Genomic DNA, 288,358 nt, shown 5'->3' with positions numbered 1-288,358 from the left:
CCCCATATCCATGGGATCAGTACCCACAGTTTACCCACATCTGAAAAAAATTGTTCTCTCTAGGTATTTTCTAGATCTTCCAGCATGATTCTATGGGATGCTTCTGGCAGAAGTTGACTACAGAGTTGCACTGGAGAACCTAGAAATGCCTAGAGAGGTGTTATTTCTAGGAACCTCTAGATCCTCCAGCACAGTTTCCACCAGAAGTCATTCATTTCAAGAGGGGTTTACTATTATCCGTGGTTTCTCATTTCCACGTAATCCTCTGCAGATATGTATCCCCTGCAGATACTGGGGGCAAATGTCGGCCCTCCATTTTTGCGGGGCATCCATTCCGGATTCCACCATGAAAATGGAGACTTGCTTATATTCAAGCCCCATAGGCTTGAATCGGGTGCATGCTTGCAAGTGTGTACCCCATTAAAAATAATGGAGCCCCCCCCCCCCCCCCCCCGGTCAATATTCAAGACTGCGGACCTCAAGTCTGCAAGAAACGAAGGGCAACTGTTTATATGGGTAGCTTTATACTTCTGGACCCTACCTGTGCACTTGGAGCTGCCTGTACGTACAATCCAATCCTTGCCTTTATGTAGTTACATAGTGTAGTCAAATGCAGTGATGATATATATAACATAAACTTCTTTTTTCCCCTTCTTTTCTGTTTACAAGTAAGTTCATGACTCATGTGGTCTCCCAGTTTGCATCCAGCTACGTTTTCTATTGGAAAGATTACTTTAAGGACCAGCCTCTTTTGTATCCACCAGGATTTGATGGACGTGTTGTTCTGTATCCCAGTGACCAGAATCTGAAGGACTATCTCAGCTGGCGGCAAGCTGATTGTAAGCAGTTATTTTACATAAGACCTGTACAATTTGATTTTTTTTTCTATATGAAAAATGTCAAATGTTGTCAGCATACATTTTATTATCATTATTATTATTATTATTATTATTATTATTTGTATCCCGCCTCTCCCATAAGAACAATAAAAATAAAACACAACAAACCACAAGTAAAAACATAGCAAAACATATAAAATCCAATTCCCTATCTCCCTCCCACCTTAAAATACCATTAAAAATGACAATTTCCAATTGGAGAGTGAACATTCCGAGGAGGTCAATTTGGGAATGCCTGCCGGAAGAATCCATTTTTATTGCCTTCTTAAAGGCCTCCAAAGATGTTATAAGGCGGATCTCCTCCGGCAAATCATTCAAGATTTTTGGAGCGGCAACAGAAAACATCCTCTGGGAAGTTGTTACCAGTCTGGTTTTCTTAGACTGCAAGAGATTCTTCCCAGAGGACCTGAGAGTGCGGGAAGGATTGTATGGGAGGATTTAGCTATGGTTAGGTAGGACTGACTCGCTTGTCACCAAAGATTCCTTTCCCAAGTCTTTAGCCCTTACACTTATAGAGAGGGCTACAGACTTGGGAAAGAACTTGGGACGTTCTGTGTTGGGAAAAGATTCCCTTTTCTTCCCTATTATATAGTGCAGAAAATAAGTTGTGAACATGCTACTGTCTTTCAGAGTATGGACCATAATTACACGTAACAGTATTCTCATTTGGCCATAGAAACCCATAGTATGATCTTCAGCTGGTCATATATTCTCAGCCCCAGAGGAAGGCAGTGGCAAACCCACTCTCAACAAATCTTGACAAGAAAAACCCATGATAGGGTCTTAGGGTCACTATAAGTTGGAAACAACTTGAAGGCAACAACAACCACAACAGTGGTCTTGGATGTCTCCTTATCCCTTCTCATTATCTGCTTGCTGATCATGGCAGTGTTCTCTTGAAGTGAATAGTATAGTAAGCCTGTTGTATCTGCGGATCACCCCTCCCTCCATATTAGCCAGTGGTGGCATGTGCACGTCTCTGCCCATTGATGGGCTTGAATTCCCATGGATGGGAAGGGCCCACTGTAGTAGTTTCTCATTAGCTGTGCAGTCTGTGGATGTCCCACTGTGATCTCCGAAGGAAAAAGAAATTGTGTAATCAAAACGTTCATCTGCTTTAAAAATGTGTTGTAGGAATGCATGATAGGTTAATGATAGGTATAATGCACTTCAATAAAATACTCCTACTATTTGTAAGCACATCCTAGCGTTTATGACAATAACTGCTGTTGTGGAGATGTGCTGGTTTGATGTATTTCCCAGTGTGTCTAACTGACGTTATTTCATTTGGCAGGCCATATAAATAATCTGTACAATACAGTATTTTGGAGTCTTGTCCAGAGAAGTGGCTTGACACCTGTACAAGCACAAAAGAGACTACAGGTAGGATACTCCTGAATGTCCCATCCCAGGTATATTGTGTTATAAATTATGTGTCATGACAACAGATTGGGCCATCCTATGGGATATTTCTGTTACATATACTGTTGTTAGAACATAGAGAGAAACAATCCCCCCCGCCGCCTAAAATCATGAGTATAGTGAACCAGGCAGAACATGCAGCCCTTCCCACTCTGAACCAGGCCTAGGAAGGTGAAGTGTATATTTGTATAGCCGTATCTCCTTATCATAGTTTGAGGTTTGCAGATTCTGGATTGATCTGACTGACAGCCTTGTTGCTGGTCTACAAAAAAACTTACTTAAAAAGAGTAAAATGCAGGTCAGTAAATAGTTTAGCAGCAGCTAATTTAGCAGGAAGATAGAAAGGAACGGCTTACTCACTGTTTCATTTGTCAGTTCACATGACCTTTGTGTTGGCCATGGAAGATATAAAGCCCTTGTTTTTGCAGTCAGCACAGAAGCCACGTGAGTGAGCAAGGACACTCTGTTTTCTTTGCTAGTGGACTGTGCTTCTGCATTGGTTGTAAAAGAATGGGCTTCATTTTCATCCTGGTCAGCATAGAAGCCAAGGTTAGCAGAGCGGGGAGGCCATAAACTTGGTCCTCTTGCCAGCTGATTACATTTCTGTGCTGAATCTGCTAGAAGATGTACATCCAGCATAGAAACAGGATGGAAGTGCAAATGTGGAGGAGGCAGTATTGATCTTGCCATGTCTTCTCTCACAGAATCTATCTCCTACAGATCCAGCATAGAAACTGATTTGGCAACACCAGCCTAATCACTGTCTGTATATGCACATGGGAAGTGATGTCACGTTCCCTGCATCAAACAAGGAAACTGACAGGACTGGCAAAGCTGCTCATTCAGCTTCCATAGCAGGTGCAGAAGAAGGAATTCATGTCCTCTGCATCTAGCATGGAATCTGAGCAACCTAGAGTAGGAACACCCTAACCATCCCTCATTGTCGTTCTCACTACGTGTCTGGAAGGAGTTCCATGCATTCACTTCTGGGGGGTTCCTGGTTCCAGTTATGATGAAGTGAGTAGTTAGAGACAAGAGTGAACTTAGATTGATTAGCAGTAAGATGTGTGTATGTTACTGATCATGACTAAAATGGAGCCCTGGTGGTGCAGTGGTTAAATGCCTGTACTGCAGCCATTCACTCGAAACCAGAAGGTTGCGAGTTCAAGACCAGCAAAAGGGCCCAAGCTCGACTCAGGCTTGCATCCTTCCGAGGTCGCTAAAATGAGTACCCACACTGTTGGGGGCAAATTAGCTTACTTGCTAATTAGCTTACTTGCTGTTCACCGCTATGATCTTTGGAATAGCGGTATATAAATAAAACATATTATTATTATTATTTAAATTGGAAAAAGAAATGGAGGGTGTGTGTATGTGCATATTGCAAGAAGGGATAAGTGAAAAAGTAATCCATGAATCCATGGAGGGAGGGCGATAATAGTTTTCTAGACCATGGCATGCTTACAGTTTTTTAAAAACTATGCTTGGATATCCTTACACACAGTACCAACAACATTTGCCCAGTGTAGCATACATGCTGGAGAGGTTTGTAGTTGCATGTAGTACATAAAGCTTCAAGATGATGTAAGCTAATGAGCAATTTTGGAAGGGGAAAACTGTCTTTGGTAGCCCATTCTTAAAACATGTCTCCCCAAAGTAAGCCCCATTGATCTCACTGTTGTTTACATCAATATAAGCATTAATATGTTCATTTTAATATTATTTATAACCTGATTTTCTTTTATATATAAAGGTGCTAAGGCTATTATTTTAAAAAATCATAAATTGTTTAAAAATATAATGAGAACAAGACAGGAATAGCATCATCAAAATACATCAACTTTTAATCATCAAAGCTACACTTAATTGTGTGTCTAAATCTAAATGCAAGCAAAGAGGGGTAGTAGTGAATCTGCTTTGGCACAGCATATGTTTAAGAATGTAGTGGATTGCTTTATGTTTACAAATATGGGGCTCATAGTCTGTATGGAAATTAAAGTACACACATTGCGTGTGAAATTATTGAGATTTCAAATGTCCTCATGTAACTGGGTTTGGGGAATGTTGTATTTCAATGAATAAAATGACCACCTCTTTTTTATTACTCCTAGGGAACTCTTGCAGGAGATAAGAATGAGATATTATTTTCAGAATTCAACATTAACTACAACAATGAACCCTTGATGTATAGGAAAGGAACTGTTCTAGTATGGCAGAAGGTAAAATTGTTTTGGCACATACCTGTTTGTATAAACAGTTAGTGTGACAATTACAAGCTGTTAAAATCTCCTGTGAGAATTAAGTGATTTTTTTACATTCCATGTGTGTTGAGTTTAAGCGGTGAAGCTATCACAGGAATAACTCCTTCTTAATGAAAGTCTGGATTTGTTTAGTAATGATTCTTTCCAAATCAGGAACACAGAGTACCAACTGTTCCCTTTACAGCTTAAGAAAGAGAAGAGATATGCAGAGTTTTCTGTCTCAAGACAGACTTCCTGAAGATCTCTCATGAGTGTTTAGCTGTGGTTTGCACCATTAATTTGAATCTGTTCTTGTCAGTAATATTGCTCATATTTTAATGTAGGTATTGGTTATTGTGGACCAATTGCTTTTTTGACCTTAAGGAAGAAAAAAGTGCCAGGATGTCTCAACTTGTTTACTGCCTTCTAAGTTCATACTTTCTTTGCTAATTTGGAAAGCAATCTCTATTGAAGTCTGGTACTATACATGTTTTATGTAATCATTCAGTTTATGATTAGTTTATGAATCTTATTATTTATGGTAGGTGATTTTATTATGGTTAGTATGGCTGTAGAAAACTCAGATCTAAAGCTTGATTTATACATTTACTAATTGTCCTTGGCTAATTAAGTAGATCTGAAAATGTCTGTAAATAAAAACAAAATAAATATGATGTTTGTAGCATAGCCTACTTGATGGACCTTCATGGGCCATGCATAGGATACAGATTTAATGACAGCAAGCCCATTGTTGCCCATTGGGGGATGGTTTATTAGTGCAGAGTTTAATCGATTTTAATACATATGTAATGTCTCCTCAGAAGTACTCCAGTGCACAAAGTACATTGAATGCAATGGCACTTAGTCCCTGGTACATGAATATAAATTATGGATTTAGAATTATAGAATTGGAAGGGGCTGGAAAAGCCATTTAGTTCAACCTTTTCCAATGCAGGGATAAAGCACTATTAGGCACTACTGCCACTCATTAGATTGCCACTAAAAACATCTGCAGAAAGAGCTCGCCCTCCTCCAAAGGCAGCCTATTGCACTTTGAATGGTTCTTCCAAATCTTCCAAACATTCTTCCAAGTGTTTAAATGGAATCCCTTTTTTTCTTTTTTAAAAATATAATCTTTATTCAAAAAGTTTCCGACAAAACATTTATACAAATATCATCCATACCTAACAACCAACCATCATCTAAAATATGTCATTGAACATTACCATAATAACACATAGAGCTATAACAAAATATCTCCTGGATATTTAATATCAATTAACATTAAGAATTCTTCCTGAGTTCTTTTAGACCTCCTTCCTCGATTCCCTCCACTACCCCTTCTTCACCTTTCTTTCCAAATCGTCTCTTTTCCTCTTCTTCATCTCCACCCTTCCTATATTTCTATATTCTCACTTCCCATTCTTCTCTTTTCTTTTCTTCCTCCCTTGATAGTCTTCCTCACCTCCTCCATCCAAACTTCCAAAAACCTTTTGTTGTAATTGGAATCCATTGGTTTGAGTCTCCGGAGTGACAAGAAACAAGCTTGCTGTATCTGCAACATGACATCCTTTCAAATATTTAAAGGCTCCATAAGTCATTCTTCATAGGACTTTGTTTCCAGACCTTTGACCATCTTGGTCACGCTTTTCAAGATTTAGTTGAAAAAAATCGTATATTAATGGATTTTGCAGAAAATTGTATACCTTTTGTGTGGGCATTATCTAAAAACTTTTTGCATGACAGGCACCATATTTGCAGAGGTATTCTCTTCTGTTTGAAGAACAACAGGGAAATAATTTCTTGCTAACATTTTCTGGATTACACTATTGATTTAATACTTCCACTTTAATTCAGAGGTGGATAGATTATGGGCTACAGGCTGCCCCCAGGTTTGTTTTTGTAGCTCCCAAGACCTGCAGATAATCAATTGTAAATGCTTTGAGAGGACATAGGAGACACTTCTGATTTGTTTCTGTTCCCTCCCAGTGATTTAAGGCCCGGGAGAGGCCATTTATTTAAAAGAAAGTGAACAGGAGTGCACCTCTTCATTCTTTTTTCTTTTTAAAAGGTCTGTACTGAGCCTAAAACAGTTTTGCAGGCTGAGTGCTTATTTGGTTTTATATTCTGCAAAATTTAATCCTCTGAAACCTGAATAGCTTGTTTTTAATATATAAAGCAGGAATGCTTGTGTGCTAGATAGCATTACAGTATATTATGAGCATAGACACATACTTGTTCCAGGCCTGAAGCCAACCTAACTGTAAAATCGAAATAAGACTGAAAGGAGCTGTTAACAAAGGATTGACTTAGGGTTACTAGTATCAGATGGCTGATACAGTCAGATGGAAGGCAGTCAAGAACCACTGGTGTTCAAGTATTACGTCACAGAAAAAAGATCTGTAAGAACTCTGACCAATCGGAAGAGGAAAACATCCAAACAGATACAGATTAGCTGATAGCAAAGAACTTTCAGTCTAAAGAGAGAGAGAGAGAGCCCAGTGAGCCCCAAAAGTGGTACAAATGCCCCAACACCTCCTAAAAGGTGTTTGGAGCATTGGGGGGCAAAAATGATTTCTTTATTTTTATTTGCAGGTGGGGGAGTGGTGTGGTAGTGGGATACAGCCCTCCAGGGGGCTCCTGACCTCTGACAGCTGCCCACCCTGCTTTAATTCATTAAATGTTTCAAACATAAGGCTAAATCCAGTGTTATTCACAACTACAATGGACATTTACAAAAATCAGCAGCAGGCAACTTCCAGGGATCTAGTACATCCCTGCCCTCAGACTTTGGAGACATAAAACTGGTCAGGAGGGACTTGACAAGCCATGGTATCTTTTAAAGTCGAATTATTTGGAGAATCAGGGGAACCCCTCCAGTGGGGTGGGGACACGGGAGAACAATGGCCTACAAACCACACTTTATCCACTGCTGACATAAGTGGTGACTAACAAGCCCCACTCATTTTGGTGATTCGGACTAGCATTGGATTTAGTTTATTTAAAATGAATCCTTAATTCCCTTAGAATCAAAAAGTACTGCAATTCTGGAATTCTATATTAATTTGCTTCTCATGTTTTTAGGAAAACCATGTCATTAGGAAAACAATCAAAATTCCAGAGGAGTCAGAAGAGAAGGAAATTGAAGTGACTCGAACAAGGACTACAGCAATTCCTTTGCACTGCGACATCATTGGGGAACAGTTTTGGGACCAGTATCCTGAAATCCTATCTGATGATAGTTGACCTCCTCCATGGATTCTAGTGGGAAAGACTGTGCAGTTTATATTGCAAGGACACCATGGGAAAAGGGAAAATGATTGGCCTTGTATGGATGTGTTTAAACACTTGCAGTTGGATACAGGGAAAATAATGCAAGCCATCTTGTGTCTACAAATATTAACAGAATATAATAGATTTATGGATTTTACCATCACAGTTATGAGGTGCCTTGTAATAATATCATTAACAAATATTATGGTAGGAAAGGAATGCCTTTAATTGAGGTCTTGGTCCTCAAAGGCACTCTAGTGGTGCAAGTCCCATGAGATGTTAAGCTACCCATTTAAAACTCTGAAAACATTTAAGCTCCTGCTTCAAATTAAGTTCAGTCATCAGGGAGCCGAGTTACAAATTATCCTAGTTGCTAATGTCTCTGGATTATATGAGTGATAAACAAAATACCCTGGCAAGTAGCTGAAACTAATTAGGAAGTTTTCTCTCCAGTGTAAATTTGTTCTGGCCCTTTTGAAAGTTATGGAAACATAATTTCCCTCTGTAATCGTACATTTATTGTTTGGACTCTCTCCTTGCTGTTTTACTGATTATTAGAGAAGGTCTCAGGTGGCCAGACTGGAATAATAAAGTTATTGTATAAGGAAGATATCACAGCAGGGTATGTTTGTAGGTCATGGTCTCATTTTACTGCTGCCTGGGAAACTATCCAAATCCTGCTGTTGTGAGGACTGTAGCAACCATCTTACAGAAAGTTTTTTCCCCTGTGGTGTGGAGTTCAGCAAGAGTTTGTGTTGCTCTTCAGCTTTTCCTTTAGTCAAAGCTGCAAAGTAGCAGGTGCTTGTCCAAAAGAAGAAAAAAATGAAGCAACTTGGAGCAATTGTGAGATTTTACAGGAGTATTTTATCATGCAAAAAGTGGACTGAGAGCAATTTTTGGAAGATAATGATAAGAGGAAGTTTTTATATGGACTAATGGTTTTCTTCCAGCTCCTCCTCCCTATCCTGTCATTCCCCTTTGTCTTTCTCTTTAAATGAGACAAGATTTGGAGCAAAAGGCATTATAGTGTCAATTATTGCAGCCTGTTTGAAAAAGATAACTAATAAAGCCATTTATCTTACATGGTTATCTATAATGTAGAAGCTATATTTAAAATGACTTCTATAAAATACAGTTAAATATGCTGTTATCTTCAGGCAAAGATGGTAAAAACAAGTTGCGGAAGGAAAGTGACAGACCTAATTTTCAAGAATGGTGCTTTGTATTTTCAGATGGAGAAGCAAGCTTTAGTCCTTTTCTTACCCCACCACTTTTGTTCCCAGAATTGCAGCAGTTGTGGGTTCCTCCTTATTTTGTAGTCATTATACACAGATTCGTCCTATAGATTACCTCAGAGCAACATACAGCTTCTTGTGACTTGTTAGTATTGTCAGTTTCTTTCCCCTACATGCTTTTTGCCATTTTTGCGTGATGAAGACTTAATTGCCTGTGAGCTTGGAAACCTACAACAGTTAAAATAGAAATGAAAATAGATTCAGGCCTCTGTTTAATTTTTTAAAAAATTAAAGACTAGTCCTATTTGCACTAGAGATTTATTTAAGTATCAGCTTACCATGTAGCAATCAATTTAGTGGGTCTACTCTACTTGGGGCTAGACACTGGATTTTGGTTAGTGTTAATACTGGAGCTCACTTACACTTAAATATTAGCATAATTTTTGTTTCAGTTGCGAAATTGTATTCCTTTCTACCAAATGGTGGTCGTGTTTGTTAATAGTATAGTGGGCCCTTGATATCCATGCAGGATCTGTTCCGGATCCCTCCGCTGATACCCAAATTCACAGATGCTCATATTTTTCCTGATGGCAGAATTGGGAATAATGGGACCAAACTCCCACCTGCTTCCCTCTTCCTTCCATCCATCCCTCTTTACTTTTCCTCCTCCTTCCCTCTCTCCTTACCCTTCCTTCCTTCCTTGCTTGCTTCCTTCCTTCCCTCTGGGGGCAGAGGCTGGAATCCCCATCAGCTGGAGGAGGTGGAGCCAGAGCTTGAGTCTCGGAGGCCTCAGGCGCTGGCTCCCTCTGGCCAACTGACAGGCCTCAGCCCTCAAAGCCAAGCTGGAGCCCAATCGGTCAGTTGGGGGGAGCCAGTGCCAAGCCTGTGGCATGCGTCATGGAGCCTGAAGACTCTGTCCCAGGTGCTGGACCTGGGGTCAGGTGGGCTCCAAGACTCAAGCCCCAGCTCCAGCTGCCTCCAGTTGATGGAAGGAAGGAAGAGGCAGTGTGGCTGCAAGCACACCGCCACTGGGAAAAATGTGGGCTTGCCATCTGTGGATGCTCAAATCCATGGATGGTAAGTCCACAGATAAGGAGGACCCACTGTAATAAAAGTAAAATGCATTATAACATTAAGGGTGGGCAGGTAAACACATCAGTAAAAACTAGTAGCTGTAATTGAATCACCTTATCACATTAAAGCCTGCTTATATACAGCCCTTTGGATCCATGTGGGTTCAGTTCTGAGACTTCCCACAGATGTGAAAAAATGTGGTTCTCACCCCATATTATTAAATGGTGACATCAGGAACAGGCATGCTTCAGCATGTCCACATTCACATCACTGATATGTAATAATATGTGATATGATGATCTGTAAATGGTCAAATTCACAATTTGAAGCCTGCAGATCTGAAGAGCCAACTATATATTATTTTTATTTGTTTAATTTATATTCTGCCTTTCAGCAGAGATTTAAAGGTAGAGATTTCATAAATCTTTGTCTACTAGTCACAGAGGAAATGTGAAAGGCTTTTCTTGGTAAAAGAACCAAATAAGAGCCCAAGATTTCTGGTAGTTGTGCTTCAGATGTTTTCTAGAACAGAAAAGAAGGGCCTTGTGGAGATCTAAAAATCCAGACAGTCTTATATGGGAGAATGGTTTTACAGGTAGTCCTTTCAAGTTGTTTAGGGCTTGGAATTGTGCCTAGAAATGGACTAGTAGCCAGCTATGGTCTTGTAACCTGTTCCATCTAACCAGTTGTGCTCACTAATCTACTTCCAGCTATTGTGACCTTTGTAGTAAGATCTGATTTTTTCCACAATGGGAGCATTAGCCTTAAGCTTTCTAAAAACATTCTCAGCTTTTGCTGAAACCTGGACTTCCAGGTGTTGGGCTGAGTTGAGGAGCACACCCAACCTGAAAATACAGGTCTTCAATGAAAGAACAGCCCCATCTAAAATAGGATTATTTCCCCCACCCAATTTCTAGCAGTGTGAAAAGCGATGCCCTCTAAATGATGTTAAACTGCAAGTCCCAGGCACCCTACCAACAATGATGAGGAATGCTGGGAGTTGCATTTTGATGACATCTCAAGAGCTGCACTTGGATCACTCTTGCTCTATTTCCTAATCTGATGTTTTACTAAGGTATGACAGTCTTGTCTGGATTATGACTTGAGCATGGTTTTACTGTTAAATGAGGGGGCTAGTAAGGAGGCATTGCAACAGCGCTCTGAAAACCACACCTGCCTTTATAGTCTTACTGAGCCAGTGTCCTGGTAACTTTAATGCTTGTTTGTTGCCTGGCCTAATTATATCCCAGCAAATCACAGGGGCCTTGAATGAACATAGAAATGCACCCCACTGAGGCTGTGCTCTCCAGCTAGAAAGTTGCTCTATGGTGTTTTGTAGCATTTGTTTGAAATAACAGCAGACAGACATGAGGTGGATCAGCAACTAAGGGACAACAGGCTGTTGAGAAACAGGTATGCCTACCACACAGCCTTCTTTATGCCCTCCCCACCACTCATAGATAGCCTGCTGTCATTGTGCGGTAGACTGCCAATGCAGGAATAAGATTTAATGGCTAGTTTGGCTTCTATGCTTGGGATGGAGATAGGGAACTATCTTGACCTTCAAATGGAAAAAAATGTCTTGAGCTGGCACTGATTAAACTTTGCCTTCTGCATTTTTGATGCCAAGCATTGAATCAGAGATTGGAACAGTTTCTCTTGAGTTTAAGAAGAAAGAAGAGACTAGAGTGCTTTCTCCATACTCATAACACTGAATCCACCCATGGCCTTGTTGAAATTCACTGACATAACCTCACCCATTGGATCCACATAGATCAGCCTCTCTTATGTTTAGTATTTCATCAGCCCCAATTAGCATGGTCAGTGGTCAAGAATTAAGGGAGATGTCCAAAATCTCTGGGTGACATAATATAAATCTCCAGGACCAGATGAACTACATCCAAGGGTATTAAAAGAACTGGCAAATGTAATATCGGAGCCATTGGCAATAATCTTTGAAAACTCCTGGAGGAGAGGTCGCAGCAGACTGGAGGAGGGCAAACGTTCCCATCTTCAAAAAGGGCAAAAAAGAGGATCCAAACAATTATCTTCCAGTTGGTCTGACATCAATACCAGGAAAGATTCTTGAGCAGATAATTAAACAGAGTGTGAATATCTAGAATGCAATTCCATAATCACAAAAAGTCAACATGGGTTTCAGAGAAACAAGTCATGCCAGACAAATCTAATCTCTTTCTTTGATAAAAAATACCAGCTTGTTAGATGAAGGGAATGCTGTGGATATAATATATCTTGATTTCAGTAAGGCTTTTGACAGGGTCCCCCATGACATTCTTGCAAACAAGCTTGTAAAATGTGGGCTAGACAACATAACTGTTACATGGATTTGTAATTGGTTGACTGGCTGAACCCAAAGGGTGCTCAACAATGGCTCCTTTTCATCCTGGAGAGAAGTGACCACTGGGGTCCCACAGGGCTCTGTCCTGGGGCCAGTACTGTTCAACATCTTTATCAATGATCTGGATGACAGAACTGGGAGCATACAGTGGACCCTTGTTATACGCTGGTGTTTGGTTCCAAGATCCCCCGTGTATAACAAAATCCGTGTATGCTCAAGTCCCATTAAATATAATGGCAGAACAAAATGGTGTCCCTTATAAAAAAATGGAAAATCAAGGTTTGATAATAGAAATTTATACTTTTTTGGAACATTTTCAAACCACGTATGCTTGAATCCGTGTATAACAAATCGGTGTATAAGAAGGGCTGACTGTACTTATCAAATTTGCAGATGACACCAAATTAGGAGGAATAGCTAATACTCCAGAGGACAGGATCAAAATTCAAAATGACCTGAATAGACTAGAAAGCTGGTCCAAAGCTAACAAAATGAAATTCAACATGGAGAAATGTAAGGTACTGCACTTAGGGCAGAAAAATGAAATGCACAGATACAGGATGGGGGGCACCTGGCTGAACGAGACAACATGTGAAAGGGATCTAGGAGTCCAAGTAGACCACAAGTTGAACATGAGTCAACAGTGCAACGTGGCAGCTAACAAGGCCGATGCGATTTTAGGCTGCATCAATAGAAGTATAGTGTCTAGATCAAGGGAAGTAATAGTGCCACTATATTCTGCTTTGGTCAGGCCCCACCTGGAATACTGTGTCCAGTTCTGAGCACCACAATTCAAAAAGGACATTGAGAAACTGGAGCAAGACCAAAGGAGGGTGACAAAAATGGTGAAGGGTCTGGAAACCATGCCCTATGAGGAAAGACTCAGGGAGCTGGGGATGTTTAGCCTGGAAAAGAGAAGGTTAAGAGGTGATATGATAGCCCTGTTTAAATACTTGAAGGGATGTCATATTGAGGAGGGAGCAAGCTTGTTTTCTGCTGCTCAGAGAACAGGACCCGGAGCAATGGATGCAAGCTACAGGAGATTCTACTTCATTAGGAGGAACTTTCTGACAGTAAGGGCTGTTTGACAGTGGAACACACTCCCTCGGAGTTCAGTGGCGTCTCCTTCCGTCAGGGATGCTTTCACTGAGAGTTCCTGCATGGCAGGGGATTAGACTGGATGGCCCTTGCGATCTCTTCCAACTCTATGATTCTATGTTAGAGGAGACTGGGGAATGATGTTAAACAGCATAGGGGACAGAATGAAACCTTACACTACACCGCAGACCAGGCACTCTAGGAACATTCCTCTAGGAAGAATAAAAGACACTGTAAGATACAGTGCCCTGTCCCTGCCATTCTACTGCATCAGAAGCAGAACTGATATAAATCTCAATTCTGCTTCTGATGCAGTGGAAGGACAGTGTATACTTGGGTATACTTCAGGGCTCAGAAGACCACTTTTGGCTCTCCTGAAAGCCCAGAAAGCTGTACTGAGATACAACCACAGCTCCTATTTGGACAACCCAAAGTTATTTTGTCACTCCTAATCATTAGGGGAGATTTGGGGCCTGCGAGACCCCCGACACTGCATTTAAAAGCTCAGTTTGGCCCCAGGATGTGTTTCAGGGTCTGGGTGGGCAAGTGGGATCACACTTGCTCCTTCTTGGCTGCATATGGCCCCGAGGCTACACAGTTCCAAGTGATTGCCCTTATCTGTGATTATCACACACTAAAAATTGAAATACTGGAAACTGACTAGAAACTAATGCAGTAAGTTCAAGGATATTTTTACCTCATCATTGCCTCTTAGGCATGTGATTTCTCCCTCTACTAAGGAGGATGCGTCATGAAAATCAAGCCTGTGACATTTATGTATTCTATTCAGTACAGAATTTCTGGCTTGCAAGCAGGTAAACATGACATCCTCCAAAATCAGTCAAGAGAACTGTCTCCCTAATTGGGTCTTCATCATCTGCTGCGTGTACAGTAACATGAGCTGTGGGTTATATAAATTGCTCCTTCCTTACTTAAAAAACAAAAAACAGCCGCAAAATTTGTGAATTCTAATTTGTATATGAACTCTTCTGAGTGTACACTTGTCCCTCCATATTCGCTAGGGTTAGGGGCACAAGACTCCCATGAATATGGAAAAATCGCAAGTAACAAAAACAGCATGTTTTTACTTGAGAGGACACCTCTCTAGGAATCTCTAGGTCCTCCAGGGCAACTCTGTGGTCAACGTCCGACAGACACTGACCATAGAACTGCACTGGAGGAGTTACAAAGGCCTAGTAGAGCATTCTCTCTAGGAATCTCTGGGTCTTTCAGTGCTACTTTTAGTTAAATTTGACCATAGAGTTGCACTGGAGGACCTAGATATTCCTAGAGAGAATATAGTAATCAAGTCTGTGAATAATCAAATCCACAAATATCAAAGTTGCAAATAAGGAGGGATGAGTGTATTTAGTGGCTTTATACTGTTGCATTTTAATTGTTGGTTTATGTGTTTTTTGTTTCGTATTTTAACATGCTGTACCCCGCTTCGAGCCTCAAGGAGAAGCATGACATAAAATTTATTATTATTATTATTATTAGACCCATAGTTAGAAATAAGTAGAGGCAGTGTGGTGTAGAGGTTTGAGCACTGGCCTGCGACTATGGTGGCCAAAGTTTGACTCCCCGTTTGGCCTTGGAAACCCACAGGATGACCTTGAGCAAGCCACACTTTCTCAGCCTCAGGGGAAGGGCAATGGCAAGCCTCCTCTGAACAAACCTTGCCAAGAAAACCCCATCATAAACTTGCCATAAGTTGAAAACAACTTGAAGGCACACAACTAATTGCATGTCCAGAGGACGGTGATCAAATGGTCTAGAAAACATACCTTATGAGGAGAGAATTAGAGAGCTGGGAATGTTTAGCTTGGAGAAAAGACAATTAAGAGGTGATATGATAGCCCTGTTAAGTATTTGAAAGGTTGTCTCACTGAGGATAGAATCATAGAGTTGGAAGAGACCACAAGGGCCATCTAGTCCAACCCCATTCTGCCATGCAGGAACTCTCCATCAAAGCATCCCCAACAGATGGCCATCCAGCCTCTGTTTAAAGACCTCCAAGGAAGGAGACTCCACCACTCTCAGAGGAAGGAGTGTGTTCCACTGTCAAACAGCTCTTGCTGTAAGGCAGTTTCCCCCAATGTTTAGGTAGAATCTCTTTCCCTGTGGCTTGTGTCCATTGTTCCATGCTCTAGTCCCTGCAGCAGCAGCAGAAAACAAGCTTGCTCTATCCTCAGTATGACACCTCCTTCAAATACTTAAACAGGGCTACCATCATGTTTAAGAGCCAGAGCTAGGATGGAGCAAGCTTGTTTTCTGCTGCTCCAGAGAATAGGACACAGAACAATGAATTCAAAGCAGAGGAAAAGGGATTCCAGCTCAGCTGTTCCGATAGTGGACCGCAGTCCCTCGCAGAGTGGCGGGGTCTCCATCTTTGGAGGTCTTTAAAGAGAGGCTGGACGGCCATCTGTCCCAGGGGGTGCTTTGACTGAGAGTTCCTGCATGGCAGAATGGGGCTGGGCTGGAGCCCCCCCCCCCCCAGATCTCTTCCAACTCTGTGATAATAACAACAACATTTACAAATAACTGGGCAGCAGATCCATGATCGTTGACATAGACTTATTCTAGTCCTGGGCGTGGGAGAGCCAAGAAACTCAGCCGATGACGATTCCTTCAGCTGAGGAGGCTATATATAAACCCCACTTCGCGTGGGACGAGACAGGCGTCTCTCTGGGAGGCAGCTTGACAAGTGCGTGGGGCTGCGTGGCTTCCAAAGCCCTTTTCCTCAGCCCACGGAGCCCTCATAAAAAGGCGCCATCTTCTCTCTCCCCTCACTCGCGTTCATCATCCTAGATCCCTGTCGAGGAAAGGATCGGCGCCGCAGAGCCGCCTTTTATGCGGGAGAAGGGCCGTTTTACTTGAGGGCTTTCTGGCTTGCAGCACAGGGGAGGGTCGGGAAGTAAACCTGGTCCATCATATTTCGCTTATATTGGGGGGCTAATAGCAAGGGCTGAGGGACGCTTCTCCTCGGAGGACGACGCCGCTGAGGCGAAAAAGGCGGGAAGGCGCCGCTGAGGCGAAAAGGCGGCCCTTAACTGGGCGCCTCCTCCTCCTCCTCCTCCTCCTCCGGCTCCTGTGCTTCTGCGGGAGACATGGAGGAGGCCGAGGAGGAGGAGGGGTCCAGGCCCAGGCCTCCCAGCCGCCGCCGCCCCGCCGGCCGCTCTCCCAGCCCGGGCCTCCTGGACGCCACCTCCCCTCGCTTCGACCCTCTGCTGGCGCTCTACTCGGAGCGGACTCCGCTGCCCTTCCCGGCCGCGCCGTGCTTCAACAACCTCGCCGAGTACGAGAGCTTCCAGCGCGGCAGGAGGAGGGCCAGCAGGGCGCAGCCAGGCCCAGGCCCCGCCGCCGCCGCCGCCGCCGGGCGCCGGAGTGGCAGCGGAGGCCGAGCGCGGAGCAGGGCCACGGCCGACCCCGAGCGGATCGAGCGCCTCCGGAGCCTGATGGTGGTGGCGCCGAGGAAGGAGCAGCAGCAGGAGGAGGAGGGGGCCGGCAGGGTCCGGGCTCGGGGCAGGAGGGAGCCCCGGAACGTCCTCACCAGGATGCCCCGTAAGCACCCCAGGCCCAGTCAGATGCCCTGCCTCGGGACGGAAAGGGTCTGGGGAAATGGCTCCTGACTGGAGAGAGTCTGGCCCAGTCAAAGGGAAGGACTGCTTGGACAGTTTGGGGATAGTGAAAGGAAACATGAAGAGAATCCATGGATGGATGGATGGATGGATGGATGGATGGATGGGTGCCCACAGGGACAGAGACATATGCTGGGATATAGAGGGGTGGCAAGGTTTAATCCAGTGTAACCAATGAAAATGTGGTTTGTAGTTTCCTTTGTTCCAAATGCTATAAAACCTTGCTTGGTTTTAGAATATAGTGCCACTGATTTGCAAGAGTTTCCTTCTGGGAACCGCAGCTGCAGCTGAAAACAAACAGGTTTCCTTCCCAATCCTCTCCCTGCTCTCCCTGATGATTTCTGGTTGAAGCTCTGCCTTTAAGATAATCAATAATCGATAACATTTTCTCGTGGGGTCTGCGTTCAAGTCCTTTCAAACTTATGGTGACCATGCCACAGGGTTTTCTTTATAAAGATGATGATAAAGTTTCTGTTTGTATTCTGCCTCTCTATCAAAGACAACCGAGGTGTGATTACATATAAAACTCCATAAAACCCCCAGTATCCCCTTTCCCTCCCTCCCTCCTCCCCAGAAACAGAATCAAACGACAAAATGTTAAAATAATCTACAACCAAATAATCTGATTAAAATAAACAGGGTGGGATTAGGCACAGGGCAGTCGATGGGGGTAAACATATTAGGTGTGTGGCCAGGATTGTTATTCAGGGAAGACCTTGGCAAGTTTCTTCAGAGTGTTAGGATGGCCAGATGCCCTCCTTTTCCAGGACATGTCCTCCATTTCAACCTTCTGTTGTTGTTAACTGTGACTTGATCCCAAATCATGGCAACCCTATGGATGACACATCTCCAAGACCCTCTGTTCTCCACTGCTCTGCTTAATTCCTGCAACCCCATAAAACCCATAGTGACCGCCTTAATAGAGAGATAGAGTCCATCCATCTGACATGTGGCCTTCCTCTCTTTCTGCTTCCCTCCACCTTTCCCAACATTATTGTCTTTTCCAATGAGTCCTTCTTTCGCATGATGTGCCCAAAGTATGATAGCCTCAGTTCAGGGACGTAGCCAGGATTTCAGGAAGGAGGGGGGGTCCAGACTAAGTGCCACCATTATAATGGGGCTTGGGTGCAGCAGCACAGCAGCACACACCATTCATTTTTCTAATGGAAGGGGGGGTCCAGAACCCCCCCCCCCTTGGCTAGGTCCCTGCTCAGTTTGGTCATCTTGGCTTCCAGGGAGGTTTTCATTTTGATCTGCTCTTGGACCCATTTGTTTGTCCTTTTGGCTGTCCATGGGATCCTCGGCACTCTTCTCTAACACCACATCTGAAATGAATGGATTTTCTTCCTGTCTTCTTTCTTAACTGTCCAGCTCTCACATCCATACATGGTAACAGGGAATACAAGTGGCTTGAATGATTCTAACCTTTGTGCTCAGTTGTATATCTGCCCAGTGCATTGTATAGAGCTGCAAGCGAGAAGAGGGTCCATTATTTTGAGGCAAGAGATGAAAGGGAAGAGACAACTAGCTAAAGAGGAATGGCATTTTTGTGGCATTGTGGAGCAGCTAAGAAGTGTAAAGGAAAGGAAGTAGGTGCTGTGATTAAGGCTTTATATCAAAAAGAATTAGGGCCTATTGAGGATATGAAAATGAATCCATCCTTCCCCAACCAGTTGCCCATCAGATATGTTGTTCTCCAGCTTCCATCAGTTACAAGCCAGCTTGACCAGTGATGAAGGAAATTATGGACCACGATATCTTAAGTACGCAATTCGTGGCAGTTTTCTTAACTATCTTTCATTCAACCTCTTCTGCAAAAAATTTAGGATTTATTTATTCATGAAAACATTTATATCCCATTCTGTAACTGAAAAGTTCTCACTCAGAAAGCTTCTCTCTGTGTGTATTTGTGTGTGTGTGTGAGTGTATTAAAAAGGCAGCTCTGTCAAAACAATAAAATAAAATACTGGACCATGGAGGCAGATCAGTAGTTAAACCAAGGGGGCAAAATTATTTCACATGCAAGAAGAATCTGCTGGAATAGAATGGGTTTCTCATGCAGCTTGCCATGTATTCATATAGAACAACTTTAGAAAGGATACAGTCCTCCCTCTGAATTTGCAAGGGATCCATTCTGGACCCACCTCCACCCCCCCCATGAATTTGGAAACTTGCATATATTCAACTCCCATAGCTTTGAATGGCCACATGCTCCTGCATGCGGCCATGTGCACGTGTCATGGGCGTGCACACCATTAGCTTTAATGGAGGTTGTCCCTCTGTGAATAATCAAAACCGCAGCTGAAAATGGTGAAAATGGAGGGGTGGCTGTATTTGTAAATTCTGTACAATTTGCTGTGTAGGTGTTTGTGTGCTTCCTGGCAAAAGGGCACAAACACTACCTAGGGAGTAATAGGTGAGGATCTCCTGCAGCTTTTACTGCCTTTGGTTACTTTTTCTTCCAGTATTGATTTAAGGGGTTTGTCTTAGTGTTTCTGAAAAATAGCACTTTTAGACCACGAATTTGATGTTGTCCTCTGCAGCTGCTAGTTATACCCACAGTATGTCCTTTACACTGTTATAATATTGCTTCTTAAACACACATCCCAGTGTTGTAAATACAGTGCAATGATTTTTGATAAGATTATAATAGACAAGTATATCAAAGCTGGGCTATACTGATGCTTGTTCTGAAACTCTCCCCAAAATTCTGCATTTATTCTGGTGAGATAATGATTTTCAGTTATCATAATTGTATGCGCTCTTCAGTTTGGATACCTGTACCGGGAGCCAGGAGATTATTAGAAGTGGAATGAATATAACGTTAAAATACTGGTCTAAGTCAGAAATGGGAAATTGTGTGTCCCTCCAGATGTTGCTAAACTGCAACTCCCAGCATCTGTAACCTGCCTAGCTGGGAATTGTAACCCAACAACATTTGGGAGGTCACACAACTACCATGCCTCACCTAAATTCAACACTGAGCTAGGGGACATCAGCTAGTACAACTCCTAAATGTTGCAACTTTTTTGGGCTGCTCAAAAACTTGCTCCAAAGGATTTCAGAGTAGATTTTGAGAGTCTCTTGGAGAGAGAGGGACAGCTGTGGGGACAGAAGGAATCTCTCCCCTCATAATTCTGCTGATAGAAGCAGTTGGATTCTGTTCATTAAGATTTAACTGTTAAACAAGAGAGAATGAACAATGGGGTGGAACAGATGGGCAAAATAAAATGGTTTCCAGGTGCTTTGAAGACGGGGCGTTTAATCATAGTGTGCCTCGAAAGTGGCTGGAAACCAGACCAAAGCTGTGCTACAGGGCAAAATGAAGCTGGGATAGTCTGACTCAAGGCAGAAAATGCACATCTTTGCGCCTGCATATAAACACTCTTGACACGAGTGCAGGGCTCCAGCAAAGCAAAGAAAAAAAGTGCGCCAACTCCAATTGATGTAATATACATTAACCAGATAGTTGGGGCTAAGGGGGCATGTCAGGGGGGGTTTCCATGATTGTGCTTTGCCAATGTATCACTCACTCACCGATGCCCTGAACTGGCGGAGTATTGCATGTGCGACTGTGTGGCCAATCAAAGGAGTGGCCATGCAATGGGATGGCATCTGGGCAGACGTGGGAGGTACTTGGATGTCACAGGTGGTGTGTTTGTGTGACAGCGCACATGTATGGTTGGGAGGCAACAAAAAAATTACCCAGCAGCATGGCTTGATGTCGCACTGTGTGGTTGGGCTATCCATATTCAGCCTGCCTTGGAAGCAGACTGTGCGGGCAGTGGGGTTTCAATTCATTTTTGGAAAAAGCAGGATTGAGCCACATTTTCCAGCCCTAAGATTAGTACTTCTTTGGTAAAACATGGATACTATCTGGATAAAACTTTGTATCAGCACTGAAAACGTTTTATTTAAAAGGCTGAAGAGATGGGGTGAGTGGGTCAACGGTGTGTGTGTGTGTGTGTGTGTGTGTGTGTGTGTGTGTTTTAAAATTTTAAAATATTTTTATTATTTTTAATTTTTTCTCAAAAAGCATAAAATCTTACCAAATTTTCATTTTAGCCTCATGAAACTATGTAAGTACTAATACATTTAGACAGCATATGATATTGTAATTTCTAGTTTCAAGGTATAATTTTAACTTTGCTACCGTAGTTGTTTTACTTCACAGCTATTGCCATTACATTCAGTGATATATGGGAATTATGATTTATGATTAAGATTGGTACCAAAAACATTACTAAGGATTCTGCATTGTGTGGTAGGGAAGGAAGTCAATGAGGGTGTGACACTATGAGATTCCGCACCAGGGGATGCCAACCCTAGTTATACCACTGCTTTTAAAGTATCATTTTCTATCTTATGTGGCATTCTATTCTACTCTGAAGGAGCCCTGGTGGCACAGTGGGTAAATGCCTGTATTGCAGCTACTCATTCACAAACCATAAGGTTACGAGTTCATTGCCAGCAAAAGGGCTCAAGCTTGACTCAGGCTTGCATCCTTCTGAGGTGGCTAAAATGAGTACCCAGCTTTTTGGGGGCAATTAGCTTACCCTTTGTAAACCTCCTTAGGGAGTGATTAAGTACACTGATAAGCAGTATAGAAATGTACTATTTATTTATTTATTTATTTGAGTACTTATGCCCCGCCCTTCAGCCCTAAGGGCTATCAGAGTGGCTTACATCTATTATTTTTAATTAGATGGTTCCCTGCCCTCAAGCTTACAATCTAAAAAGACACGACAAAAAAGGAGAAGGGAATGGTGGTGGGGAAAGGGATCAAGTCCAGTGGTTCTTCTGTCCCTCTGAGGCCTGGACCAAGGCAGATGGACTGGAGGCTCATCTTCTTAGTTCAAGCCAGGCCTGAAGGAGCTGGTAGGCCTCACTCTCCCTCTGATGATGTAGATGGCAAAGGGAGGGCTCATCCGCTTACCTGCTATTGCTCTGTCTTCATTTTTTAATTCATTGTGTCGTACTATGCAGTTTATTTTTAGTGGCCTGTTTCCAAAATGAGAAAAATCAGTCAGTATTTTATTTTATTTTTTATTCATAAAATTTAAAAAGATATACAAACATCTGAAAAACAAAATGACAAAAATAACATACAAACTCTCGATTTATAACAAATATAGTTACAGAAACGAGGAGATTCTTCTAATATACATATTATCGTTTTCTATCAATGTACTTCCTACCTTTGTTACATTTCTTTATCAAAGAAATTTTTCCTGTATCCCAGATTCATATTTTACAAATAATAATCAAGTCTATATATAATAGTATATAATATATAATAGTATATAATAGTATCAGTTTTACGGTGATAATAACAAGTATAGATTTATATATCCTTAAATAAACTATAAATAAACTATTACCAAAAAAACCCCATGAAGAGCCCTATCATCATTTCTGTGAGTTACTTGTATTACTCTATGATATAAGATTTCCATTGTTCTACTAGTTAATTAAATGTTACTAATTATGTTACATTAAAGATCCATCCTTGTTTTTTACACGCAGTTCCAATCCTTTATAGTATCTTTCGAGGATTCATTTTTCATTAATGTTGTGAGTATGTCCATGTCCATATCAGTCAGTATTTTAATAGAATTATTTTGAATCTATTTGAATGTCATGTAATGTGATATTTAAACCACATTAAGTGTACTTTGTTTTTTCTGAATCAAATATTTCAGTAAAACTATTAAAGTCCTGATTTGTTTAATAAATATAAGTCAAATAAGAAAAAAAATGCTAAGTCAGATCATACTCTGCTTAGGGCATTAGAAAATCCTCCAGAATATTTTCCAGTATTGAATGTTTCAGAAAGCCCATACTTTTACACCTTCTGTTTGTAGTTATTTCAGTGCAAGTTTATGTATCTGTTTATTGATGAGGTTTTTAATGCTGCCTCAGCAATAAAAGAATTCTAAGAAGGGAACCCCCCCCCCAAACACTCAGCTGTGCCTCAATTAATAAAATAGATGTGTTCTTTAAAAAAGGAAATACCATAGAAATAAGAATACCTTTCTGCACCACAAAAAAGGACCAGTTCAGTATGTTTCAGCAAACTTTTTCTTCAAAATTAAAATTATTCATGCGTAAATGAAACAGAAAGGTCAAGTAAGTGTTGCATAAGTTCATGAAAACATTTTGAATGTTCTAGAGACGACTTGAAAGTTGCATCCAAAATGCATCCTGGGATGAATTTTCTTTCTCTTTTTTCAGATTCCGCTTTTCTTATGACTTCCATTTTGGCAGCCAAACCTATAGATCTGTGCATGTTCAGCATGCCCTTTTCTCTCTGTTCTGCTGGTCATGCGTGCTCAGTAAGAGGTTCTGGAGACAGCTTTGTTTTCTTTGCCTGTTGTAAGCTGGCTCATACTCTTGCGGTAGGATTGGCTGAAGTAGAATCACATTCTTTTCCAGCTTAAGCTTTTTATCAGCTTGTTTACTGCAGATATGTTGTTTCAACACAGCACTGAAAAGTCTGCTTCTCCAGCCTTTCTTCATCATCCTCTCACTGGTGGGTAGGTTTGTGTGCAAGAATGTGATCATTACATACTCAGTCCATTTAGGGCTTTAAAAGATTAAAATCCTATACTTTGAATTGAGCCCAGGGCCCAGAAATAAGTTAGTGCAGCTCTTTAAACAGTGGCAAGAAACTGGTATAAATTTTATTCTTTCTATAAAACCAGTCCTTCAGTTAAATGCAGGAAAGTAATTGCTATTTTTATTTATGGTCAATAGTTATAAATTATAGAAATAGAGGACTGTTCGGTACGGGATAGATTAAATCCGAGAATTCATGCTGACAATTGGCATTCTGTTACTGAGGTAACATCTGTCTACCAGAAACATTAGGCGTTGTGTAATGACAACCCCTGAGGTAGTAGTCTCTTAATCTTTTAAAATTGAGATATTAAGAATGGGAAAATCCAACTATGGAATATCTAATTATATCCTCATAGGCTATGCAGATGATTGATGGTGAATGTGTGGTGTGTCTAAAGCCACAGAGAAATAAGTAAACCTGCAGAGCGAGGTATAATAGTTTCACACAGGTTTTCATCTTTGGGGGGGAAAGAGCTAATCCACTTTATTCGTTTGTGAATTGCACAAGATATGATCAATAAAAGGGTGGGTAGAACATTTAGTGTTATTTGGTGTGCTCTTAGTGAAAGAATCACTGAAAGGCCATGTAGTTCACACACAAAATTAGGAAATTTAACATGTGAAAAGTGTTGAGAGAGGCTTTTTATAATTTGTGTAAACTGTTTTCTGAAGTCCATGAAATTTAAAGTTTAGAATAAGAAAATAACCTTTCAGACACAGGTTCAGATTTAGATAAATTTGAATTACACTGTTATTTTCAGTTTTATATTATTTATTGAGATGGAGCAGTATAAGAATTAATAACTAGGTATGGATGGTTAATGTGGCCTGTGCAGTTACTATTGTACTTGTTTTGTACGTGGGATGGCACTGACCATTTATAGTACAGTCATCCCTCCATATTTGCGGCTTTGATATTTACGGATTTGATTATTCACGGATTTCATTAATATGTTCTCTCTAGGACTGTCTAGGTCCTCCAGTGCAACTCTGTGGTCACCTTTAACTAAAAGTTGCACTGAAAGACCATTTGTAGCTACTCCAGTGCCATTCTATGGTCAGTGTATGTTGGACATTGACCACAGAGTTGCACTGGAGGACCTAGGGATTCCTAGAAAGGTGTCCTCTCAGGTAAAAACAATGTTTTTGCTATTTGCGGTTTTCCCATATTCACGGGGTCTTGTTCCCTAACCCTAGCGAATATGGAGGGACAACTGTAGTACTATAAAATGTTTCAGACATCCAAATGTATTGCTATTTATTAATAATATTATAGAGATTTATTCGTTTGGTAAGCATGTCCTCTAAAAATATGAGCACTTTTTGAATTTGCATAATACTGTTCTGTTGAGCTCTTGAAATCTTAAAGAATGAAATCTCTGTAGGTTTCTGCGTAGGCTTGTTTGCTACCGTGTTGATAGTTTTTATTTTGAATGTTTTGCTTCCCCAGCCCCTGTTTTCCTAGCTGGTAAAAATCTGATTACGTTAGGACTCAGTTTTACCAATAACAATTCTGTGTTTGTGTTTGATTATTATATTAAGAAGACGTTCAGAAATACCTGCATATTCACACTTTTAATTTTTAAAAACATAACATTCTGCCATTTTATTCAAAATGATATGCAATATATATTATTATCTTAATGTAGTAAAGGAAGTTTAGGAGTATAGGAAAATACTCCACTTAAATTTACCCCATAATGTCTTCTTTTTTTGGAAGTATTCCCTTGTGTTTTATGCCTTCAGCAAGTCCAGAAACATTAACATTAACATCTCTCCCTCTTTGCAAAACTCTTTGCAACTAAATAAATAAATGACAGGATGTAGGTTCCTTGCCTTCATAATTCCTGTGCTACGTTTCTTTAAGTGTATTGACAGAACATGATTAACACTGTTTTTTTTTTTTTTTTTTAATGTTTTGGGTTTCTTTGCCTGGCAATTGTTCTCTACAAAAGCAGTCTATACAGAAGTACAATTGTTTCATTGAAATACATTGGGGCTGTGTGATTTTTAGCAACAAAATAATTGATTACTATTTTCAATTAGATTTCTCTGTAATATCCTCTGAGTTAAAGCCAACATTGTGGTAGTGGACTTGTGACATTGTGGATTTGTGTTCAACAAAACAGAAGTTTCCTTCTTTTTCTTCTCCCCTAGAACAGATTTTAAGGGCACAGTACAGCAATTCCATTAGCAGAATTACATCATTACACTCTTCATGTTTTGCTTTTTGCTCCATTGCATGTGTTTGAATGACAAGTAATTTGTCTGTATTCCAGTTCATGAAGGCAGTCCACTTGGGGAACTCCACCGCTGTGTCCGTGATGGTGTAAAAGTCAACGTCCACATTCGAACTTTCAAAGGGCTCCGTGGAGTCTGCACTGGCTTCTTGGTTGCGTTTGACAAGTTTTGGAACATGGTAATGATTATCCCACCCTTTCTGTGGTTTTACAACCAGATATTTGAAAGCCTCACACCATTCAGACATTCTATGTGTAGATGCCACAATGTGCAAGGCTTTTGATTAGGGATTTATGTGTACTTCATATCTTTTCATTGTAATCAGTCTATTTCAATTGGATTACACTCATTTCTTTCTTGTGGGATAGATCACTTTATTTAAGGTGACATTTTCAGATATCTCTGTGTTTGGGATTTACCTTTTCTTGAGTTAATCTTCATGGTATAATCTAAACTAGCCTTTTCCACACAGACTTCCATGTGCCTGTGTAAGAGATACGTGATACCTGTCAAAGCGAAATAATATACTTTACAGGTTATGCTTAGTTTTGATATAGTTTTTTTATTTAAAAAAATCATTGTAGTCTTCTTATAGTGACAAAAGCTTCCATTTGATTTGTGAAGTCGAAGGCTTTCATGGCCATGTTCTAGAAGAGTTTTTCCTGACAAAATGTCAGGAAGAAACTCTTCTAGAACATGGCCACGTAGCCCAAAAAACCCACAAAAAACTATGCCATTTGATTCTTTTTAAATTTGAGTGTAGGCTTTCACATTTATTTAATTATTTTGGTTAAATCTTGATTGAATTTTACGGAGTTTTGATTTGGATTTCAAGGGATCAAAATGTGCTTGGGAATTGTAACATTCCATTGTTACCAAGACCTTGAGTCTTTAAAACCATGCAGTGAGAATTTTCTGATATCCAGGACTCAAAAAGCAGGTACTGTATAATTTCAAAGGGACACTGAAAACAGAGGTGTGTTTGGGCAGTAAGAATTGGACTACTTTTTCTGCATGGCTCTAGGTTCTGGTGTCATACAAATAGTGGTATTCTCCTTAACACATGCATTTTGTACTCAGTATATCTATACCTGAGATGAAATTCTTTTAAAGTTTCTTTAAAGTTTCTGTTATACCTTACCACCTAATGGGAGTGATAATCCTTTATAGCTTGGTGATTATTCTCACCCTGCCAGGATATAATCATGAAAAGATGGGCATTGGAGTTGCAGTATTTTGCAGCTGGTGTTCAGGACCTTCCAGGGTACAGTACCCTCTAGCTAACAGACATAACTGAGAGCCAAGAGCAAGGTATCAAAATTCAGATTGGAGCTACTATAAAGCAGTGTGGGCAACTATGGTGGGCCAGGGAACCAATTTTCTTCTAGGACTCACTTCTGTCTGCACAGATTACCAAAAATTCAAATAAGGGAAAGGAAGGGAAATGGAACAGACCAGGCCATAATACCAATGCGCAGAAACTTCTGATTTTGAGAAATTTGTATTTTTTATGTTAAATAGCATGGGAGGGGGAACGTGCAACCAATTTAAAGGGTGAATTGCCACTCTCAGAATTATGGGACAGAATTTTTTCTGATGTTATATTTTTCCACAGCCTGCCCACATGTTTTATCCATAGTTATGTGGACTGTTAGATGTAATCAGTCATGTTAGATGGGCTAAATAGTTCTAGTTGGTCTAAGGTGACAAGTGCTGACAAACGCAAGTGCTCAGATTAGGCCAAAAAAATCAATGCACTGCTAAGCTTGTTTCTGTTTCACAAAATGTTTTGCTTTTTAATGTGAGAAGTACAAGTAGTCAAGACAAAATGTAGTAAGTTGTTTGTGTCCACAGACTCACATCCATCCTTTGGCAGAACAGAATGTTCAGTTAATTGTACTGAATCAGATTTTTCTCAGCTTGAAATTGAACTGATAAAGTAGTGCAAAGAGTGAGATAATGGAGTTGAAGGTGCTACAGTTATACCTCAGCAAAAGAAAGTTAAACTTTTGATATAAGTTATATCGGATACATCTATATTTAGGTATGTGTCCTTTAAAAAATACAGTCAGACCTTCGTATCCATGGAGGATCCATTCCAGACCCCCCTCGCCCCGGATACAAAAAAAAACATGAGACCTCAAGTCCTATTGTAACTAATGGAGGCGTGCCATGTGTGCGTCCACTAGTGTGGCTGCATGCACATGTTGTCATTTGGGACAATGGGCTTTACTGTCCGCAGATACTGAACTCATTGGATGGCAAGCCTGTGGATGACAAGGTCCCACTGTAATTTTCTTTTAGGTGTAGTATTTTTTTTTTGTCAAATATAAGGGAAATATGCACTACTCTCTTTATGTTATTACAAATATCCTAATAAAGTAATTTCCATATAAAGCTTTGAATGCTTTTGAATATAACATTTAACAAGGTGCTAAAAAAGCCTTGGAGGATTGCAGGACACTTTGCTCATCCCTGCTATAAAGTATAATACTAGTTGCCCAGACCTACTTAGAGATTTAAATTTTCTGGAGATTTTGATGCTTTGTGAGGGGGGGGGGGGGTACCTTGGTATTTTTTTTTTCTGGGGAAAGAGAAAATGTTGGGGAGATTTTTTTAAATTATGTTGATTAACTTTGAGTTGGAACAGATTGGCAAGAAGGGCCAGCTTGAAAATGCCCCTTCCGAAGATGGATTGGGGCTGCGGCAACCACATGGTGCAGCCCCAATCTGCCTTGAAACCAGACCAAAAGGAGCGGTAAAGATCAGTTCCTTTTTGGGCTGGAAAAGACTGCTTTTTGCAGCTCTGCCAAAGCCAGCTTCAGGATGCTCCAGCGTCAATGGCCAATTCCTATCTTTCCAGCATTTGGTCTCAAATGTCGTGTTACAAAAATACTATACTACAGTATCTCTTGTTCTGTCTTCTTCTTTGTCCCTTAGGCACTTACAGATGTAGATGAGACATATCGAAAACCTGTATTGGGTAAAGCTTTCTATGTTGAGCCACAGTTAACCCTCACCAGAGTAAGTAATCATTCTTCTGTTTGTTCATTGACTGACTTATGCTAAACGCTTTAATGTTTAAAAGCACAATATCACACATAAGTCACAAAGAGCTATTGGGGGGGGGGGAATCATGACTGGCTTCTGTAGAAGTAAATGTGATTCAGAAACATTTTTCATTTTGAACCATTACAAGCTGTATGGCTAGCTTGCTTTTTACAATTTCAAGCTGTAAGGCTAGCTTGCTTTTTGAAATGTTGGATAGATGAATAGTGCAGGAGAAAAAGGCATCCTATTTCCTGTTTCAGTCCTTACTTATGCAAATCTGATATAAGTCCTTGACTGAATATGTGGAGAAAGCTAAGTTGCTGGTTTAGCCTCACACATGGATCTCCCAACAGACCTAACAGTGTCACATACCTTTGTGCATAGAACATGAAGGTCTAACGAGGGCTTTGTAACTGTATTTGCCTGAATTACAGTGCTTCTGTGATCAGGAACTTTGATAAAGGCATGTTTTTCCATCAGTGAGGCATAGTTACAAATTCCTCTTCAGGCCCACCAGCTGAATGCATGAAGGTCTAACTTCTGGGTTTTGGGGGACATATAATGGCTGGGTTTAGATGCACAGTCATGTCCACATCTCCCGTTTTAGCCTTTCACGTATTCACATAAGTGCCTGAACAGGGCTCTTGTTGCTGGAAAATGAGAGGCAATGATGGAAAACGTATTTCCAGATTCTTTATCATTTGGTGCAGGTGGCAATATTACTACATGTTGTGATCCTGTTGGGGTTTAACCCTAACTTCTCTGAAGATTTCTCCCTTCTAGTAATTTAATCCAGAGGTTCCCAATTTTCCTTGTTAGCCTCCCCTTCTGAGATTTGGTCCATAGTGTAAAAATCAGCATTCTTTCTGCCTAGTCAGCCCAAATCTTTAACATGTCCTTTGATACCAGTGAACACAAATGGGAGGGTGATGTTGTACTTCTGCCATGCTGGTGAGCTTCATTTGGGCAGCTGTTTGGCCATTGTGTGATTGAAATATAGGGCTAGATAGTGTTTTTATCTGATCTACTAAGGCTGTTCTTAAGTTCTTGTGCACTTGAGTTCTCTTCCTTTCTCCTTCATACTCCGTCATTTGCCTACTGTCCACCATATTGCCCTGAACACATCTCATCTTGTTTGATTTTGGAAGCTGAGCAGGCCTGGTTAGTGCATTTATGGGGGGCAACCATGTAACACTAGTTTTCCAGTTAAGGTTTTCCAGCTAGAAAAGAATTCTGCCTGAAAACCTGGAGAGAGCCATCTTGCCCAGACTTGACAAGATGGACTAATGACTTGACTTTCTACTAATTCTATTATTTAGCCTTTTTTAGTACCAGCAGTATGACTGCTAAATAAAATACCAAAATTTTGCAGTTGAGCGATGGCAATGACACTTGTCACAAAGGCAAACCTACTGTGTGCATAATATGCCAAAAGTGCAGAAATTGGAAGAGCGCATCAATGGCAAAAGAGGTCATGTCCTTTGCAGCAGACTATATTGCACACCATACTAGACCTTTACAGACTACTTTAGTCCACCAACAGCAAATACATGTAAACCACTTATTTTTTTGAGAAAAACTGTTCTGCAGCTTGGCTTCCTGTGCTGGACCATAGCTTCATTGTTTCAGTTTAGACCTGAGAAGTGAGGAATCTGTGGCTCTCCAAATGTTGATGAACCACGAACAACTCTCATTGTTCCTCTCTCTTGGCCAGGCTGATGAGAATTGGAGGCAAACAACACCTGGAGGTTGGGGCCACAGGTTCAGTAGCCGTAGTTTAAGAGTGCATAGTGAAAAGCTACCTTTCATGGCATATATGTTTTCTCCATTGTTTCCTTACAGCTGTTTGATAGACTCAAGCTGCAAGAGTCTTTGTTTAAAAAAGGAACTGATTCAAAGATGACTACAGACCTACCAACCCTGCCATACAATCCTAGGACACTTGGGCGGAAATCTGAGTCAAATCGGGGAAGGTCAGAAGAACATAGAGCAAAAAGGCACACCAGCAAAGAGAGGACACGAAGCTCTAGTTTGCCCCGAGCCTCTGGGAAGGAGGCTGACTGGCCTGGCAGAGTCTCCCAAACAGAAGGGAAGAGCGCAGGTGGCCCTAGGGGTCGATCACGGAAAAAACAGAGGCCCAAGGTGGATTATCAGCAAGTGTTCACACGGCACATCAACCAGATTTTTATTCGAGGGGAGAATGTCTTGCTTGTTCATCTAGCACATTGATCTTATGCAGTAACATGGACAGTGATGACAGCTGAGTGCTACCTTGTGAATTTATGTAGCACTGTAATACTTTTTCCCTTGTTTTGACCAGAAGGGAGAAGTGGTGATAGGATTTCAGAGGCCAAGAGAATATTGAACCAGCTGATAACTTTGTGTGGACCAGAAATTGGCTAAGAACATTGTTGCCTTTAAAGCAGCTGTCCTAAGTCTTGAAGAATTCCATGATATCTGTAACTTTCAACATGAATATGAGACAAGGTATTTCTAGACCACGCAATCTGAAGTTTGTGACAGATACTAAGTGTCTACAAAAGCAGAATTTGCCAGTGACTTAGGTGCTTCAATCTTGAATGCTAGTCATTTAAAGTAATGGGACAGCATGTTTTTTTTAAAAAAAAGACATGGTAGGGGAATGAGGAGCTTGTGAAATAAAGAATGGCTTTAGATATTAACTTGCTTGGGTCCTTATCCCTCCCAGTAGCATGCGTGGCTGGACAGAAAATAGCACTCCAGAATTGAGCTGAGCTGCTATGTGTTTTTGTGTCCAAAGTGATCACTTGAATAAAAAGTGAATAGAAATAGAAAGAGGTGTTCTGTTCAGTAGCAGGGGTTAGAAGCCTTTGCTCTCCAGTTCATCTTTATTCGTTACCATAGGCAGTCTTTGGCCTCCCCGCTCCCTGCCTCAGTAGTTATAAGTCTTAACCCATTTCCTCCAGTTTAACCCCCCCCCCCCGCCACCAGCTAACATTGAATGTAGCTAAAACTAGCTCTTCTACCCGAAACATGTTTCAGTGTTTGTTGAAACAATCCAGAAATTGCAGTCCATTCTCTCATTGTCCCAACCCATGTGTGTATCATATCAGTTAAGAGTAAGATGGTGTACATACATTACTTTAACAAAGAACAGACAGTGCCGTTGCTGGGCATAGCTATAATATTGCATAAGTAACTTTGAGATGGTGATTTCCTAGTGTTTGATGGCAACTGTAGATAACTCATTTGTAATCCCTACGTGGATTTTTAGGTCATGAATGACACGTCTCTAATTCTACCTGGATTGTTTCTAAGAAGCATGTTTAAGACTATTGAAAAGCATGCACAGTAATTATTTTAAAAATCATTGTTATCCCCCACTTAATCATCACAACTTTGCAGGATGTTCCAGTAATACACATGTATAAACTATCTACCAAAAGAAGTGTAATGGTGCTGTCTGATAGTGCATTCTGTTTACATGGAGTGTGTGTACCACTCCATTACCTGGACTTTGTCCCCATAGTATGTCTTGGAATGCACTGAATGTTCACTTACCCTGTGTTGTACTGAGAGGCATTTTTAGTCTCTGTAGAATGATAAAACCTCTACAAAAAATGAACTATATGTTCATTTCGTACATAATTCTGTCTTCTAGAATAATCTCACAATCTTCTAATAATTAAAGTTGCATTGCATGTAATTCAGCTACTCTTTTTAAAAAATGGGGAAAAAATGGGTTAAGTGCAATCTTTCTCCTTCCCTGCCATTTCTCTATCCCATTCATTGGTGACAAAATGGAGAGTGGCTTCACTGGAGGTAAAATATCTCTTAACTCCTATATCCATCTAGAGTCAACTAGTGTGGGCCCATTGGGAACTTGGTATGTCAACATTTAACGTAAGTGCCATTGGTTTATTGTGTTTTAACTGTAGTTCGATCTTGTGGTTGGATCTGGGCCCATCACTTTGCCCTGTATGTGTCATACTGCCATTTTCTTCCATTTGTTATCTTATAATTACAATCCGCCCTTCCCTTATGTGTGGGATACGTTCTGGACCCTTCCCCCCCCCGATAAGGGGAATTCTGTGTATGCTCGAGCCCCATTTAAATTAATGGGGCTCGTGCATGCAGTGGCACGCACACAACGCGAGCATGCGCGCCATTACCCTTATGGGCCGTGTTGCCCCTTTTCCCAGCACGGCTTTCAGCGTATGACGCGAGCACCCTGTACACACATTTAAGGTATGGCGGGGGGGACAAAGAGGAGCTTGCTTACCATTGATACTTCTGACGGCAGTTAGAGAAAAATATAAGACAAACTTCAGCTGGCTCTTCACACTCATAGAAACAACTGAAAGATTTCACCTCAGACAGATAATGATTTGGTGAAATGATTCCATTTTTGAGCCTCCCCACTCCCCCCCCCAAAAAAAAAAGTCATAGCTTTAAAAAAAACCAGTTAATAAACCATGTAGGTGCTGTGGGTAAAGTTTGAAATGAAAGGGTACTTTTTACCCTCCTCCCAACCTGGAGAAAAAAAAAGCATGGGAAAGCAGTTTTCAGTGGGAAAATGGCACAAGAGGGGAAAGGTTTAAACAGCCACCACTTCAGCCTTTTACTTCAAATTGTAAATGGAAAAAGCAGAAGCACGGAACTATATGCAATGTGTAGTTGTGCCATAAATGTTGGGCAATTTAGGAAATAAGTCATTGTGTTCTTAACTTAATCCAGTTCAAGATGGTAGAGACAGAAAGTAAGAGAAAAGAGTTATTGTATGTGGATAAGTAGAACCAAACATGAGAGGGAGCTAATCCTTGTATAATTTCTCAATTTTAGCATAGCCTCCCATTGAATGGGGAAATCATATGGAAAATATCTGTCTTTTAGATTGTAGCTTCTTTTGTTTTTAACAGATTGGGAAAACAAGTTTTGGGGGAAGGGGAATCCTTCTTTCACTCTGTTTTTAATATAAACAGATGTAAACTAACTGCTAGTTTCTAATTCCTATCATAGCCTATGCTTGCTTTTTTTGTGATGAGCTTTCCTTGATTCCTTTGCTGGAAAGATCATCACAAGAATGATTCCATGAGATGTTCCTGACGGGATCTAATTCATGTATGTTCTTGACCTCTCCTATCACTGTTTTCTTCTCTTCTCAAATTACAGATGTTTGAAACTGTGTTGCAGAGGTTTTACTCTTGTTTTATAATCTGCACTAGATATCTGTTCTTAAAGAATTTTCCCCCTTCATTTGCACTGTAGTTCGCAGGTTTTTCTTCTGGAACTTCTCACTCTGTTAAATTTTGGTCTAAAGAAGAAAGGTAGTGCTGGACCATCCAGTTCTGTTCTTCCTGTCCATGTGACTATCCTTCAGTGGACCGCTTTCCAAATGCTTCAGACCAAATATTGCAGAAAAATGCATTCATCTTTATTACCTTCCTTCTTTTCGCATCCTAAAGCAGGTTTAATTTCCTTTATTGCTTTGCTTCAGTTATAACCAGAATGCAGATTTTTGTGAGTTCAACATCTTACCGTTCTGTTTTTTTTAAAATTTTATGTTCAGTAAAAGCCTGGCTGCCTAGGTTTACTACCTCATGCTTCAGTATCTACATTGCTGCTTCTTTTGTCTTCCAGAATCTTATTCCACATTCCCTGTCTGGCATGGGATGAACTTCGCTGCAGTCATTAAATTCCCCTGTTGGTAGGAGCTTCCCGTTAATTTCAGGAGAACCATTAAGACAAAGAAATGTATGTGTGTGGATGGAGAAATATCTGTGCATCTTCAGTCTGCACAGATATCTGCAATAGTCTATGCTTTTGCTTAAGAACCAAAAAATGCCTTAAGCCTGCTCCCTTTCATTTGGCCCTTTTATCTCTGACTGGCTCCAGGTTTTGGTTTCATTTCTTGGTGGCCTCTTTTTTTGACAAATGATTTATTCGATCTCGCCTTCCCTTGATCCCTCTTTCACTGCATAATTCTTGAGTTTTCTGGAATATCCTGGCCACCTGTACTAGTATCATTAATCTTATCCTATGTCTCTAACCTTTGTTTCTGTCTGCTGCTGATACTGAAGAGACTTTCCTATCCTCAAATATGTGAATATTTTTGACATGTGTGCAGTATTGTTACTTGAAAACTCTAGATTGAAGGTGCTAGCTCATTGTTCAAGGTGTTCTTTTTGCAAATTAAATACAGATTGCATAAGAAGCATTTGGAAATAGATTTGTCTTCCTGCTGCTCACTCATCCCTTACCACTATTTCAATTTCTGCAATTTATTTATATGTAAATAAACACAAGATTAAAATATAAATTAAAAGCAGCATTAAAAGACTTTTAAACCATATTCAAATGCCAACACTATGCCACCCCACTGCATCTCCCACTTTTCAGCTTCATTAGATGACTCCCACTATATAAAGGTATCTAACAACACAGCCATATACATATACATTGTTGTTGTTGTTGTTGTTGTTGTTGTTGTTAATCTTTTGTAAGAATGTTTTTCCAGAGATTTGAACACTGGTCTGGCGGTTTTGGCTGACAGGAGCGATTGGTAATGTACTCTAGAAATAAATGGCATTTCTTGTCAAAAGGGGATCAGCGGAGGTTGTTTATCCTTTTTGACAATTCCTGCAATTTAACTCAGGAAACTTTGACACAAAATCTAGTTACTTGTGTAATCTTCCCCCTTGTTTGGTTGCTTGTTTCCAGAGTTCAAAATGCATTATCAAAATTTAGTGACCCCCCAATCCACAAGCTTAGTAATGTCAGATAATAGCAAATATATAAACCCCTATAGAAAGAGAATTGAGCCAGGAGATGCTGCAGTCATGTAACTGGCTAGGAAGAGAGAAACACTTTTATTTTTTATTAAGCTTTATTCTTCAAGTGTTATCTTTCAGTTAACCTTCATCCATCTTGATAAGTATGGATACCTTTCCAACAATGGATAGTGAAAGAAGTTAGAAGAAATTAAAAGAAGAATCAAGGTGTGGAGGATTAAAAATGAAAAGCCCCTCCTTTCCAGTATGGAATACTATGCAAAATGGTTTTTCCTTGTTACTGTATCATCCACTTTGCTCTTTGTGAAGAAGTATATCCAGCGGAAACCTCAGGAGTCAAGTCTCTCAGTGAAAGTCAGGGCTGAGTTTATACATTCTTCCAGCTTCCATTTGGGGCCCACCGGAAGGTGCTTCTGTGTTTCAGTGTATCATGTGTGCCATACAGTACAGAAATGTGGCTGCCTGTAGAGCACCACCACAAAGATGTGTTTTTAAGGCATCTAAGTAAAAGGTATAGTACTTCAATCCCAACCCCCATAGTTTAAACAGAGAATTCTGCTTCAGTTACTGCTTAGTAGGTGGCATTCTACTCAAAGAAACTTTATTTACAGAACTCCCTCCTCCTGCTATTTGTGAAACCAAGTATGTTCCATTTTGGGAAGAGTTTATAACACTGGTCCCATTCACACTGCAGAATTATAGCACTGTTATTCCACTTTAACTGCCATGGTTTCATCCTGTGGAATACTAGGCTATGTAGATTGGTGAGGTACCAGAGGAGCTCTCTGGATGAGAATTCAAAAGGCTTCCCCTTGACTGCCATGGCAGTTAAAGTGGAATAACAATGTTATAGTTCTGTAGTGTGGATGGGCCCATTGTAAATACAGTTGTTTGTGACTCTAGAAAAGTTGCAGTTTACAGAGATCAAGGGCAACAGAAAATGGTTTCACTAGCAGCCTGTACAGAAGTCTTAAAATGCAAAGCACCCCCCACTCCTTTCCAGAAGCTGCTTGTCAGTTCAAGATATTGTTTAGTGTTCTGATTCCCTTTTCTTGTATGCTATACTATAGTTATATGAATATTTGATAGCATACTTCTTGTTTTGAATGGCCAACATCTTTTTCACACTTCTGTAGCAAAAATTTACTGTTTGCCATCAGTTCATTGCCCATTCCACACCGTTGACTAAGGCTGCGTGGGCACTACAGAAATAAAGCAGTTTGACACTGCTTTAACTGCCATGGCTCCATACAATGGAGTTTTGGGATTTGTAGTTTTGTGAGTTATTTTGCCATCTCAGAGAGCTCTGGAGCCACAATAAACTACAAATCCCAGGATTCCATAGCATGGAGCCATGGCAGTTAAAGCAGTGTCAAATTGCTTTATTTCTGCAGTGAGGATGCAACCCTGAGTTTGCAACTGAAGTTTTTACTACCAATGAAGATGGAGGGAATGATATTTCTGTCCAGCATTAGTGATGCCTTGGTGAAGCTCTTCCTCAAACTAGATGGCAGAGACGACTTAAGGTGAACAACTAGTAAGTCTGTGACAGTTGCATTTGTTTACAATGAAAAATAGTTTGGTCAGATTGTGTAAAAATCTTGTATGTTCCTTCCCCTTTCTTAAAAGATTGCCGTTCTCCCTCAGGAAAAATATATACATTGGAAGTTGTGCCAAGCTCCTTTTGAAATTGCATTTTATTTTCACTACTTCATAGCAAAGTGCAGTTATATCTTTGTGTCTTCTCCTTGTTAGATCATTTTTAATTTGACAGACACAAGAATACTTGTCCAACATCTCTAGTAGCATCCTGAAACATTTATTTATTTGACTTTTTTTTACCAAGGGTATATGCATGTTCAATATAATAGGCTGGTCCTCAATGCCCAGAGGTAGCTAGTGTGCACCATCAACACTACAGATTTTAAACTGTCTTTCCCCTTTTAATCCAGTGAAGTGTAGTTCTGGGACATTGTACTACAGTTCGCAGGTCCTCCCCCCCCCCTCCAGAAGTATGACAGTCTCAAAACGGGTTTACATTTGTGGCATAACTGGTTTTGAACAGTCTTCCCTTGCTTACAGTGTCCATTTTTCTCTTGTGCATGCATTCTTATTTTTTAAAAATATAAAGTTTGCAGATTTTGGAGGATCAGTGGAAAATATAGTGTCAATCAGGGGTAAAAATTATGCCCCTTCCTCAATGCTGTTGAACTACAGCACTCAAAGTTCTTGGGAGATGCAGTTCAACAGCATCTGGAAGGCTGCACAATTTTTATCTCAGTGTAGACCATAGCTATAAAGACAAACAAAACCCCCACTGGTTACTATGTACCAAGTGCTAGCTCTTTAACCTTCCATTTTAAGAGGTCAGAGAGGATACTGGTGCCACATACGTAATGTTGCGTGCAAGGCAAAGTCCTAAGTTTGCTGCAAGTGCATGCTTTACTTACTGGAGTATTTGCAAATAGAAAGAATGTACAAGCGGCTTTAAAATCTGTTTTGTCTTCCTGAATATTTTATTTCCAATAAGGAATTGCTGCTATAAGCCTAACGATGAATGTAAACTTCTTTTTTTTTTGCTTGATGAATGTAAATATCTGTATATAAAAAAGTTTAACCAGTAAGGCAATAAATTTGTTGATGTAACAAAAAATGTTTTAGACTTCTTTCTTACAAACCTGTCTAGTTTCATTTATGAAAATGCTTCTTTTAAGCCCACCTTTTGGTCATGGTGGTATAAATGGCTATTGCAGCATCAGTGTACAGATGGACATTACAACCATCAGAAACCAAGCAGACAAAAACAGCAATTGTAAACCAGCAGGAGAATGTAAACAACTTGAGAGACCTCCAAGTCTTAGCAGAACAGGTTTTTCTATAAAGATAAGGCTTGCTGCATAACTACTTTCTTTTGAGTGCTTTGGCTATCAGCAGAACAGCTCTTGCTTTTGTACTCCATAGGGATAAAGAAAGAACACTGTGTAAAGGGGTGTTAAAAGATCTCAACAGTCAGAAAAGTGACACCAGATCTGGTATGGGCGGTCATCCTACCCCAACAGATTGGGACGTTCCACTACTCAGACCAAGGACTAGCAATGAAAGCCACTTGCATGCCAAGATTGCAGAAGTTTAGTGATCTTGGGCTGTGTTGTCTCTTTAGAAGTTTTTGCCTGTAAAATGGCTTGACACGGAACACAATGGGCCTTTGGTGTCTGCTGGGGTTTGGCTCCAGCATAGGAAAACAAAATACCACTCTTTTTGGATGGAAAGGCATCTTTGCTTTTCCATCAAAAACTAAAATGAAAAGCATCCCCCCCCCCCCCCGTTCCTTAAGGCCCCTCCTCTTAGGTGTTTATCCCAAGAAGTTGGGTGAGCACTTTAATTGAAATACACACAGAATAGCATGCGAACGTGTGTTGCCACTATGTACTGTCTCTGCACAATGTACATTGCAGTTGCAGAATGGATCAGTCACGTGCATAGACCATTAATTGGGATATGTTGTGATACATCAGTATTTGTTATAAAGGTTAAATAACTACACTGGCAATATTTACACCACGGTGAAGCAGTGGGGGATCTTGGCCACTGGGTCTCCCTCAGTTAAAACGTTATATGTGCACCAAATTGTGCGGAGGAAGTTTATTATAACACTTCATCCATGTGGAATCCAAGGCAATGTACAGATAATGTAACGTATCTGTAATGTAATGTACAGTGCAATGTACAGGTAACATTAAAATAAGATCATAAAAATTAAAAATATTAAAAAGACACACACCCAAATGAAAACAGTAGAACAAAACGGTAACCTGAAAAAGCTTTGGTAATCAAAAAGAGTCGGCATGGGGTAGTTAGACCAAGATTCTGGAGATCAGGGTTTGATTCCCAGCTCAGCCATGAAACCCACTGGTGGCCTTGGGCAAGTCACATGCTCTCAGCCTTAAGGGCAGGCAATGGCAAACTTCCTCTGTAAAAATTTGCCAAGAAAACCCCATGATAGGTTTGCCTTAGGGTTGCCATAAGTTGGAAATAACTTGAAGGCACACAAGAACAACAACAAATCATAAAGGCTCTGACATTTTTAGAATCTATAAACTGCTTCATCCACAAATGATTCCAGGGCTTTCACAGAATCAGTGCTGGAAGAGACCACAAATGACATATAATCCATCCCCCTGCCATATAGGAATACCTAATCAAAGCACCCCTGACAGATGGCCTTACGGCCTCTGTTTAAAGACCTCCAAAGAAGATTCCGCCACTCTCTGAGGGAGTGTGTTCCACTGTTGAACAGTTCTCACCATCAAGAGGTTCCTCCTAGTGTTGAGATGGAACTTTTTTCCTGTCATTTGAATCCAATGCTCTGTGTCCTAGTCTTTGGAGTAGCAGAAAACAAACTTGCTCCATCCTCAATATGACATCAATTCAAATACATCATCTTAGAGAAATAACAACCGCAATACAAAATCAGATGTGGCCAAAACCAACTAGTAAAAAAGTAGTGAACAAACTAGTCTGAAACATATTTTTATTCCACATTGGGGGGGGGGGGGGGGAGAAAGAAAGAAAAAGGAAGGAAAGAAAGAAAAGGAAAAAAAAAGAAAAGAAAAGAAAGAGTGGTGCTAAATGCCTTACCTGTGGGATGGCATCCCAACATTAAGACATCACTACAGAGAAGACCTTGTCTTTTCTAAGCCTCAAATGTTTCTGTCCCACTCGTACTATTGAGAGAAGGGATACCTCATAATGCCTTCATATATGGGCAGAAATATAGGAGAGGAGGTACCTTTTTTAGGTATTTGGACCTGAAGCAATTTAGGACCTTAGAGGCAACTACCAGCATCCTGAATTGAACTCAGTAGTGAAACAGGGACTTGCATAATTTCTTGACAAATGGTTTGGCATGGCATCGTCTGGGTTAGCTGATCCGAAGTGTAGCTCCCATATCCTAAATATGTTGAAGTTTCTGGGCTGTTTTCAAGGGCAGCCACATTGGCTTCTCACCAAAAGGACTGCACTGCTTCAGATGGCACGTGGGTACTCATGTGGTAGTGGTGGTGATGCTATTTCTGCACATGGAAAACTAACATCAGAGTGAAGAGCTCTGCCCTTGATGTGTATTAATTTATTTCATTTTATTTTTATTATTTTGCATCAACAAGCCTTGAACTCTCAAGTGCCACAACCCAGAAATCACCAAGTATTTTATACCTCAACAGATGGAGTTGTGCCTTACTGCTTTTTCCAAGCATGAACAGTTGTTCTGCCCATTGCTCAAGGCATCTGTTCTTGAGAATGCCAAACAGAAGAACTGTGCCGTGCATCCAAGCAGGCTTATAACATTGGATTTAATGTGTTCCAATTTGGGACCAAAGCCCTTGACATAAGGCATTTGACAGTTGTTTGTTCTCAGCTGTTCTTAGATAGATACTTTTGCTTTTTGAGAAAAGGTATCAAACTGTCAAATGCTGATAACCTTATTCCTGAGGAGGGCAATCATTTTAGTGGTGTGGGGCATTGCCATGGAAGTAATCTGTTGAGATTTTCATGCCAGGGCTAGAGCCAGTGATGGATGGATCCAGTAACCAGTCCTTTCTCCCTGAACTGTGAAGAAATGGGCTCCAGTTGGAGAGGGCTTCGGAAATTAGGCCAAAGGACCATGAAATCAGACCAAAGGTTGTGTGTGGTCTTGAGATCACAAGTTGTCCATCCTTACTGTAAAACTTTGCTGGATTATGGCTTCACAAATCCGCCAGCCAGACTGGGAAATTCTGAGAGTTGTAGCCAACAAATAAATTACTTCTCCAAGCTCTAAATGTAGAAACAATGTCCCGCATCTTACTGCAAACTTTTTCAAAGAGAAGGCCCGAGGTCATATATGAGTGTTACTGTAGTCTTTGATTCTGCCCACTAGATGGCAATAGTTTAAAGAGAATTTATGTGCAGCCCAGCCAGCAATAATGATAGGCTCTTTCACTGCACCCTGTACAAGAGGTGGGAGGCAGGCTGTTGGATTAACAGTTATGTTTGCTTCAACCCAGAGCCCGATTAAAGTGGAAAGAGCAAACCTTGGGGGAGTATTTGGATGAAAGGGCTGCTTTTTCTACTTCATTTGATGCAGGTGATTTTGAGAGACAGAAAGGAAAGAGGGAAAGGAGGGAGGGAGAGAGAGAGTTTAATTAGCTTCAGGCACATTGCAATGACAACCTTCAGTTTTATATCCTAAAAAGGTGAATGCATCTTCAGAGACTCTTTGAACAGGGCCTAAAAGGAGGCATATTGGTTCCAAGTTATTAGGGATTTTGGCTAATTAGAACTAGCCTTTTGCAAACATTTCAGCTAAAATCTCAGATTTCTCAATGCAGCACTTTGAATATCTTTTGTACCTCCTTGCTTCATAGTTCCACACTGCTCCCATTTGGCTCCATCAGGCTTTTCCTGCTCTGTTGCCTGCTGTCTCAAATGGGACTTTGGGGAAGGAGAACAGGTGAAGGTACTCCCGCAGCATAGGAGCATGAAAAGTTCCAGTTTGTCAATATAGGTCCATCACTTATTATCTGTTGAAGCAAGTTAGTAGCTGGTTTCACGTGCATCTTGTGAAACATTTTAAGCAACTCCCCAGCAACTCTGTAATAGGTTCCAAGCCCTTGATGGCACATCAAATATAATGGTTTAAAACATGCCCAACTTTTGAGAAATTAGAATTATAGAGTTGGAAGAGACCACAAGGGCCATCTCGTCCAACCCCTTCCATGCAGAAGACCCAGTCAAATGGTCTACCAGCATCTGTTTAAAAAACTCCAAAGAAGGAGACCCCACCACCCTCCAAGGCAAGATATTCCTCTGTTGAACAGCTCTTACATTCAGGAAGTTTCTCCTAATGTTTTGGTGGAATTTCTTTTCCTGTAGCTTGCATCCATTGCTCCATGTCCTAGTCTCGGGAGCAGCAGAAAACAAGCTTGCTGCATCTTCAATATAACACCCCTTCAGGTATTTAAACATGGTTATCATGCCACCTCTTAACCTGCTTTTCTCCAGGATAAATATACCCAGCTCCCTAAGCTGCTGTTTGTTCAACATGGTTTTCAGACCTTTTACCATTTTGGATACTCCCCTCTGGACATGCTCCAGTTCATCAATATTCCTCTTGAATTATAGTACCCAGAACTGGACACAGTGTTCCAAGTGACATCCGACCAAAGAAGAATAAAGTGTCACTATTATTTCCCTTGATTTAGATCCTACACTCCCATTGGAGCATCCTAGGATCATGCTGTGTGCTACAACACACTACTGACTCATCAAGGCTTAAATATGAGATAATGCCTGAAGCAGAACTACATGTTGGTCCCATCGCATCACACACAGGACTTGCTGTTTTGGTGTATTAGCCCTCCATGGGCATTTAGTGGCTGGTGGAGAGCAGAGGAAGGGATTGGAGAACAATGACATCATCCAGGGACGTAGCCAAGGGGGGGGATCTTGGGGTCCGGACCCCCCCCCTTCCATTAGAAAAATGAATGGTGTGTGCTGCTGCGCCGCTGCACCCAAGCCCCATTATAATGGTGGCACTTAGTCTGGACCCCCCCCCCCCCTTCCTAAAATCCTGGCTACGTCTCTGCATCATCTGCCAAGGTCCTCTGGAAGTCTTGACAGATGATGTACCCATTCTGTGTCTGGCTGTAGGGAGATAACCAGACACTTGTTTGATCTTGCTCCCAACCTACCTCAGCCACTGAATGGTTATGGTGGTGGGTCAAATGTGAAATAGACTTGGGTGCTTTGGTCATTGTGCAGGGAGGGAGAGAAAACTAACTTCTGCAACAACCAAAATGAGATATACACAAGTGAACATTTGCTTAGTTTTACAAAACTGAGGCTTATATTTTGGAGGTATCATGCGATGACTTGTTGGGAAAACATAATAATGCTTGCTAAAATGAAAGGCAATAGGAGAACACAGAGCTAACACCACAGGTGGATCAATTCAATCAAGGAAGCCACAGGCCTGTGTTTAAAAGATCTGAGCAGAGTGGTTAATAGTGGAGCTTCTTGGAGGTCTCTCCTTCATAGGGTTGCCTTAAGTTGAAGTTGACACAATGGCAAATAGCAACAATAATATTTGTCTTACACTTGTGTATGTCACTAACATGATTCCAGCTCCTGTGTGGCACATCACACAGGCTCTCTGTGCCCTGGAGTGGATTTGACCTAAGGGCCAAATTAAATGTGATTGTGGTTGATCTATGTGATGAAATATCCCAGTGCATTTTTCTTTAATAAAAAGTGACAGAACAGGAAGAGGAAGGAAGGATTTGAACTGGGTCCACGGCACTGACAGAAAAGAAGAGCGGTTAACACCTTCCTTTCACAAACAGGTAGACATATAACTTTCAGGAGCTGTTGTGTAACTGGGTAGAACTTGAGGGCCGGACTGGTATGTGGTCATCACTGATTCTCCTGGGCTGTGCTATGCACATGCACACGTGCACACACACACACACAGACACTGAGTGCAAACAAGATAGAGTATGACACAAAGAATTCATAATTAGGTCTGCCTAAATCTTGTTCTTCAAAGCACCTAACTTTAAATAGATGCCCTATTGCCCAGATCCAGCCACCCCTTCTGCTAACAGTTGATTCTGGTGATAGGTTCTCCTATATCATATACCACAAATTTGGCCACTTCTGCATCACCAAGAAACTGGTAGAGGGGAATGCCAATTTGCATAACATTTGCACATGATATGTGGAGTTGAAGGCTTTCATGGCTGGCATCCATAGTTTTTGTGTGGGTTTTGGGTTATGTGGCCATGTTCTAGAAGAGTTCCTGACGTTTCACCAGCATCTGTGGCTGGCATCTTCAAAAAGAGGAAACCCTTAAAGTAAACAAGGTTTGGCTACCAGTCCTGAAAAATATCAAGATGAAGACTCAACAAATGCAAATGAGAAATCTCCCAAAGTCAGGGGTTTCCCAGCAGACGATGACACGAATCAAGCAGACACTAATCCTCTTTTGCATATCCCCCCACCCTGAGGCCTGGCCTTTAGAAACATAACAATCTACATGCAAATCACTCCTGCCTTTCCAGGTCACACAATATATATACCCAACTCCTTTACAGGCAAGCATTCTCTGAAGATGCCAGCCACAGATGCTGGTGAAACGTCAGGAAGAAACTCTTCTAGAACATGGCCACATAGCCCAAAAACCCTACAAAATACTCACCATAATGGGGAAAACTGTGAGGTAGCCTGTGTGACTGCTTATAGATACTAACTGCTGATGGGCAACTTCAAAGCTCTTTCTGCTCTCCCTTGTTATAATCTTTGTCCTTCAATGAGGCTTGGGCTGTGTCTGCACTGCAGAAATAATGCAGTTTGATACCACTTTGCCATGGCTTAATGCCATGAAATCCTAGGATTTGTAGTTTGTTGTGGCACCATAGCTTTCGGACAGAAGGCTAAATATCTCATAAAACTACAATTCCATAGCATTGAGCCATGGCAGTTAAAGCGCTCTCAAACTTCATTAATTCTGCAAATGCAAATGCAGCCTGGGACTTGATGTCCTTCAGATAGACGACACACTCAAATAGAAGACTGTCCTTTGAGTGTCGTCTAAAGAAAGCTGGATGTGGATACAAATATGGGCCTGAATTAATGCTGCAGGCTAGCTTCAGTTCTTGTCTAGCTGTTGCTTAAATTCTTGCTAGCTATAGCTGGTAGTGGACAGTGTTATTATTTAGCATTTAACTTTGCAAGGACAGTGGTACTCAGACTTTTTGCTCTTGGGACCCTCTTTTCCATCTACATGTGGATGTTATGGGTAGTATATAAATAAAAATATTTTTTTTATTTAGTGTTTGTCTTTTCATTTGTGCATTCATGTATATTCATATTTTAACATTTTATAAGGAAATGACATCATTCAAATTAGAAGTTTTATTTAAATAAATTCAATATTCAACTCAAAGTATGTGTAATTGTACACATTAAAAAGTTTGGGGAGATGAGGAGGAGGAGGGATCAGAGCCTCTAAGACTCATGCCGCCCCCCCTTGGGGGGTCCTCCCCCCCCCCTTTGAGAACCATTGGGCTAGGAACAATTCCTCCTCTTTTACTGGTTGGAGTTATGAATAGATCCCTACCCCTGGAAGTTACAATCAGTCTGTTGTCTACAAAAGAAGAGGAAAACCATAATCTGATACTCTACCAGTTTTCTTTATTGAAGCTCCACCCTGCAAGCCAGTATGTTTACAGAGACAATGCTTTATACACTTAGCCAGAGTTTTGGATTTCAAACTCTTTGCTCAGTCTCTCAAATTTTGTACCATCTAGCCTGAAGAAATGCGCTAGGGTTCTTGCAGTGGGTGAAGGTTCTGCAGAGGAAAAGTAAAGTGTAAATTTACAGCGCTATATAAATAAAGGATGATAATAATAATAATAATAATAATAATAATAATAATAATAATAATAATAATAATGGAAAACAGAGCCTTCTGGGACTTTCATGTTGTAATATACTATATATACCATTTATAAATCTAGAAATTTTAGTCAAAAAACTGACCCAAAACACCTGAGTCAACTTATCCATAGGTCAGTATAAGTACTGTACTTTAACTCTTATAAAAATTGAACCATGCCCTGGTGAGAGGCAAGAGCATAATCTGTCCTAGAAGCACCGACCCTCCTCTATACTCTCATCCATCCATCTTTTAGTGTGTGCACAAACAGTTATGCCTACTGGAATTTTGCAAGTTCTTTGGCATTGTCTTCCATTGCTTCATCCTTTAGATTCTTTATTACATGCCCCTAGGTTTAACCTTGACTTATCCACGGGTCATATCAAAATCCATAATTTTGGCCCCCAAACCTACTCTTGACTTACACATGAGATCAACATACAGTCGAGTATATACGTTGGCTCAGAATTTTTAAAAGCCCACCCTCTGAGTGCAGATCAGAGTTGCAGGTGATGCTAGAAATTGTCACCAAATAATTTGGGACAACAGAAATACCACCACCACCACCATTATCATAAAAAAAATGAGAACTGCAACTATAAATACTGAAATCTTCAACATCATTTGCACTGTCTGGAAGATGTCTTTGTTATTTTTATTGTCTCATTGTGTAGTGATAATACTACTTAGGACTTTACCGCACAAGAAAAGGAAGGTGAAATGGATTGGAAGAGTAATGGTCTCAAAGCTGGAATATTGTGTCCAGTCCTGGTCACCACAATTCAAAGCAGGAGGCTTTCTTGGTTCTGCTTCTTGGCTCTGGATCTTCCTTCCTAAAGAGATTAGAATGGCACTCTCCTTGCTGTCATGCCATAGGATGATCCCAAAGCAATTCAAGATGTAATTATACCTATGAGGGTAGTGGGACAGAGAGAAGGGCCTCCTTAGAAGATCTCAAAGCACAGGCAAGGGCAGACTTTTGGTTACTTCCAGCCTTTGGCCAATTTCTTTTCTTTTCTATTCTTTTTCCCACTTTCTTTGCGGTAAAATCCTTAAATGTAACACCACAATACTTTGAAATACTTAGGACGAAAAAAATGAAATGCATAGACCATAAGTTGAACATGAGTCAACAGTGTGATGCAGCAGCTAAAAAGGCCAATTACATTCTAGGCTGCATCAACAGAAGTATAGCATCTAGATCAAGGAACATAATAGCGCCACTCTATTCTGCTTTGGTCAGGCCTCCCTGAAATACTGTGTCCAGGTCTTGGCACCACAGTTCAAAAAGGATATTGACAAACTGAAGCATGTCCGGAAGAGGGTGGCCAACATGGTGAAGGGTCTGGAAACCATGCCTTATGAGGAAAGACTTAGGGAGCTGGGTATGTTTAGCTGGAAAAGAAATGGTTAAGAGATATGATAGTCCTGTTTAAGTATTTGAAGAGGTGTTATACTGAAGATGGAGCATGCTTGTTTTCTGCTGCTCCAGAGAACAGGACCTGGAACAATGGATGGAAACTGCAGGAAAACAAATTCCACCTCAACATTAGGAGGAACCTCCCGACAGTAAGAGCTGTTTGACAGTGGAACACACTCTCAGTCTCCTTCTTTGGAGGTCTTTAAACAAAGAAATCTCTTTCCTTGGAGGTCTTTAAACAAAGGCTGGATGGCCATCTGTCAGTGATGCTTTGAATGTGAGTTCTTGCATGGCTGGGGGTTGGACTGGATGGACCTTGTGGTCTCTTCCAACTCTATGATTCTATGAAATAAATAATACAAGTACAGGCAATCCTGTATTTGTCTGTATGCTGTTTAGAGTCCCTTAGGGAACAAAGGAATGGCTACCCCATTGGCAAATGGCTGTTAGGACACCAGGGCTTCTCCAGTCACAGGTAGAAAGTTCTGCCATTGTGGTCATAGTTTCACTGGTACTGCAGAGGAAAACTAGGCATGTTGTGTTAGGGTTGTTTGAGGATCTACACATTAATTCCCCCAGTTCGAGATCTCCTGATGAACTAACAGAATCAGTGCCACCCTACCCCACCCCACTGCTGTCAATGGAAGAGTAGAAGAAGAGGCAACATGACAGCCACCTTAAAATATCTGAAGGGATGTCATGTACAAGAGGGAGTGAGCTTGTTTTCTGCTGCTCTAGAGACTAGATATGAATGCATGGATTCAAGTTAAAAAACAAGAAATGTCACCTACACATCAGAAAGAACTTTTGATTGTAAGATCTCTTTAACAATGGAATATAGAATGGCGACTCTCCTTTTTTTGGAAGTCTTTAAACAAAGGTTGGATACCCACTTCTCAAGAATGCTTTAGCTGTGGATTCCTGCATGAGAAGGCATTGGATTCAATGGCCAGTTGGTCCCTTTCAGTTATGATTCTATCACACACATACAAACACAAAATTTTTGCTCCAGCTGCAATTAAGTGGCAGGCCACTGAAAATCCTTCCACTCTGGTGCTTCCACTATAACCTGGTTTAGTGGAGCCATGATTCACAGAATCAAAGTTCCAGGGCTTTTTTATTAGCAGGGACATGAAATCACCCCCCCCCCCAAAAAAAAAACCTTGGTATTTGCTGAGGTTTTATTCCACCCCACCCCCCATGGCTACCAAAATCTGTGGATTCTCAAGTCCCATTAAGTGCAACGGCATAGTACAATGGTGTCCCTTATATAAAATGACAAAATCAAGGTTTGCTTTTGGGAATTTATATATTTTTTTAAATATTTCCAAGCCATGGATTCTTGAAGAGTGGAAATGGAGGGCTGACTGAATTCTGTCCCCTCTGAGTTTAGTTACAATCTTTACAGTGACTGGAAGGAAAATGGATTTTGTGTTTGCCAGCAACAATACTGATGGAGCTGTCCTAATTCAAAGTATTTGAATTTACAAAAGAGTGCTAGAAATGGAGAAGGAAGCTGTTAACGACTGTGTTATATCAACACAATCACTTTCATTTTGGAGACTGTGGGTTTGTTGTGGAGAGATTGTCCTGGTGAATGTCCACACTTCCCAAAATTAACCACTACACCACTACTGCCCCAAGTGGAAATGAACTTGGGATTTCTTGGTAAATTAAAAAATGAAAACATTAGCAGAAGGCTAACCTATTTTCCTGTGAGACATATTTCATTAGCCTTGGGTGTGTGTGTGGAGGGGGGGGCGGGGGGGGGGAGAGGAAGGCTGTGCGTGCAGATTGATGTAAGAAGAACTTGACAGTTTCTTGCGTACTAAAACCCTGGTTGCGATTATGAGCTCTTAACCAATTCATGTGTGCGCACATTTTTGTCCGGACAGCTTGTCCAGTGGCTTCCTTATGCTATAAGGCAGTGAGAATTAATTGATTTCAGTAGAGGCATTGAGCTTGTCATTCTTAGTTGGGGTAGAGATGATCAGAGTTTTGCCTCTTCCATTAGACTGCTATTTAATTAAAATTTTAACCTCAAAATGGGATTTCAAGTGCCTCATTGCATTTGAATGCAGGTGAGCAGCAGAGTGTGAACCCTTCTCTAGGAATGTACTTGGCAGTCGTCTCTGCCTTCATCACCTATCATCAGCTAATGAAGAAACCTTTGTCATAATATAGCCTGTGTCTGGCTTTTCAAGAAATGTTTCAGTGACATGGAGAGAATGCAACAGGTTTCAGCTTTTATCCTCAACCAGCACTTCAAGAGGAAATACCTCTCTGGTGGATGGATGGAAGGAGCCACCCTCTAGTAGGCTACTAACACGGCATGCAAAGATTGTACAGACTATCCGCATAGCCAAGAGAAAAGTAGGTTAACTAGCTTCTGATTACAGAACTCCTTCTCCAATGAGATCAGATTGCCCAGAATTTGGAAACTACAGCTCCCAGAATCCCCAAGCTAATATGGCTATTGCCTGGGGAATTATTAACTGAAATCCAAAACAAAACTTTCTGAGTTCTGAGACAGGACTATCTTCACATAGCATAAGCCAGGTTGTACAGCCTTGTTCCATTGAGGTTGGGCCTTTTTTTGGTGCATTTCTCCAAGCATGTTAAAACTGGTTCGTGCTGTTTTTCATTTGATTGTTCTAGGAAGTTGCTTCTAAGGTTTTGTACTCCCAGGGATGTATGAGGGAAAGGGCAATTCATAGGTGTGTTAATTAATACATCAATACAAATATTAATACAAATGTTAAGGGGTCTTGCTCTTGAGCTATTCATAATAGTATTGTTGTTTTGTATAGAAATGCTGCTCTGGGTAATGGCTAGACCTGTACATCAGCACAAGTCTATTTCTTAGATCAGCATCTTATCAACTAATCAGAGCAGTCTCACAGCTTTTTAAGGGCATTGTGATAAAGAAGGACAAGGACAAGGAGATGAGAGTGACCATCCAACTGTCTGTATAGGGAAAGGATGAGTAACTGAAGCTTGTACCAGGCCCAATTTTGCCCCAAAAGACCACCCGTAAAAATGTGGAAAACTGGCCAAAAACTGGAACTGACCCATGATAGGCTCACCTTAGAGTTGCCATGTTGGAAACAACTTGAGGGCACACAGCAGCAGCATGTTTTGAGATCTTTTATGGAGGCCCTTCTCTCTGACCCACCATCCTCATATAATTATGGGAGAAGGCTTTCTTGGTGACTGCTCCCAGACTCTGAAACTCCATTTTTAAAGAAGTTAGAATGATATCCTTCTTGCTATCATCCCATAGGGAGCCAAAGACTTTTTTTTTTTTTTTTTTTGGTTTGCTTCAGCAGGCCTTTGAGGACCTGGAGAAAAGGGACTTTAATAATGTGCTGAATTGTCTGCATTGCTTGGTAGGGTCCCCCCCCCCCTTTCCTTTTTTATGGTTGTGTCTTTAACTGGTTTTAATTCTATTTATAGTTCAATCCTATTTTTTAAAAGAACTTTTAACTATATCTATTTTAATTTTGGTAAATTGCCTTGTGTGCTGGATTGGGAAAAGGGCAGGATACAAGAGTAACAGCAACATTGACCATCCACCTTAATTCATAGGTCAGACTCTCTCTCTCTCTCTGGCTTTGCTTCACGAACGAAGATTCAGGAAGGACTCATCCCGCGCTTTGTACAAGCGCGTTGGTGACTAAAAAGGCCAATTCAGGATAAACAGGTCCGGTTGCAGAAAGCACAACAGAAAGTCTGCTTGGGTGATGTTTCCAGGTTGCGGTTCTTTCTGCGTTGTCGTTTCTCTTCGAGGCTTGTTCGGCGTGAGCTTTCGAAGAAGGCTGCAGCATCATGGATAGTGCGTCTCCATGCCTCTTGATGCGAGGCCAGGGAGGACCATTGTTGGTGAACTATCTGGCCAAGCCTGAGATGTTGTTTCAGGGAGTCCTTGTATCTCTTCTTTGGGGTGCCCCTCTTACACTGACCCGTGGCGAGTTCGCCATAGAATACTATTTTGGGGAGGCGATGGTCCTTCATCCTAGAAACGTGTCCTGCCCAATAGCATGGCCACAATGCTGGTGATCCCTGCTTGCTCGAGGACAGCAACATTCGTCACATAGTCCAGTGTATATTTAAAATTGTGTGTAAACAGCGCTGATGAAAGCGTTCAAGGAGTCGTAGGTGTTGGCGATAGGTGACCCATAGAGGAGAATAGACAGTACAATGGCTCTATACACACTGATTTTTGTGCTTCGCCTCAAGTGTTTGTTACTCCAGACTCTTTTGTGAAGCCTTCTGAATGCGCTATATGCCTTTGCCAGTCTGTGATCGATCTCTTTATCAATCTTGGCGTCTGAGGAGATGATGCTTCCCAAGTAGGTGAACTGCTGGACAGACTTACGCACAGATGTGCCTACGGTGATGTGGGGATGGTAGTGTTCTTCCTGTGGTGCAGGCTGGTAGAGAACAGTCTTTTCTTCAGACTGACTTCCAGTCCAAAGAGTTCTGCAGTTGTAGCAAAACAAGATGTTAGGCGTTGCAGAGCTGCTTCCATATGGGCAATGAGGGCAGCATCATCAGCAAAAAGCAGCTCACGGACTAGATAGTTTAGAGTCTTAGTGCGGGCCCTCAGGCGGCTTAAGTTAAATTGGCTACCATCAGTACGGTAGCGTATGTAAATGCCATCTTCTTCTTTGAGATCTGCTGTAGCCCTTTGGAGCATCATGCTGAAGAAGATTGTAAATAAAGTTGGAGCAAGAACACAACCTTGTTTCACACCGTTTGTTATTAGAAAGGGCTCCGAGAGAGCATCGCCATATCTGACTTGACCTTGCTGGCCTTCATGTAGCAGGATGATCATTTGGAGGAATTTGGGGGGGCATCCTAGTCGTTCCAGGATCTGCCACAGACCTTTTCTACTCACAGTGTTGAAGGCTTTGGTGAGGTCAACAAATGTTACATAGAGTCTTTTGTCAGACTGTAGTGAAATTAGAAATAGTTGTCTCCCTTTTCAGACCCAGCCTAGCCTGGACAGATTCTGCTGTGTATATTTCAGGACATTCATATATAATATTAAGATGCACAATGTTATTGACAGTACATTCAAACAGTTCCAGAGTATGCACAGCCTTAGCAACAGAGGTCCTTTGGATGGGTTGTTTGGAGGAATCTTAGGGACAGGTGTGTCTATGTTGTTTTAATTAATTGTATGATCTGCCCTTTAGTTTGGAGAATCAAGTTGGAAGGGGCCCTACGGGCCATCAGGCTGTGTTTCAGTTTTTTACATCCTGTAATCCAGAGAGTTTATACTCATGTCCTAATGATCACTAGAGAGTTAGGCCCATCTTATTTTTCATAACATCACAACACCTGTTGATGAAAAAATGCATTTCATCCTAGCATTTCTGAGGAAACATTTCCAACACCTATCCCCTGCCAGTGCATGGCACTAAAATGCCCTATATGGCAGGGACATACACTGACATCCTGTTAGTGATTTAGGCACATTTATGTCCCTTTGTGGATGGTGTGCAGAGGGCTTTTCTCTTCTCCCTGTGCTCTAGCTAAACACCTCCCATACCCAGCAGTTGTCAAATCCTGGGAAAGGTTGCTGCTGTTCCTCTTTCATAGAAGGAAGGGGAGGGAGTGAAGAGGAAATTCAGACCATGAAGGTCCAACTAATTCTGAGATCTTGGAAGAAAGAAAAAGCAGGTGCACTCCATTTGAGAGTGCAGCCTCATTTCTCTCCATCAGACCAAGTTCAGGTCAGTTTCCTCTCTATGGTGTGAATCACATTTTCCCCTACTTCCCTTACCCACGAGTAAGTGATAGTGGCAGGATTCCCTCCAAGGGTTTGACAGCTGCTGGGCAGTGAGAGGACATTGAACTGCATGTGTGGAGCTATGCACATGTGTTGGATCTTGACCACTGGATAATACAGGAACCACTTCTTTAATGCTTCATAGCATATGTATTTGGTTTGTCAATGCACACTGTGTCTGATGGAGCAATGAATAACACCCTTCAGATCAATTATGGACTTGGTCAACTTATAGGTAAATCCCATTTACATAATAGGTCTCTCTAATTAAAACTAACAATAGGTTTGGGGCTAAAGAAAGCACCTTGGTGGGCTTCTCTGAAGTGAGGGAAATATAGTATTTTCTCTTAAGCTGTGCATCTCCATACAGTAAGGGAGCTCTGCTTGCAGAAACAACTTTTTTCCTAAAGAGCCATATCTCCAAACACTCCTATGCCATGGTGTGTAGGGATGCATCTTTTATTGGTGATGTGCATGCCCATTGGGGGAACCATAATATATGACTAATGTTGCATGGAGGGTCCTACTGTTCAAGACTGTGGGACTTCAGCCACTTACAGCAACTCTACATTTTACTGTGTTGCAATACAGTCCCAACCATTTGCCTGGATGAAGATAGCTTGGGCTTAACACCGCCTATACACCCACTCCTAGCCTGAAAGACTACCTCCCAATATGGTAGGCAACAATTGAGGAGGCTTCTTTCACATTAGGGTTTTGTACGCTGTAATTCCATTAAGGACAAAGGATTTCCTGCTGGATAATATGGCATGAAAAATAGTTTTTAGCACCTTGCATGCTACATCATTTGTAAGTTTTTGGATGCCAACTTGAGAATCTATCCTCACTCCCTGAGCTCACAGAAGGCACAGTAGATTTGACTTCAACTGTTCTAAGTTACCCGATTCCCATTTTTCCTTTATTCACAGCTACAGTGGTGAATGCATTACTGACAAGGGGGCTTCAAGAAGAACATCCATTCTGGGAAATATGTTGTTCGATGTAATAAGGGAATCTCAAGTGCATTTTGGTCTTTGTGGGTCCAAACCCATGAGGATTTCTGCCCATGCTCCCCCTTCCAACTCAGAATGTGTTGAAAGTAGTACACACAAAAAACAGTGGGGGGGAGATTTTGGTAACCCACCCTGGGTTTCACCAGCATTTTGTAAAAAAGACTAATTGCCAAGTACCATATGCACATGGGACCATTAGTAATTCCATAGCTATGCAAATTAAAACAGTGATGTATGATTTATAGCTTTAATAATGTTCTGAAGGCTCTTAAATTTTAATCACTTGCAACATCCTTTTTAATATTCAATTACTTTATTAACTAATTAGGTCACTTGCTGAAAAAGCATATAAGGTTGGTGCTATTTTAATATCAGCTGAGCCTCACAAAATACCTTTGAAATAGTGTGAATGGTTTATTTATTTTAAACAGATCATTAAGATGCTATCATTAATAAACCAATTATAGAGGGGAAAGGAAGAAACTGAATTATGACTGCTGCGGCCACAGACTTAGCCACTTGATCGACAAAGTCATTCAGGTGCAGGACACAAAGGTCTCTAAGAAAAAAGCAGAAGAGGAGCTCAAGTCATCATATTAATGAAGGTGTAACTCTGGTAAGTGAAATCTTAAAGCTCCTGATCAGTCTGCAAGTGGTCTCAGAAAATGAAACAAATGGCTGGGTCCAGAAGTGTTTTCTGTCTTTCATATATCATGTGCTAGGGTGTATCTTCCTCCTAAAGAACAAGAACTTAGGCATCTTCATTCCACCCTCAAGGGTCGGTTGCTACAATGTGCTGTATATGAGGCTGATGTGGACAATGTTTCAGGAATGAAAAATAGTGTCTGAACACACACCATTATGGACCTGTTATAAGACAAGTCCCCTTGGATCAGCTCAAGGGACCTATTTTTAGGTTGTGAGACTGCATTTTACCAAATCAGGCTGACTTTGCTTACCAAACAACCATTTCACATTTCTTTCAAATAATCTCCACCCCAACCCAAAATTCTCAGTCTATGGCTTTTTTGGATGTGCAAGAAGCTGAAGATAAGGCTCATTCTGTCTAGATCATATTTTATTGTAACCATGTGCTTCTAGTGCAGCATCCACACTGCAGAAATAATCTGTTTGATCCCACGTTAACTGCCATGGCTCCATACTATGGAATTCTGGGCACTGGTGCCACAACAAAACTATAATGTCCAGAATTCCATAGCATGGAGCCATGGCAGTTAACGTGGGATCAAACCAGATTATTTCTTCAGTGTGGATGCACCACACAACAGTGATTCCCAGGTTGTCTCAAATGGGGGACAAGCAATTCCGTTTCCCACCCCCCAGTGCAAATATTTTTTGTGTGTCCATTGGGTAGAATTATTTCTTTGTTTTATAGAAACCTGCCAGGGCCCAGAAGTCAATGGCTCAAGGATGGGCCCCAATCCAGAGATTATCATTTTGAGTGGGTTTGCTCTGGAAATCCTACAAAATGGCATAAACGTAGGAACTTTTCCTTGGGAAAGAGCTACTGATTTCCTGTATTAAAGGGCTTGGGCTTTCTCTGTCAGAATTTCCTTCATCTGTTAAGGTTCGTGGGAGTTGCCTTCCCTGGGGTTCTGTCTGTTTCTGAAGAAATAAAATCTGCTAGGGCACAGCATGAACCGAAAGAAAACGTGTTGTCGTCAATACAAAATACATCATAAAGCTGTTGTGAGGCATTAATGCTATTGTGAGGTTTGAAAGATGCTCATTCACTTGCGGGGAAAACCTGAGGAAAAGCTTTGAAAGTGAGAAGCAACCCACTATTTGCAGGATAAAGCTTTTCATATTTCAAGAATACATTGCCAAAAGCACAGCTATTCAGTGATTAAACATATTTATTTATGTATGATAATAGCTTTGTGACATGAGGTGGATTTCAACAAAAATCAGTGGCAGCAGAAACATGCACTGCCTTAGGGCTCATACAAGTATTTATACTGTATGACACAATACCTAAAGTTTTGAATCCAGGGCACATTATACACATACCCACACAGGCATAAACACACTGTGAGCATTAGGCTGACAACAAACTGTCCATATTCTTAAAATAAATCAGTAGTACATAATTGAAATTCCATTCTTCACCTGAGGTTTGGGGCAGATTAAAATGTCAAAATGGATTTGTGTTATTATTAAAAAGACATCTAACTCATCTTTCTGTGCATAGCTTTCCCGAGGCAGTTCAGAAGATTTTTTTTAAAAATGAAATCACATTTTAAAAATTACATCATTTTCTCTTAACCAATGAAAAACAACTCATAATTAATGAGCAGCAACTGTTCAGAAAATAGCCCATCAAACAAATGCGAGTGAAATAAAGTTTTCAAACCTGTCTTAAAAGTGAGTATCCAAGGGTCATGCATGTCTCTGAGGGCATTGTATCTGAGTCTGAACTTCAAACAGACAAACAAAATCATATCAATAAAGCATCTGCTAATTTAAGCCTGGGGAACTTGTGCCTTTAATTTGTTTTTGGACTCCAATTCTCATCAGCCTAGTCAGGGATGGAGGATGATGGAAGAAGTAGTTCATCAACAGCTGGTGCACCACCATAAATCTTTCAAGCCCTATATTCACTTACTGTATCTGGGAGTATGTTCTGCTGAACTCACTGGTACTTATTTTTGAATAGTTACAGGATCATAATCATAGAGTTGGAAGGGATCACAAAAATCATCTGGTTTATCTGCCTTCTGTGCAGGAATACAGAACTAAAGCTCTCTCAAAAGATGGTCATCCCATTTCTGTTTACAGACCTCCAAAGAAAGAGAGTCCAACCACTTTCCAATGTAGTCTATTCCACTATTGAGCAGCTCTTACTGTCAGGAAGTTCTTCCTAATGTTTAGGTGGAATCTCTTTTCTTTGTTATTTGAATCCATTGGTTCATGTCCTTGTCTCTGGAGCAGCGGAAACAGAACATCCACAGAATTAGTTAATATTAATCCTTGGGACGAGTATATTAGCAGAGAAAGTTGCAGAACATATTTTCAGTATTTTCTCCTCCTGTTGTTCAACTGTAAATCACTGCCTCTAGTATTATCATTTGTAGTTTGGACCAAGTGATCCAAGTCAGAAATGTTAAGTTTAAAATTGGTAATGAAGCCAAAGGCTAGGATCACTTGGTCCAAACTACAAATGACAATACTAGAGGCAGTGATTTACAGTAGAACAAGTGGAGGAGAAAATACTGAAAATATGTTCTGCAACTTGCTCTGCTCTTAGCCACAATTCCAGATCTGTGTTTGTAGGGGAAGAGAAATGCTCAAGCTCTGGAAGGAAAGCGATTTTCCATTTAACATTACGGTACTCTGAATACAGGTATGTAAGAATAATGTAGATTACAAAATAGGATAATTAAGTCTATACTTCCAAAGTGCAGGTATAAAGTGGGGAGAAGATGCAATATTTGACACCATGGAATTAAGTACAGTTTATACCTCCCTGTTCCCAGCTCTTTTCACATTATTGGGTTCTATGCCTGTTCTAAAGAAATTGTAATCTGCTTTTCAGTCAACACCTTGGACCCAAATTTCAGTCAGTTTTGGTTCCTGGTCCTGTGGCAAAAATGCAAGGGTTGGCTCTATAGCTCTAATAATAATCTGGCCTGCTGTTGGTTTTGTGAGCCAATGTGGCACAGTGATTTGAGCGCTGGACTAAGACTCTGGAGATCAGGATTTGAATCCCCACTTGGCCATGAAACCCACTGGGAGGGCTTGGACAAGTCACATGCGCTCAGCCTCAGAGGAAAGCAATGGCAGACCTCCTCTTGCCAAGAAAACCCCACGATAGGGATAGAAATAGAAACAGAGATTAATGGCACCAACAATTGAAGGCTCAAAACAACAGCAACAACAAACTATTAGATTTGAGGCAAGCAGTATTCTTTTATACAGTGGTGCCACCCAGTGAAGCAGAGGTGTGCATACACCCATCCTGTTCCTCCCATCCCTAAGCTTTCTCCTATGGGAGAAAAGCTGTGGACAGAACAGCCAGGAAGGGCACATACTCTCCCCTCCTGCTCTGAAAGGGGAGAAGGGCCCAACCAGGTCCAGGTGTCACCCAATGTGGTCCGCACCCTCCCAGTGATGCCACCACATATACAGTATATATGTGTGTGTGGTATATAGAAAGAGAGAGAGAGTATTTTTCAACATCCTTGTAACAAAATATTTATCCCTTTATCAACATAACTTACATACTTTACATATTGAACAAACAAAACATGTCTTAAGATTACCTGACATACCATAACCTTTCCAACAATGCATTCAAGCCAAACAACAACACTCACATATCATAAATGTAACATATACAGTCATCCCTCCTTATTTGTGGCTTTGATATTTGCAGCTTTGATTATTCACGGATTTCCTTAATATGTTCTCTCTAGGACTGTCTAGGTCATCTAGTGCAACTCTGTGGTCAACTTTAGCTAAAACTTGCACTCAAAGACCATTTGTATCTCCTCCAGTGCCATTCTATGATCAGTGTATGTTGGACATTGACCACAGAGTTGCACTGGAGGACCTAGAGATTCCTAGAGAGGTGTCCTCTCAGGTAAAAACAGTGTTTTTGTTATTTGCGGTTTTTCCATATTCACAGGGGTCTTGTTCCCCTAACCCTAGCAAATATAGAGGGACAAGTGTATAACCAACATTTAACATTTACTTCCTTCCTTTCCTATAGTTCTTGGTTAGAACAGTCTATTAGTATGTCTGTCTTTCTGGTGCACTTTCTAATATCACTCTTCACTTTCCAACTAGTTATTTTTGTTTTGTTTTTTCATTGTTTGTAGCATTAAACTCTGTTTCTATTCCTTGAATCCCTTAGTAGCCATTTCCCTCTGTTTCAGACCCAACTATAATATCACACATTCCCAGTCCTTCTTAAATTTCTTCAGTCTTGTCAATTTGTCCATCTCTGCCATATTGTAAATCTTCAGTAATCAATCTTCCATTGTGAGTGTTTCCTCTTCTTTCCACAACTGAGCATATAACATTCTTGCCAGTGTACTCATATAAGACACTACCCTACCACATTTTCCTATGTTTTCATCTATCATATTCAACAGAAATGTCTCAATATTATTTTGAACAACCTCACCACATGTAAAAGTTACGTCTCTCTTCTAAACACTTCTAACATCTATTAGGGGTCAGGTACCAACTATGCAACGTTTTACAATAGTTCTTCTTAATATCCTAGGTTTTCATATATATTTTAATCTCTTACACCATGTCTTTTCCCAATGGGCTAACTCAAATCTTATTTCCTGATACCCTGTTTGTAAAATCCAGTTGATTAAGATTGGTTAGTGTTACTTAATATTTCAAATTTCCTTAGGCAGATTCACTTTCTCCTAATTTCTAATGTCTTCTTTAATTGTTTTTGCCCCACTGTACACCATTTATTTTTATAGTTCAATTTTGCATTCCTTTATGTTTTAACAAACAATTTACAGAGCTTGTTTAACTTTTTACTATGAATTTGTAATTTTTCTATAACATTCCTTGCAATTCCTAAACTACTTATCCCTTATTGTTGTTGCTGTTGCATGCCTTTAAGTTATTTCTGACTTATGGAACCTTATCATAGTGTTTTCTTGGCAAGTTTCTTTGAGGTGGGGTGGAGGTTTGCCATGCCCATCCTCTGAGGCTGAGAGAGTGTGACTTGCCCAGGGTCACCCAGTGGGTTTAATGGCTGAACTGGGAATCAAACCCTGGTCTCCAGAGTGGTAGTCCAACACTCAAACCACACATTTACACTGGCTCAATTTGTCTGTTACAGCACAAATCAAATCATTAGTCTCTTAATTCAATTACGTATGGAATGTTAAAAAGGATCTTGTTGAAAATTAAATTATATATAGCAGATAAACAGTTTAGATATTGAATTTTTTTCCTGTTGAAAATCAATTTATATGTAGTTCATTCCATTATAAATAGATGATTTGTTGACATACAATTAATTTAATTCACTGAAAAACTTTCTTATCATACAGCAGCTGATTTAACAGTAATCTTTTCCTTGATGTAAGTCTTCTGAGTAGCTTTCACTGGGCTATTTCCTTCCATTCACTTTTATTTTCGTTGCCCCAACAATGAAGACTGGCAGGTTTTCTCTGTGTATAGTCGTTTACTTCCAGTTCGTCTCATTCCAATTTTGATACAGCCTGATTGTAGATAGTTCTGTTGTCCCTGAGAACTATAGGAATGCTTGATGTAGTCAGTTGGAAAATTTCTTCTCTGTTTTAAAAAATTGTGGTGGCACTTGTGCCCATCAAAGGCTGCACCCACATAGCAGAAGCTGAGGCAAGCAGTATTCTGATCTTATCAACATTCTGATGTTACCAGGTTATGCCAGTGTAGGGGTATGATGAGATTTATTTCTGGTGCCAGTACACAGGTACATCTCAGATTTTGAAGTAAATCTAGCCATATTTTAAATGGAAAACATGATACCCGAAGAAAAAATAACATGAGAATGGTTCCTTTCCTAGGGAAATGTTCCTACACCACGGGGGGGGGGGGGGGGGAGCAGTTCAACATGTTCCAGCAAACTTAATTTTCAAAACCAACAATATGCACATGTGAAATGAAACAACCAGGTCAGCTAAGTCTGGCATGAGTAAACAAAAACATTGTGAACCTTCTAGAGACCAAGGAGATTTTCACATGGGCACAAGTGATGGGAGCATAGCGTTTATTTGTCTTTTTAGTGGCCCATGGAAGTCCTCTCCTCAAGCATCACATTTAAAATGAGTTGATTCTCTATCTATCAGCTTTTTTTTTCACAATCATACACAGAAATATGATGGCATACATTGTTCTTTGATATTTAATGCTATATTTTTACATCTGAGGATTTTATCTAGTTCCTTCATAGCTATCTTTACAAGTCTTAGCTTCCTACTGATTTCTTGGTAAGACTTTCCATTTTGATTAATGATTGCACCTGTGTGGTGTAGTGGTTTGAGCACTGGATTACAACTCTGGAGACCAGGGTCTGAATCCCCACTCAACCATGGAAACCCACTGGTGACCCTGGGCAAGTCATAATCTCTCAGCCTCAGAGATGGCCAAGGCAAACCCCTTCCAAACAAGTCTTTGCCAAGAAAATGCTATGCTATGTTCACCTTAGGATCACTGTAAGTTGGAAACTCCTGTAAGGGATACAACAAGTAATAGGAAATCTTTAACTATTTCAATTTTGGAGTTATATAAATCATCTGTGGTCATCATTATTTTATTTAATATTCAACTGTGACCCTGGTTTTGCAGTTTCTTCCTTAACTCATCAGTAGTTATCTGATGTCTTTGCTATTATCTGTTAGTAGTATGATGTCATGTGCATGTCTTAAAACTGTTGATGTTCCTTCCCTCAACTTATTCCAGGATGAACAAACATCCTCCTTTCCCAAGACATGTCCTACATTTCAGCCTTCTGTCCAGGAAGAATTTTAAAACGTCCTCCATTTTTAGCAAGACTAAAAAGCATGAATTTACATTTATATTAGTGTTTTTATTTTTTTATTTTGTAATCTCCTGAATTATTCTTGAATGTCCAACATTTTGCAGTGCTTGTCCTCCTTTGTGGTTAAAACATCTGGCACTTCATTTCAGCATAGTAATTTGGAGCAGTAGAGAGGAGGAGGCAGAAGAAGAAGAAATCCCTGCTCTACAATGAGAAAGGGAACATAATACGCAACCATTATGAATTTTTTAAAAAAGTTATGGAAGCAATATATTGAAGAACTATATAAAAAAGAAGAAGCAATGAATCACAAATCAGAAAAAGAAAATTAAGAAGATGAAAAACAAAGTGATAGAAGCACTCAGAGCAATTGGGAAGAATAAGTCACCAATAACAGATGACATACCAAGAGAACTGCTACAATCCAGTGACAGAAGCAAATTCAGTTTTAACTAAAATATACCAGCAAGTATGGAAAACAAAACAGTGCCCCACAGATTGGAAGTAATCAATATACATTCCTATGGACAAAAACGGGGAGAAACAAAAGATGACAGTAATTACGGGACCATTGCACTAATTTCTCACACAAGCAAAATAATGCTCAAAATTCTGCAGCATAGAGTTCTATCATATATGGAGAGAGAGAGTAGGTTTCAGGAAAGAAAGAGGCACTAGGGATCACACTGCAAACATATGATGGATAATGGAGTGCACAAGGAAATTCCAGAAAAAAAATCAGTATGTGTAGTTTTATCAACTACAGCAAAAAAGATAGAAAGGGCAATGATGTAAAGTGGAAGGCAGCAGAAAGAGAGGAAGACCACAAGCCAGATGGCTAGACTGAATCAGCATAGAGGATGGGGGGTCTTGGAAATGTTTCATCCACAGGATTGCCATGGGTCGAGGTTGACTCAAGAGCAGCTAACAGCAAAACAACAAGAGAGCCTGGGAACAGAGTCATTTTGTCATTGCTATCGTGAAACAGCAGAAAACAGTAATAGTTAAATAGTAGAAAAGCCTTTCCAGTCTACTGCTAGTCAGTCATAGGTGCTAATATGTTCCAATGGACTCTTCCCATTTGTGGTATTTTTTCTGAAATACATGGAGAATACTCTCATGCTATTAGTAATGTATGATATTGGCACCTGAGACCAGGTGCACTGCTGAGCTATTCTTTAACATATATTGTGGTGGGGAATAAGTAATGAAAATGCATTTGTTTGCCGCTTCAAACATATCTTCGCCTGTTGAGGCTCTAAAGCTGAGCCCTGAAGTTCTATTTCACACCAGCATGTTTCATTGCAACCCTAACAACTATTTTTCCAGTTTTTTTCATGGAAGGATGCTAAGCTTTGTTTAACTGACATCTTTAATTTTATTTTACTATTTTCTTTAGCTAATTTGCATCTGATTATATGACCAGAGTCCAAGAAAGTTCATGGCAAATCTTGTTAGTCCTGAAGGAGCTAAAAAAGTACCATGTTATTCTCTTGCAAAAGCCTAACATTTACATTTTTTTAACTAACTTGTACCATAAAAATAAATGGCAGTTTCTTGAATATAGCATCATGTTTTAGGTTGCAACCTAATTTCCACTTACCTGGAAGCAAGCCCCACTGATTTGAATGTTTGCATCTGAGCAGACACATTATGAGATTGTTGGTTTTGCAAAGGACAGGAGAAATCACAACTTAAAAGGCGACTCTTTGGCAGATAAGCAGCAGGAAAGGAAAAGGGAACAAAGCATAGCAAATATAGTACCCTAACATCCCAAATTCACTAAACAGTGACACCTTCATTGGCCAACCAAAATACATATTTTGGGCATTTTTGTTGACCAATAAAGGTTTCACTGTTTTGTGGCTTTTGGATGTCATGCTTTGCTGTATGGTCAACACTGATAGTCCTGGATATGTTTTCTGGATGACAAATATATGGTTTCATCACTACCCATGTCTCACAACAGAGGGGACATGGAGCTCTGTTTACAGTCACAAAGGCATGGCTACCAAAGTTGATTGTTAACCTCGCCAGTCCAATTCAATGTGACAGTGACACTTCACAGCACATTGCATCCAATCTCATTTGAAGCTGACGAAGATTGTTTCTGCTTTATATCTATTGGTTTATTAATGGACTACAGCCTCTTAAGCAGATGCATATTCATTAGGTAGCCAGCTGTTTGGAGGTTCCCAGATGTCGAATGTAGCTTTGTCTTCGAATGTGTGTGTGTGTGTGCATGTGTGTTTTCTTCCTTTTAAAGCCCCTTATCATAAAACAAAGCAATTGAGGACCTATTAAAAGATTCTGTTAATTACTAAACTGGTACCTTATGGCACCCAATCTTTTTTGCCCCCTGCCTGTTTATGACAGGAGTCATAAAACTCTGGAAACTTCCTTTAAAAAAGTTATACAGCATGCTGAGATGAAAACTGAGATCTTGCACCAGGAGACATATCATAATGTTCTGCACAGGCAGAATTATGACACATCATCCCCTCACCCACCCAAATCCACCTTTAAAGCTTCTGCAGCCCCTCTAGAAGTGCATCTACTGGCCAGTGGAGAAGGGATGGGAGGTGCAGTGGGTCAGCATCTGGTTAGGTTCTTATTGCTGAATGTACGACAGACTCTGGGACCTACCAGGAGATCCTCCAGAGGTCCAGGAGGACAATGTCATTCCTGTGCATCCAGCTATAGGAACACTGGCGGGTGCTGCCCTGCCAAATCCCACATCTCACCCTCTTTCAACCACAGTGAATGCCTGTGTGTGTGTACTTGGGGCTGCTGCAGCTTAGGTGGTTTTGGGAGAGGGAATTTGGTCATTGTCTGGTTGGTGGAGATGTAGGTTGAACTTTAGTCATCGCAATCCACTAGCAGGATGTCACCCATAGCCTTACAGAACTTGAGATTTTTTGTGTGTAACAGTATGTATAAGTAGAACTCATTAAGATGGAGGGTCGATATAACCATAATGGGGCAGCCAAGGCCAGAGATTGTGGAAGACGTACTGATAATTACCTGGGTAACTATGAGCAGGCCAACTGCCTTCCTTCCTCGCTCACTGTTGCTGTAAAGAGTGCTGTAGTTGTTTTAGCAGAAATAAATCTTTGTCGAACTTTTAACCTCTAATGGGAATTAGCACTACATTCAGGAGAAGAAGATGGAACATATCTGCCTCTTAAGGAGGAGAGAGATTCACATCCCACTTTGGAAATATTTTTATTGTTCATTTTTTATAGGTTGGTTCTTGGAATATATTTCCCTGACCTTCAAGCAGAGCTGGGCCCCTTCTTAGCTCGGCATCAGACATACCTTATGCTCAATGGGAAAGGAGGTATTTGGGAGAAGCTGTACTGATACTGCTGTCTCATCAGAACAGTTGCTTCCTATAGCCCAATGATGCCCAAATGCTGGTCCATGAGGTTTTGGACTTCAGCTCCCAGAAGCCTCAGACATCTTGGCCAATGGTTGGGATTCTGTGAGCCAAAGTCCAAAAGACCTGGAAGGCCAGTGTTTGGGAATCACTGCTCCCACTTCCCTTTCTCCACATGAGCTTATCAAACACCATTTGTCTGGGAACTGGGAACCATTCCGATGGAGAGGGATGTAAGGGTACACAGAAGAGCCTGGGGACTGAAAACCATGGGAATATCATGGCACTACAATGTAGGAAGATTTATGTACATTTCTGTAAAGCTTTATCAGATGGAAGTGGAACCAAGAAAATGAACTTGCCTTGCATAAAAAAGAGTTCTTTCTTTTTAATTAAGGAAAACATTCCTTTATATTAATCATTTCCCCCTGATGTGGTTGCCTTTTGCCTTGCTCCAGCTTAACACTGTTCTTCGTTAAGGGCAGTTTTAATTAGAATTTTTATTTTCTGAAGCTGTTATACTCTGATGGTGTTCAAAGACATAACATTCTATTTTGTGCATTCAAACTGAATTCTGACATAGTTTTGTGACCTCTTTACAGTGACTATATTTGTTAATTATCTCCATATCAGCTACAGCTTTATTTCAGAGGCTTGGGCATACGAATCTGTTTTGCATGGGTTCAAGGCATTGCTGTCTGTCAACTGCAGCTGGGTATATGTTTCAAAAGAAAGTTACAGGAAACATCCAGTGGGAAGTAATGAAATAACACCATTGGAACATAGAATTGCAGGGTTGGAAGGTGCTCCAATGGTAATCCTGTCCAACCTCCTAACGCTATAAGAGTCCACAACTAAAGCATCCCTGATGGCCATCCAACCTGTTTACAAACTTCCAGTGAAGGAGATTAAACCACTACTCTATTGTCAAACAGCTTTTACATCAGTACACCTGCTAATATATTAAATTAATTTACAGTTGTGATTAAGGCCTATATTCTGATGTAGCTCTATAGCAGCATCTAGAATGTCTGGGACATAGGACTCCCAAACAGATCAATACCCTTGGCTTTCAATCTGGTTTCCTATACCAGTTTAATCCTGTGTCCCATAACTTGGCTTCATTTATTTGAAAAGGGTACTGCCGCTGAATTTCTTACACAAATCATTCCCATGTGCAAAATGCATAGCTGTTTAAGCTACCTCTGCAAAAGATGTTAAATTCTGTATCCCCTGGGCCTTGGGAATCTCTCTCTCTCTCTCTATATATATATATATAGGGTTAACTCAAGAATCTGCTTCCCATAGACTGAAGAGCTACTTCCATCTCCAGGAAGCTCCTGATCCAGCAGAAAAATCCCACTAACAATCTTTGTTATTTCCCCTCTATTTTGCAGTCCCCTAATACAGCCCCAAATCTATTTCAAACAGCCAGAGGACTTTCCAGGACAGTATAGGAGCCAGTGTGGCTTAGTGGCTTGTGTTGGACTATGATTCTGGAGGCCAGGGTTCAATTCCCTGCTCAGCCATGAAACTCCCTGGGTGACTCTGGACAAGTCACACTCTCTCAACCTCAGGGGAAGGCAATGGCCAACCTCCTCTGAACAAATCTGGCCAAGAAAATCCCATGATAGCTTTGCCTTAGGGTCGCCATAAATTGGAAATAACCTGAAGGCACACACACACACAAAAACAACAACAGGAGGTGGAAAGTCTGGAAAGATCAATTCATCCTTTCCACTTATGAGAGTACTTCAAGCAGAACATGGCTGGTGCAGCTGGTGGAAGAGAAACTGGCTCTAACTAGAGATGTAGAAAAGATGGGTTATTTTTTAAAAATGGAAACTTTGGTCTGGCATCAAATTTTAATATTTGGAATATTCAAAGTATAGCTTGTTCAGACAGTAATTACAAATGGAATTTGCTTTTTAGATATATATTTTTAAATTGGCTACAAATGGAGCAACTGAACTGAAAGGCACACCCAAACTCTATCATTTTGACAATTTGTGTGTGTGTGTGTGGGGGGGGGGCAATTCTAAAAAAAACAAGGGAGGGAACCCCATCAACATTAGCAAAACAAAGAAAACTATTTCTCTCTTCTAGTCCTCTATATTACCAAACTGACCTAAAACACTTATTCACGTTAAAAGAACTGAGAAAAGGAAACTAAGACTGGGAACTGCAATCATTTGATCCCGTACATAGTCTTACATAGAAATCTCCATTAGGAATGTTTAAGAGTGAATATGAACATCTTGTATTTCTTTTTATAATTCTAAAGAAAATATTCCAGAAAAAATTCTTAATTTTTTTTTAACAACAAAGGGCTTCAGAAAAAAAGTAGGAAAACTTTTTCAATCAATATTTTTCCTCCCCCTCCCCCCCGGCCTGGTTTTCACATCCGTGCTATCAATTCACTGTTTCTACACCCAGAATAGAGCATAGACCTATATAAATTAGACTCTGATATTTCTTTTCCTATCATCTAACCAGAGAGCCTAGTTATTTATTTCACACTTTCTGGAGAAACCTTGCAAAAAAGGGGAACCTGCCAGTAAGGAAATACTTTCTCCCATATTTGGACTCACATAATCTGCTTATATCAGAATATTGTTAACTCAATTGTGTGTGTGTGTTTTTTTAATGATTTCTGACAAGTTTGGAAGAGGGTTAGTGTGCCACAAAAATTAACCACTTACTGGAGGCTGCTCTATCGAGTACTTTTCTTACAAAGCAAACATGCAGTGGCACCGGTGGCTTCCAATTTGCATGTGTGTGATACTTTCTAAGGTACTGAACCCTACTGCTAAAATACATAAAGCATTTTGGATAGCTCCTGTACAGATCACTCTCCAGCCTGGTTGAGATTCATGACCCCAATAACATGGAAGCCATCGGTCATTGCTGGAAACATTGGCCCTTGACGTACTGTTTAAGAGAACTAACAGGAATGTCCGTTAATTCAGTATTAGTGTTTTATTTATTGTATTTTGTATTATTGTATCATTTTTATTAATGTAATCCCGCCTCAATCCTTGGGAGAGGCGGGAAATATAAATAAAATTTATCATCATCATCATCATCATCATCATCATCATCATCGTCAGTTCTACCAAGACTACACTGACTGAATCAATCAGATTTACAGTGGGCCCTCCACATTTGCTGGAGTTAGGGATTCAGGAACCCCATGAGATTGGAAAAACTGCAAATAAACACATATATTTTAACCAGAGAGAACACCTCTCTATGAATCTCTAAATCCTTCAGCACAAGTTTATGGTCAACATCCACTGGAATTTAACCACAGAATCATGTTGAAGGACCTACAAATGCCTGGAAAGTGTTTGTTCTAGGAATTGCTAAGTTCTCTAGTGCAACATCTGGCAAAAGTTGGCCACAGAGTCACACTGGAAGACCTAGAAATTCCTTGAGAGAACATATTAATCAAATGCGCAAATAATCAAATCTGCAAAAGTCAAAGCCACAAATATGGAGGGCCAACTGTATTTATGTGTTGACTCACCATTCAATAACTGATTCTGTGGGTCTACTCCAGTTGAGACTAACCCAACAAGATTCTAGCCTTTTCATTTCAATTAACTTGAAGCAGAACACACAGTATATTAAAATTATAACTGAGACATGGTTTGGTGGTTTCCAAAATAATTAACAAACTTAGTATTAGGTTCACAAAGGTTGCTGGGATCAAGCATAATTGATTTTTTTTAAATGTCACATTTGTTTTGTTGATTAACATAACATAATGTTATGTTAATTAACATAATATTAACATAATAATCAGAATCAACCAAGAGACCAAATGCTGTAGTGTGGAGTGTTTCTTTTCATGTTATAGCTAGTCAACCCTGCCCTTTCTCAAGATACTCCATTTCCCCTATCCATGTTCATTCCTCCCCAAGCATACTTTGGCCTGTGAGTATGCACAGTCCATGCTGAGCTGGGTTTGGTCATTCTCCTTATGTCTTTCCTCCCACATTTATGAAATTCCTGTGGCTCTCCCTCTTGTGGTGGTTTTGCTTGCACAAGGATCTACACTCACAGGTTCACTCTTAGTATACAGGATCGTTGTTGCACTCATGGCTCAGTGTAAATGGCAACAGAAACAGCAAGTGTCTTTGAGAATCTAAGATCTCGGAGAATATAAATAGCCTTTAAGCGTTTGCTACTGTTATTGTTGGTATCACCTTGAGTGCAGGATGCCTCTTTGCATTATGCAAACCCTTCATTGATGAGCTCTCCTGCTGCCCTTCTCTTCACAAGATGTGTCAGGCTTTTCTTTGCTGATGGATCGAGATGAAACAGATGCCGCCATAAATACTCTTGTTCATTGGTTTCAGATGCAGTTTCTGTTTTGTCAAACACACTTGGGTTATCAGCAAGCCTGCACCTGTGCCATTTATTCCTTTGCTAAGCTCCTGGTGTTACTGCAGTGGACTGTATTTGTAGAAAACTGCCAAGGAGTTCAGTAATTGGGCTTCTCATCTGTCCATACTTTAAAAAAAATATAATAACACACACATATATTAGCTTCTCTAGATTAGCCTTAAAAGGTCCACATTTAACTGTTTCAGTTTCATTGCATCCTGCATGAGTTTTGCATATTCTGTCAAGAGGCCTTAAGTATAACATTAAATAGAAATGCAGCTGGTATGACACTCTGCTGGCCTCATTAAGATGTTAAGAACAGGAATCATCTTCTTTTAAATTTTTGGGCGGGGGAACTAAAACCTCTCCCAAACCTGTAAGCTAGTTTCCAGAAAATCAAGATATTTTAGGATATATAACGCACACATCTGCGAGTTTTTCATTGTTCCACTCTCAGAAAAACTCTGGTGCCTTGTCAGAGAACTTGAAAGGAGCATTTAGGGCTAAGAAAGCAACATCTGGGCAGTGCAGGTCTGGGGATTTACATTTGAGGCTATGTCAGATTCTAGCTGAAGAGCTGAGAGAACAATTTATTTATATTTTCTCTGACTGCATTCTTTCCGCATGTAAATGTGGCATCAATCAATTTATAATTTGTATTTTCAGAGTCCTGGGTTTTCCTTTAGGTCACTGTGGGTTGTGCACCTTCAAGTCTTTTCTGACTTATTGCAGCCCTAGGTCAAAGCTATTGTGAGGTGTCCTCTGCAAGGTTTGTTCGGGGGGGGGGGGGGGTTGCCATTGCCTTCCCTCTGAAGAAGAGAGAGTGTGACTTGTCCAAAGTCACCAAACTGGGTTCCAGGGCTGAACAGGGATTTGAACCCTGGTTTCCCAGAGTTCTGGCTCAACATTCAAACCAGAAAACCACACTGGTTCTAAGATCACTTTTATGTAATCTCAAAGAAATGTATTATAAGAAGCAGCCTTCAAAGGAAAGCCAAGCATGCTGCTCATGTCATGAACAACTAAATAATATAAATTTTTGGTAGACATTTTAAATCTGAAACATAACCAAGTTTCTTACTAAAATCTGTGTCACTGCCTTTTTGGTAAGGTTTTTCTTCTTGATGAATAGCATTAGAAAGTAAGGAGGAGACAGCACCGGGACAGGACATTTTAACTAGATTCTTAGTGCGCCTAGCCAGATATCTTAATAAGATGTTCCACGGCATGGCCCTCTGAGCTTATGAAGGCTGCCATCTTTCTTTTCTAAGCACTGGCTGGGTGCTGCATCATTTCTGCCTTTTTTTTCATGCTGGGATAGGCACCACCATGATCTATACAATTAAATGTCTGATTGACACATTAGACAAGGGGTCGGCAACCTCCGGCCCGCGGGCTGGATCCGGCCCGCGGGCGCCTTTCCGCCGGCCCCGGCCCTCCTGCCGCCGAAATCGCCGCCGATTTCAGCAGCTTCGGCCGCCATTTTGAAGGGCAAAATGGCGGTGCCCATTAAGAGGCCCGCTGTGGCCTCCGGAGCCCTGAAACGGGGCTCCAGGAGCCGTACCGGAGCTCTGGGAGGCCCGTTGCCATCGCTGGGGCCCTCTAGGAGGGCTCCGGCGGCGGCAGCGGGCCCCTGGCGTCAGGAGCCAGCAAAGATGGGGAGGCCTCCAGCGCTGGTGGTCCCTGCCGGCTCTTTCCCAGCCTCTGACAGGGCCTGGGGCCCCATCAGGGGCCGGCAAAGAGGAGGTGGCCTGGTCCCTGGGGGTGGAAGCTCCGCCCCTGGGGGGTGGAAGCTCCGCCCCTGGGGGGTGGAAGCTCCGCCCCCAGAGGGTGGAGGCTCCACCCCCGGCACGCGGCCCCGCCCCCGCCCCCGGGGGGTGGGAGCTCCACCCCCCGGTTTCAGCCCCCCAGTTGTCTGAGGTACAGCAACCCGGACCCCAGCTCAAAAAGGTTGCCTACCCCTGCATTAGACAGTATATTCAGGATGGTCTGATGTAAAATATAGGGTACATGGCATACATTTTGGGTTAGCCTTAAAGAGGCATCCCAATTATTTTTGGGGGTCCCTGGAGAGCACTCTGATTATTTCTTCATCCATACTAAACGGAACATTATTTAAAAGATTTTGACAAGTTCAGAAAAAAATATTTTTTGAAAATTTCACTGTAATTACAACAAATTTTCTGTCTGTTAATGTGCCATGTTGAAACAGCCAGATGAATTTTCAACCAATTTGGATGGAAAGCTTTGAATGGTCTGACTTAACATATAAGCTATGTGGCATATATGACATTTACTTTGGAAGACTCTGTGGGCATCCCATTATTTTTTCATTCATACCTTATTTGGCAGCCCCTCAGGACAGGCATGTTCTCTCAAAGGGCAACTGAGACCAAGGTTCAATGGGAGGGATGTCTGAGCAAGCAAAGAGTAGGTACTCATCCCTGAGAGCAGTTGAAACTAAATGACCATCAACAATAGTTAATTATTCGAATCATAGAGTTGGAAGAGACTACAATGGCCATCCAGTCTAAACCCCCTGCCATGCAGGAAATCTCAATCAAAGCATACTCGACAGATGGCCATCCAGCCTCTGCTTAAAGACCTCCAAGGAAGGAGACTCCACTACGCTCTGACGGAGTGTGTTCCACTGTCAAACAGCCCTTACTATGTTGAGGTGGAATCTCTTTTCCTGGAGTTTGCATCCACTGCTCCGGGTCCTAGTATCCGGAGCAGCAGAAAACAAACTTGCTCCCTCCTCAATATGACATCCCTCCAAATATTTAAACAGTGCTATCATATCACCTCTTAACCTTCTCTTCTCCAGACTAAGCATCCCCAGCTCCCTGAGTCGTTCCTCATAGGGCATGGTTTCCAGACCCTTCACCATTTTAGTCACCCTCCTTTGGACATGCTCCAGTTTCTCAATGTCCTTTTTGAATTGTGGTGCCCAGAACTGGATACAATATTCCAGGTGGGGCCTGACCAGACCAAAATAGAGTGACACTATTACTTCCCTTGTTCTAGACACTAAACTTTTATTGATGCAGCCTAAAATCACATTGACCTTGTTAGCCGCCACATGACAGTGTTGACTAATGTTCAATTTGTAGTCTACTTGGACTCCTAGATCCCTTTCACATGTAGTCTCATTCAGCCAGGTGTCTCCCATCCTATATCTGTGCATTTCATTTTTCCGCCCTAAGTGCAGTACCTTACATTTCTCCCTGTTGAAGTTCATTTTGTTAGCTTTGGCCCAGATTTCCAGTCTATTCAGGTCATTTTAAATTTTAATCCTATCCTTTAGTGTGTTAGCTACTCCACCTAATTTGGTGTCATCTGCAAATTTGATAAGTATGCTCCCAATTCTGTCATCCAAGTAATTGATAAAGATGTTGAATAGCACTGGTCCCAGGACGGACCCCTGTGGGACCCCACTGGTCACTTCTCTCCAGGATGAAAAAGAGCCATTGTTGAGCACCCTTTGGGTTCAGCCAGTTAACCAATTACAAATCCATGTAACAGTTGCCTTGACTAGCCCACATTTTACAAGCTTGTTTGCAAGACTGTCATGGGGAACTTTGTCAAAGGCCTTACTGAAATCAAGATATACTATATCCACCACATTCCTTTCATCTACCAAGCTGGTAATTTTATCAAAGAAAGAGAAAAGATTTGCTTGGCATGACTTCTTTCTCTGAAACCCATGGTGACTTTTAGTGATTATGGCATTGCCTTCTAGATGTTCACAGACTCTCTGTTTAATGATCTGCTCAAAAATCTTTCCTGGTATTGATGTCAGACTAACTGGACGATAATTGTTGGGATCCTCTTTTTTCCCTTTTTGAAGATGGGAACAACATTTGCCCTCCTCCAGTCTGCTGGGACTTCTCCTGTTCTCCAGGAGTTCTCAAAGATTATACTTTCAAGCAAACTTAGCAACTGTAAGTAGTCCATGAAAGAAAATGAAATATCCAGAGTTTTGGTGCTGTCTTATTTTATGACTATCTTCCCATCTTGGAAATTCACCAAACCATCTTCCACAAGCAAATACAGTGGTCCTTCCACATTCACTGGAGTTAGGGATGAAGGACCCCCGTGAATGTGGAAAAAACACAATTTTTAAAAAAAATCACTGTTCTTTTTATCTAAGAACACCTCTCTAGGTCATCCAGTGCAACTCTGTGGTCAACATATGCTAGAAGTTGATCATAGAATCATGCTGGAGAACATGCTTTCTCTAGGAACTTCTAGGTTCTCCAGCACAACTTTATGGTCAACTTCTGGCAGAGTTGGGCTGGAGGACCTAGAGATTCCTAAAGAGAACATATTAATCAAAAACGCAAATAATCAAATTCGCAAAAGTCAAATCTGCAAATACAGAGGGCCAACTGTAAACCAAATACCTGGTGGTCAGGTTTCATGGGGCACAGGCTTTTAGAGTTGCCAAAGTATTTTCACATTCATATTTGCTGTCTGTCTTGATGGTATTGTTATCTGTATCAGCCTCCTTTGGACACCAGAATACAATTAAACTGTGTAGTGACTACCCAGGTATTTGACAAATTTGCCCAACATTTTCCAAAACTTTAGTCAATACTACTTGATTCTGAATTGCAAGATGCACCTTGACTTTTATTGACTATATTCTTGGACTTCCGGTCATTGGTACCATAGAAATAAAGTGACATTTAAAAACCCAGTTTTGACTTCTCCTTTCCCCCATGAAAACCAGTTTGTTCCTGCCTTTTGAGATACTATATAGTTGGGTTTTTTCTTCTTCGTTTTTTTCCTTTCTGAACATCTGTCACAAGTCAGACTTATGAGGACAATTCCCACAAATAGTTCAAGGGTTTCAAAATTGGAGATGAAGAGAAGGTGATCCATCCCGCTCAGCCAGTAAAGCTTGTCTTGATTACTTTGATGTAACAACACTTGAAAGCTCCTATTCTTTGAAACTAATTTAAACACATTGAATTGTTGAAAGATTAAAAACCGCAGTCAGCTAATTACACTCACTCTCATCTCTTATTCAGCAAATGAATCACTTTTCATTACCACTTAGCTGAAGTACATGAATTTCTGCCTAATTAGAAATGTTGTAGATGGAGCATTAGCAAGGCTGGAGTGGGTCAAGATATCTTGGCTGCTTTATTTTTAATTCCTAACAGTAGAGTCAGATAGGAAAGGCAGGAGATAAAAAGTCATTAAACAATTTTAAATTATTTATAAAAATTACTTTGCCCAAATTATAATTATTCCCCCCAACCGCTTTCACAAACGTCAAATGGAATGAAAAGAGAGGCAGCCCCAACATTGTTTTTAATGAACAGTTTAATGTTATGTATAACAGAACATTATGAATACAATGGAAATAAAGTTTTATCAATTTAATAATAATAATAATAAATATCCAACATAAGAAAAGGGAAGGCAATAAAGTTTCATACCTAGAATATAGTACTTATTCTCAATAGCAGCCCCGGCTTTGTGAATATAAACTGAACCTCTGCATTCCATAAACTGAACCTCCACGTTCCAGACTAAAAATCATGATGCATGTGTGAATCTAAAGGCTGACTTATATCAGAAGGGAGGGAAAGCCTTTAATTCATTCATTTGTTTCTTTTATTTTCATTAATTCATAAAATCTGACTGCTACAGGTTTCCTTTAATAATATATATTTATATTTATATTTATTTAACTCCTTTCTATTGAATTCCGCAATTGCTAAGGCCATATTTACATAAGAGAAGTGAAGTCACCAGATGAATAAAATCTAGAATCCAGTACTGTTGGATTAACAAAAGAAATCAATGGTGATTACTGGTAACTTAAAAGATATGGGTCTTCTTTCTTTTCTTTTGTAAAGTTGCAAGAAAACTATAATAAATATTTTTGCCTTTTGACTGTCTGCAGGTATGTAAATGGGCTAGGGTATGCCAATTACAACTGAAGCAGGACTGAAGAAAAGCCACCCCAAATCAAATCCAAACCATATATATATTTTCTAGAGTTCTCTGAAAGGAAACCACACAGCAGCTCCAGATGACATTACTACCACTTCTGCATAGGCTCTTATAGCACAAAGAGGCAGGAAGTCCCCCACAAACCTATTCATCGGCAAATTGCTTGAAGAAATCTACAATAAAAATCTGGATAAGTATAGGTGTGTTGCTGGAAGAGTAGCAAAAGTATATATACATTCGAGGTCCCTCTGAATTAGCCATAATCACATATGTAAGCCATTTTTGGACAAAAATATATATATATTCTTATAAAAAATTGATCAGCATACTTTGACTTCAAATTTGACTCACTGGTAGGAAAAGGAATGGATCTAATTATGATAAACAGATTCCAGGAGAGGGGAAAAAGAGACAGAAATCAAGTATAAAATTAGATTCACACAGATTATTCCAGCCCACAAAATTTTGGGCATTCCAGAAGTTTCAAAGTTAAAACTGGTTCTGCCATCCAGAAAGGCTTTTGTCTTGTTCCAAAACAAGGCCTTGTCATTGCAATGTCAAACATCTGACTCACTGGAAGAACCTTTATTCATCAAACCTTCAACAAAAGCAGTTTCAGCGTGTATAAAACGACCTTTGGGGTTTTTTTTAAAATGTGGATTCTTTAAAAGTAAGCAATAAAAGAAAAGAAAAAGCATTTGATCAGCATTTCCCACCCTTATCCCAGCTTTATTTGTGCAGCTAAAATCCTTCATTGAATCTGATTAGTTTACAATCTTTATTTGCTAAAATTGGCAAAATTTGCAAAGGCATCTTGCTTCGGTTGCACAGTCCCAGGAGTCATGGAGGCTGCCACAGCTATATTAGGAACACTCATGCCCATCGTACCTGACAAACCCATTCCAGAAGCTGGCACTGCCATGTTCACATTCATTCCCATCATGCCCTGATTCATCATAGGTGTGCTTCCCATGGAAGCCATGCCCATTGTGCCAGTCATCACCGTAGGCATTCCCATCCCTACAGAAATGGGTCCTCCCATCAGTGGATTTGCCGGAGGTCGAACAGGCATCATGCTGGGTGGTGAGTTGAGGCTCATGGTTGCAAAATTCTGAGACATCACATTCATAGGTTGTTGCATATCTACAGGGGGAAAAATGTTAAGTTTTCTTTCCTTTTCCCTTATTTAATGGCTTGGAGATGTGATAAAACACATTTGGACTGATGCCCAATCCTTAACACATCTATACGCCTGCCTGTTATGGTTCACACAATTTTTAATTCCCACAGTCCCCTTTCCTTCAACTCCCTGCCACTCTCTCCCACACCTTTCCTCTAGAATTTGGCCCTCCAGATGTTCTGGTCTACTTGAAGTAAGGTGTTACCTGTATGCTGATGATACTCTACCTGTATGCTCTATCATTCCTTTCCACCTAATTCCAAGGAAGCTGTTTCTGTCCTAAAGTGGTGTCTGGCTGCTGTAATGGACTGGGTGAAGGAAAGCTTAATCCAGACAAGACAGAGGTGGTCCTGGTTAGTCGAAACACAGATCCGGGAATAGGGATTCAGCCTGTGTTAGATGGGGATACACTCCCCCTGAAAACTCAGGTTTGTAGTTTGGTGGTACTTCTGGATTCAGCGCTGAGCCTGGTAGCCCGCGTATTGGTAGTGACCAGGAGTGCTTTTGCACAGGTAAAACATGCGTGCACCTGTTCCTGGAGAAGTCAGATCTGGTCACAATAGTACATGCCCTGGTTACGTCCTGTTTGGATTACTGTAATGGTCTTTACGTGGGGCTGCCTTTGAAAAGTGCTTAGAAACTTCAGCTGGTTCAAAGAGCTGCAGCCAGGCTGTTAACTGGAACTGGCTACAGAGAGCATACAACTTCCTTATTGCAACAGCTCCATTGGCAGCCAGTTCATTTCCGGGCACAATTCAAAGTGCTGGTTTTGACCTATAAAGCCCTATAAAGTTTGGGGTCCAGGCTACTTGAAGGACCATATCTCCCTGTACAAGCCCCCCAGAGTATTGAGATCATCATGAGAGGCCCTTCTCTCTGTCTTACCACTCTCTAAGGCACATTTGGTGGGAACAAGAGACAGGGCCTTTTAAGTGGGTGCTCCCAAGCTTTGGAACTCCCTCCCTAGAGAGGCTGGGATGGCTCCATCCCTGCTATCCTTCCGATGCCAGGTAAAGACATTTTTGTGCAGTCAGGCCTTTTCAGCTGATAAGGACTGGGTTTTTAATGTTGTGCTATATAAATTTTAATGGTTTGTATTTTTAACATGTTATATTTCAACTTATAAATGTTAAAATTGTTATTTTGTATTTATATATTTTAATGTTATATTATTTTTAAATTGTATTGTTTTATACTTCTTGTTTGCTGCCTTGTGTCCCTATACTGGGAGAAAGGTGGGGTATGGACAGGTTGCTCACCTGTAACAGTATTTCTTCGAGCGGTCATCTGCAAATTCACACAAATGGGTTTTTACTGTGCCTGCGCAGTTATCTCGGAAACTTCTAGAATCTCTAGGCAAAACTTAGTTTGCAACTACAGTCCAAAACATCTGGAGGGCCAAATGTCATCCATACTTGCTCTAGATAATACAATTCAGGTTCTACAATTAGATGGCTATGTCATATTTCTAGATTTGTGTAAACTGAAACTCAAAATCAAATGCTTTCACAATTTCATATGAAACAGAAACACAATGAATTTTGCCATAGGTCCATCTTGTCCACCACTGCTCACTTTGACTGGTAGCAGCTATTCATGGTCTTAGACATATGAATCTTTCTCATCACTATTTGCTCATTTCACTAGAAAATGGATCAGATAATTTAAGATGGAAAAATCACAAACTAATGCTGAGTTCTGGCACCTCCCAACAGTTTCTTTCTCTGCATAATACACTTTGGTTATAGAAAAGAGAAAATCTATGGAAGCTGAAGTTATCTATGGGTGGTGATATTTTTTTAGAACACAGCTTGATCATGAATACTTTAAGAAACACATAACCACATACCCCATCCCCCTTTACAAATCCTGCAGAGAAAGAATGATAGCATAGGTGGTTACTTACTCTGTTGTTGAATCATTGTGTTCAGTGATGGTTGCTGTGGCTTAGAAGGTTGCATACCAGGAACTAAATTGTCCAAACTGATATTAACACTGGGATCTGACCAAGTGGATGGCAGGGTTTTGCCTATATTTTTGGGGACAATCTCTGCACCCAGGTTATAAAGTTGATTGGGTTTCTGCATCATTGGGTTGGCATTTTGCAAAGGCTAGAAGTGTCAATGAGACAGACAGAAAGAGATCTTGACAGTTATGCTATTCACTGCTGACTGTATTTTACAGTCAATTTATACAGTCACCACGAAGAGAAACAGATGGGATATTCGTGCTTATTTAAGAGAAACAAAAAAGTCAGAGTTGAAGTTCATGCAAATAAAGGGTTCAAGATCATCTCTTTAGTATTTTACCTGTCAACTGGTAGCTTGCTAGCACTGTGTCAAGACTAGTTAACTCAAAAGTGTTCCATTCCTTCCTTCCACCCACAAATATTATCTTCCCCTGACTCCCCGACTCAGAATCTATTTTGGTTTTAGAGTTTGAAAAATTAGTAGTGGACTTTAGCAAATCAAAAAAACCTGGCTTTCGATAGTAAATTATTCCACAACTGGAAGAAATCCTTTGTAAAATGGTCTGTCAGAAACAAGTCACCATTTACCCCTGTGCTGCCAATCAAATTTGAGACCTACAATATGTTAAAGAGCTCTTGAATTACCTAAGGCATTCTCTTTCTTAATTTAGTTAAATCTTGAAGAGTGACCATTGAAGCAAAAGAGACAAGAAAGCATCTGAGATCTACAGAAAAGATGCTTTAAGGAAGGAGTCTGTCAAACCTATTTGGCACAACCTTCTGCATGGAGAGAATGGTCATTAAGATACGACAGAACAGCATCATACCTGGGATCTTGACATAGGTAGATTAATGCTGACAGTGTTAGAACCCATCATGGAAAAATTCATGCTTTGGGAAGAGGTCATGGTGGCTTGGGAGGCACCCATCAAATCAAAGAGGTCAGCAGCATTTGAAGCAGCTGGAGGCTGGCCAAGGCTCTGCTGAGCAGATCCACTAAAGAGCTCAACAGCTGGCTGAGCAGGCCCACCAAAGAGCTCTCCAGACGCAGCAGCAGGGCTTGGAGAGGCTTGGTTGAAGGCACTCCAGTCACCAAACTCTCCATTCCCACTTGTAGCTGTGCCTGGGGAGGAAAAAGAAAGATAAGGGACTTTGTGAAAGGCACACAACAAATGCCCCAGTCCATGAACTGAAACAAATGAGAGACGATGTGTGTCCATCCAGATTAACGTCGGCAGGTATAATCTCCATCTGGACATTACTCTTCCTCATGAATATTCCAACAATTTTAGCAGGATAGCAAAGAAAATGAGAAACACCCTTACCAGCACTAGACGGTAGAGTAATATTTCACTTGAGGACTTGTTATGACTGGAACACAAGATATCCTAACAACCAAACCTACAGGTCCAAATAAACTTCCAGTAAAAAAGAATGTGGAGGGCACAAGGCAGATGAGAAGTTCAGTATTTGAACTGCCAATATCCAAAAAAAAAGGAAGCCCAAGGCAGAACAACAAGCATTAATTCACTGATGCTTTCAATCAATCACTGTAAACAAGCTTGGTTTCGCAGTCATAAAAACAACAATTTTTTCAAACTCATTTGATTATGTATAAATTACTTGCTGTACAAAGAGTTATTAAACATGTATAGCTAAGTGGCATAATAATAAAATCACAGGCTTTCAACTTCAGCTGCCTCTGGGTGTTTATCTCACCTCTACTGAGCTTGTTGACAGCATTCTGTAGTATTTATTTAGTGCTCTATGGGTGCTTTGATAAATACACACTCAAAGCTCGCATAAGCTCTCAAATCTTTATACAGCAGGTTCACAGAGATCTGCAAGATATGCAATTCCTTTCTCTTGTATAATTGGACTCTAGCAGAGTTTCCATATTTTTAAGAATAAAACATTTTATTTGAGTAAAACCTGCAATCAAAAACTGCCATCAGTCAATCAATCAATCAATCAATCGATGACTGTGACGTTTGCTCTTTTATTTTTTAAGACGAAGTATCCATTGGTACAATCATCTATTTCTAGCCAATGGTGACTACTGAACATCTGAGGCACATGTAACAAACATGTTTGTCTAGTTTGAAAAGTTTACTATTTTGGAATAATGCATATGTATGTATGAACACAACCCAGCTTTGTTAGTTACACAGGTGAAGATCCTGTAATTAACATTTCATAGTTCAACAGTCCAGACAGAAAGGGAAAAAATCAGGATTTTTAATCAATCATTACTGAACAATTGATGAGTTTTTTCTTATTTAAGTGAGAAAAGAAAGACTTGGGAAAAGTAAGGTCAGACAGATGAGACCCCACTGATTTCAGAATAATCTGGCCTGTACAGCTTGCTAGGAATTAGTCATGTACAAACTTACCTATTACCTGGAATTTAACTTGCCTGATCTTAAAGATGTTGCAATAATTTACACCTCATGTCAATAATTCTTAAAGCTACCTGAGCACCTGGGTATAAAACCTTTATTTTAATTAACTTTACCTCTACAGTTGGATTAAAATTTAAGCAAGAAAGAGCATGGAGAGAAAAGAAGATCCACACATCTCTACAACCCACTTTAATGCAAGTAGTGAGCTGAAACTCATTAGCTTAGGGCCAAACTGAAACATTTGCTTTGATCTCCCTTACAAAAGGGACATTATTGGGAGTATTTCAATTAGTACTGCCTATTAAAAATTTAAGCACACTTAAAGTATTCCTGATGGATAAGTAAATGCTGAATATGCTGATTCTCCAGTTACTGGACACTAATATCAAGCAACTGAATGTAAAGGAAGTGGGGAAAATGGAGAGGTGTTTGTTACCACTCTTTGGGGAACTTTATCAAAGATGATTAATCAACAAAGATTTCTGGGGGGGGGGCGTTATTGTTCGAGAATGATTAATCATTGCTGTCTGCTTGCATAATAGTGATTGGTATAGATTAATCATACTAATACTGATAAAGTAATATTATCAAATTAGACTGCATTATTTGCATAATAAGATTCAAGCACCACAAACCCCTACTTTCATTAAATTGTGAAAACTGGGCAGAACAGTTCAACTTAAAAGTATTTACGGGCACAGGTATCAAATCAGGTCAGACCATCTCTACATAGTACATTTGATTACAGGGGGGCAACAAAACAAAACAAAGTACAATACTATGCTTTCCTCGAAACCATGCACATGGTTGCAGAAGATATTTTTCCAGGCTGGGGTTCATTTAGATAATGTAGCAATTATTACAGCCGTATGACAAGAAAACCAGAGAAGACGATAATTCAGGGCCAATCATAACATTTGCATAAGCTTCTTCACCCCTGCAAGGGCCTCTTAATGTTAAGTTTTTATGCTTTCTCTCCCCCCTGGGCAATTTCTCATTTTCATGGAAGTTAAAATAAATAAATACACACAAATTAGCAATTTCCCTCCCCTACTCTTTCCTTTGCCATGACGTACATGTGCCTAAAGCAAGTAATCTTTTTTAAAAAGCGGAGCCATCATCTAAAACAGGACTGAGTGCCCATGTTACTACATATGTGTGTATTTATGTGCCTTCAAGTCACCTGTTGATTTATGGAGAGGCTATGAATTTAATAGTTTTCTTAGGCAAGGAACACTCAAGAAGTGGTTTTGCCAGTCCCTTTCTCTAAAAAGCAGTGGGCACTTGGTATCACTGGGGTTTGGTTCCAGGACCTCCTGTGGATGCCGAAACATGGCACAATGAAATGGTGTCCCTTACTTAAAATGGCAAAAACAAGGTCTGCTTTTGGAATTTATATATTTTTTGAATATCTTCAAACCATGGATGCTTGAATCCATGGATACTGAGTGCCAGCTGAATAGTCTACAGCAGATGGTATCTTGTGGTGGTCTCCTATCCAACTACTAGCTTAGCGTCCAAGATCAGACAGAATCTGGTGCCTTTAAGGTATTTATACAAAGGTTATTGCCTCTTGTAAGTGTTAAGAGATACTGCTGAGTGACTTCTAAACTTTTCAGTTTAGAACTGCTCTTCCAAAAAAGAGTGTCAAACATTTCATACCAGCATTTGGGGGGGGGGGGGGTGTTGCTACCACCAATCTGCAGGAATGGTGTTCCAAAGCAGGAGTACAATTAAAGATAGTCCATACATACAAACTTGTTTTCCTCCAGTGGTTTTCCAATTTTACAATAAAAACTTTCAAACTAATCATGAACAAAGAATTAAAAGTATTGGTGTATAAAAATATTCAACACATTTCACTGCAGCCACCTGCAAAACTGTTGAGAAATCAGTTAAACTACACCAGACTTTTAAGTTAAACTATATTGCCTTGGGTCTTGCATAAGGAGAGAGGTAAGATATAAATTGCTATGTGGCCATGTTCTAAAAGAATTTCTTCCTTATGTTTCACCAGCATCTGTGGCTGGCATTTTCAGAGAATGCTTGCCTGGAAAAAGGTGTGTGTGTGTGTGTGTGTGTGTGTGTGTGTGTGCGCACGCACGCACGCACACACACACACACACATACTGTGTGAGCCTGGGAATGCAGGAGTGATTTGCGTGTGTATTGTTCACTTGCTGATGGCAGGCCTCAGGCTGGGAGGCTAATGCAAAAGAGGATTAGTGTCTGCTAATTGGTGATCATTATCTGCTGGGAAAGCCCCTGACTCTGAGTGGTTTCCCATTTGCATTTGCTGAGTCCTTATTTTGCTATTCCTCAGGACTGGTAGCCAAATTTTGTTCACTTTAAGGGTTTCTTCTTTCCGGTTGAAATTATCCAGATGTTTGTGGATTTCAATGGCTTCCCTGTGCATCCTGACCTGGTAGTGGTTGGCATGGTCCAGAACTTCAATGTTTTCAAACAGTATTTTATGCCCAGGATGGTTTGTGGCATGTTCTGCTACTGCTGATTTTTCTGGCTGGCCCAGTCTGCAGTGTCTCTCGTGTTCCTTGATTCTTGTTTGCACACTGTGTTTGGTGGTCCCTATGTAGACTTGTCTGCAGCTGCATGGTATGCGGTTAACTCCTGTGGCTGTGAGAAGGTCTCTCTGGTCCTTGGCTGAGTGAAGCATTTGCTGGATTTTTTTTCCCTGTCATTGGTTTGAAAACCATTTGACGGTTGTGCTTCCACACCACTTTGCCTATTCTGTCTGTGACTCCTTTAATGTATGGTAAAAGTACCTTCCCTTTTGGTGGCTGCTTGTCTTCACTTCTCTGGGTTTTCCTGGGCCTGGTATCCCTTCTGATGTCTGAGCTGGAATAACCATTAGCCTGTAGAGCCCGGTCCAGGTGCTTCAGTTCATCTTCCAAGAAGTGGGGTTCAGATGCGTTTTGCCCGGTCTACCAGTGTTTTGATTGTGCTTCTTTTTTTATCCTTTTTCCACTCATCCACTCATCCAACAGATTTTTCCAGAAGACATCACAGCCCTGTTCAAACATTGCCTCACCACAAGCTATTTCCAATGGGACAATGGATTCTACGAACAGAGAGATAGGGTAGCAATGGGAAGCCCTCTAAGCCTGTGATAGCAAACTTTTACATGGAACACTTTGAAAAGCAAGCCTTGGAAACAGCACCGAAAAAGCCCACAACTTGGTTCCGATACGTGGATGACACTTTCACCATTTGGAGCCATGGAGAAAAAGACGTGGCTGCGTTCCTGAACCATCTGAACAACATCTACCCCAACATCCAATTCACTATGGGAAAAGAAAAGGAAGGAACCCTGCCATTTTTGGATGTCCTTGTCATCTGCAAACCTAACCAACATTTGGGTCAATCAGTATATCGAAAACTCACACATACAGGCAGATACCTGCACAAGAACTCCAACCATCACCCAGGACAAAAAAGAAGCACAATCAAAACACTGGTAGACCGGACAAAACACATCTGTGAACCCCACTTCTTGGAAGATGAACTGAAGCACCTGGACCGGGCTCTACAGGCTAATGGTTATTCCAGCTCAGGTATCAAAAGGGCTGCCAGGCCCAGGAAAACCCAGAGAAGTGAAGACAAGCAGCAACCAAAAAGGGAAGGTACTTTTACCATACATCAAAGGAGTCACAGACAGAATAGGCAAAGTGGTGAGGAAGCACAACCTTCAAATGGTTTACAAACCGATGACGGAAAAAAAAAATCCAGCAAATGCTTCACTCAACCAAGGACCAGAGACACCCTCTCACAGCCACAGGAGTTTACCGCATACCATGCAGCTGCGGACAAGTCTACATAGGGACCACCAAACGCAGTGTGCAGACAAGAATCAAGGAACACGAGAGACACTGCAGACTGGGCCAGCCAGAAAAATCAGCAGTAGCAGAACATGCCACAAACTATCCTGGGCATAAAATACTGTTTGAAAACACTGATGTTCTGGACCATGCCAACCACTACCATGTCAGGATGCACAGGGAAGCCATTGAAATCCACAAACATCTGGATAATTTCAACCGGAAAGAAACCCTTAAAGTGAACAAAATTTGGCTACCAGTCCTGAAGAATAGCAAAATAAGGACACAGCAAATGCAAATGGGAAACCACTCAGAGTCAGGGGCTTTCCCAGCAGATAATGATCACCAATTAGCAGACACTAATCCTCTTTTGCATTAGCCTCCCAGCCTGAAGCCTGCCATCAGCAACTGAAGAATACACGTGCAAATCACTCCTGCATTCCCAGGCTCACACAGTGTGTGTGTGTGTGTGTGCGCGCACACACACACACACACACCCTTTTCCAGGCAAGCATTCTCTGAAGATGCCAGCCACAGATGCTGGCGAAACATCAGGAAGAAATTCTTCTACAACATGGCCACACAGTCCGGAAAGCCCATAAAAAACAATATATGAAAAAACCTGATAGCCCTGGGTCTCCTCAACAGAGAAAGACACATAATTAGCATTTGCTAAGACAATCGTACAGTCAGACTCAGGAAGTGAACAGATACCTGTCAGAAAATACTGTTTTGGGGGAATGAAATTATTTGCACCAATATGACATCAGACCTATTTGATGTTCTGTCTAATAAATATAGAGATTTCTCAGTTCAAAATGGCAAATCATGGCAGAAACTTTCTGGACACATTGAGAGGAAAACAATAAGCTTAAATCTTGTTAGCCCACACCTCCAGGAAGATTTGTGTTTCTGAACAGTAGGATGGAAATACAGCATGCCCGCTCCATACATGGGTGCACCATACGTGACTTCCACTTTACGGGGATGCTGCGCTGCAATGTATTGAATGGGGCTCAAGTTTACCCGGTATTTGCCTTACGCGGGGTGGGGGGTGGGGTCTGGAATGGATCCCCACGTAAGGCATGGCTCTACTGTAGTTTAGGGAGAGGCCAACTAATACATTAGAAATAAATGGTACACTGTAAGAAGGACAGAGCAGCCCAGAATTAATAATCTTCTGAAGTGGTATATGAGAGAGTGAGAGCAATTGAGCGCAGGACTGGATCCACAGTGGGTTGAATAGTACAACTGAATACTTGAAATTAAAGCAGCTGCACCTTTGCCATGCTATACAACTATATTTCTTTATCACATTCACAGATACAATATATTGTAAGCTTCTTTGTCGTGTGTGAATCAGGTGACACTGGGTCTTCTTGATAGGTTATAAGGAACCAGCAACATTTCAGGCTGAGTGAAGTGGGTTAAAAGATCAAAAGAAAAATTTTCTATTAAAAATAAGAAGCTGAGAGTCAACCATGGAGGAGTGGGCTTCTTTTCTCCTCTGCAGCCTTAAAAATCCAAAGGACCTGGGATTTGGGGTACAGAGGGTGAGCAAAGCAAAGAAAAGTCTACTTGCACAGGACTGGACACCAACTGGTTTTTACAACTCAGAGCAGCAGAATAACATGCCTAGTACCATCACAGTGACAACTGGATAAAGAATGGAACATGTTCTGTAATACAGATCAAAATTCCAAAGAGGAAAGTCCCTTTTTATTAAATTCTCCCATAAAGCACTACCTTGTATTGAAGGACAGCCTGCAGAGCTGGCGGCAGCAGAGCTGAAGTCAGCAAATCCTCCAAAGGGATCAGTGGAACCACCTAAAACCAAAGCAGTTGAAAGTCAAGCACACAATTATTTCAGAAAAGGTTTTAATGAATTTTTACAATGGGCTTTGTAACCATTCTACACTTAATTTCAAATTTAAATCTCTTGTCTGTGGGAATCAGGATATATTAAGATAGAAAGGCTCTTCAGATGTCAAAAAAATCCACCGTGTGTGTCCGTTTATGTGGACTGGGAAAGACGACGCATACTCTACCTCCCACATTTTGATGGGAAAAGGCCTTCAAATAACTGGGGAAACCTGGCTCAGAAGGGGTCCCAGTTACACAAATAACTATTACCACGCTCTGCCAAATGTAAGTTGTTTCCCTGCAATTCTGTCTTAACAACTACACCAGCACCAACTACTGCTCTATGATTCCTTCTCCATTGCAGTTCTTGGTGGACTCCATATTAAGGCATTATTTGCCTCACATATGCCTCATTGGTGAGACATATCCAACATGCAACCAACTTGCATTCATGTGCACCGAAGGCAATTAAGAATCTGTGTGGCTGCAAAAAAAGGTAACATTTTTCTGCATCTTTTTGTCACTAAAGCTGGAGCCTATAGAAATCCTGCAGAATGTGCATGGAAAGCAATTTTAGATGTTTAGACAATCATATCTTTAGTGATTTCCAGTGATCAGACTATGAAGTTTTGTCCCTAGATTTTTGCCCAATTTTAGCATATATAAGTATCTAATAAAGCGCTATAAATTATCCTGAGAATTAAATAAAGACTGATGCAGAAGGGTCTGTCCACAGTGAACATAAGGAAAGTGAAGAGGTATGTTAGATACAGAAACACAACTGAGCCCAGCCACAATATAAGAAAACACTTTAGCAACACCAATCAAAACTAAACATCATAGGCAAACACAGCAGAAACCTTTACTTCCCTACTTTTGTGTGCTTAACTGAACCCAGTCAGCTTGAATTATTCCTCCTTACATGGTTCGGCTGAAAATTACCACTTGTACACCAATGCAAGGCAAGTGCCCTATATCCTACTTCACTGTTTTCTTTATAATGTATACAGACTGAGGAGAATGTCAACGCCATTAAAAGACCACCAAAATCTTGGCAGAATTATCACAACAGTAATGCTTAAAGTAATTATAACCCAGGAACTACATATAACAATCAAAGGAATCCCTTTGTTTGCTTATTTTGTTTGTGTGCCTTCCATGAAAAAATTAAAAATTCTATCTCATATGTTAAATCATTGTGTGAATGAAAGCATGAATGACTTGCTCAGGATTTCACATTCAAGAGTTTGAGACATAAAGCCTACACTGATATTCATTTTTAAAATATGTTTGCTTCTTTTTCTGACGAACATTAAAGTCCCAGTTGTAAGCTTCTAATGAATTATTGACTACAAAATAAAGTATTTTAGCCATCCTTCCCTACGGCATATTTTATACATCAAAAATAGAAAAGCTCTGTATAATCTATACTGGACAGTTGCAACATTAAAAGGAGAGGCACTTCTCAGGCAGCACTTGATTCCCAGAACATTGTCTTGTAAAAACAACATATATGTACACCTTTCTTTGCATCAAGTCTGAGGACCAAGCTATATGTGATGGCCATAATGGTGTGTGTGTGTGTGTGTGAGAGAGAGAGAGAGAGAGAGAGAGAGAGAGCGAGCTTGTGCTTCTTATTGTTGTTTGTTGTTGTTTTTTATTTATATACCGCTATTCCAAAGATCATAGCGGTGAACAGCAAGTAAGCTAATTAGCAAGTAAGCTAATTTGCCCCCAACAGTCTGCGTACTCATTTTAGCGACCTCGGAAGGATGCAAGCCTGAGTCGAGCTTGGGCCCTTTTGCTGGTCTTGAACTCGCAACCTTGTGGTTTTGAGTGAATGGCTGCAGTACAGGCATTTAACCACTGCGCCACCAGGGCTCCATTGAAAGAAGGGGCATGGTTCTGATGAAAAGCAGGCTTATATTAAGCTGCTCTTAGCTAGTATTTGGTACCAAGAGAAAAGCCTTGGTTTGTTTTTATTTTATTTTTTTAAATGTATATATTAGTTGGCTTTTGGAAAGCACCTACTTTCTGCATGCATTTGCTTCTGTACACAGCAAACTGTCAATCTCTTTGTAATATTTGCGGGCTAGACACTTTGGGCTTCTAGTTGTGCAATGTATTAAGCAGTATTAAGCAGCCGCTTCCTTTCCCAAAAGTATGAAAAGAGAATTGGCCTTAGTCATTACAGTTTGTCCTTAAAAGATTTCACCTCTGAGTAGTTACACATTTCCAAGGAGCAGCAGCTCAATTATTCTGCTTTTAGTGTTTGCGTACATTATATGGGTTACATCACAGCTGCTTTGCCCGCAGTGCTTAGAAACTAGCCAGGTGGGACAGTAACATCTGTGTTGCACTCAAACACCACCAGGGACAGCTTCCAACATCTGGTGCCATTTCTGAATTGTCTTATAGCTGCAAGACATTCTGCTCCATCTGCTGTTCTCAACTCAGTTAATTAAACTAGAACCATCTCCTTTTTAATAAATGGCTAGCAGTAATAAAACAAACAATTCCCTTTTCAACTACATGTTACTTGTATTTCTTTTTAATGCTATTTTATTTTAGTCTATATTAAGAAGACACACTCAGCTTTCAGATAGGCAGACATCTATTTTTGGAACATATGTGGATTTTGTTATCAAGGAGGAAACGCTGAGACTAAAGTTACCAGATCCTTCTCAATTCTTACAGAAGCTGAAGTATTTTTGTATGCATGCAAAAGATAGACAGATTGGACATTTACTGGTTTAATCTTAAATAACGGTGACACATTGTGATGAAGATCTATGAAAAGCTAGGGATCACCTCATTTTTTCCCCCAAACTGCCTACGGATGCATCTGGCTAAAAACCAACTCAATATCAACCTTTACACAGATCTGTATCCTTCCACTGACAGGAGTGTTTTGGACTAAAAACATGTGGTGGGCCAAAAGTTTCATACTTTTGCTCTAGTTGCATATCTTCCATTTGTATGTACAAAAAAAGGAAGTGGGAGAAGGGAAGAGAAGGAATCCAGCTTCATAATATTGTTCTTGTTTGTCTAATCCTGTTAAGCAGGTAAATTGTTTAAAATGTCTCTCTCTGCTTGCGTGGTTAAACAGTTCATGTTCTAGATATGATATGGTGAAAATTTCCACAGACTGCCATTTATTTATTTATTTTAAAAAAGAGATTTAAGACTGTTTTTGACCTCACTGGTGTTTTGTGCATCACACAAGTCACGGCCCCAAAGACGGCACTGCAAGGAGCACAGTGGTCAGGAAAAATGACCTCCTTAAGAAGGACAGCACTAATCTCCACATCATCATCAGCTAGCCTCAGAAACTCCCAAATGAGAGCTGTCTTTATAAATTAACTCCTTCCATCTGCCTCCTTAGGGCAGAAGAGACATTATTTGTGGTGGCCAGCTGGTAATGTGTCTCATCTCTAGGACATCTCCTCCTAAATGCTTATGTAGAAAGATAGGGGAAACTAAATTTCTATTACTCCATAGCAAGAAAAGCAGAATTATCTGCCCTTGTCAAACTGTAAATCTAGAAAAGTTTTTCAATATTTGAATAGTATCTCGTATGAAAGAGATAAATGCTTTGTCCTTCCAGCAACATGTTAGAGTTTGTTCTATTACTGAAATAAAAGAGTACTTGGATTGTTTATCCTGCCTAAGGGGCACAGCCCTTCCTGGCCCGTCAACAAATGAAGAGGTAACAAATGAAGTAATAAGCCCATGACCGGAAACCAAAGAGGTCCACAGACAATCCGAAAGTATTCTTAGGGTAGGGGGCCACAGCTAATCCATGCTGAAATTAGAGGTAACCTGAAAAGCACCTCAGGAATCTAACCGCCTACAATGCAAGGATACACAACTAAAGCACTCCTGAGAGATAACCATCCAACCTCTATTTAAAGACTTCATTACTCAAAGAAGAAGAGTCAACTATCCTCTAAGGCAGGGATTTGCAACCTTTCTGACTTGCAGAGCCCTTTTTAGAATCAATTTCTATGATAGAACCACTAAGACGCCTAGAATCATGCAATCATAGAATCATAGAGTTGGAAGAGACCACAAGGCCCCTCCAGTCCAACCCCTGCCATGCAGGAACTCTCAATCAAAGCGTACCCGACAGATGGCCATCCAGCCTCTGCTTAAAGACCTCCAAGGAAGGAGACTCCACTACACTCCGAGGGAGTGTGTTCCACTGTCGAACAGCCCTTACTGTCAGGAAGTTCCTCCTAATGTTGAGGTGGAATCTCTTCTCCTGTAGCTTGCATCCATTGCTCTGGGTCCTAGTCTCTGGAGCAGCAGAAAACAAGCTTGCTCCCTCCTCAATATGACATCCCTTCAAATATTTAAACAGTGCTATCATATCACCTCTTAACCTTCTCTTCTCCAGGCTAAACATCCCCAGCTCCCTGAGTCTTTCCTCATAGGGCATGGTTTCCAGACCCTTCACCATTTTAGTCACCCTCCTTTGGACACGCTCCAGTTTCTCAATGTCCTTTTTGAATTGTGGTGCCCAGAACTGGACACAGTATTCCAGGTGGGGCCTGACCAGAGCAGAATAGAGTGGCACTATTACTTCTCTTGATCTAGACATTATACTTCTATTGATGCAGCCTAAAATCGCAATGGCCTTTTTATTTTTATTTTTATTTTATTTTTTTATTTTATTTTCACAAACATACAAATTACATACATATAAACATAATACATACGTACAACAATACCAAAGAGGACAAACATCACACTGAATATTTAAACCTAAGATATAATCACTCTTTAATACTTCCATCACATCTTATGGAGCTTGGCTTCTTTAGCCTGTACAGATCCCATCGAACTAGGATATCCTATCTTTTCTTCGTACCTAACATCCTTATTACATCTAGTTCATTATACCAAAGATTATCCTTTTCATCTAAAAAGAAAAATACAGGGAATAATCTCTTATTATATTACCTTAACATTTATCTTATTCCAGTATAATCAGTATTTTTCAGTATGTACATCTACTCAATCATTATAGGAAAAACAATATCAAAGCTATAGTTATCAAATGTCAACTAAGATATAGATCCACACACTCCCAGTTTTTATTCACCTTCTTTATATCATTCCCCTTGGTGATTTCTGTTAATATATCCATTTCCTTAGCCTCTCTCAGTTTAACCATCCATTCATCTGTTTGAGGTATCTCTTTCTGTTTCCAAACTTGGGCATACATAATTCGCGCCAATGTTACCATATACAAGATAATAGAGTACATCTTCTTCACCATTGGGTTATCTATTATACACACCATATTTAACAAAAAGATACGGGGATCCAATGGGATATTTATTCTTAGAATTTTTAACATTAAACTATGTATATTCAACCAGAACTTCTTTGCCATGTCACATTTCCACCAAAGGTGGAAAAAAGAGCCCTCTTCTTTCCCACATTTCCAACATAAACTGCTAGCAGTCTTATACAGTTTATTGATTTTTTGGGGTGTCATATACCATCTATAAAATAACTTGATGTAGTTCTCTTTGTAGTTTTGACAAATTGTAAACTTTTTTGTATCTCTCCAAGACCTTTCCCAGTGATCCAATATAATAGACTCCTGGAGATCTTGTGCCCATTTAATCATGTTGTGTTTAACGGTTTCATTTTCCAAGTTCCTTCCCTTCAAAATTCTATAATATTGTGATAAATGTTTTTTCCCTTTGTCCAATAACACTTTATCTAAATCATTATTCTCTTTACTGAAACCTTTGGATTTCAAATCGTCTCTAAATCTATTAGCGATTTGAAAATATAGATACCAATCAATATCCCGACCACCAACAGCCATATCTTCTTTTTGTTTTAGGGAAATAACATCATCTGACCTCCATAAAATCAGATCCTTATATGTCAACCACGAATTCTTATAGTCCTTAGTTCTTCTAAAAAAGGCTTCTTGTGGAGATACCCATTGTGGTAGGTTAATGTAAAAGAGGGCTTTGATCTTATTCCACACAAATAGAAGGGCGTTTCTCAAATAATGATGTTTGAAACCCTGGTGTTCCTTGATTTTATCATACCATAAGTATGCGTGAATTCCAAATCTTAAGTCTCCACATTCTAAGGTCATCAGTCTATCGTTATCTACTCTTACCCAGTTTTCGATCCAACACAAACAAGCAGCATAATAATACAGTTCAAAATTGGGTAACGCACATCCTCCTTTACAAACATCATCAGTTAACAACTTCCACCTTATTCTAGCCCTTTTCCCTTCCCAAAGAAACTTAGATAACTCTTTCTGCCAAATAAGAAAATGTTTTTGTTCTGCTATTACCGGCAAGTTCTGAAACAAATATAAAAACCTAGGAAGGATATTCATCTTTAATACCGCAATTCTCCCACAAAAGGAGAGATTTAGCTTTGACCAATTAGACAGATCTTTCTTAGTTTCTTTCCATAGGGAGGTATAGTTATTCTGAAACAAATCTATGTTCCTTGACGTTAGAAAGATTCCTAGATATTTTGCTTTCTTAACCACTTTATATCCAGAAATAGAACTTAATTCCAATTGCTCTCTTATATCCATATTTTTAGTTAACAGTTCAGACTTATCTTGATTTACTCTTAATCCTGAGAATTCTGAGAATATTTGCATAGTGGTGTTCAAAGCTGAGATGTTATATAATGGGTCTTCTACAAAACAAATAAGATCATCTGCAAATGCCCTTGCTTTAAAGACATGGTTTCTGATGGAAATTCCTTTAATATCAACATTAGACCTGATATTATTCATTAACACCTCAAATGCAGCAACAAATAGGAGAGGCGACAGAGGGCATCCTTGTCTTGTCCCACGTTTTATCTCAAAAAATTCTGTTCTTTCGTCATTGATTAACAATCGCGCCCTTTGTTCTTTGTATATCGCATTTATCCATGTTAACAAATTATTACCCAAATTCATTTGTTTCAAGAGTTCTTTGAGGAAACTCCATTTAATCTTGTCGAAGGCTTTCTCTTGATCAACCAGTAACATAGCTATTTTTTTATCAGGGTTAGTCTCACAATGTTCGATTATATTCAGTACAACTCTCAAATTATCTTTTCCTTGGCGTTTGGGTAAAAACCCGCATTGGTCCTCGTGTATATGGTTAGCTAAAACTTCCCTCATTCTGTCAGCCAGTATACTCGAGTAGATCTTGTAGTCAGTGTTGGTCAAAGAGATAGGTCTGTAGTTATTCATATCTTCTCTGTTATTCATTTTTTTAGGAATTAAAACAATCAGGGCTTCCTTCCACGTCTCGGGTATTCCATTGGTTAATATATCATTGATAGTGTCTTTCAAAGGCCCCACCAATACCTCCTCCATTTTCTTATAGTATATGGCTGAAAAGCCATCTGGCCCCGGTGCTTTATTGACTTTCAATTTCCTGATCGCTTTTATTACTTCTTCTTTAGTTACTTCGTGATTTATTTTCATATTTTCCTCATCGGATAGAAACAACGAGGTTTGGTTAGACAGGAAATTTTGTAGTCTTTCTTCCACATCAGGGCTTTCTTTGGTGTCATTGTATAAGTTCTGGTAAAAAAATTTAAATAGTTCTTTGATAGCTTTTTGTTCAGTATATTTAATGCCATTAGAAAAAATACTTGTAATCATCTTTCTTTCCCTCTGTTTCCTTAGTTGGGTAGCCAGTAGTTTCCCAGCCTTGTTTCCCTGCTCAAACGTTTTTTGTCTTATCAATATCATTTTTTTCTTTATTTCTTCCACATCTAAAATCTTTAGTTCTTGTTTTAGAATTTGCACTTTGATTCTTAAATCCTTATCGCCTTTCTCTTTCCATTCTCTTTCACTCCGTTCCAATTCTTCTTGCAGCTTGATCCTTTTATATGATAGTTCTTTTCGCTTAATTGAGTTTAGTTTGATCAGGTTGCCTCTGATCACGGCTTTGCTGGCATCCCAAATACTTTTCTTTTTCACACCTTCTATCTCATTTTCCTTAAAGTAATATATTAACGCTTCTTTTACCTTGTCACACACTTCCTCGTCATTCAGCAATTCTTGTGGCAGTCTCCATTGAAAGTCTTTTTTGGGTTCATTAAGCTCCATATATATCAAGTTGTGATCTGAAAAGGTCGTTACACACGTATCCATTGATCTTATAAGCGGTAGTAGTTCCTTAGATGCCATAAACATATCAATTCTTGAAAAGGAATCATGCACTTCAGAAAAAAAAGTGTAGCTACTAGAATTGTCATATTTATATCGCCATACATCTTGAATGTCATGGTCATTGTATAACTGAAAGAAGGACTTCGGCAGTTTACCCTGGTTCTTTTTTATCTTCCTTAGTCCTTCACATTTTCTATCTAATTCTGGGGCGATAACAGCATTAAAGTCACCCATCAACAACAGGTTATTATAGTGATATTCCGATAATACTTTATGTAGGTCCTTAAAGAATTCCTCTCTGTTTTCATTAGGTGCATATATTCCTAATGCCAAAAGGGTAAGATTTGAGATCTTCACCTCTACCGCTACATAGGAACCGTTATTGTCCCTAAATATTTCTCTCGATGACCATTTCTTATCTATGTAGATCGCCACTCCCCTTTTCTTCTTATCAATGGAGGAGCTATAACAAATTCCCAATTTTGGATTTCGTAATAATCTCTCTTCTTTGGATTTGATTTTAGTTTCCTGGATACAAATTACATCTCCTTTTAGCTTCTCCAAATAGTGGAAGACTATATTCCTTTTATATTTAGAGCAATGGCCTTTTTAGCTGCCTCATCACATTGTTGACTCATGTTCAACTTGTGGTCTACTTGGACTCCTAGATCCCTTTCACATGTAGTTTCGTTCTGCCAGGTGTCCCCCATCCTACCCTGCCCTACTCTGTGTATTACAAGTTAATGGTGTTTAGGAGTAGTGTTACTTTTTGTTTCTTATTCTTTAATTTCATTCAATTTTTATTTATTTCATTTTCCTGAAGCAGCTGCGGAACACCTGGGAAGTGCACACAAAGCCCTAAAGGCTCCTTGGAGTACAGGCTGAGAACTGCACTTTTAACAGCTTTTATAGTCAAGAAGTTATTCCTTGTGTTTAGGTAGAATCTAAAATTCCAAGAAAAGAGATCCTTGGAACTAGTAGCAAAATTCTTCTGGATAAAGCCCACAGTGGTACAGAGGGGGCGGGGGCGCTACTTCCTAGAAGCACATACATGTATATTTTTAATTGTATTGTTATAAAAGTAGTGTTAATTTTTTATTGCACCAAACACTTAGTGGTTTTCTTTCCACATAGATCATCCTGGAAAACAGTTATTCATGATGGGACGGTTCACTCTCCCCACCTCTCCCAATCTTACTTTCACAGACACTCACACACAACTTCAAGGAAGAATATCAATGTGCAAGAGCATTTGGTAACACCTTTAAGACAAACTGAAGGATAGAAGTTGGTAGCATGAGTTTTCATACACTTGAGCTTACATCCTCAGATGCATGTGGTTGAGTGGAAAGCCTGGGGATAGACCTATATAGCAGCAGTCTCTGTGTGAGAATGTCCATAGCAATGAAAAACTTTTGTGGTTGTGGAGATGGCAAGTTCAGTTTTAATGATGGTTGCTGGGGGACAAGGCAAAGATGTTGCCTAAAGCTACAGTCTGTTATATAACTCTGTCCCTGGGCTTTCCACTTCATCATATGCATCTGAGGAAGTAGGTTCAAATCTAAGAAAGCTCATGCTACCAACATCTTTCAGTTAGTTGCAAAGGTGGTGCAAGATTCCTTTGCATACTGATTTTCCAGACTAACATGACTCTGTCTTTGAATTCAAGAAAAAAAGAGAGAATGTATCCTAAACGAAACTAAATTTGTACATGTTTACTCTGCATAACAAACAGCATTTGATTTTTAAAGAGAATTAGAAAAGTGGATAATTAACAAACTAAAATTGTATGTTTTAAAATAGTTCAGGACATCACCCTTACATTAAAACACACACATTTTAAAAAGGATTTAAAATATGCATTGGATCAAATTGAATGTTGAAGTCCTATGTAAAGATTAAGCTAGACAAACATAGAAACAATTTATTCCGGGGGGGGGGGGGTGAGAGTTGTGGGTCAAGATGATGAATGGAAGGCTGTAAGCACAGCAGCAGAAATACAGCATTCTGTTTGGCTCATGCTATCCCTCCGCTGGACTAATACACTAAATTCCTCATGCAGCCATACATATTTTTCTTAATATTGAAAGCTTTCATCCACATTTGCTGCCATTTAAAATACAGATGACATGTAAGCATCCAGAATGCCAAATGAGACTAAGTAAAAGCATATAATTCTGTCTTTCATTCTCTGCTATATTGGAAACAGAAGAAAAATGTCCATGTCTCAGCAAAGCTTTCAGGCTGCTACATATGACTACAAACCAAATACATTAGAAGAGAGTATGCCCACAGATACAGAAGAATATGTCACTATGTGAATTTATACAGTTTTAAAGAAGATGCAGCCAGTGTTATACAGAAACCCAGATTATGTCAAAACCTCAGTTGTAAAAGAGGATAGATCTAACTAGATAAATCCACAGTGTGTGCTTGTAGGGGGACTATATGGTTTGTCCCTCCCCTGCCCCATGCAGGCTGTACTACTCCCTCTTGATAAAACAGGATGGGGGAAGACCTTGGTGATGCAGGTATGGTATTACAGGCAGTTGTCATGCCTGAGAAACAAGCAATGCCAGAGAGTTGAAAAACCCATTCATCTTTTGTTCTTTGGTCTTCCTATTGTCTTGGAGATCAATAAAGGGAGGGAAGGTATCTAGCAGGAAACTAGTAAGATTGTTCAATCCTGAGGAAGGCCAAATGCCTTACTGCGATATCTTTCTGGATATTTGTTTTTTTAAACAAATAAAGTGGGCCGATCATCATTCATCTACAGCAGACTTTTGGATTGAAAGGTAGGTGGGGACACATTTGGTCCATCAAAAGCAAAAGGAATTTTATTCATTTAATATATACACAGCTTTCTTCTAGCTATGACACTCAGTCCTACCCTTCTCCTGGTATTTTGCAATAAACATCCCCCCCTTTGTTGTGGGTCTGTTTTTAAAAATATACCACTGCCTTCAGCAAGCGCAACACTGATAACATCTCTAACTTTTCACTAGCAAAAAAGGACACTTGTCCAGTCAGCTTTTGAATGGCATCTACTACTCAGAAACAAAGGCACAGTGCACTTCACAATTACAGTGAAGATCAGTAACTGGCATATGTGTTATTATACTCCCTAATGATCCTGAAGTATCACTAAGCAAATAGCATTAACTGGACTAAAACATTTTTAAAAAGGAAACCAATTTTTTTTAAAAAAAACAAAACAAATCTCTGAAATATTGCTTAGACTTCATTTTAGGAACACTTAAAAGTTTTGGATTCATCCAATCTTCTACACTGGGATGCATTCCAAGAAGAACTTATACAAGATGGCTTCACAATATCTCCTGAAAAATATCTTTTCTGGGAATTCAGGTGATATTGTTAGCATAAATTGCCTCTGCTCAATTTTAGATTAAACTTTCTTCCTGCTACCTGCAACTATTCCAGAGCATCCCTGATCCCCAGAGGCAGGATTTTAAGAATGGAGGAGGCTGCAATGGGAACAAGACAACAGGAGCATCATGCAAGCATTTATCTGTTAAGGAAAATGCAACATGGGATATACAGTGAAAGAAATAAAACATGTATGTGAGAGTCAGGATGACTCAGCAGAAGCAATTAGAAGCCACACAGGTGTAAAAGGTAATGGAATTAACAAGTCCTAAATGCCAAGGACAGAAATGCAAAGTGGATAATTGAACACACCTGAGAATTGTTAAGTGGACAAGGCTGAGATGATGAAATCATTAATTGTGGGTTGAACCAAGAGAACCAATGAGAATGGTGTACACGCCCACTGGGTGGAAACAGACAACAGTGGGTGGTATTTTGCAATGACTATAATAATGGCTATGAATCCCAATGTATTTTGTGGGTAGTAGTGAGGAGTTGTATTGGAGTTGTATATAGTAGAATAAAGTAGATCTTTTATATAAGACTACTGAGTTGTCTGGTGTCTTGAGTGAAGATGCAAGAGCCAGCTGGATCCTGAAGAAGTGTGAAGACTTCTGTGGAAGCAAGAGTGAGAAGGCTTGGAGAGTTTGTCAGGGTCTTCAGCCTATTCTCTGTAACTCTGCTGCTTTAGAGCAAAGCTTTAACCACTGGCCAAAACTGGTCAGCGCCGGTGCGTAACAAGGTGGTGAGTTCGAGCCAGAGGTGAAGAGCAACAACTCCCATCATCCCTGACATTATCTGTTTCCAAACCATTGTTTACATTTGTACAGGACGGTGCCAAAACCAAGATGGTTCACATGGCTCAAAGCCACCCCCACTTTTCACTGGAAATGAAGTACAAAACATGAAAAAACCCTATCTGTTCACAACTGTGTTAGATTTAGTCTTTACATAAATTTGCTATTCAAGAGAAAGTGTTATTTCTGTTTTAATCATAGTTGTTAAAACACTTATTTTTTTTTCAAAGGGGATGTGGATTAAACAACCACAGTTATAAAGGTCCAGTCATTGGATATCTCATTGATTTAACTCTGTGATCATTCCAGTGGAACAGTAAAGATATCCAAGCAGAACCATTTTAATAATAATAATACTAATAATAATTATAATAATAATAATAAATTTTATTTATAGACCGCTATTCCGCAATGATCATAGCGGTGTACAGTAAAAAATTGCAAGACAATACAAAATACAATGTGACAGTTAAAGGAGGGAGAAGTCTCGTCCTTCAGGCAGTCCCTGATGTTGCTGGGTCTGCCTGATCGCTCCCTCTGAGGCCAAGATGACAGTTGAAAGAGGGAGGAGCCTCTTCCTTCAGGAAGTCCCTGATGTTTATAATATTTCATGTCAGCCACAGGAACCTTCTATTGTTGCGATTTGGCTATTTATTTTTGTTAGATTTATTAAAACCATACTATAGTACAGAATTCTATTCTGGCCGAAGTTCTAAACAAACTGAGTATCAGTTTTCAAGTGAAAAAGAGACATATTTTTGCCTCAACACTGAGGTCACCCAGGAGTCACTGGACAGACAATGGCAATAAATATCAGTGAGTTCACTTTTGCAGTATACATCTGATGCGACTTGTGAATGGAAATCACCCACTTCTCTATCAGGCCTCTCTATCAGGGTGTGCACCGTGCGAAGCCTTGAAATCTATCTGGATTGCATTTAGAATAAATTATGAATAACACTGCATTCCACCCACTGAAGTTCTTGGCAGACTGTCTTGACTGTGAATCTTGCTAAGGTATTATGGTTATTAGTAATCTATATAATATGGTCATTTGCATACAATTCCCTGAGTACATCCACAGATCTACATATAAGTGACTTATACCCCCTTCCTTAACTTCATAACACACATCCCTCAATTTTATCCAGTATTAAAAATTACAGGCTTGTACCTATAGCAACTGCTCCGAAAGAAAACAAGTGCACTTTACCTGTTGGGATCGACTGATCGGTACCATCAAACAAAAGATCTACCAGGTCGTTGGATGACTTGTTGCCAGAAACCTGAGGACAAAAAAAATTGAACTGTTTTAAGAAATATGACTATATAGGTTAGAAGCAACTGAGACATCAATCACAAAGTTTTTTGAATGCATTTCCAGGGGGAAAGAGATTTAGAGACTTAGCACATATGAATAAGAGCTGGTACCAAAAATAAAATATATTTTTTTGTAAATAAAAAATCTGGCATTTGTGAAACTTCATCCAACTAGGATACAGACCACCTATAACTTCAAATCAACTCACATCATGAGCATTACCAAAAGAGAGAGAGAGAGAGAGAGAGAGAGAGAGAGAAAGAAACTGCCTAATGTTATGTAATAGAAATCCTTATAAAGCTGTTAACATTTCATCAGAACAGAGCTTGGAATGCTACTTTTGAAAAGAGGGCTAGTTACCTCATTGTTAGGACAGTCTCTAGAAAGAAAACCTGGTGAGTTTCTTGTGACTAATAACTTACTATTACTACTTTGCCATAAAAAATGCAGGAAAATGCTTTCTAGTTTTACCAAGTGTCTGAACCAGATGCTGTATTATGGAAATTCTGAGGAAAACAGAAGGTATTACAAAGCAATCCTTCCTGACTGCAGCATAAGAGATCCTTCCTCCCCCCCCCCCCCCCAAATTTTCTCTCACTTCCTGTAAAGTGTTAGCTGTTCCTGTTCCATTGAACAGGTTGCAACTGGCAAAAAGCAACCCAATTATATGTTACTACAAAAAGTAAATAGCTGCAAAAGTAACTCATTAGAAAAATGAGTTTCTTGCTAGTTTTGCACTAGATAAGTGCAGAGATGAAGAAAGAAGGCTATTTTTTTGTGTGAAAAAAATAATACCAAAATCAATTTTTAAAACCCACAAAAGGAAAAATACAGCAGGCCCTCCATAAACAACAAGGGTTTGGTTCTGGGTCCCACCGTGGATGTGAAAAAACACAGACAATCAATTGTGTGCATTCTTGTCACCACCACTGGTGATCTGCAGGCAGTCAAAATCACAGAACACAAGCCCATCAACATACAGTAAGCCCATCCACTGTATAGCATATAAAAATACAGCGTGCCCATACATGGGCTTGCCATATGCAGCCTCAAGGTCATGCAGATGGTGAGCCCTGGTCTCTTAATAGTGTGTGCATGAGAACCTGCCACCATTAAAATCAATGGGACTTGAAGTCCCGTGGTAGTTCCCTTACGTGGGGTGGGTGTCCGAATGGGTCCACTGTGTAAAACAAGAGTCCACTGTACTAGGTAAACATTTAAAGGAAATACAACTTGCTGCTTAAAAGGTGTGCTATTTATTTATTATTTCATTTTTATGCCACTTTTCTCCCACCTTTACAGTTTTAAGAAACTGCCCTAGAATTGATACTAAAACATTAAAAATACTGCAGCATATCTTCATTTGGGTCAATAACAATTTATGTACAATGTACCTGCTTCATACGTGGGCACACCATACATGGCTTTCAACTTATGCTGAACGCCGCGCGATGCAACAGGCAATGGCGTGTGTGACCACGGCACACGTGCTGCATCATGCTGCACAGCGTGCACAAGCCCCATTGTTTTCAATGGGGCTTGAGCAAATACGTTATTTGCCTTACGCGCGCACAGGGGGTCCAGAACGGATCCCCACGTAAGACAAGGGCGCACTGTAGTTTTTTATGTATTGCTCACCCACAGATTACTATGTAATTTCTGTTGGATTACTCTAATTACAAAGTGTATCTGATGTTAAGTATACACTGCTCAAAGATACTCATAGCTGAACAGAGAGTTACATTTAGTGTCCTAAACCTTAACGTGTTTACTCTGTAATATATATAACCTTTGTAATTCCTGCAGCACTTACTTCCAAACAAGTGATCTTAAAACTGAATCTAACCTAGTTGGGTCCATGTTCAATACTGAGCATGCTGGAATACAGTGGCTCTTATACCAAAAGTGGCAGACCAATTTTAGAATCTGTTTATTTGATAAAATTGAAACACAGAGAACAGTTAGTTCCCACAGTTCTGAAAGTGAATATTTAAATATTCTCTTCTATTAAGAATTAGAGATACTGCTGCAATAAATAAAATATATTTACTGACACAGGCCATTGTTAAAATAAAATAAAAGTCATGTAATATCTGACTAAATCTTAAGATTTCTGTACACTCTTACAAAGAATGACAATGGATGGGGAATTTCTTTTCCTGGAGCACAATGTCATTTTTAATATTCTATGAACCTTGGCACAAAGTCAAGTGCATCTATGGTAAACTCTTTGTACCTGAGGGGTTTCTAGAAAACCTGCTCATTACAATGTTATCGATTAAACCGACAAATGGCTCACTTTAATTTGCTTTTAAGGAGTTCCTTCCAGTACACTTGCTGCAGATTCTTATTCTTGGATGGATGGGTGAGATAATTGGAATTAAAAGAAATGCAAAAGTAACAAGGGGAGAGAGAGGTGCAACATCATTATTGAGAGTAAGTCCTATACAGACTTGCTTGGAAGTAAGCTGCACTAAAATAGTGGGATTTGCATAACCATAGGATAGTAGGCCATGTGTAGGAAAATCTGGAGGTAGCGGAGAACAAGATTTGTTCCAGCTTGCATGTAGGCAAATTCATTTCCACTAGCACCGTTAATTCAGCAGGTTCCAGGGGATGAAAAGAAGGGCTGCATCTGCATCATCATTATTTTTGAGAGCGAATGAAGAGACCCTACAACATCCACTTCAAAACAAGATTAAACAGACACCACTCCATCCATATCAAGCATTTTCCCCACTTTCCTACCACAATCTTTTTTGAAACATCTTATGTAATGAAGAGTTACATAAGGGCCTGGAAACCATGCCCTTATGAGGAATGACTTAGGGAGCTGAGGATGTTTAGCCTGGAGAAGAGACGGTTAAGAGGTGATATGATAGGCCTGTTTAAATATTTGAAGGGATGTAATATTGAGGAGGGAGCAAGCTTGTTTCCTACTGCTCCAAAGAACAGGACCCAGAACAATGGATGCAAGCTACAGGAAAAAAGATTCCACCTCAACATTAGGAGGGACTTCCTGACAGTAAGAGCTGATCGCTCCCTCGGAGTGTAGTGTAGTCTCCTTCCCTGGAGGTCTTTAAACAGAGGCTTGATGGTCATCTGTTGGGTATGCTTTGATTGAGAGTTCCTGCATGGCAGGGGGTTGGACTAGATGGCCCTCGTGGTCTCTTCCAACTCTATGATTCTATGATTTTATGAGTTCTCAAAAGCTTCCATATTTTTGTGACCGCACAGCTGCTCTAATACATATTTTTACTTTTTAGAAATGACCAACATATTTGTCTTTTCCTTTAAACAAGACATTGGATGTATTTCAGCATCTGGTGTGTATTCTCATGTTTGTCTGAAACTACCAGTCAATGCCAAGAATTAAACCTGTTGTACATGAGAAGGGATATTATGTCTCCAAACTGCTGTAACTTGTACAGTGGACCCCTTCGTATCTGCTGGGGTTTAGTTCCAGGATCCCCTATGGATACCGAAATCTGTGTGCTCAAGTCCCATTATATACAATGGTGCCCCTTATACTAAATGGCAAAATCAAAGTTTGCTTTTTTTATAATAATTTTTATAATAAATTTTATTGAACTGATAAAAACATTCGTGCATACATACATACAATTACAAAATAAAACATGTATACCATAACATAAAATCAAGGTTTGCTTTTTGAAAATCTTTTTTTTTTGGGGGGGGGGTTGGGGGGGCAGGGGTATTTCAAGTCATGGATGGTTGAATGTGTGAATGCAGAATCCTTGGATATGGAGGGCTGACTAGCTGGGAAGGAGGCTGGTTACTTATCACTCACAAAGGGTGGTACAGCCCGCTTGCTGCAGTGATAAAAATGGCAGGATCCATACTGTTTCAATCCAGATAGGTCTTCCTGGAATAGAAGGTGTGATAGCTTTCCCATCTTCTCAGATTAGGTATCTGAGGGTTCTTTTGGTTCTCCCTTTACCCTTGGATTTTAAAGTGTGAATAGTGCTACAAGGATTCCTGCAGTGTGCAAGGGCAATCCTTTATTGTATCTGGCTCTTCCCATGAGTTTCATGGGTAGGGCTTCAATCTGCTAATCAACTTTACAACATTAAGAGAGAGGGCCAGATCTCCTTCATAGTCAGGAGTACCACAAGAAAAGGCAGGAAAGTGTTCATAAGCCTAGTAAAACATAGCTCTGTTACTCACGAGCCCTCTAGTGACCAGAAGCCATAAAAATATTCCAGAAAATATTCACTCTCTGACTCTTCATCCTCCTCTTAGGAAGGAAGCGGGGAAACTGTGAAAACATGCCACTTCAATAGCTCCTCTCTCTAAGAAAGACTAAACGTGTCTCTTCTATCACTTCTGTTGTCAATGCAGAGTCTGTTATTTCTCCAGAGTCATCTGACAGGAAGGAGGAAAAACTATCCCCAGATTTGGAGAGGGGGGCTCTGGCTGAACATATTTCTCTCTGTTTGTTTGAATCTGAACAGCTTCCTATCCTGCTACAGAAAAAGGCTTTGCATTTTAATAATAATAATAATAATAATAATAATAATAATAATAATAATAATAATAGTTATTTATAGCCCGCCTCTCCCTGAAGATCAAAGCGGGTTATAACCATAAAATGAAACAACAATTATAAAACAAACATGAGCAAAAATCATGCCATCCCCTTATCTACTTATTAAGAACTTAAAACATAGTTATAATTAAAACTATTACACTTAAATTAATAAATTAAATATGATTAAAATGAGGTATCACGAGGCAGACAGGGCAGCCATATCATCATTATGGGGCAGTCAGTCAGGGAAGGCCTGCCGAAAGAGATCCGTCTTGATTGCCTTCTTAAAGGTATCAAGAGTCGGAATATGACGGATCTCCTCCAGCAGGTCATTCCACTGTTTAGAAGCAGCAGATGAAAAGGTCCTCTGGGTAACCACAGCTAGTCTAATCTTCCTTGGCTGCAGTAGATTTCTCCCTGAGGACCTGAGTGTGCAGGGTGGATTGTATGGAGGAAGGCACTCCCGCAAGTAGGCTGGACCTAAGCCATGAAGGGCTTTAAAGGTTATTACCAACACCTTGTACTATGCCTGGAAACTAAATGGCAGCCAGTGAAGAGATTTTAAAATAGTTGTTATATGGTCACCTCTGGGTTTTCCAGCAACCAGTCTGGCTGCCATATTTTGAATAAATTGAAGTTTCCGAACTAGGCACAAGGGTAGCCCCGTGTAGAGCACATTACAGAAGTCCAGTCGAGAGGTTACCAGTGCATGTACCATCATTTCTAGGTCCTCTAGTTCCAGGTAGGGTCGCAGCTGGCGTATCAGTTGAAGCTGATAACAAGTGCTTCTGGCCGTCGCATCTATCTTGACTGTCAAATGGAGCAACGAATCCAGGAGCACTCCCAAGTTATGAACACACTCCTTTAGGGGACCGTGGACTGGTGAGCATATCTCCATACCCAGATTTGAGTTCCCTACAGCGAGTACCTCTGTCTTATCTGGATTCAATTTTAGTCTGTTTTTCCTCATCCAGTCCATTACTGCTTTAAGAGATTCTGAATGCTGTTAGTAAAGATGCTGGTGCTGTTAGGGAAGGGGTACCAGAAATCAGGACTAGGACTAAGTAGGGCCATTCTGTGGTATCATTCCCTGAGGTTTTTATTGAATCTTGGCAGTGTGTTTGGCACTCCTCAGTCTGAGGTCAGAGATTCAGGGCAAGTATGTGTTGGTCAGGATGGACAACATGACCATCAAGGCCCCACAAAGACAAGTGTTGCTCCAGATCAGACCTGTACAACTTGGCAGTAGGTAGGGGCCAAAATTAAAATAGGCTAAACTTCTTCAGGCCGCAGATAGGTTTTAATTAAATATTAATTAATTACTAATTACTAATTATTAATTAATAATAAGCATTATTAATTCCATCCTCCTCTTCCTCTGACTGGCTGTTTCCTCTGGAGAAAGCCAAACAGTGGAAGGGCCCTGCTCATCCTTCTCCTCCTCCACCAGGACTTCTCCTTGGGAGAAAGCCAAGTGACAGACGATGTTTGAAGGGCAAGTGTTTGACCTTCTTGTTCCTCCATCACCCAGCCTTCTCAGAAGAAAGCCAGGAGGAGGAGGAGCCTTGTGGGGCAAGCGCTTGCCTGTCCTCCTCCTCCTCCTCCATCCATTCTTCTCTTCAGGAGAAAGCTGGGCAGCAGATGAGCCTCACAGGGCAAACATTTGCCAGTCCTTCTCCTTCTCCACCTGTCCTTCTCCTCTGGAGAAAGCTGAACAGCAGAGGAGACTTGCAGGGTGAGCATTCACTCTTCCCCCTCCTCTTCCTCCACATGGCCCTCTCCAAAGGAGAAAGGCCAAGCAGTGGAGGAGCGTTGAAGTTGCTCCACATCCTCGTGGGCTGCCCAAAATCCACTGGTGGGCCACATGTGGCCTCTGTACCACATCTGTGCAGGCCTGATCCAGATGGACAACATGACCATCAAAGCCAACATAGATAGACAAGGAGGAACTCAGTCAAAGTCCCTGATACAACAAGCAACAGACTTATTGCACTTTTCTATCAGTGGGGAGTATCTGAAGGGTCACATTGAATCATCAGACCAACTGCCTGAGCAGGAAAAGTCTGGACCATGGAATCTGGGCCCTGAACTCTCTAGTGTTTGAAAAGATAGTACAAGTGTTTGGCATTTCTTTGGTGAGCTTTCTGCTTATCAAAACAATCACAAACTGCCTTGATTTCTATTCAGATTTTGGAAGGAGTGGGCATTGGTCCTCAAGATAACTTGGCCGGAGGTAGGGTTGCCATAAGGCAGGACCTCCAAACCGGGACAAATGTAGGGCCACATTTTCAAATGTAGGACACGTTTTTTAAAAATGGAGGACACATGAAAAATTGATAATTTTTTTTAAATGTTAATATAAATGCATGTTTCTTAGGCATGCTCAAAATGGAGGACATTTTGGCATTATTCCTAGACAGAAGGCTGAAATGTACTTCTCTTTCTGGCCAAACACACCCCCTCCCCAATTCTATAAGAACATTTCCCACTCCCAAGCAGGCATAGCATTTGCAAGATCACAGGCAGTCCCTTGTGCCACTGCAAACTACATTTCCCACCCCCAGGCAGCCATATCATTTGCAAGATCACAGGCAGTCCCTTGTGCCACTGCAAACTACATTTCCCACTCCCAGGCAGCCATAGCATTTGCAAGATCACAGGCAGTCCTTTGTGCCACTGCAAACTACATTTCCCACTCCCAGGCAGCCATAGCATTTGCAAGATCACAGGCAGTCCCTTGTGCCACTGCAAACTACATTTCCCACTCCCAGGCAGCCATAGCATTTGCAAGATCACAGGCAGTCCCTTGTGCCACTGCAAACTACATTTCCCACCCCCAGGCAGCCATATCATTTGCAAGATCACAGGCAGTCCCTTGTGCCACTGCAAACTACATTTCCCACCCCCAGGCAGCCATAGCATTTGCAAGATCACAGGCAGTCCCTTGTGCCACTGAAAACTACATTTCCCACCCCCAGGCAGCCATAGCATTTGCAAGATCACAGGCAGTCCCTTGTGCCACTGCAAACTACATTTCCCACCCCCAGGCAGCCATAGCATTTGCAAGATCACAGGCAGTCCCTTGTGCCACTGCAAACTACATTTCCCACCCCCAGGCAGCCATAGCATTTGCAAGATCACAGGCAGTCCCTTGTGCCATTGCAAACTACATTTCCCACCCCCAGGCAGCCATAGCATTTGCAAGATCACAGGCAGTCCCTTGTGCCATTGAAAACTACATTTCCCACCCCCAGGCAGCCATAGCATTTGCAAGATCACAGGCAGTCCCTTGTGCCATTGCAAACTACATTTCCCACCCCCAGGCAGCCATAGCATTTGCAAGATCACAGGCAGTCCCTTGTGCCATTGAAAACTACATTTCCCACCCCCAGGCAGCCATAGCATTTGCAAGATCACAGGCAGTCCCTTGTGCCATTGAAAACTACATTTCCCACCCCCAGGCAGCCATAGCATTTGCAAGATCACAGGCAGTCCCTTGTGCCATTGAAAACTACATTTCCCACCCCCAGGCAGCCATAGCATTTGCAAGATCACAGGCAGTCCCTTGTGCCATTGAAAACTACATTTCCCACCCCCAAGCAGCCATAGCATTTGCAAGATCACAGGCAGTCCCTTGTGCCATTGAAAACTACATTTCTCACTCCCAAGCCTTCTTAGGAATTCCCCCCTTCCTCCTTTTCCTTGCCCCCTCCAACCCCCCCAAACCCCTCGCCCCCTCTTTTTCCCAGGTATGTCTCAACTTAGGAGGGATTTATGGGACAGATCCAAAGCCTTTTTCCTTTTCTAATGGAGGCAAAGCCTTGAGAAGCCCTGGACCCCTGAGAAGAAGAGGAGGGGGGCTTAGAGAGAGGCAGAAAGAGAAAAAGAAGATGAGGAGGGGGAAGAAAGGAAGAAAAAGGAGAGGAGGAAGAGGAGGGGAAGAGGAGGAGAAGAAAAAACGGAATAACAAGAAGAAGAGAAGGAGGGGAAAGAGAAAGAGGGGAAGAACAAAAAGCAACTTTAAAAAAAAAAAACTTGCCTGCAAAGCCCTCTCCGCTTGGAATTTGGAGCATCATGCCCAAATAAGGAAGCAAAGGGCTGGCCAATAGAGGCAGGGCAGTGCAGCAGACCCCGCCCCTGCTGGTTTCAGTCCTCCTCCTGCTGCTCCAGACAAGCTGCACAGGCAGCACTCTATAGAAGGCAGGCAGCAGCCCTGGGAGCTCAGAGTTGGGCAGCCACCCGGGAATGGGGGCGGGACCGGGCACGCCCCCCAGGGGGCGGGAAAGTCCCGCCCACCGCGTGAAATGGCAACCCTAGCCGGAGGTGGTGTGGGACATCTTTCCTTCATTAGTAATGCTGTCTAGGGTGTTACAAAAAATAAGCATGGAGACAGCACAGGTGATTTTGTTAGCACCCCAGTGCCCTTGGTTTTCCAAACGTTAGCATGTAGATTCAGGCGAGTTAGCCTCTCCCACTGTGGCTGCACATGTTGCAACTAAAAGTCCTGTTACATCTTGACCCAGGTTTGTTACAATTACACGGCTGGAGATTGTAAGGGAAAGGTGAGTTGCTGAAGAGTATGATTATGTCATTCAGATCATCCATTCAGCTAGGAGACCCTCCACTAAGTGCTTATTATTATTAACCGTTATTTATAAAGCGCTGTAAATTTACACAGCGCTGTACATACAATCTTGCATGAATCTACTTGGCAAGATTTTTGTAGATGGTGTCAGCAATAAAGGTATGCATCCTCAACCAGCCTTGGTGGGGTCAGTCTTGTTCTTTCTATAGACAGGTTTGAAAAGCTGTCTCAAGAGACATATTTTTTGCCTTGGGTTTGATCTTGAAAGGAAAGGGGATAAGTATCTTTCCTTCATCCGAGTACAGTACATCCGTTCCCCTCCTTGGATCTACACAAGGTTATGTGGGTTTACTGAGGGCTCTTTGAGTCCTTGAAATTGGTGGGACTGAAAATCCTTACGTTGAAAATTTTATTTTTGCTACCAAAATTAATATTAATTACTATTAAGTCAACTTTCAGAGTCTCTGAGTTGAGGGATCTATCAGTACATGAGGAGTTGTGTATTTTTCACAAGGATTCCATTGTTCTTAGGTTGGATCCTTCCACTGTTTCTAAAGTTAATACTATGTTCCATTGATCTCAGGAGATCATTTTGCCATCTTTTCATCCAGAATCCAGAGTAAAGTAGCACAAGAGGAAGAGTGGCACAGGTCAGATGTTTGCAGGGCTCTTTAAGTTCTACTTAGAGGAAAATAAAGAGTTTTGCAAATCAGACTATCCATTTCACTTTTCAAGAGAATACTAAAGGCCAATGGCTATCTTCTTCTACCTTGTCTCATTGGCTGAAGCTATGTATTATAGTCATAGTTATTTATTGGTTTCAGAAGGGATTCAGGCATATTCCATTCATAGTACTGCTACTTCTATGGCCTTGAGTATGGCAGCTTCTCTGTTAGCAGTCACTCTTGGCCTTCCTTGTCATCTCGTCAGACATGATCAGATAGACAATTTTTTCCCTGCAGACATGAACTGTGACAGGTGTATTCTGCAACAATTTGTGTCACTGTGATCTGGAATTTGTTCACCCAGATAGTGAAATGACTGATTGCATAGGTTCCAGCATGAAAGATTCCCTCTCCATGGTGCAGGTACATGGAACATTGGTACGCACCATGAAGGTTTATTTTCTGCAGTTGTGGGGAGAGAATCCTTCCTACCCTGGTTGGTAGAGGTCTTGTTTGTTTTTAGCTACTGGCAGTATGTATTTCACCGGAGCTTTGTCATACCATTGCTGGGAAGGTGGGACTGGCTCTCTCTCTTAGGTTGATATGGCTGATGGAGAGTTGAAGCCATGTTTATGAATCACAAGGAAGGAGCCAGACCCAGAATGAAGGATTCACTCCTCACAACTGCAGGAAAAGAACCTTCACACTGAGGCCTGTTACAGACTGCCAAAATAAAGCTGCTTCGGGTCTCTTTGGAGGTATGCTGTTTAAATGATGCATGAATCCGGAAGCTGCACCAAAGCTGCACTCCAGTGCTTAGGAATGGAGTGTGGCTTTGGCGCAACCTCCAGACTCTTAGGACCCATGCATCATTTAAATGGCATACCTCCAAAGAGACCCAAAGCAGCTTTATTTTGGCAGTCTGTAACAGGCCTGAGTACCAATGTTTTCATCACCTAAATTATACTCCTCAACTTTGTCTTATCCACCTGAGATATAGTTTTACTTCCTAAGAGAAATGTTCTGATTGTCCCTTTGTTTAGGCATGTGTTTTATGTAAAACTACCTTTGAAATAAATTCAGAGACAGAGATCCTACATCATCTCACCATAGTATAAATGTCTCTCAGTGGTGTTAATGCTACACTACACAATTCCTAGACTGAATACCATTCTACACAACATATGAGAAACACTGAGTGCACAAATGGCACCTCAGTGAGCAATGCACTGTGCATAGATTCAGTACACAGTGAACATCAACATGCATACAGAATATTTCCACATCATCAGCTAGATATGTCTGTCCCATACTGTCCCCAAAAATCATTCCATGTGTGTTGCAGCTTAAGTCTTTGTATAACATAAAGAGGATTCTGGCCAGAAGTCTAACTACAGTAGCACAAAAAGATTTGTCTTCCTGCTAACAGCTACTGAAAGTACAACATATTCAACCTATTCTATGACAATGTGTACTGGTTAACAACTAGTTTTAAGGCTCAAATATTTACTTCAGAACCCTGAGTTGGGGAGCCATATGCTTTAGCCTGTCAAACCCTTATCAATCCAGCTAATGTTTGGTACTTTTGGATGACCTTGTTCCATGTAAGCAAAGTAAGCTTTAAGCAGTTGCTCCAAAACTGTGAGACAACCTTCCCATTGAGGTGTTAATGTTATTTTGTGTCACTGTATATCTATCACTCTCACACAGCTCTTGAAAACATTGCATGTACTACTTTGATGAAAGTACCTTCAGACTGAATAGCTGTACATTCAAATATTCAGTTGTAGATTCTATTGCTTTCTCCTACCTTTGTTGTAGACTGTGGTGTGTGAACCGCAGCATTCTGATCCGGACTTCCTTTGTCCCCTGTGTAATGTGCAGCTGCTCCCAGGTCAATGGTTTTTGAAGGATTTGCTGTGCGTTTGTGCCTGGTGGTTGTGGTCTCTGTGGCTTGGGTAATATGGATGTGTTTTGTAGTCACTGTCTCCTCTTCATCTTTGAATTCACCTTTGGGTGATTTAGCTCTTCTGGATTTCTTTTCTTCATCGCTATCACTGAGAAAATTAAAAGACAACAACACTGAGGAAATTGATATAAAGGAAACTGAAGAAGTAATTGTCAGCTAAAAGGGAAGCCAGGATTGATTGTTTATGGGCGATAAACCAGGATTCCTGGTTCAGGTATCAATAAACAATCACAGCCAAGATAGTTTTACTCATGTGCAAGATGGAGGAAGAAACAAAGGCTTCATGTGTCAGCCTGCTGGTCCTTCCCAATAATTCAGGAAGCCTGTGTGTGATTGTAACCAGTCATGAACTATATTCCTCCTCCTCCTCCTCCAATCTGTTTCCATACCGCTTACCCTGTCTGACAATATACTGTATTGGGTTAGTAATGAGAACACGTTGAAAGGCATATTGGAGGGAAAGTGTGTATTCAAACAGGAATTAGCAATGGAAGATTTCTATGTTACAATAATGAACTTGGGCACTAAACCTGCTGATTTAATAAAAGCTGTCTTGTTGTCAACATGGAGGCAACACAAACTGCTCTGTGCTCTGTGGGGTAGCCTTTGTTTTCTACTAATAATGGTTGAGACTTTGCCCATTATTATTATTACTTAGCTATGCTTCCCACTGCATCTCTGTATATTAACTATTTGCGAGCAAAGGTTGTTTAATTCATTAAGATCAGTGAACATAAATATCCAGCACTTCACTTTCTATTCCAAGAGTGATTATAGATGCAAAGTAAAAGGTGGGAGGAAGACCTAACATAAGGGTAAAGGGAGTAAATCTGTCAAGCGCCGCTCTAGAGCCATTTCTTTTGTTTCAATAGGGTATGTATAGAAACTCAGGCCCCACTGAAATGCTAAAGCAAATGTGCTGGGTTCACTGATCTCATGACAAGTAATGTACTTTGTCAGAGTCCCACATGATTTATCCCAACTTTAAATTCCATAGTGGCTTCCAAAACAGGATTAAAAACAGATAACAAACCAACTCAACATTCTAAAATGGTTAGGCTTGGCTTGCCAGTATACAACACAGGGCTTGCTCTGTAGCAGTTCCTCTACTGTGAATTCTTTCCCAAGGGAAGTCTGACTGGGCCCATCCATGATGAACTTCCAGCAAACAGTCATCTTATCACCTGGCCTTGGATTTTTCAAACTGTTTTTAAGCTATTTTAAAAGAATGTTCTCATATATCTTATACGCCATTTTTGGGGCTGCTGGTAGGCAGAAATACAACTGAGAAACATTTTAAATGAATTTGAGGGTGGGTGGGTAAAATAACAGGAGAAAAAACTAACAACAGCTAAGAGGGATCCCACTGCTGCTGCAGAGAACTGAATAAACATGCCTGGGATGTTGTCTGGATCTATCTTGGTAGATCTGCATATGCAAGAGTGAGAAACACAACTAGAGCATTCACCTCTCTCCACTCCCAGTTTGCATGACAGCCTTTTCCTGCTTTTTTTTAATGAAGGAAAAAATGGCTTGACTGAAGCAGGCTTTACTGAGTATTGCAACGTGGCTAGTGCCAATAAGCTATTCCATTTAAATGTGTGACTGGCTGTCAAGACCCTGGAGGAGAGAACTTGGTGCAACTTAGAGGTATCATGCACTGAAAACCAAAATAAGCTTATCAGCAGTATCCATTAAAATTGGGAAGGACAATTTAAATACTTCTCCCCACTCCCCACAAACATTGGGAATAACATAGCTGTCATATTTACTGGTAGAAGCAGCTAATACTACAGACAAAAAAGGAAAGCACTAATGCACTTCTCCGCTAGCATCCTTCTCAGTATACAGCAGGATGGAAAACAAGTACCCCTTCTAATTTTTCCCATCCCTGTTTGAAATTAAACACTCCTATTCTAAAATCAAAGAAGTATGTATATCTGAGTAATTTATTTTCTCTTTGTGGTTTCTGTGACTATAAAATTTCAGATTCACTCTTATATTCCTTTTGCTACTCCTTCAAAGTTAGTTTATATAGAATTATTATTTTTTCTTCATTCAAATGGTCTTTATTGATATTCTGATGACTCCTCTGTTGGTAACTTGCTGGGTACATGACTTACATTCTAAAGACTATATTGAAATATGGTCATTCCTCCCAATTCACGGGAGATCCGTTTCGGACCCCACCGCCCAGCGAATCCAGAAAGACACCAATATTCAAGTCGCCACTGATTTCAGTGGCAGCACACTCCCCTGTGTTGCACATGTGCCTCAGACACGCACACCATTTTATACCTCTCCTCTTGCCATCCGCGAATGGGCAAGACCACAGACTCCAAGTCCGTGAATCGGGAGGAATGACTGTACATCTATAATTTTGAGTGCTAGCAAATTCCAGTTTCATTCTTCTTCTTCTTCTTTTTTTTAAAAAGGCCTATTTTGTGCTGGTCATTCAGCACTTAATTCTTTCAAGACAATTGATGTCCTTGAAAGAATGCATCAATGCTTATGAAGCAATCCTGAACGCACACAGTTAACATTTCTCAAACAGTGTTGAAAAAAATATCTGAAGCTGACTTTTCTTATGAGAGGATGGGGGACATGAATGAAGAGAAGCAATGTCATTTCTTTTCCTATCTTTTTATATCAATACCCAACTTTAGAAAGCAAAAGTTAAGCATCTACTGGGAAAGACACATTCCTCAAATTTCCATATAAAACTCAGAAATCTTAAATCTTACATTTTATTTGAAAGAAATAAAGAAAAAAAACCAATATGAAAATATGACTTGGTTCCATAAAATAGTGTATATTAGCATTTTAAAACATTGAAACACCAAGTAAACTTTAGGCAAGATTTAAAATTTACTGTATTCTATATTGTTGCATATTTAATGTGAATTAATGAATTTCCCTCTCCAAATCAATCCACTCATGGAAAAAAGAGGACAACTTTTAGCACTTTGAGTGTTTTTTCTCTACTTCTTTCAATATTCTGTTGTAAAAAGTATTAAATAATATGAGATCTCCTACTGCTTTTAATCTCATCCAGATGAGGGGTTTTTTTTGTAGTTTTTCACAGAAATATCAAAAACTATTAAATATCAGCTTGATCTGTTGATGGTAAAAGTTCAACATACTTGCTCAAATGGATTAGTTTTGGAGTATGCACAGCAGGCAAGACCTCCAATATGTTTTTGCTTTAATACAGAGTATTTATTGATCTTGTAAACAAAATGTCCACTGTACTACTTTAAGAAATGGTTAGTTGAAAACCATCTTACTTTAAGCTAAAGGAGAAACGAATAATATGTTCTGCTCTACTCTCAAACTTTGGATACGATGAAAATGTGTTTTGGTTGATTCTCTTCCACTCATTCTTTCCAGTATAAAAAGAAGTACCTTTTAATTATCTTCTATTACTGAGACAGAATTAAATTACTACTGCAATTGAGACTAATAAGAGTACTGCCTATTCATGGTTTAGAACATTCATCTGTGCAACAAAAAGCTACCTCAGAAATCATTGCCATTTTTCTCAATATAGCTTTTAAAAAAATAAAAGTAAAAGCAGATATCTGGTTTTAAGAAAACCCTATCCCCACTAAGAAACTGCTTCAAGGACACAAGTTAATAAACTATATTCTGGCTAAACTCCTCCAACTCCTTTTTGTAGAGACTTTTTAGAAATGTTGCAGACTACAAATATGCCTGTTTCATAAGGTCATCTCATATAGCTTCTTCTGCATCTACCTGCTTGTTCTACATAGTACACAGAGTTCAAGTTTAGCTGACAGCCAACAATGAAGCAGATGGTGAAGTCTCCTTTGCTGAGGTATGTACATAGAAATCATGGCGGGATTAACATGTTAAAAAGAGGCATGGTTACAAGAAAATCCAAACTATAGATCTAATCTGCATTGTAGAACGAATGCAATTTGGCACCATTTTAACTTCCATGGCTCAATGCTATGGAATCCTGGGATCTATAGTTTGTGATATATTTAGCCTCCTCTGTCAGAGTTCTAGTGCTACAACAAAGTACAAATCCCAGGATTCCATAGCACTGAGCCATGGCAGTTAAAGCAGTCTCAAACTGCATTATTTCTGCAATGCAGATAAGATTACAGTGTATTTTTTGTGATGGTCAGATGCTTCTGGACACCTTTAAAACTCCAGCTAGAATTACCAAAGAAGCTGAAACATTCTACAGTAAAATCAAAGAGGAGCCCACTTTTCACCACCTATCATGTAGATTCTTCCTTGTACTTCCCATCCATTGGAAGGTTAACATCTTCCTACAAGAGGAAAAATTATATCTCTTTTATTAACCAATTTGCTGCTTATCAGGCCCCTAAAGTAAGATAAAAACATAATGGGGAATCTAGTTTAGAATTAATTCTGTGCTACAAAATCTCTGTGCTCATCTCTATTACTAAGCCAAAGAACCAACAATGTCCGAAGACTACTCCAGTTATCATGTGGCCAGCATGACTGCACCTATCAGTTACCTCCCCACCGAAGTGGTGCCTATTTATCTACTTGCATTTGCATGCTTTTGAACTGCTAAATTGGCAAAAGCTGGGACTAGTGACGAAAGCTAACCCCATCACATGGCACTTGGGCCACAAACAGCCAACTTTTCAAAATTCCACTGATCAGAATTGGCATTTTAACCACTAAACCACTGTGTCCTGTACTTACATCAGTGTACTTAAGCATTATTACCAATGTAGAAAATATGGATTTGCTTTAGGATACCAAAGGCTGCCTCTAGATATATGACAGAATTTTGCCACTGATGGAAAGGAAGGTGATTTCAGCAAATCTGCACCCCTTGCATACAAACCTTTTTTGAAAATCAACATCAAAAGGTTTGATGTGCAGATTCTCTAGCCCACATGGGGGATGGCACTGGGGCTGTAGAAGAAACTAGCAAAACTAGGTTCTCCCCAATTCCATTAGTAGAAGCTATGCTTTGAACAAGACCTTTCCAGGAACTGAAAGAGCAATTTTGTTCACAAAAGAGCATCTCTAAGCTTTATTTTTAGCAGACAGCTGATAAAAAGACATAAAACATTGAGTGTGTGTAGATTAGGTTTATATAGCAGAAGAACAGAATGGGACCCTGAAGAAGATACAGCACTGTTCTGGGTCAAGAAAGCAATACCATGATCCAACAAGAATCCTTTCACTTTCTCATGTGGCTTAAACCTCTAGAAGTCTGCTCAGGTTTTCAGGCTTTATTCCACAACTATGAGGGCAGAGGAAATAAACAACAAACAACCCAAGGCAGCATGCTAGATTACAGAAGTCTGATTTTTGAGATAAATTGTTAAAATGATTCTTCAACAGAGCAACTTTGTAACAAGAGAGTTGTGTTAGAAGTACCTGCATCTTTCTGGAGAATCCTCTCTGTCTTTCCTTCGGAACTTGCTGATGGTGTCATCAATTGTGCTCCCAATTTTATCACTCAGCTCACCTAGTTTATCACTGAATGGAAATCCGCCTTTGTTTTTATCCCATTCTTCATCCCATTTTGACTTGGGCTCAGTGTCATATCTTTCACCTACATAACACAGGGAGACAGAAAAAGAAAAATGATCAATCCCAGAAAAGTCACTTTTTCTTAACAACAGTTTTGCCTACACCACAGACTTGTACCTTAAAGAATTTGGAAAGCCAACTAAGAATTTTCATGGTGCTAAATCAGCATTACCATGTGTAAAGCCAACACCTAATTGGCATTAAGTGCATTCAAGAGATTATGTTTGTGCCAACTATACTTTTGTAATGGACATGACAACAGATCCAGATATCAAACATTGTAGGGGCAGGCTGAAAGGCAATCTCTCCATGTTCAATAAAATGAACCTACCTTTATGAAGACCTTATGAGAAATGAAAAGCACCTCTTTTATAAGTGTTCATTATTACTCTTATCCATGCTGCCATAAAAAACTGGAAGCCCTTCAGAGACCATATATTTTAAAAGCATCTCATGAATGCAGGGTGATTGTACCAAACCCTCAAAGACAACTGTAAATACAGACAGCAATTTTTCTAGCCTCAACTACCGATTTTAAAAGCTCTTCAGAAACCATTAAGAAAAGTGCAGCAACTTATCCCCACATGTGCTGGTTCTCAGCATGCGATTTCACCACCAAAAATTATCCACATAAACAAAATTTGCTTCACATTGCAGAGATCCAAAAACTCAACACAGTGGCAGTAGAGAGCGAAAGATAGCATCTTTGATCAGTTATCTTGTAAGTAGTGTCTTTATTAGTTGCTCTCAACTGCATTCAGTAATTTAGAAGCTCAACTGATATTGAATGCGAGCGTGTGTGCATTCATCACAGACACATACATGCAAAATGGGCAACAGGAAACCATCTCATCATAATAACTTCCAATTCAAAACCATCTCACTATAATACCTTCCAAAATTACTAGAATGCCTGAATAAAATTGCAGTATTCAAAATATTCCAAAATCCAAAATTGTCCACTTGCGTGGCTGGGACAGTGACACCTCTGCTTTCTCGTGGTTCAATGTACACAAACATTGTTTCGTACACAAAATTATTAATAATAATGTGTATAAAATTACTTTCAGGCTATGTGTATAAGGTGTATATGAAACATATATGAATTTCATATTAAGACTGGAGTCCCATCTTCAAGATATCCTATTATGTATCCACAAATATTCCAGAATTTAAAAAAAACCCTCCAAAATACAAAACACTTCTGGTCCCAAGCATTTTGGATAAGGGAGGCTCAATCTGTATTTAAAGAATGCAATTATATCACCCCATAGTCTCCCCTTCATCAAGCTGAACATGCCCAGTAACTTCAACCTTTCCTCATATCTTTTGTTCTCCAGACCTCTTATCATCATTGCCCTTCTCTGAATCTGCTCAAACTTGTCCATATCCTTCTTAAAATGAGGCAACCCAGAACTGGTCAGATGAGGCCTGACCAGCACAGAAAATAGGGGGAGTATTATTTCTCTTGAATTGAAAACGATGCTTCCATTAATGCAAGCTAAAATAGCATATGCCTTTTTTGCTGCAATGTCACACTGCTGGCTTATGTTCAATTTATAATCAACAGTAATCCTGCAAGTCGTACTGCTGAGCCATGTATCCCAACCCTATACCAGTGCATTTGGTTGTTGTGGCCTATATGCAGAATTTTTCATTTGCTTCCTTTGTAGATGACATTCACTGCAGTGACCATTTCTTCACAATATATGCCCAGGTAGAGAGTTATTTAGGTTAAAAGTGTTATTGGGTTGGGGGTGCAGCTTGGGGAGCCTGGGGGCAGGGGACTGGCCTCCAGATCCACTGAAGTTATCTCTGCCATCACAGGATAATACAATAATTCTTGTTGTTGTTGTATGCCTTCAAGTTGTTTCACAACTTATGGTGACCCTATCACAGGGTTTTCTTGGCAAGAGTTGCTGAGAAGAGGTTTGCCTTTGCCTTCCTTTGAGACTTAAAGAGTATGATTTGTCCAAGGTCACCCAGTGGGTTTCCATAGCCAGGGAGGGATTCAAACCCTGTTCACCAAAGTCCTAGTCCAATGTTCAAACCACTACATGCTAGCTTACTTATTTGGAGGTAAATACCACGGAACTAATGTGCTAACCTCTTAGTAAGCTCTTACACATTCACAATGCACTGTAATTCCCTTTCCTGCCTTGAAAGTTTGTTACAGCAGACTTCATTGCATTCAAATTATAGAACGTATGTATATTTTAAAAAGAAAGTTACTTAGATGTATTTCTTACAGCACAGCTACAAATCCATGCCAATGTCACAATATGCAATTGCTGTGTCTCTTCCACCATACTAAACTTACTGTATCTGAATCCGCCAACACTGTCAGAAGAAACGCCAATATATTTATCTTTGTTTTTCTTTGCTTTTTTCCTCTCTTCGCGAAGTCTGTCATCATCCTGGGCAAATTCTACCATTTCTTTTACTTTCTGGCGTATATTTATACCTTGATCTTTGCCATTTTCATCTGTTAAAAAAGTATATGAACAGGAAGAAATTAAGGATTACCAGGTTACCTCCAGCACTGGGCAGCTTGGAGAAATTTAGATGTAAAATGAACAAAGAAATAAAAATAAAATAAAATCTAAGGTTGTGGCATTTTATAATCGTTCTCTGTAAAGAACAAGAACCCATTTTTGCACCTCAACATCATCTTAAAAGACAGCAATAAGCTAAGGGATAGCGTTTGAGTGAAATTTCAACTTATAAAGCTTCCTAACTGATGGTGATCTCCCAAACAGGTTAATGTTAGGTGGTTCCCCCTCCCTTTTAAAAGAGCCATTTTACCACATGATGCCTGGAAATATTTTCTGCCAATTTTAACCCATTTAAAGCAAGCTTCCCTCTTAGCCTTTTTTTAAAAAGCCACTTCTCCCTAAAATGCTAATTGCTAGATTTCTGTCTTGCTTCAAAACTGTATTTTTAAAATGCTGTCAGTTGGAGTGCACTACAAACTAAAATTTGCTTCACTTCCCTAAGCCTCTTTCTTATTCAGAACACACACTGGCCTTGCTGCCTTTGCACTGTAAATATTATTTGGTAGGAGGAAAAGAAATCCCCAGCTTCAAACAGATGTGTATGTTTTGGAGCTCTAACCTTTTCTTCCCACATGATTAAAGCTATTCCTTTACACACACCACAGGGGACCAGTCTCTAGTGCATATTTTAATATAAACCCGAACACTCATGTTGTGTTGGTTCTGTTGTTATTAGCCAGTCTTTTCTGCAAGTTCTTGTCTTCACTAATTAATACTCTAGGGTCCAACGTCTTGGATTCTGCACTCTTCACACAACCGGCAACAGTCACATTCTAATTAGAGTGGGGATGCTTCTAAGCTGGTTCAGGTGACTGACAACTCCAACTACTGTTTTAATTTGCTTATAAGATTTTTCTATCGCTCACCTACAAAGTGGTAATTTTCCAGGGATCGCAAATCATAAATGTGTTCTCTGGCACTTGTAACAACACGCTCTGATCCATTCCTTATGAGGTAAGATAGGAGCAGTAGAGACTATAAAAATACAAAGCACCTTATGATTACATGAACAAAAGCCATCAGTATTCTTAACTGCAATAAAAAGAAAAGCCTAAATGTACAAAAATTAGTAAAGCAAAAGCAAGGTTTGTTTTCATTTAAGCAAGTCAACTATAAGAATAATTCTCCTTCAAAGAAGAACCCACTGACGATACAGCCTGCAAAATTTAAAACTGCATTTACTCACTAAAATAAAACATAACAACAACAAAAAAAAAGTAGGGCATAAAATCATAAGTTATTTGCCTGAAGAATGACTGTTCTTTGAAAGGGGGGAGGGGGAATTGTGGTTAAGGCAATTTAAGGGAGAAAAAAACCCCGAACTCCACAGAATGAAACAATTTTCTTTTGTGTCTCTCTTTTTTGCAATTGCCTTATTCCCCAGTGTTTTTACATTTAAAAGCAATTTTAATGGCAATTTATCTATGTAGCTTTCTACAGGAAATGTGTTGATGTACAAAATTCAGTATTTTCAGGTAAATTTAAAGAAACTTCAAAACAAGGTAAGTTGAAAAGTATTTTTGATTTTGTGAACTTCCTTGGAATGCCAGCTTTTTCCATCTTTTTTCATATATACATATACAATTGTAGAAGTCATGACACTAGAAGCATGTTTATAAATTATAACAAACTCAAGCCTGGCAGATAATTTCAAGCATCCTTAAGATCTTAAGTAATATGTATGACAACATTAAAAATTAATTTACATTATGCTTCAGGAAAAACAATGACTACATCACCAAAAAAAACCACTACATTAAATATCTTAGTATAAATACTGCTGAATATATAATATTGTAAATTTGAAACACTTTTCCAGTTCTACAGGACACAGAAAAATGAGTCTGGAGGTGCAGCTACTGTTACGATGTAAATATAACAGGTAAATAAAAAGAACAAAAAATTGTACTGAATGTGTTCACAAAAAGGGGAGGGAAGCGATGGCTAACAATTAGTTTTCAGTCTAGTTAGGTATATGATAAAATATAACAAACAAAATTGAACATTGGGGAAAGCCAGAACAAAACATAAATGATACTGGAAGTTAAAGACTTGTCCAGATTTACTAAAAACACTAAGAATGAATATATTATTTTAAAATTAGGACTCTTCAATAATAGGCCAATTAGAAGGTTATTTGCTTCTTTTGAAAGATCAAGCTATAGCGGATCTCTTATTTGGAATTTAATGAAGCAATAAAAATTAAAATTGCTAGAAGGCATTTATTTAAGAGACAAGAGAGAGCAAGAAATCTTGTTTTTCAGTAGAGGCTTCTTCCCTAAAAACCTACATACACACACACACACACACACACACAAATCAACTTGATTAAAATCAGCCTCATACTAATTGCACACAGAGGATCTGGAAGCCTGTGAAGTTTAGCATGGATATTATCTAAATGAAAGCACAAAAATGAGTTAATTATGATAGGACACTGTGGTAAAATTAAAACATTCAGTTGTATTTGTTCTTCAGTATGTGCAATTTAAAACAAAATTAAAACTAGAAAAAGACCATAAAAAGTAATGTATAACATACCTTATAAACTCTCCTCCAATTCTTTTTGTTGTCTTTTAGCATTCGTGTCCAAAGCATGTTCATAAGTTCTGGAAACTGTTCATACATAAAGGTGGCCCTGAAAAAAAAATGGAAAAAGCAAAAGAAGAAACGAAAAAGGAAAAGGAGGAATTATTTTTACAGTACTGTTTCTAGTAAAGAGCTGCTAGAACCTAAATAAACCAGCAGATGGCAGACTTGCATTAAATTAAAACTCCATTGCCAAATGTGTTGCTACTGACATTTGCACAGAAGTATTTCACATATAGAATTACTCACTAGATTAGCAATGCTGATAAGTCTCCCCACTGTGGAAATAATGAAAAAAGTACAGTATTCCCTTGTTATTTTAATCTCTCATACCATTTGGTTGCCCTCTGTGTTTACGAAGGAGCCCCCAACTTCCCATTTTATAGTTTCTGAAAAATATATTGCAAGACCTTGACCCATAGGAAGCTGTCTGTGCTTCAAATTATAATACATCATGAATATAGTTTTTAATAAACAGTAGGCTTGTGGCTATCATTCAGAACCTGGTACCATTAATACTTCTTTCTCTTCATCTTGTATTCTTGAGAAGTGATGAAGCAGAAACAATTTTTACTCCATATTTTTATGTATAAAGATGTACCTTTCCTCACTGCTGAGTCAAATTATCACTTACTTGGCAATCTCTCCCATTAGTTGCCCTGAAGGTCCCCATGGATCATCATTGGTTGCTTCTCGAACCTTAGACTCTATTTCTGAATAATTCATAACCACATTGGTGCTGCAAAGAACAGAATTAAATGCATGCACAAAGATTAGCATCAAAACTGAGAAACACATAAAAACTTAATAATGACACTAGTGGATACCTTAATGAGATACCTCTACAGGGTGGAAAAGAAAACATCTTTAGTGGAGGAACTACCCTGAGGACACCACAATTCATTTAGCTGTCTTTAAGATGATTTCGCTATTCCACTAACCTTCCAGAATATAGATTAGAGATATTAGACATAGATCCAATCCAGTTATAATGGCCCTTAGTCACATTAAATGAGAAACAGTACTGCTCAGAGTAGCATCCCTAGCCGTAGCTGCTTTGGCTTCTTTGACACACACAAGAGGTTCTTTTCCAAACCACCGAGTAAAAGAAAAACAAAACAAAACAATGCATCTTGTAGCAGATGTCATTATAATCGCAAAAACAGGACAAGAGGTGCTCAGTATCACAACAGTTTGTAGTCTGAATATATTGGAAGTATGGGGAAAAACTTGAATTACTTCCTGCTTTCAGATAAAACTCATATTAAGTATATATTCAAGTCTTATGTGTAAGGATTTATGTAAAAGTACAAGAAAAATCAAAGGTTATGAACTACTTATGGCTGACGCTCAATCTTTTATCCTTCCTTTTAAAACATTTCTGCATTCATCCTTACAGGGAAGACATGTAATTCATATTCCTTCCCAGTTTTCAAACACACATAGGAAGCTAGTTTCACCACAACAGAATTGTAATACTTGCACAGATTAAAAAACTAGAAGTATACTGGTAAGAAAAAATTGCCATGTGAGACTTTCAAGAGGGTCATTTTGGAGCTGCTATGTCTGGAAATAAAGATATCTTCACTGTAGAAGAAGGAAAACAAGTACAATTATTCCTATACACTGAAATCTGCCAGAGTGGCAAGAAACAGATATACTTTGCAGACTGTCTTGCTACAGTGAAAAGGGTAGTATTTTTTTCCTATTTACATTACACTCAGACAGGAAGGCATGCCATGTTGTACAACATACATTTTCATTAGTTCTCTTCTCTGTGCATAATGTGCCCTTTATATGTATGTATGTATGTATGTACGTATGTACGTATGTATGTGATGGACAAGGAAAAAGAGAAATCAATATATTACAAACTCAGTTATCTATTTCATGATATGGAAAAATATGTTAAAGAGAACTGGCTCTTCCCACCCAGAGCCAGAGATACCCACTGGCTTCTTTGTAAATAAAGTCATTCACATTTAATCCAACTTGAATACCTCCATTAAAATAGAGTACATATTTATGCTGTTCTTGATAATCTCTTGAAATGTTTTGCTTGGATCAAATCCAGTTTGTTTTCCTGAGAACACTGACAGGGTAAACTTGGAAAGTTACAGGTGATCACCTATGTTATCCTTGGCCCTTGTCCATCTTGTTGAAGACAGTCCTCTTTTGTAAGGTCGGTTAACACATCTTCTTAGAATTTCCATTAATATTGAAAAAGAAATACTCAAGCTGTGTTTAAGAAACTTCTGCTAACAATTCTGAGACCCATATTTTAATCCTTGAATTAAAGGAAATAATTTTTGATATATCAATAAGTCTTGGTAATTCCTGCTCTCAGTGTTCCATTCTTTGACCCCATGATTGAATAGGTGGCTCTGGTTCACCTCCTAACATAACTGAAACAATTTCAACCAAGATTCAAGTTAGTTAGGTTTAAGTCATAGATCACTTTGGCTTGACCTAGCCTAGATAGTGAAAGAGAATTGATATCTTGGTGGTACTACTGGGTTTTTATTCTATTTCTGTCAAATCGTTTTTGGGATCTGGTTAGAGTAATGGGTAATAGTGTGTCACAGTACAGTCAGCCCCTCTTATCCAAGGATTTTTTATCCACAGATTCAAGCATCCATAGCTTGAAAATATTTAAAAATATATAAATTCCAAATAGCAAGCCTTGATTTTGCCATTTTATATAAGGGACACCATTTTACTATCCATTGTATTTAGTGGGACTTGAGCATCCACAGATTTTGCTACCCACGGGGGGTCCTGGTGCCAAACCTCAGCATATACCAAGGATCCACTGTACTTAAGTGTGAAGATAGTTAATAATGGCAGAAAACAAGAAACTGAATCAAGGCAAGAAAGAAGAACTGACAGAGGTTTTCTATATTATTTAGTTTGTGGTTGTACTTATTCAGGATGAAAAGAACACTGTTCCTTAAAGGGCACATTTGCAGAGAGGGATTCTCTGGAAACTATTCCTGTTCTTACGCGCCTGATGTTAAAGATTTTAGATGTCTTACACATAAGATGTAGCTATGGAAACTGTATCCGAACAGGATGGTGGCATGGTGGGACAAGTCCAGTATGGTGGGACATACCACAGGAGGGTGGTACGATGAGGTGTGTGTGGGGGATTTATATATACTTGCTGGGAATGTTCCTGGGCCCATCATTAAAATTTTCATGAATAAAATGGTGAAGGCAGTAGTTTAGAGATGCGAAATGTTCAGACCTCTAGATGTCGAACTACAATTCTCAGCACTTCTCACCATTGGCTAATGAGCTGCTAGAAATTACAGTCCAACATAACTGGGGCATATATGTCCCCTGTTCTCATCTGTACTACAGACAGTAGTGAGTTTCAATTACCATGCATTATAGGTGTGGGATCAATTTTGCAGCATGCACTATATGAGCCCACTCTTCATAAAACAAACAAACAGCAACAAGAAAAACTTAAATTGGTCCAGAACCATTTAAATCTCCTATGAGGGAGATAAAAATTGTTGTTGGCAAAGAAGGCATCTTACTTTAATAGCGGGCTCATGTTTGTAATGTGTTCCAAAGTGAAATCAATCAATGTGTCTCCCTGCCCTCAACAAAGTTCAGGAAGAAATGTAGAGTGGTTGCTGTTGTTATTTTAGGATTGACTTTTTTTTCAGGAATGACTCACTGATTATGATTTACTCTGGCATCACTGCATTATTTAGTTTAGTTTAATTTTATTCTTTTGTTTTAATATGCCTTGTAAGATCTTTAGACAAACAAAGCACGACAGAAGCTTTAAATAAAAGTAGATATACCTCAGTTAATGAAGCAAAAATAACATGGAAAGTACACCGGTAGATTTGCACAACACAAAAAAGAAAAAGAAAAAAGAAAAGCAGTTTAACATGTTTCAGAAAGCTTTTTTTTAAATCCAAAATTAACAATATACACATATGAAATGAAACAACCAGGTCAAGTAAGCTTTGCATAAGTAAACAAAACATGTTTTGAACTTTCTAGAGATCGCTGGAAGGCTTCTTCCAAAATGCATCTAGAGATGACCTTTTTGTTTTCATCAGCTTCCACTTTTTTATGATTTCCATTTTGGTTTGACTTTTAAAGATGCTCGCAGGGAATAACTGGTGAGGCAGGCTTATCTGCTTTCTCCTTTCTCTCTGTTTTGCTGCTCATGCATGGTAGCAAAAGATTCTGGAGGCAGCTACTTTTTATCTTCCCAGTTGTAGGCAGACACTAATAGCTACAGCAGGATCAGCTAAAGTAGAATCCCATACTTTCCCAGCTCAAGCTTTTATTGCATTGTTTACTGCAGATACACTGCTGAATCTTGACACCAAAAGTCTGTGTTTCTTGAGCCCTTGTTCACCTTCCTCCAAACACTGGTATTGCTGAAAAACTTTGAACTAAACAGAAAACAAAGAGGAAAAAGGTAAGATCTGAAGGAGCATAAAAAGACTTTGTAAAAAGGAGTTTCTTAGTGAGATCCTTTGGTAACTTAATGTATGCCTGTATACTATGACTACAAAAAGTTTGGGGAGCAAAGGGATGATTTTGTTGTTGTTGTTGTTTTAATCTATTCCTTCCCTAAAGAACATGTCACATGTTTTTCTGAATTAAGTAAATCAGCCAATGAAAATCATTACATGCATTGGGATATGTGTCAAAGCAGAGCAGATCCATACAGCAGCTATTAAAACTCTGTTTATTCACCACCAAAACATACAACTGAAGTCTGAGGTCCTGCAATCTCCTTTTACTGTAAGCACATGTTAACCTCATGCCATTTTTCGATTCCCATTCATATGGAACTGGTTTTCGAGACAAGCTTCAGAGCTTTTGTAGCTTTCAACACACTAGTTGCCTTGTGCAGTGTAAGGAATACCTGTGGATCAAATGGTAAAGGTTCTGTTTTTACAGCCTATCCCCAAGCTCTTGTTCGAAGGGCTGGAGGAAAGACTCTAAGATGAAGTGTTTCCTACATTTCTTCAAATTAAAATGCTTAAGAATACAAGTCATACGGGAAAGAAAAGCCACAAGCGTCCATTAACACACAACGCTATCAGTTGAGCTGGTAGCGATGAAAGTTCAAGAGTAAAGGGATCTGTGAGGAAGTTAAAGGAAGAGGTTGGAAAGTTAAAACACAACCCCAAACTGTTAAGTTAGAAACAACACTGTCTCTCTGCATTTCTGGACTCATCCTTTTATAAAAATATTCTGCTCAACAAATGGAAGAAAGTACTGATAAATCCTAAGAAGTGATCTAACATTTCAAGCGGGGGGGGGGGGGGGAATCTTTCAGCCACATTTCATTCAGCAACAAATGTAAACTTTTTAAACTGGGCGGCTGGTGCGGGGGGAGGGGGAGAGAGAAAGGGAGTTGTGTAGTTTGGCTGCGTTCCAGGCCATTTAAAAATAACTATTTCAAAAAAGGTGGAAATCTAGTTTTATTCTTCCTTTCCCATGTTTTCTATGGCCCTCAATCCATGCCCTACCCATGATGCCTGTGACCTTTAAAGCAGAAATTTTTTTTACTTCCAGATGTGAGGGGGAAAAGTTTGAATGCCAAGACTTCCTGTGACTGATATAAATTTGATATCTGTGGACACTTTCAGACGCCAGAGGGGGCTCTTGGGTTAGTTTAGGCTGGGCCTCTTCCAAGGAATCACGTTGGACTTTACCGACAACATTCTTTGCAAATAAAAGGGGCTATACACAATAGGTGGATTGACAAATGGACTTTGAATGTTTTATGCGTAAAGCTTCTTATAATCTCAGACATTATCTGGCTTAGACTAGCCCGTCCCTTCAAAACCTACTGAATTTGAATCTCTGTCATGAACCTTGAATACACACACACACGAATAAAACAAAACAGCTCACATAAAATCACTACTGAAATAGCTATCCATGAAAAAATAGATTTAAGTTAGGTGCAGCTTTAACACTTATTTTCAGAGGTTTCTTCCATAAAACCATAAAAACCTGGTAAATTAAGATCTACTCAGGTAGTGAAAAAAATTAATGCTTTCACAGGCAAGCAAGTGGGCCCTGGGGTCTGTGCTATGTAATCTTACCCATAGAAGTATAATGTAGTCCTCCTTCCTAGGCATTTGAAAATTTAGTCTGAATGTCTGCAGAAGGGTGGTCCCTTCCATCAACGTTTTAAGTGCAAACACATATATCAGGAGTACAACACTGGCTGTAAGGGCATGAAGTGCTTTTATTTACCTAGCAAAGAGATTTTGAACACCCAAAAGAGGGCTCAAGTTCACTAGAATTCATGCATGACCCTCTCATCTCTTTAGTCAACTTCAGGGAAACACATGAAACAATGACCTACGGTCGGCCCTCCACATCCACAGAATTTTTTTATCCATGGAGTTAAGCATCCAGTGCTTGAAAATACTTTTTAAAAGATATAAATTCCAAAAAGCAAACCTTGATTTTACCATTTTATATAAGGGACACTATTTTACTATCCATTGTATTTAATGGGTCTTAAACATCCATGGATTTTGGTATCCAGAGGGGTCCTGGAACCAAACCCCAGTGGATACCAAGAGTCTACTGCATTCCCAAATGTATGGACAGTCCTTTCTGTAAAGAAGAGAATAGACAATTAAATATTGCTATAAGACTCTGTCTTGCTCTTTGGGGAATTGTTTTCAGGGGAGAGCGATTACTTTGAAATAACAAGCCAAATATAATTATAAACATTTAAAACTGGGCTGAGGAAAGTGCAGTCTATGGGCTGTGTGCAGCACCCCACTTGTGTTTTAGGCTCCCAGATGTCCCTGATCCCCCCCCAAACAAAATCTCTCTGACCTGAGCAATTTAGCCTCTTTCTTTTAACCACTGAGGTCTTTCAACGTTCTGGGCCATCAAGAAATTTCTGTTCCTGCTGAAGAAAACTCCAAAGGAAATCCATGAGGGTATGAGGCACACATTGAGTGACAAGTGTCCATCATACTCAACTGTGGAAAAGTGGTGTGCCACTTTTCAGTATGGAGATTATGAGACCGAAGAAGCAGAAAGGTCTGAGAGGCCTTCACAGTATCAGTTCCTGAAATTGTTGAGCATGTTCATGATCTGATTTTGGCAGACTGGCATATCTCACCTAAAGCAGTAGCTGAGACACTAGAGATATCCTGGGAACACATTTGGTTTATAATTTATAAGCAGTCGGCTATGCAGAAGCTGTTGGCCAAGTGAGTGCCAAAATGTCTGAATGTTGACCAGAAACAAAATTGAGCGGATACGTCTTCTGTTAATAGCTGGTTATACTTGTACACTATGACTTGAATTAATAGTTCTTGGCTGGGTAGAGAAATATGTTCAGAAAGGGTTTTTTTTTAAAAGGAAAGTCTTGGTAGCCCAATCATTTAATGTCTATTCAACAATGGGCAAAGATTGGAAACCAACAACATCTTGTTTCTTTCTTCACTTTAAGAACTCTTGACAGAGAAAAACGTTCCAAAGGTTTTACATACAGCAATTTAAAATATTTCTAATGGTGTTCCTTGACTGTGGCTTTTTTAAAATGCTTACAATAGAAGGCGACAGGGCTATACCTGCCCAGTGATATTTCCAAGAGGAATTAAAAATAATTCCTTGAATGGCACCCCCACCTTCCTTGTCTACTGCCCTGAATTCTCATGATAAGAGATGAGCTTGGGAATACCACTCTTCCCTTGTATTTAATTCTGCCCGATCTCTCAAAATAATCCTTCTCTATTATTCACAAAATCTCATGACAAAACTGTTTCCGTTCCTTTCAAGCTTGTAGGATTTGACACAGCCTTTCCTGGGACTGGAGGAAATTGGAGGAGGGGGGGAAGAAGAACTGGCAAAAAGGCTCTCTTCCACTTCCCTGAAACAGGAGTATCCTCTGATCATCATATCTCATGCTATAGGCCAATGAGTAAAACCTGTTCAAAAAGAAACAAAGGCCAGAACATTCTTGCTATTGATAGAATCATAGAGTTGGAAGAGACCACACGGGCCATCCAGTCCAACCCCCTGTCATGCAGGAAATCCAAATCAAAGCATCCCCAGCAGATGGCCATCCAGTCTCTGCTTAAAGACCTCCAAGGAAGGAGACTCCACTATACTCCGAGGGAGTGTGTTCCTTCAAGTTGTTCCCAACTTATGGAGACCCTCAGACAACCTTATCACAGAGTTTTCTTGGTAAGATTTGCTCAGAGGAGTTAGCTATTCCCTTACTCTCAGGCTGAAAATGTGATTTGTCCAAAATCAGCCAATGGATTTCCATAGCCAAGTGGGGATTTGAAACCTGGTATCCTGGAGTCCTAATCCAACCATGCTACCACTAGATCACCTGGCTCTCTTAATGGGAACTAATCTCAATGTCTTCAATTCAGACATTCAGTGCGCTCCTTACTGGAATTCGTTTTCATGTAATGGATTCTTAAAATTCTTTTTAACAAGGGTGAACTGACACACAATTATCTACAATGTGCTTAGCTTCAGCACAGTCACTGAAGGTCCAAGTGACCTCAATGGCACAAGATGTTTCTTACCAGCTTTGGCTGATAGATCAAATGTTCCTTTTTTCTGCACAGCAAAAGATCTGCCACTACAATACATGTGGTGAATGCATAAAAGACTGAGACTGAACTATTCTTACGTCCTTCAGAACAACTGTTAAACAGCAGCTAACGCAAAACCCTGCAACAAAGTTGTTGAATTCTTGTGCTCCATGCAGCATCACACTTGGCAGCAATATGGTATAATAAGTTTTTCCGGAATGGAAACCACATCCTGAAATGGCTTCTCCTCCATTATGTGTCCAAGACTGTGTAATTTTAATGTTTTTTTTTTAATTTTTAGTAATGGCTTGTTTACCCTGTTTTTTCTCCAGCTGTTAATTAATTAAGTGGTTTTAAACCTTGACTTTTGGGAAGAATTTTGTTACCCTGAGGATTTTGCAAAGGGCTGTTCTTTTGAAAAATGACTAACTCCTTGATTTCACTGAAGAGCCTCTGAAAATGCTCCTGCAAATACAAATAAAAGAGCCCACATGCCAGGCTGCACTACTGCACAATCTCCACTCATTTCAGCAGGGCTCCTGACAGTGAATAAAGATCAGTCTGGTTGTGTGCTTTTTAATATCATTAACTATATTTACCTCAGTGGGCCTTTCTGCCTAGGGACTAACAAATAATCAAGATATGCCAGGATGCAGGAGGCATCACCCTCCCTCCAGTCGGCTGCAGGCAGATCATGTAGAATTTTTATTTTTAGTGAGAACATCAAGGTCCACTAAACAGGTGCAAATGGTGGTTCCAGAAGCAGGAACAGTGATCTACTCTATTGCATGTTAGGATGCATATAAAAAATTATAACGAAACAGTCTATAATAGACCAACATGGACAAAAGGGAAACAAGTCTTTTACTGTTGCGCTCTCTCTCTCTCTCTCTGTGTGTGCGCGCGCGTGTTCCTTCAAGTTACCTTACAAGGGTGTTGCTTACTTAGCTAACTGTCTGCCAATCTGCATCACACCACACGCTTGCGAGAACACCATCACCACTAACTGGCTCTGTCTGTTTCTGCCTTCTGTTGCCCAGCTAGCTTCTCTTTTGATGCAGAGGACAAAACAACTCTCCTGCCACTTAGTATAGTGATCTTGCACAATAACAGGGGAGCCTGCTTGCTCACCTGACTCCTCACAGCCTGCCAAGCAGTCAGCTAACCTGTCCCTACATTGTCTGCTTCTCCCATATTGCCTACATAATGTTCTTCCAACACCAAGATCCTGCTAGCCTGAGTTCAGCTACTGCACCTAAGCACAGAGGCCCTGCCCATTAGTATGAAGACAACAGTGCCCTCTTGACAAGGGAGGTGATTAGCTTTGGATAGCAGCCTACCTACCTGCCTTTGTCTGAGTTTTACTAGTGAGAGAGTTTTTATTCCAGTGAGGATCCATGTAAAAGTAATATAGTACAACAATTTACTAACATTTTTCTTGAACTAAAGCCATGCTGAAGACAATATAACAGTGATGGCGAACCTTTTTAGGTCGCCATGCCAAGGGTGGAGATTCTGCCCTCCGGGGGCCCGTACCAGAGGCGGGGCTTCCACCCTCTGAGGGCGGGGCTTTCCCCACGCCCTTTCCCAGCCTCCAGCTGTCTCTCAGAGACAGCTGGAAGTCGGGGGAAATTGGGGGAGGAGTGACAGGCTCACGCCTGCTCCTCCTGCCCTTCCCTTGGCCTCCAGCTGTCTCTCAGAGACAGCTGGGGACCAGTAAGGGCCCGTGGGGGGCAGGAGCAAAGGGTCCGCAGGCCCTGCTCCTGTCCCTGGGGCTGCCCCAGGCCAGAGGTGTCCTCCGATGAACGCCTCCGGCCTGGCGAAGCCCCGCAGGCGGGAGGAGGAGGAAGAAGCCGGCAGCCCCTTCTTCCGTCCTTGGGACTGCCCCAGGCTGGAGGTGTCCTCCGAAGGACACCTCTGGCCTGGCGAAGCCCCGTTGGTGGGAGGAGGAGGAAGAAGCCGGCAGCCCCTTCTTCTGTCCTTGGGGCTGCCCCAGGCCGGAGGTGTCCTCCGAAGGACACCTCTGGCCTGGCGAAGCCCCGTGGGTGGGAGGAGGAGGAAGCCAGCTTCTCCCCCCACCTTTTCCACGGGCCGTTTCTCTTTCCCTCCTTGCCTTCCCAAACCGAAGGCAGCTCTGCCTTGGGCCTGGGAGGGCGAGGAGGGAAAGAGAAGCTGGCACGGGCCGTTTCTCTTTCCCTCCTCACCTTCCCAAACCGAAGGCAGCGCTGCCTTGGGCCTGGGAGGGCGAGGAGGGAAAGAGAAGCTGGCACGGGCCGTTTCTCTTTCCCTCCTCGCCTTCCCAAACCGAAGGCAGCGCTGCCTTGGGCCTGGGAGGGCAAACGGGGGAAGGAGAAGCTGAGGAGGAGGCTGGGCACGCGTCCCAGCCCCCTTCTCTTCGGCCCTTTCCTCTGCACGAAAGGGCTCCATGGAGCCCTTTCACGCGGAGGAATGGGAAGACAGCTGGGAGGAGGAGACAGATGTGCGCGTGCCTCTGTCTCCTCCTCCCAGGCGCCATTTTCTGACTTCCCGCTCTCCCAGAGAGCCAGCGGGAGGCCCGAAAATGGCAGGGAGGAGGCGGAACGGGCACACATGTGCCCGTTCCGCCTTCTCCGTCGCCCCGTGCCTGGCAAAATGGCGTTGCGTGCCACCCGTGGCACGCGTGCCATAGGTTCGCCATCACGGCAATCTAAGTTTATTTATTTACTGTAGCCAGGAGTCACACAGTCACTTCCTCTCCTCTCAACACTTGCTTGCCTGCCACTTAGATAGTGTTACACAGTCCATTCTTGTTGTTATCTCTGCTTTCCAAGCAGCCCTAGGGCTACGTTTTTGCTGTCGTTTTCTGAAGATCACTGTACAATGACCCTAGAGGGATGAAGTGTTTTCTGTTGTGGATCCCTTCCAAATACAAAGGCTGCTCCTTCACAAAAATCCTGTTATACATTCAACAGTCAAGGCTGCTGAAGCTTGGCAACCTTGATGCCTTTAGGAAAGGCAACTGTACCTAACTTCTTCCAAATATGCCAAGGAAAACAATTATTGGCAGATCTATTATTTTTTTAAAGAATACAGTACAAAAACATTTGAACTTTTATTACTATTTTCCAAGCATTTTACTGGAACAAAAATGACTGTTCGAATTTAAACATTTTAACTTTAACTGTTAGACTAGTGTCTGGTGTCAGCTGCTTCTTTTTAATCACTTTATTTTATAGTGCAAGAAATGCATTCAGAAACAATTTCTTCAATTAATGCAAGTTCAACCAAAACAACTTGCTTTAAAAGAGTACTTATTATTTAAGCCAGTAGGTTAATTATGTCTGAATTGCATTTTGCTACTTAATTTTCTGATTTAGTCCTACGTTGGTGGTAATGAAAAAATGAAAAAACAAAAGTAATGAAAATGGAAAAACAAAACATATCAGTAATGAAAAAACAGCAACAACCAAAAACTGGTTTAAACCAGAAAAAAGTTTCCTTTTCTTTTTTAACTTGATTTTTTTAACGCTGCAAAAACTTATAGTTGTCCCCCCCCCCCCCCCCCATTTCCAGTGTTAATCAAAGGGAGAAATGAACCTTTGGATATCTGAATCTTGAGTTGAACTGGACAGCTTCCAAATAATGCCATTCTGTAAACCAACACATCAGAGTTCAAACTGAATCCTGCAGTTGGAATATTGCTGACAGAAGCATTATGCATTACATTTAATTAAGAATTAAACAGAGCTTCTGAAATACATTTACATGTCTTGTTCTAGCTATGATTATAGGCAATCTATACAACTGAACTATGTTGCATATGTTTTATGTATTTTTGTATTTTAGATTTTTACTGCTTATCAAATACTGAACAGCCTAAAAAGCAAAAGGTATGTCAGAACCTACTGGAAGACACAAAACAACAACAAAAAGTACAAGGTCACAGAAACAGGAATCTGCTCTGTACATAGTCGTACCACTTATCCATTTACCTGTCTTGTCTCCATACACTGCTCTCCAGCATTTTGCATGAAATGCAAGAACTTGATTGTGCATAGAAATAAGCACATCAAGAGAAATATACTCAAAGCGCATTGCGTTCCACCACAGAACCAATAGTTGTAGCAAAGTCATTTTAAAAACACATGCTAATTTAGCAGACCAAGTTTATTTCTGCCAGTGTAATGCATAGCTGTATGTTTCTGTGGAGAGATTTTTTTCCCTTCAAGTCCAATTTAATTGGCTAGTTTTCCTTCCGAGAAGGCTAAAAAATAATCCCAATTTTAGGTGGCCAATCCCTATTTTAAACACACTTAAATGCAAGTTACATAGTGCTGTTTTCCCCCACCCAGTTATATCTGTGAATATGAGGCTATTATAAACAGTTTTCCAGAAATATTTTTCATTCTCTATAAAAAGAGCTTATGTAATGCTTCTCCAGCTGAGCCTGAAATATCTTCAACAGAGCATTTAATCAGTAACATGAGAAACTTGGGCTCAAGAACCCCAGCATGGTTCAAGAGCCACTAGAGGCCAGCAAACCATGTGAGAAACATTAACGTCCTACAAACAAGGAAGGCTCTGTCCTTCAGCCATACTCTGCCTAAGTATCTCAGAGTGAAGTGGACAATCACTCAAAATTTACAAAATATAGTATTTGCATCTTCCTTTCCCAAAATGCTTAAGGTAGCTCATATGTAAAACAGCCACCACCAACACAGCAGAACACACAAGATGGGTATACTGAAAACCAACAAATGAGAAAATCATTAAAAACTATTGTAGAGATCTCTTTTCACAACCACGGGCAGGTAACAGGAGACCCATAAAAGACAGCATTACTTTTTATGTAACTTTCAAGGATATAAAAGAAAAGATGTATGAGTAAAACAAAATCTTTTGTGTGTGTGAGTGTGCACATGTGCCTTCAAGTTACTTGTTGACTTCTGGTGACCCCATGAATTTCATAAGAATTTTTTAAGGCAAGGAATACTCAGAGCTGGCTTTGCTAGTTCCTTCCTATGCAATACAGCCTACAGAGCTTGGTATTCATTGGTGGTCTCCCATTTAGGTACTAACCAAGTTGACCCTGCTTACCTTCCAAGATTGGATTATTTAGGCCTGAAACAAAACAGTTACATCTTTGCCAACTTTTCACTTGATGGCAACAGCAGCATTTTCCATCTGCATCAAGGATTTCATACTCACTTTGGGACATACTGGCATGATGTGTATTTACAGATGCATTTGTCCTGTCCATACAAACTATAAGCCTCTAAAGGAACAGCAAAATAAATGCACAGGAGAGGGGTCTGAGCTTACCTTCCTGGATTTGGTAGGTTCAGCCACTTCTTTCCCAGTGCCAAGAATGAGAATGAGAAATGGAGACAAGTAGGTATTCCATTCTGCATCTGACATGAACTAGGCACACTGAAATACCTTTTTTGGGAACTATCTAATAGTCTAAAACTCCTGATGTTTTGGACTGCAGCTGCCATCATTCCTGACCACCGACTATGCAAGCTGACAAACAACAAATAATAATAAAAATCTGTGCAAGACCTCAAGCTGGTTTTCTGAGTTAGAATTATTTGTTGTTATTATTTGTCATCAAGTCAACTTTGACTTATGGTGACTCTATCAATGGGAGATCTCCAAGAGCCCTGGTCATTAAGTTCCCTGCACAGGACTTGAAAACTCTGGGCCCTGGCTTACTTGTTTGAATCAACCCACTTGTGATGCAGTCTTCTGCTTTTCCTATTGCCTTCCCCCTTACCAAGCATTACAATCTTTTCCAGTGAGTCATATCCTGATGTGTCCAATGCTTGACAGACTCAGTTTAATCATCTTTAATTCTAGGGAGAATTCAGGCTTGGTTTACTTTAGGACTCTTTAATTTGTCTTTTTAGCAGTCCACAGTATCCTTATAATTTTCTTCCAGTACGAAATGAGTTGGTTTTCTTCCTCTCAGCTTTCTTCATTGTTCAGATTTCAACTAAAGCACAGCATTTGGGATTGTAAGAGTTGTGATCGCCACTAAACCATTTCCCTTGTCCACTTTCTTCATGAAGAGCCACAGTCCAAAACACCAGGGGCCCTTTCTCACTAGACAATGATATCCCTAGGATTGCACTTTAAATGCCATGGTTCATTCCTGTGGAATATTGGGGTTTGCAATTTGTTGTTGTTGTTAGCTACCCTTGAGTCAGCATCAGCCTATGGCGACCCTGTGGATGAGACATCTCCAAGATGCTCCATCCTCGACCGCCCTGCTCAGGTCCTGCAAATTCATGCCCATAGTCTCTCTGATTGAGTCAACCCATCTGGTCTTTGGTCTTTCTCTCTTGCCCTCAGTTTAGACCTCTCAGTCATACTTCAGATCCCAGGATTCAAAGGATGTGAAAGACACACTGAAGTGTCTTTATGTGACAGATGTGAAAGACACACTGAAGAAAAACAGGTAAGCCAAGAAAAACATCCTGATGTCTACAACTGAGTTATGACTTGGAACAGGAAGGAACTATAAAAGCTATTTCCTAGGCCTCACAACTTTTGTGGTTAAAACAGCACTAAGTAAACAAGATAACCCATTATGTAAAAGAAACAACATTTTCAGAACAGCTACACTGAGAACACACCAGGTTTCATTCTGTTTTCAGCACAACATGCTGGAAATTTTCTGCTGTTAAAAAGAAAGGACTTCCTTTTCAGTTCAACGTTCAAATTACAAATTCAGTATGTCATAGCTTCTACACTTGTCAGAATAGTTTAGACAAGATTTAAAGATTACATATTAAGGTTAAGTATTTTAGATAGATGACGATGAGATCTTTAAAGGCACAAAGGGCTAGTTTCCTGTATTATAAGGCCGTAAGTTGCCTCCTGCCTGTGAGATATTAAAAGTTATTTGGAAGAGGGGAAGCACAAATCAGATTGATCTTTTCAGTGTACTGTAATGCAGTTTCATCAAGAATTGAGAGTGACCAAAAAAAAGAGAGAACTTTTTTTCTGTTTAACACTTTAGCACCTTTAATTCCCCCCTTTCATTTACTATTTCTGTAACTTAAACCCAGTACAACATGAATTATATATCAAGACATATTCATGTGGAGCATTCTGATCCAGAAGAAAATTATATAATGAATTTCATGTTCCTAAAGTAGGAAATTGACTTTCAATCTATATGTATTCTGTCTCTTTCACTCTGTACATATTTAGCATGTTGTGCTGAAACCAGAATGAAACCTGGTGTGTGTGTGTGTAAGGGAGAAGGGAGGTGTATCTTTCAATTTTTCTGAAATCCAGGGGAGAAAATCAGTTCTCCCCTCTATGTTTTCAAAATTTCTGATAGGTAAAGTGAAATACACAAACTACACAGCACTTGTCGAAGCCTTCTGTACCCTCTATGCAATTCTGCCCAATTTGTGAGAGGACCTATCAGACTTCCAATGGAAGAGCCTTCCAGAACTAGGGTGTTGCAGTAAAGAAGTATTTCTCGTTTCTCCATGGAAAACATTGCTCCTAGTCCAAGAGGAGAAAGCAATATTTTGAAAGTATCAAAGCTGCATTCAGTTCAGGGCTTTCAATGTCATTCTACAATATTCCAGACTAAAGACAGTAGCAGCCAGTACAGCTCTTTTCCTATCACTGAATTTATATGCAGACAACAATCAGCTCTACCATTCTGAACTATTTTAGCACACTTAGGCATGGGACAGACCATTCAAAACGGATGGTCTCCTGGCACCCAGCTTTGGTCCATGGGGAAGCTGCAGCCTCCAGACCATGGGATTTCCCCGCAGATCAAAAAGAACACGCAAAAAGCAGGTTCTTCTTGTGGCACCATTATGCAGTGCGTCCGTTACCTAATGATGGCTGTGCCCATCTGTACAGGGCGCCGCCATTTTGACGCCCTCGTTACGTGCATCTAGAAGTGCCATCCCTTGCACGTGACGAGGGCGCCCTATCATGCCCGTCTGGACCGGGCCTTATATAGGTCTGCATAATTTTTGTATAATGTATTCTGCTGTACATGTGAAACATGTAATTTATTATTTTCATGCTAGCCATAAAGTCAAGGCATTATGTGGAATACAGATAGATGCTCTATCACCTTCTCAGCTAACTTATTAGATTTGGAACTGCACAAACCAGTTGCAGTTTGCAGTGAAAATGCAGTGATATAAACCTTTAAAAGAAAAAGGGAAAAAAAAACCGTTGATTTTCAGGAATCTGAGTTGTATGCTCAGTGCTATGTCCTATAATTACTTCGCATTTGCAGGAAATTTTAGAGTATATAGTACAGATTCAGTCTTCCTTATCCAAAATGTTTGGGATCAAAAGTGTTTTGGATTTCAGGGGGATTTTTGGATTCTGAAATACCTCTATTTACATATACATACATAATGAAATATCTTGGAGATGGGACCCAAAGTATAAACATAAATTCATTTATGTTTCATATACACCTTATATACTTGTACATTCTCTGTGTTTCTCCCTCCTGGAAAGTATAGAGCAGTTGGCAGTATGAAGCCTGAAGGTAGTTTTCTATAATGTTTTTTAATGATCTTGTGCATAAAACAAACTTTGTGTACACTGAACTATCAGAAAGCATTACACATATCAACAAGAAAAAAAATGAAAATTTCCACTTGCAATTTCAACCAATAGTCCCCCTCCCATGACATTCAAATGTGTGGATTGCAGATTATTTAAACCATGGTTAGTTTGGACAAGCAAATATTCAGCTCACAGTTTGCTCTAGCAAAACCTCTGAGCAGATTTACTCTTTTTAAGGGGTTAAAGCTTCATAAATTAATCTCAGGCTCCAGACTGCCAACTGCACTGTACTTTTCAAGAAGGAAAATCACAGAGAATCTAGAAGTGTTTTGTAACTAACAATCCAATATGAATTTGCAGTTTCCTGATACAAAAAGCAAAACAAAACAAAAACCCAAAAATGACACAATCTGGATATTATTATTATTTAGCTATAATATATGGCAGTCTTCAAATCCAAATACTTGACCCTCACACAGAACAAAGCTGTTCAAGGGACGTTAAGTGATGGGTATATTGGCCTATTGATGGCTGTTAATGGGCTCACTTGTTACTGTTCATAGAGATTACACCAAGCTTTAAGGAGATCAAGAGCATGTGATTACATCTGACTGCCAATTTACCACAGCTGGCCAAAGAAAAATACCTGAAAAACAAGTATTGGAAGAAAACATAACCTGAATAATTAGGAGACATTACACCACAAGTGATTTCATCTATCAGAAAGAGAGGATGAGCTCACGTATTTGAAAGAAACTAATATACAGGTTACTGAAGCAATTAAAAATGTTGAATATCCAATGTCTTATACGTCAAGGAAGTCAATGAAAGATTTGGGCCTTTTAAAAGCTTCTCAACAGTTTAAAAAACATTTACACATTTCCAGCATTACAGTTTTGAGGAAATGAACCATACTCTACAGTAATCCTTCTTATCTAAAGCACTGGTACAGTTCTCCGTAAATATGTGGTATGTAAATCCTGAAGATTAAACTATTTCATGAAGGTTATTAGCATAGTTAACATCTGCAATGTCTCACTATTTTAAATACGATCATATTCCCCCATTCGGATCAGAATCAAAACATTCAGAATGATTTTAAGATCTAGTAACTATACTGATGCCTTTTCTCTGATGCTGGATTGACACAGGAGACAAGGAAAAGAAAGGAAAAATGTGGCATCAAAGGAAGGAGCAGGCTTCTTGAATGCCTTCCTTCCAGGGCCAGCTCAGAGCCAACGATTTTCTTCTCCCATCATATGCCACCTCACTGTGCCAAAACTTAAATAAAAATTGCATGGATTTTTCTAACACTTTTTAACATCAGTTTCCTGGGCAGTTATCCTAACTTCCTGGTATTTCTTAGCTTGTTGCACAATTCTGCTGTAGTTATTTTTATACCATTTTCTTCAAAGTAGCCTGATTTAGACAATCAAATATGATTTAATAAACCAGGCTGTGAATTAACTTTGTATAACTGCATTTAGTCCCCTTTCCACCACTTCTTTTCTCCTTTTACCAAAACAGTGAAAAAAATAAAGTCTAGTTCCTTAAAGGCATGGGGTGACCTGTTTGTTGGGGGACAAAGGCAAGAGGAAGGATGTTGCCTAAAGACAAGGCGAGCAGATAACCATATGAATGAGTACAAGAACGTAGTGTGGGATCTCCAACTTAAAACCAAACTTGTCATCTCATCTCGATACTCACAAAGTTTTGAATTTCTATTGACATTGTCATACACAGCCTGCTTATAATATAGGACCCTCCACTCCATGCATCTGAGCAAACAGACTCAAGTCTATGAAAGCTCATGCTATTAGCTTATTTCTTTCAGTTAGTCTCAACGGTGCTATAAGATCCCTTTGCATACTGATTTTTCAAACTAACAAAGCTATGTCTTTGATTTCTCAAGAACTAACTGCAGCTGCGTCATCTTGATTTCTAAGGAAAGTTCAGGCTTGATTTGCTCTCGGACCCATTTGTTTGTATTTTTAGCAGTCCATGGTTTCTGTAGCACCACATTTCAAATTAATTGATTTTCTACCTATCAGCTTTCATCACTATTCAGCTTTCACAACCATGCATAGCAATTGAAAGAATAATGACACAGACAAACCTAACTTTGGTATTCAATGAAATAACTTAACACTTCAGGATCTTGCCTACTTCCTTCATAGCTGCCCTTCCAAGGCCTAGTCTTCTTCTGATTTGTTGAGTGCAATCTCCATTATGCTTAATGAATGAGCCATGATCTGAAAAAAAACCTCAACCATTTCACTGTCTTCATCATCTGCTTGAAAGTTCTGCAAATCATTTGTGGTCATTATTTTTGTTTTCTTAATGTTCAACTGTAAACCAGCCTTTGCACTTTCTTCCTTGACTTTTCTCAATAACCAGGTTTTAGTTATTTTCTGCTAGTAGTATGGTGACATCTGCATATCTGTTCCTTCCTTCAATTTTCATGCCTCCTTCATCTGAATCTAATTGTTTTTATGTATGATATGTTCAACATACAAGATAAAATGCAGCCTTGCCTGACCCCTTTGCCAAACTGAAAACCATTTCTTTTCTCTGTATTTTGTCCTGATGGTGTGGCCTTTTGGTCTGGGGACAGGTTACATACTGGGACATCAAATGTAGCACACCAGTTTCTTTAAGAGCAATCCATTGCTTTTCATGAGCTATACAATCAAAGGCTTTGCTATTCTATAAAGCATAGGCTGATTTAAAAAAAAATTTTTTTTGTAATTTTCCTTGAAAATCAAGGAAAAGGTATGTAAGAAAATATGTTTGTCTCTGAAATCCAATACCAAAACTACAGATCCAGAGACCAGTTTTAACCTATTTCCAAGCACAAGTCTTTCTTCCTAAGACAGAAAAAAAATGTTTTTAGAAGTACTTTCATTGCCTCCTGCTGATATGAATGAGCTAAAAAAAAACCAACACATAGTTTCACCACAATTTTATTTATTGAATTTATATACCACCTTTCTCCCAATAAGGGACCAATAAGAAAAGGTAAGAGTTATCTGCTAAACCACTAAAATTAAAAAGGTTAAGAAGGAATTAAAACTTGCTCCTGTTCACCTACCCCTCCCCCCTGGTTTCTCTGAGCAGGCCTCATATATAGAAGGGATCATATTAACATTGATGGATTGGCGTTGGCAATATTACTGCCATTTGTTAAAAACAAAAAAAGAACCTGGAATGCCATTAACATGTTTTCTTCAAATATTAAGAAAAACAAATCAAAACAAAAATTGTGATTTTGAGGTAATATTCCTCTAACGAAACACACTTTAGAAACACAAATTTTATTTGGTGGCTACCAAATCATAAATTAGGTTTAATAATTTAGGTCCAAAACACACCACAGAAATAATCCAGTTTGAGACTACTTTAACTGCCCTGGCTCAGTGCTAGGGAATCCTGGGAAATGTTGTGTATTGTAACACCAGAGGTCTCTGACAGAGAAGACTAAATATCTCACTAAACTACAGTTCCCAGAATTCCCTAGCACTAAGCCACAGCAGTTAAAGTGGTCTCACACTGGATTATTTCTACAGTGTTTTTTGGCTCTTAGAAGTAGGCTTTCAGACCTAATTAGTAAGTACAACAGTTGGTCATCTCTCCCCCATCTCTGCTTTTGCTGGCTGCAACCAGATTGACACACTGATAGAAACCTTTTAAAATCTGGTGTTTCTGTCTGATTTTGATTATGCATGGGTTTCTTTTGGCTAACAGGAGCTGACTCTTCCTATGAATTTACAGTGACTGAAGCCCATCCCTACACATCAGTCTCTAATCTAGGATGCACTAGAATAAAACCTGAGACAGAAACAGAGGTTGATATTCCAGAATGACAGAGTGGAAGGTCATTTATAATGTCACTATGGGAGGCATTATATTTCATGTACATTGCCAGGTAGTACTGTGCATTCACAAAATACTTACAGCATTTTGTGAAATGGCCTGCCAAATGAAAGGCAAAGAGGCTCCAAGGAATTTCTTCTAATAATCTCCTATCTGAATTTACAGCTAAGAAAGTGTATTAAAAGGATTAGCTAACCTTTACAATAACCTGACTATTGTTTGTGATGTGTAAACATTAATTTTATTGTTGGCTTTACTAGTTCATGAAGTATTTATTATTACAGTCAAAAATTAGAAAACAAAAATCGTGAATAAGAACAAGGAAAATCAAGGTTAAAACATGTGAAACAATAATATGAATCAGGCTTGCAGTAGCTGAACTCTTGTCCTTATTGCTACATAAAAGAACGCTGAAACTGATTGAATTACAGAAGGAACTGTGTCAAATAAACAATAGAACACATAAAATTTGCTTCCTCGGCTGGAAATTCAGAAACGGGAGCAATTAATTCCCATCTGGCATCATGATAAAAATAACCATAAAGCAAAAGTGTCTCAGAATCCTCAGACCTTCGGGGACAAAAATTCTTAATACAGAAGTGCCTACTGAACTTTCTCACTACGAGTGCAGAAAGCAGCACATTCAATTGAGCCAGTGAAAATAAAGCTCTGTACACAATACATTTTGAGATTTTTCAAGTAATATGCTCCAGACTTCCAAAACAGAATCATAGAATTGTAAAGTTGGAAGAGACTTCAAGGGCCATCCAAGTTCAACCCCCTGCCATGCAGGGACGGTCAATCAAAGCACCCCTTAGAGATGGCCATGAGCTTCTGTTTAACGACCTCCAAAGAAGGAGACTCCACCACTCTCTAAGGGAGTGTGTTTCACTGTCGAACAGCTCTTACTGTCAGGAAGTTTCTCCTAATGTTTAGATGAAATCTCTTTTCCTGTAGCTTGCATCCATTGTTCTGGGTCCTATTCTCTGAAGCAGCAGAAAACAAGCTCCCTCCAATCTCAATATGACATCCCTTCAAATACTTAAAGATGGCTATGATATCACCTCTTAACCTCTTCTACAGGCCAATCATACCTGGCTCCCTAAGTCTCTACTCATAGGGCATGTTTTCCAGACCTTTCATCATTTCAGTCGCCCTCCTTTGGACTCGCTCCAGCTAGTCAACATCCTTTTTGAACTGTGATGGCCAGAACTGGACACAGTATTCCAGGTGAGGCCTGATCAAAACAGAAAAGAGTGGCACTATTGCTTCCCTTGATCTAGATGCTATAGTTCTATTGATGCAGCCTAGAATCACATTGGCCTTTTTAGCTGCCGCATCACACTGTTGTACAAGAAGTACAAAACACGTCAAAATAAGTAAGAGAGCAGAATTGTAATGACACAGTGACTAGATCCTGATGGGTCAGTATTATCAAATATTTAGAGATGCAATGCTCTAGCTTCTTTCTCATCCAAACACAGAAAATCTTAAGTGTGCAATGGATAATCTTAAACCAAGTATTTCAATACGAATTGTACCAATGAAAGTATATTAATTGCTCTTTTTTGTTCAGTGAGAATTGCCAGTTATTAAGAGGGCAACATTATGTACATTTTCTAGGGAGTAAATTCCACTGAATGTGATGGATGGACTTCTTTCCAAATATATTGCCAACCCATAGGACTCTGCTATATTCCTACACCACATTACCTCCCTCCTTCATCCTCACATCTTTCGTCTCATACATGCTAGGAAACATTGGGGAAGAACATATACAGGGAGAGGTGGAGTGGAAATTGTGGTGAGTGTGTCCTTGGATGCATTCGCCAACTAGAGATCAAAGATTTCAGTGGAACCTGCCTTCACAGGCTATCAATGGAAGTAGCTCTTCTGTTCATAAAAGGACAATGAAGGATCAAAGACTTCTCCTTAAGGCCAGTCTTTACTTCATCATCCCATTCTCACTTCCCAATAACCTGCCCCAGTCGCATTGCTCAAGGACACTGTCTCCAGTACAGTGATGTTGAGGTCTTTCAGATGTCCTTTTTTTTTTAGCAGAATGATGCAAAAAAAACAAAAACAAAAAAAACCCCTCACTCACACATTCCAGGTTTGTTATTCACACTGTGGAAATACATCTCTGCAATTTCTGTTGCTCCCATGTCCCAGCACTTGAATAAACATGTCCAGAGAAGGGCAATCAAAATGATGAAAGGTCTAGAAACCATGCCCTATGAGGAGCGACTTAGGGATCTGGGAATATTTAGCTTGGAGAAGAGAAGGTTAAGAGGTGTTATGATAGCTCTGTTTAGGTATTTGACGGAGTGACATATTGAGACTGGAGCATGCTTGTTCTCTGTTACACAGTAAGAGCTGTTTGATAGTGGAACACACTCCCTTGAAAGCTGGTGGAGTCTCCTTCTTTGGAGGTTTTTAAATAGAGACTGGACGTCAGGGATGCTTTGATTGTATGTTCCTACATGTTAGGTGGTTGTACTTGATGGCCGCTGTGGTCTATGAAATATGGAATCGACAATGTGAATGTGTTCAAAATGTGTTCAAGGTGTGCAGAGTTTAATCCTGATTCTATTTGTATCTGTTATTCACACTGCTGATGATGTGAATCTTTAAAAAAACGTGAAAAAAACGGTATTGATTATTCCAGGTTAGGTGGGGTTTTCTGGCTGCCCCCCCCCCACAACTTAATTAGGTGTATTCGGGATGTATGTGAACAACAAAGATTTATCCTGGCTTCATCCTGTATTGTTTTCACTGTCTGAATAACCCCCTTCTTGTTGTTGTGTGCCTTCAAGTCGTTTCTGACTTGTAGAGACTTTTCTAAGGTGACTCTATCATGGGGTTTTCCTGGCAGGATTTGTTCACAGGAGATTGGCCAGTACTTTCCCCTGAGGTTGAGGACATGTGGCTTGGTCAAGGTAACCCAGTGAGTTTCATGGCCAAGCTGGGAATCAAACCAGAGTCACAGTCCAACACTCAAACCACTACAGGTAGGCAGTGGTATGCTTGCTTTTCCAAGCTATATCCTGCCCTGTTTCTCTACATGTGGTTAAGAAATGTAGCTGCATAGCCTTTTCCTGGATTCTGTTTTTCTGTCATGTCCAGAACACTGCAAATAGGCTGTTAATAGAACAAAATCTTGTGGAACTCTAAAAACTGACAAATGAATTATGCCATAATCTTTTTTGAACTGAGGTCCATTTGGGGAGCAAATATAAGATAGCCTTTTTGCACATTCAGTGAGCAGTGTCTTGTTTACTGCATGGAAGTCTACTCTTGCGTTTGAATCCCCCACCCCCTCGCATTTAAAAAAAAACCCCCAAAACCCAAAAAACCAAAAACATTGACATTATGGTTAATGATGTTGTGGGTTTTTTTTTTTAAAAAAAATACTGCATATACAATTGATGTTGGTTTTACTTTAATAGTTATACAGCAAAAACCACTCTTTGAAGAATTCTGAATTCTAAAATGACTACTAAAAAGCAATGCTTATACATCATTGCATGCCAGAGAAATTATGCATCAAAAATGTTATTGGTATATAATTTCTATTGTGATAAGGCATTAGAGTAAGTGGCATGCCCACATTTGTTGCTGCAGCAACTACAACAGCTGCTGCATTTTCAGAAAGTAGAGTTTTGTTCCAAATCCTTTTATTATTTCAGCCAGCTACAAACATAAATACAAATACAACAGCTAGCCTCCTTTCAGTGATCCTGAGCAGCCATGATTCTTTACACAGTTGTTGCCTTTTAGAGGTTACACCCTGCTGATCTCCAGGACAATATGAAATCTCCTCCTCTTTTAGAGATACTCTTTATAAAAACTGGTTGTACTGGTTGATCAAATAACCATGCAGTCTTAGAAAGGCAAAAACCTTTCACCTTGTTAGCCCGAACTTCTGTTAACAGCCCTTTCACTCCCAGTCTTTTCCTCCCTGGCAGATATCTATTTTACCACCACATGAAAGTTGGTGAATCTCCATCCTTTACAGCAGATTATGAGGATGCTATGGGGGAAGAGTGCTGCCTCCCTCCAGCTTCCCCAGCAGAACTCTTCCATCAATGGAATGACATGACCAGATCCTGCCTTACATTATAACATTTGCAGATTTTAAAAAGCAATTGTGATCTGCAGTCCCACATGCATATTTCAGTGTACAACGACTGAGCTCTGATGTATACAAATGGCCTTATCCACTTCAATAGTGAAGACAGCTTCAGAGTCTGAGTTGCATCTGCAGATCTAAGCCTTTCAATTGAATAAAAGGAGGAGACCAGGGATTGAATCACTGCTCGGTCATGGAAAACGATCAGCAAAACATACTCTATCAGCCTCAGAAGAAGACAATGACAAACCCCTCTGAACAAATCTTGCCAAGAAAACCTCATGATAGGTTTGGTTTGCCTTAGGGGCATCATAAGTCAGAAGTGTTGTGTGACTTGAAGGCACACAACAACAAAAAATATTGTACTTATAAGTTGACATAAAGATTCCCAACTGTACACATCCCACCCCTCTCACTTCATCAAATACAACAACTTCAAATACATGAATAGTGTTTCTCACTAAGAAATACCTCTCAGAACTTTTCAAAAAAACTTCAAATAGATAGTCATGTTAAGACTGTTTCAGTATAAAAAGAGGGAAGGCGTATGGAGTCTTCTGCATAGGTTTTTGTCAGCTACAGACCATCTCCTTTGGCTGTCTTCTTCTGAGTGGAAAAATGGGCTGTAGTCAAGGAAAGCTTATGCTGAAATTGGTTAGTCTTAGAGGTGTCACAAGACTCTCTTGTCTTCCTCTGTTTTATATGAAATATAAAAGTTGTACTGCTGGGTAGGATAAGGGGCTCAGCTACCGCTCTGACCACATCTCTCCTGTGTTGGCATCCCTTCACTGGCTCCCTCTCCCTTTCCACATTCAGTATAAGCTCCTGCTGTTGACATTCAAAGCCTTCCATGGACTGGCCCCTCCTTACTTATCAGACCTTCTTTCTCCTCACCTTCCCACTCGGGCCCTCCGTTCTGGTAGTCAAGGGTTCCTGTCTCAGCCCAGGATTTCCTCTGCCCCATCCCGGATTCGGCCCTTTTCACTTGCTGCCCTCACTCCTGGAACCTTCTTCCCCCACAAGCAAGAGCCATCACTTCTTTAACCAGCTTCAAAACGGAGTTGAAAACCATCCTGTTCAGAGAAGCCTTCCCAGGCATTGCATAATTGTTGCTTACTATCTGATGTTCTTTTGGTGCCTGTTTATCGAACCATTTCCTGTATTGCTATGTATTGTATATGTATTATCCTACTTGAGAGTATGTATTTTCCCTGGAAAATGATTAACCTTCCATTTTGAAGCCAAGCCCTCCCTCCAGTCCATCTGCCTTGGTCCAGGCCTCAGAGGTAGAGAGGAACTGCTGGACCTCTTACCCTTTCCTGCCACCACTCCCTTCTCCTTCTGTGTCATGTCTTTTTAGATTGTAAGCCCGAGGGCAGGGAACCGTCTAACTAAAAAGATTGCATGTACAGCGCTGTGTAAATTTACAGCGCTTCATAAATAAAGGTTAATAATAATAATAATAATAATAATAATAATAATAATAATAATAATAGCATGAACTTGGAAGCATTTCACTCCTGACCTAACAACTCCCAGAATCTCCTGGTCTGCATGGCCACTGAGGTTCTGGGAAGTTAAAAAAAGTAATGCTTCCAAGCTCTGTATCTAATAATTCTGCCTCCAGAAACCATCCAAATACATCTGGAAAGCTCACATGTAAAGAAGCATCCTGCTGGATCAGACCAAATATCACCTTGGCAGCCACTCAGATGCCTGTAGAATGGGGTGAAGCAAGTTCATGAAGGCAAGAACCAATCCCCCCCCCCCCCCACAGGTCCTTGCATGGACTGCACTACACTACAGCAAGCCCAAATAAATTCATTTTCCTTTCTCAAAATGGTCACTAGAACCAAGTTCAACTCAGTTTCTGCTTTTTTTAAAAAAAGGGGCTACTATATCCATTTGGGGTGTTTTTACATGTTTTCACATTTTGGGTGCTTTTCTGTGCAGTTTTCAAGCAAAAAGTGTCAAAACTCACACAGAAAAATATTTTAAAAGTAGGGGTGCTAGGGCTTTTGAGGACTGATGCGGGGCTCAAGTGGAAGCCTTCTTCTGTCTCTTTCCAGAGGTGAACATGGAATCTCCATCTATCTGTCATGAGTAATAGCAGATGATTGCCATGTCTAATCCTCTATAAAGCATTACATGCTTGTGGCTAATCATCATAGTTTGCAGGAAAATGAATTTTGTAACTTAATTATGTAAAGGTATTTTCATGTGTTGGTCCTGAATGTACTGCCAATCAGTTTCATTTGGGGATTCCTGATTTCAAATACTGGAAGAAAAGGAAGAAATAATATTCTACTATTCACTCACTACACAAAATTCATAATTTCATATTGCTTTTATCTTGCTCATTCTGCTCATCAATGGCACATCGCTTTCGTAGCCACTGAAGTGTGTAATAACTACCAACCATAGGATGGTCACAGCACAAGACACCCTGAGGCTCAGAGTGACTACCACTCCTGCTTCCATCTCTAGCTCTAAGTTTGACTGGAATGTGAGGGCTTATAATTATAGCACTGACCCTTACTGGTTTTGAAATTCTCTGAACTTTAGTGTAAGATCTGGGGATTCTCCTGTCCCCTTCCTATCTCTGGAAAAGGACAGGAAAATCTCACAAACAGCCTGAAGAAAACAGAGAGCTGCTTGAGGCCCACTGCTGTGTGAGAAAGATCAATAGGACTATTTGCCCAGAGTGAATCGCTTGTGCTTCCAATCCTTACATGGAAAAATTCCACCTAGCCCTCATACTCTAAGACCAAATTTCTGGCTGTTTCTCAGCCATATTTGAGAGAGCCTGAGGTCACAAGATTATTTTCCAAAGTCCTGTTTCTGAACTATATGCAGGATTTTTCCAACACACCAGACTGTATAGAGTCATATGGAGTCTCATGGGCCATATAGTCCAACCCCCAATCTCAGTGCAGGATCTTCAGCCAGAGCATCCCCACCAGGTACCTGTCCAGCCTGATGAAATACAGTACTGATGCTTGGATTTTCTTGTTTTCCTGCTCCCTCCCCATGTTTTCTTTCTATATATTTATGGTGACTATAAACTAGAGGGCAGGGACTACCTCATTTTTCTTGATCTGTAAATCACTTAAGAGTGTCTTCCAGCTGAAGAGTAAGATATACAGGTTTTCAATAAAATAAATGAGAAGGGCAGCAGTTATCTCCAGGAAAAAGAAATACTTGTCAACAGCATGATAATGAATGCATTTGTGGACTTTTCAGCACGTCAGTAGTCATCACTACATCTGGGAGATGTTTGATGGTCACAATTACCAGCATGATATACAACCAACCTTCCAACTTCCCCCATACAGAATGTCTAGGGATCGTTAACTGCATCTTCTCCCATACCCAGGTGTTATTTCAACTTACACTGAACTTGTGGGAATGTTCTACTTTTAACTATCCCTTTCATTCACCAATGTATTCATTAGTCAAATGGAGAAATACACTGACTAGTCAATCTCTCCCTTGACTACAATGTGAAACATATTTTTATGTTCTAAGAATGGAACATAAAAACAGGGCTATAAGGTTACAGGACTCTCTGGGGTGCAGTGGGGTTTAAGGTCTGCTCTTTAAAAAAAAAAGGGGGGGGTCTCAATTTTCAGAGGTCTCATGAAGTAATGTAAGAATTTACCAGTACCTCATGCTAATCCTAAAAAGGACACTTGGATTCAAATATGCTAATAAAGCCCTTAACCTATGGGTGAGGAGAGAATCTGAAATTAAAGTACAATGCAAACTGTACCATTAAAAATATATGAAAAAAGACACTTCACATGGAAATGAAGTCAGTCTATCTATATATCCAATAATAAAATGCCTTGGCATTTTACTAGTTTAGAACTTGACTTAAAACCAGCTAGGTTTAAACTATCAATTTCAAACTGACGCAGCATATTAAGGGTATATTGCTAAACTCCCTTTAGTTCAATGATTACTTCTAGCAGATGGCCTTTAATGTCACCTCACACACACTGCCATCGTGGTTTTATGTGGTCCTGCAAAGCCATTACTATCAGCGTCACCACTATTTTTATTCTCACCTGTCAAATTAAATGCGTGAAGTCCAGAGGCTTGGAACAGATGACTGGTTTCTTAAATAGCCCCTAAGCAAGAAGTGGGGGGAATTCATTCCTCCCCTTGATGTTCCTGAGAAACGATAAGGCAGTAACAAAGCAATTCAGAGGCATTCACAGTTGGCTACATGAAACCATGACTGTGCAGTTACCAAAAAATTGCAGGGGTAAACAGACCATGAAAATTCCACTCTCCTCCCTCCTTAATGGAGCTCCTTCTCCAATAAAGGGGCAGAGAGAATCAATGCTCCCCTTTAACATCTTCACTTAAAGCGAACAATTAATCTACACTTAACAACCAGTGCTTTTCACTAACTCCACAACCCATGCTGCCCTTTAATTTCAGCTAACAGTCATCATGTGGTGCTCAGCTCCAAGTAAGACAACACAATGGTTTGTACAGAAGATATTTGCTGAAATTAAAAAAAAAAAACATCCTTGATTTTGTTGTAAAGACAGACTAGTAATTAGCAAATATGCAGGGGTGGCCGTGTTGGCCATTTAGAAAACTCAAACAAAAATCCACCCAAGAGTAATACCTTTATCGGCCAACTGAAATGCACAATATACTTGTTGCAAGTTTTCAAAGCTCCACCAGCATGCTTTTTCTCTACACATACCAAATTACGCCTGATGCAAAAACATGGAGGCTTCTTGCAAAATCCATTGTCCTCTGCGTACAAGAGGCCTGTGGCCTCACAGGAATGGAGACAGATTGGATTGCAATTGAAGAGTCCTGTTGATATGCAAACTGACTTTAAATTTCTTGGACTCTGAAAAACTCCCAGTTCCCACATGGCCAGAAGGAGGAGGAGCTAGCCTGCAAAATTTAACCTCCTCATACAGTGCGCCCGCGCCATACATGGACACACTATATGTGGCTTTCAGCTTATGCTGAAGCTGCACTGCAATACAATGATTGGTGCACGTACCCGTGGTGCATGCGCGCCACTGTGCCAGAGCCCCATTATATTCAATGGGGCCCGAGCATATGCGTTATTCGCCTTATGTGGGGAGGGGTGTCTGGAACAGATCCCCTGCATAAGGCAAGGGTCCACTGTACCATTTAACTAAGGACAGAAACAACAAAATGCAGGCATCTTACTAACATCTCCAATTTTTCTCCTGTTTGGTTTGTAACATCTCGCCTGATGAAGAAGCCAGTGGAGCTTTGAAAGCTTGCAACAAGTATATTGTGCATTTCAGCTGGCCAATAAAGGTATCACTGTTTGGTGGAAACTAGTAATTAGCTATGGTTAACTGCCTTACTCAGGTGCAGACTGCCTTTTTTACAATGCACAGTAGTATATTGCATGGTTTGAAAGAAAAAGAGGTTTTTTAATTCAGGAAAGTTTAACCATGACTGTGCTGCAGATGTAGAACCATGCAACAACAATGGTCACAATTTTTCTTATTGTTAAAGTTAATTCCACAATGTTTTCAAGTAGGCTTAATTTAAGCAACTGTTTTTGTTTTTGGCCTGGGACTAACCGTGGCTTGCCAGGTACCTGTTTGCCTGCAATATACAGTAAATGGACAATGTCCAGTTTAATGGATCAGATGTTGTGGCAACCTGGCCTATCCTAAACAAGTATTGCATATAGCTCTATAACTTCTTGAAGATTATTTATGAAGGGATCTATCTGCTATTTTAACTAGCCATAATAATCTGATGATATTATGACAGATACCTGAGAATCCCATATTGAGATCACAATTATCCAATAACTTTCTTGAAACAGTCCCTCCCCAAATATTGTAGTGTACTACATTACAAAGAATATCTCTGGCTAACAAAACGTCTGTGCAAATAGACTTCCAGAAACTTTTCTTCTCTGCCCCTCACAGCCCCTGTACTCCCCCCTTAATGCACACCAGACTCCTTAACCCTCCAAAAAGGTGAAGAGATCCGGGGGGGGGGGGTATTAACAACAAAACTCTTCAATTAGAAGAAGACAAAAGACGGATTTGACCCAGTATTTTAAAGCCAATCATGGCCACTCAAACTACAATTTTAAGGCAGATGTGATGTGCTGTTTGTCACTTCTCTGCTTGTGGAAGAAAGTAGCTACAGCCATCAGATAAACAGAGAGGTAGTAGATTCCACTTGCCCTCTACTACAAACATTTCTCAATAAGATCCTGTTTATTCTTCCTATCCCTGTAAGTAGTGACAGATAACTGAGAATAGCCCAGCTCTACACCTTTCACCATCCATACATTTTTCGAAGGTAAAAGAGGATGAAAGAATATAGGCACAACACTGCTGCCATGCTCTTTCACATGGCCTTTCAAGATGAGAAGAGTGGGCATAAACAATGATGTCATTCCCACTGTGGCCTTGGAGCCAAAAGAGATGCAAGGCTTATGGTACAAGTGTGATGTAAGGTGGCAAGTGGACAAGCATTTTGACTATGCTTGATGAATTTGCACAGTTGGTTGCTTTTACTGCTAATGTGTTCAGCTCTGTAGCTTATAATATGTTTCCGAGGTGGCCAGCAACACGGAACAAGTGGCTGACATTATGGGAAGCACTTTCTTGAGTCATCTTCTATACTTCAGCCCAGATAATGGTAAAGTAGCACTAACTGTTTGAAGTTCTCAGGTTTGTTAGGTCATCCTCTTCTACCTGATAGTTCCACATGGTCCTATGTGTACATGGGCATGGGCAATGTAACATACTCAAAGGCATTCATCTTTATTATTACTTCATGTATCTATGGATGAAATTCTGTCATGGAAATAGACCGAATTGAAATCATGCTATATATACGGTTGCCATATCCATCTTCCACCAAATCTTCCACCCTGCGGCCTTTGTAACAGGAAGTCCCACTCCTTCCTCCAGCCAGAAGTCTCTCTGACTGGCTGCAAGGCCGGGAACGGGCGGGACGTCTGGGCATGCTTTCTAGGGCTGGAGGAGAAGGACTGAAGAAGGAGGAGGACAATGGGCTGGAGGACAAGGGTGGCAGACTGGAGGATGGGAGGCCAAAACCCGTGAATGTCCCACCTAAAATCGGGACATGGCAACCTAGCTGAATATATTCACAAGCAACAACTGTTGAAAAATAGTGAAATTTAATCTAGCCATTTACTGCTAGAGCATAATGGAAACTAGAAGGAGTTCAACTTTGTACTCTGATTATTGGCTTAACAGAAGCTTATGAAGAACACAGGAAGTCCAGCCACAAGCAACCATTTGACAGCTCTCCTTTTTGAGCTCCCTGGGGGGAAAAGGTACAGATACTGACCAAACAAATGCTTCACATCTCACAGACAAGAGGCACTAAAAGCAACAGAAGCTGAAGGAGAGCTAAAGACACACAAGGCATCTGTGAGCTTGACAGACACCCAAAGAGATGTCTACACAGCAAGAAAAGATCTAGATTTAGAGGTATGACTTTATAGGGAGTCCAAAATACTTACGCAAAAGTACACGTGCTCAAAAGACAGAGTCCAGTTATCTTTCCAGACCTTTTGTTTTAGTGACAAATTCAAGCTGTACGTGCTCACTTTTCATGTAAAGACACAGAAAATTCACATTCAATTATCAGTGGTTTTAAAGAATCTGCTACTGCTATTCTGAAGGGTTACCTTAACCACTGGCATGTAACAAACTAGTTTCCAACATGTAGTCAGCATTCATGGAGCCAGTATGGTGTAGTGGTTTCAGCACTGGACTGTAACTCTGGAGACCAAGCTTCAAATCAACATTCTGCCTAATGGGCAAGTCACACACTCTCAGACTCAGAAATGTTAGGGTCACCCTAAATTGGAAACTAATGGAAGACAAACAACAACAACCTCTATATTTCCTTTGGTAGTACCCAGCTTGTTTCTAAATACAAGATCAATGGAAAAATAGTTAACAACTTGGCAGATAAACTAATTGAATCTGTATGTATAATTTGAGTTCACTATCTCTTTACAGAAATATTGCTCATTTCATTTTCTTGTTGAGAACTGAGATAACAGGACCAGTCTGGAAACCACAGGGACCAACTCCTTTCATGTAAATGCACAATTGTTCAAAGCACCAAAACAGGTACCACAACATGAGAAACTGGAGCATGTCCAAAGGAGGGCGACTAAAATGGTGAAGGGCCTGGAAACCATGCTCTATGAGGAATGACTTAGGGAGATGGGGATGTTTAGCCTGGAGAAGAGAAGGATAAGAGGTTATATGATAGCCCTGTTTAAATATTTGAAGGGATGTCATATTGAGGAGGGAGCTAGCTTGTTTTCTGCTGCTCCAGAGAACAAGACCCGGAACAATGGATGCAAGCTACAGGAAAAGAGATTCCATCTCAACATTAGGAGGAACTTCCTGACAGCAAGGACTGTTCGACAGTGGAACACACTCCCTCGGGGAGTGGTGGAGTCTCCAGCTTTGGAGGTCTTTAAACAGAAGCTGGATGGCCATCTCTCAGGGGTGCTTTGATTGAGAGTTCCTGCATGGCAGGGGGTTGCACTTGGATGGCCCTCAAGGTCTCTTTCAACTCTCTGATTCTACCATATAACCCTGAACATAAATCTCACAGCTAATTTGGGAAGCAAAAGAGAGTTTGGCCTATTTAGTACTTGAATGGAAAACTACCAGATGATACCAGAAGTGTCCAGGCAGGAAAAAAGAATTCTACCTGAAACTCTGAACATCCATTCCTGCCAGTCAGAATCAACTAAACAGGAACATATGGAATAATGGTCCAACTTGGTATAAAAGAACTTCTGGTACTCCTACGCAATTACTCCACTAGCATTATCAACAACAAGGTAGGTGAACTCACACAGACAAGGGCTAAATGTCCCTTTATCTACCATGATCAAACTGAGCCTTGCTTTAAGACTGATTGCTTATGCTGACTAAAATAAATATTCAATACAAAATAAAATTAAATGACCCTGTAAAAAGGATGTTTTCAGTAAGGTCAAATAGCAGAAGATAAATATGAGGGTGTAATTTTACTGTCAGCTGAATAATGTAATCTGACAGCTCACTCATCGTAACTTAATATGTACTGTTTCTAGGCCAAGAAGCAGAACTGAGTCACTGAATGGGCTCATACTCGATGGACAACTCCGTGAGACAACCCTGCCATCATATCAAAGGAAAAAGACACCCAAAGAATATATTTCAAAGCAGTTCATGCAATTTTTCTTCCCTCCAAGCTGGTGCGGTGATTGCAGAACAGAGTGTGGTATGTAGTGACAATGCAGACTGAAGGATTTTAGTAATTTTGTAGTAAGTGAGCCACTAGCAAAAATGAAACACATTTGACTGCAACATATTAATTGAAATTGAGACTGGTAGGGATATAGTATAATCTGCTTCCTGACATAAGATCTAAGGCTAAAGTAATACTGTCTCTCCCCAAAGCTGTAATCACCAAAGTTTACAAGTGTACACTATGAGGGAACAGCCATCTAGGGTCAAACATATAAGGGAAGGAAAACAAGGAAAAATAACCAGCATACACGGCTCATGAAATGGAAATAATTCTTATGTGCACCTTAAATCTATTAAATTTATTATTAATTTGTATAAGTCTCAGAGTCTGCATCTCTCAATAATCCAGGGCTGTATGTGAATCCTGGTTCATCTTGAACATAGTGTGGTGATGGTCAACAGCTTGTACTTGCAGCAAGAGTGTTTTTAATAGTAATTTATTGGTGTAATGTGCAATCTTGACAGGAAGCCAGCCTTCTGGCTTGTTTCTCTTCCAGTAAGCCAAAGAGGTACCCTAGCACCAACTGTGGATTATTTCTTTGGCTCTTTGGTTGAGAGGCAAATTAGAGAGATGATTCTTGGGTTTATGGTTTGTTTAGCTGTTCCTGATACCAATGGAAACACCAGCTCACTAAGTTCCTCAGAAAGCCAGCATTTTCTTACATTCTCACTTGAGACATCTGAATACACATATTCAATATATCACTAAATACTTACGTGCATTCTACACATCCAAATAAAAGGGAGGGTGTCATCTGATTTTTTAAAAAAAAGAATCTCCAGATGCTTACATAGCTGTCTCACAACAGCCGGCCAAGCCAGTGCCTCTTTAAGACTTCTCAGTATGGACACTGAAGGACCTGCTACAGTCACTTGCAACACTTGTGGGATGTTTGTATTTTTGCCTAGACATGTAGGGAACTTCACCTGCACCAAGTGCAAATTGGTAGCCCTCTTGGAAGAGGAAGTCCAGCAGCTGTGAAAGTGATCTGGGAGTCCCCAAGTAGACCACAAGTTGAACATGAGTCAACAGTGCGATGCGGCAGGTAACAACTCTGTGCAAACCCAACTCTGACATGTGAAACAAATCAAGAATTGTAAACTAAGGTCCAAAACACACTAAGGTCCAAAACTCAATCCAGTTTGAGACCACTTTAACTGTGCTGGCTTAATGCTAGGGAATTCTGGGAGCTGTGGATTTGTGAGACATGTAACGTTCTCTGTCAGAGAGCTCTGGTGCCACAATAAACTCCAATTCCCAGGATTCTCTAGCACTGAGTCAGGGCAATTAAAGTCAACTCAAACCAGATTACTTCTGCAGTGTATTTTGAAGCACAGTTTGAAATCATGACTTCAAATGCTGGCTTGTCAAAGGAATAGCAAATGAGAAGTCCAGAATAGACATAATCTTAAACTTTTTTCTCCTTGTGAACTCTTCACAGGAATCACTCCCATTTGTGGAAGGAGCCAGGTGGATGCAATCAGTCAGCATGCTTCAGCACATATGCTCATGACCTGGGAAACTATAAATCTGCCTTACTGTTTTGTACTGATGTACTGATGTACTGTTTTGTACATTAAGGGAAGGGTGACCAAGACAGTCAAAAATCTGTAAGTGAAAATCTGACTTCTACGTGAGGCTCATGGCGGATCTGCTTCAACTCCAAGCCAAAGCTAAGCAGCAGCTGAGCTAACTAATTAACACTTAATTAGTCAACAGAACTCTCTCTGGACAGCAAAGACAGCAAGGGATTGCCCCAGTGCTACTTGCGAGGAGACTGCTGCTGAACTGGCAGTCTCGAGCCCTAGGAGGAACAGTAAGCCCTGGCTTTGTAGCCTTAAAGGACACTAGATTGGTGAAATCCTCACTTTCTTCACCACTTTCCATGACTTAATTTGTAAACAAAGAGAAGTCTTCCAACTGGCAGTGGAACCAAAGCACTGGTGAATACTCTTCTTTCAGTAAACAAGATCAGAGAAAGAAAAATACTGTTTACAAGATTTCAGTTAAAAAAAAGAAAAAAGGAAAATAAAACACATCTTAAGAAAGCTTTATATTGGATCAAAAAGACAGCAACTTTAAAAGAAAATGATTTTTTTTTGTTTTGTTTTACTATTGTTTCTTGAGCAATGGGGATATTTCTCCATGGGTTTATTTACTTTTAAAGAAGATAAAGTGGTGCTGGAATTATTGAGACTGAGCTGGAACTTGCTTTTTTGGTTTTAAGCCTGTAATTCATGAATCTATGAAGATGGAGCCTTCCCCTGAAATTTCACAGAAGTTGTGGGAAGAGATTAGATAATTGAGATGTGAATCTATGGAATTGAAAGAATAAGATTTGAATTTGAACAACCTGTAAAGCAAATGTGAAGAGAAAGAGGACTGAAAAGAAATGAAAGTGAAATCATTTGTGAAGAAGAGCGGAAAGATCTGATTAACGTGGTTTTGGTAAACAAAGAAAGAGTACAGAAGACCAACCTGAGTTGATGTACTGTATGAACTAACTTTTCAAGCTGAGAAAAAAGTTAAATACTATAATGGGATGATGTCAAGATGATTATAGATAGCATATGCTGAAAGCAAGATGATTATCGATAGCATATGTTGAAAGCAGTGTTGCTTCTTCCAGCACTGTGCGCCGGAAAAAACAATGGTGTATGTGCCCATGATGCGCATGTGCATCGCCACCACACTCCAATGCAAGCACAAGCCCCATTACTTATAATGGAGCATACACGCTTTTTGTTTTATGTGGGGGGGGGGCGGAACAGATCCCCCGTGTAAAACAAGGACGCACTGTATGTTGTCTCAGGAAAAATGTGCTGAGGCATGGAGAGGAATTGAATGAGATCACTTTGGAGGGAGAGGGGTACGTTTATTGTTGTTGGGGAGGAATTTTGAAATGGAGATAATATTTTGTTCAGAGAGATGTTTTTAGTTCAGATAGTATTGATCTTGGTAAATGACACACCATTTGAAAAAATTGCAAAGGGGAAAGTTTAAGTTTGTCAAACAGGGAGAAAACCAAAAAGCTAAATACAGTCATCCCTCCATATTTGCGGCTTTGATATTTGCAGATTTGATTATTCACGGATTTCATTAATATGTTCTCTCTAGGGCCCCATACAGACAGGCCAAAATAAAGCTGCTTCAGGTCACTTTGGAGGTATGATGTTTAAATGATGCATGCATCCTAAGAATCCGGAAGCCGTGCCAAAGCCATGATCCAGTCCTAAGGACTAGAGCGCAGCTTCTGGACTCTTAGGACGCATACATCATGTAAACAGCATACCTCCACAGTGACCCAAAGCAGCTTTATTTTGGTCTGTCTGTATGGGGCCTAGGACTGTCTAGGTCCTCCAGTGCAACTCTGTGGTCAACTTTAACTAAAACTTGCACTGAAAGACCATTTCTAGCTACTCCGGTGCCATTCTATGGTCAGTGTATTTTGGACATTGACCACAGAGTTGCACTGGAGGACCTAGAGATTCCTAGAAAGGTGTCCTCTCAGGTAAAAACAGTGTTTTTGCTATTTGCGGTTTTTCCATATTCATGGGGGTCTTGTTCCCCTAAACCTAGTGAATATGGAGGGACAACTGTATAAAATGAAGAAAATGTGTGGGAAATGGGCTATGCCTTCAAGATATAATGTGTGTGTGTGTGTGTGTGTGTGTGTGTGTGCGCTCATGCACTCACCTTCAAGTCACTTGTTGACACTTGGTCATTGTATGAATTTCCTAGGGTTTTCTTAGGCAAGGAATATTCAGAGGTGATTTTGCTATTTCTTTCCTCTGAAATATAACCTACAGCACCTGGTATTCTTTGGCAATCTCTCATCCAATCTAGAAAACTAACCATCTGGCTTAGCTTCCAAGACCAGGCAAGATCTGAAATATACTGAAGGATTAATGGGAAATATGTAGTTAAAAGATAAAAATTTGGATAATATTATGATTTTAAATGAATGTTATTTTATAAAATCATGTATAATTGCTATAGAATGTTCTAGATAGAAGGATGGATTAATAGTAATAAGTGGATAATATCTCATAAAGCATGCCAGCTGCTCCAGGGGCATGATGTTTAGATGACACGCGCTCCTGAGTGGCTGGAAGCCGCACTGGGGCCCTCTAAGGTGGCCCAAAACCGCCCCCAAAAGGAGTTGATATTTTCCACTCCTATCCATGATTTATTTGGGACTGTGGCAGTAGGCACCCTTGGGATTGCAGCATGTGGTTGCTGTGGTCCCAGGGTGATCAGGGCGGGAGCAGCCAGTCGTTTCGACCCACAGATGGGCTAAGGGGAAAATATTAGAGATTCTACAGCTGGAAAAGAGACGTAGACTGTATCCACATTGCAGAAATAATCCAATTTGATACTGCTTTAACTGCTTTGGCTCCATGCTAAGTAATCATGGGATTTGTAGCTTATTGTGGCACCAGAGCTCTCTGACAAAGAAGGTTAAAAATCTCACAAAACTACAAATCCCAAAATTCCATAGTATTGAGCCATTGCAGTTAAAGTGGTGTCAGCTGCATTATTTTTCTAGCACGATGCAATCATGGAAGAGGATGGAAGAGTCTAGGAAGAGGGAAGTAATTTAATATTATTCAGGAGGGAAGAATGGAAATTGATGTCAATAAAATTGAAATGAATATAGTAACTGATTTGAAATTTGTTGATAACAGTTTTTTAAAAGTTTTGGGGAAAAAATAATAATGGGAAAGAACTGGTGATGTTGTGTGTTGATAATTAATGAGAATAGATTATTGGAGGAAGAGACAGCTTCATTGTAACAAGAGAACTCTCAGTATGTATTTATCATTGCCATAAGGAAGACTGGAAGTTACCTTTTTCTTTTTGTTACTTTCTTTCACTTGCTTTTCTTTTTATACTTCCTTTCTTTATCTCTTTTTAGTCTGTATAAATTGTACTATATTTTTAAACTAACCAAGCTTAGAAGGAATGACTTAGGGAGCTATGAATGTTTACAGAAGATTGTAATGTGACATGTGCTGCAAGTGTGGTGTTGTGGTTTGAGTGGTGGGCTACAACTCTGGAGACCAGGTTCGAAACCAGCTTCAGCCAGGAAAATCCATTGGGTGACCCTGGGCAAGTCTCAGCCACATACTCTCTCAGTCTCAAAGGAAAGGAAAGGCACCCCCCCCCCCCGAATAAATGTTTGCAAGAAGGTAAGTCATGTCGAATACAATGCAAGCTTGTTTTCTGCTGCACCAGATACTAAAGCAAGAATAATGGATGAAAATAGAAAAAAAATCCACCTCAACATCAAGACGTTCTTAAATGAAAGAGCTGTTTGGAATAGACTGCTTTGGATGTCACTGAGTTTGGGCACTGAGTTTCTAAAGGGTTTGCTGTGGGGAGCATAAATTTCATGATCTGCTTGAAAAATGGATCAAGTGTAACAGGTTGTGATTTTAACTCAAAGAAAGGCAGCCTAGTGCCCCCCCCCCCCCCCCAATGTATGTGGTTACAGAGACCACATGCTCTGAAGTGGAGACTGGTGTGGACCAGTAAGGGAGAAGTTTTAACTACAGGAGTCACTCCAAGACAAAGAACTCTTTCCAATAATCAAGCACAGATACTCCTTCCTCAGGGACATCATCATCATCATCATCATCATCATCATCATCATCATCATTTCATGTCTTCCTCACACAGCTTCAAGTGTCCACTCTCCCATAAAAATGGTTTCCTATGTAACCTTTTATCTCAGCCTCTGATGAAAGAAAGCAGGAGCAGCAGCGCAACTCAAACCTGTCAGCCAAGTCTCAGCAAAGCTCACAAAGCTTAAACATGGTCCCAAATTTGAAATTAGTTCAAAATGCAGCAGCTAGATTGGTCACTGGAGCATCAAGGTTTGACCATATAACACCAATATTAAAATCTCTGCACTGGCTGCTCATTAGCTTCTGGGTGCAATACAAAGTGTTGGTTATTACCTTTAAAGCCCTAAATGGCTTGGGCCCGAGTTACTTGAGGGAATGCCTCTCCCTACACAATCCGCCCCGTACTCTCAGAATACCTGGAAAGAAATCACTAGACTACGTAAATACCAGGCTAGTGACCACATCCCACAGACCATTTTCTGTCATGGCCCCCCAGGTTGTGGAATGATTTGCCAGAAGAGATCCATCTTATTACCACCCTGGACGCTTTTAAGAAAGCACTGAAGATGGATCTCTTCTGGCGAGCCTACCCACCAAACCTGCTGTAAAATATCTCACCTCTGTTAATATCATATGCTTTTTACGGAGAGTCGACCAACTGTATTGTATTGATAGTAATGTATGTTTTTATGCTATGTATTTGATATGTTTTTATTGTTGAAATTTGCTGATTGTTGTAATTCTGCCTCGATCCGCAGGGAGAGTCGGGAAATAGAAATAAAATTTTATTATTATTATTATTATTCCTTTCTGCAACCAGTTTTCCTCCACCACCATGTGCTATAACTCTTTGCTCCAGCCTGTCCCAAAATGGTGTCACTCTGAGCCACAGAAGCAATACCCTGTGCCTAAGCCTCACAAGCGTTTACCAATTGCCAGTACTAGGGAAAGACACCAGTAAGGGAGTGAACTCACATGGGCAGGAAAAGGGCAGGAGACACCACCACACAAAATGATCAGCGAGACTGTGTGGCGGTTTCCTGTGGACCTTGAAAAGAAATTTCATACAATCCTCATCTTCACCATGGTCCTAAGCCGTGGGTTCCCCTTGTCTTTCTTGCACACCAATACTTTGATGGAAGGCTCCCCTGCAGCCCCCCTTTTTTCTCATCACCCCCCTACTGCCCCACTTTTCCCTCATCGCCCCCTTGGAACCTTCCACCTCCCGATGGAGAGGCATACCTCCCACTTTGGGAATCACTGCTTTAGATGCTTTGTTACATGCCCCTAGGTTTTACCACTGACTTATTCGGAAGTCATATAAAAAATAAATAATTTTGGCTCTAAAACTTGCCCTTGACTTATACAGTGGACCCTTGTTATACACTGCAGTTTCATTTCAAGATCCCCCGTGTATAACAAAATCCGTGTATGCTCAAGTCCCATTAAATATAATGACATAGTAAAATGGTGTCCCTTATAAAAAAATGGAAAATCAAGGTTTGATATTTGAAATTTATACTTTTTAAAAAACATTTTCAAACCGTGGATGCGTGAATCCATGTATAAAAAATCCGTGTCTAAGAAGGGCCGGCTGTACATGAAGGCGACTTATAGTTGAGTATATGCAGTGTTTTTACGTCAGTAGCAAACTATGGTTCTCTCAAACCACAGTTCAAATGTTGCTTGTACCTGGTTTACTGTCAAACTTCACACATTATGAAAGTTTATCTACTAAATATGCAGAGAGAAAATACACGAGCCCTTTCTTCCATACCCACTCTCTGTCGAGACTTTCTACATTTTAAATTCCTGAAAATCTTGTGCCTAATTACTATCTGACTTTGCTTTGACCTATAAATCATGGGCATTTCATTTTAGTCTGCTGCTCTGTTTTTGTATGAGTGGCTGGGCAAAGGCAGAATAAAGCAAAAAGGAACAACGATGGAAGAAAGCAACAAAAACAAACTTGTCTAGTGTGTACATTCCAGTACTTTTATACTGTAATCTTAGCCTTAGATTATCATGACTGCTGATATAGTAACAAATGTCCTTAAAATATTTCATAAATATTAAAAATATTTTCTCTATAGGTAAAAATAGATGGCATGAAAAAAATATAGTTCTGCAAAGCAAATTCAAGGCCTGGCTGTAAGAATGAAGGAACAGCATAGATAAGATAATGTTACTTAGTTATAAATTTAACATAGTTTAGTAATCAGATCTGCATCACTGCAGAGGAAAACCAGCCCAACTGTATTTGCAGAATCACTTGCCCACATCCAGGGGGGAAAAAAGCTCTCTCTAGGCATCTGAACGTCCTCCAGCTGACACTATGGTTAACTTTCACCAGAAGATGACCACAGAGTCAAGCTGGAGAACGTCCAGATGCCTAGAGACACTACCTCTCTAGGAATCTGGAGGTCTTCCAACATGATTCTATGTCAACTTCTGGCAGAAATATAGCATTCACCGTTATTCATGATTCTCGTTACCCATGGCAAGTCTGGAAATGTATTGATACTGGGGACAAGACTGTATATGAAAACTTTTCAGTGGGAAATTCTTAGACTGATTTAATGGTGACTTCATTTACGTTCATTCACGCTAAGTATGATAAAGTTAAGTTTTTGCTGGTGCTGTGTGACTATTTATTTATTTATTTATTTATTTATTTGTGGTGTTTATACCCCACCCTTCAGCCCTAAAGGTTATCAGAGCGGCTTACAATTATTATTTTTAATTAGACGGTTCCTGCCCTCTGGCTTACCATCTAAAAGACATGGCACAAAAGGAGAAGGGGATGGTGGTGGGAAAGGGGATGAGGTCCAGTGGTTATTCTCTCCCTCTGAGGCCTGGACCAAAGCAGATGGACTGGAGGGAGGGCTCTTCTTCTTCAGGCTAGCCCTGATGTAGCTGGGCCTGCCTGGTCACTCCCTCACAGGCCAGAGGATGACAGTTATCATGGGGGGAGGGCTCTTCTTCTTCAGACTATGTCTTATTGCCAAAATATCTGCCTCTTTCACAATGGGTCTTAGCATCACTCCTGAAAAGACAATTTCTAGTAGTGTTTCTATGTTTCAAAGAAGGGGTTTCTGGCCTCTGGTACTCTGCCTGGTATCATAAGGATGGAATAATCTTATGTTTTCCTCCAATCCACCAGCATGGAATTGGAATTTCCTCCAATTCACAAGCATAGAATTTTTTTTTCTGCTATGGTTATCCAGCTAGTGTTTATATAGACTCACAGATGATCATAGGCCACATTCATAAACATTAAATTGTAATTCATTATTCTCTGTCAGAAGCACAAATGAAAGAGGTTACAACATTCTTTTAAGAATTAAGGAAAGCCGTGCCACTGGTTATTGTATAATCTGACTGTGATGTAAGCAACAAATTGCACAGTTTCTCGAGACAATTTTCCTTGATCTAACTCAGCAAGAGTGAACTTTTAAAAATATACATTTATAGGTCAGCATTCATCACCAGATTAACATTGTCACTGTTTAAAGAGTAAATGCTTGGCTAACCAGGCTCTTCAAGGAAATTACACCTTGCCAAACTGAAATGACTCCTACTTTTTAAATTTTAAATTTAAACACAGTTTATTCATGTTTCTGTCTAGGTATAATTTATACATTGAAACCAACAGGAGAACATTAAAAGAACTTCCACAAAGTTAATTTTGAACTATCAGCCCATTCGATTATTAATTTCACTACAGAAATTGAGTGCCAGTATTAAACATACCAATTCAGATGGGTGAAACATAAGTGAGCAGCAACTAGAAATAGAAGTGGAACAAACTTTTTTTTATTTTTGTGAAATCCGTTGGAGAATATCATTTTAAAAGATGAAAAGGTTAATAACTGATTCTTTTTTAGTCTATTTGAACTATGTTTTAATTTCAGAGGAAGGGCAATGCAACACATCTTGCTCAACAAAACTAAAAAGGAGGAAATACTAATTATACATGTTACAAAATACAAACCGTAACATTACAAACAGAATTAGAGTGCACAGGAAATAGCTGCACTAAAGAGATATCTTCTGAAACAGAGACATGCCAATCTACTAAAGTTATCAGTAGAGCATTTTCAGAACTACTGTCAATAATCTTTTAGATTTTAGAATTCCTGGAGTACAGGAGAGGTCACAGTAGACCAGAAGAGGGCAAAAATTGTCTCCATCTTCAAAATAAAAGGATAAAAAGAGGACCCAAATAATTACCACCCAGTCAGCCTGACATCAATATCAGGAAGGATTCTAGCGCAGATCACTGAACAGATAGTATATAAATTTAGAAAGGAATGCCCTGATCACTTAAGTCAGGATAGGTTCCTCAAAAACACGTCATGCCAGACTAATCTTATCTCTTTCTTTTGACAGAGTTACAAACTTGGTAGATGTAGGGAATGCTTTGGATGTAGCATATCTTGATTTCAGTAAGGCCTCTGAAAAATTCCCCCATAATATCCTTGTAAAAAAGCTAGTAAAATGTGGACTAAATAATACAACTGTTAGGTGGATTTCTAATTGGTTGACTGACCAAAGATATTCAACAATGCCTCCTCCTCATTGAGGAAATAAGTCACTAGTAGGGTGCCACAAGGTTCTGTCCTGGGCCCAGTGATATTCAACATCTTTATCAATGACTTGGATGGTGGAATATAAGGCATGCTTATCAAATTTTCAGATGACACTAAACTAGGAAGGGTCGCTAATACTACAGAGGTCAAATTTAAAAATTACCTTAACAGATTAGACAGCTGGGCCAAAACTAACAAAATGAATTTCAGTAGTGAGAAATGTAGGATACTACATTTGGATAATAAAAATGAAACGCACAAATATAGGATGCATGACAGCTGTTTTGAAAGCAGTACATGCGAAAAGCATCTAGGAGTCTTAGTGGGCTGCAGGCTGAACATGACTCAGTAATGTGATGTGGCAGCTAAGAAAACCAATGCAATTCTTGGCTGCATGAATAGGACTATAGTGTCTAGCTCAAGTGAAGAAATAGTACCACACTATTCTGCTTTGGTCAGATCTCACCTGGAATAATATGTGCAGTTCTGGGCACCACAATTCAAGGATATGAACAAGCTGGAATGTGTATAGAGGAAGGTGACTCAATGTTTAAAGGTCTAGAAATCATGCCCTATGAGGAGTGGCTTAGAAAGCTGGGTATGTTTAGCCTGGATAAGAGATGGTTAAGGGGTGACATGATAGCCATGTTTAAGAGAGGGCTATGTTTGGAATATATGGGTTCAGATAATAATATAATATTAAATATTACATTTATAATAATTTAATATGAAATTACTAAATAATGCCATAGTGAGGATGCAACAGTTATATGCTTCCTATAACTGGCCCAGGTCAGCATTCTACCCGCAGCATTCTCAACCCACTGAAGTTCTGTTGTATCATTTTGTTCAGACACAGCTTTTACCTAGTGCTTAAAAATAAGCTATTTTAAGTACCAGGCAAATATGCTGGAGGATAGTTCTCCAGTATGGCTAGAACTGCAGAAAAGGTTCCCACAATTCTGGAGGTGGGCAACACCTGGAGAAGGACCTCAAATAATTTTCTCAATTGACAGGCAAGCTTGTATGGCAATGTTGGAGACATCCAGGAGACAAAGAAATCATTTTATTCATGTGTTTGCCACTTACTTATTACTATCAAATCCTATGTTTGGGATTGTTGTACCTGCTCATGACCCTCAGCTTAAAAAATGCCATCTTCAACTATAATTTCAAAGCCAATTTAGTTGACTTAAAGCTCACATTTACTTGGCTGAAACTTCAGTTAAACTCAGTGAAATGAGATGGAGGCTGCAGAACTGGGCTCGACAATTGCAGTTTTAGTAGAGTAGAACTTTGGGGGTGGGGGAGAGAAAGAAAAGGTACTGTGCTACCTGCTATACTTTTCGCATGATGTATGTTTAGGGCTCCAACCAACCAATGAATTTTACTGCACGATTATACAGGCATCCTCTACTTTTCTGGGCATAACATTTTGACAATCCACTCTTCTGACATGATTAAATTATTACCAGAACCCACATATTCAACACGTGGTCTGCTCTTTTGACAAATATAAGCACAAATATAAATATGAATATTTGTACAGTGTTGTGTTATACACATATGACAATGCAGTATACAGACTGAATGATAAGAAGGTGCTTTGAATGATTCTTCTGTGACCGCACTCTGCTTTTTTTCGATTCGCTGACATTGCAGCCCTAAACATACATCATGTGAAAAGAATAGCAGGCATCCTGTATACTGCAGAAGTTGTTTGTGGTGGAGTTGTGTGACTATAATGGAGCACTGTACAGGTATTAATATTTATATCTATTCTTATAATACATGGTTAATATGGGTTCCACAATTTCCGCTTTTTGACAGTGCTCTGGTCCCTAACCTATCAGAAAAATGGGAGATTATTGTATACAGTTAGGATGATTTTTTATGTTTCGTTTTATTCCTTGTACTGCCAATGGAGTAACTCTCATAGCAAAAACGAATGGTTATATCAGTTCAAATGCCAAAGTTTAAAGTTAAACTGAATGATAGCAGAAACCCCAAGTGTACACAAATGTGACGGTTGTAACTGGCAATTACATCTCCAGACAGACACTGCCTCATATGAAAACTCACATACCAAAGCAATTCCTGTCCAGTGGTTGTGGTATTTGGTGATGAATTATTGTTTTTTGGATTACTGTAATGGACTCTACGTGATGCTATTTTTGGAAACTGTTCGGAAACTTCAATGGGTTCAAAATGCTGCTGCCAGAATGCTGAGGCCAGTTATAGGGAGCATACAAGTCCTCTGTTAAAACAGCTTCACTGTCTACTGGTTTATTTCCAGGAACAATTCAAAGTGCTGGTCATAACCCATAAAGCTCTATACAGCTTAGGTCCAGACTATCTGAAATTCCTTATCTCCCCATATAAACCTCCAGAGCTTTAAGATAATCAGGGGAAGGCTTTTGCTCGGTCCTGCCACTATCATAGGTTTGCTCGGCCAGGACATGAGAATCAGCCTTTTTGGTGGAAGCTTCTGCCCTTTGGAACTCCCTTCTATAGGAGGCTAGACTGGCTCCTTCTCTGCTCTCTTTTCACCAACAGGCAAAAGCGGTACTTTTCAAGCAAGCTTTTAATACATAATTACACCTAGGTGGGCTTCTTATGGGGGTGTTGGCATGTATAATGTTTTCTGTTTTACTAATGTTTAATACTGTTATGCCACTTTGTTGTTTTCAAGGTTTAAACCACATTTAGTGGTCTTAAGATGAATTAAAATATAAACCCTAATATAATTGTTAGGATTGTTGATTGAGGTTTCTAGGCACCAACAGAAATTTATATTTGACTGTCAAGGATGACACATCAGTTAGAATAGGAAGGTTTTGTTAAATATGTGAACAAATGAATAGTAAACAAGAGTTGATAACAAACAATGCTGATTATCCAGGAGAGCCAAAACAATCTCAGTTATACAATACACATATGCTTGTCTGAACAATTATCTTACAGGACATATAACTACTTGCTGAATTATCTCAGCCCAGGCTGTTAATCTAGTAGTGTTTCTTCTGAACCCCCAAAAATTCCTTAATCTTGTTTTCAACATTTTGCATATTAGTTGACTAAATGCAGCATCTAACCAGTTAAATATCTCATTTTGCAAAAAATAAGGGACTCATGAAAGAAACATTTGCATGTACTGACCATCTCTCAATAACTATTGACATGAATTTATGTTATCAATTCAGTAATGCACAACACCAAGTACAACGCCAAATTTTGTGTGGTCTCAGAGTCAGAAAAGATGTAAAAATAAGCAAGCCTTCAAAGCCAAGAATGATGTATATGCTTTAATGGAATTAGAACTCAGTTCAATCTTAAAATAAACATTATGCAAAGTTGTCCAATATTATTATTGCATAAAATATTTATATGAAAGCAGAAGATTATTTGAGCTATTTGAAACTACAGTATATTACAGATTCTGCTTTCGGGCCCCAAACCCAGTTACATGTCTTCTAACAATTTTCTTATGAGGCTCTGCGACAATTACTTTGATTTTAGTTTCTTAGTGTTTTGAGAAAAGGGAAGCCCAAATGGGTTCATTGCTCCTGGACACATCTTCATTTGCATAATAGACGAACCTATGACTACAAATCTCTACATCATCATATTATCATTTGTATTAAAACTAACCTAACATTATTTCCCCCAACATTAACTAAGCAGAAAGCAAAATATTATGCTTTAACTGTGTCTGTCCACCTGTGGAATGGACAACACTGGGGTAAAAGCTTCTCTCCCCACCCCATACAGATGCAAGTCCCTGCGCACTCATATTTATGCCACTATCACTGCAGCCATGAATATAGATATGCTTGATGACATTCTACTTCTCAAAGACACCTAAAAGAGGTGATTGGTTTCTGTATTTCATACTCCAGCACAACAATGGGGTTGAACTGTTTTCAGTGCAGAGTAGATGAAACTCTCAATGACTGCATCGCTGAGGCATTTCAAGGTACTGAAACACCACACTGCCTCTTAAACCTTGACAGTGAATATTTTGATCACTAAAGGGATCAACACGCTGACAACAAAGGACTCAAAATCTTATTTCCAAACATTTCTTTTTTGAAATACAACAGTCAAGCTTGCAAAGGAAAGAATAAATAGTTTTTTTCAGGAGGGAGGGAAAACCCCACTTATTCCGAGGTCTAAATATCAGCTTTACTGTGCTGAAAGTTCAAGCTGAATCTCGTGCTACAACAGTGCAAGGTGATGACAGTAAAAATAAAAAACTTGATGAGAACACAAGACTCCTGAAAGTTAATGTTTTTCAGGGCAAGTCTTTAGCAGGAACGTGTTCTGAGCAGCAGGCTCAGTGTTATGCAAGTTTCAGGTAAAGGGAGTGCATGTGAAGACTTCGACTCCTTGCCCAGAAGGAAGGGTGGTGCAAGACTGTGCTGTTGCCCAATCCACATTTCTTACTGGCAGATCCTGCCATTAAGGCCACCGTGTTAGAAACAGAAAGGTGAATTCCCAAGGATTGAACAGGCTTAAAACTGTATCTGTTTCACACATGTATTAGGCCTCCTCCACCTGATGATATCAAGTTCTTTTACTTCCTGTATTAAGTTGCCTTTCCTCCCCAACTAAGGCTCAGGAGAACAGCACAGTAATGATAAAGGCAGTGCTGGATATACAAGCATAAGGCCAGGGTTGAATTTCTGTGTGTCCCAAGCATTTCAAGCAGGAATAGACATCACCACTCTCCAACACACCCAGAGAAGACCAAAGACTGTGTGAAGTCAATAAAAACAGACCCAAGAAGTTATGCACTTCCACAAAGGGTTGTGTACAAGTTCTACAGCTGCAGGTGGAAACTAGCAAGTTCTAGAAAAGAATTCAGAGACTTGGGTCCAAAACACACTGTGGAAATGATCCAGTCTGAGACTGCTTTAACTGCCCTGGCTCAATGCTAGGGAATTCTGGGAACTGTAGTTTTATGAGACATTTAGCCTTCTCTGTCAGAGAACTCATTTGCCACAATAAACTACAATTTCCAGGGTTCCCTAGCACTGAGCCAGGGCAATTAAAGCTATCTCAAACTGGATAGTTTCTGCTGTGTGTTTTGGACCACAGTCTGGACGAAGTATCAGTATGCAAAGGGATCTTGTAGCACCTTTGAGACTAACTGTGGGCCCATACAGACAGGCCAAAATAAGGCTGCTTTGGGTCACTTTGGAGGTATGCTGTTTAAATGATGCATGCATCCTAAGAATCTGGAAGCCGCACCAAAGCCACGCTCCAGTACTTAGGAAATTGCAGCACAAGCTTTCATAGACTTAGGTCCAAAACACACTGCAGAAATAATCCGGTTTGAGACCGCTTTAACAGCCCAGGCTCAATGCCAGGGAATTCTGGGAACTGAAGTTTTGTGAGACAATTATCTTCTCTGTCAGAGAGGTCTGGTGCCACAATAAACTACAATTCCCATGATTCCCTAGTTTGAACCAGGGAAGTTAAAGTGGTTTTGAACTGTATTATTTCTGTAGTGTGTTTTGGACCTAAGTCTACTTTGTCAGATGCATTTTTAATCATGTTACCTAGGTACATCAGTGTACTTTTACGGCAAGCATAAGCTCTTGTAGCAAAGGAGCTCCACCAGTGGTACTCAGATTTCCTTACCCTTTACATCTACAGCACATGCGGACACTGCATGCCCCCCGCTTGACGTAATATATGAATAAAAACATTTTGTCCATTTCTTTATTTTCATTTGCACATTTGTGTATATTTGTATGTTAACATTTTATAAGGAAGTGGCACCATTCAAATGAGAACAGTTTCATTTAAGTAAATTCAATATTTAACTCAATGTGTGTGTAAATTTTACACATTAAAAACTCTGGGAAGAGGAGGAGGAGGAGGGAGGATCAGGGCCTCCAAGTCTGGTGTGCCCCTTGAGCAACCCTCTTGCTCTTCCCATCAGGGGTCCTGCCCCACCATTTGAGAACCACTGGGGTACAAGATCCCTTCACAGGTCTGGAACAGTTAGGTTCAAAAGAGGGAAGTACTGAGAAGGAAATACAGAGATCAGAGGAGGGCAGCTCCCAGAAGGAAAAGGCAAGCCTTCATCTAGACAGCCATGAACTCCATGGGACTCCAAGGGCCCTAACTTGATGGGGGGAAACCAAGGTATTACAGAAGGCACCCATTCTGTGTGGGACTGGAACCTGGAAAGAGGACGTGGGTCAGGCAGGAAGAGTATAAAACACCACAATATGGGGATGGTTGGGCCAAAAAGCATCAGCAGAGAAATAGTCTGTCCTCAGGTTGAAAGTCAGGAAGTTTCACCAAGGCAAAGGCTGTGTGTGTGTGTAAACCTTCAAAGTCTGGTGGAGGACCTCTTCCCTAACCCCACCCTCTTCCCCCCAAACCCCTTCCTCCCAGTCACCCTCTAGGAGGAAAGTAGGGAGATAACCTCTTCCCTAACCCACCTCCCCCCAAAACCCCTTCCTTTCTGCCCTTGAGGAGGGAGGGAGAGGGGGAGGTTGTAAGGAAATGTTTTACTTTGGTGAGTGAGGGTTGGTAAGAAGGGGGGAGTTACAAGGCTGGGGGGGCACCATCTCTTCTCCCCCTAATCATTATTATGATTAGGGGGAGAAGAGATGGGTGTCCCCCCAATTTCACTACAACACTACTACTACTAGTACTACTACTACTAAGATCTCACTATAATTATAATGATAACTACTATCAAGGGGGGAGAGATGGGTGTCCCCCAATTTAACAACAACAACAACTATTTCACTGTAATTATAATATTGTAAAGGGAAAAAGAGATGGGTGTCCCCTCCAATTTCACTACTACTACTACTACTACTACTCCACTGCAATAGTAGTAATAATGAAGAATTCACAGTAACAACAACAACGACGGCGACAATAGTATAATAGCAACAGTGTTTGCTGGATCGAGGCGGGGGCAACAGCCACGAACAGACCCACCGCCTCTTGCGCTGAAACAGACCTATATAAAAGATGCCTGTATCTATCCTTCCAGAGCCGCGGGCGAGACAAGGATACTCACGCCTTGTCCACCAGCTCCCGGACCTTCCACATATTGAGCATCGTGGCGGCGGCGGCGGCGGTGATGATGGCGAGAAACGACCCCCAGGCCCGGCCTAGGTCCCCTGCGAGCCCCGCTCTCCCTTCCTCCTCTTCAGGCCCCTCTGGCCGCCAGCAACGCTGCCTTCTCCTCCGCCTAATCGCCAACGGCACACAGAACGACGAGAGCCACAGGAGGAGGAAACTTCGACTTCCGGAAACCGGCCGCTCGGGGCCGCAAAGCCTGATGGGGCTTGAAGTCCACGAGAGGGGAGCCTGTGTATAGAATCTATAGAGAGCGCTATGGACGGGGCGGGGAAGGCTACCAAAATGGCTCCCCGCGCAAAGCAGGCCGGGAAATGGAGTCCTCTGAGGCTTTTTTGTCACCGTGGCAAAACCTCAGGTTTTTTTTACAAACCCATGCCGCAGAGCTTGCTGGGAAATAGAAGTGTGATCATGTGAGGTGTTTTTCCCCTCCCCCATTCAAAGGCTGCATCCACACTAGAGAAATAACTCGGTTTGGCACCGCTTTAACTGCCCTGGCTCAAGGATATGGAATTCTGGGAGTTACACACTCCAGCTCCCCGAATTCCATGGCCTTGAGCCGGGTTATTTCTCCAGTGTGGATGCAGCCAAAGTTTACTGAGGGAAGGAAGGAGGTTTCGTTTACTCCATGGCTGCAATTCTTCTTCTCTCTGGGAGATCAAGTGTGCCAGGAAGAGTGGCTTCCATCCATGCTTTTAAAAAGGGGCTGAGGGCGTGCATCCACACACAAAAGTGATGCAGTTTGACACCGCTTTAAGTGCCACGGCTCCATACTATGGTATCCTGGAATTTGCAGTTCGGTGAGGAGGCATCTCTGAACAGCAGTCTTTTGGGCAGGCCTTGCAAAACTACAAATTCCAGGATTCTATAGGATAGAGCTGCGGCACTTTAAAGTGGCATCAAATTGCATTATAGTTCATGTATGGGAGTTAGTATGGCTATGACATGCTTGTTACTAGAGGACAGGCGATACTGTGGTTGTTATTATTATTTGTTTTGTTCAATATTCTGCCTCTCTCCCAAAATTGGGACTCAAGGCAGCTCACAACTAGGTTGAAAATGGGCAGAAATTATGGGCCCTGCATGGTTGTAGTGCTTTGAGCATTGGCCTCTGTCTGGGAACCCACCTTGGAAAGCCAAGTCACACTCAGCCTCAGAGGAAGACAATGGACGTTATCAGACAAGGGAGATTGGAAGTATAATCCAATGGCAATCTGAACGCAATCATGGGGTTTCACATTATTGTGTGAGAGGTGATCACACGCAATTTCGAGCAATGGCATGCTATTTTCAGGCTATGGGAAGTCAGTTCGAACGCAATTCGAATTCACATAAATTTGCTGAACTAGCGAATTCACGTGAATGCGTTCTGGCCCCACTTTCTTTTCATTTGAAATTAAGAGGAATTCCTCCCGTGTGATAAACTCCAATGCCAAACCCCCTTTGAACAAATCAAACCAAATTTACCAAGTGGTAAAGCATAGTATAACAAATTGGAACATTAGGGCTGATACTTCAAAAACTGACAATGTTTTTAGTTGTTTCCAAAGACGGAAAGGCCAGTGTCAAGTCAAAATTCAAAATGGTGCCTTTAACTGCTCTGGCTCAATGCTAGGGAATTCTGGGAACTGTAGTTTTATGAGACATTCAGCCTTCTCTGTCAGACAGCTCTTTTGCTACAATAAACTACAATTCCCAGAACTCCCTAGCACTGAGCCATGGCAGTTAAAGCGATCTCAAACTGGAAGCAAAGCGAAGTGGGCCAGTTTTGAAGGCTTCTTTCAATTAAGTCTGTAAATTAAAATTTTGCTTGCTTTCTTTTATTTTGAATGGTTCTAGCCTTTAAGATCATGATAGCTTTGGCTGGCTTGGAATAAAATGGTATATAAAGCTCTTTTATTAATCTAAAATCCAGTTTTGATGGGGTTTTTTTAATATGATCTTATGATTTTATTCAAGGTGCATTGAAAAAATATTTACCTTCTGATTGGCAGTTTAGCCTTTAAAAAAGAAAAAGGAAAAAAATTCTTGTACATATTCACAATTAATATATGACTGGGAAAAATCATCTATGGTTGGGAAATAGTACCATATATTCAGTCAAATATAACTAGCAATATATAACCTACTCAGATAGGTTATATAGTGATCTTTTCAAATGAAGTTATCTGTTAGCTGTGATGAAGGACTTCTATTTGATAGTCAAATTAGACATGTCTTTCAACTGATTTGGACTGCAAATCCCATCAGCTCCAGACAGTATGGTGAGTGATTGAGAATTATGGGATTTGTAGATCAACGCATGCTTCCTATCGCCACCTGAATCTTAATTCCTTCCCTTAGGTCCCAAACACACTGTAGAAATCATAATCCAGTTTGAGACCACCTGTCCTGGCTCAATGCTAGGGAATTCTCGGAGATGTAGTTCTGTCAAATATTTAGCCTTCTTTGCCAGAGAGCCCTGATGCCACAATAAACTACAGTTCCCAGGATTCCCTAGCATTAAGCCAGGGCAGTTAAAGCAGTCTCAAATTCGATTAATTGTGCAGTGTGTTTTGGACCTTAATTGCCACCTTCTGTATCTTTGGCAATGAAGCTGTGACAGGTGCCTGTTAATGTCTCTGCAGCTTCAATAAAAGATGGATGACACACTGTGGGACACAGTTGAAGGGGACAGCATTTTCTGCTTTCATAAGCTATCTTCAGAGGTTTTATGATAACTCTTTTAATACGTAAAGTGTAAGTTTGAAACAATACTTTGATTCGCCTGCATAGTGTTTTGTGTCCATCAAGGGATTCTAGATTACTTCTACCGACTGTGTTCTGTACTTTAAAATTCAGAACCAAAAAGCATGTGGGAAAATCCTGTATACAGTTACTGTGAGGCCATATAATGCACTGCAAAAATAATACTGTTTAACAGCCATGGTTGAATGCTCTAGAATCCTGGGAACTGTAGTTTGTTCTGGCACCAGAGCTCACTGACAGAGAAGGCTAAATGCCTCACAAAACTACAATTCACAGAATTCGATAGCACTGAGCCAAGTGTCAAACTGGATTATTTCTACAGTTTGTATGCAGCCAGTGTAAGGTTGTTTTTTTTTTTTTTTTTAACAAAATGACTTCTACAACTGCAGTATATTAGAGAATAAGGTTCGTGTTTACAGTGGCACTATAATCTGTAACACTAAAGCTATCTGTTTTCCTGTGAATATATCCAGGGGTAGCCATATTGGCTATGTAGCAAAGTATAATAACATCCCAAATCCACAAAACAGTGATACCTTTATTGATTGAGATACCGAAATGCACAAAATAACATGTTGCAAGCTTTCAGAGCTCCGCTGGCTTCTTCATCAGACAAAAATGTTAAAAATCATACAGGAGAAAAAATAAATGATGATGTCAGTCAAAAGCCTGCATTTTGTCAAGATATACTGGTTCTTCAGTTCAGCTAGTACTGAAGGGACTTTCATGGAAGCCACCCACTCCTTTTGGCAATGTGGGTACTCCAGGAAATAAAATTGAAGCAGAAAATAAAATTTAGGCTTTTATGGCCAGAAGGATTTCTGGGATTCGGAGCAGCTATTTTCATCTTTCAAAGAAAAGACGCTGGCTGCATTCCTTCTAATTATAGCATTTTATTTTACATCAGATGTGCAGTGAGTGCTGAAACATAATAGAAAAGTGCGTGCAGACATCATTGACTTGTGCTTTGTCTCCCTTTCTGTCAACATCTAAATGTTAAATTTCTCGGGTGTGGACCTGCCATTTTGTTTATGGTACTCTGCAAAGTACTGCTAACATATGTGGTGAAAGGTGAATATATAGTAGGCAGTGCAATCCTAGGTAACTCAGCTGAGTTCACAGCTTATTCCTAGGTAAAAGAGTACAGTAGAGATTCACAGCTTTCTCTGTTTTGAAATGTTTGTTTATCTTTCAGTTTAAAAACTCCTCTTTGAACTAGAAAAAATGCAAGAGATCAGTTATTAAAACAACAAAATCAAAACTCTGTAAGTGATGACATCAGCAGCACAGTAAAAGCAGTGATTAAACTTTACTAGCACCATATCATTAAATATCTAAGTCAGAATCATCCAGGCCATAGCATTTCCAGCTTCTGTATATGGTTGCAAAATTTGGATAGAGAAGAAAGCTGACAGAAAGAAAATCAACTCATTTCAAATGTGCTGGAGAAGACAGCTACCCTGGACTGCTTGAAGTATGAATGGGTCATGGAACAAATCAGGCCTTAACTATCAGTAGAATTGAACGTGACTAAACTGAGACTATCATACTTTGGAAATATCATGAGATGATGTGCCTCATTGGAAGAACTATAATGTTTGTTAAAGGTAGCGCAGCAGGAAAAGAGGGAGACCTGACTGCAAAGTGGATTGATTTAATCAAGTAAGCCACGGCCCTGAATTTGCAAGACCTGAGCAGGTCAATTGAGTTCTCTTATTCATTGGGTCACTTTTAGTCGAAGTTGGCTTGATGACAAATGATGACAACAACAAAGCACCCCTTATGTAAAGTAGTTTTTTTTAATTATTATGGCTATTTCTGTATCACTGTTCACTAAAATTCCCAGGGTGTTTGATATAATAAGAAATAACATAAAATATAACTGAACATTTTTATGGCAAGCAATGTGTTTTGGTGTTACAGTAGTAGCTGCTGTTCCTGATGGATTCACATCCCCTGCTGCAGCACGTATGATCGGTAGGGATTTTTGCCAAGTCTATAGTGCTGCTTTGTTGTTGTTGTGTGCCTTCAAATAGTTTCCGACTTATGGAGAACCTAATGCATGGGGTTTTCTAAGGTAAGATTGATTCATAAAGAATATGTAAACCAGGACCTAAAAACTGCAACATAGAATAGAAATTATTGGCCCAAGCAATGCAAAATAAACTGAAGTTAATATATGTTAGGGAGAAGTGGAAGAAGAGAACTGATAAATGTGCTAAACTTTGGAAGGCATCAAGTTTTTAAGGCAAAAGAAAGAAAAAAGATCAGAAGATAAAAGAGTTGCAGGGGGGAAATGCTGAGCTCAAACATTGGAACAGTCACTATCATGGTACATGCAAGAGTTCTATTTCTTACCTTTTCATGAAACAGCTCATAAATGAAAGGAAAATAGATTTGGACTTTTGCCTTAATAATATCTTAATAAATAATATCCACAGGAATACCACACACATACATACACAGAGGTTTAATGTCTGGGATCTCACTTGATACATTTGCATAGAGTGTGTTTGTATAATTTATTTTGAGAGACAGAGATGCTCTGTTTCATTGAAGGAAATTACTGAACTCACAGAATGATATTCATACTGAGTACACTGGAGAAGTAGCTTCTTGCAGCACCACTTGCAGCATTCAGGTTTTGGCTTGTACTGTATATCGAGTCTCTAAAGCCTCATCAATAATTTCACTATACTGGAAAGTTTTTCCCTGGCCTTTTGACATGTTAAAATAGTCCATGTTCGTTTACATACACAGTCTGTCCCATCTGAAGGTAATGACGGAGTAGGTACATTATAGGGGAACAAACACTACTTAACTTCACATTAACACAGAATAACAATCCAGTTTAATTAAAATACAGTTGAATCTACTGGTTGAGCCTAATCTCTAAAATTCCTCTTAAATAAAGAAATAAGCATGCCCCAAAGACACCCTGGCTTTGACAGTGAGTGTGGAGGTTTAATTGTTGGACTATGACTGTGGAGACCAGGGTTCGATTCCCAGCTGTCCCATTAAAGTCACTGGGTGACCTTGGGTAAGTCACAGTCTCTCAGCCTTGGGGGAAGGCAACGGCAAACCTCCTTTGAACAAATCTTGCCAAGGGTTTCGAAATGACTTGATGGCACACAACAGACAGTGAGAGAGAGAAACGAAACGGAGTTGCATGATTAGATGGAAACTGCTAAGAATGCAAGAAAGGCCTAACACACTTGACCATCAGAAATGAAGGACAAAATGGCACTTCCTACACCATTTCATATAAATAATGTGACTGGATAGTCAGTCGTTCTTACGTCAACACTGGTGAAAAGATAGCATCCTCCATCCTATCTGAGGGCAACTTAAAGAAAGCAGTGCAGACCACATGGTACATATGACACTGAAAGCTTACCACTGCTGTGTGCCCGCAGTATCAGAGGTTTGAGGCAGCTGCCTCACTCTGCCAGATAGTAGGGCTGTTCCTGCTAGAAAGTTTTTATTGCTATTCAAATGTGATGCAAAAATGGTTATTTCAAGGAGGTATCATTGATCATTTTTTTAGACTATGTAATGGGGAATGGAAGAAAAAGATGAGGCCATTTCTGAATTTAGTTTGAGTCTGCTGATGGCTGTATTCTTTGGCAGAGGGGAGTATCAGGGACTGGGCTCATTGGTCAAGGCCAAGTCAAAAAATGTCAAGGTATACACACCTAGACTTAATCATTTGCCTCACTGATGCACCACCCCGCAATAGTGTTGTAAAAAAATTCAATAATTTTGTCTTTCTCAGTGAAAAGACAACTCACTAAGAAAATCAGAACACCAATGAGATTGTCTGCACTTCAGAACTTTTCCCTGGAAAATTCATTTGACCTAAACACATGCTTTTTCTGCAAAAGCCCTATTTCAACTGAGGAAATGCAAAAATACATTATTTGTGCAAAACAAAGTACATTTACACTTCAGGACTTTTCTTGAACAATTACATGTGCTATTTCTTTGTAAGAAACATGACATTTTGCTCAGAAAACTTTTTTCTACAAATTTTCTGAGCAAACTGTCATTTTTACTACAAAGAAAAAGCACATGTTGGTTCGTTCCGCGTGCCCTTTCCAGACGCCCCTAATCCTAGTACGCACCAAGCACGTACAAAATGGCAGCACCCATTCTATATGGGCACCGCCATCTTGATGTGGGCGTTTAGCGTCCGCACGTCGCGCAGCGGAAATGATGCTGCGAGTGCGCCATAGGCGCCTTGCGGCGTCATTTCCACACCGCAAAAAGAACCCGCTTTTTGCAGGTTCTTTTTGCTGCGTCCGGGAATCACGCGGTTTGTCCACTGCGGTTCTCTGACGCAGCAACCAGCGGCGGCGGCAGAGTGCCCTTTTTGGGCGCTCTGTAAACCACCATAATTGTTATAGAAAAGTCCTAAAGTTGGAATATACATTGTAAACCGAAGGAATCTTCATATTCTCATGCAGAGGGGAAGAAAAATGTTAAAACTACTTGTACATAACAAATTCTTGTTATATAAGAAAATGTATAAATAAATAATAGCAACCTTATTCCATACATACCCTAAATCCACACTCTTTTCTTCTTTCTTCCTCACACACATGTGAACCCCTCTCGTGTTTCTCAGTGAATGCATGAGCAGTATTTGGGAGAGAGTGAGGGGAAACTGAGGTTTTATTTATTCTAAATCATAACCTCTTCATGGCAGATATTAAGAAAATGTAGCAATTCAACCATATGACTAATATGGCTCCATATTACAATGCATATTTTATGCAAATATTGCTAACTCCACTTGCTAGTCCCTAATAGAGACGATCCATAGAAGCTCTGTGATTTCCTTGCCATTGGGTTCTTGATTCTGAGCCTACAGTATAATTAGATTTTGGCCACTGTCTTTTACAGTGCATAACTCTCTGATCAACACAAAAATATGGAGAACATTTGAAAGAGAACTCCTCTAGAGACGGGATGAGAAAGATTTCTATATGTGGAAGACTGAAACTTCCCACGAAACTGGAAGGAAATCAAACTAAAATTTAAAAGCAGTTACGCTGAAAGTGTAAGTATATTTAAAGCTACTCTGTGTGTGTGCCATAATGGGATAAAGGCCGACAAGGTGTGTTTATTTTCACAAGACTTAATGCTATATGACTGGTGAACTTGTCAGCTTTGACTTCAGTGTGTGAATATACATATAATTTCTGCATGAAGTAAGAAAACTGAAAGGCAAGAGAACCTGATTTGGGAACAATGGAACAAGACAATTTTGAGAAGGAATGGCCATTTTAAGAATGTAAGTCATGATGGGATGTCATGAAAATGAATAATATTCTAATATAAGAATGGAATGCTTTTTCAAAAATATGGAAATCTAGAGATTAGAAGTTTCCATCTCAGTATGTCCGTTGATGTACTGGTAAAATATGTGTCTCTGGAATGCATTGAACATTATACTTCAATCAGTTTCATTCTGTTAGCACCGTTGAGTATGATTCAGAAGTGAAAGAGGAACTATTGAAAAATATCAGAAAGATCACCAAAAGTTTTATAGCTAAGGCTAAACTGCTCATTAATTTTATTTATTTATTTAAAAAGATGATTGCACTTTCAGGCTGCACAACTGAGCCTTATCAGGAGATTAACACAGAAGTACTCAGAAAAGAATAACATCCTTGAAAGTCCCAGGTTTTGTTGCTGCACAATTTGATTTGATTTTTGAGATCCCCATGACATCTTCTTCACCCCAAAACATTTATTGGAAACTCCTGGGGTTGCCAAGGACTTTTCATTTGTACTTCCCAGGTCAGTTTAAAATAAGCCAGTACAGCTGTCCTTTGCTATCCATGGGGGATCCATTCCGAACACCCCCACTTCCACGGATAGCAAAAAAGTGGGACCTTAAGTCCCATTCTTTTCAACGGTCACACACATTTGCCTGTGCTGCCGCACACATGCACACCCATTAGAAAAGCCAGGGTTTGCCATCTGCAGAAGCCCGCAGTTGATGTGAACGTTCTGTATTTTCCAAAGTGAAATGTCTCAACGTTGCCAGCTGTTTGTATTATCCCTGAACTAGCTAAGATGGCTGCTGCCAGTAAACACAGGGCACAGATTCAACAGAGTTAAAGTAAGGGGAAGTTGAATGTTGGCACCAAAATAAAATTATCCAGAGCCAGCATGTGGGAAAGAGAAGAAAAATGCCATCACCTCCACCAAGCCAGGAGGGAGGTCTGCTGCCTGCTTGCCCGTTGCTCTTCTCTGCACTTCCCCTGGTGGATTGTTGTCTGCTCCAGAAGCCCTGTTGGTGCAGTGGTTAAATGCTGGCATTGCAGCCACAAGGTTGCGATCCCAGGGCTCCAAGGCTGACTCAGCCTTTCATAGGTCGGTAAAATGACTACCCAGCTTGGTGGGTGCAATTGGTTTATGACCACCTGTCACCTTTGCAAGGGGATAAAAGGTGGGAGCCTCCTGCAATGGGCTTATCGCCAGTGGGACCACTGCCAAAGGGGGTGACACCAAAGGGAGGCACCCCTTTTAGGGAGTTACTTTGTGGATGAACCAAGAGTGAGGACCAGTTCCTTTGATTGGGAGGAGTGGGTGCAGTGTTGGTAATTTTTTAAAAAACCTTTTAAATAACCAGCCTGCTGACAAACCAAAAGGTGTTACAAGAAGGCCATAGAAGGGAAAGCAGCTCAGAGAGCAGCTATGATGGCAGTAATGAGCAGGGGGAGATACAACGTAGGGGCACCATGGTATTATTATGGTGGAAGAGAGTAGCACAGGGTGTTGGTGACCCCAAGCTGTCTGGAAAGCCTTGGCAACAAGCCCCCTGGGCTGAAAATGCTGCTGCTCATTGCCAGGTGGGTGAATGGAAAAAACATCCCTGATGCAAGACTTTATCCTGGCTGAGCATACTGACTTGGCTTGTATTAAAAAGACCCAGCTAGATGAAGCCACACACACACACACGCACTAAAGAAACCAAAGGTGGGCGCAGTGAATAGACATGAGGCTTTACAGTCCTGAATCCAGTTGAACATGAGTTCAGAATGAGGAGGCTCAGTGGCTCCAGTTGAAGAGATGGGCAACAGACACATCGAGGGGCTTAGCCTGGTCAAACTGACAGCATGCCTGCCTGCTTGTAAACTAGTCCAAAGATGGGCTGAAAATAGTTTGGGGGACAGAAACCCAAAGTAGAATGGATTAAGTCACCTTAGATAGTTTTAGATTATTTGAGATTGGTTTCCCAAGTGTGGAAAGAATTGAAACTGGGTTGAATGCAATGGCTGATGGATGTGCCATTTTAATATAGGTTTGATATAAAATATGAGGGATGAGAGAGGGGGCACAGTTTGGGCCTTGGCCCCATCATGAGAAGGCATGACTCTTTAGAAAAGACAATAATGTTAGGAAAGTTAGAGAAAAACAGAAAAAGAGGAAGGCTGCATGCTAGATGGATGCTAGATGGATGACATCTATTAGGGAGGTCATGGATTTGAATTTACGGGACCTAAGCAGAGTAGTGGAGGAGTCCTGGAGATGTCTCACCTACAGAGTCACCATGAGTCGGAGTCAATTTGAAGGCAGTTAACAACAACAGGTCTTTCAGATCTTTACAGTGGCCAGTTAGTGAAAACTATAAATCTGCTAGTAGGCTCTCTTGTCCAGCTCTGCCTGTTGGATCTCTAACTACTCAATTACCCCAAGTGATTCCTTCATAGGCAATTGTAGTCAGCACTATAAGTTAATGTTCTCCATGCTATGATGTCTCCATTATTTGAAGACTAACAGAGTATGAAGCCGAAGGCTTTCATGGCCGGCATCCATAGTTTTTTCTGGGTTTTTTGGGCTTTGTGGCCATGTTCTAGAAGAGTTTATTCCTGACGTTTTGCCAGCATCTGCCCCTGGCATCTTCAGAGAATGCTTGCCTGGAAAGGAGTTGGGTATATATATACTGTGTGAACCTGGGAAGGCAGGAGTGATTTGGATGTGTATTGTTCTCTTGCACACAGGTTCACACAGTATATATATATATATATCCAACTCCTTTCCATTCAAGCATTCTCTGAAGATGCCAGCCACAGATGCTGGCAAAACATCAGGAATAAACTCTTCTAGAACATGGCCACATAGCCCAAAAAAACTACTAGCAGAGTATTTTAAATATCTTGGGCCCTGTCCAGATGGGCCTTTAAGTATGTCCTGGCAACGTATTAGGGTTGCCTCGGGGCGTCCTTTAAAGATGCCCCACAACCTTAGTACGTTGCCAGGATGTCAAAATGGCAGCACCCTTTCTACATGGGCACCGCCATTTTGATGTAATGGCCGCGCCGCGTTCAAACGGCACAGCGCAGCCGTTACGTGTTGGCACCGCTGCAAGGCACTTGTGGCGCCCTTTCAGTGCCACCAGAAGGAGCTCTGTTTTAGAGCTCTTTCCGCCATGTGTATCACTGGCGCGGCCATTAAACAGCCGCACCAGCGATACAGATAGAAAGGGGCTGAGTGGCCCCTTTCTCCCTTTCCCTGCTACTGTCGGGGTGTCCTTGGGGAATGAAGCCCCAAGGACACCCCTTTCCAGGCCACAGGGAAACGGCATTTTGCCACTTCCCCGAGGCCAGGAAAAGCGGTGGATCTGGGCCTCCAGGGCTGCCGCTGTGGCAGCTTAGGCCCTGATCCGTCGGGGAAAGGGGCGGGTGCAGGCTGTACCCTGCCAGAGATTCATGAGTGGTTGAAAGATTCATCCTTCGTTGAGTGAGTTACTGATTAAAAAAAATAATGTGGAGCGTGGCTTTTAATACAATTAATTGAATGTGGATGGATCTAGAAAAGATGTTGCAGTAGATTGACTCCGGTCCACTAGTTCTGTCACAGAGTGCTTTTCTCTAATGGTGCAAAAAGATTCTTAGCCCAGCCTTTCATCTGTTGTAATTCTACATTTGAGTGCAACTTGCCAGAAGATATGTCCAGTAAAAGTTATATGGAATGAAGATCTCCCGCAGGTTTCCTTTCCATGAGCTAGCAGCAGCCCCCCATGGTTTTGTAATGGGTTTAATTCCCTGGCCCCTCAAATGACATGGGTTTTTCTCCTGCTTACTTTAGCATGAAGTTAATGCAAGCCTCCAGCCTCTGAGATTTCAGATCTCTAGAGAAAAATGTTAATCTCTTAAACTACTTGGATCTTGTTTGCCAGAGTTTTCCGATGGGGGAACTATTTGCTGCACATCACTTTTCATACACAAGGGCATGAGGGAAGGCAAGGAATATGATAAATTGTGCCACCTGGAATAAAAGGCTTTGCTATTGAGAAGGAGGAATGAAAGAAGGAGAGGATCAGCAAGGCAAGAGCTCTAGAGAGCCAGGAGTTGTCAAAAACCTTTCCCCATCAAACAGGCTTCAGAGAACCATCACAGACAGATTTTTAGTAACAGTCAAACGTAAGAATGTAGGAAGTTGACGTCTTGTCCCTTGGAGAATGGAGGTGTTGACAAAAGACATGCAAACTTGAAAAATGTACATTTGTGGAAAAATCCATCATGACAAGAGACTGCACTTAAGTCACCAAATGGCCCACACCCCTGGGACAGAACTCACTTACGGTTGCACATCCTGTGAAGCCATCCATAGATGAAGCACATGGCCAATAAAAGGGAAGCATTTGGCAATCAAATCTTTCAGAAACCATCTGACTTTTTACACTGAGTGCTTGCTCTCATTGACATGCACTTCCCTCCCAAACCTTGATGAAACCACCTGAAGTGCTGAGCCCTTCAGAGCTGTTCTAAAGTACAGACACATCTTTCAAATGTCACTTGAGAAATCCCTCAAAACTGTTCTGTTAGAAGCCTTGACTAAGCCTTTCAGCCACTGTTTGCATTAATTGCTCATGAAAGGCAAGCCCTTTATGAGCATTCTTGTTTTCCTCATGAAAGCAGCACCAGCCAGCTGAAATTTAAGGGATTAAAACCCAAGATACACATTATATGGAATTCCCATTATCTTTTCCTATGTAATTGTGTATTTTTAGCACACATCACCCAGCACTTGTTTTAGTCAGGCAGAAGAAACTGATAACTCTTTTCTATTGTTTCCAGATTAGCTTTACCACCTGTAAAGTGTTTTTTCATCTGTTTGGGAGAAAAGATACAGGGCAGAGACAGATGTTGCCCTAAAAAGTGACCAAACAAATCTGATTTTCCTCCCTGGGAAATGGTATATACATTGTATAGATATTTAATTTGGGGTGACTTACCTGTAGTCTCTGGCTGTTTTTCTGTCCACTACCCACTCCATCAGATTTGCATGACTGACAGCAAAATCACCACATTTTCTTTGTAAAAAGGCATAGGAGTTTTTAAAAGAGTTTTTTGGTATCTTCCAAGAACCCAATTCTCCTTTTAAAAGAAGGTGTACAGCATCCAACATCCTAAAGGTGGATAATTAGCTGCTGCTGCTGCTACACTTCCATCATAATTCTAAATCCTATTGTTAGACCTGACTAAGGTGGATTCATTGAAACAATTGCATTTATCTACATATTGACTCATCATTCAACAACTGATTGATTGAGTTTAGTGTAGTTCAGGCTGACCAACAGGATGCCAACCAATATGTGGCCCCTGGTTGGGTTCTCGGGGGTCCAATGGAGTCCCTCAGACCCTCCTCTGCTAAGCTGCCCACTCTGATGTACATTAGAAACTACCATAATTTTTGTTAGATATCTTGTCTGGTTGGGCCTAGGCACCAAGCTGGATAGACCGCTTCAGCAAAATTGATGTTTCAGGTATATTGGGCACCTATTTCATGAACTCTTGTCGATATCTTCCCACTCCTAAAGACACATTACTGTCTAACTGCAGATTAAATGGTGTGTGTTTTTTTAATTTCCTAAGATGTGTTTACACAGAGATCCCCCCCTCCCCCTCATTAATGTAACTGGCTCTGTAGGCAGAAATCTATCTGGGACTTTTACATATTCAAATATTTTAAGGATAAGTTAAGGTTTTGCTTTTGAACTGGGACATGCCTGCAGTGTTATGGTCCTTGCTCAGATAATCCTAGTAATTTTGTCAGAGCTAGGAATCTCTGATGCATGCCAGAGAGCCTGCAAATGAGACTCACAAATAATTTTAATATGCAGCATGATGGATCAGAAAGCTAATTCTCAGCAACAGAAGTCTTTCAGGACTGAGGAAACTATCAAGTTGCATGGTCTCAGGAAGCCCATGTTTAGGGACAAAAGAGTTAATGCAAAGCAATCCTAACCATGAAATATTACACACACTGAATATTTGCTGGCTAGAGGATTCTTGGAGGTGTGGTCTGAAAGAGTCATTCCAAGGCTTGCCTTAAGAGAGGCAATGTTTAAACACTGGCTTCAATTGTCTGTGTTTGTAGTTTAGAATTATTAGATGTCATAGACCAGATTATCATGGTGAGATATAGGTTGGGCATTCCTAAACTGAAAATCCAAAATGCTCCAAAATCTGAAACCTATTGAGTTCAAACATGACAAATGAACAATTGGAAAATTCCGCAGCTGACTTCATGTGATGGTTTGCAGATGCTGAAGTCCTTATATATAAAATGGCGTAGGGCAGCAGTAGAAATAGCAGTAAGTCCCAGTCATGAGGCATGCATTCTTCAGGGTTCTCCACTTCTGCAGAACATGCCAGCCACCTGCTTCTGCTTTCGAGGTGGTGGCTGCAGTGCTTCTGATAATTTGTTCACAAGATACCTGGAACATAAATGATTTTTGTATTTAGACTTGGGACTCACCTCCAAGATATTTTATTAAGTATATGCAAATATTCCAAAATCCAAAAAAATCCAAAATCAGAAACACTTCTCATCCCAAGTATTTTGGATAAGGGCTACTCAAGCTGTAACTGAACAACTCTGAAAGGCCAAAGTACATCACTGAAATTCAGTCACAGTAATTCAGTGAATTACCTCTATCAGCTGTTCTGTTAATACAGTCTCATATTAATGGTTTTGAAACATTAAACAGTTTTGAAAGATTCCAACTTTCTCTAAACCTATTTAAATCAAGAATGGAATCAGATTTTTAAAATGCTCCCAAGATATTTACAAAATTAATTATCCTCGTCTAACCCCCCCTCTCAAGTTAGCAAACGAAACAGAGATATGATAACAACAACACTCAAACTGTCTGCTTTAATGTCCATAGTGCATATACTTTTCCTTGTTAACCAAAAAATACCCTTTAGGATACTGATGTACACATTATATTCAAATAGCAGCAGGAAAAAGTATAGTTGATAGGTACTTTTTTTCCTCTTTCTTGTAAATAATAAGCCAGTGTGGTGCAAAGGTTTATAAGGCTGGATTCTAAGTAGGTTCAGATTCAAATTTTAATTCTGGCTTGTTTTTTATGTGCCTCCAAGTTGTTTCTGACTAATAATAATAATAATAATAATAAAATTTATTTGTATCCCGCCCCTCTGAGAACAATCGGGGCAGCTAACAAGTTAAAAATATACAACATATCAAATCCCTGGTACCCTCCCCCCCTTAAAAAGGTATTAAATCTAACAAAGAATTAAAACCATACAGGTCAAAACTGACCGAAGGGTCAAACAACAAAACAACACAACAGAACAATAATCAATACAACAGTGATCAATGGGAGCAGCAGTATCTCTTTATGGGAGTATGAAGACCCTAAGGCAAACCTATCAAGGGGTTATCTTGGCAAGATTTGTTCAGAATGGGTTTGCTTTTGCCTTCTTCTGAGGGTGAGAGGGTGACTTGCCCAAGGTCACGTAGAGCCTTGACAGGCCAGCGATAAAGACTGGCATCGGGGCGGAGTGGGGCTTGGCATCTGCACAATGCAAACCCTGACTATGCCCCCATGCTGGCCTGACACTGCACGCCCCACTGCATGGCGGGCAGCATCATGGCGCTCCTCTGCCGCTGAGTCCAGGTGACACAGCAACAAATGAGCACTGAAAAGCCACGGCGCTGGCGGCTTTGGCACCCTTTCCCCAGCACAAAAAGGAGCCACTTTTTGCTGCTCTTTTTTGCACCACGGAAAGGCCAGATCTTTAATCTGGCCACCAAAATGGAAATCATAAGAAAAGTGGAGGCTTGTAAAAACAAACAAACAAACAAACAAACAAACAAACACCATCCCTGATTAATTATGGAAGAAAACCATTCATATGACGTTCAGATGTGTTTGTGTACTTTTGCAAGGTTCTGTCATTGTTGTTTTATTTCACATGTGTATATTGTTAAGTTTGGTTACAAAGTTTGCTGAAACTTATTAAACTGCTCTTCTTTTTTGTGATGCACAAAGCTATCCCAATTCTTTTCCTTTTTTTGTTTGTTATTGGTATCAAAATTTGTTAAAGTAATGCTCAGGAACACATCTGCCTCATTAAATAAGGTAACCCTGTATGAGACTTTCAAGATCAAATTAATCATGATAGTCAAGTTTTTGAATCTAAAGATTGCAGGACTTGTTTTCTTTTAAACACAACTGTTAGGAATCAAGACTGTGGTATGAGGTCAGGGGTATTCTTTCTCTTTTATTATTTTCTCTGCTGAAAATCTCCAAATTTGGTATCTCTCCTCAGACAGCAAATAGCAGCTTTGTCACAGAACAAATGGGGAGTGGGCATTTGCATTTCTGAAAGCTGAAGGTCTATATTGAAAGTATCAGTTAGGGAGCTACTAAGGCTTTTTTTTTCTAAAGAAGAACAGGAGGAAAATTCTTCTCATGTTAAAATGTAGCTACATCATTTCTAATTTGACCTATGCGCATTACTGTTTCTTGAGAAACTTGATTTACAAGATGTCTTACACGGTAACAGCTGTACAAGAAGCCAGGTTTAAAGTTATAAGTGACTAGCGAGAAACAGAAAGATACAGTGAAAACAGAGTCTACTCATCAGGAGGATTCTGAATGGACATATAAGGAACAAGTCAATAATTCAAGACTGATCACCTTTTGTACAAGGTCTTGGTTTTTGTTATATTAACTGCAGCTGTAGCATGTTAAACTTTTAAAGCTATCATTCAAGCTGGGTTTCATACTAGATGAACGAGAAAATATTTGCTATTATAGCCAACAGAAAGCCCCAATATGAAAATAAATATTTATGAGGACGCCCTGACTATCTTGATGAATTTTAAGCATGAGGCTTATCTCCTATTTTTTTAAAATGAGAGTAAGGTCATGTTCACACAGATGGGAAAAGCTGGTTTACTTTCAGGACATCCAGATTCACATGGAAGACGAGCTGTCCTCACAGCTGGCACCCACAATGGGCACTGTCCATACACTCCCCTAGGCCAGTGGCATCTCCTGACCTCTTTCACCTGCCTGCTGATGCTCCTCCTTTCATCACCACATGGTGCATAGTCCACACACCAAGGGGATTCTCCAGTATTTCCAGAAGGATTCAGAACAAATGGGGACTCTTTATACTCCAGAGAATTGTCCTGGAGTGCAGAATGGATCCGTGCAGCTTGTTTTTGTCTCGTGCATCATCTATACAGATCAGCGCAGGGACAATGCATGTGTGTGGGTCTTTTCTCCATGTGGACATGGCCTAACTCACAGGATGCATTTGAGTAGCAATGGGATTGTTCAGCAGACTGAATACTTTGAGATAACAACAGACCAATTAAATCTTGGCTGCTTTAATTTAGTCAGGAGTCTAGATCAGGTATTATGCCTAGAAACTTGAATAGAAGGCATGGCTCCTTTCCCACAATGGCTCTGACTTTTCCAAACTGAATTATTATTTTTTTCATTTTATTTAATTAAAACACGAATAACAAATAATGACACATAATAACAAACTAACAAGCATTTTACAAATAGACATTATGTACATATACCTATACATATTATACATATTATCAGTAATTCTCTAAAGCTAAACACTTCCATCACTTCCAGGAAGCCAATTGGTATCCCTCTTTTTTAGTTTATAGCAAATACTACCAAGAAAAAAGAAAAAACTGTATTAGTACATATATCCTTTACAATATCCGTATGGGGAAAAAGAAATAAGAGTAAAGGGAAAAATTCATATAAAATTATAAAAACATATTTTCCCTTCAGATATCCATTCAATCATTTAAGCCAGAGAAAAGGAAAAAGATCCTATATTTTAATCTCTTCTTTGAATATTAATTATTATATATATGCTATATTTCATCTAATGCCCTAATTACACTGCTTTCATTCCATCATATATATTTAGACAATTCCATTCTTCCTTAACCATATCAACATTTTTATTTCTCAGGCTGGCGGTAAGTATATCTAGACTTTTAGCCTCCCTGATTTTGACCAACCATGCCTCAGCTGTTGGGGTTTGCGGGTTTCTCCAAAATTGGGCATACAAAATTCTGGCCGTGGTGATCATATACAAAATTAAATGTGAGGCTTCCTTTGCCTTTTTGTTTTCCAAAATTCCAGTCATATTTAACAAAAACAGTCGAGGGTCAAGTGGGATATCTAATTGTAAAAAATTAATCATCAATAATCGTATAGATCTCCAATATTCCCTAGCTTTGATGCAGGACCACCATAAATGGAGATAATCACCTTCATGCTTATCACATTTCCAACATGTTTTCTTCACAGTTTTATATATCCTATTCAATTTAACAGGAGTCATATGCCATTGATACATCATCTTAATATAGTTCTCCTTAAAGTTTTGACATAAAGTAAATTTTCTAGTCACTCTCCATGATCTTTCCCATAATTCCAAGTCTATATTTTTTCCTAAATCTTGCGACCATTTCACCAAGCAATTCTTTACTATTTCATACTCAAGATCTCTACCTTTCAGAATTCTATAATATCTTGAAAGATGTCCTTTCTCTTTATTTTCTATAATCTTATCCAATTCATTAGGTTCCATAGTAATTCCAAAATTAACACAATCTGATTTAAATCTTTCCGCTATTTGAAAGTAACTAAACCAATCTATTATAATATTCTCAAATTCCAATTGTTCCCTTGTTTTTAAGGAGATAATTCTATCATTTCCCCTGAAAACAATATCAGAATATCTAAGACAGGTCCTATTACAGATTTTGGACCTTTGTTGAAATGCTTCCTGAGGAGACACCCATTTAGGCATTTGTCTGTAAAACAGAGGTTTTACGTTGTTCCATATCAACAATAAAGATCTTCTTATGAAGTGATGTTCAAAATCTCTGTTTTCTCTTACTTCGTTATACCAGAGGAAAGCATGTAGACCAAATCTCAAATCATTACCTTCTAAAGATAGTAATCTTTCATCTTCTAACTTGAACCATTTTTCTAACCAACACAACCCAGATGCAAAATAGTACCATTTAAGATTAGGGAGGGCGCAGCCTCCTCTATCACAATTGTCCGTTAGGATCCTCCATCTTACCCTTGCTCGTTTTCCTTCCCATAGAAACTTAGACAATTCTTTTTGCCTCATTGAGAATACTTTCAAATTTGATATTATTGGTATATTCTGAAATAGATATAAGAATCGTGGTAATATACTCATTTTTATAGTTGCAATCCTACCGGAAAAGGAAAGGTACAATTTAGCCCATGTGGCTAAATCCCTTTTTATCTCATCCCATAACTTATTATAGTTATTTTCGAATAAATCAATATTCCTATTTGTTATTGTAATTCCTAAATACTTAGCCTTATTTTTTATATTAAATCCAGAAATTTTACTCAATTCCAAATTCTCTTCTTTACTTAGACTGTTTGTTATAAATGATGTTTTAGATTGGTTTATTTTCAGACCTGAAACGTCAGCAAATTCTTGTAAAGTCGATGTCAGAACATTTATACTGTCTAGTGGGTTATCCAAAAAACAAATCAGGTCATCAGCGAAGGCTCTTACTTTAAATTCATGTTCTCTTATTTTGACCCCTTTAACGTCAGGGTTAGATCTGATGTAATTTAACAAAACTTCGAATGCAACCACAAACAAAAGTGGGGATAGGGGGCAGCCTTGCCTTGTGCCTCGCTCTATTTTGAAATAAGTAGTTCTTTCATTGTTCACTATCAATTGAGCCTTTTGCTCTGTATATACAGCCAATATCCAATTGTAAATCTTGGTTCCCAGATTCATCCATTTCAATACTTCCTCCAAATAGCTCCAATTAATCCAGTCAAATGCTTTTTCCTCATCCACCAGCAACATAGCCAACTTTTTATCATTCTGACGCTCATATTTTTCAATAATATTTAATACTATCCTGATATTCTCTTTACTTTGTCTGAATGGGAGGAATCCGCATTGATCTTCATGTATATGTATATTCAGAACTTGCCTTAATCTTTCGGCTAATATACTGGTATAAATTTTATAATCAGTATTGGTCAGGGATATAGGTCTGTAATTAGTAACGTCGCTTTGAGCGTTAGCATCTTTGAGAATCAATACAACCAGGGCCTCCTTCTAGGTATCTGGAATCCCATTAACTTGAATATTGTTCATAGTGTCTCTTAATGGTTCCCTAATAATATCTTCTACTTTTTTATAAAAAACTGAAGGGAGCCCATCAGGACCTGGAGATTTACCCAATTTCAAGTTCCTAATTGCTTTTGAAATCTCCTCACTAGTAATATCATGGTTTATTAAATCTCTTTCTTCTTCTTTTAATACTAAGGAGTCTTGCTTTAACATAAATCTTCTTAATTTCTCCCTTCCATAGTAGTATCCATTTTGCTATATAGTTTCTCAAAATAGTTTCTGAAGAGCTCCTTTATCTTTTTTTGGTCTGTTACTTTCATCCATTCATGCTCGATGTGAGTTATGATTTCCCCCCCGGTACCTTCTTAGTCTTGATGCTAATACTTTTCCAGCTTTATTACTGTTTTCAAATTGCTTTTGTTTTAACAATACCAATTTATTTTTAATCTCCAAGATATCTAAATTCTTCAGCTCTTGTTTAAGAATTTCCACCTGAGTTTTTAGTTTAATGTCCCCTCTTTCTTTCCATTCTTTATCCTTCTTTTCCAGCTCTTCTTTCAATTTTTCTCTTTTTTGTAAAGCCTTTTTCTTTTTTTCAACATTCAAATTTGATCAGAGTTCCTCTGATTACTGCCTTGGCAGCGTCCCATAACGTTTTAAGCTTAATATCCTCTGTTGTGTTTTCTTTAAAATATAACTGTAATGCCTCTCTGGTTTTCCTTACTACCTCTTCATCATCCAGTAAGTTCCAGGGAAGTCTCCATAAGGTATCTTTTTTTTGGTTCAAAAAAGTCCAACAAAATTACGTTATGGTCAGATAGACCCGATGCCTGTGTGTTCATAGATCTTATATAAGGTAAAATTCCTTTAGATCCCAAAATTAAATCAGTTCTCGAAAATGAATCGTGAACTTCGGAATAAAACGTATAGTCTCATGTTTCTTTGTATTTGTATCGCCATACATCTTCCAAACTGAATTATAAGGTCCCCAAGGATATTCAGTCTAAAGTAATTTGCTGTCTTAGAATTCCCAGTTGTCTGAAGGCCACTCCTCACATTTCTGTGATAGAAGCCCATTGCAGTGGAATATGGTTGGCAACATTGGGGGCAGAGAAGTCAGCAGACTTTGGGATTCTGGAAGTTGTCCAAAAAAGTAACATTTCTAAAGTCTGGCAGTATGCACTGGGGCATTGGGTGTAGAGTAGACACACATTCCCTTGCACCCTTAAATGCACTGAGACTCCCTCTTCTAGCATAACACCAAAAAGGGCTAGTGTCTAACCTTTGTCTAGAGAGCATTTGCATATGACAGCTGTTTTCTTCTTAATTTATTTGGCATATTGTTAAATTCATACCATCAATCCGTTGGTGTTACAGGAAATCTTAATTCTTCTTTTTCTTTTTTTTAAACTTTGAAATCCAGATCGGTTGCCTTGTTTCATAGTATATTTCTGGAAAGCAGCTATAGCAATATAAGATCAATTTTGGTCATGTCAAGTTGTAGCTTTCAGGAGACACACTGGAAATACCATTTTCAGCAACATAATAAAGCATTCTCTTTTCCCTTTTCTTGAGAAAAGAATTAAAAAGGTTAAAACAAAACAAATGGCAAGGATAGAAGCATAAACCCCTGGCCATCTGCAACAAATAAAGCTGAATATTTATTTCATTTATAGCTCAGATTTCCGAGATTACTGTATGAGGTACCTAAACTGTCAAGTTTGTGTAAAGGTAGAAACAGTATCAAAGGCATTTTGGAGGCTGATAATAATGAAAAATGGGATAGATGGCCAACATAGGAATCTAGCATCTGAATACAAACATCTACCTCCAATTTAAGGCTCATGTGAAACTGTTGATAGATGTTTCAATTGTCTCCATAAAAATGGAATAAACGGAAATAAGACCATGACAATATCCACACTATTGCAACAAGTGCTAAATAAGCAATGCAGAATAGATTGTTGTAGAAAAGGTACTGTTTACTTCATCACCAGAACACAAAGCAGTCACCAGTGTAGTTTGCAGTTGTCAAAACATGTTTGGATTGTTCTTGCTTGTACAGTAATTGTAGATTTTCTTCATCTTGTCTAAGATCATCAGTAAACTCATTGTCACATACAGTATTTTATTTTCAAAGAGAAACGGAAGACATTTGTTTTGATAGCAAAAGAACTGGAGTGACTGCAGTTTTTTTTTTAAAAAAATGTATCAGAACAGTTGTGGGTATTTAAAAATATGAAGAATGGGGGAAAAGGGGGGAAAGAAGAATAAAAGAGGGGGAAATGCATATGGGATGTGGATGCTGACTATAAAGCCTAGATGACCCTAGATGACCTTATGGTTCAAAATATATGTTATTGAAGTGGACAGCTGTAAAATTTATGTTCATGCATAGCTAAACCAGTAAGATCATCTGACCATTCAACAGCAAATGGTGAATCATTACCTTTTTAACCTTGGAGTAAAAGTTACTTAGCAACAGTAAAAGCATACAGGATCCAACCACATCTGAGGCTCTTCTGCTCTCTGTGCACTGTTAGTTTCAGAGAAATCATGCCCTTCCTTTGTGCTGCAATTTAGGGCCGGTACTCACCGCCATAAAGCGGCATGCTCCCGGCGATACTAGGGTTAGGAAGCGTTAAGGCAGTGTATTGGTACCATCATTCTTGTGCGATTGGGGGAAAGATTTTCACACTATGTCATCCTCCTATCATTATAACATCCTTGAAGCGTCGTGCTACTGAATAAGCCATTAATGATAAAAAAGTGTTAGGGGCATCATCTCCACATTCCCCACCCAGGCCAATTTTGGCCCAAGCAGGAAAGAGCCTCTTTTTTTTTTAAACCAAGAAGTGAACAGAAAGTGATGTCTGCTCATTTCCTGGGTGCTGGGGAAGGTACAGAACTCCAAAGTCTCCTTCCACAATTGCTCACTCCTGCTTCAGTGTAATTGCTGAGGATCAAACACATATTTTGATATTAGTGCTTGCATGCCAATACAGCATACATTAGGATAGGGTCAGTTTATTGCAGTTTTCCAACTACTACTTCAGAGTCACCCCATTTCATCTTTACAAAAAATAACACTTCACTCCTTGCAGAGTTATGAAAACAATACTTTAGATTGCCAAATAGCTTGGGTGTTATAGATATCCAATATGCCAATATGGTTCTGGTCTAAATGAAAGGTGCTGGTAACAGCATTGTAATGATTCAGAACCTCAATATTTGAAATAGTGCTTCTCCCTAGACTGCCTGAAGACTGGAGTCCACTGGTAGGTCAGGGGGCTCTCCTTTGTGCCTTACCAGCGGGGACAATATACTATGTGAGAACAGGTGAAAGAGCCTTTTCTGTTGAGGCATCCCAGTAGAATCATAGGAGTGAATCAGGTAGGCATACAAGAGTGGCCAGAAGCCGCTTCCAGCCCAATCACCCCCGGGCCACAGTGAACATACACCATGGCCCCGAGGGCGCCTCCTGCTGCAGTCCCAAATGGAGTACGGCCAGGAGTAGAAAAAAGCCGCTCCTTTTGGAGCTGGTTTTGGGCCTCCTTAGGCAGTCCTGGCATGGCCCTGGGGAGGCTTCTGGGAGTGTACCATGTAAATGCCACACCCCCAGAGAGCCTCCCCCGTCTGCCTGTCTGTCCCTCTGTTTTGGGCCATAGAATCATAGTAGTGGAAGAGACCACAAGGACCATTCATTCCAACCTCCTGCCATGTTGAATACTCTCCCCATAGAAGACTCATTGGTGCCAATGTTGGCCTCATTTCAGTACAAAGCTAAAACATTTTTTATTATTATTGAAATGTTGGGAGTCTAAGGGTTTTATCAAGTTTGTGCATGTTTAAACTGTTTCAACTTGTCTTGATTTGTATTTATGCATTTAATTTATATCCTGCCTTCTTTCCAATCTAAGCCCCAAAGTGGCTTATAAGTTAAAAAATAAAATACAATCCTCCCTTTGTATCCGTGAGGGATCCATTCCAGCCCCCCACCCCCCCTGCAGATAAGGAAAAACATGGGGCCTCAAGTACTATTGTCCTCAATGGCTGGTGTAACGTGTGCGCACCTGCATGCACACCCACCCACTGAAGACAACGAGGCTTGCCATTCACAGATGCTTAAATCAGCAGATAGAGAATTGTCCTGTGGGTATTATCAGTCCCCTGTAGATAAAACAATACATAGTAGAAAAGTTTTTAAAAACCATTAAACAACCAATTGAATAAACAAAGAATCAGTCTAAAACAATCGATAACACATTCAGCACTTAATAAAAAATACAACACATCCACTGAATATCCTGCAGCCCTTACCAGTTAAATGCTGAAAGTCTATGTTTACATAGTATTATAGGTGCTTGGACTGTACATTATCTTTTATTCTTTTAAATTGCTTAAATGGATTTCATTACATACTAAACTGAAATTTTTGGAGATAGGATAGGATAGGGATATTTTAATAAATAGCAGATCTTATTACAAGATATAAGCATCTCTCTCTATAAGTTTATAGCAGCATATAAGATTCTCTGTTGAAGCAGAAAAACTAAACCTTAAACTGAGACATTCTCTCCAAGAAAACTAGTTGCACAAACTATTCTTTACAGTCACACGTAAACAACTTTTTAAAGGTATTGATCATATCAAATCAATGTGGGCTCTTCTCTCTTCCCCCTTGGACAGTAGCTAATATCTTTGCAGTTGTCAGTCACCGGACTGTGATGTGCACTTCAAACAGCTGTGTTGAGAACAGATACAACTCTCAGAGAAGCTGCTCAGTCTTTCTTCCCACACATACACACAGGATGTGACTGGACTGAAAAATCAGCTCCTTTATAAAAATGTTTTAATAAACCTTTCTGTAGAGATTCCTCAGCAGCCAACTAATTTCCATAGCTTCCCGTTCTATCCATGTTAATTGTAATTGCAGGATTGGGTTGTGGAAAGGAGAGTGCTACTAAAGATTCTAAAACTTACAGTAGATATTTGTGATACGGTCAAAGAGAATAGTTGAAGCAAGGGAATGTCATGGTATTCAGCATACCAAATTATGAATGAAACTGGACCTATAAAGTTTAGGAAAAAGCAATGGTTAAAAGTATTGAATTTGTCAATATTGTGTATAGCCTTACAAAACTTTGTGATGCCCTAAGATAGCATTGCTGAAATCCTTCAAAGCACAGTCCCTTAAAAACCAGATTTGGAAGCTGATCAGAACATCAACATGAATTTTGAAATTCAGCCATGATCAATAGTTTTGTAAAATTTCATTTCAGCACAGATACACTCACAAAATAATCCAAAACCCTTAAGAAACATGGGTAGAGGATGTCCCTAAGACTACCACAGTCCTTGAATGCAAGGAATCACTGGATCAATATTTCAAGACTAGCCTTCATTATCAAGAATTTATATATTTATATCACAGCTGTGACAAGCTGGCACAGAACTGGGGCATAAAAACGTTTGCACAATTTATTGACATTTCCATGTGGTTCACTTACACTCCCCCCCCCCCAAAAAAAAGAGGGGGGCCTCTGTCAGACAGTTGTTCTGCTTCTGTATCTCTTCTATAATAATATATTCCCCTTGCAGTGGAATGCCATTGCCTCTGGCAAGGTATCCCTTTTACTGAGGCAAATGAAAAGCTCAAAAGCCTTGAGGTATGAGAAAGGCATACCTCAACGACTGCCTATAGCTAGTTGTACCTTTGTGCCTTGCTCCATTGCTGAGAGTTACATATTTCATTAAAATTCCAGATGGTCTCACTCCATTGCATGATGTTCTTGACTTATTACTGACCAGCACCAGGACACTGTGGGTGCAAATTATACCCACACCATGGCTTTGTATTCTTCAAAGGAGTAGGTTTATAGCCACACTGCAGAATTAAAGCAGTTTGACACCATTTGAACTGCCATGACTCTATCCTACAGAACTCCTGGGATTTGTAGTTTGGTATTTAGCCTAGTCTATCAAAGAGCTCTGGTGCCTCATGAAACTACAGATTCCAGGATTTTGTAGGAAAGCGTCGTGGCACATAAAGTGGTGTCAAACTGCTTTCATTCTGCAGTGTGGCTACACCCAAAGGGTTCAGTGGAATTGCACACAATTCCAATGGAAAGAGTGGCATAGTGCTTCCTGGTGTAAAAGTGCAGAACTCAGCTGCATTGATGGGCACAGAGAATTAACAGTTTTCCTCTGACAATTAGCCAGGATTGCGTATTCATGAAAAGTCAACCAAGACATCTCATTTTTTTCCAAGTTACATATGAAAAATAAAACTTCTTTATTATCATTTATTGATTATAAATAACACCCAGTGAGCTTCTTGCTCAACTGGGCAACTTGAACCTTTGTCTCCTCAGCTTAGTCCAGCATTCTAATCCCTATGACAAGTAACATATTAACATATATCGGGTAACATTCTAATCCCTATATCAGGAGGGAGAGATGCAGGCTCAGCTCCATCGGGCCTGGCCTCGGTTAAGAAGCAGAGCCCTCACTCCAGTCCATCTGCCTTGGTCCAGGCCTCAGAGGGAGAGAAGAACTGCTGGACCTGATACCCTTCCCCACCACCATTCCCTTCTCCTTTTGTGTCGTGTCTTTTTAGATTGTAAGCCTGAGGGCAGGGAACTGGTAATTGAAAATAATAATAATTGTAAGCTGCCCTGAAACCCTTTAGGGATGAAGGGCAGGGTATAAAAACTGTAAATAAAAATAAAATAAACATCTATATGCTCTCGTTAGCTATATAAGTTATATTGTGATACTGCTAAAATAATTTGGGTGGCAGGGTCCACACTGCCTACACCTCCCTGGTGGAAGTATCCATAACTAGCTATCTTATATCTTTGCCAAACTTCTTCCTGGAAAAGGCTGTCACTGCTCTGATGAGCCACCACCAGGATACAGTCTTCTTAACAAATTTTAATAACACAAAGACATCTGGGATGTTTTTCTACACATTGGTCTTCCCGGCTCCTCTAGCCTACCATGCTCCCTTGCCATAAAGTGTATATACACTACAGAGTTATAATAGTGTGACACCACTTTAACTGCCACAGGTATCTCCTAGGCCCGTGATGGCGAACCTATGGCACGCGTGCCATGGGTGGCACGCGACGCCATTTTGCCGCGCATGGGGCAAGGGACGAGGCGGAACGGGCACGTGCCCGTTTCGCCTCCTCCCTGCCATTTTCGGGCCTCCCGCTGTCTCTCTGAGACTGTCTCTCTGAGACAGCGGGAAGCCAGAAAATGGTGCCTGGAAGGAGGAGACAGAGGTGCGCGCGTCTGTCTCCTCCTTCTCTCCTGGCTTCTCTTCGCTCCGCGCGAAAGGCCGAGGAGACGGCAGCTGGGATGCGTGCCCAGTCGCCTCCTCCTCCCTTTCCCTTCGCTCCGTGTGGCAGGGCTCCATGGAGCCCTTTCGCGGGGAGTGAAGGGCCGAGGAGAAGGCGGCTGGGACACGTGCCCAGCCTCCTCCTCCTCCCTTTCCCTTCGCTCCGCGCGGAAGGGCTCCATGGAACCCTTTTGTGGGGAGCGAAGGGTTGAGGAGAAGGCGGCTGGGACGCGTGGCCAGCCGCCTCCTCCTCCTCCCTTTCCCTTCTTTTGCTGGCCTCTGACGGCCCCAGAAGGGACCCTCAGGGGCCAGCAAAAGCCGGAGGACGGCCTGCCATCCTTCGTGGCCCTTTTGCTGGCCTCTGACTGCCCCTGAGGGGACCCTCAGGGGCTCGCAAATGCCGGGGCAGGAGCCAGAGGCTCCTCCCTCTGAAAAGGGGGCTGAAGCCCCACCCCTGGAGGGTGGAAGCCCTGCCCCGGAGGGTGGAAGCCCTGCCCCCAGCACTCAGCCCCCATCCTGGGGGTAGAAGCCCTGCCCCCGGCACACGAACTGGAAAAGGTTCACCATCACTGTCCTAGGCAATCCTGTGATCTGCAGTTTGATCAGGTGCTAAGCTCCATAAGCTATGTTGCTCCCCTGTTTGCACTGCAAAGGCAATTCCTGAGGACCCTTTCACACAACATAACTACCTATGTATTCACTTTGACTGCTAACAACCTATGGATTCCTGGGATGTGTAGTTTGGTTAGGCACTAGAAGAGCTTTCTAATGGAGAACTTTAAATATCTACCCCATCCCTCAACAACAGATCCCAGTATTCCATAGGCTGCATCTTTGCAAGTTCAAGTTAACTCAAAGCACTATAACTATATGGTGTGATAGGGCCCTGGGGCCTTTCACCTTCATCTGTCTCCCGCCCCATCTTTCCCATTATTCCCCAGACTCTTGCAATGAACAGAAACAAATTTTGCAGGATGCAGGGGACTCTGGATGGAAAGAGGAGGTAGGATAGTCCAACTCTGTGAGCATCATCTAAGGAAATAAGAGGAGGAAATACATTACACCAAATGTTGCATCCCATATCAAAGTATGTTTTTTGTTGCTGTTGTTATTGTGTGACTTCAAGTCACTTCCAAACTAATGCAATCCTAAAGTTGAACCTAACACAGTGTTTCTAAGTCTGAGACAGTGTGACTTGCCCAAGATCACCCATGATTCCATGGTTGAACAGGAATTTGAAACCTGCTTTCCAAACAATACTCCACCTAAAACACCATTCTAAGAATTCCTCAAGGCACCCCAATTATCTGACATATGCTGCATAATAAACTCCTCCAGATGGGACAAATGTGTTGGCAGGTTGCAATATTATTGATGTACGAGGGTCATTCAATAAATACTTAACCTACAAAAGAAAAACGAAAATTTTGGAAAAGTGGCAATTTATTTTTCAACATAGTCTCCTTTTAGCTCGATACACTTGGCCCAGCGATGCTCCAATTTTTTCAACCAATACGAAAAATATGTTTTCCCAAGGTCTGCAAAATAGGCCTCCATGGCGGCGATGACCTCCTCATTCGACCCAAATCTATTCCCGGCGAGTGTCTTTTTCAGGTTTGGAAACAAAAAGAAGTCACAGGGGGCCAAATCTGGAGAATAAGGTGGATGGGGCAGCAATTCGTACCCCAATTCGACCAATTTGGCCATGGCGATCGCGGAGGTGTGAGCTGGCGCGTTGTCGTGGTGGAACAGCACTTTTTTCTTCGCCAAAGGGGGCCGTTTTTTCTTCAATTCGGCGTCGAATCGGCCCAATAAGCCGGCATAGTAGAGCCCCGTGACTATTTTACCCTTCTCGAGGTAATCGATGAGGATCACACCTTGTGAATCCCAGAAAACTGTGGCCATCACCTTTCCGGCCGATAGAACAGGCACCTGGGCGTGGCTCATCAAAAACCGACGTGTGGCCACAAACAAACTTGTTGAACCAATTCTTGACAGTCGCCATCGAAGGAGAAGAGTTACCGTACACAGCATCCAAGCGCTCTTTGATTTCGCTGCGAGTTTTCCCTTCCAAAAACAAGAATCGAATCACCGAACGATATTGCTCTTTTTCCATTTTTGTAAAACCGACCGACACGCTCGCTTCCAAAGGCTATCAAAACAAAACAAATGAAGGGAATTGACTGAAACTTTGACAGTAGGCTTCTAAAAGAATGTACTGCACAATGGTAAAACTCTTTTGTAACAGCAGCGCCATCAGGCGGTGAGGCTAAATACTTGTTGAATGACCCTCGTAGTTCTTATTTGTCTGTTTTAAAATATACAAACACAGTTTATTTTGGACCTGACTAATTTCTTGCAATTCCTGGCATTAGGTGCAGCATTTTATTTCCAACCTTAAGTGAGCTTTTTAATTATCAGTCCCCTCAGTAAACTATGGATCCCAGGATACATGACAAATATAGTGGTATTGAACTGCTGTAGCTCTGTGATGTAGATATACTATCAGTCTTTCACCTCATCGTTTTATAATGAGGATAAAATAAAGATTGGAGGGACAGCAGGGAGAATCATTTACCTTGTCCAGACATCCTTGGAGGTAAGATAGGATCAAAATGTAATTAACTAAGTGAACTATTTCAGAATGGACACCAAATCCTACTGAGAGTAAACTTTTATGGCAAATTTGGAGTTTTGTGCCTGGGGAAAACTCTTGAAGAATTTAGAACATTGGCAGGATTCCTCAAGGGAATTTCAATTTATCAACAACCCAGGCTTTGGGATTTCTGCTTATTGCATATAATGATAGAAAACAGATTTTCATTTCATTTTTGTTTTATTTTCCCTTCTTTCCACAACAAAACAATTTTAATTTCTCTTCATTTGCTTCTGAAGCTCATTTTGAAAAGTGTTATTCTTTTCAACAACAAAGATATTTTAAAGTGAAAGTTGACTGTTTTCACACACCTTTTTCCACCTGAGGAGAACTGCATCTGAATGGATTTACATATTTATTGAATATATGTTCTAGGATGGCCACACTGAGATGCTATATCTCTTTTACAGTATGTTCCTGCTGGCTCAAGAGGTTTTGTTAATGGGGAGGAGGAAGGGGGGGGGGGGTAAAAATTCACCAAAAAATGAACACATTACATGTGGACCACAAACATAAACGTAATTCAAGTAGGAAACAAAAGAGATAGATTGACAGCCTGGAGACATAATAAACCATTAAGCCATTTACAAGAGGCTTACCACAGTTTGCTGGGTTTGTTACTCAATTACTGTTACTGATGAAGAATGTCAATACTTATGTTTTGGGGCTCGCTATGACATTTATATTTGTAAATTTTCCAGGATCTGACTGCAAAATCAATGGAACAACCGTGGAGTTGTAGCTACCCCTGTCTATCTGGTGTGTAACTTGGTTTCAAAGAACGATCATTTTAAAGAAATATGAGAATTGCTTCAATGCTGCATGCTGTTTTGGCAAATATGCCAGAACCCCATGTTTCACATGGGATGGCTCACATCATTGCAGCTCTCATATAGTTCTTGTAATAGTCACAAGCTTCTGTTTGATGGCTCGTAGAAGAACCTGCTGAGGCCAGTCTGAGCTTTTCTGACTGAGGTTAAGACCAGCAAACAGCAAACCTTCCCTACAGTATGTCAGGGTGCATCATATCCACAGCCAGTCAAGTCCATCTGCCTTGGTCCAGGCCTCGGAGGTAGAGAGGAACTGCTGGACCTCTTACCCTCTCCCTCCACCACTCCCTTCTCCTTCTGTGTCATGTCTTTTTAGATTGTAAGCCCGAGGGCAGGGAACCATCTAACTAAAAAGATTGCATGTACAGCGCTGTGTAAATTTACAGCGCTTCATAAATAAAGGTTAATAATAATAAATAATAAGTTATCTTGGTGCCTCAGGCAGAAAATCCCACATGCCCCTCTTCACACTTCTGGCAGGAGGATGAATTAAATGATTAACAATCTACAGCCTTTTCATGACACTCAGAATCTTGCCTCCTGGAAGAAGTAGTCTTGGAGGCAGCTTTATCATAGTTTAACAGGGTTCGATTCCATACTACAATGTAAAAACCTACTGGATGACCTTGGGCAAGTCACACTTTCTCAGCCTCGGAGGAAGGCAATGGCAAACCCTGAAGAAACTTGCCAAGAAACCCCCTGACAGGTCCACATTAGGGTTGCCATAAGTCAGAAATGACTTGAAAGCACACAACAGCAACAACAAACCAACATAACTAGAACAAATCTGATCCTCTGATTAAATCTCACCACTGTCGCTATGTGCTAATTGATTTTAATTTGTTATTGTGATCTGTATTTATATATGGTTTTATTGTGGTAATTTTATTCAGGGAGGGAGGGTGAGAATTGGGGGGAGTCAGAGGTTTGCATTGTTTGATTATTTTGTATTGTATTAACTTCTGTTGTTACCCGCCTCGATCCCCAAAAGGGAAGAAGCGGGATATAAATAAATGTTGTTGTTGTTGTTATTATTATTATTATTATTATTATTATTATTATTATGTTAACTGTACAGTATATAGCTGTGCCTCCTTCTTTCTTTTGTAAGTACAACCCTCCTGTCCTGGATCAGGACCATCACAGAAAATGACACCCAAATGATAACTACTCCTGCTTGTTGCTTCTCTCTGTGACATGTTTCCTGCAGGATGGCTTTATCATTTCGGAACAGAACCACTTTCAGTGCTCTTACATAACTGACGTTTGGATATATAATTTGTTTAGGCATTATTCTCAGGGAGGATAAATACAATCCTTACCCTGACCTCACTACTTCCCTCTCAGTAGTCTTCTGCTTCAAATTTGTGTGTGTTAGGTGGGGGGGGGGGGGGGAGAAACCAAAGTTGGTACCAAACTATAAAATGTTTTGTTTGTTCTTCCTCACTCTTCTCAGCCATACCTGGCTTCTTAAGGTGAGGGGGGAGCAAGGAAATTGAGGCAATGGGAAATTCAGCAAATTCAGAAACAGAAACGGTTAAGTAGCTGGAAAACACAACATAGAACATAGAATTACTGTCTCGTCTCTCATACCCTCCAACATTTCACAGGTGAATACTGGGACACATATGGCCAAGCAACATTAGAGTGTAGTCAAGATGGCAGAGATTATTAGCGAAGAACCCAAAAGTTATTAGGAGAGTCAGCAGCAGTTTGCTTTTGCTTCAGCATACTGGGAAGAGCAGGATTATGGAATGTAATGGTATTCTCATAAATAAAAAATTAACTCATATTTACTTTAAAGACCTATTTAACTTATTGTTGATATGCCTGAGTAGAGGGTTCAAAAGACCATACCATACACCTAACACTAAGAAATGTAAAATTAACGGTCCTTTCAAATGCCATCTTATCTAAAAATACAGATCCCTAAACATCTCAGAGAGGCATTCACCCGAGCAAGATTCGACCAACTTGATACCATGGTAAGACATGGAAGATTCCAGGGTATCCCTTACAACGAACGAATTTGTATTTGTGGGGATCATGAAATTGAGGATCTAGCACACATTTTGTTTAGATGTAATTTGTACCAAGTAGAAAGGGATCAATATCTTCATCCCTATATAAACGAACAATATTCTGGGATACCCACATCAGAACATCATACTTTATGAGTGGACAAGATTAAAAAATCTCTATTGCCACAGCTCGGTTCCTTCATAAAGCATCGCTGTTGAGATCTAGATATGTGGGAATGATTGGTGTTAATTGTAAGGGGGATGAACAGATTTGACGTATGTCGACGGTTATTTTATGTTACTTCTGCCTCCCATTTCAATTCCAATTTTAATTCTGTTTTACTTTCTATGGCAACTATCTTACAGATTACTGTTTAATTGTTAACTATTTTATTTTATCTGTTTATTAGTATATCTTTTAGCACATATTGTATATCTTTTAGATATATATAAGCTGTATACAAGTAGTGCATGTTCTGGTCCTGGTGCATGCTTAGGTTATGCATATGTATTTATATTGTATGGAGATTTATTGCACCTAGTGCACTACATTTACATTTTATATATAGCTGTGTGATACTGTTTTTTTTATTATGTTACTAGCATTTTGAAACGGCCCTTGGGCTACTCAATAAATTGTTGTTGTTGTTGTTGTTGTAAAATTATCCCTTCCCAAAGGAATTAATTTATTATTTAAGAAATATACAACCCACAGTAAACATCTACCCTTCCTCAATGAAAATACAATAGAGCATATATGTTTCTGGAAACCCTGTAATGACTGCCATGTCTTTGCACTGTCTGCTGGTATGCTTATAGTTCTGTAAAAAACAAACACCAACAACACACAGACTACAAAATCACAACATTTACCTAGGAAACTTTGGATAACAAAAGCAAGCTTCTTTTCCCCAAGACTAAAGGGACCTTATTTTCTGCAGGCTATCCCTGAGTAGAGATTAGGGGGGGGGGGGGGGGGAAACAATTTTTGTCCACATTTTCCCTGAATCATGCTAAAATAAAATATTCCATAATTGATTTTTTCCTTTTTTTAAAAAAAGGTTTTTCCTGGGCTTTCCCCCCATTCCCTCCCCCCGTTTCCCCCCCAGAAAATAATAATAATAATAAAAAAAAAAACCTGGAAAAAAACCAAAATAAAATTCTTTCGATTTTGGAATATTTGCCTTTACATAATATTATGGCACCCAAGTATAAACATGGATAGTTTTTTTCTGCGTTTTTTGGGCTATGTGGCCATATTTTAGAAGGGTTTATTCCTGACATTTTCCCTGCATCTGTGGCTGGCATCTTCAGAGAATGCCACAGATGCAGGTGAAACATCAGGAATAAACTGTTTTAGAGCATGGCCACAAAAAAACTATGGATGCTGCTGGCTATGAAAGCCTTTGACTTCACATTGTAAACATGGAATTAATTTATGTTTTGTAAATAGCTTATACACATAGCCTGAAAGTAATTTTGTAAATATTTTTAATAATTTTGTGCATAAAACAAAGTCTGTGGATGCAGAATCATCACAAAGCAAAGGTGTCACTACCTCAACCACCCATGTAGACAGTTTTTGATTTTGGAGTATTTCAGATTTCAGAATTCAAGATAAGGGAGACTCAAACTATATGAGCTTTCATGGATATCAGTCCACTTCCCCCCCATCATTGCACCTGAGGAAGTGGATCAATATTCACAAATGCTTATGCTAAAATAAAAGTCAGACTTAAAGGGGTTGCTAGATTCCTGTTCTTTTCTCCTCCCTCCTGGTTTTAATCTCGGATTCATTTTCAAAAGGAAGCTACAGCTACCTTTGCTGGAGTCCCATTTCCTACCTCCTTTTCTGTCTTATTAGAGGAAATCCCAAGGGGGAAGGGGAGGAGACAGACTTGATGCAGATTGTGTCTCCTCACAAGCTTGCATTTCTAGCAGCTGATCACTGCTTCCTTTTTTTTTTTTTTGGTGCCTAGATGAGGAAGGCTCATTAAAGCTCATTTAAAAAGTGTAAACAACCATGTGACAGCCTGACATTCTTATGTCAGCAGACAATGGCAGGGTGCATCTTCCCCAGGTAGAGCGGTGAAGCCAAACATTCACATAGTTAATTTCTTAGCATTCAGTATTCTGTATATCTGTGTAATCCTATACACATGAACTCCTACAATTCCATTCACATCACCTCCAACAGTCCTGTATACGGTACCTCAACTCAGAAGCAAGTTCCATTGATTGAAAAGGCCTTGGTCTAGATAATTAAATGCAGAATTATAGTCTCACCAAGTCAGGAGTGGGCAACTGTGTTGTGGGTGACTTCCAGTTTCTACTTCTGTGGTTTTTGGCTGATTTTCAGCCAATTTTGGGGAGCCTACAGTTCGCTTTGATTCACCACATGGTTGACATTAATTTACTTGAGCACAAATACTTTTAAAAAGGATGGTGTAAGTATAAAGTTTTGGAAACTATAAATAATGCCATATTCTTGTGACTATTGCTTGTTTTTTGGCTCTACATAAAATAATATGAATTTTAAAAAGTCCTCAGGCATAGATAAACTGGAATTAGGAAAAGGAGGAGAGATGGAAAAAACAAAGAAAAGTCCATTTTAAGAAAAATGAGGCTGGTAGAATCTGCCAAGATCTAACCCAGAGGAGAGAAATTTGAGGATGGTGGTTAAATTACATGCAATGTGACTCTGTGTTCTATTGTATGTTCAATGGAGCAATTCCTTTGTAAATTAGGTTTAGGATTGTTCCCTCAGCCATCAAAGGCACTATTGATAAAGGGAGACTCGACCAGCATCAGGGTGCTGCAATTTCAGCCATAATGGGCAGAGGGAGGTATGGTGCTGGAGGTAGAACAATCCAATGGAGGAGAAGTGAGGAGAGACATCTTGTGGCTGTTCTTCCCTTCCAACTAGCAGATACTTGGCTATTTTATTAGAACCCCATCAGACTGCAAAGCACTGCTGCGTTCACCTTCCAACTAGCAGATTCCTGGCTATTATATTAGAACTCCACCAGACTACACAGTGCTGCTGCGTAATGGCAGGTCAGTGACTGGGAAAAGCTGTATGATCTAGGATTTGAACCTAGACAAGCAAGCTGACCTTGCATATATAACTGAAATCTAGTTAACTGAAGAGGGGAATGTCAGCTTGCCCCAGTAATGTCCACAAGGTTCCTGGGTGCAGAAGCAGGCAAGATCTGATGGGCAGGGAAGAGGAGTCTCGGTGATCTATCATGAGTCCATTCCCCTATTGAGGTACACCTGTCTAACAATATCTGGATCCATTCCAATTTGGGTTCATGTCTGGTAATGGGACAAAAATCATTTTGGTTGCACTGGTGGGTGGTGGTTTGAAAGAATCCAATTGTTATGGACAGATCACTACCTGATAGGGTAGCACCCTTCTCTCTGCTTTCTTGCTGCTGTGCAGACTTCCCTACAAGGAGACCTCTGCTGCTGTAGCAAAGGAAAGTGCCAAGCAGCCCTCTGCCAATTTGCTGCAGCTGTGCAGGCTTCCTCACCAAGAGACCTGCACCACCTGCTTCTGGGGCAAAGGAGAGGCCTGAATCTGCCCTTTTGGCTGCCACTGCCTCCAGTAACCCCTCCCATGTACCAAGTGACACCAGGGGTGGAGATGTCACTGGCCTTAGTTACCTCTCAACAAGACTATTGTAATGAGCTCTGTGTGGAGCTGCCTTTGAAAAGTGTTCAGAGGATGCAGCTAGTGAAAAATGCAGCCACCTAATTGGTGTTAGGTGTGCATTTTAGAGACCAGTCCTGCCAAAACTGCACCAGCTTCCAATTTGCTTCCAAGCTCAATTCAAGGTCCTGATGCTGACCTACAAAGCCCTAAATGAGGCCAGGATATCTGAAAGACCATCTCCTCCCATATGAGTCTGCCAGATATGTGAGATCTTCAGAGGAGGTCCTGTTGCATGTCCCAGCACCTTGTGAAGTTAGATTGGTGGGGTACCTGTAACAGGGCTTTCTTTGCAGCAGCACAGATACTGGCCTCATCTCTTTTAAGGTCAACAAACAGCTGAAATAGTGCTACTTCATATGGAACTCAGTGTTTGAAACTGTTGTTTTAACTGTTTTAAAACTGGATTCTAGAATTGTTTTTAGATGGCTTTTAAGAGTTTAAAGTGTGTTTTAAAAATATTTTTATCTTTGTATTAAATGGTTTCTATTTGTTCATTGCCTCAGGAGCCTTTGTGTGCTGGGAGGCAATACAGAAATACTTTAAATCAATCTGTCACTAATTATTGTTTAACACTGGTGAGCAGGAAAATTTTCACACGATGGTGCTGCTGTTCCATTTTTGTTCTGTTGTAATCTCAGGGGTTTGTTTTTTGCCACCTAAGACAATGTGTTTGTCAGCCTATTGTTACAAGGTTTTTGGTTTTGTTTTTGTTTTTAAAAAAATCTCTTTTGCAAATATCCCAATTTAGGGATTAGATAGATATTTTGAGTGGGGGTGTACAATAGTCAATGTGTTGTAATGGTTTGAGCACTGGACTACGACTCTTGAGATCAGAGTTCAGTTCCCCACTTGGCCATGGAAACCCACTGAGTGATACTGAGTGAGTCCCACACTCTCAGCTTAGGAAACACCATGATAGGTTTGCCTTAGAGTTGCCATAAGTCAGAAACAACCTGAAGGCACACAGCAACAACAGCCAAGGTAAGCTAAGGTTCGCTCTGTTCCCCTCCTCCATTCTCACTTTATTTCCAGTAAGGGTCATGGAAGGAAGGACTGAGTACATGAAGGATGAAACCATTTCTAGGGATTGCCAGGATCAGCTTCTTTCCACTTTTAATTTAAAAAATCTGTTTCATCTGCCACTATAATTGTACAGAAGCAGGCAAAACCATTGTTAGGCCCATAATTGTTCCTTAGAAATAATAATAATAAAAAATCTATCCCACTCTGCTGCTATAGTGGTATTGTGGCAAGGGAGCCCATTGGCAATCTTCCCAATTCTTCCCTGCTATTTTTGAATAATCTATTGCACTTTGCTGCTATAACAGTACAATAACAAGGGGGCCCACTGGAGTTCACTGAAGAAATGTCACACTGATGGTTCCAGTGATTTTTTTTTTTTAAATGCCGGGTGTGGAAAAGTGATGTCAGTGTCAGAGTAAATTGTATTCTGGGTAGAAAATGTCAAGATGTGGCTATGGCATGAAACTGGAGTAAAAGACTCATCATTGGAAGAGTCCTGATCACAGGAAGCTGATGACAGAAAGGCAGGAGATGAAGTCAGCAAACTTAAATTCTGCAGAATCATGGCTATCAGGTGACAGGAAACTGGGTGACATATCTGTAGTGGGCCGGACTCAAATCCCAGATACAGCTATTGTATATAAGTGAGTGAGCTGAACGCTTTGTGTGGTTGCATCATAAATAAGAGACTGGCGTAGCACTGTGTCAGTCTGATGTATATAGCTATACTAAAAAATAAAAGCCGCCTTGTGAAAACTCAACAGTCCAACAGTCTTTGTCTTGTCGACAGCTTATCTGTGGGAGGATTTTCCCTCTACAGCTACACCAAACTTCACAACAGAGACTCTTCTGTGGTATCTTGTTCCTGGCATAGATCTTCTGCATGTTGATCTCCAGTGTGGAAAACCTAAATTCCCCAACTGCTATAACCATGGGACCAAAGCACAGATGGCATAACTCCACAACTTTAGTGGATCAAGAGGCTAGTGTAAAAAGGCCCTAACGTTGGTATTTCTATAAAAACAGTGGTAGTACACATGTTCTGTATGTAGGACCCAGGGATCCCAAATTCAATCACTGTCACCTTCTGTTTATATGATTAAGTATCTAACAAATTCATTGTTCTCTGCATCCATCTTTTCTTGATTGCATATTTAAAGAGGGATGGGGAAGAAGAAGAGGGGGTGGGGGTTGAATTAAGTAAAAAGCAGGTTGCAAAAGAAGCAGAGAGAGGAAGAAGCCAAGAGAGGATGAAATAAGGGGTGGGTTTGGGGAAATATTTCCATGTAATTATCTAAGAGCATAGTAACATGTGGCCAAGGTTCATTGTTCACATAGGAATTCACACAATGAAAGGGATTCATTGCAGCTCACCCTGAATAATATTGTACAACATTGTATATTGTAGCATAGTGTACAATAGAAACTTGTCATGTTTCCAGACCCTTTCCTTCCACACAGGCCCATATGGCACATGCCTTTAGTTGTGGAGAACCTATGGCATACGTGCCCTTGCTGACACACAAAGCTATTTCTGAGGGCACATGGAGAAATGGGAGGCCTCCTCTTTGGGGAGGCAGCTGAAGGTCTGGAAGGGCAGGGGGAAGAGGAGAAACAGTTGCACTCCTGGTTTCTCTTCTTCCCCCTGCCCTCCCAGGCCTTCAGCTGCCTCCAGGGAAGTCCTGCCCTCAGAAATCCCCCCCAGACAGTGGAAGTCCTGTTCCCAGATGGCAGAAGTCCCACCCCTGGAGGTCCTGTCCCTCTGGAAGCGCCCCCCCCCAAAAAAAAACAACTAAGTAACACATGGTGTGGGAATGCCTTTCAGTTTGGGCACTCAGTCTCTAATAGGTTTGTCATCACTGCTTTAGAGTCTTCCTCTCTTGCTAAGCAAACAAGTCAGTACTCTTCCTATTCTATTCAAAGACACATTGTTCTTCTTTTTTCCCTCTTTCCTAAACCAAGCTCTTCTGCCCTGACCTGGGCTCTAACAAGTTCTCGCTCCCCTCATTTTCCACTGTCTTCCCAAAGAAGCCACATAGATTGGTCTAACAAGAGACCTACATGATACATTTCCTCCAATTCTAATATTTCTTGTCTAGAGGCAGTAGCTCTTTCTGTTTCCTAGGTATGGCACAAGATTATACAAATTCACTATAACAAATTCCATATTAGAGCATATTTTAACTCCAACTTTAGATTCCTTGAGTGTTAACTCAGGAATCTATTGAGTCCAGGAAAATTGCTAGAAACATTTCAGGAAGTAAATATTTAATAAGTTTCTCAAGCTTTTAAATCAATGAAGGAGTAGTCACAAAATTCTGTCCAGAAAGTTATATTTGCGAACCTGTTCCTAGTGACTACCTGCTTTGTCTCTGTTGTGTTCCAAGCATACTTTGAAGTGGCTATCAGCCCTGTGAGGGGAGAAGTGGCCAAAGAAATTATGCTTCATAGAAGTACTGAGGACACAGAAGCCAGTTCCATAATGCATTTAGCAATGTTATTTAGTGCTCGTGTCCTAGTCATTTCTTTGATGACAGTGGTCAGTGGTGCCTCAGAAGACCAAGCATCCAGAGGGTAACAGCCTGGGGGGGGGGATATTTGTATAGGGGGAGAGCAGTATCAGCTTCTTCTGAAATTCTGGTGTCCCTATGTCCATGGCAACACAGCATACACTTTCTTCTAAAGGAAAATAAAAGTCTTTTGCCGCCCTTTAGGGCAGCCAGCTCACTGTACATGTAAGTTCACCATTATGTTCGTATTTTCAAAAAGGTGGTGAGGCAGGGAGGGGGAGGCCCTAACAAAACATTCCTTCTTTTACTGAGAAGTCTCTTGCTCCCTCCTTGCCTCTGACAGCACATTTCCTCCTGCTAAGAGAGTGATCAGTGGCTCCCTAGGGTTGCAGGAAGGAAGAAAAGGAGCAGAGGCTGGGGACATATTCACACCTGCTAATAGATGAATTGTCAAAGCAGGCCATTGGGGAAATGGATTCCCTCACAGAAACATAAAGAGTTAAATAATTCCTGGTGTTTCCTCGCATGAATTACAGCTTGCTGGAAAGTGGGTGGAGAGGACTCTTGAAAAAACACATTCCACTGAGACTCTTCTGTAGTCTTAAGAAATATGTTTCTGCTAGCTTTCTCTCACGAGTCTCTGTGTGTACTGTACATGTGGTGTGTGTGTGCATCTACACACCATGCTGGCAGGTCTTTTTTTGCTGGTACTGCGGCAGCCGAAGAAAGGCACTTTAGAGATGGGAAACATAACACTTCAGAGGCTGTGGTTGTGAAGCTGCCTCTCTATTGTACAGATAGTATTCCTAATGGAAGGCAGCTCCTCTTCCCCCACTGCCTCCATTGCCCCACTGAAAATTACAGCCTGGCCTTGAGTAAAAGGGCTAACACACATCAATACACTCCCAGTGTCACTTGAGCTGGTTTCAAGTTGACAGCTAATACTAGGACTCTACTGTGTGTCTCTGGTGTCTTGAAAGAGTTGGGATGTCAGATGTAGGGGAAATGGGACAGGCTTGGGCACCCAGGCATGAGCAGAGGGAAAGAGTGAAGTCAAGAGATGACATGCTCCTGGTTGCTAGTCCCAAGTGTCATCCAGGACTTGCCCTTTAGAATACAAAGCATTTTGTCACATAGCTGGCAAAAATCTAATAAAAAACCCAGCTATCAACAAAACTATAAACAATGACATTTGTTGTTGGAACAAAACAAAACTAAACTAAACCCCTCTACAGCTCTACTAAAGGAATGCATAAAAGAAATGGTTCCCTCTCACACTGTCTGCCACAAACATTCTTTTATTCTGTATTTCAACAGAATAACTTATTCTTTTCCCCTTGTGGAAGAATGTCTGCCAGTTCCAGGCTTGAAGATTTAATTTGAGCCACACCTTAATCCTGGTTTGAATCATGAAACATTAAAAATAATAACAGCAGAGATATGTAAGTATGTGCAGCATTTCTTGTCTTCACTACTAAATGAATCAAAACTAGTTCTCTTACATATGTAAGGGCAGAGTCCATATATCTGAGGGCTTGACTTACTAGCATTATTGAGTGAAGGCAGTGGTACTAGAAGGGAATATCTGTGTATTCAAAGCTGTTTGTAAAACAGGTTTCCAATAATTTTGGGTGTTACAAGAATGAAGGGATTTCTACCTCCCAATCAGCTAGGTGCTAAAAGGCAACTAACAAAGGTAGAAAGGACTGCCAAAATGGTGTAAAGGAATGGACACAGTTGCAGAGTAACAGCCAGTGATCAAGGCATTTTTGGACCCTGTACACAATGCAGCCAATATAATAGGTGGGGCAAGGGGAAATCACACAAACTCACATTATTTTTGAAGCATGTCAGTCCTCTTAGCAGTCCTTGACAAGTTTATGTCAAGATGCAACAGGCAACCATAAATACAGTATCTGAGCTGAAGTATTTTGAACACTATGCATCTGTGTTGGTAGGCAGTGTCATATATGCACTAGAAAGCCATTCTTACTAGTTGTTTCCTATAGCTGGGATGCAGGCAGAGAAAGGAATCTCTGTTGAGATACTATTTGATGTCTTTTTAAGACCTGGTGGAGGAATTCACTCTGTTGATACTGAAGATCTTGAAAAATTAAGGCTATGACTGAGAGGTGCATTCTAGGGCATTTCCAGAGAAGCATGCCTTTAGAACAAGACAATATAATAAAATTGCTGCAATGGTAGCTGCACCCTAAATTATTAATGTTGATTATGTGCTAGCAGCAATATATTGACTGAAATTCTTTGGTCTCCTAGCAGCCACTGTGTATTGGAGAATTCAGTGGACACTTAACTCCACTCTCCTTGGCAAAATCAATCAACCATGCAAATCTCTTGTTCTAGGAACCTTGTCAAAAGAGTGCCACTGTCATTTCTCTAGTGGCATACAGAAGGCACTCTAGTTATAAACTGGGTTTCAACATAGCTGATGTCAGGCGAGGGTAAAGGAGAACAGCAGTACTGCATGTGTCAGTGGCCACAAGAAAGCATTGAGCAAGGAAGAAACGGTTAATCAAATCTGGCCTGCTTTGGTGCTCTGCCCTGACATCTAGTGAAACAACTGGGATATGACACTAACTACAAAACAATGGCTTGCTTCAGTTAGTGCTGCTTCCACAAAATCTGTTTATTGCACCAGCCAGAAGCACAACTGTTAACAGTTTCCATTGTGCTCAAAAACGACATAGGAAGTGATGGAAAAACAGAATCCAGTTTGGACAAAGCCAGGTCTGTTAAGCTTCAGTTTCTTCTAGATTGACTGCTGGGAGAATTCTTGAGCTCGTTGATATCAGATTTAAAACATGTGTCTCTTGATTGTGCTGCCTCTCTTTACTTGTACTGCTCAAATCTTTGCAAGAAAACCAAATCAACATTCTGAAATGACACAGCTCTTGTGATCTGGCTATGATGATATTAACCAAATCAGTTCATGCAAATCAGTGAGCCTTTGTCTCTAATGCACTGTGGATCATTTTTGGCCAAAAGGGAAACCTCCACATGTAAGAGGCTATCAGCAGACTCAGGGGAATTGTAGCATTTGCAGCAATTAAGAAAAAACTGGATAGCTAGTCCAACCAGTGGGTAGTCAGGGGCTTATGGGAAGCCTGCAGGTGAGTTATTGGGCATAACTTAGAATTGGTAAAATGGGAAAAATCATGGAATAATGTTATGAAATATATGGTATCACAAAGAACCAGAGAGAACTATTACAAAAATTTTTACCGATGGTATTTGACCCCCGAAAAAATCTCTAAATTATACAAAAATAGTAGTAACCTTTGTTGGAAATGCAAAAAGAACCCAGGCACTTTCTTTCACTGTTGGTGGTCATGTAAAGACGTTGGGAAATACTGGGATGTAGTTAATGATACTTTGTCAGAAATGTTGAAGATTCCCATGCAGAAAAAACCTGAAATGTATTTATTGAACATGTTTGATGAAACCATAGAGAAAAAATATGGTAAAATCTTGTTTTATTCGATCACCTTAGCAAGAATAACCCTGGCGCAGAAGTGGAAAGATGGAAAAATGCCTGACAAAAAGGACTGGCTAATCAAACTCTATGAGGCAATAGAGATGGACAAATTAACATTGGTGCTAAGGGGAGAAATGACAAGCGACGTGGATCAAATTTGGAAACCTGTGTTGGAATATCTCAAGAGAACATGGAACTCTAATTCATTCTTGAAATAATGAATAATATTTTGAATGGTAGTATAGTAAATGGGAATATTTTAAATGATAATCTCAAGGAGGAATATTAATGTTCTCATTAAAAGAAGAGTAAAAATCTTTAAACTTCAATGATACAGATCATGGTCATTTAGCCTTCTCAAATTTTTGTTGGTTATGCAATATGTAGATGATCAAGTGAAGATACAAAGCTATACTAGAGAAAGAAAGTTACTTTTATTCTGAGCTTATACTGACAGCGTACAAAGGAGGAGGAAGTTATTTGTATGTTGTTGGGAAGATAGTAAGAAGAATGGATGTTAGTAGGAGGAATTTAGGTGGTAGATGATGGAGTGAGACAGAGTGAGAATTGAGAAGTGAGAAACTTATGAAGATAGGAATAGATGGTGAGGAAAGCAAAGGGTATAGTGATATGAAGGAAGATGGATGAGGTATGAAGACTGATTTTGTTGAATATATGTTAATGTTATTGTGTATATGTTTTATTTTGTAATCGTATGTATGTATGTGTGATTGTTTTTATTAATTCAATAAACTTAAAAAAAAACTATCAAGGATGAAAGTTTACCTTGGCCTCACAGATTAGTTTGTTTAGTTCAATACAAATAGTTGCCCTATTTGTATTGAATGAGAACGCCACCCCCTTCTTAGATTTTCACTTCCTGAGTAAAACACTGGATAATGACTCAAAATGTCCCATTTCTGTCCATTTTAGCTCACTCACCCCAAGTATTGAAATGTTTAGTTCTTTCATTTCTACTTTTACTATGTCTAACTTTCCCTGATTCAAACTTCTCACATTCCATGTTTCTATAATATATGTTGTTCAGCTTCAGACTTTCCTTTCACCTTTGAACATGTCAACAGCTGAATGTTCTTTTGGCTTGAGTCTAGCTGCATCATTAGCCACAGTGCTCTTCTTTGTCCTCTGCTTTGCCCCAGTAGCTTGCTGAGTACATCCTGTCACTATCACTTGTTTCATGTTAGATTGTCCCATCCTATGGTTCCCATGGTGACAGGTTTTCAAAAAGGGGTTTACCAAGTCTCTCTCTGTGCAATACTAAACAGTGCCATACCCATTGTTTCTGAGAGATTCTATGCCAGTGTCACTGCTGCAGTGTTACTGCTGCTGGTAAATTTTTCACTTATGTTACAGTAAATATGGTAGCAATGAGATGGTTGTTTATACCCTCTATTTATACCCTGTATTTTTTCTAAAGCTAGGATTCCCAGCACCTGTTGCTCAGAAGCAGTGGTGGCTGGTAGTTCCCATGTCAGTGGGCCAGTGAATCTTCTCTGGATTTGAGTCCATATTTTAAATAAATTGTCCAAAGTGCTGAAATTAATTTGGGGATAGGGTCCAGTACCTTGAATAGTTCCTTTAAAGTTACCCCTCAAACCCAGAACTGAATCATTGTGCTGTTTGGAAAAGTATTGCTTCTGAATCTGACGGATCCAATAAACAACTGGTGACCCTGCAGGTGACATTGGATTTTAACTCCCATCACCTCTCAGTTTTGGCTATTTTGTCTGGGGCTGATGGGAACTTCAGTCCAATATCAGCTGAAAGGACAGAAATTGACTGCCCTGGCTCTAAGCATCATAGTTAGTATGAACAAAAGCAGGGGGAGAGACTAATTGACAAGGAAGAAGTATCTGTTTTGTAACCTGTCATATTTGGGGGGGCATGGTGTAAATGTATCAGAAGCTATGTTCCATGTGTTGTCACGATGTTATTATTTTACTTGTATGTAATTACCTCTGTTGTCACCTACTTGTGTCTGGTAGACAATAGAATAGGTTCATATTGCAAGCACACAGCTGTCACTTCAGCAGATAAGTTTGTTTAAAATATGCACGATTTGGTCACACCATAGACATCTTAATTTAATTGAGATTTTAAAAATAAAATTGCTACTGCATGATAATTAAGGACAGAGTTGATTGTTTAAAAATATATTGCAGCGTTTGTGTAATTGGCTGCATCGGTACTGAATTAGCATATGCTCTCTGTTGTTACTCTTCTAGGCTTTAATTGGGCTTTTACTGTGCTTAAATAAAATCAAGATTTATGACTTTTTAAAACAAATTCTTCACTCTTCCATAAGCCACAGCAGATATATTTAATAGGAGCAAGTGTATTTTCACCATGTACAGAACAAAAAATGACCATTCCAGTCTTAATGTGAGATTTTCCCCTGTAAAGGAAAGCTACAAAGTCCCAGGAATTTTGGTTAAAACAAGGATTGGCGGGAACATGGTAGATATTTATAAAATTGGGCATGGCCAGGACAAGATGGATGGAGAGCAGTTCCCCTCCTTTCTTCTACTAGGAGAATCCCAGGTCCAAAGCCAAATGCTGGAAGATTTAGGACAGAGAAAAGGAAATCTAGCTTCTCACAACTCTTTTTTAAACTATAGAACCATCTACTTTGAAAGTATAACACACCAACTGAGATAGCTTTAAAAGGAGATTAGACAAATTTGTGAAGGCTAAGGGCTGGAACAGACTGGCACGTTAAGCTGCCTTCTGGGTGGCTTGGTAGTGCAGCATTTATATGCTGTCCGCTCCCAAGCCGCCTGAGAGCTGTCCAGCCAATCACACGGGTAGGTAGCTTCAGGATGGTCTGGGGGCATGGCATTACCCACTGCACACTCCCAAACCACCTGGAAGCTGCCTGGAAGCCACCCAGCCAATAACATGGGGGTGGCTTCAGGATGCTCTGGGAGTGTGGTATTTATACACCACACACTCCTAAGCTGCCCGGAAGCTGCCCAGAACCCATCCAATCAATCACATTGGGGCAGCTTCAGGATGCTCTGGGGTGTGGCATTTACACACTGCACACCACCAGAGCACCCAGAAGCCACCCTGGGGTTGCAGCCAGGCTGCTTACCAGCCCAAATAGGACCAGACCTTTTCCTCTCCTATTTGGGCCAGCTCCAGTGGAGATTTGGGCTGTGGCATGTGGTTGCTGTGGCTCCAGAATGACTAGCTGTGGGGCGGCCCCAATCTGCCCTTTTTGGGCTGTCTGTTTTGGCTCATAGTTTTTCTGTGGCTGGTAGGGATGTGATTCTTCACTAATTTTGATTGTGAAGGAAGCAATGAATAATTTTAGCAATTTTCTTCCCAGTGCAAGAAAGTCTTCAAAGTTTTTCAAAGACTGTAAATAATTTAGTGAGAGCCAACATGGTGTAGTAGTTTGAGTGCTAGACTATGACTCTGGAGATCAGGGTGTGGATCCCCATTCAGCCATGGAAACGGGGTGATCTAGATTAAGTCACACTCTCCCAGCCTGAGAGGAAGGCAAAGGCAAACTTCCTCTGAACAATTTTTGCCCAGAAAGCCCCTTAACAGGTTTTCCTTCGGGTTGCCATAAGTCAGAAATAACTAGATGTCACACAAAAACAATTCATAATTTGGATTTATTTTGTTCAAAATTCACACATGATATTTTTTGCACAGAAAACAACCTTTTCTGTGGAGGAAACATCTTTTTCTGAAAAAAATTCTAAACAAAAATATAATTTTCTGGAAAAATTTTTCCTGCACATAAAATATTGTTTTCTGTGCAACAATACCATGCACAGGATAAATCCAAATCATGATTTGTTGCTCTTTTTGCATAGAAAATAGCATTTTCTACCCAGACGATGGGATTTAATGCACAGAATATAATATTGCCACATAGGAAGTCATGTGTTTTGGGAAGAAAATGCTGTTTTGTGCATTAAAAAACTCAAGTGATTTCTTTCTTTCTTTCTTTCTTTCTTTCTTTCTTTCTTTCTTTTTCTTTCTTTCTGTGTAGAGAATGAGCACTGAACTGTAAAGATTCTTGTCAGTCAAGGTTCTCCTCATTTGTATTTCCTGACACTGAATAAATACATTTGCTTTTTTTATTATTTTTCAAATCATGTTGAATATTCTTTCCATCCCACATGGCTAGTGGTCATGATAGCTCTGCTTTCTGTAGGTTCAGAGGAAGCATGTCTCTAGATTCAGTTTGTTGGAAGTCACAGGAAGCTGCTTATAAACCGAGCAGCAGATAAGGGGGAAAGGGCCTTGACATACTGCAAGTGGTGACATTTGCAGCAGTGGCAGCTTTATCAGCAGCATGAAAGTATATTGCTTCAGAGAGCCAGCAGCCCATGGTGATATCAACTGGCTGTGTTGTCTATTAGTGGTCATCCATCAGCTCCTTGTCTGCATAGTGCAGACAGAACTGACTCTTTTCTGACTGCTGCTTAGTATTTCCTACTTGTAGCATTTCCTCTTCCCAGCCCTTTGCTGTTCAGTAGTGTTGGTTACACCTCGCCTTCTGACCTGTGCCTTTCTGTCATAGGGGTCATCCTCACTGGCAGGATGAATCACTTCGTGATTCGCTCCTGTCCTGGTTTGGAAAGTGATTTCAAAAGACCCCTAGTTCTCATTATGAAAGGGTTATTTTTCCTTACCCTGTGTGTTTGGGGTTTTTTGTTGTTGAGGTGATTGTGGTTCCCACTGGCAGCACCACTTTAAACTCCCCTGTCAATCATCTGACGTAAGCCCAGCTTGGATATTTGGGGGGGGGGGGGGTTGGAGGTTGAGAGAGTGTGTTCTGAGGTTGAGAGATTGTGAGGCTGAGATAATGTGACAAGGAGGATGGCAATGGAGCAAGGCAAGGCGGGGGGAGTAGAGAAGAGGAGGAGGAGGAGGAAGAGGATGGAAATGGAGGGCACCGGGACCCAGGGAGGCTTATGAGAAAGAGGACAGGGCATATTTTCCTTTCTTTCTTTCTTTCTTTCTTTCTTTCTTTCTTTCTTTTGTAAATACAATTAAGCACTTAAACAACAGAGTGGTTTAGCACCTTTGCAAGTAGTTGCTAAACCATTATGTCACTTCATTGCTTAGTTTTATCATTTTTTTTAAAAAAAGGAACCAAACATCACACTAATAATGACAAGGCAGCACTTGGGAGGGGGGCATGACATCTCCCCAAAAATGGGGAGGGATGGTAAACACCTCTCTGCCATTAGTCCCTCCCCTCCAGAATGCTGCGATTCCAATCTTTCCTTCCCACTTCTTCGACCAGCTTTGGAATCACATTTTTTTCAAAAGAACCTCTTTTTAGCTGGTGTCTGGAAAAACCGGTTCTTTTGCCTTTGCCTCGCTTCATCATGACAGATTCAATCACATCGTGACAGGAACTGGTTTCAAATGGGAACTAGGGTCATTTAATTCCCTCAGCAATTGAATTCTTTTTATAGTGGGAATGGGGCCATAGTAGACAGGACAAAGAGTTCTTTAGTTAGTTAGTTTGGTAACCTTAAGTTATTGCTAGGTGATAATTAGGAGCCAGTGTGGTGCAGTGGTTTGAGCATTGGACTATGACTCTGGAGACCAGGGTTCGATTCCGAGCTGAATCATGAAACCCATCTTGGTGATGTCCCATGCTCTCAGCCCTAAGGAGAAGGCAATGGCAAACCTCCTCTGAACAATCTTGCCAAGAAAACCACATGATAAATTCACTTTAGCGTTGACATAAGTTGGAAACAGTTTGAAGGCACACAGCAACAACAAGATGATAAACTACCGTGCCCAATGTTTAAATATCTTTTGGGGAATGCAATGCTGGTTTTCTGATGTTGCACATTCCATCAAGTGCATGAATTCAGCCACTATCTAAATCAGAATATTTTCCATTATTCTGGCTTGGCCCAGCCTGCTTTTCTTATGATCTGCAATCACAAAACCAACAAGGATGAAAGTTTACCTTGGCCTCACATATTAGTTTGTTTAGTTCATCTGTTGGTTTCTGTTGCCCTATTTGTATTGAACAAGGAAGGCTGCAGATCTCTTCTCTATTCAGAGGATAGCCCCGTCCCTATCAATATGTGAATATCTCTCCCTGCTGCTTGTCTAGACATGTTACATCTGAAAGCAGTCATTTGTAGTGTTTTTTCTGGAGTTTCATGATCTCACCCATTGCTGTCAGAGACCAGCGTAATGGACTAGAATACCTCTTTGCTCTGTTAAATGTTATTCTTCTAAGCCAAGGGTGGTACTGAGGAGGTGTGGTGAGCCACATTGATACTTCATTGAGACCTTGAAGGGTTGTAGTCCTCACTACACCCTGACATTTAACATTTATTTTTTAAAAGAAAATGTCTCCTATACCTATTAGGAAGCAAGCAGGAGCCAATTTTGTTATGATTTTGAACCACCCCAGGGTGTTTCAAACAGAAAGCAAATGGGAAGAATCTGAAGCAATGGAGTTCTGGGCTCCGCCATTCAAAAAGGATGCTGAGAAGTTTGAGCATGTCCAGAGATGGGTGACCAAAATGGCGAAGGTTCTGGAAACAATACCTTATGACTAGAGACTTAGAGAGCTGGGTATGTTTAGCCTGGAGAAGAGAAGGTTAAGAGGTGGTATGTTAGCCCTGTTTATGTATTTAAGGGGATGTCATAGTGAGGATGGAACAAGCTTGTTTTCTGCTGCTCCAGTGAATAGGACACAGAATAATGGATGCAAACTGCAGGAAAAGAGATTCCACCTCAACATTAGGAGGAACTTCCTGCCACTAAGAGCTGTTCAACAGTGGAACACACTCCCTTGGAGAGTGGTGGAGTCTCTTTCTTTGGAGGTCTTTAAACAGAGGCTGGATGACCATCTGTCGAGGGTGCTTTGATTGTGTGTTCCTGCATGGCAGGGGGGATGGACTGGATGACACTTATGATCTCTTCTAACTCTATGATTCTATGTCACCTCTTAACCTTCTCTTAACCTTTTAACCACCTCTTAATCTTCTGTTCCCCAGGCTAAACATACCCAGTTCCTTAAAGTTTGTTTACTTTAAGGGCTTCTTCTTTCCTGTTGAAGTTGTCCAGGTGGTTTTGGATTTCAATGGCTTCCCTGTGCATTCTGACCTGATAGTTGTTGGTATGGTTCAGAATTTCAGTGTTTTCAAACAGCATTTTATGCCTAAGGAACATGAGAGACACTTCAGACAAAGGGGCTGTACAGTCCGCCTTTAAAGGGCGGCCTGCAGTTGCATCTTTTAGAGCCAGATCAAGACCCTGGAAAGGGCACAGTAGCCACCATGCTGTAGCTTTAGAGCACTCCTTTGGCGCTGCATCATCTAAACACAGCACCAGAGGAGCTCTGTGATACCATGTGCCATGTGGTGTGGCACATGGCGTCACACCACCATGGTGGGTGGAGTCGGAGTGTGCATGCCCCAACTTGGTCCTCAGCCCAGCCTTAATGGCTGGTCTGCACAAGCTGTGAGTCAGCAAGAAAAACCAGCAGTAGCAGAACATGTTATAAACTATCCTGGGTGTAAAATGCTGTTTGAAAGCACTGAAATTCTAGACCGTGCCAACAAGTATCAGGTCAGAATGCACAGGGAAGTCATTGAAATCCACAAACACCCGGACAACTTCAACAGGAAAGAAGAAACACTTAAAGTAAACAAAGTTTGGCTACCAGTCCTGAAAAACACCAAAATTAAGACTCAGTAAAATGCAAATGAAAACCACCCAGGATCAGGGTTTTTCCCAGCAGACAATGGACCACTAATTAAGCAGACACAAATCCTCCTTGTATATCCTCCCACCCTGAGGCTTTGCCATTCAACAACAGAATAATACACAAATTAACATGTAAATCCTCCCAACCTAGAATCACATAGTGTGTGTGTGTACACACACACACACACACACACACACACACACACATTCCACTCACTTCCATGCCAGCATTCTCTGAAGATGCCAGCCACCAATGCTGGTGAAATATCAGGAATAAACTCTTCTAGAACATGGCCACATAGCCTGAAAAACCCACAAAAAACTTTGGTGGGGTACAGACCGCCAAAAAGAGGTGCCTCCTCGGCGCCTCTCTTTCCTGTGCAGGAGTGCCGCAGCATACAAATTGTGTGGTGTTGCTGCGCAGGAAAAAAGGAACTCAAAAACAGCTCCTTTTTGCGGTGCCACAAAATGCCAGAGATGGTGTGGTTATGGTGCAGCTGCACAGCCCCGTTTGGAGGTTGCGCAGCTGCGCCGTAACCATCACGCGCCACATCTGGCAGGCGCACTGCAGCTGTGGCGCCCTCATCACGTGTGAGAGCTGCCGGGCATGTGGGTGCTCCGCCCACCAGGCAGCCCTCGCACGTGACGAGGGCACCTCAAAGGCCCATCTGTTCTGGGCCTTTATTGCTCTGATGTCTGCATGGCTCTTTGGACTCTGAGGCCACACTGCCACTAATTGCACACACCTGACTTATTAGAAGCCATTTCAGCGTGAGGGGTTTTTGTCCACTCCTTGGGCTTCCGTTAAACCTGAGCAGAGAACTCTTCTGACACCACATCCCTTGCAAGGGCATAGTAATTGGGCTGGGGGTCAAATGAGGGCATAATCCCCCCAAATAAGAATTCTGCCCTCCAAACGAAATTCTCTTTCATTCTCCAAATTTCTAGCATTGTGGAGAGTGAGACAATGAAAACTATTCACACCTAAAACAGTTACATTTACTGTGTTTGCACTCTCTTAGTAACATTTTCTGACCTTTCTTTGGAGCCTCAAACTCAATTTTTAAATGCCCAACTGAAGCGTTAACATTATTGCAATGCTAGAAATTTGGAAACTGAAGGAACAGTTCAGAGAGAGTGGGGGCATAATTGTTATTTGGGAGGCAATGCTCTAATCTCTCCCCCCCCCCCACCAGTAGCTACACACCTAGCAGTCTACTACAAACATGGCTTTGTGGCATATACCTCACCCCTTCTTATCACACACAGATATTTCTTTGGTTTCAGTAATATATCCCCAAATGCAACTGTTAACAATTGAGGAAATGGCTTAGAAAGTTATGTGCTCAGGAAATCATCTTCAAATAACACTACTTTAAAAAATATATCTATATAATATGTACTTTAATTAAATGTTAGGTTTTAAATCAATTCAGCAAACAGAGTTGGCAAACAGTTGAACATACAAATAATATCATATGATGCTATTTAGTTTAAAATATAGCAGTTGCAGAGTACGTTTTGCCAATGTGTAGGACACCAAAGACTGTCAGAAAAATAATTGTGTCTTTAAAATTTAACACGCATTAACAATAAAATCCCCTCAGACAGTAATGCATTTAAATAATGCTTTCCCACAAGCATATGCTGTTAAATATTTTCAGTCTGGCCAGGGAACGTGGATTTGCAGTCATATTGAGAGCCACCTGATGCCCTCCAGCTAAGTTGAACTACAGTTCCTATGATCCACAGACACCATGGGAATTTGATAGGAATAATGGTGGTTGTAGGCCAGCTCATCTGAAGGACACCATATTGCAGAGGGCATTGCTGCATACTTTGTTGTTGTGTGCCTTCAAGTCATTTCTGACTTATGGCAACCCTAAGGTGAACCTATCATGGGAGTTTCTTGGCAGGTTTCTTCAGAGGTGGTTTGCTATTGCCATCCTCAGAGGCTGAGAGAGTGTGATTTGCCCATACCCAGTGAGTTTACATGGCCAAGCAAGGATTCAAATTCTGTTCCCCAGAGTTGCAGTCTAACACTCAAACCACTATGCCACATTGGCTCTCATTGTAGGGAACAAAATGGCTTGATACATTTTCCCAGAAAGGTATAGGTTTCAGGGCACCATCTCAGGGGATTGCTTGCTATCACACTTGGACCCATTTTGCCAATTGGACTGAGGCAGCATGACTCATGAACCTTCTTGCTGTACAAGCTTTGGCCCCAGTACCAAAGAGCATGGGTTAAAAAACACCTCCTGAAGGTCTGTCTGGTAGTGAGAGGGGCGGCATAGGCTCCGAAGTGCCTGAGAGCAGATAGAGTCTGGAAAAAACATGTGTCAGGTGTGCTGTCAGTAAAGCCAGGCCAGAGGAGAACTCTAATGGAATTGGCAGCAACAGCTGCAGTTACTGGTGGGATTGATGGGTTGTCAAAATAGTAATATGAGGCAGTCAAAATTCATGATGTATGAGGTTGATAGGAAGTGAGTATCAATAAGGTTTCATTCTGCCTAAATACTAAATAAAAGTGTGCTTTCATTTAACTTAGCAATGTATTTCTCTTGAAAACTGACACATAGTCTACATTCTCCAAACATAAATCACACCATGCAGAAACTTCTTTTTTTATGATGATCCACAATTAATTTCTTTTCTTTTCTTTTGTAGGGGAATTCAAGTTTCCTAAGGCTTCAGCCTTTGGTAAGGAAACAAAAATATCAAAACTATCAAAGCCAAGCCTGTGAGGGTCTTGCTTGTAAATCAGCAGAGCAGCAGAAATGGTCTTTTGTCTTAAGATGCTTCCATAAGAACTGAGGCTGACACAAATTGCTTGTAGTTTAAAAAACAAAACTTTTCTAATGGCTTAAATCTACATATACATGGAAGCTACATCCTAACCTATCTAGGGAATAGTTCAGGTAAAAGAAGGAGTTTGTATCTCACCATCTTTCAGAGGAAAGTTGAGAGAGCATGGTGCTGGAGAGACCAGAAAGGAAAGCAGGAGAGATCTATTGTGTGAGAGAACTTCCTAAGGAAGTTACTTAGATCACATGATCTGTTTACCAACTTACAAAGGTATTTATTGCCCCTGTAATTTAGCAGGACCAAATGGCATGCAAATAGAGACAGAAGACAGTAGAAATGCATGCAGGAAAATCCTATCTATCTGAGGAGGGGGAGAGCGAATGCAATGATTTTCCAACATCTTTTATTTTCTTTGGCATGTGTCGATAGTCCTGAAACCATTTTTAATCATTTAAAAAATGCTTGACATCTGTGATTAAAATTTAGAACATTGTTTCTCTCATCACTCAGTTTGTTTTGTAGAGTTTTTAAAAAAACTATTTCTGTGAAAGCATTTGACTCTGGAATGCTCCAGAACAACAGATACTGAGCCCCAGCAACAATCCCACTCAAATTCACACTGAGAGCAGTAAAAATCCAACTTGACATCGGGATGATACAGAAGTCCAAACACTTTAGCATTTCCTTGGAAAGGATGTGTTTCAACCCTCTGATAATTTTGTTCAGCTTTTCTGCAACTTTCCTAGCTCTACATTATTCCATTTGAATTGGAGGGACAGAGTGGAATGCAAAATGAACCATATGTTTGTAGGTTCCTGCATTGATAGGAGATATGATTAGATGACCTTAAGGCCCTTCCAACTCCACAGTTCCGGGAATGTCTAGATTCACACGAGCACTTTAAAATATATAAGCTAATATATTTCCTACAGCTGTAACATATAAAGTTGGGGAAAAACATGGCTCCCTCCCCACTACGCTGCAACTCTGTCTTAAAGAAACAGATGCACTTCCAACAAACTTTTAGGGTGACTCAGGCATATTTATCTAGGAATAAATCCTGCTGAAGTCATTGGGTATTACTTCTGAATAGATATGGGCATAATTGCATTGTTAATTCAAATGGAATATTGTTCTGTAGAGGAAAATTCCACACACAGTGATACAACAGAGACAGAGATAGAGGCACTCCTTTCTCTGTCTTTCATACACCAGTATTCAAGTTCAACATTTTCCTATATCTTTCCCTCTCCTCTCCCCACCCCCAGGCAGCCCAATGGGGCAGCTTTTTTGGCCATTAAATAGCTGTGGAAGGACAGGAAGGTGACTGGGCAGCAGCAACAGAGCCCAAGAAATGATGGGTTGCCATATGACCTTTTTAGCCAGGTGTCAGCCAAATCTTGGGGATGTTTATAGACATTACCCTCATGCCTATTTTCTACCTCAGCTGACCTTGAAGCATTTCTGGTCCCCCTCCCAATCTTTGTTTGCATACCTCTGTGGCTTCACAAGGTCACATCTGCTGGTCCCATGTTTTGGTCCTGAAATCATGAGGATGGAATGCCTCTGACCTGAGGCCTTTGCATAAAACACAATTATAGCACTATGATTCTGCAATAACTGCTATGGGTGTACCCTATGAAATCCAGGAATTTGTAGTTTGATGAGGCACTAAAACTCTCTGGCTGAGAATTCTTTCTTAGAATTCAAATCCTATAGGATCATAGAATCAAAGAATTGGAAGAGATCTCAAGGGCCATTCAGTCCAACTCCCTGACATAAGGCCATCCAGCCTCTATTTAAAAACCTCCAAAGAAGGAGACTCCACCACACTCCAAAGGAGTGTGTTCTACTATCGAACAGCTCTTACTATCAGGAAGTTCTTCCTAATGTTGAGGTGGAATCTCTTTTTCTGTAGTTTGCATCCATAGCTGTATATCCTAGTTTTTGGAGCAGCAGAAAAGAAGCTTGCTCCATTCTCAATATGCAATTCCTTCAAATATTTGCCATGGTGATTAAAATGGAATCATAGCACTATAAATTTGTAGTGTGAAGTGGCCCTGGAAACCCTACAGAGGGGCCCAATGGAACATACTTTACCCAGAATATGATGCTCTTGATGTTTCTTGCTCCAGAAGTCATTGGCCATTAGTTTCAGCTAGGAATGTAATCTTTAACTTCCTTACTGCTTAGAAGTGCCATTGCCTTCAGTGGAAATTGGATGCAAATAGCAGTCACTTAAGCTCAGTGTTGTCCTTTATTGTGAATAAGAAATAATTATTGTGAATAAGAAATAATAAGAATGTCATTGTGGGGAAAAGGCAGGATATAAATCTTTGAAATAAATAAAACATAAAATAATTTATTTTGTGTGTGTGTGTGTGTGTGTGTGTGTGTGTGTATATATATATATATATAAAACCACAGGCTTTTCACATTGTTTTTAATGTTAAAGAGAATGTAGATATTCATCTTTTTTATCAAAGAGTTATGAAAAGAAGGCAATCAAACTCTTTATTCTTGTAAGCATCCCATCAAATCTTAGTTGAAAGAGGTTACAAGTAGGAGAGCTTTAACAAATTTCCTTTAGGAGAACTTGATATGATCTCCTGACCTGAATTTTACCCAATTAATCTACTTAAAAAAACATTTGTCAGCCTAACATGGCTGTAAAATCCTCAATACGTTTAACCATTAATAAAACCAAAAGCAGTAGATAAACACAGGAAAGCTCCCTAATGTTTCCTGAACTACTTTATACTGATAATCGGCAGAGATCAAGCAAGTTAGAGTTTAAAAAATCGGTGGATGCAAGGGGAAAAAAAATTCTTTCTATTCAATGTGTTCAAGAATCAAACCTTGGTCTAAGCCCAGCGTTTCTGAAAGGGGCTTTTCATGGTACATCCCTGTGAAAAACAACAAGCCTTCCATAATCCATCAGATATGGTATTGCAAAGGCATTTGGATGTGAGGTCCTGTCAAATAAGGCAGAAGCCTGATGATGGATGATGCAAAGCAAGTTATCTTACTCTGGGAAAAACAGTATTTTGGAACTTACACTTTATATATTTCCAAGCCAATAACAATATCTTAAAATAATGCCCTCCCTCGCTCCCTCAAAGAGGATTTGACAGCATGAGATAGGAGGGGGCTGTGAGAGTAGAAATCACAAATGATGCCTTTTCAGGGTCTGAGAACTTTGTTGTGGGCAGCCCAGCTCTGAAATGATTTATAATTAACTACACTATGAAGACTCAAATGCCATGCTTTCACAACAGGCCTATAAAAATAACCGCATTCACGGTGTTTGCAAAATTGGAAACAAATGTCCCAAAGAAAACAAGAGTTCTTTTGCTTTTTTTACCCATACTTTGGTGAAAAGAAAATACTGGGAGGCTGAACACTAGCACAATAGATGAGCCAGCTATCATCTGTCATGGGAAATTCATCTGGGTAAAAGTAGGGCTGCTCCATTGCTCCTCTATGACTCTGCACATTGAAAGGCCATTCTTTAAAAGAAGATACATTGCTTCTTTCATCCCTCATTTTGTTTGATATTTTGTTTCCTTCGTGCCCTGAACCCATTCCCCCCATGCCCTATAGTAAAGGTATTGGATATACAGCCTCATATCTACAACTGTTCTTCCTATACTGTCTGATGGAAATAATTTTTCCCTCAATGTGACAGGGACTGGTACCATATTTGTACCCATTGCTTATAATAATCCCCCCCCCCGGGAAATTCGCCAACAACTGGCAGTCAATGGTCCAAAGACTGGCACCGATCCCTGGACAGCACTTTGAGTACCATTTTTAAAGAAGATGCTGGAATCTTTTAAGAAGATGCTGGAATGTTATCTGGAACAAATCCAATTATCTGGGACTGGAATAAAGGTAAATTGAAGCTCACAATTTGACATCCTTCACTCTCATGAATATATAGTGATTATCTTTCTCATAGTAGCCAAGTATAGTCAATGTGGTAAGTAAGAATAGACTTCAAAGTGAGGGTAGCCACATGAAAAGGAGGACAGTGCTCCTGTACCTTTGATAGTTGTATGGAAGAGGGAATTTTAGCAGGAATTTAATTCAGAAGAATAAAATCCAGCATAACAAACTACACCTGCTTAAATTCCCCCTTCTGTAAAACTATAAACCCTGTCCACTTTTTCTTGTAGCCACCCTAGTAACTGGTGATATGATAAAGACTTGAATTCAAATTCTTGTTGAAGAATGTGCATTATCATAGTAGTTAACTGCTCAGCCGTTAGAGGTGATCTGGATGTGAACATAAAGTTCAGGCAGTGATCATGGATTTAATTTTCAGTTTGGTCCAATAAAGACATTTTGATTTTACAATAATGTACTATATGATATCATATTTATTGTTATGTGCACAGTTGCACACCTAAAGTATAGTATTGCTTTGATGCCCCCCCCCCCCCGCCAGTTTTCAAAGCTTCCTTAAACATACATTCCAGAATGTGTCTGCTTAAAATCATACTTTTGTACATTCTTCCTTATTAGTAACTTTGATCCTCTTGTTGCCTGGCCACAAATCCTGGTTTTCATATGTGAAATGTTGGGGCCTATGCAGTCATTCCTCAAGGTGCAGGACATAGTTTTATCTGTTATTCAGATTTAAGAAACTAAAAATTATGAATGTAGAATTTACAGAGCAAATAAATTGTGGCACGGTACAGACCTCACAAAAGTGCTGTGCTGGCGCTGATTTTAGGGTTAGGGATTGCGCGGCAACCGCACGGTCCCTAACCCTAATACACGCTGGCAGCACAGTAATGGTGGCATCCCGTGTACACGGGTGCCACCATTATGATATAATGGACGTATAGCATCTGCATGTCACGCTACACCTGTTCCGTCATGGGTGCACCATTGGCTCACTCGCAACATAACTATGGCGGCACAAAAGAACCTGTTTTTTGCAGGTTCTTTTTACTCTGGAGTGACGGCGCGCGGTTTGGGGGCTGTGCCATCCCTCTGGAGTAAGAACAGGTGCTGGCAGGCTGCCGTTTCTTGGCAGTCTATATTGTGCCTGTGTATCTAATACCTTTACTTCTGTAATTTCTGTTGCTTAGGCCTAGTGTGGTTGTTATATTTTCTGACCATTCTTTATAAAATGGTTTTCTTTTTCTCTAGATCCCTGCTATGCTCACACTGAGACAGGAAGGAGAAGTTTGGCATGGATAGGATATCACAGATACGCCAAGTCAAAGCAACTTTTGTTTTTTGTGCCAAAAATCTCAGTGGCATTTACAGATTCTATAATTGTATTTTTTTTAAAAAAAACAACTCTTTAAGTTAACATGTTGCATCTTTTAATAATAAACATAAATAAAATTCTTGCATCTTATATTCTATACAATTCATAAATTTTGTGCAATGTATCACCCTGCCTCTGACCTCCCCACCCCTGCAGACTTCCCTTGTGTATGCCAATCTTGCTCTGATAAGATGAGAACTCCTTCAGTGTGGGCTGCTGGGGGAGGAAGAAGAAGAAAATTCTGTTCCACAGCAATCAAATGATGCTGGATTTGGGGTATTCTTCCCTATTGTTAGATATTAAAAATATGCAACACTTTCAAGGGTTCCAAAACTGCATGCCTAATTTGCTCTCTTTTTTTGATACTGAATTTGACAGTTTTGTCCTTATAGTTCGCCAGCCAGCTAGCACATTCTCAAGCCCCCCCCCCCCCCCCCCGTTTGTTTGTTTGTTCTCACATGAAGGTTCTTATAATCCCAAGCTTGCTATTAACCACAAATTAATTTTTGGCATGACAATACAGTCTCAAAGCAGGAGATTCACTAAAACCACGTTTACAGTTATTGTTTTTCTTTCATTTTTCTGCTCCTTCTTTTAGACAAGTGCTCCATGAGAAAGGAATTAAAAAACAACAACAACCCAGCAAACATTTTGCTTGGATCAAAAGTATGGATTTATGTTTCTCATTGTCTTCCTTACTTGTCAAAGCTCTTTAATTGCAGTCGACAGTCTTTATTAAATCTGTTGAATGGGGCCAGTTTTAAGACGTCTAATGTAATGATTCTCATGAGCCTACAAGCATAATTTCCATTCTGATCCAGCTGTGACCAGATTTTTTGGTTTGTTGGTTCAAGCGTTACTTCTGCTGTTTCCTGTTAAAAATCTGATTGAGAATGAGAGTTGTTTGCAGATATGCCACCTCTGACCATCAGCAACCACTGAGTTCAGAGTCTCCAGGATGAGAAAGAATGGTGGAATTCACCTAGACTGCTGCCACACTGCAGAATTAATGCAGAATTACAAAGAAAGAAAAGGGAAATCAAGGTTCAAACATGTGAAACAATAAAGGAATCAGGCTTGCTGTAGCTGAGCTCTTGTCCTTGGCTGCTGCCACATTGCAGAATTAATGCAGTTTGACTGCACTGACTTTAACTGCCTTGGCTCCATCTTATGGAGTCCTGGAATTTATAGTTTGTTGTGGCAGCAGTGCGCTCTGACACAGAAGGCTAAATATCTCACAGAATCGCAAATCATAGAATTCCATAGCATTGAGCCATGGCAGTTATAGTTGTGCCAAACTGCATTAATTCTGCAGTGTAGATGCAGCCCTAGACTGCTTCCTTACATAAAACTAAATTATACTCAACCTTACAAGTATCTAATCTCAAGAAAGGTAAAATAACTTGGTATTTACAACCCATATTATAGCATTGTGAGGTAAGGACAAGGAGCATGGATGGGAACTAGCAAACAAATTCTCCTAGAGGACTAATTGTATGTGATATATCTGTGAATTTGCATAGGAGAGTGAAAACAATTAACCCTCAATGAGAATGTCCAAAAATGTGCACCAATTCACATAGAACACTGACGTGTTGACTAGCCCTTGGTTTCCCATTTGTCCTGCCTTATAATCTTACCTCCTTAAACTCCCCATTCTGCATTTTACTGAATCCCATGTGGATCCTCACAGAAGTCCTAGAGATAAGAGTTTTAGAATGCAAATTCATGGGACAGATGAGAAGCTTCTATGCGATATCTAGTGTGGAACACAGAAGGAACATCTGGGTACAAAAAAGATTACCCCTCCCAGGCTGCCTTTCCTACTTATCTGTTGAAAAGCTTTTAACTTGGGAATTAACAAAACTCTCATATTCTAATCCTGAAGATTACAGTAAATAACGTATAGAAAAGCAACTTTATTGGCTTTTAACCCAGTGTCTCATTTGTTTCATTAATAACTTGATAATTTAGTACTTGGAATTAGGGCTGCATCTCCACTACAGAAATAATCCAGTTTGGCAACACTTTAAATGTCATAGCCTAAATGCTATAGAATTCTGGGAACTGTAGTTTTGTGAGACATTTAGCCCTCTCGGTCAGAGAAATCTAGTATCACAACAAATTACAGTTCCCAGTGGTATCAAACTGGATTATTTCTGCAGTGTGGCTGTAGCCTAAGTTAATGCTGAAAGTCTAACTTTAGTCAATCAATTAAATTTTAAAATAAATCTAAAGCTACTCTCTTTTATTAGAACATTTCTAACATGGTTGGTTGCGTAGCTGATTTTAATTTGTTACTTCTTATCACCATCCACACCTAAGTGTATTTTTAATTTACAAGACACAATTGCATCCCTTTAGAATTCAAAGATATAGCCAAATGCATCTGAGGAAGTAGACCTAAGTCTAGGAAAGGTCATGCTGCCAGCATCTTTCTTTCAGTTAGGGGCAATATAGACTGCTGCTTTATGCCGGCCTGCATGCACACTAGGGCTGAGCTAGGGCTGAGGGTTCACACATTACAAGCCCTAGTTCCACCACCTGGAGACTATTATGGCACATGCCCATCCACATAGTGTGTGCAATGATGATGTCTGTGCAGTGCAGCACCCAAATGGAGAGGCACACAAGGGGCGTCATCATGGCGTGGGAGTGCGCCTATGGCACCCCTTCTGGGTTGCAAAAAGAAGCCCCTTTTAGGGGTGTCTTTTTGCTCTCTGTAGGGAGTGGATTGCATCCGCCCATCTGTAGAGCCCCTTAGTCTCAAAGGTGCAACAAGATCTCTATATAGATTTGCACCCCTTTAGTGACCTAGGTTAGAGGTGGCTTCTCTTTAAACTATATATATGCAGGTATGAAACTATTTTGGAAGCACTCATCTTGTACACTGTAGTTGCTGTGAAAACAAAATGTGGCCTCTTGTAGTCATTACTTGAACTCTGGAGAAGAAAGTATGTAATCTTGGTGTATATGCAAGAGAGAAAACAAGAGGTGGGCACCCATGGCATAATTTCCATTTCTCACTACTGCCATGAAAATGATAGCCTTTCCCCTAGAATTTCCCCTACTTTGTTCTTTAAAAGAGATTTTGTCAACTATTTTTCTTGTTTCGTTTTGAAAAATGTGCATATACATTCTTATTATATCTCAAAAGTCCCTTAAAAGGAAAACAAAACAAACAAACAAACAGCACCACTATCCTTTGCAACAGGGGATCACCAATATCTGACCTCTTTACTACCTAATATAAGGCTTACATCTATGGTGTTTACTTTCCAACAATGAGCGTTCTGTAATGATCTTGTAAACCCTAATTGAGGCCTCACCATGGACTGTCATGGATTAGCGACTAGGATACAACACCATTAAAAGCTAAGGCAAAGACTGCTGCTTTCAGCTCATTCCTCAAGCCCAAGGAAAATGTGTATCTAGTCCATTAGGTAACTGAAATGTGAAAATAGCTCCATTTTTCTTGGCATGATAATATAGATTTAGAGCCTCATTTCCATTAAAATTACTGGGTTGAAATGTCCACTTGGAATTCTTATTATGATTGATATTCATTTATAGGCAAAATATACATAGTGAAATCTCTGGTTAAACTGTATATCTCTTTGGGTGGGACTCTGAAGGCTTGCTTTCAAGAGATTCAGCATTGGGCTGGTAGCACTAGCACTGGTGGGAATCTCAGCCGATGACTTTCATATCAGTTTGTAACTGTGGCCCGGTACACACCACCAGGATGCGACATCCTGGCGGCGATAGTAGGGCACGGGAGCATTCACCAACTGCATGCTCCTGAGTCATACAATGTGCAGGCGGTGCCATTACTGAGTGGCACCACCCACATGAGGGCCGTATGGATGACGTGTGGGTGTCTAAGCACCCACACGTCTCTGACAGGAAGCAGCGTCATAAGGGCTGCAACGCAGCCCTTATGACGCTGCAAAACTGCTCTAGGCATTTTTTTACTGCGCAGCTATGCTGCACGATTTGGGTGCTGCAGCACAGCTGCACAGTACAAAGGGCTGGTGTTTCCCTGCTGGTCTGGACCAAATTCACCTATTACCCCTGCCCTCACCATGACAAGTCTAGACGATGCAGGACCAAACCCCCAAGGTGAATGTGGACTGTCTTCATGAGGAAAGTCCAGGTCCACACTGAATCCACCCTATCCCTGGCTAAACTGGTATAAAAAAACCCACCTCACCTTTGTCTCCAGTTTTTGCTGGAAAATTCAGAGCATTCCAGAGTGATGCCAGGCCACTGTTTACACACAGGTTCCACTGTGCCACCTGGCACTGCTACTGTTGGTACAAGTCATTCACTCAGGTCACAGTGAGGTTCCCAGACATGTTTCTGACATCAGAGGGAGTGACTTGTGCCACCGGCAGTGGTGCTGGGTGGTACAGTGGAACATATGTGTAAACAGCTGCCTGATGTCACACTGGAGTGTGGTAGTAATGGGAAAAGCTTGGGCAATTCCAGGCCAGAACACTCTGGGAGCAGGCTGGAGCATTCTGGCTGGTGTAAATGAGTCACGGGTTCCCCTGTCTTGTTCTTGTTAGCCTCCTTTGAATTGACCTTGACTCATGGCAACCGTGTGAATGAGACATCTCCAAACTCTGCTATCCTCTACCTTTCTGCTCAGGTCCTGCAGGCTCAGGCCCATGGCCTCCCTGACTGGGTCTATCCATCTGGTATGTGGTCTTCCCCTCTTCCTACTTCCCTCCACTTCCCCAGCATCATTGTTTTTTTCTAATGAGTTGTGCTTTCTCTGGGAGCAGCCTGGAGCGTTCTGGCCAGTGTAGACAAGCCCTGAATTTCCCTTTACTAGAGGTTGATTTCTGACAAAATGATTTGGTTTAGCAGAACATAAGGATCCTGACAGTAATAAGGCATAATAGCCATAGTAAGCTGAGCAATTCCATCAGGGGCTAGTTTAACGTTTATGCCAAAAAAATTATCTGTGTGACTTTGAACAAGTTATATAGCTATACAAGTTATGTATCTGTGTGACATTACTATTGCTGTCATTCTGTTGTTAAGATTACAAGGATTTTTTTAAAAAAAGAAACACACAAAGTAAACATAAAACATATGTCCATAACAATCAAGTTCGTAAAAACAGGAAACACCCACATCAAATCAATGAGAAAAGTGCACTTTAATGTCATCCTCAAATTGGTCATTCCAGAATAATATAAACACTGCTTCTTTTTGTATGCTTTTGTTTTTCATTGTGACTCTTTCATGAATTGTTACAAAATACATCAGATGTGGAATTATGAGGATTTTTAGTAGAGAATATCAAGGGTTATGCATGGTTGATCTTTTCACAAAGCCAGATTCCATGTGGAATCCATTACAGGGTTATTTCAGGGTTATTCCATGTGATGATGGTGTGAACTTAAATATTCTCGCATCAACCCTAAACGTATTTAACTATGCTTGAGCATGGTGGGACTTCTTGAGTAAACATGGTTATCATTGATCTTTGAGGCTATAATCCTATATGTACTTCTTGCAAGCAAACCTCAAAAGTTTCTTTTGAGTATATAGGGATAGGCAATAAACTATCTTTCCTGTTTCATAGGGCAGGAGAAGTGGCCTGCCTCACCACATCCTATGATAGTGGAATAGGGGAACACTGTCATAACATTTGTTATCGGAATAAGTAGTAAACAGTGCTCCCTCAGAACTCTTTAATTGCAGTCCAGAAAGAGGGAGAGATAGGCCCGTTACAGACGGGCCTAAAAGTGTGCGCTCTGCGCGTGCTAGGGTTAGAAAGGAGTGTCCTTTCCGGACGCTCCCAACCCTAGCACGCGCAGAGCACACACAAAATGGTGGCAGCTGTTCCACACGGTTGCCGCCATTACGACGTCACGACCGCACCGCCTCCAAACGAGGCGGCGCGGATGTGACGTCCTTGCGCCGCGCGAGGGTGCTTAGAGCGCCCTTTACACGGCGTAAGAAGGAGCTCCGAAACGGAGCTCCTTCTGTAGTTTGCGTCGCTGGCATAGCCTTCAGATGGCTGCGCCAGCGACGCAGAGGAGAAAGGGGCCAAGTGGCCCCTTTCTCCTCCTCCTTGCTGCCGCGGGGTGTCCTTAGGGCTTGAAGCCTGGAAAGCGGCGGATCGGGGCCTCGGAGGCTGCCGGTCTGGCAGCTGAGGCCCCGATACAGCAGGGAGTGGGGCGGGTACAGGCCGCCCCAAACAGGTGGTCTGTAACCCGCCATAGTTAGATTAAGAAGGCAATTTTTAGTCAAAAGTAAGTCCTACTGTATTCCACTAGAAATCTACAAAGCAGTGATAACCTTTATTAGCCAACCAAAATGCACAAAATGTATGTTGAAAGCTTTTGAAACTGCACTGGCTTCTTCACCAGGCAAAGATGTTAAAAATCATAGAGGAGGGGGAAAATGCTGATGTTAGTCCCAAACCTGCATTTTGTCAAGATGTTGTTGGAGGGACATTCATGCAGGCCTGCCTCTCTTCCTTCTGGCTATGTGGGAACTCCATGAAGTTTTTTTTTTAAAGTTCCATTAGCAAAACAAAAAGAGATGCTTCTCTTGAGATCCATGTTGCTTCTTGATATGTGTTCTATTAGGCTTAATTCCAGGAATGTTTGCATATAATTACAACCTAAATGAATCAAATTCACTTAGCTATGCTGGTGCAGAGTTAACTAACCAGGAAGAAGCTACATGTTATTTTGGTAAACAAATGGCCATAAAAATGTGGGAGACGTGTCGAGGGAATTGTTGGGTACCAATCAGTCTTTGGCAACCTGTTGGTGATATATACCTGTAAGTTCACCTTACTTAGGCCTGGTACAGACTAGAAGAATTCTCCTCCAGATCGTTGCTGTGGCAACCACATGGCTGCAACAACGATCTGCCCCAAAAAAGAGCTCGGAAATGGAGCTCTGAAATGGAGCTCCTTCCCATGATTCTGCCAAGGCACCATTTTTGCCCTAGGGCATCATGGTGACATGTCTTGTGCGCTGTGCCATTTGGGGACGCGTTGCACAAGACATGTCATGGATGTGCGCACCATATGTATGGTGCTGCGTTAAGATGATGCTGGCCATATGTATTAGGGTTCAGGAGAACCCTAAAATCACCGCTGGCATGCCACAAAGCACCCGTTTGTACCAAGTCTTAGAAACATAGAATAGAATCATAGAATCATAGAGGTGGGAGAGACCCAAAGGGCCATCTGGTCCAACCCTCTGCCATGCAGGCATACACAATCAAAGCACTCCCAGTAACAGATGGCCACCCAGCCTCTGTTAAAAAAACCCCAAAGAAGGAGACTCCACAATTCTCTGAGGGAGTGTATTCCACTGTTGAACAGCTCTTACTGTCAGGAAGTTCCTCCTAATGTTTAGATGGAATCTTTGCATATGCACTTTGTGTATGTACTTTTTTGGCAGTTGTGGAGATTGGTATTCTTCTCCACCTTCTGCATTGACCAAAGTGCCCACCCATCCCTAATCACTATTTAGCTACTGCTGTTCCTCATGCCCATTCAGTGGCTGATGGAGAGTGGGGTAGGATAACTGGAGAAGGGCCTGGCTGTGTCCCTGTAGCCAGAACTGTTGTTGTTGTTGTTGTTGTTGTTGTTGTTGTGGGCTTTCAAGTAGTTTCCAATTTATGGCGACCCTAAGGCCACATCAAGGGGTTTTCATGGCAAGTTTTGTTCAGAGGAGGTTTGCCATTGCCTTCACCCGAGGCTGAGAGTGTGTGACTTACCCAAGGTCATCCAGTGGGTTTCATGGCCAAGTGGGAAATCCTGGCCAGAATATCCTAGCAGATCTCAGTGATGATGTCATTATTTTGCAACATAGATAGAGGCTTCTCCAATCACCCTGCTCTTCATCAAACATTGAATGGCTATTGGGGCTGGAGGGGCTTCAGTGGCTAAACAGTGAGTCTGGGCTGGGATTGATTAGAGGGATATATACTGTGGTTACATGTCAGGTGCTGTCCTCCTTATTTGAAAGAAGAAAAATGATGGTTCATATTTAATTCTGGATGAATCCCCTGTAATGCTAGCAGTGGTTATAGGTGGCTAACTCAGACACTGTTCCACCATCTTAGGACTTTATCGCACACACAATTTTAAACGTCCTGGGGACCGAAGGAGGACGCTCGTGTGCACACGCGTGCTGTAGAAAACGGAGTTTATCGCACACGAATACGTCCTCCAAGAGGCCCCGTTCAGTCCCCCGGCATGCACCCATTCGCGTCCGGTCCTGACGGGCGTGATTTTTTGCTGACGGAAATCCGTCAGGCAAAAATCACGCCCGTCAGGACTGGATGCGAATGGGTGCGTGCCGGGGGACGGAACGGGGCCTCTTGGAGGACGTATTTGTGTGCGATAAACTCTGTTTTCTGCAGCATATGCGCACACACAAGCATCCTCCTTTGGTCCCCAGACTGTGTGTGCGATAAGGTCCTTAGTCTTTTGACATTAAGAACATCAAGAAACAGTATCTAAAAGAAGGATGAGCAACTGCAGTGGGGCCAGTATCCAACCCTTGCAGCAGGTTGCAGGTCTTTGCCGCAGTTGCCTGAAAATCAGTCCTGAGCATGGTCAGAAGTCTACCTTAGTTTCTTTCTTTCTTTCTTTTTGCTGATTTGGGGCTGATTTTCAGGATTTTGATGGTTTAGATATCAGTGTTTGTTTTGAGCGATATTCCTGACATTTGGGCATGATTTTATTCCATCTGATTGAATTTAGTATCTCTGGGAAATTGGGGGGCAGGCACCAAAACAGAGTGGGTCTACATGTCCACAGACCAGTTTTTCCCATCCTAATCTAGAGCACTTCAGAAAAAGGACTAGACATAATAGAATCATAGAGTTTGAAGATACCACAAGGACCTTCCAGTCCAACCCCTGCCATGCTGGAATGCCAAATCAAAGTATCCCGAATAGACATCACTTCACTTTGTTTCAGTCACGATGGTTTTGGGCCAATACCCAGAATTAAATTAAAACAAATGGCTACTGAGGATACTGATCTGCATGCAGTTAAAGCAGGCACACATGATGCAGAATTAAACACCAATTAAATATGAGATTAGTCTATGCAGGTCAGCCCAGTGTACTGAATAACTGCAATATACAAGGAACTACCTAATATAGGAGGCTCTTAATTTATGTTGGGGCTGTATTCCTGGATTCATGATGTAAATTAAGGCCAATATAAATGGTGTGTGTGTGTGTGTGTGTGTGTGTGTGTATGTATGCTGGTTCCATAAGGAATCATTGGAGACCAGGCAAATAAGTTCTGAGGGGACTGAATTAGCCACAAAGTTAGCAGTTTTATTCAACCCCATCACCAATTTTAAAGAGGTTTAAAGTATAAAAACATCAGAGCTTACCTTTGTAAGGATAGAGGAATATGTAGATGCTCTCCAGAAGGACATAAAAGCCAGCAATTGCTATTCTTAAGGGGGCTTAGCTGTAGTGAGCTGGCTTGCCATTAGACAACAGCTCCTCTTCAGAGGAGCACACAGACAGAGAACAACTGGTAAGAACTGTGTTCCTTTGCTGTGCCTTCTCCAGCAGGCTTCCCAGTTGAAGGAAGCTCATCAGGAGGGAGAAAGAGACAGCACATCTTCTGCTATGACCTTGCAAGAAAGCAGTCTCCAGTTGCTCACCCACCATTTAAACAAGCAAAGGAAGCCACTTCCAGTCACACCAAAATTCCAAGGTTTCAGTTACCCCCTTCCCCTTATTCTCCTGTTCTAACCAGGCAAAGGAAATCCCTTCCTTCCAGCAACATCAGTGCTGTTGTTGCTTTCTTCCCCTTCCTCTAGCCAAGCAGGTTGAAGAAAGCCTCTCCAGTCACCTTTTCTTACTGCTCTCCCTCCTTGTCCTCTTTCATCTCCTTCTTTGCTCTCCTCCCTTGTTCAACTGCTCAGGCACCTTGGGAGAGCTATGAATTATGAGTGAGACAGGTCTACTCTGCACTGTAGAAATAATATAGTTTTACACAACTTTAACTGCCATAGCTCCATGCTGTGGAATCCTGCCATTTGTAGTTTGTTGTGGCACCAGAGCCCTCTGAAAGAAAAAGCTAAATATCTCACAAAACTATGTCCCTGGATTCCAAAGGATTGAACCATGGCAGTTAAAGCGGTATCAAATTGCATTATTTCTGCAGTGAAGATTAGATCTTATTTCCAGAGAAAAATTGTAAATTTGAAATGCTGTGAATTGGGATAAGACAAATTGTGACTCACCTGTATATAGAACAGTGCAACAGAAAACATTTCTTGGTTGATTCTGGCAGCCCATCATTGGGCTTATTTGTTCCCCCATTGGCCTTTCTTTACATTATGCTGAGTTCAGACCAAGGCCATAGAGTTCTTTCCCTTTCTTTATGCTATAAACAATCAACAGTAGACATAATGGACATTTATCCCACATGCACTGACTTTTGTCCTGTGATTTTAGGAACCATCACTGTAAGAAAGCAAGGCATCTGGAAGTCTGGCGTATGGAATGATAGCATTTCATAAACTATCAGATTGGTCTCCTTCTATCAATTCTTTCCAGCTCTGGGCTTCTTTAGCTCTGGCTTGAAAGGTTAATATGAAATCAGTTGAGACTAAAAATACTTGTAACAAAAGTCTTTTATAAGTAGAAACAGCCATGTAACCAATCACACTTGATTTAACCATCAATTACTTGTGCACTCTCTCTCTCTTGGTTAAATACGGCAGCAATTTCCAAAGTATATCATTCTGCCAAATGAGGAAAGGCTAAATGTTTTAAAGTCTACATTTTGCTCACAGTCTTTGTGTATACTCTTGTTGATGGACTTTTCACAATACACTCTTCAAAATGATTCCTGAGAACATTCAAAATATTGCATGCCATGACGTGATGCTAATCCAGAGAAATAGCCACTTGTAAACTATACTTATTTTGCAACTGTTCCCATTTACTGTCAAAGAAAAGTAGCTATGATGAAATCTAATCCATGATCCCAATGCAAATAATCTGTATGGAGTTTGAATTTCCTCTATGGCAACAATAATAGTAATTTACAATGTTATGGAGAGAATACAGTAGGAACTGATCAACTCAACCTTACCATTATTTATCAGAGTCTAGGACAAAGATACTAACAGTGCAGACAAACTGAGAACACGAGCTCTGGCAGAAAACTAGAAACTAGCAAGTCTTAGAGGTTTGTCAAGTGCTCTCAGCTACTGCTTAGTTTTATGGGTACATGTGAGTATGTCCTACTTTGATGCAGTATCTGATAATCATCCTTGAACTACAGAGTCAAGAGATGCAAAACAGGGAGGGGAAGGTATCCTGTCATAGGCTGTAGTGGGTGAAAAACAGGTGAACATAGCCTCGGGGAAGGCAATGGCAAACCTGGGATGATCTTTGAAAGGCTTGCACAAATGTTTACATAAATAAAATAAATAAAACTTTTATTTATATCCTGCTTTTCTCTGACAGGACAATCAAAGCGGAAACAACATGTTAAAATCCACATTTACAAATTTATGTCCCAAATCCCCCCCCCCTTAACACAGGATTAAGCAAATTACAATTAAAACATCTATTAAAAACACAATAAAATACAGCGAGGACAGAGCGGTGGGCTGATACATGATGCGGGGGGCAGTCATTCTGTGGCCGGGCACTTTTACTCAGGAAAGGCCTGCCGGAAGAGATCCATCTTGACAGCTTTTTTAAGTGTTCAGGTAGGGTGCCATCCCAATCTTAGTTCACAGGTACTCATCACAGCCACAAATCTTCAACCAAGTAAAATTCCATCTATCTTCTGTTGCAGGATTAAATTCCAAAATTTACTCATTTCACACTGCCTTCTCAACAACCTGTCAGTGATGTCAAGTTCAGTGCAGTGGATCCAGCTATGGGGACAGAGCTAGACATTTCTCTGTACCTCCTTTTCCCTTTGGTCAATAAATAGTCATATGGAGGATGGGTTAGAGCAGCTAAATGGTGAATTTTGGAGTTCTGCGTGATGGAACTTAATGGTAAGCAGGATCTGTTATTGATTAAAGTGACAGGAGCCTATCCCATAGTTAACCTGGCAGTCCTCTCTGAGTCCCTTTCTGAGAAAAGTGGGATGTAAATCAAATAAACAAACAAATAAATAAATAAACCCAAGCAAGAGCATAGAGCCAGCATGGCATAGTGGTTTGAACACTGGATTATGACTCTGGAGACCAGGGTTTGATTCCCATTTGGCCATGAAATCCACTGAGTGACCTTGGGTAAGTCACATAATTAATAATTAATAATTTGTTTTATTTATATACCACTATTCCAAAGATCATAGCGGTGAACAGCAAGTAAGCTAATTAGCAAGTAAGCTAATTTGCCCCCAACAGTCTGGGTACTCATTTTAGCGACCTCGGAAGGATGCAAGCCTGAGTCGAGCTTGGGCCCTTTTGCTGGTCTTGAACTCACAACCTTGTGGTTTTGAGTGAATGGCTGCAGTACAGGCATTTAACCACTGCGCCACCAGGGCTCCATACTCTCAGCCTCAGGGAAGGCAATGGCAAACCTCCCCTGAACAAACCTTGCCAAGGAAAACTCTGTGATAGGTTCATCTTAGGTTTGCAATAAATTGGAAATGACTTGAAGGCACACAACACACACACAGCAAGGGCACAAGAACTGGGGACAGACACAAGAACTGATTTTGATAGCTGTATGTATCTTCCCCTTGTCTAAAATTTCCAGTGACGATGTGGTAAATGATGACTTAATTGCAATGGTGATAGCATGCCCTTGAATTTGAATTAACCTGAATGCTATTGGTTAGTCCCAATCAGTTGTTGAATAGTGAGTTTACAGGTAAATTCCATTGATTCAGTAGGTGTACTTTATTTAAAACTAACAAGAGAATCACTGGCTTTATGTGTTAAGAGTTGCTAAATCTCAATCTGGAAACTCAGGGTACAGCTACACTGTAGAAATAATGTGGTTCATCCCAGGATGCCACAAGATGGAGCAACAGAACTTAAAGTAGTACCAAACTGCATTATTTCTAGAGTGTAAATGCATCCTCAGTGGGGCAATGTAAGAGTCTGGAATCAGAGAGAGAGGGCCCGTACAGACAGGCCAAAATAAAGCTGCCTCAGGTCACTTTGGATGTATGCTGTTTAAATGACACATGCATCTTAAGAGGCCAGAAGCTGCGCCAAAGCTGCGTTCCAGTTGTTAGGACTCGAGCATGGCTTTGGCACGACTTCTGGCCTCTTAGGATGCATGCATCATTTAAATAGCATACCTCCTAAGTGACCCAAAGCAGCTTTATTTTGGCCTATCTGTACGGGCCCAGAGTTTGCAAAAATGTTGACTTCCATCCCCTTGTCCTAATGGTTCAGGTACATGCCTGTTTCTTCTGTCTGCTGTTGTAAGCATACTTATATTTTGTGCCATGAGAGAGGAGATAAGAGCTGAGCAAAGAGGATATCTAGGAGTATTGCGGTGCACAGCACCACTGCTACATTTTTTCTTGTCTGAAGAGTCTCTAGCTAGATTAAGACAGATCTCTTCTGGTGGGCATACCCACCCGATCTTATATAAGAGATACTGCTCCACTCCTCTGACTATGATTGTCCTATAACTCTACTACTGTTGTCATTAATGATAGAGTTGGTTTTTTAACTAAAATTATTATTGCTGTCATGTTTTACTGACTGTTTTTGTATGTATTTTAGGCTGTAATTCTGCCTCGATTCAATTAGGAGAGGCAGGAAATGTAAATAAACTTATTATTATTATTATTATTATTATTATTATTATTATTAGACTGTGATAAACTATCCATGTAACCATGTTGTTGTGTGAATATGCTTCTTGCTGGTTTTCTCCTCTATTTTCTCTCTTGCATATGATAATAAATTAAAATGTAAGTAAGTTGTATGTGGCAATATATCCAAATGATCTTCTTTTGAAAATTGTTAAAAATAAAAAAAATCTAGTATTTAAGAAATCTAGTTTTTATTATTTATTGTTGAGAATATGTCTAATAGATAATTTGAACAAAATGAAAGGAATCATATGGTGGTATGTAATGTGTTATGAAAAATGAGAAAATGCCTTGTATGTGATGTATTATGGGTGGAAGACTTAGGTGCATGGAGATTTATAAAAACAACACCCTTTGAATTTCTCCCCTGCTTCTTGATTCTCCAGTTTAAGTGGTCCAAGACTTGTCATATAACTCTAGAACACTGTGTGGTGGACAATCAGCAATGAAACAGCAGGAAACAATGTTTCCACCTCACTGCACCTGCTCTTTTTAAAAAGTATATGTATTAGTGTTGATATAAATCAGTGAACATGGTTTATAATAGCAATGATGCCCTTGAAATCTGTTAATACTGCAGTCAGCAAGTGGTTTGCCAGAGCATTTGCTGCCCTTGGCTTCACCTTGGGCTATTAGCTCACAAATCGGTCATTAGCTAGTGGTAATGACCAATTTTGTAGGGATGATTGCTTAAATATTGCACACCTTGAAAAGAGAATTATTGCTCAACTGAAAAGTGAACCCTTATTTTCAACTCAGTGGACCTAATGATCTTGTCTTATTTCCCATCCTATGATACTGTGAGATCACAGAACTGAATGAATACCTGCTTCCCTCCCTGCATTCGATGACTCATCTTTGGGTTAGAGGGGGAAAATTCTTCATCTTTTTATTTTCTTGAAGCATGAGTGGATGAAGACAGATGGTAATGAAGTCAATGAGCTGAAAGTGACTGAAATTATAATAGATTCCTTATGATGTCCAGAAATTCTGGATTCTCAGTCTCAACACAGATATGCTTAAGTGTCAAGACTGTTGTCTTAAGCTTAGTATTCCCATTGTCACCTAAATTGCCACCAGACCTGCAAAAAAGTAACACAAGGAGACTGGCTGGAGCAGTCACATAAATTAGTATCTAGTGTAGCTCTGCCACCTTGCCAGCAAAAGGGGAGTTTAGGAACTATATTATGCCAAAGTGAGCAAATCTTGATGGTATTTTATTTCCTCATCCTAGTTTCTGAGGGAGTGCAAATGGCACCCTCTCTGCCTAAGTCAAGGTGCATTGTCAGCACCAGTCAGTTATTTTGCTATCTGAGACAAAGTGCAATACTTGCTACTTGTTCCACATGCAATCTGACCAGTGTTGATTGAAGACATTGGCATTGGGGAGGGTTTGTTCAGTTTCATGGCTATTTCTTCTTATCCCCCATGCTATTTAATATTTATATGAAGCTGCTAGGTGAAGTCATTAGGCTTTTTGAGATTAGGTGCCATCTCCATTCTGATGAAACTTGTTAAAGTCAGCTGAGGCAGTGCAAGTGCAGGACCAATGTCTGGATGCTGTACTGGGCTTGATAAGGGCCAAAAAATAAATAAAATATAATCATATAGACCCATAGCAGGCGGTGTGATACTCATAGCCCTGTGTTACTATACAGGGGACATTCTAGAGAACTCAGTGGGAGTTTTCCACTGCTGTCTCTCAAATTCTGCTGCCTGAGCTAGTGGTCTCAATGCTGAATAGGAATGGGAAGGACAACCCTGTGCATTATGTCCACAATCAGACCAGACATTTTGGCTCCCGATGCAGAAAATCCCATACTCACATTTACCACCTCCATAGAAGTTAAGATTGCCAAATTTTCTGAAAATCAGTATTAGATGTGTGAGGGAGGCCTAAGTAAAGCTGCCTCAGGTTTTGTGAGAGGATGGCCTCCTATGAAATTTCAGATCTGGTGGGGAAACAAAACCCAATGCAGTTCTCACTATGGCAAGCCAACCATTGGGAGAGAAAACTTTACTATGCTTCTTGGTGTCCTCCTAGCTAGGGATGCCATATCCCTCCTGCAGGCGGGACAATCCCACTTTTGGCGGTCTTGGTCCGGTCCCGGTCCGGTTTCCCGCCAAAAGCGGGACTGCCCCGCCCACAGCCACCCTCCTCCTCCTCCGCCCTTGCGCACACCCTTCTAATGGCCGCATGCGGCCGCATGGGGGTAGTGGGCCCTCCTCCTCTTCCGCCCTCGCGTGCTCCATTTCTATGGCTGCACGTGGCCGCATGGGGCCAGCGGGCCCTCCTCCTCCGCTGCCTGCGCGTGCTCCCTTTCTATGGCCGCGCGCAGCCGCTCTTGGGGCCGGCTGGCCACCCACCTTCTCCTCTGCTTCCTTCTCCTCCTCCACAACCCCGCCGAGCCCAGGAAGCAGCTGCCCAGGCGCGCACCGGCCTAAAAAGGGAGCTGGTCCCCTTAAGGAGGCAGAGGAGCGGAGGAGGACTCTGGGTCAGAGGGAGTGGAATCGGTGCCAAATACAAACAGGGAGAGGAGCAGGATTAAGAGGAGGTGAGTGGCCATTTCAGGTAGCCCTTGTTTTTTATTTATTTTTTCAGGGCAGGCCTGTTTAAGAGAGTCAGTGTGGTGGAGTGGTTTGTGTGCATTTTTTTAATTATTATTTTTGTTAATTTTTATTTTTATTAATATCCAAGTTTCCCTTCTTTTTATTTTATTTTTTGTTATTTTTATTATTACTAATATCCAAGTTTCCTTTCTTTTTATTTTATTTTTTTGTTATTTTTATTATTACTAATATCCAAGTTTCCCTTCTTTTTATTTTTTTTGTTATTTTTATTATTATTAATATCCAAGTTTCCCTTCTTTTTATTTTTTTGTTAATTTTTATTATTATTAATATCCAAGTTTCGCTTCTTTTTATTTTTTTTGTTAATTAACAATGTTAATTTAAATTTAATTTAAATTTTTTCGCGTGTCCTCCATTTTTTAAAAAATGTGTCCTACCTTCGAAAATGTTATCCTACATTTGTCCTACATTTTTCCCAGTTTGGAGGTCCTGACTTATGGCAACCCTACTCCTAGCCAACCAAAAAAAGAGGAAGAGTAGTGCCATGCCAGCTGCAGTCCCAATAAATAGGTTCTTGCTGGATTGTTGCACACACTCTTAATGCTTGGGGGGTCAGTCTGGCAGAAGTGGACTCATGCCCACTCTCGAATATGGGTAGAATTCAAAGATATAGCCATGTTAGTCTGTAGAATCAGTATGTAGAGAGATATTGTAGAACCTTTGAGATTAATTGAAAGAAAGTAGTTGGCAGCATGAGCTTTAGTAGACTTAAATCTACTTCCTGAGATACTTTTGGCATCTGAGGAAGTAGACTGAAGTCTATGAAAACTCATGCTGACAACTTCTTTCTTTCAGTTAGTCTCAAAGGTACTACAAGATCTCTCTCTAATATAGGGTATGGATATCTTGTATTATTCTGATATGGGATGGGACTTTAAGACCCTGATATGGGATATCCTGTAGAAAATGGGACACCTGACAACCCTAATCGTAGTAAACACACAATAATAATCATAGAATCATAGTGTTGGAAGAGACTGCAACGGCCATCCAGTCCAAACCCCTGGCATGCAGGAAATCTCAATCAAAGCATCTCTGACAGATGGCCATCCAGCTTCTGTTTAAAGACCTCTAAGGAAGGAGACTCCACTATACTCCAAGGGAGTGTGTTCCACTGTCGAACAGCCCTTACTGTCAGGAAATTCCTTCTAATGGTGAGGTGGAATCTCTTTTCCTGTAGTTTGCATCCATTGTTCCAGGTCCTGTTCTCTGGAGCAGCAGAAAACAAGCTTGCTCCCTCCTCAATATGACTCAGGGCTATCATATCACCTTCTCTTCTCCAGGCTAAACATCTCCAGCTCCCTAAGTTGTTCCTCATAGGGCATGGTTTCCAGGCTCTTCACCATTTTAGTCGCCCTCCTTTGGACACGCTCCAGTTTCTCAACATATTTTTAAAACTGTGGTGCCCAGAACTGGACACAATATTCCAGGTGGGGCCTGACCAGAGCAGAATAAAGTGGCACTATTACTTCCCTTGATCTAGACACTATACTTCTATTGACGCAACCTAAAATTGCATTGGCCTTGTTAGCTGCCACATCGCACTGTTGACTCATGTTCAACTTGTGGTCTACTTGGACTCCTAGATCCCTTTCACATGTAGTCTAGTTCAGCCAAGTGTCACTCATCCTATATCTGTTCATTTTTCAGCCCTAAGTGCAGTACCTTACATTTCTCTGTGTTGAAATCCATTTTGTTAGCTTTTGGCCCAGCTTTCTAACTATTTAGGTCATTTTGAATTTTGATGCTGTCCTCAGGGGTGTTAGCTACTCCTCCTAATTTGCTGTCATCTGCAAATTTGAAAAGTATACCCCCAATTTTGTCCTCCAAGTCATTGATAAAGATGTTGAATAGCACAGGGCCCAGGTAGAGCGCTGTGGGACCCCACTAGTCACTTCTCTCCAGGATGAAAAGGAGCCATTGTTGAGCACCTTTTGGGTTTGGCTAGTCAACCAATTACAAATCCATGTAACAGTTGCCTTGTCTAGCCCACCTTTCACTAGCTTGTTTGCAACAATGTCATGGGGGACCCTGTCAAAAGCCTTACTGAAATCAAGATATACTATATCCACAGCATTCCCTTTATCTAACAACCTGATAATTTTATCAAAAAAGAGATTAGATTTGTCTGGCATGACTTCTTTCTCTGAAACCCATGTTGACTTTTTGTTTATGGCATTGCCTTCTAGATGTCCACAGACTCTCTGTTTAATGATCTGCTCAAGAATATTTCCTTGTATAGATGTCAGACTAACTGGACGATAATTGTTTGGATCCTCTTTTTCCCCCTTTTTGAAGATGGGGACAACGTTTGCCCTCCTCCAGTCTGCTGGGACTTCTCCTGTTCTCCAGGAGTTCTCAAAGATTATTGCCAATGGCTCCAATATTACATTTGCCAGTTCTTTTAATACCCTTGGATATAGTTCATCTGGTCCTGGAGATTTATATTTGTTTAGATAAGCCAGTTATTCCTGCACTATCTTGTTACTTATTCTGTGCTGAAATTTCCCTATTCTGTCCTCTGCTCCATTATCCTCAAGTTGAGCAGAAGTTAAATAATAATTTTATTCCTTTTGATGAGTGCCAAAATTAGCTGTCTGAAGTGTCTGTCTGAGTACATGTTCTATACCAAATGTGTACTATATCACAACAAGCTGCCCAGTTACTTCCATAGTTTAATCCCCAGTGTTTCCCATCACCTGACATAGTAAACTTATATAAATCGCACCACCACCAGAGATGAAACAATGTGCTTGCAATGGCCAGATGGTAGAATTAAAGTGGGGAGTGGTTAATACAACAGCTTTAAAAAAAAGAAGAAAGGACAGTTCTTTTAGGCTCTCCTGGCTAATCAGTGCGGAGGCATGTGGCCTTGTTTTGTTTCCAGCATAAAAAAGCCAGTCTAATTTTTTCCCTTGCAAGAGTCATAAAGATAAATGGTTGTAAAGCTAAGCAGCCTCTGTGTGAAAATTAGAAATAGACTTGGATTTTTGTTGTTACAATGAAACAGCTTGTTAACCCATGAAACAGAACATATTCTGTAATTGTGTAGTGTAATATATCAATAATAATAATAATAATGCAGTATTGTCTGTTTTGATACTGTGTATCTTGGTGGTACTTGGATAGTCTCACACAGCTAATATGTAAAATTAGTTCCACATTTTTCTTCGGCAATTAGCATGTTAGTGCACAAGGCAGATAACACTAAAAGCCTAGATGCCTGAATACTCACAGATGCTTCTTCATTGAGCTGTGATGTTCAACTTTATTAAAATGCAGGGATGTATGCAGATATAATTCTTGCTTTTATTTTGAACCTGAACTCTGTTATCTGAGACATCCTCTATGTTCTCTTGTTAACACTGTGATAGTATAAAACCATAGCCTCCAACTCTCCTAATTTGGCAGGGATAGCAGTAGTGTCACTGGGGGAGTGCAGACAGCACTCGGTGAGGGTTCTAAGCCTGCGTGGGGGCTGCTCAGCACTGCTGCAGGAGCTGCTTGGGCCTGTGTTTACTCTTCAGGGCCGCATGGCTGCTCCCTCGGGCCGTGCGAATGCTCCTGTGTGGCCCGTACCCCAAAAGTCCCACCCTGGAAGTCCTGGCCTAGAAGTTCTGCCCCCACAGAAGTCTCGCCACCCCCTCCCCCCGCACCGGGTGTCACTCGGTATGGGAATGCCACTGAGGGACAGTCCTGATTAATCCTGTCATCCAACATTTTTTAAATTTCCAATTTTTTCCCACTTTTCTCTTTGCCTCATATTACTACAGTTGCTGCAAACTGAGTTCAAAATGCAAAAGTGATTTGTGCTCAACTAGTGGGACAGAGGGAAGAGAGGAAGGAGCACAATCTTTCCCTTTCTTGTAGACCCAGGCAAAAGCAGACTGCAGCAGCCTCCTGTAGCTTATGTGCTCTTCCTTATTATTAACTTTTACCTTGTGGACCATAGCTGGTTACCCAAACTTTCTCCATTCCATCAGTATAACTTGGAAAGAGGTGAGAACGCGGTGCCTTCCCAATGTTGGTGGACTGCAAGTCTAACAACCTTAGACAATACAGTCAATGGCTAGGAATAATGGGAGTTGCAGTTTAGCAAAATCTGGACATCTACATGATTCCTACCCTTAATTTAGGGCTGTGTGTGCTCATGTGCATGTATGCACAGAGTTATTACACTGCTATTATTTTAAATGTTTGGCAGACAGAAAACCTTTATGGGCTACCAGAACCCACAGAGATCTATCAATAAAGTCACATCAACTTTCCACCTGCCCTGCTATAGGAGTTCCTTCAGTTCCTTCCATCATAACATCTGTGATCTCTGAGAACAGATAATCCTCATTCTGCTGATTTTCCATTTTACATCTATTATGACTTGCCATCTTTCATGCAAATAACCGCATAGCACTGAAAGAAATACCTGTAACCTGTGGATAAATCATACCTTACCTGGACATGAGAACAGAATTTCTAAAAGATGACATGGAAACTATATTTTGGGGCATCACACTCTTAACGTGTATGGTAGCATTTTTATAGTATATATTATATTTTATAGTATATGTTAATACCCCATAATCTTTCTAGTACCAAATGTATTAAAATGGGTGCACTCTGTCTGACTAGTGAAAATCCTAATCAGCCTATCCCGGTGAAACAATTTTGCATATGCAGGAAGTAGTGGAAAATAAATGATCTTCAGCTGGTGTTTGAAGAGCTGTCAGTTCCTCTTATGGCAAATGTTTCAGAGGAACGTCCTGTCCGATAAAGCCTCTGAGAAACGTGGAGGAGTTTGGAAGAGTGGCTGGAAAAACAGGATGTTGAATGGCAGACTTTACTAATGCTTTGCATCTGTATATAATTCAGCAGTATAGCAGGGCACAAGTTAGGGGAGTTCCAGAGAACAAGGGAAAGTTGTTAATCTGAGTGTGATAGGTGAAGGGGGAGAAACTAACCACACCAACTTTTTTTCCCTTCCAGCTGGAGGCCTGCTAACATTTTACAATATTTCTACAGTTAACAGCCTTGATTACAGCAATAACGAACAATGCTACTTTGTGCTCCTGTAGATTCCTTCATCCAAGAAAGGACTTCACAAACACCATGTGAGCCTTTCTGAAGTAGCTAAGGATCTTTCACAAGGAGACACTGATATTCTTATAAAGATATATTGTTTCATATATTGCTGATTACTGTACAAATTTACTGCTACTGCTGCTGGTTATTATTATCACCCACTTTGAGAAGATAGGACTTCAAAGTTCAGTCAGCCCTCCATATCCATGGATTTTGCCATTGCATTTAATGGGACATGAGCATCCATAGATTTTGGTATCCACAGGAGGTCCTGGAACCAAACCCTAGTGGATATCAAGAACCCACTGTAAAAGCATTTTGCCCATTTAGCAATGACTGGTGTGAATAGCAAAGCTGGCGTGCACTGAGGTTTTTACATACATGCATGCATGCTCGTATCTGATCAGTTATCATCAGCATTGCTAAGGAATGACTTGTATGATTTCCAGCTCTTTCCACAAAGCAACAGTTCTTTCAGGAAGTCAAAATGCATTTTCCATCTATTCAAGAGATGCTCTCAGAGATAGGCCATAACTAGACATTTGTGGTTATTGCAGCAGCAATTCCCAAAGTAAAGTATTCCTGTGAGAAGGTGCTCTGCCTGTACCTACCCAGAGTGTGGGGTGTGGGAAATAAAGGCATTGCCCCCCAAATAACAATTCTGATCCCCATTAATTTTTTCTCCAGGCTGCAAATTTCTAGAAAATTACACACACCAAGGCTTGGAGCAAACACAAGGGAAAAGCCAGTGTGTGGGGAGAAGACACTGGTTACACTGCCAGAACAAGCTGCCAACAACTGATGGGCAGTCCTCACTGCCTCCTTCTATTGTGAGGAGGACCTGCCAAAATGGAGCAAGTGTGACCCCAAGTTGCATCAGGCCATTATTTTTGCCATTCCACTTTAAATGCATGTGCACGAGTGCACATACACTCCACCAGTTGCCACCAGTCACCTCTCCTCTCCTGTCCATTGGACACCCTGTGTGACAAGCTGTTCGACTGGTCGATCACACAGTTGATCGATTTCCTGTACAATGCATTGGTGTGCCCAGTGACACATTGGCAAAGCACAATCATAGTCCCCCCCCCTCCCATATCCTCTTTCTCTCCATCCCCCTATGGTCCCTTGTTGGACCAGCCAGTTTGTTTATGTTTTTATTAACCCCTAATTGTTGGTAATCTGATGTGTCTGTCATAATTTTTCTTCATGGGGTGTGCAATGGTTTGATGGTGCAGTTGACCATTTGTGCACTTGTGCCATCAATCTGTGAGCAGGCGAAAAAATAAATATGTCCAGCATTGGCACTGGCTGCCCATCCCCTACCCTGTCCCTGCACTGGTATTCCGTTAGCAAGCCAGTATGACTGTATCTCCCTTTATGAACCTACTAGAACAATTGGAACATCTGGAGAGGTCCTCCTCTCTGACCTACTACCCTCTGAGGCTCATTTGGTGGCAATAAGAGAGAAGTCCTTCTCTGTGACTGCTCCCAGGCTCTGGAACTCCCTCCATAGAGAGCCCAGGATGGCTCCATCCTTGCTTTTGTTTTGGCAGTAGATAAAAACATTTTTATGCTGCCAGGCTTTCTTGCACTGACATGGGTGCTGTAAGAGTTTTATAAAGAATTTTTAAATTTTAAATTTGAACATGTTTTTAACTTTTAAAATTGTTTAATTATTTTTAAACTTTTTATTTTTATTGTTTTGTACTGTTTTAACTTGGAGTATTTTAAATTATGTTACCTCCCTCAAATCCCTGCACCAGGAGGAAGGTGGGATATAAATAATAATAATAAAATAACAAAATAATAAACATGATAGCTTGCTCTTTCCAGACTGAACCAGAGCAAACTGGGATTTATTTTGCTCCAGTGTTAAGCCCCAGAGTGTGACTTGGGTTCATTTTGGCCATGCGCATCATCTAAATAGGCGAGTGCTGAAATGGAGTGGAGCCTGTGTGGCTCTTACATCTGCTGTGTTTGCATTTCCTTGATAACTTTGCCTTGGAATCTTTTCCTTGAATGCCAAAATTATATTTCAAAAAGCCTGTCTAAAGTTTTATGTTACTGCAATGCTATAAATTTGGGGATTGAAGGGAAAATATATTGGAGGCGGATTTCTTATGGTGGGCACATTGCTCCTCTTCTCCTGCAGATATTTCTTAGGTCCTAATAATTTCTTATTTCTCAATTCTTACTTTGGAGCAAAACACTCATTTCCCCCCTCTTTAGCTACACTCTTGTACCCACTTCTCACTGGGTTTTAGGTGAAAGTAATCATAAAAATAATTAGTATATGTCAGAAGAGAGATCATGAAAATTGAAAATACTCCCATGGTTCTTTTATATCTTTATAAACAGTGAAAAATTTGACTAAATCCCCCCTGACCAAACATGTTATAAATGTGAACTTTAATAAATATCAGCTTGAATCTTGAGTATACCTGAGTGGAGCTCCATTCACAGTATGTTACCACCAGAGGAAAAGAAGAAGAAATAATTTATGGCATGCTGCTGTGCACAGTTGGGAGGACCCTCCAGTGTGTGGGTTGCACAGGGGACTGGAAGGAGAAGGGGAAATGATGAAAAATTCATAGAATCATAGAATAATAGAGTTGGAAGAGACCGCAAGGGCCATCCAGTCCATCCCCTGCCATGCAGGAAATCCAAATCAAAGCATCCCTGACAGATGGCCATCCAGCCTCTGTTTAAAGACCTCCAAGGAGGGAGATTCCACTACACTCCGAGGAAGGAGTGTGTTCCACTGTCGAACAGCCCTTACGGTCAAGAAGTTCCTCCTAATGTTGAGGTGGAATCTCTTTTGCTGTAGCTTGCATCCATTGTTCCGGGTCCTAGTCTCTGGAGCAGCAGAAAACAAGCTTGCTCCCGCTTCAATATGACATCCCTTCAAATGCCTCCAGTGGGAGCCACTGCTGGATCATGGTTTGCTACACATATAGAAGGGCTTAATTTTTAATGAGGTGAAACACTGGATCTATCCCAAAGTTAAATATTAAATGTCTGAATGACACACTGCGGATTATTCTCCATAGAAAGATCATTTGTGTTTCCCACCATCCATTGAGACACAACTCTTTTTGACAGAGACAAGTCATGCTGTTGAGGAGTGTATGTCAATGGCTGAATGTTCAAGCTTTTAGCCAACAATACTTCTCTTTCAGGCTGCAATCCCATGCATACATATCTGGGAATTTGTTGTTTGTTGTTGTGTGTCTCCAAGTCATTTTTGACATATGACAACCTTATCATAGGGTTTTCTTGGCAAGTTTCTTCAGAAGGGGTATGCCACTGCCATCCTCTGAGGCTGAGAAAGTGTGACTTGCCCAAGGTCACTCAGTGGGTTTTTATGCTCTAGTGGGGAATTGAACCCTGATCTCTACAGTCGTAGCCCAACACTGAAATCACTACACCATGCTGGTTCTTGCTTGGGAGTAAGCCCCATTAAAACCATTGGCATTTATCTCTGAAGAAATAGGCAAATAATTGCTTTGCACCTCTTTCATCTTGAAAAAGTGATGGATTCAGCACTTACCATTAGATTAAAGAGAACAATTTCTCTTTGAAGATCTGCATTAATAATACAACTACCCTTCATGTCATTTGTTGTTGTTGTTTTGTGCCTTCAAGTCATTTCTGACTTATGGCAGCCCTAAGGCAAGTCTAAACCCTAAGGCAGTAATAGGCTGTAGCATTCATCTGATTCCCTTTAAAATAATTTAAGAGATAGTGGGAGTGGGGTGAAGTTCAGTTGGAGGAGGCCCTAGAATTTTTTTAAATTAAAATTTTAAATTTTAAAATTTGAATTTTTTGCTTTTAAAAAATCTTTTAAAATTTTCTTTAAAAACATCACATTTTTAACCAAATCTTCTCTATGCATATGTAAATACCTTTAGGTTGTGCATATGATGCTGTAATTTGAAGGTATTCTTTTAATTTTGCTAGTTGTTTATTTCACAACTATTAGCTTTACATTCATTGGTATATGGGCATCATGACTTACGAGTAACATTAGTGCAAAAAAGCTTTACTAAGGATTCTGTATGGTGTGAAATAGGAGGAGGTCAATGGGGGAAGATAACACCATGAATTACTGTACCAGCTAACACCAATCCTAGTGATGCCACTGCATTGGTCTCCAAACCTTTTACTTAAAGAGGCAGGTGAAATACAAGAAATGGGCTCACTGAATGGGTTTTCTCATGAAGCCTCATTATGAGATCCAGAAATCACCCCCTAGTTTGGTTTTTGCATTCACTCTCCTCAATGCCCATTACTGGCAGGCTGCCGATGTCTCCACAGCTTTCCCATTACTGGATTCCATAATACGATTTGGAGATCATAATGTTAGCTTGTTGATTGAGGCCAGATTTCCACTCTCCCCTGCAGTGATTAGAGTTGCTGGAATTCCATAAAATTCTTCCTTAGTTATTGTGAGCCATTCAATAATGTGCTGAAATCGCTTATTTCCACAACATGAACATATATCCAAGAGGCCGGACATATGCTTAAAATCTTTGCAAAGCTCAGTCAGAACAATAAATACATGAGAACCATGTTGAACTTTCCTTGTTTTATTTTCTCACCATGAAAAGATTATGGCCAGATCACTGCAACAGAGGAAGCATTCAAAACATCCTGATTTCTATCATATGATATAACCAGAACCTATATTAGCCAAGGACAATGCAACGGTTAGCAGAATGTAAATACAGATGTGCCTTTAAAAAATAGGCTAATACAGGTTTGATCAGATGAACAGCTGTACTGATGCACTGAATCAAAGGACAGGGCAGAAAGGCCACCCATCATTTCTACATGTTTGCTTAATCCAGGAGTTGGGAAAAGAATAATAATGACATCTGGCTTTCTTTTTCCATGGTTATAAGTCCATATGTATAAAATCTTACTTCCCCAATTAAAAGAAATTACATGATATACTTCTTCTACTGTTCCAAACCTACTGATTATCACAACCTACAGTTATAATAGCATTCCCTTTCACCTGCAAAAAGATAATCAGGGATTTCCAGTTTTTCAAAATGTCTCTAGTGATTTTTTCCTAATCAGAACAGTTAATTTGTGCATTTCAGTCAAGTCATTCAGTTTAAGAAGCCTGTCTTCATTTGTTGGCATCATTGTATCTTTGTCCTTGTGCATACAGCACTCTTGCTGCAGTGGTCATATTTCTCAATAATCTTCCATATTTCTTTCCCAATGTATTATCCATCAGCTCCAAAAGAAGGTAAGTTTGTAACTAGTTATTTCTGAGTCATGTGCAAGTGCTACTGAAATTTCTGTCTGTGGAGTTTATCAGACAAAGGAAATTGGAAGTATAATCCAATGTCAATCTGAATGCAATCATGGGGTTTAACATTATTGCGTGATAGACCACCACATGCAATTTCAGGTAATGGGAAGTCATTCCAAATGCAATCATGGGGTTTCACGTTATTGTGTGAGAGGTGATCACACGCAATTTCGAGCAATGGCATGCTATTTTCGGGCAATGGGAAGTCAGTTCGAATGCAATTCGAATTCACATAAATTTGCTGAACTAGCAAATTCACGTGAATGCGTTCTGACCCCACTTTTTTTTCATTTGAAATTAAGAGAAATTCCTCCCGTGTGATAAACTCCCGTGTCCCACTCAGCCTTCTGAAGGTGTTGTATTACCTCCAACCATGAAAGAGAAAACAGCTTCTTTGCACTCAGCTGCATGAGCAACACCTTGAGTTCAGTTACATCAATTCCAGCTTAATTTACTTTCAAGAAAATGTACTCAGGATGACTGCCTAAAGCAACTTCTAACGACTTTTAAATTGGTCACTCTGGTTAAATGTGTTATAAGTTGTTACTTGGCATGACATTGATGATTGGCTAGGAAGTGAGTTCACACATCCCTGTTTTCTAAACTATGGAGGGAATAGCTAAAGGCCAAGATGACTTTAGGAGCATTTCCCTAGTATATAGATATGATTTAAAATGGAAGCCTAAGATTTTATGCATGGCAGTGATTTTGTGTGTGTGTGGGGGGGGGGGGGGGGAGTGAAGTAAGCTGTAGGTGCAGAAGCTGAGTCTGTTTGCGTGTACCATTGCCTCTTGATTTTTTTTGAATGAAAAAAGCATGTTAGGAAGAATCTCCTCTTTGTTCAAATGGTTTGACATGGCACATTTGCAGTGGCAAAGGGGAAGAACAATCTTATCATCAGACAATGTGATGTGCTTGTCTCAGACAACAGATGCTGGTGTGGGCAGGGAAGTGGGAGACAAATACATGTCTTCCTTGTGCCCACTAAAGTGGCCAGAATCTGTCACATGAAGTGGGAGTACTGAAGAACATTCAACTGCCAATCCTATCAGCTTCTGTAGGTGGATAGGGGAAGGGACCCCAGAAAACTGTCTTGAACCAGTCAGTGTATTCTTTTGATTATGGCCATTTCCTCTCATTTGCCTGTGATTTTTTTTTAAATTCCCAGGTTTTACTCATAATTCAAATGGGCATATTTAACTGTGCCCTAGAGCCTAACCTTAGCAAATGCAAGTTGTGTTAAATTACATTTTCAATACATCATTCAAAGTCTGTTTGGCTCTGGAAATATCTGGAACTTAATATTTCTCCCGGAAATTATCTGTCTCTAAACTTTGGATATAGCTGATGAGAAGATTCAGTCCTTCAAAAATTGGGCTGGCCTTCGTCTACATTTTGAATTTTTTCAGGACAGAGGTCCTTCAGTGCCTGGTGTATTTTTTAAACAAACTGCTTTTGTTCTGTGAAGGAATACACCAAACTGTAATTCTGAACACAGCATAAAAATAGAACAAATGTGTAAGCTATGATACACTTTTTGAAGATACAGTTCTGGAAAGTAATAGGAGCTAGTGGCTTGAAACATCTCCATTTCTGTGAAGGGAAACTGTTTCCTTACAAATTCCCACATCGTAAGTCAGCTCATCAAATGAATACTGCTGTAAGACATACTTTCTTGTAATGAACTGAATAATCACATCTGTTACTCCAAGCATGAGAAAATTTAGGAAGTTATTTAAATTCCTCACATTGCTGTTGCTAGCACAATGTGCTTGCCTTTTATTAGCCTGCTTGTAAGAAAGAGGCTTGCATGTGTACGGACCCAGCATCTGTAAATATATACACAAACACCATCTGGATTTATTCAACCACATGTGTGTAAATGTGTACAAAAATACTATGTGACTGGCACATTACTGCCCAGTCCTAACCATGATTCCTAGGATGTAAATTCCCACGGACTAAAATGGGATTTATGATGTCCAAAGAAATGTGTTTAGGTTGCACTCAAACCATCCAGAGCACTCTTATGTTACATCAACTTAATATGACTTGTTACACAAACACACACACTGCTGAATAAGGCTGTATGTTGCTAGTGTAAGTCTCTCATGGATGAAATCTGTGGCAAGATTTTGATCCAATGGGAGTATCATACTGGCAGAAGATGTGTGTGTGTGTGTGGGGGGGTGGGGGAGGAAATGTTTGCCAGTTCCCTTTCCTTCCTGCAGTCCCCTCTGCTCCCTCACCAATTTGGGGAGCCCTCTGAAACAATGGGGCAGTTGGGTGCTGGGATTTATATAGGCCGAGGGCCCTCTCACATTGCACAACTACATTGCTATGTTTCCACTTGAGCAGCAATAGCAACATCCTGTGGAATCCTGGGATTCACAGTTTTGAAAGGAATATTTAATTTTCTCTACCAGAGAGCTCTTGTGCCGCTATAAGTCCTAGGATCCCATGGTTGCAGCCATGCAGTTCAAGTGGAATCATAGCACTACAGGTTGAATCTCCCCTATCCAAAATGCACAGGACTAGAAGTGTTTCAAATTTTGGACTTTTTTTTTATTTTGAAATATTTTCATATACATGAGATAGCTTGGAGATGAGGTGGACTCTGAACATGAAATTACACTACTAGTGTTTCATACGTACATTGTACACATAGCTTGAAGGTAATTTTATACATAACATTTTAAAAATAATTGTGTACAATAGTTGCAAATCACATGGGAAGGAGATTCATGATCCTGTATTAAACAGTCTGTAATCAGTCTGATATTCTCCAGACCAGTGTTTCTCATGCTATTTGATGTGTGGGACTGAAAATTATTTTTTTCCACCATGACAGAGGCCTGTATTATGTTTGTGACCATTGGGAATAATTGTTTCTCCCCCCTCCCTGGAAAAGTGCCAGAGACCAATGACTTAGGGACTGCCCTGGTCCAGGTGCCACCATGTTGAGTAGCACTGATTCAGATATTTTAGACCAACTCTCTTCAGCCACACTCAGATGGACAATGGTAATGATTCAGGGAGTCTGGAGGGCACTGTGCTGCCTACTTGGATAGAAAATACAGCTACAGTGGGCCCTTGGCATCACTGGGATTTGGTTCCAGGACCTTTCGTCAATACCATAATCTGTGGATGCTCAAATCCCATTAGATACAATGGCATAGTACAATGGTGTCCTTATATAAAATGGTAAAATTAAGCTTTCCTTTTTGGAATTTATATTTTTAAACAATATTTTCAAGCCATGGATGGTTGAATCCATGGATAAAGATGAGTGACTGTTCATTTACCTTTATGACTCTTCACAGAAGGGATGGGTATGGATATAGTTAAACCGATTAATTGCTGGTTGTGCAATACTAGTTAACCAGATTATGGAAAACAGCATTCACTATGGAAGCGTTTACATCACCAAATTGTCCAGGTGATCTGTAAGACTGCAACTTCAATCAATGTTTTTTCCCCTTTCCACACAGTGATATAGGCATTGGGCACCAGAGGGCAGCCTTTTCCATGGCTGAATCCATAGCCTGGCTCTGCTGCTATTGTTATGTTTATGCAAATAGCCTTTGACATAATAGCTTTGAAACAGTCGAAAATTGGATTGTGCCTTGAGGCCAAACATTCAGACCACCACCTTGGCTATATTCATCTGCCAGAGTAAATTGGGTTCAGTGTAGGCTCCACGTGCTGTATTTCAGAGAGAGATTACAGGGTGGCAATAACTTTTGTCTAGGAAAGACGAACAGCAGGTTTTTGGCAGGAACACTGGAAACATTTAGCCTCCCACTATCTGAGAAGATATTGTGCTGGGAATTTCCTTTGACTTCCAAGGACACATTCTCAAGCTGGAATCTCAGTCAAATTAAAGCCCAAACCTCTGAAATAAATGCCTAGTAAAGAACTGAAGCCATTGAAAGAGTAAATTTATTACTCATCATCAGAAGAAATCCATATATCTCTTTATATGCTAATGCCAGTAGAAGTTTTTTTAAAAGGATAGCTGCTTTTCTAAGGATCTGCATTTTTAATTATTAGAGGTGCTGTAGGCTATATTTCAGAGGAAGGAACTGTCAAAACCACCCCTTGAGTATTCCTTGCCTTAAAAAACTTGATGAATTTCATGGAGTTGCCATAAGTCGACAGGCAACTCAAAGGCATATACATACACAGAGAGAAAATATGAATAGGAATATAAGAGTGGAATACTTTGCTAGGGTCATTCTTGAACGAAGTAATGAGTAATTTTACCAATTCTCTTCCTGATGTAAATTTGGGATTATTCTGTGCAAAGTGTGTACATGGATTTTTTGTGCAGAAAACACAAATATTATTTTATGCAGACACATTTTCTTTGCAGAAAATGCTGTTTCCTATGCAGAAAATACTGTTTTATGCACCAAAGCCCCATCTGTGAATTTTCAGCAGAATAAATCCCTACTCTTGCGGACATTTTTTGAAACAATTTTCCAAATTTATTTGAAGACTTTCTCCATTCATATGGGAACAGGCCAATTGACACTTCACACAACTTGGCATAAAACTATTGTGTCATCAAAAGACGGGAAGAGAAACAAGAGTTATGCAGGTTTGGCACAGCTTCAAGTAATTTCTAGGACATCATTTTGTTTTAATTCAGATCTGATTTTTATTTTATTTAGATCTGTTAAAGAAAGTTTTTAAAGCATGGGCTGGTTTTTGTATTGTTTTAAAGTATTTTTAACATTTTATCTTTTTAACTGTGTTTTATTCTTTTAATATGTAACTTGTTTTAATATCGTAATAATTTAATTCTATTTTGATGTATTATTTTTGTATACTTTTAATTGTACTGTTTTTTAATGCTGCGAACCACCCTGAGTTCCAGTTTTGGGAAAAGGATGAGATATAAATAAATGTAACAACAACAGCAGCAGCAGCAATCAGCAGCACCACCAAAACCCCATCCTATGGAATCCTGGGATTTATAGCTTACTGAAGGGTATTTAGAATTCTCTGTTACAGAGATCCTGTGCCTCACCAAGTTAAAAGACTTGGAATCTCATAGGATGTAGCCATGGAGGTTAAAGTGGAATCAGACTACTATAATTCTACAGTATACAGTAAATACAGCCCAAAGAAACTTATTCTCAAGGATCAGTTTGCTGGTTGGTTTAACATTTTACCTTTTCCCCAACAGGGAGCCTATGGTGGCTCACAACATAGCTAAAAACAAAATAAGGCTAAAACCCAGCTATAAGAAAATATATATATAAAAAATAAAATGAAAACTTTCCTATTAAAAATAGACTGATCCTCTCCATAGTGTCTTTCCATAAGCAGATGAGGACTTTTTTCTTTCAACAGGCCTTTGGAAACTGATGGGTAATGGAAAAGGGCTTTTAATAATGTGCTATATCATCTGCATTTGTTGCTTTTTTTTCCTGGATACTTTCTCAGATGACTTTTAATTCTTTTCATACTTTATGTATTTCTATTCTTTACTGCCTGTTAGGGAAGGAGCCAGCATGGTTTACCAGTTCAAGTGCTGGAATAGGACTCTAGGAAGACAGGGTTTGAATCCCCTTTCAGCCCCGGAAACCCACTGGGAGATCTTGGCCAGTCAAACTCTCTTAGCCAAACAGGAAGGCTATGACAAAAGTTCTTCTGGATAGATCTTGCCAAGAAAATGCTAGGAATGGGTTGCCACAATGACAAATGTTTTGGTGATGTAAATCTGTGTCTGCTTTAATTTCTGTAAGACACCTTGGGTCTGAGAAAACTAGGAAAAGGTGATGTATCATCAGTATCCCGTTCCTTCTTCTCTTTCTCCCCCTCCTCTTTCTCCTCCCTCCCTCTCTCCACATCTCACCTTAATCTAAATCCTAATCTGATTGCTGTATCATGGGATCATAAAGCATGCTTTCCCGGACACATGAAAACAGCCTAGTCACAGTGTGCTGAAACAGGGAAATGGGCACCCTGTGCATTTCTTATACATCACAATCACCCCACATGCTATGCAATAGCAAATATGTTCGTCATCACATGTAGATATGACAGGGAACATACATCAAATATTTTAAAAAGTTAAAAGATATTTAAAAGATTAAAAACATGAAAACTAGGTGCACGGGTGTTCTGAAACTAATCAGTTAGGCCCCAAAGGCTTTTAATGAAGTCATATTTTACTTGGCACCAAAATCCAATGCCATTTCAAGGGGAGTATGTACTACTAGTAGGGTGCCCAGTTGAGAAGTCTCGCTCCTGCATTTTCCCTTCAATATGGGACCTAAAATGGCTTATATTGTAAACACATTAGCTCTTAAACAGTGTATAATATAAAAAGGAAAAAACCATAAAAAGGCAATATTAAATAGACAATTAGTTTAATATTAATTTAAAAGGATTTCAAAACATGTGGTACCTGGCAACTCTAGCTCCCAAATGTTTGTAATTAGGGTGGCTACATGAAAGAGGACAAGGGCTTCTGCACCTTAAATAGTTGTTTAGAATAAAGATTTTAGTAGGTATAGCTTTTCATGTAAGCTTCACCTGTCACCTGCTGAAATTCCCTCTTCTACCCATCTATTCAAGGTGCAGAAGCCCTGTTTTCTTTTTCATGATGTATTTGTACTTTTTACTTTTCCTGAGCTCCAGCCAAACCTTTTCCCCTGCCCCACAAAAGGCTGTAACAGGGGCTCTTATTCTGTGCCTCCCTCTCTCTGTCTCCCCATTTCCATTTTCTTCTCCCTTCTTTTTACAATTAATTAGCTAATAATTTTGCTTCTGATCTATTCCTCTTTTTCTTTTCTTTTTTTAAAAAGCCAAATCCCTGCCTTAGATCTGGTCAGAACAAAGGTGGGAGGATTTATGTCTTAATTTTAGTTCATTATAGCAGAATATCCCCTCCTATCCTTCTACCTCCCTTTCCCTCCCTCCTTGCCATCCTTTAGAGGATCAGTTATCGCCATGCCCCTAAACTCCTCACTCTCACCAGGGGCACAGGATGAGCCGTCACTGCCCTTTATCTTCCGTTGCCTCATTAAGAGAAATGAACCTGAGTCTGAGAGAAGTGACACCAGGGAAATAAAAATGTAATCCCTTGGTGCCACCTATAATGAATTGTTATGAAAACCATGAAAATATCTGTCTGCGGATATTGTTCTTTGATTTGAAGTCGGTGTTGTAAGCAGTAATTTTTGTCATTAAAGCTGTTAATCTACTCGGTGCTTCTCATAAGTTTTTATGAAGAAAAACAGCCTTGCTGCCTACACGCTCATCTTCACAGGGAGCTTCTGAGCATGAGCAAGGGTGCATTTGAATAATTAGTTTTAATTATGGTGGAGGTTGCTGTCTGTTTCAGCTGCAAAGTTACGTTGTTGCTGGCGGCTTGTCCACAAGAGCATCATGCTGGGCTGACCGGGCCCACTTAGCTTGTCAGAATGTTCCCCCTTGCATGCCAGCTTTGTGTGCTTAATGTGGTGATGGGTGCAACCACACCACACTTTCTGAGGAAGCCGAGTAATGTTGGCTGTTCCTTGAGACAGAAATATCTGAAGAGGAGTTGTAAGCCTGGATGCTTTCCTGACAGGATTAGGATGAGAATACTGAAGAAAAGATCACTGCAGCTCCAGGAGAGCTAGAACATTCTCAAGTGTCATCCTTCACCTTCCTTGCCTTTTGGACAGCAAAAAGGAAGCATCTTTTCCAAAGATGCACAATCCACTTGGGAGACTCCTTACAACAGAATATTCTAAAGGCAGCTCTTAAAATAAAGAGTAAAATTGCATCCAGAAATGGAAGTGGAGGTCTGTTGGCTGTCGTCAGCATGCCAGGTGAACATACAACACTGATTTTCAAAGAGAATATGCCTGATTAGAAGTCAGGATTCAAGGTCAGCCTGAAATATTTTGTTGACTGAGGCAAATGACAAGATGGTGCCTCTTGCATTCCATATACAAAACCTAATGGAATGACAGTTGAATCATATTTTAATTCTGGCAACAGGCTAGGGCCCTCTGCCACATTTGAGGGCAAAAGGCCACGTAGGGGGGCATAGGACAGGCCATAGGGCACATACAACTCAGATTACTCCTCACCCTTCATCACCTATTAGCACTGGATCAGGGCTGCAGCAACTACATGCCACAGCAATCTCTCCTTTCTAAGGTTCAAAAAGGAGCCGCAAAAAGTGGCTCCTTTTTGCACCCTGGAAAGAGCATCTTTTCTGCACTTCTTTGGTGTTGTGTCATGTACTGTAGATGCAGTGCCAGAGGAGTGTCGTCACACCCTGACTCCACCCCAGCCCAGCCTTTCTCGCTGGTCTGTATAGCCTTTCAGACACCTGCCTCAATCTGCTTAGCTATAAAGGCTGGATCCAGCAGGAATTAAAAGTAGGGACCACATCAAGAACTTGATTGATGGGCTATAATTGTACAAAGTAAAGAAATATCCACTTTAGTCCTCTACATTCTGTTTAAAGTCACTGGAATTCAGTCCCAGGTGATCTCTTGAGCTGACCAAATTCATGGGATAACACATTTCTTATCTAAGTAACCACTGGGTGCTACAAGCTGGTTAGGACTCAGTTACAGAATTACTCTTTACAAGTCTGGCTGATAAAAGCAGAGTCTAATTGCTTCTTCAATTTTATTGAACTTCAGAGAACTTCAGCGAAATAGAAAGGAAAGATTAAAGGATGTGTATTGACTATCATTAAGCTGGCCTTTGGGCACTTTGTCGAATCCCTCACAAATAGCCGAAGTCTGTCTGTGTTTGGATTCATAGTTTTGTGTTACACAGATGTTTATCACACTATACTCTTAAAGTGCTACAATTCCACTTTGACTCCTCTAGCTGCCTCCTGTTGCATTCTGGTATTGGCAGTTTTAAGGAGGGGTATTCAGAATTCTCAGGCAGAGAACTTCTCTGCCTGAGAATTCTAAATACCCCTCCTTAAAACTGCAAATCCCAGAATGCAACAGGAGGCAGCTAGAGGAGTCAAAGTGGAATAGTAGCACTTTAAGAGTATAGTGTGATAAACATCACAGATACAAAAGTTCTTACTCGGAATTAGTGTGGTGCCAAATATTCACAACGTTGTTCTCTTGTTGCAAAATTTTCCATATTTCGGCTAAACTAGGTATAATAATCTTAAAAGAATTAGCAACAGCACTTAATAATAATAATAATAATAATAATAATAATAATAATAAAGTAAATAGCTGTGGGCCAGACATGATGCATATGTGTATTTAATTACTCTTTTGACCCCTCAGGTAAATTTGTTCTGGTGCTAATGGGAGCTTTTCCTTCAAGGCAAACAATAGCAGAAGTTTGTCAAATATTTTTACTTAAAGAGGCATTTGATAATAAATTGGTTGTGCAGAAGAGTCTTTGTATGGGTGTATGTATGCTCCATTTTTTCTTGATATAGTGTTTTAAAAATGATTTTATACTTTTAAAATTAAGGTTTTTTGAAACACAATAGCTTGCTTTATTGTGTTTTAACTTTTTATTATCAGGTTTTAATTTTGTTATAAGTCACCTTAGATCTTATGTTCACTACCACCACCACCACCACCACCACTTTATTCATTTGTATTCCGCCTTTCTACTGATAATGGGACTCAAAGCTGCTAGCAACATATTTAAAACAATACAAATTAAAAACAATACAAAAGCATTAATAGTATAAATATACATTTTAAAAAGCACTTAAACAATTCATGGAGTTAATACATTAAACATTAAAAATATTAGAAGACATTAAAAGTCTGTACATATCAATCTTAAAAATAGAACTGCACAGCCTATCTAGGGAGGGAGTTCCAAGGCCTGGGAGCAGTGACTGACAAGGCACTTTCCCTTGTTCCCACCAAATGAGCCTGAGAAGGTGGTGAGACAGAGAGGAGGCCCTCTCCAGTTGAGATATAGGCGCATTACAGACCGTCCTTTTGGGGCGGCCTGTATCCGGCCCTTTTCCCGCCAGATCAGGGCCTCAGCTGCCACAGCGGCAGCCTCTGAGGCCCCGATTCGCCACTTTCCAGGCCGCGGGGAAGTGGCAAAAGGCCACTTCCCAGTGGCCTGGAAAGGGGTGTCCTTGGGGCTTCATGCTCCAAGGACACCCGATGGCGGCGGGGACACACAGAAAGGGGCGCTTGGCCCCTTTCTGCTTTGCGTTGTTGGCGCAGCCATCTGAAGGCTGCACCAACGATGCAAAGCTGGAAGGAGCTCCGAAATGGAGCTCCTTCCGGCTACGTGGAAAGGGCGCCCCAGGCGCCCTCATGCGGCGCCGGACATCACTTCCGTGCAACCCTGTTTGGAGGCAGCATGGTGGTAACGTCCCCATGGCGGCGCCCATGTAGAATGGGCGCTGCCATTTTGTACATCCCCAGGACGTACTAGGGTTAGGGCATCCGGAATGGATGCCCTTTCCTAACCCTAGTATGTCCTGGGGACATACTTTACGCCCGTCTGTAACGGGCCTTAGTCCTTCAAATAATCTTGACCTAAGCTGTATAAAGCTTTGTAGGTCATCACCAGCACTTTGAATTGTGCCCAGACTAGCAGCCAATGAAGCTGTTGCAACAAGGAAATTGTATGATCCTTGTAGCATGAATTCAGGAGTACCACCAAACTCCAAACTGTGTTTTCAGGGGGAGCTTAGCCTCATCTAATATAAGCTAACTCACTATTCCCAGATCTGTCTTTCAACTGAACAGAAGCACGTCTGTGTTGTCTGGATTAAGCTCACATCCCACATCCAGTCCATCTCAGTTGCCAGGCATCGGTTTAGCACAGGAATAGCTTCATTGGTATTAGGAAGGAATGATAGGACTGGGTATGTGGTCACCTTCATCACCTGATCATTCCCACCACAGAAGGTGCCCCCCCTTGTTTGTATTAGCATCCAGAAAAGGCAGTGTTTTCCCCATCCTTTTTTGGTTTTAGTATTTATATGCATACATTGACAGGTGAGCATTTCACCTCCGCTTTCTCTATGGGCTTCACTTTAGAGGTGCACAATTAGAACAAAGGCAAAACAAAGACTATTTGATCAAGCAAATATGCAAATATGCAAACTCTGCAGCTGCTGCAGTCATGTGACCAGACATAAACTGATACAGCAAACACATGCGCATGGTAGAAAATCCCCTTGCACCAATGTGGCTACATAATGGGAGTTTGGCATGGCTTTCCAAACAGATTTCAGTTTGAATTAAAACAGGTGTAGGAGGAAGGAAAGGGATCAAACCAGGGCAGGGATAGTACACAGTGAAGCTGGGATACAGTCCTCAGGGAGATTCAGCCCAGGTCACACTTGGAAAAATGTTTTTTACCAGTTTTGTTAGACTGGTAAAAAGTGTATCAAATGTGGTTTTTGCTTTGTGCAGGTGGGTGGGTGGGTGTTAGAGGGTAACTTGTTTTCTGAACTAGATGTATGTTCAAATGTCTAAAATCTCAGTAAGCATAGGGATAAATCCATTTTTAATCCCAACTAGAGTAGACCTGCTAAAACGAATGGCACTCACTTGTCACTATTTCTATATGTTCCCTTGATCTCAGCGGAGCTACTTTACTTGGGGCTAAAGTTAGACTTAGCCCATATTTCTCTCTTATTTTAAATAGTACTTTGATGCTGTGATCAGTGCCAGCTGGCTACAGTAGGCTCTTTACTCATCCCATAGCTATTTCCATAGGTATGATTCCAATTCCATAGGATTATGAATAAATTCTGAAAGAACAGAGCCAATTGGTATTTTCCAAGTACAGTGTGAGGCTTCAGTACAAATACTTGTAGGAGTGAGTAGTAGGTAGAAGGCATGTGAGAGCGGGTGAATGAACCAGAATTGAAGGTACACAGGCTTCAGCTTTAAATAAGTGGAATACTATGCAGGGCAGATTTCTCTGTCCTGCTCCTGAGTCATCTACATACCAAACAACAAGCATGCACCAGGTGCTCCCTCCTCCCCCCCACCCCTCACATCCAGGAACACTGTTAAGTTATTTTATAGTGATTCCTCCAATGTGAGGACAAGATGACTGGTAAAAGAGAGGCTCTGAAGGCACCATTAACATGGTAGGTTGAGCCTGTTGACAATAAGTCAATGATTGTTTCTGACGTGACTCTTAAGAGTAGCAAAAGGACATCTGTAGGATGACTCATATTAATGGAAGAGAAGTATGTATGACTTGAGATTTAGGACAGATGTCAAGTTCAGAAAGGGGTAGTGTAAGGAAGATCATTTTGATCATCGAAGTAGCAGGAGACAACTTGTCAGATTGATGTTAAGTCCTTCCTTTTTATTGTTTTGGCAGTTCAGTTGGCAAAGGAAGCAACAGCAGAGGAAAAAAGAGACATGCCTAGCAGCCACCTCAGCCAAACATAAAAGCTCTAGAATTGAATGACTCTCAGTGAAATGTGTCTAATATGTTCCCAAAACAGGTATGAAAGGAAGGGCAGTGGTGAACAAGTGGGTGGGAAAGACAATACTTGGTTATGAAGGGGCAGTTAACTGGGACCACACTGAATCTTTTAGGCTTCATCTCTCCCCCCCCCCTCCCCGTCCATAGCATAAATATTGCCAAACACAATAAATATGACCCCACTGCTGCTTTAATCTTTTCAGCCCTTCTACCTTTCATTGTTTGTGGAGGATTGCAGTGAAAGTAATTTTCAGGGGGTAGATTCATTAACTGAGCCCCGAAGTAAGAACAGTGCTATCTGCAGAGGTGGGGCATGTTGCTTTCTCTATGGAGAGTATTGCATTAGCTTCGCTGCTGGGATAGACCCAGGATGTAACTTTTTAAAGGTGGATTTTATCACATTCATCCATTGTTGGGCAGTATGCAGCCCATATGTAACCCAGGCTTCCCTCGCAGCTTTTCAAAAATTGTATTTTCCCATTCTTGAAAAGATGCAGGACAAGCCTGCAGAAGCCTAGGTTGCATACTGAGATGTGTGAATGCCTTAAGAACATTACATCCTGGGTCTATCCTGTCAGCAAAGCTAATGCGGCAATCTCCTATATCAGAGGAACTGAGAAGGGAATGGGTGGTGAGCCCTAACAATGTTGCAGATCCAGAAGGATGGAACTTTCTGTCCTTAGAAGCATTTGTTATTTCCTTGCGAGATGTAGCAAGGGCAAAATGGTTTCTACAGAAATTTGGTTCAGGACTTTGTACATGAACAGATGTTAGAATATGTAACTTACCATCAAGGCCCATTTGGAGTTATGGTACAACACAAAAGTCAGTCTGTGCCAGCAAACAAAACTTGCTTGATTTTTGAAGTCAGCTCTGTCTTTGCTGTGCATGAAGCCCTCTGCTTGCAGTGCTACAACTTCTAGAGTCTGTTCTCTCCCTCCTCTCTACCTTTAAAAAAAAGGATGTCTGCATTCAGTGACACTATGTCTAGCACTCATCAAGGCAATTCTAATGAAAAAGCAATCTTCACAGTCCATCGTCCAGTTCACATGTCCTTTAGGATTTGCTAATATCACAATGACTCAAGCCATAATTCCAGAGCCTCGACTGTAGTGTTTTATGGCTGTGCTGACCCGGTGATGTCACACGGGCATCGGAGATGAGGTGTGGGGTTAGCAGCATGCCATCTCCTAGGAAACAGGAAAAGTTCCATGGGAGATGGGAGCAGATGGCTAGAAACCAGCAGCGGGGAGCTGGGAGGGGAAAGGAGCTGTCTAGGAGTTCTCAGGACTGAATTTCAGTGGCCCATAGAGGAAATGTGGCTTATTAGTTGGCTTGCCAAACTTTTAACCTGACCTCCCCCTTTACCCCAGACCAAATATATTCACATTCTCCTCAGTAGACAGGATGCAGTTGCCAGTAAGTTCTGACACTGCAGTGATCCATTGCATGGAAATATCAACAAATCTGGACAGGAAAGGCTATATTCTGTCAATGGCTAGGCAATCAAAAGTGCCTGAGTGAATGCCTTTCAGCTGTGACTTCCCCTCACTTCTCCATCTTTCTTGAATCCTGCAATCTCATCAAAATAACTTTTGGTTATTACTGCTCAATAGGGATTTGGATTATTGATCTGGAGATCTGTATATTGGTATGCTGATACCAGTCAAACTGAGCTAACTTTCATTTTGGTGGCTGATCTGCACCCCTTTGGATATGTTGCCTTGCTTCTGTCCTTGCAAGCAGGCTTTGTGAAAGAAGCCCAATCAGCAGTTAATGGGAAACAAGCATGGGGCTTAATATTCCCTACAGAGCCTTTGTTGTTCAAAAAAAGGTTTTGGTGGTTGTGGAAATTATTTTATATAACAATATTCTGGACAAATTTAAATTGCAACTTAATTTGCTTATCAAAACCAAACTGAAATAAGAAACATTGCTGTTGTTGTGTGCCTTCAAATAGTTTCTGACTTATGGTGACCCTAAGACGAACCTATTGTATGGTTTTCTAGATCTGAGAATGTGTGACTTACCCAAGGTCACCTAGTAGGTTTCCATGGCTGAAAGGGGAATTGAAACTCTGATCTCCAGAGTTGTAGCCCAGTGTTCAAGCCACTACATCATGCTAACTCTAATCTGAAACATACCTACTGAGAAGTAAAGTGTTGTTGATTTTATTCAGAGTAAACATGTTTAGGATAGCATTACACAGGTTCTTTCACTGTTTCTAAAAAATGGGCTCTTACACGATCCAGTCCTGGAGTGAAAGCATCTCATTGCTTTAGTGTAGAATACAATGTATGGAAATACCATCAAGGGGGTATGTTTCACTGATCACAGAGCTGCAAAGGATATGAAGGAAGGACCTCAATTGAAAGAAAAACAGCACAGCCCAAAATATGTCAACTAAGATATATGGACATCAAGCCATTTAGGGATTTCTAGGTCAAAACCATCCCCTTGAATTGTTTTTGAAAGAGGCTACAGGCAGCTAGAGTAGATGTTAGAGTAGAAAAAAAAAACCCTTGTATGAGGTCATTGCTAGCAACATGATTTAACAGCTATTAAAAAGATGGGTATGAGGTTCAAGAAGACAGTCATTTCCCTGCTTAGAAACCTTTTTACTTAAAAGGCAGGAAGAGAAATAAATACATAAAAAGAAAAGAAATCCAAAAGTAATTTTCTTGTCCTCCTCTGGAGTTCCAGATGTAGAAGAATCCTATTTGGACAGAACCCGTCCTTTGTCCTAGGAGTTTTGTGACAAACCATGATAAATAACATGTTAAATATAGACCCAGGTAATTTGTTGGAAATAAAAGCAACCTTGACTTACTGAAGGCATGTGAAGAAAAATGATGTGCTTTGTAGGAATTTTGTGGTCAGAAGGAGCTCTGCATAAAAAACTCCTCCAAATATTTTACTGAGAAATTTCTAGTGGAGATGATAAAACTCTTCTCTTAGGACAAATGAGAGCATGTAAGTTCAGTGGTAAAGGTAACTATGGGCCAAGATGTCTCAAGGTAACATCTTGCAGACTTCTGCTGTGGATTTGGTGTGGTCTTAGCTTATCACAAGCAGCATGGACACAAACACATTGGCCTCCCTAAAGGGGTTGTTAAAAGGTGATTGAGTAAACACAGGCTCTTCCAGAAAATAATATTATTCTACAATTTTTTTGCTTCAAACATTTTATGAGCTTGTGTTGTGTCCAGATGGAATCTTTATTTTTTTTACCCTCCCCTTTCCCCATCTTCTTACTTACCAGAAATCATCCATTAATTCGTATCTGTTTTGTCATGAATTTTAAACACATTTTACTAAGCTGTTTTTAAAATGCATTTATGTGCACTTAATTATACCCCACTGCTTTATTTTAATATGGTTTGCTCCTACTTTCCAATAAGGAGTGCTCACAATTTTGCATATAGGTGTATAAGGTGTGCATAACTGTTGGGGTGTTTTGGTTGATTTTGTTGTTGTTGTGATGTCGTTGTTTTGCCTTATGGTTTTTTAACTGTAATAAAGGCTTGTTGAAGCCTCCATCTGGATGGAATCTACACCAGAAACTCCTGGTACACTTGAAACTGCAACCCTAAGCACACATCAGAGACTCAGCTGTGTTTCTCTGGAATATCAGTATTCAAAAGGATCTTGTAGCATCTTTGATACTGTGTGAAAAAATGTAGCATAAGCTTTCAAATACTTGGTCCCCAGATACAAACTCCTAAGCACACTTGGTCAAGAGTAGAGTGGGAATTATTCTAAGAGTAATGTAGTTTAGTGATTTGGGTTTTGGGCTCTGAAGACTAGAGTTCAATTTCTGACTTTGCGATGAAAGCCACTTTGAATCCCAATTTTGGGGGAAAAAAGAGGGTACAAATAAATATAACTACTACTACCCACCGGTTGACCTTGGGCAAGACACATGCCCTCAGCCTCTGAATAAATCTTGCCAACCCCTCCCCCCCAAAAAAACCTCCAAACCCATGATAGATTTGCCTTTGGAGTCATTGTAAATTGTAAATGACTTGAAGGCACACAACAACAAAACTTGCAAAACAAAAAGAATGAGCACAGATGATTTAAAGCAGATGCTGAAGACATTGTAATAGGTTCAAGATTTTTCATATCTTGTCTCATTCTGCTATCAACAGATCAGAAGAAGGCTAGGGGTGCATCTACGGTGTAGAAATATGCAGTTTATTCTTATTTTTCTTTATTAACATTTTATTACAAGTTTCTTTAAAATGATAGGACAATACAACATATAACAGCCGGCAGATTGACACCACTTTAAGTGTTGAAGTTCCATCGTATGGAATCCTGGGCTCTGTATTTTTACAAGACCTGTAGCCTTCTTTCTCAAAGAGTACTTATGCCCAACCAATCTACAAACCCAAGAATTTTGTACGATGGAGTCATGGTAGTTAAAGTGGTGTCAAACTGCCTTATTTCTACAGTGTAAATGCACCCTATGATTCAGAAAGGGAGATATGAAGGAATTAGACAAAATCTTGAAATTAAAAATACATCATTGAATGGTCCATGGAATTATGGATATTATCACCAATTTTCCACTGGGATACATGCAGGTTGTAACCATAACAGACAGATCTTATCATATAGCCCCATCCCATTCTTCAAAAGTTGTGAGAGAAACCCAGATTGGATACAGGCTGCCTACTGCCCAGCCATGGGGCTGTCTGATAAGATCTCTCTGTTATGGTTACAACGTACACCTATCCTGGTGGGACTTGGCAGTGCAATAATCTCCTGTATTTCCTATTACTATGTATGGTTGTGGACGCTGGACAGTGAAGAAGGCTGATAGGAAGAAAATAAACTCATTTGAAATGGGATGCCGGAGAAGAATTTTGCAGATACTTTGGACTACTAGAAAGACAAATAAATGGGTCCTAGAGCAATTCAAGCCTGGACTTTTCCTAGAAGCCAAGATGATTAAACTGAGGCTGCTGTACTTTGACCATATCATGAGAAAACAGGGCTCATTAGAAAGGACAATAATGCTTGGTAAGGTAGAAGGGAGTAGGAGAAATGGCAGACCACATTACAGGAGGATTGATTCAATCAACTAAGTCACAGCTCTGAGTTTGCAAGATCTTGATGCCATGGCGCCTTGGAGGTCTCTCATTCATAGGGTTGCCATGAGTTGAAGTTGACTTGAAGGCAGTTAACAACAAACTTGTCCACAATTGCACGGTTTACATGCTTTACAAACAGCAACAGAGCAATTCTATTCATGTCTACTCCTAAGCTTATCTTTTGTAAAAATGCCTTGGGTACAATTTTGGAGGAAGGCAGCACATAAAACAAACAAACAAGAAAATTCAAGTGAGTTTAGTGGGGCCTAATGGGTTGCAGTCTTAGTGTTATAATTACAGTTGTAAGGATGAATGCCATTAATGATCACTTTGAGGTTCAAGAATTGATTAATTCAACTTTGAGAAATAATTGTGGACCAAAATATTTTCATCCACAGGCAAAACAGGCAAACATTTTTCTCAATATGACTCTTTTCTCTTGTCTTTGCTCACATTCCAAATGGAAACCTGGACATCTGTTATTAAAATATACATCTGGGAATTAGTACAATATTTGTAACCTTGGACTCTTTCAGACTACAAAGTTATAGTACCTTTCTTTAACTTTAAGTACCATAGGTGTGTCATCTGCAGGTTATAGTTAGTGAGGCACTAGAGCTCTCTGGCTGAGAATTCTAAATACTCCTGCCTAAACTGGAAATCCCTGGATTCCATAGGATGGAGCCATGGTAGTTTGAGAGGACTAGTGTAGTACTATAATTGTGTAATCTGAAGAAGCCCCTTGTTGAATACTAATGACAAACTGAACATAATGCTGAGCCATCATTTTGTGCCATCTATAGGAATGAGTCTGTGTGCCTCAGATCCTTACACTTTCTCCCTCTCCTGTTGTGGCAGTGAGGAGGCAACTGGAGGCATTTCCTTCTGTTTCAAATTCACCATGGCTCATTGTTACATTCAAACTGTTGAAATCATGGTTTGATTGAACAAGCCTATTTCAAATTGTGTTTTATAATCCTGATTTGTTTGTGTCATGAACTACCTGGAGGACTTGTTGGAAGACTGAAGCCAGGAAGCCAGGCTTTAGCTGGGAGACTCAGCATCAAAGCTGGAATTCAAACCTGAGCCTATGCTCTCAGCTGATGGCCCTATGGTACCTCTGCACATGGAGTCCGAATCTGTGTTTTCTTTAGAGAATACATCTGCCCTGGAAGAATAGGGAACAAAGAAGGGTACAGTCCAGCCTTCAATTCTGAAACAGGGAGAGAGGCAAGGAGGGAGATGGAATTTCAGGAGGGATTATGGTTAAGTGCAACTGTGGAGAAGGGGTCACCTTCAGCAGAGAATGGCAGTGCCCTAATTTAGCCACATCAAAATCTGTGGGAGAGGCAGCACACAATGGCTGATATAAAAAGATCAATTTCTTGCAACCAGTTGCTGAGCCTCAAGGCATGTTCTCCCCTTCTGTAACCTCTGCCTCTCAGCTATGCTAAATCTCATCTGACCTCCTGGACCTTCAGCTTTTCCAAATTTCCTGGATTCTGTTTTCCCTATTTCTTTGTCTGAAATACAACCTAAGACCCTGCTGTGGCTATCAGCTTGCTCATTGACAGTTCTTTCTCACCTGTTCCTCCAGCTGATGAGACCCACATGAAATCTCAAGGAACACTTTTGACTAGCCCTCAGCATTACTGCTTGGTAACTGGTGTTTATTTAAGGGATTTCATTGTCCAGAAGGAACATTTACAACATAAAACAGGACAGTTTGGATAGTTAAACTAACCATGTTAAGAAAGAATGACAATTCATAGATTGTTGAAAATGAAAGCAAATTCAGCTGTGGGATAAGCAGAGGAAAGATGGGAAAGAACTCTAGTTTCTTATTCAGTCCAGAGGTATATCAATTATTTGAATAGTGGCCTTGTCTTCTCCATCTTTTGTAATTTAGGCTGTATCTCACTATTTGTATAGGGAGCGCTAAACCTTCTTGTCCAACCTAGAGAATGCTAGGAATGCCTAAATCCTTAATGGGATTTAAGCACATAATTAAGAGTTTAATTCCCTACTGGATTGCACATTTTGTGATTAGTCTACAATCTGTCTGGAGTGCCTGGAAATATTTGCATTGATAACCAAATTCACGTTCCCTACTGCTGCATAATAGGTATCTTTTTATATTTTGCCTGATTAAATACCAACCCTTTAGCAAATTGAGCACTATGTCAACTGCTTGTTTATCTGGCACTTTTTCCTAATTTGCTGTAAATCTTGAGTACATTTAACCTCGCTACAGCCTTGTGAGGTAGAAAGCTACTATTTACAAGAACATGAGATGCTGAGAGGGGGAAGAGGATGAGGTTGAGAAAAAGTGACTTTCCCATGCCCTCATGATGAATCCATCTGTCTGTCTGCTATTTGTGGCAGCTATAATGTGAGTGCCATAGGAGTATGTACTTACAATAATGTTTGTGGCCTTGTGGCTTGGTACCACAGAACTTGGAACAAGTACTTTCTCAACTAAGCTCCTACATTCCTACAATGCATGGCTGGGGGATTTGGGGAATTGTACCAGCGTGATGTAGAGAGCTAGTATGGTATAGTGGTTTGAGTGTTGGATTAGGACTCTGGAAGACCGGGATTCAAATCTCTACTCAGCCATAGGTAACCTGGGTAGGTCACACTATCTCAGCCTCAGAGGAAGACAATGGGAAACACACTTTGAACAAATCTTGTCAAGAAGATCGAGTGATTGGTTCACCTTAGGTCATTGTTGGGTCTTGAAGTCATACAACAACATTTTGGAAAAGTAACTTTTCCAAGCTCTGATTATACAAAGATGCTCTTTGTCAGTACAGATGTTAATATATACAATGGCTATGAACTTCATTATCATGGCAAGCCTCCTATGGACCATTGACTTTGCAAGCTTCAGAGCAAATCATGCTTGCCAGGAAAGATCCAGTCCTTATTAATCTGGCTGTACTTGATAACATTTAAGGTAAGCAGATACATGCATGCAATTCTGGTGCAGATATCATCCATGAGAAACCAGCCAACAGCAGAGGTGGAAGAGAAATCAAACTCAGCCAGATCTCAAAGCAATCTGTTTTTACTATTGAGACAATTTGTATTGTTGGATTGGAATTCCCATGAGGTCTAGCAAGCAATGCCATGGCTGTGGGAAGAAGGAGTTGCAGCTTCATGATATTGTAAGCTATTTTGAGTGGAAAACATGGGATATTATCATTTAAATAAAGAAATAAAGAAATAAATAAAGAACTTTCCAAACATACTATTATTGGTGCCCTGCCTGCCTGATCACAGCAAAAGTGAGATCAACAATATTATATCAAGGTTTCACATATTGTACCTTGTGCCAGTCTCAAGATTTAAACATTAGTAAGAACTCCTTGCAAGGAAATCTTACCTTACCTTATGTTTGTTTGTTTGTTTATTTGATACTTCCTAAAAAGAGTTCAATCAGCAACAGACTCTTTACAAAGAATATTATTGCCATTGATTATGTATCTGAAGTAAATCTATTTTCATCACAGATTGCAAAAGTCAGTTTTGGTGGAACTACAACTATGCTGATTTACAGATTTTTGGAATTATTGTCCTAAAAAAGGTACCCTTTATACAATAATAGTTATAATATAGAACAAAAGCTTTCCTTACATAGCTAAGGTGAACAGATGTCATAACCACAAATGAGAACAAGGCACTGCAAACTGTAGGACATTCAAGAAAAATGTAGGACACTATAAAATAAAAGCTAAAAACACTAATAAAATATAAATTCATTTCATATGGTTTATTTACAGCTACATTGCAGCCAAGGCAGAGGGCAGCCAGTTTAAGTGGCCAGGAGAGCTATTGCTGTGGTCCAAATCACATCCTCCAGCATCCCCCCCTATATATTTATGGCTTTTTCTAGGACAGTGCAAGAGATCTTGGGGCACCTAAATGCAGCATCTTCAGTCAATTTAGGTTTGTCTACTAAACTTTTATATGGTATGCCATCTCAGTGGCTGTTAATATGATGGCGCTTATCAGTGGATTCTGTTACTTGAGCTTTCACATTCCCTGGAAATAAGTTGTGAGTTAATGGGTTGTGCAATCCTACATATGTTTACTCAGAGATAGATTCTTTTGGGGTCATGTTGGCGGGTTACAGACCATCATAAGGGACGTCCTTAGGACATCCCATTTTGAAAAAGGGGCATCTCTTCCAGACGCCCCTAACCCTATCACGGACAGAGTCTGTGACAAATGGCGGTGGCTGTTCCACACAGCGGCTGTTCCACACGGCTGCTGTTCCACACGGCCGCTGTTCCACATGGCCGCCGCTATATTGACGTAGCAGGCGCTGTGCGTCCGCACGTCACGCCCCAGAAGTGACACCGCGAGTATGCAACTAGCGCCTTGCGGCGTCTTTTCCAGGGCCCAAGAAGGAGCGCGATTTCCACGCTCCTTCCTCGGAGCGTCTGGGAGCCATGCGGTTTAAAGGCTGCGGTTCCCGGACGCTGCAAGCAGAGGCGGAGCCAGACTGCTGCTTCTCAGCGGTATGTAACACGCCATAGTCTTCTAAGTAGTTCATAGAGGATTGCATCAGTAATCTTTTCCTATCAACTCTTTTCTATGCCATTTGTGTGTGTGTGTGTGTGTATGTACCCTTAAGTCACCTGTGGGTGTCAGGCCTCCCGGAGGTGCATGGATGCTGGCACTGGGGCCCGCCAAGCAAGATTAGAGAAGGAAAGAATGGAGGAGGAGCCTTCTCTCGGGCAGCACCACCAGGCCAAGCTGCCCTGTCTGTGCCCTCTCTAACCCCAACTGGGCAGCCTGGCCCACTTCCATTGCACAGCAGCAGTGGCAGGAGGAGGAGAAGGAAGTGATGGAGATGGTGCTGCTAGGCTTTTCCTTCCTTTCTCATTCTCCAGCCACTCTGCCTCTTGGCCTGCATGAGGTTGCTGCTGTTCTAGAGACTAGGACATGGAGCAATGGATGCAAACTACAGGAAAAAATATTCCATCTCAAAATTAGAAAGAATGTCCTGAAAGTAACAGTTATGCAATATTGGAACACACTCCCTTGGAGGGTGGTGGAGTTTCTTTCTTTGGAGGTTTTCAAACAGAGGCTGGATGGCCATCTGTCAGGGGTGCTTTGATTGTGTTTCTTTGGCAGGGATTGGACTTGATGATCCTTGAGGTCTCTTCCAGCTCTATGATTCTAGGTGCAAATGGGCTCCTTTCCACTGCCCCAGTCAAGCACAGCAGCCTGGCCTGATCTGCTACCTTTCTTTTTCTCTTGTCACTTCCTTGCCTCGCCAACCTCAGAAGCACCCCCTCACATGTGGTTTCCAGCCAGGCCTTTGCTGTCACTGCTACCCCACCTTCATCCTGCTGCATCCCTTCCCTCCATCCTGTTTCATTTCTTTCCTTCCCTCCTGGGCTCAGCTGTATTGGGATGTGGCTTGGAGTGGCTAAGAACTCCGGCAGAAAGGAATGGCAGAGGAAGACACTTGTTTGGTTGAGCCTCCTCTTCTCACTCTCAAAATGGAGGACATTTGGCAATTTTTCCTGAACCACCAGACAGAAGATTAAAATGCTAGATATGTCCAGGAAAAGGAGGACATCTGGTCACCCTACTACAAGGCAGTATTTCATTGTCAGGCTTTTAGGCCTCAAACAGGCCTATGGATTTAGTTTGCAAATCAACTGCAAGAAGCCAAATTAAAGTTAAACCTTTCCCTTCATATTCACAAGAGGATTGATATAATCTATCCATCATTTTAATGTGCTATCAAAGGCAATTGTCAGATGCTCAAGCTATGCCTGTTATAGCAAGTCCCAGATATCCAGCATATAGGAAGAAATAACTTGAGCAGAACAGTGTGAGATGAGAGGGTCTCATTGTTCCTGCCAGCATAATGTGTCATGTGGGAAAAGCTGGCTGAACAAGAACAGGGCCTTTTTCACATTCTACAGTTACAATACTGTGATACCACTTTAACAACTATGGTTACATCCTATGGAATCCTGGAGTGTGTTGTTTAAGGAGGCACTAGAGCTCTCTAGCTGCTAATTCTCTCTATCTTTCTCTGTGTGTGTGTCTGAGTGTATGCCTATATATCTGCTTTCAAGTCTCCTTTCAATTTATGCTGACCCCATGAATTTCATAGGTTTTCCTGGGCAAGGAATACTCAGAGGTGGTTTACTAATTCCTTCCTCTTAAATATAGCCTGCATCACTGGGTATTCCTTTGCAGTATCCCATCCAAACCCTCCCTAAACTGCAAATTCCAATATTCCATAGGATGTTGTCATGCCAATTTAAGTGTAAGAATAGAGCTTTAATTGTGTAGTGTGAACAGGCCCCAGAGGTCATTATGTCAAAGTACTCTGTGGCCTTCAGATGTTGTTGGACCATAACAATCATCATCTCAGTGTGAATAAATTGCCTTTCTGGATTGCAGCTCCTGGAATCACCATACTGCCTGGGAGATTTTGGGAGCTGTAGTCCAAAGAAAACAAAAGTAATCTCCCCAAAGCTCTGGGTACTTTTACAGCATGCCTGCACAGGTCTTCTTAAAGACTCAGTGGAAGTTTAAGGTGACAAACTTCTCAGCACTGCTAGCCCTATGTGTGCCACTATTTCAAGGCTGTTTCATTCCATGCAAACAACTTTCTCTCAGTTTCTGCTTAATAGCAACAGCTGTGGTGGCTGTAGGTTAAAAGCAAAAAACATTAAGGTGCATCTTTTGGCTGGGCCTCAGAGCAGAATAGTAAATGCAAGACTTTCTTATGCCTTCGCAAATTTTACCCTTAGCATCTACTCATTAACTTGTAAATTTGGAATTGATTAAGAAGAGTTTTTCCCCCCAGCTTGCCCCATCCTACATCCTCAGAGTAGGGAGTAACAACAAAAGGCAGTATCAGAATTGAAATTATTTCATAGCCATTAAAAAGCAGTCCAAATAAAAACTCTTCAGTATTCTTGGGTTTAGCAAACATTTGGGGGAGGGGAGTTTCAGAGCCATAGGGCCATGTTAATTTGATACTGCACATCAGCAATATTAGAGGTTTGTGTGTGTTTGTGTAGCAACCAATATTGGACATTATTTCAAAGGAAGAAGCTGAAATGATGTCATCTGATGGGGCATTCATATTAGACAGTTACTGGGGTGTCACAGTTGGCATTGGGCAGTATTAGCTGGGATGCAACACTATTTGGTAAATTTTATGCTTATCACGTTCATTGATGTGAATTTCATGTACAAAGTAACACAGATAAAGATTGTAGTATACAAAATCTAAAGTTCTTTTAGAGTTAAAAATTATAGATATTTTCAAGAATAGTTTGGCTCACACATCAATCAATCAATCAATCAGTCAGTCAGTCAGTCAGTCAGTCAGTCAGTCAGTCAAAGCAAAGGATTCAAGGCAGTGCTGGGGAAAATGATGAAAGTGTAACCCAAGGGCTACATATGATCTCAAATCCATTTTGAACCCCCCAAGCCCTAGAGTACCCCCCTTTTTTCATCAGGAAGTGACCCTTCTGATTAATTTCTGGGTCACTTCCTGATGAAAAATGGCTTCCCCTAGAACTAAAATGGCTCTGGGGACAAAAAAAGTGGCAAATTATCCCAGGGTCACTTGAGAGGATAGGCACTGAGGAGTATATCAGGGCATTTTTTGAGATTTTGTTTTTAGTGAGTGGGGAGCAGCAAGGATCAATCTGGTGGGCCAATTTGATCCCAAATTTGGCAAGCCAGTTTGACTGACTAATGCCTTGACAGTTGCCCACCCTGCTGTTATAAGGTTGTGATTAGGGGTTCTTGAATTAACAATAAAAATATCAAAATTTAGGAGTTTGTTCAATTTCTTAGGCGCCATCTTGGAAGAAGAGAGAAATGGAGATCTACGGCATCAGTGAGAGGAGTGATGCTGTACGCTTTTTGGCAGCTGTTTGTTCCTCTTTTACTTCCAGACAGAAATGTGAGGGCGTGTTACTAGGCAGGGCCAAATCCAGACTCTCTTGGGCCCTGGACTACAGTGAGCCTTTCTACTATTTCCCCACCTCTGTACTCAATTGCATATCAGTTGTGCACCCTATATATATATATATACACACACACACACACACACACACAGAGAGAGAGAGAGAGAGAGAGAGAGAGAGAATCTAGGAACACTGTTATGTACAATAGCAGTATGAGGTTATGACTTATAAACAGTGATCTATTCAAGTCTTTTACTCCAAGTCTCAAGTCGACTCTCAAGCCCTTGCAAGAAACTTTCAAGTCAAGTCTCAAATTGAGTTTCAAGTCTGAGAGCCAACTTTAACAGAAATAAAGGAGGTGGTGGTGGTGATATGTGTATGTGTGAGGGGGTGGTTGTCAATAACTAGAAAATGTAGAAGATTTCCACAAAATTAGGTTAAAAAATTCTCAGAGAGAAACACCAAACATGTTAGCCAATGGGCGTGAGGTGGAAGGATCCTTCTAAAACTTTTCAAAAGTTTTGGAAGGTTCCTCCAATGTGTAGCAGGGACAGGCTGCTAAGAAGACCTCAACCCAGTCTCAGGCCCATTGCCTGACACACTTGCTGTTTCTGGATGAAGTTAGACTAACAATGTGTTCATTAAAAATATACAGGTCTCAAATCAAGTTAAGTCAGAGCATCGTTTATAGCTGAGTTGAGTCCAGATTGAGACACTTGAGGTCTACATCATTGCTTATAAAGCCCTAAATGGCTTGGGTGAAGGCTATCTGAAGGACTGTAGCTTCCCAAGTAAACCTACCCAAAATCTTTGAGGGAGGTGCTTCGCTAGATCCTTCACCTTTACAACCACATTTGGTGGGAACACAGGAGAAGGCTTTTTCATGGCTGTTCCTAGACTCTGAAACTTCTTATCTAGGAAGGGTAGGCTTTCTACTTCTCTACTCCAGCAAGTGTTTCGATTTTCTCTCTTAGTGCTGTGCTGTTTTCATAAATGTTTTCTATGGTTATAATTCTAGTTTATGTTTTTTAAATTAACTTTTGAATTGTTTTTAGCTATATGTGGTTTACTTGTATTTTTTTTTATTCTATAGGCCCATTCCTGGGGTGTCCCATTCTTGAGGAGAAGATGGGATAAAAATAGCATAATTGATTGATTGGGGAAATGGCAACCTGGCAGAACATCATCTTTCATGCTTATCTGGAAGCAAAACACTCTAAAGCCATAGGAACACATTATCCATGTATAGGGGACTCATATATTCAAGTAAGGGCAGAGCATTATTTGTGGTTCTTCTCATGCTTCAAAGCATGAGTAATCTTT

General features: G+C 40.5%; 3 protein-coding genes across 6 annotated transcripts in view; 2 read left to right on the top strand and 1 right to left on the bottom strand.

The window, feature by feature from the left end:
• Positions 1-8,444, top strand: part of THG1L (tRNA-histidine guanylyltransferase 1 like) — a 12,025-nt gene extending 3,581 nt beyond the window's left edge. The window contains exons 3-6 of one of the 3 annotated variants that reach the window (XM_089527766.1): positions 670-839; positions 2,194-2,282; positions 4,433-4,540; positions 7,646-8,444. In XM_089527766.1, the coding sequence (XP_089383892.1) occupies positions 670-839; positions 2,194-2,282; positions 4,433-4,540; positions 7,646-7,807 (529 nt within the window). In that variant the 3' untranslated portion in view covers positions 7,808-8,444. The remainder of the gene's footprint in view (positions 1-669; positions 840-2,193; positions 2,283-4,432; positions 4,541-7,645) is intronic. The other 2 variants (XM_089527787.1, XM_089527776.1) reach the window with 2 other exon arrangements.
• An 8,238-nt stretch (positions 8,445-16,682) lies between these two features.
• Positions 16,683-38,552, top strand: LSM11 (LSM11, U7 small nuclear RNA associated). Its single transcript, XM_089527736.1, has 4 exons — positions 16,683-17,164; positions 26,142-26,281; positions 29,044-29,127; positions 30,997-38,552. The coding sequence occupies exons 1-4, from the start codon at positions 16,711-16,713 to the stop codon at positions 31,381-31,383; spliced, it is 1,065 nt and encodes a 354-aa protein (XP_089383862.1). The 5' UTR covers positions 16,683-16,710; the 3' UTR covers positions 31,384-38,552.
• A 36,682-nt stretch (positions 38,553-75,234) lies between these two features.
• On the bottom strand, positions 75,235-175,317 carry CLINT1 (clathrin interactor 1). 2 transcript variants are annotated; one of them, XM_089527714.1, is made up of 12 exons: positions 174,998-175,304; positions 123,913-124,017; positions 123,231-123,327; positions 121,556-121,664; positions 120,455-120,619; positions 117,979-118,156; positions 112,426-112,672; positions 100,706-100,778; positions 87,022-87,102; positions 79,865-80,160; positions 78,975-79,179; positions 75,235-77,031 (listed from the first exon to the last, which is right to left on the bottom strand). In XM_089527714.1, the coding sequence occupies exons 1-12, from the start codon at positions 175,036-175,038 to the stop codon at positions 76,667-76,669; spliced, it is 1,962 nt and encodes a 653-aa protein (XP_089383840.1). In that variant the 5' UTR covers positions 175,039-175,304; the 3' UTR covers positions 75,235-76,666. The 2 variants fall into 2 exon arrangements, with proteins under 2 accessions (XP_089383840.1, XP_089383850.1); XM_089527724.1 differs by lacking the exon at positions 75,235-77,031 and adding an exon at positions 78,289-78,488 and having other exon boundaries at positions 174,998-175,317.
• Positions 175,318-288,358: the final 113,041 nt, after the last annotated feature.

Source organism: Sceloporus occidentalis, unplaced genomic scaffold (assembly GCF_023333645.1).
Source record: "Sceloporus occidentalis isolate IW3139 unplaced genomic scaffold, rSceOcc1.0.p SCAF_1, whole genome shotgun sequence".
NCBI classification, from domain to species: Eukaryota; Metazoa; Chordata; class Lepidosauria; order Squamata; family Phrynosomatidae; genus Sceloporus; species Sceloporus occidentalis.
This window is presented reverse-complemented; position numbering and strand designations above follow the sequence as displayed.

What these genes read in the sequence shown, in the direction of transcription:
- LSM11 (XM_089527736.1), top strand. Translation starts at nt 16,711, where the DNA reads ATGGAGGAGGCCGAGGAGGAGGAGGGGTCCAGGCCCAGGCCTCCCAGC. An exon ending in TTGACAAGTTTTGGAACATG is followed by an intron (nt 26,282 to 29,043) that starts GTAATGATTATC and finishes TTTGTCCCTTAG; the next exon opens with GCACTTACAGATGTAGATGA. An exon ending in CACAGTTAACCCTCACCAGA is followed by an intron (nt 29,128 to 30,996) that starts GTAAGTAATCAT and finishes GTTTCCTTACAG; the next exon opens with CTGTTTGATAGACTCAAGCT.
- CLINT1 (XM_089527714.1), bottom strand. Translation starts at nt 175,038, where the DNA reads ATGCTCAATATGTGGAAGGTCCGGGAGCTGGTGGACAAGGC. An exon ending in CACCACAGTCTACAACAAAG is followed by an intron (nt 100,779 to 112,425) that starts GTAGGAGAAAGC and finishes TTTTGTCCTCAG; the next exon opens with GTTTCTGGCAACAAGTCATC. An exon ending in AGGCTGTCCTTCAATACAAG is followed by an intron (nt 80,161 to 87,021) that starts GTAGTGCTTTAT and finishes TTTCCTCCCCAG; the next exon opens with GCACAGCTACAAGTGGGAAT.